Raw genomic sequence first — 252,888 nt, 5'->3', positions numbered from 1 at the left:
ATACTGTTTTGAAATTAGTGCAGTGGTGTCAATTACATTTGCCACTATTGTTCTAGCATCTGCTAATTTCAGCTGAAACCAAAGATTAGTTTTAAAACAAACCCCAGGTAGCTCTGGCATCATTACCTTTAATTTAATCATATGAAAATAGAAACACAGGACCTTTGAGTTGCAACTGATTTTATTGTGTTGCCAATGAATGATACAATTGATTAACATCAAAACAATGATATGCCTTGAAACTGTTTTCTAATGAATCACTCTTAGACAATGTGTGCATTATGTTGCTGATTAATTTTCTGCTGTATTTCTTTTCTGAGAGAGTAGATAAACATGCTTTTGTCAAAGGAACCCTGTAGACAAACAGAAAAAGACCCATTTTGTAGTCTTTCATTTAACTCTAATTTGATGGATTAGCCTGTGGCCCAGTTTTGGAAACTAGCTGAAACCTTGAACTATGTGTCTGATGAAAAGGATGTGGTACACAAACACTCTTACCATAATAATTGCTTAAATTAAGGTGCCAGAGGATACAGTCTATCATGTGCCCTCCCAACGTTTGGGACACCACTAGGCTCTGTATAATGTCCAGCTATGAAAGTCTTTTTGTATCTGATGTCAAGGACAGGAATTAACTCTAGAATGTATGGCAACTAGGCCAATGTATCCCAGAGTAGATACAACTATATTTCTTTCACCAAATTCCGCACATGGGGAAATCATCATGTATATAAAAAAGGAGGCACAAGGACCATAAGCCAGTGCTAAAGCATATATTTTGAACGGAGAAAGTCTCAGGTTGGTTTTTTGCAATGTTGAGCTTAAATTATGAGTTAGCAGCTTGTGAGAAAACCTATTTAAGAGCCTGTAGAACAGCATTCCCTGGGTTGCTCTTCACTTTCTAAACTGAACTACAATCCCATAATCTGAGCCACTGCTGCAAATGATCATGTTGGTTCAAGAGTGACTGAAACTATAGTACAATATAAAAAGGTTGAAGGCAGATGCTGTTGACCCACTGTGATCATGTTATTCATAGCATGGAGGAAATATATGTGGTTGTAGTTCATGTGACAAAAGCAAGGCTATGAAATGAGGGGATTGTCAGCAGCTATCCCAGTTCACATATTGTGTTGAAATTATAGCCTTTTTATCCATGCTTAAAAATAACACCTGTTGTACAAACAAGTAATCAACACAGAAAAGCAGATATCAAAAATTTAAAGTGTTTCTGTATTAGTAACATTTCTCCTTCTCCAAGTCATGTAACTACTACCCTAATTTCATTGCATTAGAGTTAACTGTGTTTCCACATATTGGAAACATCTCTGAAGAACAAATGTCCAAAACAGCCTGTACAGTACACTTTGCTTCTTGGTACAAACCAAATAACCAATTAACAGTAATGGAAAGAAATGAATAAACTAACCAAAGAGGCATCCCTCCTTGTATTCAAAGCATACCATCAGTAGATACAGACTCACTGATCCTATTTCACCTGATGGTTGTTTTAAGATTACCATATCCTGGTCGACTCTGGCAAATGTCTTCATCCCTTTTACATTTCTTCTTTTCTTTTATCAAATTAGGTAAAGGTAAAGGTTTCCCCTGACGTTAAGTCCAGTCATATCTGACTCTGGGGGTTGGTGTGCATCTCCATTTCTAAGCTGAAGAGCCAGCGTTGTCCATAGACACCTCCAAGGTCATGTGGCCAGCATGACTGCATGTAGTACCGTTACCTTCCCACCGGAGCGGTACCTATTGATCTACTCACATTGGCATGTTTTCAAACTGCTAGGTTGGCAGAAGCTGGAGCAACAGCGGGCGCTTACTCCACTCCTGGGATTTGAACCTGGGACCTTTTATAAATTTTTATCAGTTTTTTATCAAATTACTAAGAATGAAACAGTAGTTAAAATATATCCTTAGCAAGAGCGCACAGAGAAACATTTTGATTGGTCAGAAAGTGGGGGAGGGGTTTCTTCAACTGTCTTTAACCATAAATTTTATTGTTTGAGAAAACAACAATAAAATTGTATTCTAGTAAATAGCTAGATTAGTATTTGAGAAATAAAAACAGTGGGTAGGAATAAGATTTCAGATGCATGTAGATTTAACAAGAACGAGTAGACTGGGCACATGCAGACAACACATCTATGCCATTCGTGAGGAATTATTTTGTTCAACATGCAGCTCATATATTTCTTTCTGATTTTTCAGCCAGGAAGACAACGAAGTAGTCTGTGAAGCAAATAATTCTGAACCCCACTTATAAATATCATGCTCTGGAACATGAGCAGTGCAATTGTTACATGCTTATCAGAAACAGGGTCCCTTGTGTTTGGTATGGCTAAGTGTGGATAATATTACATAATATTAATATATTTACATAAAGCAACATCACAACCCAAGCCTTTCAAACATATTTTATAGACCTAAGGCAAAATCTACATGGCTATACATACTATAAATATTACACATATGGAACGGCTTTATGTTTCCAAGGATTCCCTCTGTTCAAAAACATGCAAATGTGAGTATCTTCCCACTCCAGTGGGAAGATAATGGCGCTCCATGTAGTCATGCTGACCACATGACCTTGGAGGGGTCTATGGACAACGTCGGCTCTTCGGCTTAGAAATGGAGATGAGCACCAACCCCCAGAGTCGGACACGACTAGACTTAATGTCAGAGAAAAACCTTTACCTTATCACTGCCAAACATATATAGGAATCAATTTTATAGGGAGTGTAATTGCTATATAGTTACTGGAATTATATGTTGATATTCTATGTCAGCTATGTATTTCCAAATATGCAACTAAATAACATCTCCTGTCTTGATTTCACCACTTCACCTTAACAGTTAGCATCTGAATCAGGCAACAGAAATCTGTGCTACTACTGATCAGGATGCAAAGAGGAAGATGTTTTCAGTCATTGGCAGGAAGCGGTTGGAAATATCATCCCTGCAGCATGATCAACTGCTGAATAAACCTTTGCTGGCTGGTAAGGTGGGTTGGAGAGACATTTACAAAGACTTACAATAAGACTACGCAGTCTTGCTGAATACAGAGCTATGTTATGGATCTATAACTGCTCTGTATTTAGCAAGACCATGTAGTCTTGTAAGAATGTGTAAATATCCCTCCAACTCGCCTTACCATTCATGACCCAACTAGAAGATATGAAGCCACTTTTTCAGCTAACCACAAAGCTACCAGTCTGAATTGCCTAAGAGAGTCTGGGTAAGGGACATGCTATTCCCTCCTCCAAGCCAGGTAATTTGAAAAAGGATTGAGAAAGATCGAGAAAGCAATAAAAACACTTCTCCCTGGGAAGACAGTTGATTGTTTTCTCCAGCTAGAACCCATTTTCCCCACTGAGTTGTGGAAGAAAACAGATGAAGAACACACTAGGATTTGGCATATCCAGGATTAAAAAAAAATGGCTCTGTCCTGCCCATCTCACTAAGTCTAGCTCTGCCCATTCCAAGCTCAACAGAGAGTGCAGTGCTTCATTCCAGATAGTGTTTGAATGTGTTTGTCCATCTCTTTCTAAAGTGGGTGTCAGATGCTATAAACTGATTTAACAGTATATGTTAGTTTAGTCTGTGTCTATGGGTTCTCTGAAGATGCCTCCAGAAATATAGGTAAGGTAAAGGTAAAGGTTTTTCCCTGACATTAAGTCCAGTCGTGTCCGACTCTGGCAGTTGGTGCTCACCTCCATTTCTAAGCCAAAGAGCCAGCATTGTTTGTAGACACCTCCAAGGTCATGCGGCCTGCATGACTGCATGGAGCACCGTTACCTTCCTGCCAGAGCGGTACCTATTGATCTACTCACATTTGCATGTTTTCGAACTGCTAGTTTGGCAGAAGCTGGGGCTAACAGCGGGTGCTCACTCTGCTCCCCAGAGACGAACCTGCGGCCTTTTGGTCTGCAAGTTCAGCAGCTCAGCGCTTTAACACAATGGGCTCCCAGAAATATAAAGAAGGGATAATTATAGCCACTGAGGTTAGTGTGACTGGTGTGGGGAGATAGATAGATAGATAGATAGATAGATAGATAGATAGATAGATAGATAGATAGATAGATAGAGATATAGATAAAAACATAAAGTCTTGGCTCCTTGTTTTTTTTTTTGTTTTTGTTTTTTTTACAAAATAATGGATCAGGAAAGGACTCTTTTCATTACCTCCAATACTGCTTAATATCATGGTTAACTGTAATACAGCAAGATTTTAATGTGGGCTGTTCATTTCATGGCTGATCTGCTCTCCAGTTTTGCCTCCCTGCATTGACAAAAATCTTCCCCTTCCCATCATGGGTGCAGCTCACCCTCAGCCATACTGTGCCTGGTTGAGAATGGTGGTGATGGGAAGATCAGAGATGCCTGTGGCTATGCTCCCCTAATTACACAATAGGAGAGAGTGGACCAGAGTCAAACTAGATTGCGACAGAGCCAATATGGGGACTGTTCTATCACCATTTTGAACACGACAATATCCCATATCTTCCTCACTGTGTCATAATCCATAGCCTCAACTATCCTGATTTAAAAGACCAATCTCACTTTTTCAGCTGGTTTTAAAATGTTTTCTTCCAGCTGTAGCACAATGATTCCATTTTAACTGCCATGACAACATCCTATGCAATCCATTCATATGGGTACATGCAGCAATGTTTTTCAACATCTTTGCCCTGGATGCATCTACACTTTAGAATTAATGCAGTTTGACACCGCTTTAACTGCCATTGCTCAATGCTGTGGAATAATGATAGTTGTAGTTTGCTGAGATACTAGAACCTCTGGCAGAAAAGACTAAATTTCAGAAAACTTCAAATCCCAGCAATTAAAGTGAAGTGAAACTGCATTAATTTCACAGTGGGATGTACCCTCATTTCCTCCATCCCATCCTATATTAGTAGAGATGGCTACCTAAATTTACTGAATATTAGGGCTGATTGATAGAATAATCAGATCCTAAACACATCTCAGCTACAATGGATCTTAACTAAATTGTTAGCATAGGATTAACAGTATGTTTCAGACCTTTTGCTGTCATATGTAGTTTCACTAAGAAACCTTATAGAGGTAGGTGGTAATATGGGCCTAGGGATTTTTCTTCCTCCAAAATAATCCCCACATCTGCAACCACAAATCTGCTGTTATTTTCCTATAGACGTCTATTCCTACTACAAATGGAAAATAATATTTTTAATGCACACACTCAATTTTCAACAGTTTCAAACAGTCTACCAAGGAATGAGTGACAGAGATATTCTGAGCACCATCAGAAACATTTTATGCTTATTGATGTTAGCCTAGATCTCTTAACACAAGTAAACAGATTCCTTTTGCCTTAATTACAAGCTGTCTTGTAATTACATGATGCATATCATTTTAATGAAATAAAGAATTTCTAGGCTCTATCAATTTCAAGGGAATTAAGCATATTCAGAACTTTTCCACAGAAATCATTGGTAGCTAGGAGTGTTTAAAAATAGTTGGGCATTCATGTCTCATCTTACAATTATAGAAAAGTGAGGTTGATGCAAATACAGATTTAAAAGCACCCATTGCAACTATGATCTGTAACCTGTGCATGTATCACTTGATTTCTTTCCATTTCACAGTGGAATTCCTTTTCCAAAAAAGGTTGCATGTTGAACAATATGAAAATATAAACAACCAATAATAATATTTCATTTCATTTATTTATTAAATTGAATGTATATTCTACATTTCCCCCAGTATGGAACCAAAGGTACTATTGATTGTAATATTAATATTGCATCCTTTATCATGAGATCTCAACATAGAATATTAATAAAATCAAATTCTTTTTAAAATATAGAATTTAAAACAATAACATAATTTCAACAGAAAAAAGAACATAGAACAGTTTACAGATCAAAATAGGCTAACATATTAAAACAATGTAAGATGATGTTGGGATGGAGCCCCCATCCAGGATGGTCCTCCAGTTCCAACCCTTGGCTCCTATCACTCACATTGTTCTCAGGATGATCTCTGAGATTTGGTATTTAGGTCTCAAAGTGATCCTTATTATGAACAAAATACTGTGCTGATCAGTGGGTTCAATTTAGTTAAATCTGACCAGTTCTCCCTTTCAGCTCTTAAATGAGAAAATAAAACCAGTAAAGATTTACTGCATTACAGTTGTTACTTGTCAACTGTTTCTATAACTACCTTTAAATTGACTTAGATATTCAGGGATCCTGTGAATGGGAAACCTCTACATTGCCACATAATCCAAATTATCAAAGCAGATAATCCACATTATCTGCTTTGAACTGTATTATATGAGTCTACACTGCCATATAATCCAGTTCAAAGCAGATAATCTGGATTTTATATGGCAGTATAGAATGGGCCTCAGTCACCCTATTCTCAACATCCCTGCTCAAGTCTTTCAAATTCAGGTCCTTGGCTTCCATCTGAAATGTGGTATTCCTCTTTCCCCTCTGCCTTCTACCCTACCTTTTATTTTCTAGTGAGTCATGTCTTCTCATCATATGGCCAAAGTATGATAGTCCTAGGGAGAATTCAGGCTTGATTTGCTAAATGACACATTTATCTTTTTAGTAGTCTGTGGTATCTGTACAATGATTCTCCTGCACCACATCTCTACAACCTTTCTTTATTGTCCAGATTTCAATCATACATAGAAATTGGAAATAGGATGGAATGTACCATCCTAACGGTAGTATGTAATGATATATCTTTACACTTCAAGTTTTTGCCTCCTTCCCTCATAGCTGCTCTTTGAAGTCCTAATCTTCCTCTGATTTCTTGACTGAAGTCTCAATCCCAGCTGCCAAAAACCAAACTAGTTTTTTTAAATCAATAATCTCTCTTCCAGACTGGTCTGTTTTATCTCTGACTGCCTTAACTCTTTTTTCAGACAAGCGTCTAGGTTACAGCCTTTCCCCCATTCTAAAGACTGTCTTGAACCAGGCTTGTCCAACTTCCCTCTGCACAAATGGACATTTGAAAAAGACCTCAAGGGGCTTAATAAAAAGCTATATTTACCTTGGTGAGAGAATGATGACAGAGCTGGTGCCAAATGGGTCTCCAAAGGGAAGTCATTCACAGAGAAGGTGCCACAACAGAAAAGATCATGTTGGACTATTAATCATGTACAATAAGAAACTAAACTCAATCATATACAGTATTAACTATATTTTTTATAAGAGATGCTCACTCTAATTATAAAAATGGGATATTTGTCTCTGCCTATATGTTCTTAACATTTTTCCGCATCTCCATATTTTATATTGAATGTGATTTGAATAGTGATTGTAATTGGAATATGCAAATTGAATTGCTAAGGTGAATATCTTTTGGGAAATTTCACTGTAGAAAGAAAAATAGATTTATTAGATCTAGATTTGTTGCAGGAAATACACTCTTCCCTTAATATGTTTAATCTTTGTTTTGTGTATTTTATTATGTATTTTGTGGAAATATGTTTTAATATGTCTATTTTAAAGAATGCTTTTAGATGAATGTGTGTTTTAGTAATGCTGTAATCCACCTCGAGCCATGAGGAGAGGTGGGCAAGAAATAATAATAGTATTAATAATAATAATAAATATCCAGTTTCAACCTCAGTCCATCAAAGAAAACCATGCATGTGGCTGTGAATGCCAGATGCCCGTCTTTTTGGCATCAGGCACCAGGAGAGGATGTGAAACTTTTCTCAATATGGATTGTTGCTGCCAAACTGAAACAAGAGGGATTAGAAGAGCTGCAACATAGCCTCCCTTCCAGTTTGATGATTTTGTAAACATGGAGCTCAAGAATATGACTGTTCTGACATACTGAATTATTCATAATAGAGAAAGACAACTGAACTGGAGCTGAATGTAACTTTAGGAAAATCTCTGCCCCTTCTAAAATTGTCATCTCACATTTCCCTTGACAACACACATTATTTATTATGAATGAAGTTTAAGATAATGCCTTGCATCTTCAGGGCAAAGGTTTTGGTAAGTGGCATTGCATAAATTTTTGTGGAACAATCATTCAGCTGCAAGCTTACATTGCTTTAGCAATATTATGATCCTAGCAATACTATAGAAGGAATAAATAACTTCCCCTAAGAAAACCTCAGAGTAGTTATGATGCAGTGAGAACAAAACATTTCACATTTGAACACAGAATATATGGTTCATTGTTAAAGCATATCTTATGTACAGAAGGTATGTATGTGTGTGTATATGTTGATCACTTTCTTATTGTAATAATTTTAATACATTATATTAATACATTATCTTTAGGCAAATCCTATTTTTTCATTTTAACTTGCTATTTTTTCCTGGTGTGAGAGATTTGGCTGTCTGCAAGAACATTGCCCAAGGGACACCCGGATGTTTTACCATCCTGTGGGAGGCTTCTCTGATGTCCCGGCATGGGAAGCTGGAGCTGACTGACAGGAGCTCACCCTGCTCCCTGGATTCAAACCCATCTTTTGGTCAGTAGTCCTGCCAGCATAAGGGTTTAACCTATTGCGCCACTGGGGGCTCCATTTGCTATGATCCAAGGACTAATACAATAGAAGTCCTCCTCCTCCTCCTGTTCACTCTAAGGGCATATGCTATGTACACAGAAGGCCAGCTCCAAAACTCCAGCATCTTTAACTGAAGGCCTCTCAGCAGGGCTAGGATAGACATCTGCCTGTTGTCTTGCAAATCAGAGTAGTTGGACTAGAGCAGAGCTGGTAACGTGGATCTTCAGATACTGCTGGACAATAATTCTCCTCAGTGTCTTATTAGGCAATAGGTGATAGTTAAAGCTGATGTGAATTACCATACACCAAGTGTCCACATATTTTCCAGTCTTGGATTGAATAATCATTTGACCCATTTGTATTTTGTGTTATAATTTAGAAACCAAAACTTCAAGCTGATTCAATGACTCTTATGAAATCTCAACAAAATAATAATGTCACTTTCTGGTTGCTGTGCTTGTGGTCAGTAAGAAATATATATACATATATATCATACTCAGTTGCAGGCTATTTTTCCCCTTGAATTTTAAGTTCGGGAACATAGCAGCAGGCAAGCTCTCTTGTGCACTATTTACCCACTCACCACACCTACCCAACTCTGGTCCTCCAGGGTTTTTAGTCTTTAGCCCCAGAATATCTGACCATCTGGCAAAATGATTGAAGCTACTTGGAGCTGAAGTCCAAAATATATGGAAGAGCAAAGTTTGTAAACACTGTTTACAAACAGACCATTTTATTGGCTTCCAACCTATATTCCATGGCTTCTGTGTAAACAAAGTATTTCAGACTGGCAGTGTAGAGAGAGATAGCATGCCCTCCAGAAAATGCACCAACTAGTCCCAGAGTGTGGTGCTACGGTTGTTCTTTTTCCGTCTCACTTGCTGTGTCATCCAGCCTATTTCCGTCAGGATCTTCAAACTGGCAGTGAGCAGTGCTGTTTCCCAAGAGACACATAAGCGTGAAGCCCACTGAGTCAGCATGCCTGTCACTCGGAGGAGCCTCCATCTGGAAGCCCCCTAATGTGTGGCTGTGTCCTTATGCGATCACTAACCTTCACCAACAGCTGTTCCTAGTATTTGTTTATTTTAATGTCAAGCATAACATTGTAATCATCTCTGTTTTTGATTTGGTAATAATGCAGAAGCATAGATTTGAGAGCCAGTGTTGTGTATTTGAGCACTGAACTCCGATTATGAAGACCAGAGTTTGATTTCCTGCTCATCCATAGAAACCCACTGGGTAACCTTGGTTGTGTCATGCCTAGTTGCCTACATTACTTTATTATAGACCAGTGGGCCAATATGTTGAGTATGTTTTAAAACAGTTGAATATGTTTTAAAACAGTGCCAACAAGCATTCAGATCATCAATTTAAAATATCTAAAATCAAATTGGTAATTATGGAAATACAGGATGAAATACTGTAAAGTAACATTAGATAGATGAGGACAGCCTGGTTAAAATGTCGGGTTTGAAGATTTTGCATTTGCAGCATGAGCAATTTGTCAGCTCAGCCATGAAAAGCCACTGGGTGACCTTGGCTGTGTCACATACCTTCAGCCCCTGAAAACCCCATTATATGTTTGCATTAAAATTACCATAAGTAGAAAATAACCTGAAGACACATAACAATAACAACAGCTTTGAGTTCCAACAATCCAACTTTTAGAGTTGCAGCCACAGATGGTGGTAGGAGGGAGTGAAAAAATCAGGTCAATTTGTTCTGTTTTACTTGTACAACTACGATAGAGGTGATAATGAAGGCTGGGGATACACACACTACAATGGCACCTAGGAAGCTTTCATACCTTTGAAGCAATAATAATAATTTTTTTATGAAAATTAGCAACTCTAGTGGCTGAATTGGTGTTAGAGACACATCTTATTCCATATCTGCCAATTTGTGTGAAAGAAAAAGATGAACTAATAAAAAGTGATGTTCCTTGTCTTTCCAGAAAATACAGTAATAAAAGGAGTGTGCACAGTGGATTAAGGATCTCCACTGCCAAAGTGATTTGATGCCAGAACTATTCTCTGGTTCAGCTGAAGGAACCAAGAGGAATTAAACAGGTTGGGAGGAGAACATTCAGTGTCATAATTTGCTGCAAATTATTGGACTGTCCTTTAGTTCTAACCTAGAGAAGGTCAGAGTGTAATAAAAGTGTGAACTCACAACTATTTCTCTTAAATGGACTGTATGTATTATTAATACAGATATTTTATGCTTCATCTTATAAATTGAAAGTCAGACTACTGAATCTTCTCTAATCCAGGAATGGATAGTTGGTAAGGGATAGGAACTGCATGGGCTCTCCATGGGACTTTGAAGAGTAGTAACTTCACCGGGGACAGAGGAAGGGGCACTATCACAATGTTTTTGTGCTCCGAATGACATCTAGTTGACTTCTTGTTTTTTTATATTTAAAATATCTACTTCTCAATCTAAAATGTCTCAGAAAACCCCAAAACATGGAGAAATTGCACTCTATTTTTCTTCAAAAGTTTCAGGACCAACCACATACACCCCATGGGCTAATTTATCTGACCTAGTTCTGTAGTATAGCCCTGCAGATCTTGTGCAAGTGACTGTGCAAAGCTGCCATTCATCTTAAAATCCTATAGAAAATATCTTATATATTAACACATTGCACTAATAGGGCAATAGGAGATGTAATGTGTTTTTTTCTCACATATGATGGGGCTATATTAGAAAGCATCTTTCTACGCACACATTCTGCTTTTGTAGAGGCTCCCTTGCATTCATTTCTGTAAGAATAACTTTTCAACAAATGTGACTGATGCGACTATATCAGAAGATATATAAATAAATTAGCTTTGTCCGGCCACGCGTTGCTGTGGCTTATTGGAATCATTTGTTGGCCAGGTGGAATAGCAGTGAATAGTCTTGCAGCCTCAAAGCCTGGCCATTTTCTGGAGTAGCTGGAGTAGCACCGCTTTTCAAAGAGCCGCTTTGAAGTCTGGCTACTTCCTTAGTAGGGGAATCCTTGTTTGGCCAGCTTGAACTGCACTGAATAGTCTTGCAGCTTTAAAAGCCTGGCCGCTTTCTACATAGGGCATCCTTGCTAGGCCAGGTTGAATGGGACTTCAGAGCTTGGGGGTTTTCTATCTAAGGGAACTCTTGGTTGGCCAGGGTGAATAGCACTGAATAGCCTTGCTGCTTGCAAGCCTGGCCTCTTTCTACCTTATGGAATCCTTGGTTTGCCAGTTTGAATAGCAATGATTAGTCTCGATGTGGCAGGTATGAATGCTGCAATTAGCCACCTTGATTAGCATTTAATGGCCTTGCAGCTTCAAAATCTGTTTGCTTCCTGCGTGGGAGAATCTTTTGTTGGGAAGTGTTAGCTGGCCCTGATTGTTTTCTTTCTGGAATTCCCAATTTCCCTGCTTTCCGAGTGTTGCTCTTTATTTACTGTCCTGGTTTTAGAGATTACATTGTTCTGTATTATTATACCACAGCAATTATTTCATATTACAGTAGAGTCTCACTTATCCAACATTCGCTTATCCAATGTTCTGGATTATCCAATGCAGTCGGCCTTTTAGTAGTCAATGTTTTTGTAGTCAATGTTTTCAATACAGTGTGATGTTTTGGTGCTTAATTTGTAAAATTATAATGTAATTTGATGTTTAATAGACTTTTCCTTAATCCCTTCTTATTATCCAACATATTCGCTTATCCAACATTCTTCTGGGGTGTTTATGTTGAATAAGTGAGACTCTACTGTATATTTCTAATCTTATATTATCTGCTTAGAACTGGATTATAAGAGGCTCCTTCTACACAGCTGTATAAAATGCACACTGAAGTGGATTATATGGCAGTCTGGACTCAAGATAATCCAGTTCAAAGCAGATAATATAAGATTATAAATGGGTAATATAGCTGTGTGGAAGGGCCTTGAGTCTACACTGCCATATAATCCACTTTAAATCAGATAATCTGTATTTTATAGGCAGTGTGGAAGAGGCCTGATTGAAGAGGCCCTGTGCACCATTAAATGGCTGAGTGGGTTGCTAAGAGACAAAGTGGGCGTAGCTTAGCCTTCTAACTGGCAGCAATGGGGAAAAAAATAGTTATTCTTCTCCCTCTAATTAGGACTTTTTTAAAATGTAAAAACACAGACCGGATGGCTATGTCTTATGTGGCCAAATTTTGTGTGTTTTGGTAGCGTACCTTTGTTGTTTAAGTTAGGGGAAAAACTTTCAGAACATTATATATATAGATAGATATAGATATGGAAGAGGCTTGTGTGATATTGTAGTGACTGTAGTGTTTGTTTTGTGTGTATATTTTATCTGTAATCACCAGACATGGGCAAACTTGGGTCCTCTTGGTATTGTGCACTACAACACCCACAATTGCTAGGGCAGCTTGATCAGCACTTTCTCATAATGCGTTGCTGTGGTGTAGTCAATTGACCACCTTGATAAGGATGTAATGGCCTTGTAGCTGGATAGCCTGGCTGATTCCTACCTGGGGGCAGGCCTGTAGTGAGGGGGGGGGGGTTTAGGGGTTCAACCCCCCCCCCCCCGAAATTTTTCAAGTTATAAAAAAAATCTCATTTACTCATAAATTTTAACTGGTTAACCAAATCCCTATGCTAAGTCTATGAGATGCAAAACATTAAGAGTCCCTCCAGGCACTATCTCAAGCAGATATTGACAGGTTTGTAGTGGGGAGGGGTATGTGCTAGGGGTTCAACCCCCCCCCCCCCCCCGAAATTTTCAAAACCCCTCCTGAAATTTTTTTCTGGCTACGGCCCTGCCTGGGGGAATCATTTTTTTGGTAGGCTTTAGTTGACCCTGATTGTTTCCTGTGTGTAATTTCCCTGTGTTCAAACTGTTGTTCTTTATGCAATGTCCTGGTTTTAAAGGTTTTTAATACTGGGACCCAGGTTTTGTTCATTTGCAATTGTTTTTTGGGTGGTGTTAGTTGGCCTTGATTTCCATGTTTTCAGAGTGTTGTTGTGTTTTCACTGTCCTGGTTTTAGAGTGTTGTAATAGTGGGAGTGAGGTTTTGTTGTTTTTCAATGGATTTTCCTTGCTAGGAACCAGACAGGCAAGTGTCGTTTGTATACTTGTGGAATACAGTTTGTCCAGTGTGGGAGAAAGAACTCTTGTCTGTTGGAGGCAAGAATGAATGCTGCAATGTGTCACCTTGATTAGCATTTAATGGGCTTGTAGCGTGATAGACTGGCTGCTTCCTGGCTGGAGGAATTATGTGTTGGGAGGTGTTAGCTGGCCCTGTGTGTGTGCTGTTTGGAATTTCCCTGTTTTCTGAATATTGGAAGTAGTCTCCCTGATTAGTATGTATTGTCCTTGTTGCTTATAAGACAGTAGAGGCTTGAGCCATCTTGTTGGACTTTCCAGGTGTTTTGGACTTCAACTCCCATAATCCCAAGTAGCTGGTTTGGGACTGTGGGAGTTGAAGTCCAAACGGGGGCCCATTTTGTCAGAGAAGCGCTTGAGGCAAAACTGAAGTAATGGCTCCGTTTGGTATTGTCTCCCAGTTCTTACGCCCTCCCTCCCTCCTCCCGCCAGCATGCACACTCTGGCCTTTTCGAACGGGTCTGGCTGGAGGGAGGGTGAAAGAGCCGCAGAAGGGGGAGGGAGGCCCACTTTGTCAAAGTAGTCCCTGTCTGAAGTAAAAGAAAAAAGGTGTAAAAACTTGGAAATGCGGAAAGCTTCCCTGCACCCTTTTCTCCTCTGCCTCCTCCTCCTCCACACTGTGGAGGGCTTGCCTGATGTGCTTGAGTTGGCCTGTTTCAAGTGGGGCGAGAAGCAATGTCATCTCCCCTGTCAATGTCCTCCTCCTCCCTCGTGTTCCATAAGCCGACAGCCCGGGGCAGTGCAGTAACGGTTTTAACAGTTAGGTTGGGCTCCACGCGTTGCTGCATGAGCCTGTCAGTGACGTAGCTATTCCAAGGGTGCAGGCTGCTACGCGCATGCGCAGAGAGCAGTATTTGGTTTTTGGGTTTTTTAAAGTAATTTCCAAATTGGTTTATTTTTTTTTTTGGATGTCTAAACACAGTCCAGATGACCATGTCTTTTGTGGCCAAGTTTCGTGTGTTTTGGTTGTTTAGTTTTGTTGTTTACCTTAAAGCAGAAACTAACAGAACATTTAGATAAATAGATAGATAGATAGATAGATAGATAGATAGATAGATAGAATATTGGGTAAATGAAATATTTGAATTACTGTGATTGAATGTCTTCAAATTGGGTTGGTGTGAGTTTTTTGGGCTGTATGTCCATGTTCCAGAAGCATTATCTCCTGACATTTCACCCACATCTGTGACAGGCATTCACTGAGGTTGTGAGGTCTGTTCGAAACTAGGTAAGTGGGGTTTATATATCTTTGGAAAGCGTAGTTTGGGAGAAAGAACTCTTGTCTGTTTGAGACAAGTGTGAATGTTGCAGCTGATCAACTTGATTAGCATTTAATGGCCTTACAGATTCAAAGCCTGGCTGCTCCCTGCCTGAGGGAATTCTTTGTTGGGAGTTGTTAGCTGGCCCTGATTGCTTCATGTCTGGAATTATGTGAGCAAAATGTCAGGAGAGAATGCTTCTGGAACGTGGCCATATAGCCCAGAAAATTCACAGAAACCAAGTGATTCCGGCCATGAAAGCCTTCGATATTGTCTTCAAATTGTTTCTAATGTATGGAGACACTAAGAACCTATCATGAGGCTTTCTTGGCAGGTTTTCTTTCAGAAGGATTTTGCTTTTGCCTTCCTCTGTGACTATGAGAATGTGATTTGCCCAAAGTCACTCAGTTGAGCATTAGACTGCAACAGTCAATTAATACCCTGGTTTTCCAACATTTCACATGTTCAGACTGGCCCAAGCAATACCAGATAGTCAGGATGATTTCTCTTAAGCATGTATGAACTCCTAATGTTTGGAACACAGAAATAAATGATAATTGCACCTGAACTCAGGAAGCTCATATCTCAAAGAACTGGGTATTCTAGTATTTCAAATGCTAATAATCAAAATAACAGGTGTAGGCAAGGTGAAAACAGATTAATTCAAGACAAATTAGACAGATAATAATCTTAAGGAAAATGAGAGAGTGAAGGAAGTCAATTTCATGAGCTCAAAATAGCATAGAACAATGCACTTTGCCACTTGTTTTTGTACCATCAATAAAAACAATTAGTTAAGCTTAACGGAGAAGGATACATGAAGAACATACGTACGTGACTTGAAATCCAAGGTGAAAAACACCCATGGACCTATTACTAAGTGACATTACTATTACTGAAGTTTTTAGTGAGTGGAACCAGGCCCTTCTAGTGGACGTAACTAGGTTCATGAGGCAGATATCCTATGTGAAGTTTTAACTGGGGGGGGGGGGGAACCATTCCAAATTCCCAGAATCCCGGCATGGCTTATTCAAAAGGCATATAGTTTATTTGGAAGGTCACAGCCGTTTCTCTGGCAATGAAAGTTAAACGATACCAAAGAGAGATATACTTTAGCAGAATGAAAGACAGAAGTAGTAGCATAAGCTTCCATAGATTTTAGGTGCACCTACACTGTAGAATTAATGCAGTTTGACATCACTTTAACTGTAATGGCTCATTGCTATGAATCCTTGGATTTGTAGTTTAGTGAGGCACCAGTACTCTTTGGCAGATAAGGCTAAAGACTTTCAAATTTACAGCTACCGTAATTTCATAGCATTGACCCAAGGCAATTAAAATGATGTCAAACTGCATTAATTCAACTATGGAGATTCACCCTCAGTCGATTTTCTCAATTCATTTGAGGAAGCAGACTATGTTTACAAAAGCTTATGCTACAACTTTCTCTCATTCTCAGCAGTGTTACAAAAATCTGTTTGCATACTGAGAAACAAATATTTGGTGGCTCTAGACTGGCTCAAGATTTGATTCAGAGAAACAAAGATCACTCTCTTTACCTAGCCAAGCAAGACATAGCACATGGATTCTAAAACTAAACATATTTATTTTGCCACATGAGACAAAATATCTGAGATATATTCCTCATCGTAGGCATTGTGTATAATAAAAAGTATAGTATCATTATAACAGTATATGTGTGTGAATAGTAGTAACTACTGTAATAATAGTGTATGTGTAAAGTAATAACAAACTAACTAATTGTTGGTTGCCACTAGACTTGTGCATGAATTCGTTTTGGCTGTTTGCCTTTGGCTTCTTTGGACACCTGTAATGTCAAAGGCTCTGCCGCTATATTTTTTTTTGACCGAACCGGAGCAAGTGGCTGCCGGTCGCGGCTACCTTCTGCTCTATTCAGAATCATGCAATGTGTGGAGAGGCTGCCATGTGCTCACACAGGGAAACCCTGTGTTGGGCCAATCCAAAGAAAGCCGGGACGTGTCTTATGCAAGCTGTTTCTATTTAATGGGGCGAGTGCCTCTATTGCTCCGTTGCATCCTGGCTCTAGAGAGAAGGGCTTCAGTCTGATTGCCTTGCCACGCGCTCTCGGCTTTAGCTTTTGATTTGGCTTGACCTCTCTCTAACATTGAATCTTTTTGATTTTCTTTTATTTTCTTAATTCTTTATTTAGTGGACAGGTGCGTAGGTGTGTGGAGTTTGGGGACTTGTGGGTGGGAGTGCTTTTCATTTAGGGTGGCTCTGAGCTTTGAGTCACTCACTAAAGTGTTTAGATTCTTCTTTTTCTCTCCTCCCTCCTCTCTTTCAGAAAGTACTTTTAAAAGATTATTGTTAATAATTATAGGAATTCCAGCAAGCAGCAAAGCCTCATGCTCAGAAAAACTACCTACCTGCCTACCTAAAGTTACCACCAATACCTAATAATTTATTTCCTTCATCACAAGTTCTTTCTTTTTACATTTTCTCTGTGTTCTCTGCCTTAATTTCATTTAATAATAATAATTTGGCTGTTGCTGCCCAATAACAACAACAACTACTACTACAATAGATTTGGGCTTCTGTGGAACCTTTGCGAAGCCAACAGAACCATCGTCTCTCCCTAACTCCAACCTCAATCAGCACATAAAAGATTATGGTTATTATTATTTGTACTAGTATTCATAAGAATTGTACCAGCAAAACACCACCAACCCAAGTTTGACCAGCCTTCCTCTAACAATAGCAACAATCCTGTCTGCCTTCTTATTTTTTTCCCCCAGAGGATCATACAGGAGTGTTTTTCTAATAGAGGGACATGCTACTCGCTTATTTGTAGATGGTGGGCTGCTGGCCTCTTCCAGTATGCTGCGAGAACAAGAAATGCAAAAACTTTGGAATAAGTTGTTGTTGTTTGTTTAATTAGTAAAGAAAGCGTAATAGTGGGCTGTGTGATGTGGAATGGTATTCTCCTATTGCTCCTGGAGAAGTTACAGGGCAGGGCCGGTGGGGGATACATTTTTGGGAATTTTTTAAAGGAGATTTTGTTTTTAGAAAGAAAAAAAATTCCTAAAAATCAGGGGGAAGACCCAAACATTATGAAAGTTGGTGGGCCAGCAGTGATAGATGTGTCCTCCAAGTGTAGCCATTTTCATCCTGATAGCCCTAAAAATCATGAGAAGGGGAACCCGTGAAGCCCCCCATTGCCACCAACAGGCCAGATCTAGCTGCATTTTCCGACTTAGGACTGAAAAAGTACATTCGGATGACTGCCGTTTTCAGGAGGCGTGCGAAAATGGATCTGCAGGTCACCGAAATATGGAGAGCAGGAATGGCTTGAGGTTCAGTCGAAATGCACAAACCTAGTTGCCACTTCATGACACCCCACGACACTTTATCCCTGAAACTTGGAATGGCCCTGAGGCAGTGCAAGAGCTTAAGTTCTTGCGTGGACTGACTTGATTTTAAATGCCTATGTCAGAGAACCCAGGTCTCTGCTCAGAATAAATCATGAATATACAAAAGGCTTGTACATGAATGGGAATGTGATTAGACTTGACACAAGAGTTGGCAGCTTTTCCTTAGAGCGTGCTTCTTTGGCTGAACCTTATGTTGTCGCATTTGTAGGGACTGAGAGCAGCTCATCAGAGCAACCAGCTTGAAAAGACAATCATACTCTCTGGCATCACTCCGGCATGCATATCATCACCCTGCTTGTCAGCTACCAAACATTTGCTGAAATGGAATTGCTCTGAATGCCTGGATAGTGTACAGGATTATACTTTGAAGAGAAACAGGTGGAAAACTCTTGGTCTCCATGGCTACCATACATTTCAAACCAAACAGAAGATGTAAACCTGCCTCAAAAGAGTTAAAAGTCTCCTGATATATACACCTAGGTTGAGCTGGGCAATCTCCAGATGTAGCTGAATTGCAATTCCCAGCAGCCCTAGCCAAGGATATGGATTGCTGGGGCTTGCAATTGAGTGGCATTTAGATAGCTACAAGTTGCCCAAGTTTTTTATGACATAACCTACCCTTGTTATTGTTGCAGATATTGGGTGAGACAGAAGCAACACAGCACTGAATTCAGATCAAGCTAAAATGGAATCTGGAATAAATATCCCATAGCTTTGGTGCTGACCAGTTTGCCCCAAAGTCATGGGAAACTCTATGGAGTTTCCAGTGAATTCTGGATTATTCCTTAACTTTACCCACTGGTTTATAGAGTGGGTCATCAATAGGTAGATGTCTGTCAAGCTCATACAAGCCCTTGGGCTTGTCTACGTGACCCCAAAATCCCATACTCACCCCCAAATGGACCACTGGCTGTCCTCATGATGCACAGTGGATTCCAGAGAGCATTGCAGTCTCTCTCTCTCTCTCTCTCCCCCCCCCCCCCCCGCATTTAAAGAGACTTTACCCAAAGTAGGGAATTTTTAAAAGCAACTGACAAAGTGGAGCTACAGAAGATTATCCATGGCTATTCCTACCATATTGGGACAGTTGTAGAGTATACAAAGATGACCATCACAAACACAAGGATATGGGATATCCTTGTTTTAAATGGTGTTAAAATGGTTATCTGTGAGCTCTTTTATAATATAAATTGTAAATAATTGTTGAAAGAGCTAGTGATTGACCCGGATGATCTGGTTATAAACAAAACCAAAAAAAATTGAGTGGTTGCAGACCTATGGCCAGAGTATTCATTCTAGTCTGCGGTGCCAAGATAGTAGAACTGATTTTCCTTGCAAGTAAGCATCTGTGAATTTCTTAGGAAATAATAATGTATAAGAACATTTTATATCACTGCTATATTGTTGCTGGATTTAAATGAAACCACATTCAATTCTATTGCCAACTGTTTTGTAGCCTTACGTATTACATATATGTATTCCTTCAGTCAGTGCATAATTGTTCCTCACAAAACAAGGAAGTCCTATTTCTATGTCTGAGATGGAAAGTGGAGAATAATGTGAAGATCAAACCCACACTCCCAATACATTGGGAAAAGACATTTCATGGAAATAGCAGTGCAATATCTGCCATAGTCTATTTGTTTCAGATGAAGAGATGGAGAAGGCACAATACTCAGAATGGGATAAGCCCAGTATCTCTAATAACGTAAGTCAGCCCACACTACTCAAAACTGATATGGCAATGTCGTGGAAAATTGTGAGTTAAAGTTGTGGAGAACAGAACAGTTATTTTTGTATCAGTTGGACCTCATATCAACTAGTGGAGCCAGTCCATTCACACGGATAGTAAAATGCTTGTACATCCTTCTCTTCTATCCAATATTGAACCCGCCAGATGTAATCGTGTCATACAATTTTGAACTGTTTAATTACATACTGTATCTCCATATATCAGCCTGCCCATAGCCTGAGATCTTCAGGAGAGGTCCTTCTCAGACCCACTACCTTCACTGTTGTGGAGTCACAAGATAGGCACTTCTTAGTGGTTGCTTCCAAGGTCTGGAAATCTTTTTGTAGGAAGATCAGAATGTTTCCTTGAAAACTTTCCATTAGCAGGAAAAAAAACCTTTTTACTCAATAGGATATTAGAACTGGATGCTTTTAAAGGATTTTAAAGAGAGCGTTGCATTGTTTTTATTGTTCTAACTGTTCTACTTTTTAAATTGCTTTACATCATTTTTACCTATGTTTTAAAAATGTCAGTTGTTTAATTCCATTTTAATGTTGATGTGTGTTTTTTTAATTTGAAAATTCTCATTTTTGGAGAACATGAGATACAAATAAAAACAGCAGCAATAATAACAATCATAGCAGACAGGTAGACATTGGTAATTAAGGGCCAAAGGCAGCATTGCAGAGATAGTTTCAGCTCCTCATATACCAATGGTGCAGATAGTTTTAAACTCAAACAACACTAAAAAAGGGAATGAATTAGATCCAAAATTCCTCCCCCACAGATGTGAGGATAAATCCAGCAGAGAGGACATAGGCAATGAATCGAGGAGGGAGATAATCTTTTGCTAGCATGGGAAGGAAACAAGAATTTCTATTGTGTAGAAATATATGGCAAAGAAGTCGCCACACATTGAACACGGGAACTTTCAGAGTGTAGATTATCTCCAAAACAGTTTAAACATTATCTCCAGAACAGTAGCCATGAAGCTGCAAAATCAGTGAGAGTATCTCAAATGCTAATCCAAATTAATCCAACATGCACACTTGCTTTTAACCAGTGGTTCTCAACCTGTGGGTCCCCTGGTGTTTTGGTCTACAACTCCCAGAAATCCCAGCCAGTTTACCAACTGTTAGGATTTCTGGGAGTTGAAGGCCAAAACATCTGGGGACCCACAGGTTGAGAACCACTGCTTTAAACAGATAAAGGTCCTTTCTCCCACCCTGGACATTCCACAAATATATATACACTCCACTACCAACAGGACCTCTGAAGATGCCAGCCATAGGTGCTGGCAAAATGTTGGGTGAAAATGCTGCTAGACATGGCCATATAACCCAAAAAACTCAGTTTATACTCCCAACAACCATATCCAGGTTAGAACGGGAATCAGTGGTGCCTTGACAAAGAGAATAGATTCCTGCAAAGGTGTAAGACAAGGCTGTTTATTGGCCTCTTTACTTTTCAACCTTTATATCAATGACCTGCCAGACCATCTCAGCAGCTCCGAGGTCCACATGCCAAAAATCGGTAACAAACACATGCTCTTCTATACGCAGATGACATGGTTTTGATGTTTAATATGCAAATAGGATTATGAAGATTACTGATTAAACTTAACACCTATGCCCACAAAAACGAGCTGACAATAAATAAATCCAAGTCAAAATTTATGGTGTTCGGAAAGCACCCATCTAAACACAAATGGGTTCTCGATGCAGAGCGTATAGAACAGGTTAGCTCTTTTACATACCTAGGCTTAGTATACTCAGAGACTGGCTCTTGGATGGCACACTTTCAATCTTGCGCGATCAAAATTAGGGCACACTCCAACACACTGGTAAGAGTGCTAACCCACAGATATCCTGGCTCTTTAATGCCAATAATCAAAGTTTATAAAGCAAAAATCCTCCCTGTGATATTATATGGAGTAGAAATCTGGGGCCTAAGCAAACTACCAATACTGGAACAAACACAATCAAAATTTCTAAGACAGATACTTGGCATTGACACTAAGACCACCACTGCTGCAGTCAGAGCAGAGTTAGAAATATATTCTATTGAAGGACTAGCCAAAATCAGGGCCTTTAATTACTGGTCTAAAATAAAAAATCTCAAAAATAACACTCCCCAAATTGTGCTTCTTAGAACAATCTAATGGCCTAAACCAAGCTTCCTGGACAGGACAACTAACAAGGTATCTTGGCAACTGAGGATTACAAATTACTTCCTTAGTCCATAATAGAGATGCTGAAAAAAGGACAGTTATCCAAAGGATCCTAGATACTGAAGCCCCGAAAGATATAGCCATCCTGTCAAACACAGGATCTCTGAAGTGGTTAGGATGCTTTAAACGTAATTTCCAGCAGGCGCTGTACGTAAAAGCAGATATGCTAAGACACCGAAGAATCGCTTTCACTAGGGCAAGATTCGAACAAATTGAGTCCATGGAAATATGGCAGATTCAACCACATCCCCAACGAAGGAAGACTATATATCTGTGGCGCCCCTGAAGTCAAAAATTTGAGCCACACTTTGCATAATTACAACCTATATGAAAAAGAAAGGAAACAATATTTATGGCCTTTTATTTGTAATAAAGCATGCTGGGATATAGCAGCCAAAACTTCATTTTTGTTGTCGGGTTATAACCCCATTCTGACAATAAAAGTGGCCCTGTATTTGTTTAAAACTGCTAAAAGGAGATTGGAGTACATAGATCAGACTGGGGTGCAGCGTATGGGAGACAAGGATAGTTGATGCATATATCTATGGCTAAGCTACATTGGCATTAAGCTGGCAAATTCCTGTATATCTGTATTTTATTTTAAGTGAACTAGATGTCTGTTGTATGTTGTGTTTGTACTGTCTGTTCTTGATAATACCAACTTGCTAATCAATAAAATGGTTGTTGTTGTCTCTCTCCTCCTCACTCATTCTCTCAATATGGCTGTTGCTGGCCAAGAATTAAAAGTAACCGATAGATGTGGTCACATTATCCTGTTCTTCTTTTTGGTAAGAAGAACCACTCCATTTCTCAAAAGTTTCTGTGATTATAAAAACTTGCTCAATGTGTTTCAGATAGCATTCCTTTATTGGGGTCAATCTGACCAATAGGTTTTGTTTAATCTTGAGTAGAGGTAGAAGAACCATGAGCTTCTTGAATTGCTTAAAGCCTTCATGGTATCAACTGTGCTGGTTTTAATTAACATAGGCATTCAGAGTACACATTCTCTACCAATTCCGCCCTTTCTGACAGCTTTTTTTTGCTTCTGCTGACTTGCACTCACCTTCACTCTTTTACAGCTGCTATGCAGACTGATTTGTGTTGGCAGAGCAGACACATTGATATGATAGCATATTCATACAGTTGCACCGATGGCCACTCTATGGGCAGCTTCAGACATGTCTTACAGCCACTTTACCAGCAGAGCTGAATATAGGATTAAACTCTTAGTCACTGATGTAAAATCTATCCTCAAAAGATTCCTGCACTCTTCTCTTCTACTTGCTTCCTTGGATTTTACAACAAATGCATGTATGTGGAAGTGGAAGGGCTGGGTGATGTTTAGAAGCAAAGATGTTAGAATTTGCATTATGACAGATTGGCAGGAAACAGATTTACAAATTAGACACCACAAAAACATTTTATTAAAAGGAAAGCCTGATTTCTGTGAGCATTAGTGACTTTAACAGAAAACAGTGGCATGACTGGACAAAAAAAGTTTCCAAGAGAAAGGGACATTCATTCAGTAGGAGCATCCTTTGATTCTTTACTGCTTGATATCCATTGATTCAAATATTAGTACTCAATTTAATTACAATATTTTTCCCATGTAGTAGTTTAAATACAAATGTTTTAAAATGAATGCTAAGAAGTGGTGTTTCTTTGTACATGTGTGCCTGTATCTGTATGTGTGTGTGTGTGTATATACATATGTGTGTGTGTGTGTGTGTGTATATACACACATATACATATACACACACATACATGTACTGTACATTTAATACTGCTTCACTATGCAGTGACCTCAAGGAGTGTTGAACAAAATCCAGATCCTTAAGAGAAGTGACAACACAACCTGAAATTACACTGCATTTGTAATATAGGTGTTTTAATGGAGAAATATTGGCAGCATTCCCAACATTTCTTGTGGTTGTAAAGAAAATACAAGCTGACAATTTATACTGGAACAGTACTTACATTTAATTACAAGTGAGCTGGATATGTTTAGAAGGAGAAAATTACATTAAAACCGCATTGTACTGAATAGTCACCACCACCACCACCAACTTTGAGTCTAAGAATTCACATAACAGCATCATCTGCATTCTGCCTATTTATTGGAACATGCTAATTAAAACAGATGAGTGGACCTAAAATGAGTGAAGTAAACACTGAATAGAAGCGGAAAAGTTCAAGGGAAGCTGGGAGTGGCAGTCCTTAAATGTAAGTACTACACCAAGTGCTCCTACTGTTTTAAAATGTTGTTAAAGCCCTTGATTTCATATGGAGATAACAGTGAGCTATTCTATCCACTCCAGATTTAAGCATCTTGCTATAAAGGCATACATGTCAGATGCTTCCTCTATAACTTTGGCTGTTGGTTTTCCAGCACCATGGCCAGCCTTGGTGTCAACGTGAATTAGGAGTGGATTGGCTTGCTTCGGGTTTCTGCCTAGAACATACTGCAAAGTAGCAATGAACTTCAGGGAATGAAGAGGCACCACACGGTCATCATGGTCAGCTGTTAGTAGCAAGATGGCAGGATATTGGACTCCATCTCCTTCGGGTATTTTGATATTATGCAGAGGAGAATACCTGCAAGACATACATTTGTTTGATCTTTGAAAAACAGACATGATGGTTTTATTCAACAGCAGAATCTGCTGGACTTACAACAACGCTAACACTCTGCTTGAGTGATCTTATGTACTTTGGGGGGGGGGGTAGTAGCTTGTGTTGCTGAGATGGATGGGCCAGCTATGGGAAAAAGAAGGGTGTCTGGATTGAGAAATGGGAAATGCACATGGCATTTTATTGTCTTCTGCAATTGCTTTGGTAGTATTGTTATGAACATTTTTCTTTCCCTAGGAAAAGAAAACATCTTGGCAGAATCACAACACTGCCTGCGCCACTGTGTTTTGCAGCCATCAATGTGTATGCTGGGATAAACTTCTCTTTAAATACAATGTACCTCCAGTTGGAGGAGTTTACATGTAAGTAATATCTGAAATCTATAGATTGCACATAGATAGATGTTTTTTGTATCTTTACTATTATTTTAAATAAGTTTTATAATATTTATTTCAAACAAGACAGAAATTCAGACAGTTTTAGTATGTATTCCACATATTTAAATGTGATATAAACAAAACAAAACAAAAATCACCAACACTTACTTGTACAGCCATTCAAACTGTTCTTTGTAATCTGAGCAGCCAAAGTCTGTTGTCCAAGCATGACCGATGGTGAATTTATGGAACTTCAACATGTCCATCACTCCCACTTGAGCAATAACACACCCAAATAGATCTGGACGCTGATTGGCACAAGCAGCTTGGGAAATTTGAGGGGGGAGGAGGAGAAGTCCAGGTAATATTAACATTAATATGTGAAGGAGATATTACCACGATAAATTAACACTGTTTTAAATAAAGCAGCATGAGGTTGCAGGATCTGATAAACATGGACCTATACTAAGAATACATATCAGCTTGTTGCTTGATCAAATGAAACACTTCCTGAAAAAAGGATATGACTTCAATAATGTATATGGAGGTGCTTGTGGGTCTAACTCCATTGAAAAGGTACACAACTTCAACAATCTTGATAAATTTTGGCTCATAGCATTAGTCAGCATTACTCAATTGCAATTTCTTTTAGCATAACAAACGTAAGACATGGACACTATTACCATGCTTTTAAATAGACTGGAGAATACATGAAGGTTGAAATGAATAACTGAGGCAGTATTTATAAGTTGGCATAGTGTACTGATCTGAGTGCTGCATCAAGACTGGTGAATCTGTGCTAAGCCATGGGTAACCACTGGATATCTTTGGACAAGTTATACTGTACCAGCCTCAGAGGAAGGCAAATAAATTTTGCCAAGAAAATCATGTGAAAGGTTCACCTTAGGGTAGCCATAAATCGTTAACAAATTGAAGGCATACAACAAGAAGAATAACAATGAATGTGGAACACTGTAGATCCAAAACTGAGACAAGGCCAGACTCCCACCAGTCTGAAAATTTTCCATGACCTCCATTTTCATGAAAATTGTGCTCATTCTAAAGGAATGGGTCCGAAGATTTTATCAGTGGTAACACATTACAGAAATGTCAAAGAAAGAGAGTTTCCTTTTCTTTTTCTTAACACATTAACTTCTCTTATTTGTTGCCAAGTCCACGTGGCCCTGCTTTGTTTTCAAGAAATGTAATGCACTTTATAAATAATCCTTATATATATATATATATTTTAGGACAGGAAGAACTCCTTATTTTCAGCTGAATGATGAAGGATTTGATTCATAGAATCATAGAATTGGAAGAGACCTCATGGGCCATCCAGTCCAACCCCCTGCCAAGAAGCAGGAAATCGCATTCACAAATGCCTTGCAGAAATCTGTAATCTGCCAAGGTGGACAGATCCTGCAACATCACCAGCAACTCCAGCATCATACAGTACTTAGGTGAGGTAAACACTTCAAGTGGTTTTATAATTGTTAGGAACGGTTATGCTATGGCCACTGTAATCTGCTAATATGTAAATATTTTGTTTTCACCTACAGGGGAAATTGACTGTGTGAAGGAATTATATGTGTATATTATGCAGGCAGGATTTTTTTAATGGCCAACCGATATTCTACAAATCTTGACCTCTTTGAGTGTGAGCAAAATTCAACAATTATTGTGATACCAATTTCACCCCTTCCCTTAAAAAATGAAAGTTCAGAATTCAGGATCAGACTTATTGATGCATAGCCTGGAGTTATACCGCCATAGCAGATCCATATTCATGGTGCCTACATAGTCATAATCGCAGCACAATTGCCACAACTGAAATACCCTCCTACTTTATTCAGCATCATTCTCATAGAGCAAAGGAATCTGATCTCCTGGTGATCAAGGTGCAGATGGATGGTGTTTCTTCCTCTTTCATCAATGAGTGAAGTTAAATCCATTGGAGGCAGGACCCCTAATTCTAGGTTTGGAGAGGGACTGGGCTGTGAGATGCTACTTAGCTATCAACTACGTAGTTATGTAACTGAAGAGTATTGAATTCTGGCCAAAGTTTTTAACAACTTGCTGTCTAAACCCACAAATATTTCTATATTAGATCTATTCATGTGTTTTGTTTACAAAATTAAAAATATTTTAAAAGGAATCACATTATTCTTACCAACTAAGAGGCCTCCATTTGAACCCCCATTAATAGTCAGCTTCTTAGGAGAAGTATATCCCTCTTTGATAAGGTACTCTGCTGCATGTTGGAAGTCATTAAAGCAGTTTTGTTTGTTGGCCAAAATACCTCCTAAACACAAATATACAAAAAACAACAACAAAAAAACAAAAAAAAAACCAGTCAGTTAAACCCTTTAAGCATACAGGCTTTAGGAACAGTGTGCCAATGTGCAGGTGCACACAAAAGCACTGCATGTGATGATTTTTCAATTCCATGAGTATTTTAATAATGTATGCAGTCTGGAATACAAAAGACAATGAAGATATTTCTCAACAGAGAATTTGGAAGATGGTACTGCCAATAACCTTAATGCTTTCAGAAGCTTTGAATAATACATACCTGTGCTGGAGCCCGGGGGGTGGGGGGGTGGGAGGAGGGGAAGTAACCACCCCACCACAATATCAGGTAATGTTTCGAATAACATATCCCATCTGAAAAGCTTCACATTGCAGAAACATGGGCAATGTGCCTTTCTGATTTAGGTTTACCTAGATTTCTAATGAAATATGCAGTTTTCAGCTTGTTTGTGATATTTTAAGATAATAGGGCATAACAAACCTACCACTGTAAAAAGGTAAACAAGCACTGTTCACAATAAAAACCCTTGCAAATTATGATACGTAACTAGTAATGTGTTTCCTTAAACTGGTGATTATGGATATTTGCTAGAAATTTGTTTCTATTTTGAGATTTAACCTTTATTAATTGTAGGATGCCTCAAAACTTTAAAGTGTATAAAGATGAAACAGAGAAAGAAAAACTGAGAAAGACTGATCAAGAGAGAGAAAGATGCAACAAAAACAACAGATTCTTGTGACACTTTAAAAATTAAAAATGTATTATAAATAAAGTAAATAATAATATTATGGCATAAACTTTCAGGAATTACAGCTAACTTCATCTGCTTCATGAAGTGTTATAGAAGATTTGAGATAACATACAGTACACGAGTTTGGAAGTGGAAACATGAGTACAGGTCATCCCTCCACATTTGTGATTCTGATTTTTATAGATTTGTTTATTCGCGGATTAGATTTAAAAAGTTCTCTCCATGAATCTCTAAGTCCTTCAATTTGATGGTATGGTCATCTTCAGGAGCATCCAGAGATTTCTGGCAAGGAATTTCTCTAGGAATTTCTAGTTTCTCCAATGCAATTTTATATCCAGCTCTTGTGCTGGAAGACCTAGAAATCCCTAGAGAGATGCTCTCTTAGGTAAAAAAAAAATTAGGAAGTTCATTATTCATGGTTTATCACTTTCATGGATGTCTTGTGCCCCTAATCCCAATGAATGGGGTGGGGGACTAACTGTATTTTCTCTGCTGACAGACAAGACAGACCTATTTGTATATATGCCTGTTCGTCTCCATTAAATCTTGGATAAAAAATTCATGCATCCAGCCAAAGTTTATACTGTAATATATATTTTTAAGTGTTTATGGTGCCACAAAATGATTTCCTGTTCTTACAGGCTTAATTAGTCTCTTGGGAAGCACAGAAAGGCTTTAAGAGCCAACATGAGAGTTTTGTGTTGCAGGGCAAGAGCTTCTTTCTCTTTTTCCTATTTCCCCATTTTGCTCCTCTGCTGAAACACACACATAACTCTAAATCTAGCAAAGATGTTCACTCTGCCTACCATACTTTGCATAGTCTGTCACTTCAAAAAACAGCACCAACCAGGCAGATGCATAGCAGGCTCACAACTAGAACTAAGTACATCTGCATTTAATCTTGTTAAACATTCTTATTTTCTATAACCAAAAGACATTCTGTGACAGGTTCTTGAAACATTAGCCCTTGTAAATTTTCCCACTTGATTGTTTCCTTTGTGTGTCATTTATTACAAGAACCTCATATTTTATGAGGCTCTCTTAAACAGAATATTCAGGTTTATCTGCTTTACCTCTGATGTGTATTGAGCATAATAAAACATATGTACATCTTCACATCTTACACTTATGAAAATTTATGAGCCAACTGTTCCCTGAAACATAAATTTTACAGCTATGATCCTGAAATTGTATTGTATTTGTATGTATACCACAATAAGAACATCCCAGGCCTATAACATTTCTTTCTCCTTTTCACATGCAGCTAAAAGAGAAGCTCTCTTTCCTTCCGTCCTTCCTTCCTTCCTTCCTTCCTTCCTTCCTTCCTTCCTTCCTTCCTTCCTTCCTTCCTTCCTTCTTTTTCTCTTTTCAGTTTAGCAAACTAATGTTGGTTGTAAATATACTTAACTGAAACATCATACGGTTCACAAAGCAGCTTGTCCCAATAAACTATAGTTAAGATAATCTGCTTCTCAGGTTGTATCAGCACTGCAAAATTAATGCAGTTTGACACAACTTTGAATTGCCATGGATCAATGCTGTGCAATCCTGAGAGTTGTAATTTGGTGAGGCATCAGCATTCTTTGGCAGAGACCTTGTAAAACTACAGCTCCCAGGATTCCATAGCATTGATCCATGGCAGTTAAAGTGGTGTCAAACTGCATTAAGTCTACAGTGTAGTTAGAGAGCTTCTCCAAAGCAGAATGTGATACGAGAAAGGGGGAGGCCGCTTTGTGAACAAAGAAGTGCATTTTCACCCATTGTATAGATCAGTGGTTCCCAATCTTTGGGCCTCCAGGTGCATTGAACTTCAACTTGCAGAAATCCCTGCCAGCTTACCAGCTGTTAGGAACTGCGGAAGCTGAAGACCAAAACACCCGGAAGCCCAAAGGTTAGGAACCGCTGGTATATATTATATATTAACTTTTTTTTTAAAAAAAGATGTTTCGGCCATTGGCCTGGATATGAGAAAATGACTGCAGAAACTGCTGCTCACAAAAAAACCAATACTGTTCATGTTTTTAACACTTTAAATGTATCTTTTTTAAAAGCCATGGTAAAGCTCTCATAAATTGAGGAATTGCTCATATTGATTCAGAATTTGTCAACCATTTACACAGTTATACAGTTAATCATCACAAGTTCAAACGCAAAGAAAGGAAAGGCACGAAAGCAACAAAGACTATCAAGGAGATTAGATAAATTGGCTCTAACAAATACACGCACACTAGAAAATAAGCAAAAAATGACAAGAAATAATCCTATGCCTTATTCCAAATTTTGAATCTTTTTTGGATTACAGTTCCCATGCCATTGGTTGTGCTGACTAGGATGTTCAAAGAGTGTAATTCAAAATTTGAAAACTCCAAGCTCTCCTTTGTTTTAGGTGCTTTATTGCACTTTCAGCAATATGGCATCATGATTCTGTACCATCCAAAACCATGGTGCCAAACTCACTTAATGTCAGAAGCAGCTGTCTGGTAAATTAACAGGCAGACTTCCAGCTAATGCTAACACACAGTCTGCAGTGCAATGTCAGGAAACAAAAAAACAAGGTCCTCCAACAGAAAGGTAAACTTTATTAAAAACCTATTAGGTTTCTTCAGCCAATTTTCACTTATGGAGGGACATTTTGTCTTGGGCAATAATACTGCAGACATACTGGTAGGCATGCTTCATCTTTCTCAATATCATCTGATCTTTTTTCCTAATTACAAGGAAACGCTGTAGACCACAGAAACAATTAAAGTAATAATGAACCAAGTTGAATAACCTGAAAAATGGAAAAGAGAAATAACTGCGTGTTCATAAAAAATACTATTCTAAATGGCTTTTAGAAGAGATGAGAAAATAAAACCCTATTTTTGCAAGTCAAGAGATAGTGAACATTTTCAAATAAGCTTGTGAAGATGCTGCTCTAAATTCAAGCTAAACAGGCTTGTGTTACCTGGATGAATACCACTATCTGATCTGCAGGGTAAAATATTCAGATTGTCATTGAACCATCCTCTGTTCTTGCACAAAGAAATCCTTACCTTTGTGCCATGTCTCTCCATATTCACCACCTCCTCTGATGTTAGCCACAGCCATAATGCCACCCAGATGTCTTATAAAAATCAATCTCGATACACTGAAATAAAAAAGATTTTTTTAATAAAGTTTAAAAATGTTACAACTCAATTATGGACAAACCATAAAACAGCACAGGTAGGAGGAACACACCACTAAAAGCCCATCCGAGCAAATTACTAAAAACCTAATGTTTTAACTTTCCTGCAAAGGGATAGTAAGGATGTGGTAATCCTAGCATTTCCTAAGAAAGGAGTTTCAAAGTCTAGGAGTAGTCAAGATGAGCCTGTGTAAGTGGTGGGACAGAAATATGGACCTCTCTGGGTGATCTCAGAACTTTTTTGGGCTCACAAAGGGAGATATGACTCTTCAAACAGCCTGGAACGAAGCCAGAATCTATGTTACCCACCACTGGCTAAAAGACTACATTTTTCTATATGAGCCTGCTAGATGTTTCAGATCCTCAGCAGAAGTCTGGTTGTGTGTTCCACCATCTCAAGAAGCTAGGTTGGAGTGTACACAAACCATTCATTCATTCATTTCTTTTTATTTCATTTATATGTTGCCTTTCTTCTGGAATGGAAATGAAAATGGTTAAGACAAAGACAAGACTTCCTCTCTAGTGACATCTTAATTTCAAAGCTAATTTCCAAAGTAATAACCAAATACAATACAAGTATCTCAACAAGGTTCCTGAGACATGGTGTTCCTGGATATTATGAAAGCAATCCTACAGAACGGAGAAGAGCAAACTGGTAGAGGATTCATCCCTTTCAAAACTCTGTGCGTTATGTTGTATAGGACATAATAGTGTTTTTTAATCTAGTGACGTGACCAGGTCTTTAAATATATCCCCATCCCCATTCCAATCTTTTCAATGGGAGGGTAACTATCCATTACAGATGAAGGTTGGTGTAGGTCTACACCCATGAAACTTCCTCCTCCCAATTTACTCAGCAGAGATCCACTTTGAAGCACAAAAGCCTACTTCCAGCCTAGGTAGTGATCTGCAAATGTGACTTTCTCCACTAGCAATCACTACTAGTGTAGTAATAGATTTTGTCATCTCTTGAATTGTTGCAAACATTGCATGCACTTACTTGCTATTTCTCTTACTTCTGCTATCTGGCTCTTTCTGACTTTTTAAAACTCTACAACCAGGCTTTTAACATACAGTAGAGTCTCACTAATCCAAGCTAAACGGGCCGGCAGAAGCTTGGATAAGCGAATATCTTGGATTATAAGGACTGATCAAGGAAAAGCCTATTAAACATCAAATCAGGTTATGATTTTACAAATTAAGCACCAAAACTTCATGTTATACAACAAATTTGACAGAAAAAGTAGTTCAATACGCAGTAATGTTATGTTGTAATTACTGTATTTATGAATTTAGCACCAAAATATCACAATATATTGGAAACATTGACTACAAAAATGGCTTGGATTATCCAGAGGCTTGGATAAGCGAGGCTTGGATTAGTGAGACTCTACTGTATATGCTTTTAACAGAACATAAAAGAAATCAAAATAAAACAAGAAATCTGCAAGTAATTGCTAAGATGTCTAAATCATCAAGCATTTTTAAACGCTGCCATTAAGCTAGTTCTTCAGGTTACCATTAGTAATCACAAAAGTGAGATGATGAGAAAAAGGCTTATTGTCAAATGATGCTTGAAATTAACAGAATAGGATGTTCAGAGAGCAAAGATAATATACAGAAAGAATCTTGCTTAATGGGAAGCAGTCTATATTTTCTCCTAATTTTCTCTTATTTTTTCAGTCTACATGTATCCCTGAAGGCAATATGTTTGCTATCTATATCTATTTGGCTAACATACAATAGTATTTTCTGCCCCCAGGTTGAATTCAGTAAGAGATTCTGGCAAGTCTGATGCTTAAATAGTGTGCAAATCTTTCAAAGTCCACTTTATCCTCACTTAGAAATGACATTGTGTGTCCTTTCCTTCCGGACAGATGAACAATTCATTTGGGTTATATTGTCACGTCGAATCTGAAAGTGCATGGGTGAATGACTGGCTGCTAGTTCAGAGGCATGGCGACAAAAATGGAAACAGACACCAAGCAGAGAAAAAGCCTCTGTGGGATAAAGTTTATTTATGGTTGCTTGTTTTTGGAATCTTCTAAGGGATAAGGATTTTGTTGTTCAGCAAGGAACTATTCATAATTTGAACATCTTCTTTGGTACTGAGAATCCATACTCACTCTAATACTTACTTAGATTACTAAATTATCCAGGTGTGCCTCTACACTGTAGAATTAATTCAGTTTGACATCACTTTTATTTTATTTTAATTCTGCCTTTCTCCTGACAGGGATTCACAATTGTTTCTTTTGACTACAACCATTATTTTTATTCCTAGGAACTTTCCAGAGATTGGCAGTCAGGAGCTTGCAGACCACCTCTGGTCCACAGATGATGATGGAGATAATAATAATAATAATAATAATAATAATAATAATAATAATAATAATAATTGACAGCAAGACAACAAGAGCTCAAGGATAAGTTCATGGCTCATGCTGCAGCAAATGCAATAAGACAGCGGCTCCCAACTCTAAAAACAGTGCCCAAGAGACACCTGGCGCCTCTCATGAAAGATGTGAATGCAGCACTCTCCACTGTCCAAATAACATCAATTGAACAAACAAACCAGTATGCCTACAGTGGAGCAGTGATAGTAACAGAAGAGCTCCTACAACCAAGGCAGCCCCAAAGAAAATCAACTGGAAAACCAAAGTGGAAGGTCAGGTTAGAGTTAAAAATCAAGAAACTTAGATCAGATGCAAGTAACCTGAAAAATATGAAAGAGAAGAAACTGAAGAATGACAAAATCAAGCAATACCTGATCAGAAAGTACTGGCTGAACACCAGAAAAATTGAAGAAGCTTTGGAAATTGTGAAAGAACAAATTACAGCAACAGCCAGAAAAATTGAAAGATATGAAGCCAGAATCATCCAGTACAGACAAAATCAACTGTTTCAATCAGACCAAAGACGGTTCTACCAGAGCCTGAACCAAACAACAGACAAAGTAACCATAAAGCCAGAGAAAACTGCAACAACGAAGTTCTGGAAAGAGCTTTGGGAAAATAATAAGAACTACAACAAAAACGCTGGGTGGATAAAGGAGTTTGAAGGAAAATTCTCACAGAACAAAATGGAACAGATGGAAATAACAACTGAAATGATCAGCAAACGAGTGCAAAAAGTCAAGAACTGGACATCGCCTGGTAGTGATCAACTTCATGGATTTTGGCTCAAACATCTGATTAGTTTACATGGAAAAATGGCCCAACAATTCAATGAGATGCTGCAGAAAGGAAGTATCAGTGAATGGCTAACAACTGGAAGAACATACCTGATACAAAAGGATCCAGCAAAAGGAGCAGCACCAGGAAACTACAGGCTAATAACGTGTCTGCCCACTATGTTTAAACTACTGACTGGCATCATAGCTGACAGAATACAAGACTATCTTGAAGAAAAAAACATCTTGCCAGATGAACAGAAAGGCAACAAACGGAAAAGCAGGGGCACAAAAGACCAGTTATTGATTGACAAAATGATTCTGGAGAACTGTAAAAGCCGAAAAGCTAATCTTCACATGACGTGGATTGACTACAAAAAGGCCTTTGACTCACTCCCACACAGCTGGATCATCAAGTGCCTGGACGCCATCGGGATTAGTAAAAATGTTGGCACCTTCATTGAAAACATGATGGAGCACTGGAAAACTGAACTGTTTGTTGGAAATGAAAGCTATGGACTTGTCAACATCAGGAGAGGAATTTTCCAGGGAGACTCATTGTCCCCTCTGCTTTTCATTATTGCCATGATCCCTCTGTCAACAATCTTACAAAAAACAAATCTCGGCTATCAAACATCTAAGAATTCTCACAAAATTTCACATCTGATATACATGGATGACCTGAAGCTGTATGGAAAAACGGAAACTGAAATCCAGTCTCTGACTTAACACTGTCCGAATCTTTAGCACTGATATCAGCATGGAGTTTGGCTTGGACAAATGTTCGACAGTGGCATTGAAGAAGGGAAAAATCATTGAAAGTGAGGGCATGAATATGCCTAATGGCCAAACAATAAAGTGTCACCAGCCAGAGGCCTATAAATATCTGGGCATACTACAGCTGGACAACATCAAGCATGAACATGTGAAAACTGTGGTCAGGAAAGAATACACACAAAGGGTCAGAAAAATTCTCAAAAGCAAGCTCAATGGAGGCAACACCATCAAGGCCATAAACACCTGGGCCATACCTGCCATAAGATATACTGCTGGCACTATAAATTGGACACAGGTGGAACTGGACAACTTGGACATAAAAACAAGAAACCTCATGACCATTCATCATTCACTGCACCCTCGCAGTGATGTTGACCGGCTATATCTGCCTAGAAGATCAGGGGGCAGAGGACTCTTACAAGTAAAACAAGCAGTCAAAGAAGAAGAACATGCCCTGGCAGAATATGTAAAGCAAAGTGAAGAACCTGCTTTGATTGAAGTCAAAAATCAGAAACTCCTCAAAGCACAGCAGACAAAAAACCAGTACAAGAAAGCCACACTACAAACTAGAGCTGACAGCTGGCACAACAAAACATTGCATGGAAAGTTCCTTGACAAAATTGAAGGAAAAGCTGATAAGGAGAAGACCTGGCTCTGGCTCACAAATGGGACCCTGAAGAAGGAGACAGAAGGCCTGATCCTTGCAGCCCAGGAGCAAGCCATCAGAACAAATGCAATCAAGGCCAAGATCGAAAAACCAGCTGATGACCCAAAATGCAGACTGTGCAAGGAAACCGATGAAACCATTGATCATATCCTCAGCTGCTGTAAGAAAATTGCACAGACAGACTACAAACAGAGGCACAACTATGTGGCCCAAATGATTCATTGGAACTTATGCCTCAAGTACCACCTGCCAACAGCAAAGAACTGGTGGGATCACAAACCTGCAAAAGTATTGGAAAATGAGCATGCAAAGATACTGTGGGATTTCCGAATCCAGACTGACAAAGTTCTGGAACACAACACACCAGACATCACAGTTGTGGAAAAGAAAAAGGTTTGGATCATTGATGTCGCCATCCCAGGTGACAGTCGCATTGACGAAAAACAACAGTAAAAACTCAGCCGCTATCAGGACCTCAAGATTGAACTTCAAAGACTCTGGCAGAAACCAGTGCAGGTGGTCCCAGTGGTGATGGGCACATTGGGTGCCGTGCCAAAAGATCTCAGCCAGCATTTGGAAACAATAGACATTGACAAAATTACGATCTGCCAGCTGCAAAAGGCCACCCTGCTGGGATCTGCACGCATCATCCGAAAATACATCACACAGTCCTAGACACTTGGGAAGTGTTAGACTTGTGATTTTGTGATATGAAATCCAGCATATCTATCTTGTTTGCTGTGTCATAATAAAATAATAATAATAATAATTTATTTGTTTTCCACCCTATCTCCCCAAGGGGACTTAGGGCGGATTCCAACAAACAAAAAACATAGTGGCAAACATTCAATGCCTCACCACAAGTGCAAACATGAATACATTCACCTGGGGTTCCAGGGTCAGCAATGAGTTCAGGAGCACCCCCAGACAGTGAACCTTTCAGGGGAAGCATGACCCCATCCAACACAGGCTGTAACCACACATCCTGATCCACCTTTCGACTGACTAGGGGTACCTCTCTCTTGCCTGGATTTAATTTCAATTTGTTAGCCCTCATCCAACATCACTGACTAGCACTTTGAATTGTAGTGGTCTAAATGAAACCTTCTGGAGGAAGAAAACAGCTGGCAAAAGATGCAGGGGAAAGAGCAAGCTATTTAACTTGAAAGCTGTATTTGGGCAAGCTGTTTAGTTTCACAGAAAATGCCCTTGGACCAAAGGCCTATCCAGAATCAGAGTCCTCACAAGAGCTAAGCAGATGCACAAAGTCAGTAAGCAGGACACAGACACAATACCTATTTCTTGCTGTTTTCCCTAGCAACTGATATTCAGGTTCCTACTTCTCCCTCATCTTGGATGCAATACATAGCCATCATGATGAAAATAGCCTTATTCACCATAGGCGTCTCCATTTTCCCCTTGAAAGAAAGGCAGAGCTGGTAGCCATCACATTCTGAATACTACTGTACTACACACTTTATAAAGAAGGATTTCACTTCATTCATTCCAGATTTCCCACCATTTGGATTCACTGGGTGGACCTAGATGACCAGAACAACATGAAATATATAAGCACTTTGTAGCTACAGTAGAGTCTCACTTATCCAACACTCGCTTATCCAACGTTCTGGATTACCCAACGCATTTTTGTAGTCAATGTTTTCAATACATCGTGATATTTTGGTGCTAAATTTGTAAATACAGTAATTACTACATAGCATTACTGTGTATTGAACTATTTTTTCTGTCAAATTTGTTGTATAACATGATGTTTTGGTGCTGAATTTGTAAAATCATAACCTAATTTGATGTTTAATAGGCTTTTCCTTGATCTCTCCTTATAATCCAACATATTCGCTTATCCAACGTTCTGCCAGCCCGTTTATGTTGGATAAGTGAGACTCTACTGTACTTCTTTCTCTATTTTCTTAACTTTTTTGCACACCTGTATAATGTCCTCCTTTGTTAGCCTCTTTTTTCTAAATTAAGGAGTACTTTCTACTGGCAACATGGATATTTTGTGAAGAACAAATAGCATGAACCAAAACTCAAATGTTGTGTAGGTTTAGCTCAAATATCCATTTGCTGTACATTCATTTTGTATAATAAAGTGAGTAACCTCTTATTACAACATCTTCAGTGTTTTAATACATTTCCCATAAGATCCTGATATTACCTGTAGCTTGGTGTGATTGATATGTTGAAGCCACCATAACCATAAAGGAAGGCTGGGTGAGATCCATCTAATTTGATTCCTTTTTTGTGGACAACAAACATGGGGATCATTGTGCCATCTTTGCTGGGGTAAAAAACCTAGCATAGAGGGAGGAAATGAAAAGAATAATTAGCATGGAATACATTTCCAAAAATAGAAAATCAGGAATTGCTGCTTTTATGTGTACACACACACACACACACACACACACACACACACAGAGGAATCTGCATAATTTCTTTCTGTGTTGTATCTGTACTGAAGCAAGGGACCTTTATTTTCAATTATACACCTCAGAAGGAGAAACAGCGTTGTCATAAGCTGCTGTTGCATCTGCATTGCCTCCAGTTCAGTCTCATAAAACTGAAGCAGTAACCACAGCAGCATCAGTAGTTTTCAAGGAAAACGCTGAATGGTGGAGCCCCTTTCTTGCTAGCCTGTTTATCAGCATAAACAGCTCAGGACAAATGCCATGCAGGTGGGAAATGAGCATTATAGTTCCTATCTACAAGAAAGGTGGTAGAAACAATTCACAAAACTACTGCCCAATCAGTCTTCTTAACATCACCTCAAAGCTATACGCGCAACACTTGCTACATAAACTGACAGACTAGCTACAAGAAAAACAATTTATATATGAAGAACAGGCTGGTTTCTGAAATGGATTTAGCACTATAGACCAATGCTTCACACTAAACCATATCATAAGGAAATACACAAAGCAAAACAACAGCCATGTATTTGCCACTTTCATTGACCTTTCTGCTGCTTTCGACTCCATTAATAGAAACAGATTTTGGGGAAAGTTACAAAACTCTGATATAGACTGCAGACTGCGGAGACTGCTCCAGGAATTATACACCAACACAGAAATTAGAGTAAGAGTTGGCAAAAACGGGTCGCTGACAGAAGCCTTCTCTACAACAAGTGGTGTAAAACATGGATGTTTATTGGCTCCCACCCTTTTCAACATCTATGTGAATGATTTAGTGCCATGTTTAGCCAAAATAGACTATCCTGCACCAGCAATCAGGAACAGAAAGATTTTCGTCCTAATGTACGCAGATGACTTAGTGCTCCTATCCCTTTCCTGGCTGGGTCTTAAAAATCTCCTGAGGGCTTTCAGTAAATACTGCCAAGAAGAATATCTATCGATAAACTAACTCCAAGACAAAGGTGATGGTTTTTGGAAGACATAGTCCCAGGTATAAATGTACTTTAGACCAACATGACATAGGGAGGAGGGAGCAAGCTTGTTTTCTGCTGCCCTGCAGACTAGGACACGGAACAATGGCTTCAAACTACAGGAAAGGAGATTCCACCTGAACATCAGGAAGAACTTCCTCACTGTGAGAGCTGTTTGTCAGTGGAACTCTCTGCCCCGGACTGTGGTGGAGGCTCCTTCTTTGGAGGCTTTTAAGCAGAGGCTGGATGGCCACCTGTCGGGGGTGCTTTGAATGCGATTTCCTGCTTCTTGGCAGGGGGTTGGACTGGATGGCCCATGAGGTCTCTTCCAACTCTACTATTCTATGATTCTATGACATAGAACAAACCCACTTATTTAAATACCTGGGAATTGTTTTTAGTGAATCACTCTCCTGAAAACACCATAAGGAAGCAGTGAAGCTGAAAGCCGAAAAAACAATAGGTGCCCTAATGAAATTCTTCTCTACACAAGGTGGCCAGCTGATAGAACCCGCCCTAAAAAATTTTAGCAGCCAAGTGCTGGCACAAATACTCTATGGCGCAGTAATCTGAGGCTCAGATACCAACATTTGTAAAACCTTGAAGATTTTGCAGAACAAGTTCCTTTGTAAACTTTATTCTCTTCCAACTAGAACTCCTGCAGCACTGCTGTGCACTGAATCTGATTGACCGACAGTAAAAGCAAAAGTAGATTGTGTCCAATTAAGATACCTCAAATGAATAGCCACTCTTCAAAACGACCGTTTGCCTGCATTGTGCTTCGAGGAAATGAGGAACCATCAACACTGGAAACCTGGCCTAGAAAACCTCCTACTAAACTACAATCTTCCTGAATTGAAATCTGCCCTGGACATGGGTAAGAGGAACTAAGAGACTGGCTAGTTTGGATTGATTCAAGAAGGACTCTGCAATCAACCAGGAACTCAAAATTTTTCCCATGGTTCTCCTTTTTGAAAACTGAACATTTCAGAGCCAGATTATCTGATTAAGCTCTGAGTTGCGATTTCAAGTAATGTCCACCACAGTGTTAGACGGTCGCTACCATAATGTGCCATAGGAAAACACACTATGTATCTGCAGTCAATGTCAGGTAGAAGACATTGTGCATTACCCGTTAGTCTGTCCATTGTATAATGTCCCAAGAGAAAGACACCTAGAACCCTTGCTGATTCAAGGTAAGAGGAACTGCCCAGCAGAAACCGTGCATTTTCTGCTGAGTGACACAAATGTCTACATAACTTACAAAGTAACCCTGTTTGCTCTAGCTGCAAAAAAGATCAGAAAGATAGAACTAGATAAAATTGCCATCAAATGCTAAAGAGACTTTAAGGGTTAAGTGAACTCTTTTACAATAGGCATTTGTAAACCCTCTTACAATATGTTTAACTACTGTTAACTGGCATTGTTTTAGCTTGACAAAATTGAGAGCATGATTATGGCTTCTGCTCAGTTCCTTTGGAGTCCAAGGGTACAATTGTGCACACGTGTTGCTTTTTGTCATGGCCTTGGGCCCGTACAATGAACTATTTTGATTGATTTGATTGAATTACACTGGATACTTTTTGGATAACTTACAGAGGAAATAAATCCTTTCTTTTCTTCATATTTTCTTCATATGGGGAGAACAAGGAACTGCTATATGGAAAATTAGATTTTTTATCCATTGCAAATAGGAATTTGCTCCAAATCTCCTGATTACTGCTTTCAAAACAGTCAGAAAAATTACGGGATGCATACTGGTAGGAATGGATTATTTCCTAATGCGACGAGGTCCTCATTTTCCCCAAAGGCCACATCAGCCTTATGGTTGCCTTCAAAGGCAACCACAAGTCTTGCAATTACAGTTTTGTAATTAAAAGACTCTATTAAAGTAACTATGTTGCCCTGGCATTGAAAGACTTGCAGGCCACTTCAAATGACATGGTGGGCTATGTCCTATTCTCACCACAATATTATTCCATGGAATGTCTGAAGTAAAGGAGGAGGAGCACATTTCATTCTCATTCTCAAATTCAATGTGAAGAGAAAAGCAAACACACCTACACCTCGATGCAATTGGGAAGCCTCCAGCATCACGTAATGACAGATAGTTGTGCATGCACAGAGTTCATCCACACTTTCTATTGCTTGGTTAGTGATCAGATCATGTTCCTGTACTTGAAGTACTCAGTGGATGCAACTTGAAGAGAGAAAAGGATTCAGTTTTCCTATGAAAGTGCATCACATGATAGGCTTGTCAAGATGTGCCACAACTTGCCTTCCTTTTCTAAAACTTCTTGTACTGCCCTCTCATGTTCAAAGTCTTCCAGTGGGAGAAGTTTGAATGTTTAGTCTTTCATTCTGAATTTGTTCTTGTTTAGAATCCAATGTTTTAGCATTCTGTTTCTCAACCATGTTTCTTCTTTCCTTGCCTACCTTCTCAGAAGTCCATTTCTTTCATAGCATTCATTTTAAATATTGGAAAGTTCTTACTGCTGCATATCAATAGGCACAGTATGCTTTTTTTGGACTCAATCAAAAAGGGTACAAAATCAACCAAATTGATGCATGAGCAAATAAACAATCAATGTTGTATTGTATCTAAATTCCTCTAGGAAATTAAAACCTTGTTTTAAACAATGTTCTCACTTGTTCCTGAAAGACAAATGAGAGCAAGCAAGGGAGTTCCACAGGACCAGAGTTTCCTGTGATATTAATGTGTGATAATTTACACATGGAAAAAGGTCTAAACAAGGCAAGTAAAAACATTGCTGGTCTTACAATCAGCATCCTGGATTGTTTGCAACATAAATCTACAACAGATCAGGTTTTCCAGTAAATCTACAATAACAAATAAGAATGTCGTTGTGCTTGTGATAGCTATAACACATCACAATCTCATGCCAGACATCTAAAAATTAGAAATAGTGCCTTTGGTTACAGACCAAATTGGAAGCCTAAGCTTCTTAGCAAGTGGCCTAGGTGGGGGCTAGCATTAAGAAATAATAATACATCTCAATTTTTGACAGTTTTGGTTGTTGCCTGAATTCCAGCAACCAAAATAAAGAACTAGAATGTAAAAAGACTGGAAAAAATGCAGGAAAATAAGAGAAGGCTCTTTCAGGTACTAATGGTCTGAAATCTAAAAAGAATAAGATGCCCAAAACTTTTAAAGGCTCTGGGTGGGAAAAGAATGCAATGTTACTGAACTTTTGATTTCATTATTGCTTTCTTAGCAAATATCCACCTTCTATCCTTATTGGAATGGAACACACTGAACAGTAGGCAACAGGCACAGCTATTTTTGTAGTTAGGGGATAACTTCACTTCTTCACTTCACTTTACTTTATTTCTTAATTAGTCGCTCTCCACCAGAGTGCTCCAAGCGACTTACAATTTAAAATATCATTTCACAATATAAAAACATTCAACATAAAAATATTCAACATAAAAACATTCAACCTAAAAACATTAAACTGTGACTATTTGGCAAATCAGATCTGATTTACTTAAATGCACAACCAAACAGCCAAGTCTTGAGCGCTTTTCCAAAAGGTCACAACTCCGATATTGCTCTAATCCTCTTTCTCTCTCATGCAGCATTCAGTCAGTACAGCTATCATCATGTCTGTCTGTAAAATGAAATGCCACGACTGCCGTCCCAAATTAGCTCTTACTCAGTCACAACCACATAGACAATGCTGGGGTGGGAAGAAGAAGAATGCAGTGGGTGGAGGATCTGTAATGATGCTTTTGAACACATTCCAAAACCAATCTACTATTTATGGCTACAGTGTATGTAACAGGTGGCGGGGAAATCTGCCTTCCCCCAAACTCAAAGCACTGCAGTTCTACTAAACCATCACTGAAATACTTGCACAGAACAAAAGTCTTCATACAAATGTCTGAATGGAACTACACACAAATAGCATCAGATGTCAGAATAGGAGGTAGGATCACAAAACAAGCTTGGGGAAGATGATAGCAAGCATGCTGTCTTTCACAGCACTTTTCTCAAGCTATCTGAGCTATGTTTTTATTTTATAAATTTTACTAGCTGTGCCCGGCCACGCGTTGCTGTGGCGAAGTATGGTGGTATGGGAAATAAAGTATTGAGGAATTGGTGGTAGTTAAGGTCAAGGGTAAAGGTTTTCCCCAGACATTAAGTCCAGTCGTGTCTTACTATGGAGGTTGGTGCTCATCTCCATTTCTAAGCCGAAGAGCCGGCGTTGTCCGTAGACTCCTCCAAGGTCATGTGGGATGACTACATGGAGCGGCGTTACCTTCCCGCCGGAGCACTACCTATTGATGCACTCACATCTGCATGTTTTCGAACTTCTGGGTTGGCAGAAGCTGGAGCTAACAGTGGGGGCTCTTTCCACTCCCCCAATTCAAACCTGTGGCCTTTCAGTCCAGAAGTTCAGCAGCTCAGCGCTTTAACACGTTGCGCCATCAGGGGATATTATTTCCTAAAGGTTGTGAATATACAGTATTTCTGATTGTTTTTTGTTTGTTTGTTGGAGGCAAGTATGAATGCTGCAATTAGGAAAAATGATTAGGATGTAATGGCCTTGCAGCTTTAAAGCCTGGCTGTTTCCTCCCTGAGTGAATTTTTTGTTGGGAGGTGTTAGCTGGCCCTGATTGTTTCCTGTCTGGAATTCCCTTGTTTTCAGAGTGGTGTTGTTTGCGATATTTTATGTGCTTCTGCTGTCTGTGGCCCTGAGAAAACAGAGGATTTCCCAGACTTTGATGATGGGAATACTTTGTTGGGAGGTGTTAGCTGGCCCTGATTGTTTCCTGTCTGGAATACCCTTGTTTTCAGAGTGATGTTGTTTGCGATATTTTATGTGCTTCTACTGGCTGTGGCCCTGAGAAAACAGGATTTGCCAGACTTTGATGATGGGAATACTTTGTTGGGAGGTGTTAGCTGGCCCTGATTGTTTCCTGTGTGGAATTCCCGTTTATTTACTGTCCTGGTTTTAGAGATTATATTGTTCTGCATTATTCTATCCCAGTAATTATTTCATATTAAAGAAGAATCTCACTTATCCAACATTCGCTTATACAATGTTCTGGATTATCCAACGCAGTCTGCCTTTTCATAATCAATGTTTTTGTAGTCAGTGTTTTAAATTCATTGTGATATTTTAGTGGTAAATTTGTAAATACAGTACAGTAGAGTCTCACTTATCCAACATAAACGGGCCGGCAGAACGTTGGATAAGCGAATATGTTGGATAATGAGGAATTAAGGATAACCCTATTAAACATCAAATTAAGTTATGATTTTACAAATTAAGCACCAAAACATCATGTTAGACAACAAATTTGTCAGAAAAAGTAGTTCAGTACACAGTAATGCTATATAGTAATTACTGTATTTATGAATTTAGCACCAAAATATCACGATATATTGAAAGCATTGACTACAAAAATGTGTTGGATAATCCAGAACGTTGGATAAGCGAGTGTTGGATAAGTGAGACTCTACTGGAAATACTACATAGCATTACTGCGCATGGAACTACTTTTTCTGTCAAATTTGTTGTATAATATGATGTTTTGGTGCTTAATTTGTATAACGATTACCTAATTTGATGTTTAATTGGCTTTTCCTGAATCCCTTCTTATTATCCAACATATTCACTTATCCTGCCGGCCTGTTTACGTTGGATAAGTGAGACTCTACTGTATATTTCTAATCTTATATTATCTGCTCAGAACTGGATTATCTGAGGCCCCTTCTTCACAGCTGTATAAAATGCACACTGAAGTGGATTATATGGTAGTGCGGAGTCAAGATAATCCAGTGCAAAGCAGATAATATAAGATTATAAGTGGGTTATATAGCTGTGTGGAAGGGTCTTGAGTCTACACTGCCATATAATCCAGTGCAAATTAGATAATCTGTGGAAGAAGTCTAAGTGAGGCCTAAATCTGCCTGTCCCTTAAATGAAACCTGGCTGTCCCTTGGTTGCTAGGCAACCAAGTGGGCCGAGATTAGCCCTCTAAACTGGCAGCAATTGGATAAAAGAAATTATTCCTCTCCCTCTAATTAGGACTTTATTTTTCTTTTCTTTTTGTTGTATCAACCTAGAGGCACGGATGATGGGTATTGTTGTCAAATTTTGAGGTTGGGGGGGCCTGTACTTTTGTTGTTTTGTGAATTGCCGTGATGCCATCACTCTTTTATATATATAGATTTATACGCCACTTTCCACCTTTTTCCTGGCATTTAGGGAGAGGTTAGTTAAGAAAAGCTAAAAGCAAAATTAACTAAAAGCCTGATAATACAAAAATAAATACAACTAAACAGCCATCATATTAATATACCATTAAATGTTCTGAGGCAGGGACTTGGAAATTTTCTTCTCCACCTGCCAATATGAATAAATAAATGCCCTATTTGTGCTCACAGGACATGACTGGTATTTTTCCTTTCCTTGCAACTCACAAAGAATCAGGCAGTTGATGGCCCACGAACCAGCACCAGTCCATGGACCAACACTTTAGGTAGCTCTGTTCTAGAGGACTATCTAACAATGTTAACTGCCACAGGTAGATAAACAGAAAAACGCGTAGTTGAGGCCATCACCAAGTTAAACCAATAGTTCCAACTAATGTAGCATCTATAACTGTGAAGCCTGGGGTATGTGTGACGGTTGTCATGACCTGCTAGAGCACCCCTGCCCTGAATCCTATTCTTGATGTCAGTAACTAAGTTCATAACATTTGAAATTCTTCCTTTAACTTTTTTTTTTTTACAATTATAGGTTTTGTTTTAATACTAACTGTAAATGTGTTTCACGTTTCTAAAAGTGTCTTTAAACTTCTCTTTGCCTTTATTTTCACTTAAATAGTCTGGTGGCCAATCCTCACCAATACAGTAGAAAAAAGTGTTAGAAGTATAGCTCAGGATTTGACATTTTCCTGCTTCATCTTTATTAAGATAATAGATATATTAAATCTCAATAAAGAAAAAAGTGATTTATTAAGGCTGCAGCTGATTTAATTTCCCCTTAAAACTGCTGTGAGAAAGTCCAGTTGTTTCTCAAATGATCAATTAACAAGAGGTACAGTACATTTAAAAACTAAGAGAGACCAGAAACAGCATGTTTCCGAGGAGAGGAAAGAGAGAACACAAAGCCTATTTTTAGATCTCAACAGTCCTCATCAGAAAACATTAATGCTAACATCTCCCTTTTGAAAGAGCTTGGAGAGATAGAGATATACTTGTACCAGTTACATTTTGTTATCCAATACAGTTCTAATTGAACCTTGTTACGGAACTTCCAATTCTGTGTAGGAACACTGACATCAAATGATTACAGGAACAATTTGTGAGACATATGCTGTTGACTGTTTGTGAGTGTGTGTGCCTTCAGGTTGCCTGTCGATCTACGGCATCACCATAGAATCACTCAGAGGTGATTTTGTCAGGTTTTTTTTCCTTTGAAATGCAGCCAACAGAATTCCTTGGGGGTCTCCTATCTAAGAACTAAATACTGACCCTTTTAGCTTCCAAAGTCAGATGGAATCTAGTACCTTTAGGGTTTTATATCTAAGTATGTGTGTAGGCGTCTTCAAATTGCCTGCAGAGTTATAGTGACCCATGAATTTCATAGGGTTTTCTTAAGCAAAGAATACTCAAAAGTGATCTTGATAGTTCCTTCCTCTGAAATAAAGCCCACAACATCTGGTATTCATTTATGGTCTCCCATCCAAGTACTAACCAAGGCTGCCCTGTTTAGCTTTTAATATTAGACAGATATGTAGTGTGAATTATTTAAATCAAAATCAGAGAATATTGAGGAGCAACATAACACATTCTAACTCACAAAAATAACGGATCCTTCAAAAATGACTGGATTTTACTCCTGTGCAAACTGTCTTGAAATAAAATCACTACCTTTGTATAAAAAAAACCAACTATGGTTGCAACTTGCTAATGCTTGCCAAAAAATTCTTAAGAATAGTAGTCTTATATTGTTACATAAGTTCTTTCTGTTCTTCATGGTCTGCATTTTAAATTTTATTTTAAAAGAAAAGCAAATAATTACACAGACTCAACGCATAGTAACCTCTTAGTTTCTAGCTGTCCTTACCTCTGGATCCCAAATCACATGAACCACTGGTGTTTATCTTTTATTATGCTGGCAAATAATAACAATATATTCACAGCTTTTTTTCAGCCTCAGTGTTTCCTAGAAAACCACCTCTGAGACAGTTGATCATACTAGTGATTGTTGCTTGGCAAATATTGTTTATAGAAATGGCATACTCATCTGAGAAGTGTAATATATGAGTAATCAATTCATGCAAGATTGCCTGTGCTATTTTGTGAGCCAAAAATGTGTGAAATGGGAGTGAGAAATTCAACTAAGCTGGATGAGGAAAAGTCGCTATTTTTACATTGTCAAAACAGCACCAGAATTATAGTATCACAGAGACCCCTTGGAAGTATTCTAGGGTAATGCCATCATAAACGTTTTTCTATTTATGCTGAATGATATAGGCTAGAAATTTACTGGCACACTGCTCTTGTGTAATGTCTTTGTTAGCAAGAAAGCAAAGCTGCTAGGCCTGAGAAACCTATTTGTCCTTTGCCAGTTTCAGGGTGGCTCTTTGGAATGAGGATGCTCTGGGAAGGCTGGACAGAAAAACTGCCTATCCTTTGGTAATTTTCCAAGGTACAAATTTTCCAAAGAGTGCTGGTGCCTCACCAAACCACAAACCCAGGTTTCCATAGCATTGAGCCATGACAGTTAAAGTACTGTGTAACTGCATTAAGTCTACAGTGTAAATGCACCCTGTTTCTTGCTCTTCTTCCCCCTTTCCCTGTTTGTCCTCAATGTCTATCTACTGCTGCAAAGTAAATTTATTGTTGCTTGAGCCAGTAGGCTCAAGCAATAATAAAATGGTGCAGCTTCTTCAAGTTTATCTATTCTTTCTTATTAATACCTTTTGCCATCTTGTTAACACACGGATGTTGCCTGGCCACATGTGTTGGAAAGTTGGAAAATGTAAGAAACGTGTGGTTTCCCAGATGTTATTGGAGTGCAACACCCATCATCTCTTGCTATCACAACTAATGAAGAGAGGTAAGAGGAGATACAACCATATAATAAGAAATAAACCTGCTTTTGTCTTCTAAGATTATGGCCTCTGACTACAGGAGTTTTACTATGAACACAAGAGAATAAGAAAAGTTCTAGTAAATTTCATTTTCCTCATTAGAAATGCCATGATCTTTCAATTTCCTGTCCTTTTATAGATCTCTCTCACATAAAAAAGAATGATAGGGCCTTGACAGAAGTTTGTTTTTCTTCAAAATTGATCCAAACTCATTGGACATATACAATCAAGTATATTTAATATCTGGGTATGTCAACAAAATTTCATTCATATAGTAGCTTGTTTAGCTAGTCATATAAACTGTACACTACAACATACCACTTTATACACACACACTCTCTTACACCACATAATAACTTAGGTTAGGAATGAGTAACTGGATTTCAGGTAGAAGCCACATTTTGTCGCCATATAACATTTGAAGTCCTTTCTGATCATGATTGGGATTGAAGGGTTGTTGCGCGTTTGCCAAGCTGTATGGTCATGTTCTGGGAGCTTTCTCTCCTGACATTTCACCCACATCTATAGTATATACTTCACAACCTCTGAGGATGCCTGCCATAGATGTGGGTGAAACATCAAAAGAGAATACTTCTAGAACATGGCCATACAGCCCGGAAAACACACAGCAACCCAGTGATTCCAGCCATGAAAGCCTTTGACAACATGATTGGGATTATTTATTTACTATATTTCTAGTCTGCTATATTTCACCCCGAAGGGGACTCAGAGCGGCTAATAGCTTGGCAATATTCAATGTCATATATTCAAATATTGTATATTTATACAATATAACACATTAGCAATAACCATTCTGGTTTATTCCTTTGAACAATTGACCTTTGGACAGTGGTGAGGAAAGTATTTACACCATTTCTTGAACAATTTTTACCTGAAAAAGTTGGGAGGAGTGGCCTGAGAGCCAGAAAAAAGAAAGTTGGAGGCTGCATGCAATCAGTGACTTGATACTTTTACCCTCCCTGGAGTTAAATTAATAGAACAGAACAATCTATGTTCTCAATATTAAAATTCCAAATTCCCAAGTTACAAACATGTGACTTGCAAATGATTCATAGTTAAGAATGGAAGTGAGACAACAGAAAGTGAAAGAAATCTACCCCTTGGAAGGGAAATTCACTCCTGAAAGAGTTATCATGGGGAAAAGGTGTCTCCACTGAAGCTTTATCTCCGACTCTTGTTTTCACAACAAGCCATTTTTTTCAAAATCCAATTATCACAAGGCAGAAAGTGAGGTGAAATCTTCTGAACAGACAGGAAAACAAACACCACAAGGGTGTTAACCCTTCCCTATGCTATTCAAAGTATGCACACACCCGCACACACACGCATGCTTTGGATAGTATAGGGTAGCATATATATGGCTGGAGTTCACTTTAAATTTGTGTCCCTGTTCCAACTTAAATACAAATTCCGCTTAAAGAAGAAACCTACAGAACCAACTTTGTTTGTAACTTGGGGACTGCCTGTAAAGGCTTTTTTAAAAAAGCAATGGCATATGCACAGATATGTCAAAGAAAGCTGTTTTGGAAAATTTCAGAATCATAAATAATAAAGGAAGTTTTCAGGAGAGTTCATTTCATGACTCACCCATGGGGCAAGATAGAAGCAGTGTCATGCTGACTGAGGCTAAGTATGAAGAGACAGACATTTAAGGGGGAAGATCCCTTGTTAGTGAGCATGCTTGTCTCATAATTGCTGGAAATAAACACACCAGGTGGCCAAAGGAAAAGAGAAAAACCGAAGAGAAAGATAATTCTCCAAAAAAGTTCAGATGGAAATCCTGCAAAGAAGGCACACTGTGAGTTTCCTTTAATTTCTGCTTTAGCAACTAAAGAAAACAGTTTACTTCCCTCTGCACAAATGTCAAGTGTTAAAAGGTTTGGCACAAAGTGGGTTAATCAGACATTTTTGAAACTGTCTCATTTTTCTTCTTCTGATCTATTACTGAGTAGAAGATCAGAGAGCCTTTCTTTTACTTTCAAAATAAATGGATGTTGTCTCTCTTGTTTAATACATTACTAGGAAAGATGAGAAATTAAAAGTCAAATAATTTTAATTTAAGCAGCTCTAGATGTCAGAATGCTCCAGATGCAGGCAATTATTAAAACAACAGCTGGGGGATATGGAGGTAAGAAGCAAAAGTGAGACACAGAACGGACACAGACCTTTTTGCAACATAAATAATTGATAGCATTAAAAAGGTGCATTGCAAACTTGATCCCCTTTCTGCTCCTGCTCACTCTAGCATCTTTCTTCCTCTACAAATAATTCCCTTAAAAACAGCTACCCAATGGGAAAGTACTGCAACTTGCACCACAATTGATATGGTAATACATTTGTGGTGCTGGATTTGGGCCACTTCTTTAGTCTATAAGGCACCAGTTGTCCATTCAATCCACCACTGTCAAACTCAACAGGCAGGATCTGTGAAGGCAATTACTAGCCCTCTTAGAGGGGAAATACTGTTATTTCATATCTAGCTTTCAGTCCTAGTTGAGCATCATATGAAGGCAAGTCAACTTACATTAGAAGAAATCTTTAAATGTTCTACCAGGTACATAATATATTCTGATAATGTAATTTTGTCCTATTTACTAATATAGAATCATAGAATCGTAGGGTTGGAAGAGACCCCACGGGCCATCCAGTCCAACCCCCTGCAAGAAGCAGGAAAATCTCATTCAAAGCACCCCCGACAGATGGCCATCCAGCCTCTGCTTAAAAGCCTCCAAAGAAAGAGACTCCACCACACTCTGCGGCAGAGAGTTCCAGTGCTGAACCGCTCTCAGTGAGGGAGTTCTTCCTAATGTTCAGGTGGAATCTCCTTTCCTGTAGTTTGAAGCCAGTGTTCCGCGTCCTAGTCTGCAGGGCAGCGGAAAACAAGCTTGCTCCCTCCTCCCTATGATTTCCCCTCACATATTTGTACATGGCTATCATGTCTCCTCTCAGCCTCCTCTTCTGCAGGCTAAACATGGCCAGCTCTTTAAGCAGCTCCTTATAGGGCTTGTTCTCCAGACCCTTAATCATTTTAGTCGCCCCCCTCTGGACGCTTTCCAGCTTGTCAACATCTCCCTTCAATTGCGGTGCCCAGAATTGGACACAGTATTCCAGGTGTGGTCTGACCAAGGCAGAATAGAGGGGTAGCATGACTTCCCTGGATCGAGACACTATACTCCTATTTATGCAGGCCAAAATCCCGTTGGCTTTTTTCGCCGCCGCATCACATTGGAGGTTCATGTTTAACTTGTTGTCCACGAGGACTCCAAGATCTTTTTCACACGTACTGCTGTCGAGCCAGGCATCCCCCATTCTGTATCTTTGCATTTCATTTTTTCTGCCGAAGTGAAGTATCTTGCATTTGTCCCTGTTGAACTTCATTTTGTTAGTTTCGGTCCATCTCTCTAATCTGTCAAGATTGTTTTGAATTCTGCCCCTGTCTTCTGGAGTGTTGGCTATCCCAACTGGCTATCTGGAGTGTTGGCCTCCCAATTTGGTGTCATCTGCAAACTTGATGATCATGCCTTCTAACCCTTCATTTGAGTCATTAATAAAGATGTTAAACAGAACCGGGCCCAGGACGTAACCCTGCGGCACTCCACTCATGACTTCTTTCCAGGATGAAGATGAAGCATTGGTGAGCACCCTTTGGGTTTGTTTGTTCACTTAACCAATTACAGATCCACCTAACCGTAGTTTTGCCTAGCCCACATTTGACTAGCTTGTTTGTCATGGGGGACCTTGTCGAAGGCCTTACTGAAATCCAGATAGGCTACATTCACGGCATTTCCCACATCTACCCAGCTTGTAACTCTATCGAAAAAAGAGATCAGATTAGTCTAGCATGATTTGTTTTTGGTAAATCCATGTTGACTATTGGCAATGACCGCATTTGTTCCTAAGTGTTTGCAGACCACTTCCTTGACGATCTTTTCCAGAATCTTGCTTGGTATCGACGTGAGGCTAAGCAGACGGTAAATGTTTGGGTCGTCCTTTTTTCCCTTCTTGAAGATAGGGACCACATTCGCCCTCCTCCAATCTGCTGGGACTTCTCCCATTCTCCAAGAATTCTCAAAAATGATTGCTAGTGGTTCCGAAATAACTTCTGCTAGTTCCTTCAATACTCTTGGGTGTAGTTGATCCGGCCCTGGAGACTTGAATTCATTTAGAGCAGCCAGATATTCCTGGATGACTTCTTTCCCTATTTGGGGTTGGATTTCCCCCAATCCTTCATCCACTCCATGTTGCTGAGGTTGAAGATGGCTTTCTTTTTGTGAGAAGACTGAGGCAAAGAAAGCATTAAATAGTTCTGCCTTTTCCCTATCCCCTGTCAGCATTACCCCATCTTCTCCTCGCAGAGGCCCTATCGCCTCCTTGTTCTTCCTTTTCCTACCGACGTAAACAAAGAAGCCCTTTTTATTGTTTTTAATGTCTCTGGCAAGCCTGAGTTCATTTTGCACTTCAGCCTTGCGAACCTTTTCCCTACAGGAGTTGGCTATTTGTTTGAATTCTTCTTTGGTGATTTCTCCCTTTTTCCACTTCTTGTGCATGTCTTTTTTTAGTCTTAGACCAGTTAGAAGTTCTTTGGACATCCATTCTGGCTTCTTTCCACTTGACTTATTTTTATTCTTTGTTGGCACTGTTTGCATTTGCGCCTTGAGTATTTCACTTCTGAAAAACTCCCATCCATCCTTAACTCCCTTGTCTTTTAGTATTGGCGTCCATGGAATGCTGCTCAGTATTTCCATCATTTTTTGGAAGTCAGCTCTCCTAAAGTCCAGAATGCGGGTTTGACTTGTCTTCGTTTTGGCCTTCCTTTGTATAGCAAACTGCAGGAGCACATGGTTGCTTGCCCCTAAGGATCCGACCACTTTGACTGAATTGATCAGGTCCTCCGCGTTTGTTAGAATGAGATCAAGAGTAGCCGATCCCCTTGTTGCCTCTTCTACCTTCTGGACCATAAAATTATCTGCAAGGCAAGTGAGGAATTTGTTGGACTTTGTACTCTTGGCCAAGTTTGCTTTCCAGCAGATATCTGATATAAATATGTACTGTATGATTCCTGTTATATGCCTGGGATATGTTCCAAGATACATACACACTTGGATAGCTGAGTCCATGGATAATAGCAAACTATATCTTAACATTTCTTTGGTGGGAATCACACCATAGAATCACACCCAGAGAAGCTCAAAAATACTTTTTTTGAAGCATGGGTACATAAAACCATCCATATTGAATCAGTGGATGATGGGGCTTTGTAATTATTGACTGTCCTATAATTACTTCAACCTATTGGGTGATTTTGATATAAAGGAAGCTCCTCCCTGAAACAAGGTATCTCTCCAATGCTATCTATATTTAATATTGTTTTTATTAAAGAATTCCCTGTCCATTTTGCCTTAAGAATGTAACGCTGAAGATTAGCTTACTGAATAGTATGGCTGATGAAATGTAACACGATGGTGGAGGAACAGCTGGAAATATCTGGCATCTTCATATGCTCCTGCCCCATGTGCTCATATGGGGTTTGTAAACCCAGACTTACTGCAGACCCACTGAACCTCCCTCCTCATGACCATTTTGCATCTCGTGACAGCAGTGAGAGATTTGAGAAATGTCAGCCAGATGTCACACAATTACATCATGGATGCAATAATTTCACATCTATCTATGGAGACATAGCGAGCTGGTTTGATTTTCTCCACTAGGCACGAAATAGCTGTACATGGATGGGTGCAGTGGTGGATCTAGGAGGGCTTTGGTTACTGAGGAGGGAGGGAGGGATTACCAACCTCTGCAGCAACCAAAAACAGACATACACAAAATAATAATGACAGGGTCCTAGTCAGAATCTGTGAAAACAAATACTGGTTGTAATGAAGGCCAGCAACATCTTATTTTTTTCCCCAAGCTCACAACCCACCATACGATGGGCATCTGTCCCTAGTGGATATGTTAAGCCCACTAATTGTGATGCTAAACATAGAAGTGAATCTCTTAAGGGAATTCTATTGAACTGCTTGTTCAATGCATTAAGTTGCAAGATACAAACAATTCTCTTCCAAGTTAAAAATTATTTTATTTGCAAAGTGAATAACAAACTATAAACACTCTGAAGAGAGCCAGGGAAAATGCTGCAAGCTCTAGTCATTCTGCCAAATGAAAGCTATTACTTCGCAGTCAAGATCTAATTTCAAAGATGAAAATATTTCCTCAGCTGTTGTATCAGATAGAAACACACTCTCTGAGCTGATCATGTATCTTGATTAAGAGACTATTATTTGGATTATTAATCTAATGCTTTTGAATGCTATTCTTAAACTAGGATAGCACATAGCATAATTCAGAGAAAGTCACATAATAATTCACATAATAAGACAGATGCTGGAGGACTAGATTGGTCCACAATATTTCTTTGCAGAAATACTTTTTGAAGCATTGATTAATGAAAATTGATATTATATCTGTGGATAAGGAGGTTGTACTGTAGTTCTTTAATTTGCAAAGATAAAAGAGATATGATTTGTCTGTGGTTGTCTCAACCCAAACTGGAACACTTACCACTCTAGTTCACAATATTCCCTGAATGTTTTCATGACAGCATTCCAAGCAAATTGGTACCTGAACACATATTTTTTTTTCCATGTCAGGAGCAACTTGAGAAACTGTATGTCGATACTGGTGTTAGAGAACTGGCCGCCTGCAAGAACGTTGCCCAGGGAATGCCCAGATGTTCGATGTATTACTATCCTGTGGGAGGCTTCTCTCATGTCCCTGCATTGGGAGCTAGAGCGACAGACGGGAGCTCATCCCGCTCTCTGGATTTGAACCGCCAACCTTTCGGTCAGTAGTCCTACCAGCACAAGGATTTAACCCATGGTGCCACCAAGGGCTCCAACACATAAATGTGGCCCTACCATTAGGCAAAATTGGGCAGCAAAATCATAATAATGGGAGCGATGTGTATAAGTGATAGCGACCTCTTAGCTCTCTCACTGTGGAAGGACACAGCTGAGTATGCCACACAACATAACACAACCTTATCCCAAGTAAACAGTCTGTTGCCTAAGTATGGAAGTGAACAGTATCTTATTTTAAATGTTAAAGTAAGTTTGAACTGTCATTACAGTTACCTTCTGTATATGAGAAGAGAATGGCACACCAATTTTGGCTTTAGTGGTTGGCCCTACTAAAACTTACATCTTCTCAGACCTAGGGCACATCTAAATGAGCCACTTAGGTTAGTTTTGAAATGGCATAGAAGAAAGCTGTTTTGGAGTGTGGATGATTAAATTCAGAGCCTGAATGGTATTTATATATCCCGCAGAGGCTGTCCTCAAATGCTATGCTTTCAAGCTGACTTCATGCTGTATTAAATAAATAGTCAGTGTAGATATTCCCCTAGGCTTGAGATACTACTAAGCAGACAAAATTAAGGGGCCCGTGACTTCACAAGGGACAGAGATACCCTAGATGCAAGGGCAGGTTTTTTTTACTACTGCTATGAAGTTTTTAAAATGCTATCTTTTCTTTCAGTTCCCACATGAGCAAAGAAAGGGGAGAGGCCTCTACCTGCATTGTAATCCTTTCAGACCAACAGAATTACAGTAGAGATAACATATAATATATAATGTAAACCAGTGATTCCAATACTGTATCTTTTTTTTTATCCTGTATGTTTTTTAAATCTTTTGCTTCATGAAAAAGCCATGGAAACTTCAAAAGCTTGCATGATGTGTTTTTGGTGCAATTGCTTTGGCCAAAAATGATATTATTCTTTATGGATTTTGGGGGGAAAGTGCTCTGTTCTCTTATGAATTGAGCTGAGGGAAGCACACTCAATGATATGTCATTACAATGACCCTGCTCATAACCACCACCACCACTTCAACATCCGAACACATTCTTTCCAGTTTATCTAACCATTGTGTTTTTAGTGGGAAGGGCAACTTTGGTAGGTCTGGGGCTCAATTTCTGCCTCTGGATCCCATGGCTGAATCCATCTGTTACTGAAATGCAGTCAAATATAACAACTGGAAGTGAGGGGAAAACCTACTTCCAATTTCATTCAACTATATTTTCTCAAGAAAACAAAGCCTTGTTCAGAGTAGAATCATGATTCCTAGATGCTTCTTCACATTCTTTGTTTTACTTAGAAAATGCAGTGATTCTTTTCCTATGGTCCCATAGAAAAAGAGCCAGGATGTTAATACATCTTAAATTACTGCAAGTGACTATGTATCTCTAAGTATTTGCAATTATTAACAGGATTCTTCTGCTTTCATAAAAATGCTTTTGAATTTTCACACAAAGGAACTGGGAGCTAGATTTGTGAAAAGATGTCAGAGGTTTTGTCTGCCTTGGGAATACTGGTGCAATATGAAATGATGATGTGTTAATTGTTAACCCACAGAGGTGAGATTAATCTGTATTCATAAAGAAATATCTGTAATACCTGGAAAATTATAATAAAATGGGACATACAGTTTCCATATTCAATTTCCGAAACAATTAGGGGAAGAGGAAGAGTTTAGGAAAATGCAATTTCATGTAAAGATAAATTCAGTTAAAAAATCTTTATTCAGAATGCCACAGTCCCATAAAGATTATAATAGATTTCCTTGAAATGTCCATTAAACAACATTAAGTAGCTAATGCCTATTTTCATTTTCCATACTGTAAGCAATCTGTGTATATTGGAATCAATAACTATAGACTGGAGCAGATTTTCCTCCATTCTAGAATTGTTTTTAATGGGGCATCTGATTTCAGGTTTGGAATTAAGCTGTCAGTCTCAATTTTATTACTCATAAGTCAATTTCATAATCTTGGGAAAAAGTATACATTTACCTAGAAACTACCAGAGCCTGAGAAAATTTAATTCATTAGTTAATTATAATTCCAAGGTCTACCCAACTGGATGTATCACAATTTTTAAGGGAATTCTTTGCTTTCCCCATTTTCCAGAAGTAACTCAATTAGCCACTTTCAACATATGATACATGCTGTTTGCTTGTAATATAAATCATACTCTCCTTCCATCCACACTTTTGTCATTGCCTCAATCTGTTATCTCTTCATCATCACAAAAGGCACAAATCACATGCAGGTTCAGTATTCCTCATTGGAAATGCTTGGGAGAAAAAGTATTTGTGATTACTGTATTTTTAAAATTTTGGAATAGCTGTTATTTGCATTATACAAACATAAGGAGAAGTTTTGGAGCTGGGCCCAATTTTAAAGGGGGAATTTCTGCAGGTGTTGTTTATTATCTCCTTGCATGACAAGAAACACGTGCCTAAATTCCCACTTTAACCCAACCATTAAAAGTATAGGAGTCATGTCCAGTTTTCAATCTACAGCTCTAGCATATCATCATCATCATCATCATCATTTAATTACTTATTAATCGCCCTCCATCCAAGATGCTCTAGGCAATTTACAAGCTAAATTGTAAAGGATAAAAATACATACATACAAATATTGATAAAATTAACATAGATCAAAAGCTCTAGTAAAAAGCCAGGTCTTAAGTGCTAGGGTAAAAGGCCCTAACTCACGCATGGCTCTCATATAGGGCGGCAAGGCATTCCATAAGGCAGGGGCAGAAATAGAAAAAGCTCTGCGTCTGGTCCTTTCCAAGTGCACTTCTCTAGGACCCGGTACATAAAGTAAGTCGCGTTGGGATGGTCGTTGTGACCTCCGATGATGGGAGAAGGAGAGATGATCCCTAAGGTATGATGGGCCCTGGCCGTAAAGAATTTTAAAGGACAGAACTAGCATCTTATATAAATCACGGCAATCAGTTGGAAGCCAATGCAAATGCTGCAGGACTGGTGTTATGTGGCATTTCATGGGTGTTCTTGTGAGTAGCCTAGTTGCCGCATTCTGAACAATACGGAGCTTTCGGGTCGTAGACATCAGAAAGCCAACATACAGGGCGTTGCAATAGTCCAGCCTAGACATGACCGTGGCATGGATGACTGTTGCCAGAGCCTCAACAGATAGATAGGGTGCCAACTGCCTCACTTGACGTAGATGGAAAAAGCTCTTAACGGTAGGTGAAGGAGATAGGGCAGCACCATCGAAGGTGGGTAGCAAAAGTGTCAAACCAATCGAGCAGCCATGCCAGAGAATCTCAGTCTTCGCCAGGTTCACCTTCAGTCTACTAGCACGTAGCCAGTTCGACAGAGCCTCCAGACATAGGGTGAAATTGTCTGGTATTGACGTTGCTCCAGGCTCCAGGCGCAGAAGGATTTGGGTGTCGTCCGCATATTGATAGCAATCTAGGCCGAAACTCTGAGCCAAACTAGCAAGGGGTCTAACGTAGATGTTAAAAAACAGAGGGGAGAGAATTGCATCTTGGGGTACCCCACATAGGAGGGGAGATCTTTCAGAGACTTGATCCATATACTCCACGCATTGGCTCCGGTTTCGGAGAAATTAGTTGAACCAATTGAGGGCCTAACCGTGAACTCCGGACATGGCAAGACGGTGAATCATTAGATCATAGTCAGCGGTGTCAAACGCTGCGGTAAGGTCAAGAAGTACCAGTAGCGCTGATCCACCGCTATCAGACTGGCGACTAAGTTCATCTGTAATGGCAACCAGGACTGTCTCCGTCCCATAGCCAGGACGGAACCCTGATTGGAAAGGGTCCAGGCCGGCTGTATCATTCAAAAATTGTTGCAATTGTCCCAGTACAGCCCGCTCTATCATCTTACCTAAGAATGGAAGGTTAGAGACAGGATGGTAATTAGCAAGGATCATGGGATCCAAACTAGGCTTATTTAGCAAGGGACGAACCCTTGCCTCTTTTAGGTTGTCCGGGAAGACCCCTGTTCAAGACAGCCATTGATTATATTACTCAACAGATCAAGTAGACCTTCCAGGCAGCTCTTCACCAACCAAGAGGGGCACGGATCAAGGGAACAGGTGGTTGGTTTTGCAACAGCCAGGATTCTAGTGACATCTTCCCTGTCAAGCGGAGTAAATCAGTCAAAGATAGGCCCACTAAGCAGCCACAAAGTCTCGAGCTCTCTCAAGGTATCAACTGTAGGGGGCAGTTCCTGCCGAAGCACAGTGATTTTATCAGTGAAAAACTTCTGGAATGCCACTGCTGTAAGAGCCGTGGTTGCTGGGTTTTGGACTGAAGGAGCCGGACTGATCAAAGCACAAACGATTTTGAATAATTGTGCTGGGCGCGATCTAGCAGAGGCTATTAAGGAGGAATTGTAAGATTTTTTAGTGTCCTTAACGGCTGATTCGTAGGACCTGCGAAAAGCCTTGAAAGCGGACACCGACACCTCGTCGGGTTTCCGTCGCCACTGGCGTTCCAGCTGCTTTCATGCTTGCTTCATCGTCCATAGCTCATTAGTGTACCAAGGGGAGCGATTCCGGCAAGGGCGAAGGAGGCATCTGGGAGCAATCTCATCCAAGGCAGCCAACAAACTGACATTCCAGGTGTTTACTAGCTCATTGAGAGTGTCAACACAGTTCCCAGGCCCTTAAGGGCATTCAAGAACCTAGCAAGTTCCATGAGTTTCCTAGACCGAGCAAAGAATGGTTTCCCAAGGTGGGGAGGAGGAGATGGAATCTCAATCCGGGCCCTCAGGACAGCGTGATCAAACCAGGGAACATCAATTACCGCGGATAGAGATGTTCGTACTCCAATATTAAAAATCAAGTCCAGTGTGTGGCCGGCCCAATGAGTAGGGCGAGTCTTGAGTAGTGAGAGCCCCAGAGCTTCAAAGGTTGGTACTAGGTCCTTAGTCACAGATGAAGATGGCAGTGCCTCGACATGTACATTAAAGTCACCCAGAACAATAAGTCTGGGGAACTTCAGAACCCAGTCCGCCACAAGATCTAATAAATTAAGCAGACTCTCTCCCAGAGACCCAGGCGTGCAGTAAACTATAAGAATGGCTAGGGATTCCCTGCTAGCCAGGACCACACCAACACACTCAATACCGGCTATCTTTGGAGTTAGAATAACTTTAATGGTAAAATAATCACGGGAGAGTATTGCTACCCCTCCACCCCGACCCTCACTCCGTGGCTGTTGAAATATCTGGAAGCCTGGAGGTGTCCGTTCATGTGAGGGAATGTTATCACCCTCACGGATCCAGGTCTCTGTAATACAAACCAGGTCCGCTGCTTAGACTTGCCCGGTTCCCCAGAAAGTCCTAGACATATAGACTGGAGGAACTCTGTGCTTCCGAGACTGCTGCGTTTCACCCTTGCCCTGCTGGCCTTTCGATGTATCTTTCTTCAGCTGAACACTGGAGGTGCTTCCAGCTGTTATAGCTCTAGGTATTGAAGTGGGGTCCTCGAGAATAGCTGTGCTAGGGGCAGAGCATAAGGCAGAAGGTTGTTGCCTTGTTCTTCTTGGGCGCCATCTGCGCCTGCGCACTTGCTTGCAGGGATTTGATGGAGGGGGAGACAAAACTCTCTCGGCATCTGCAAAGCTGGGCGCCATCTTTGAGGTGCAATCCAGGGCCTGTCTTGCTGATAAGGAAAGGCAATGGCGCTGGTGGCGGGTGTCCAGGCTCTGGGGCTGCTTGAGCCACTCCGGTCCCCTGTCCAAGATCTCGGTGATGTTCAAGGACCCCGCCGGTTCCACCCTGTCCCCCCAGCCAGACCACGGGCAAAAGCCATCCAAACTCCGACCAAGAGGACAGGAGTCGCCAAACAAACACTCCTGGGTGCAGACCCCAGAGTTGCCACACAGGTCCTCCAATGAAGGCCAGGGAAGGCCTGCTGCAGTGGTAGGCACCCTCCCACTGGCCATCTTAAAGCTCCCATGTTCCATTTCTTTGGCTATTGCAGTTTCTTGTTGCAGCTTAGATGTTAGATGGTGGTTCTTTTGGGTCTGTAACTTTTTATCCAGTGTCTTATTTTCTTTAACCAATTTCTCATTCTCAGCACATTGAGGATAGATATGAGGCTCATGCACATCTACTCCACAAGCAATGCAGGTAGTAATAACAGGTCTGGAGACATGTTTTTGCATGAGGGTATCCATATCACTTTTTAACTCATTCAGCTTGTCTTTTAATCCTGATAGCTGTTCAAATATTGAAATTAGAGTTTGTGCTGTGATCAGGTATTGTTTTGCCATAAACTCTGTTGTATTTTCTCTTGTTTTAGTTTGAGGCTTTATTTCAGGATCCATACAGCAAGTATCTGGGCTAAATGCGAACAGTGGTGGCACCTGCGAGGATCTTAATTCATGATCGTGGGCTCCTTTAAGCTCCTCTCTGGTAGACAAGGGAGATTCCAATATCTGTTCAACTCCCTGATCTAGCTGAGCTTCTCTTTCCAGGATTTCAAATCTATTAGCCGTAGGAAGGATATTTGTTTTACTTACATCTCCTTTCCATGCAAAACAATCTTCCATTCTTGGCTGTTTGGTGTGTTTCAGCCGAGGGAGTAAACCTGGGCTGACGCCAAGCTCAGTTGCAGCAGATATCTTGAGTTGTTTAGAAGGTTTGTTGAGTTGTTTTTGATGTTTTAGTGTCTCTGGGCTTGTCCTTGTCCGTTTCTTTTTGTTTTTCTTATTCCCCATTTGCAAAGGCAAAGATGAGTTGGGAGGGATGTGGTAAAATAAAATAAGGAGAACTTTAAAACTTTAAAACATAAAAACAACAAAGATACCGGAGCTCAATTAGGCACGTTTTCAGTCTACAGCTCTAGCATGTCAATTCATATAGAGATCAGCCCCTTTTTGGTTTTAACTATCATTACAAGCCTTTGGGGTTTTTCATTGTAATTTGTCCAGAAATACTGGCCTATGTAAGTTCACCTACATAAATTTACAACAAACCAAAGATGGGTAACCTTTGGCCTTAGGGCTTGCAATATTTCAAGGGGAAGAGTATATGCCTTGGTGGATGAGGTCAATGCCATCTCACATCCCCTTCATCACACAAGCAGGCATTTACAAGAAAGCACTGCACTACCATGCACACACCATACTAACTTGATTTAGGAAGCTAAGCAGGATATAGCCTGGTTCATAGTTGACCCCTAGAGAACAGTATTGTTCATACTCAGAAAGCCAAAATGGACTGAGACATAAAGAGCTGGATGGAAAAGGGACAAAACTGACCACATGGTACTGCAATGTTCTACTCACTGCAATTTGGTGGATGCAATAAATGGGATAATAAAGTTCATCTAATAAATGTAGATGAAGTTTCATCCAATTGAATAAAACAAAAATGAAGCCACTGCTGCTGGGAAAAATAATAATCCAGAACAGGACAGAATAGAAAGAAATATAAGAAATATAAATAATGTAACAATTTTCCAGTGAGTTGGATTCTCTTACTGAATTGCTGGTTCCTATAGGCAAATATTTGGCAGAATTCTACCTATTTGTACATGATGGCAAATACTGTATCATAAACCCCATATCCTCTAGTCTATATTGCTAAATCTTGGCAAAGGCACCTGGTTGAAGGAGGCAATAAAAACTTTGATCTAATTCTTTAAAAGAACAACAAAAAAGAAGAATCTATTTATTATTTAATGTTGGGAGGTAACTATTCCACACTTAACAGATTGTTAAGGCTGCCTGAAAAGCTGTTTATTCTGCCAAAGAAGAGAGTAAGAGCTGGAGCTACTGGAAGATGACTCTTTTGAAATGTATTAAGGAAGATGCCCTTTTGGCTGGATAGCAAAGCCATTGTTAGTTTATATCTCTCCAAGGGGCCATTTATCTGCACTCAGAAAAATATTAGACAGAAAAATAAGCCTCGATAAATCTTGCTTTCAAAGTGTCTTCTGAAGCACTTACTTTGTTTCACAAGGCCAGTCATGAACTTTACTAGTACACATTGTTTCTATTTAAAAAAATTAATTGGTATTTTTAATGCTCACAAAATGACACAGTAGTAAGAATAGCAACATCCAGGAAAAGTGTGGGAAGATACTGTGAGGCAATTTCCTTTACAGTTCTGCCAATTAAATAAATTGTGACTCATGATCAATCCAGAAAGGGTTGGTAACCCTGAAGTCAGTGGGACAGTGACTCTGCGTGGGTGTTTAAAACAAAACATTAAAAAGAACTGTCCAAGGTGCTGAATCTAGACGCCCAAATAGGTTCAGCACATTGAACATTATGATTGGGTGCATTGAGGGGGAGAAGGTTTTGCTACCAACAGCTCAGGGAGGAAAGTATTGGGCCAGCAACCATGGCTTTCAATCTGTTTTCATAAATGCATGCACTGTTATGTTATTAACCATGTCAACCAAGCAAATGTCCCATGCTCACTACATAACCAAAATCTTTGTTAAGGAGAGTTCCCTGGAACAACGTCATAAACAAATCTTACTGCTTTTATTTTTCCAATATGATCACAGCACTAGAAGAACAGGAAGTGAAGAAATGAGGCTGTTCCATAGTATTTGTTTCTAAAGCTAAACCTTTAGGCTCAAAATTAGATATATGAGATGTATGTGTAATCATAGCATGGTCTTCTTTCTGACACTGTTATAGGATATTTAGCATTTAGTGTAACAGTTTTTGGAGTAGACATCCTTTCTTTTATAGTGCCAACTCTAGAGATTTAACACATTGTGGAGGAAGTAGATAAAATAACTTGGCACACATCAGATACAAATCTCAGACTGTTAGAGCTGGAAGGGATTACAAGGGCCATCTGGTCTAACCTCTGCCAGGCAGCAACATACAAGGCACGCCAGACAGTTAGTCATCCAATCTCTGTTCAAAATCCTCAAATGAAGGAGAATCCATCACTTTCCAAGGCAATCTGTTCCACTGTCAAATAACTCTAATGGTCAGTATGTTTCTCCAATGTTTAGGTGGAGCTCCAGTTCTTATAATATGTTCTGGTCCCTTGCAAAGGAGAAAACGAACCCACTTCATCCTCTAACTAATATACCTTCCAAAATTTAAAGATGGTTATCGTATCACCATTAATCTTCCTTTTTCCAGGCTAAACATAGGCAGCTAGCTGTTTTTCATAGGAATTGTTAATCTTGGTTGCCTTCCTCTAGACACGTTCCAGCTTGTCAGTACCCTTGTTGTTTTTGCCACTGCACCACACTGTGACTTGTCTACAAAAAAAGACCAAAAAAAACAAAAACAAAACCCTAGATCCTTTTCACATTAACTGCTTTCAATATATATATACTGCTTTCAGTGACACCTATTCTACATGTATGTATTTCATCTCTTCCTGCCACAGTCTAGTCCCTTATATTTATCCCTACTGAAATTCATTTTATCACTTATGGCCCAGCACTCCAATCTATCAAGGCCATTTTCAATTCTGATCTTATCCTTTGGGGTATCAGCTATCTCTCCTTGTTCAGCAGCCTTTTGAATTTTGGTAAGCATGTCTTCTATTTTATCATCCAAGTCATGTATAAAGATATTAAACACTAGATATAAGAATGAACCCTGAGACCTGCCACTAATAACATTTCTCCACTGTGAATACCCTTTCGGTTTGGTCCATTAATCAATTAAAAACCCAGTGATCTGTTTAGCCTAAGTTTGTCTGTAAGCACATCATGGTCAATTTTGGTAAAATCCTTGTCTGCAAGTACCCACTATTTTTCCAGCTCATTCTACAACACTTCACGTAGTAATAGATTCTGCTGTTGGTTTCTGACCTTTAAAAACATTTATTTGGGTCTTCCTAGGTAACGGATGCGTTTGGCTTCACCTTTGAAAGTAGTGTTGACATTGTGAATCTTCTTTGGATATTATACCATATCCAGTTTTAGATGTCCTTATAGAAGGGCAATGCTTTTCAAAACGTCTTAACACCTACCTATCTCATGTGTGCCAGGGCTACCCTGGTTCTTCTCCCTCACCTTTAAATATCAAGCAAGTATTACTTATACTTTATAGGAATCATGTGTTTGTTTGGGGTTTTTTAAAATCTGCAAACACTAAACTTATGATTATCGTAAACATGAATTCCTAACATTTATTGCTCAAATGCTAAATAACTTATACCCAACATTAGGGGCTACAGTGGCGAAACGGGTTAAACCGCTGAGCTGCTGAACTTGTTGACCAGAAGGTCGGTGGTTCAGGTGAGCTCCCGCTGTTTGTCCCAGCTTCTGCCAACCAAGCAGTTTGAAAACATGCAAATGTGAGTAGATCAGTAGGTACCACCTCAGTGGGAAGGTAAACAGCGCTTCATGCAGTCATGCCAGCCACATGACCTTGGAGGTGTCTACGGACAATGCAGGCCCCCAGAGCCACAGATGAGCACCACCCCTCAGAGCCGGAAGGGGAAGGCTTTACCTTTATCTCTGTATTGTTGTTTCTAGGCACTGAATGTTTGCCTTTCTGTTTGTGTATGCTGGAATCTGCCCTGATTCACCTTGGGGAGATAGGGCAGAATACAAATAAAGTATTATTATTAATATTAATAATTAGCTGTAAGACAACTGAATAACCCCAATTGATTTTTTTAAAATTTCTCTTTCAGAGGCCTCTGAACTCTTTGTCTTCCAGTTCCCTATTGCCCAATTTTCCCAGTCAAATCTCAGTTACAATTTTCTCTCCTACTTTAAGTTACTAGGATGCTCATGATTCATCTGGATTACACTTTAAAATATGGTCATCTCCTTCATTTTCTCAGAATCAGCTATCATTTGCAACTATTTGTGCTCATTTTCTTCAAAAAAAAAAACAACAACTCCATAACAGCCCAGTCAGCTCCTGGGGCCTATCATTCAATATCGCTTTAAGTTGCATTAGGACTAATGCAATATTGGCTGCATCCTTACCATTTCAGCAGATATAATCTTGGAAGGCTGAAACAGATGTGTTCATTTTGAAAGCTGGAGTGTCAATTTATGATTGAATATCACCATGCAGAATAATGGTAGCATAGCAAAGATAGAGTTCATAAGGATTTTTTTAAAAGGCATGCGTTTACATAATGTGAGAGTAAGGGATATGTTGGTTCCTGGGCTGTGTAGAACTGCAAGCTCTTTTCCATGAAAGCCAGCAGTAAGAGATCATGGGAATTTAGTACAACATCATTTTAAGGCCCACACATTCCCCACATGTGACATATCATACAAAGGATTTATGTCAGAAACAGGAATGTGGTTAAGCATTTACTGTACTCAATATATTTGAACACCTCTCTAACCCGTGATAAATTTATCTGCACACTTAGGGAGAGCAGCAATACTAGTGCAGTAAACAAAAAGCATGTAGGTTTGTTGCTTCTTTACTTTCTGATGACAGAAAGTAAGGAGTGCTTCTTGTTGCTGTGTGCCTTCAAATAATTTCCGGTTTATAGTGACTCCAATATAAAACTATCACAGGAAACTGTTCACATTTGGATTAGAAAAGACTTACATTCGCTTTCTTCTGAGAGTGTGTGATCTGGCTAAGGTCAACAAGTGACTTTCCATGGCTAAGCAGGGATTTGAACCCTGGTCCCCAGAATCATAATCCAACACTCAAGCCATCATACCAATATACTTATTACCCATGCATTAAAATAGCAATGAAGAAAGTAGGGACTAGGGACTTTTTAAAGCAGGCCCACAGATTGTCCCAAGCCCCCACAGGCACAGAAAAATAGGAGGGCTCACGCAAAGTCAGCAATGTGCCACTAAGCTCTCTCTCAGACACAGATGGTTTTAATCTGTAGGTTTAACTTGTTAAAATATGTAATATCTTGTCAGCTTTCAAAAATTATTTTTATCATTTAAATTGTTTCATATTTGTTAGACTGGTTTGTTTGTGCACTGCCTTGAGATTCTCTAGATCAGGCGTCCTCAAACCTTTTCAACAGATGACCGGCTCATGGTCCCTCAGACTGTTGGGGGGGGGGGCAGACTAGTTTGGGGAAAAAAGGAATGAATTCCTATGTACACTACACATAACTTATTTGTAGTCCAAAAACATTGAAGAACAATACAATATTTAAAATGAGGAACAAGTTTAGCTAACGTAAACTTAACAGTATTTCAATGGGAAGTGTTGGCCTGCTTTTGGCTGAAGAAATAGTCAAGTTAATTAGGATTGTTGTTGTTGTGTACCTTCAAGTCATTTCAGACTTAAGGCGACCCTAAGTCAGAAGTTTAGAGCGGGGGGCCGGGCGAATGAACTTGAAGGACTGCATCTGGTCCAAGGGTCTTAGTTTGGGACCCCTGTCCTAGATAGTGTGTGTGTGTGTGGGGGGGGGGGGGGTAATAAATGTTTTTAAAAATGAGGTGTGAGACAGGGATGCCCCCTTTCACCCTTATTATTCATACTCGCAATAGAAATCCTAGCAAGAAAACTACATCAAGATGATGACCTGATTGGTATATTATCTGTAATTTCATGTATCCACAGTAACTCCAGGACAAACAACTCAGCATATGTATGCTTGCCCACAATGCCCTGCCTCATGTACGGAGGAGGAGTTGTTTAAAGCTACAGACAATGCGGTTGCTGTTGCCCGCTTTTGGTCCAAAACTATTTAGTTGCTTGTGATTTCTATTATTATTATTATTATTATTATTATTATTATTATTATTATTATTTTCATTATTTGAAATGTATTTGTTGTACAATGCTTTTGACACGAAATAAATAAATAAATAAATAAATAACTCCAGGAACAGACCAATGTGGATATAGAGGCCACACTGTATATTATCTTAATTTAATTGAATTAAACTTAATTTAAAATCTCTTGGTTTTCTAAATCTGAAATCTTATTTTTTTTAAAAAAAGTACTTGGGAGGAACCTCCATTTCCCAAGAAAAAATGCTCTCGGACAAAATAAATAATTCAAGTTCTAAAAGATATTGCATTGCTGTAACTTGTATGGGTATCCTTGAAAAATAAAAGGAATTGACATTCTTGACTATTTTTAGTCATGTCCCACTGAATGTAAATAGAAATCAGCTGATTAATGAAACTACACTTATCCTACACTTATCTAGCAGTAATATCCATTGAAAACTGTGAATCTTCTGAATAAAATTGGGAAGCAGCCCTGCTATTTCTCATAATGATTATGTGTGATTTAAATTATGCTGTATCAGAAGGGAATAAACCATATACTTTGCTGCTTCTCACATTACCAAGATGCTACAGATAGAATTTCCCCACACATGGCTTGGCAGCTAGTGTCATTTCGAACAGAAGGTCACAGCCCAAAGTGTCTGAAGCATGCAAAGCAATTAGTCAGTGAACCAGCAAAATACTCATTTTCATTCCTCTCCTTAAAAATTTAAACCAAAAATAAAACTAAGCCAAAGTGTTTAGCATTAAAAGATATATTTATAAAAGTAGTTAACATACTACTGTTGTGTCCCAACAAGGCTTCCCAAGTTGCATTATAAAAACAAAACAAATACAACATCAAGTAACTCAAAATTCAAAGTAGTAAGACTGAAAACCTGGAGATTTAAATCATTAAGGGGCTTGGCAGAAGAAGAATGTCGTCACATCAGTTCCATTGGCTTGGGTCTTATCCTCAGGAGAAGGAGAATATATGCTCCCTCAGTCTTCTGAAGGACTAACATGCGAAAGATGGTGAGAGCTTCTTTTTGCTGTGGAGGATATAGTGCCTTGCTGCAGTATTCACCTCCCACCTTGACTTTTCCACATTTCATTGTATTATAGAGTGGGAGTAGAAATAAATTTAACTAACATTATTACTACTTGATGTACACATGACTCCCAATGTTTTGTATGTCCAAAAAAGGATTCCCATTCATTCATCAATATTTTGCAAAAGGACGTTTGGTGACAAACATCCTCTTCTTGTCAAACTGGATGGGATCACAGATTAACAATAAATTTCAGGTCTTGCTATAATTTCTCAGTTTGAGATATGGACTTTAGCTGGACCATTTTAAGACATTCAGATTCCACTTTTTCAACCACTCTAGTGCTACACTTGTCATGTTTCTGCTCTATTGATGTCCTGATGGAAGGAAGATTTCCATCGTGTCCCAGACCTATTGCAAACTAAAATAGGTTTTTCTCTAGAGCCACCTTTCATTTGATTCTTATTTATGTTTCCTTCAGTTCTATCTACTTTCTCATTTTCTACCTAGGAAAAAACACAACTGAAGATTGCCAGAATGGTTTCCTCAAGGATATGGTTTCTCACAGGAATAAACACTGTTGATTTTGTGCCACACCTGGTGTTTTCTGACAAGGTCAAAAGGTTACATTTTCGATTGATCAGATCAGAGAAAAATGTCCAATGTTCTTGCTGTGTTTACTACACACTATTTGGCAAAAAAGGGCTTTGATATAGATTTATATTTCAGCACTGTGTTTCATCTCATCATGTTTCCAAAAAGCTCAGATTTGCTTTATTTCTGGTAACAGTTTCTCTGGACAATTCTAGAATTAGAAAGATATTTTTCTAGAATCTCTTGGTTGCTTCTCTAACAAATGTCCATCTTATCTCATTATTGAAGGCTCATCTGCATGGTCACTTAAACCAGGGGCCGGTCTGGAGCACTGCTCCTTCAAACCAACATTGCAATCAGAGGAGCCCAAACATATTTCAAAATCTGAATGATTTCTACTCTTTATTTGTCTCTTCAAAGGTAAACCATGTTAGTCTGATGTAAACAGAAACAGCCTTTGTGGCACTTTAAGGATTATCAAATCTATTATAAAATGAGCCTTTGTTCTGTAAAGTTCGCTACATTAATATGCAATAAAGATATAGGCTACCTACCTTAAACAGATTATTTGTCTATTTTTTTTTAAAAAAGGAATGATAAATTTTAATCTATAATTTTTCCTAGAAGTGATTACTTTAACTCTGTATTCAAATTGATAGAAACTACTGTTTTCTTTACTACTAATCCTTTTTCAAAAACAAAACAACAGAAAAATACTGAATGATGCAACTGAATCCATGAATGGTGCTGAATTCTTCCAGTGTTCCATAACATGAATTGATGTAAGTACAGAAGTGATTTTGGGCTCTGCAATTATAACCTTAGATACCCATTAGATTTCTCCTCCACTGAAACATTTAACTACACGGGTATTTGAATTCAATTATCATCATCTTGCTGGACTTAGGAACACTGTGCTTATTAAAATTACAAAACCATGTCTTTTATAACAACACAAGATGGAACTCTCTCACCCCTGAAGGAAACAACAATATTTGTCTATAGTGCATTTCTATCAACCAACATAAAGTGGAATTCTGCATAAACACAGGCGCGCACACACACATGCTGACACACACAGCAATATGGAGAGCTTCCATTTGAGAAACAATTTCTAAGCAGGAAAGGGAAGGGAGCAGATGCTGAAGAAGCTGTGTTCCTGGTGTTCTCCAAACCACCACAACCTCTGCCTTTCCCTTTTCCCACCTGACCAGTCCAAGTCACCTCTAAATGCTCCAGTTACAAATCATATTTGTTTCATATTCTGAAACAAGCTCCCCAAAGATTCCTGGATAGAACTGGCTAGGAATATCTTAAGAATAATCACTCAAGGATGCAGACCATGAATGACAGCAAACCCTAATTGTAAAAAACCACAATGTGGCAGGATGTCAAATGAACATGCTTCTTAAGAAGAAACATCAATTATTTTGTAGAAATTGTCAAATGCCCTAATGGGTTCCATCCAAAACTATAGTTGCAATGGTACAAAAATTGACTGAGATGTCGGTTCTAAAGGGTTTTATTACCTAAAATCTTAGCTTTTATTGGAGATCACTAAAACAGCGTAACTTCTTTTCCTTACCTGCACTGTCTGATAAGCTGAAGGATCAAATCCTTTCACTGTGACCTCTCGGAAAACACTTGGTTCCAGTTCTTCTTTGGTGAGATCACAATGGTAAATGATACCTAAATATAAAATTCAGTGTGTTAGTTAATTCACAGTTTCAAGAATATGTAGCTATTATCATTAGTGTACCTTGCAGGCTGTATAAACAATAATGCAATAAAGATAAAGGAATGGGTTGATCCAAGAGTTGAGATTTATTTATTTTATTTATTTACAGTATTTATATTCCGCCCTTCTCACCCTGAAGGGGACTCAGGGCGGATCACATTATAACACACATAGGGCAAACATTCAATGCCCATAAACACATCAAACAGAGACTGAGAGACACACACGCAGAGGCAAGTTAACCTTCTTCTGAGGGGATGTTCGATTCTGGCCACAGGGGGGAGCAGCTGCTTCATCATCCACACTGACGGCACTTCCTCATTCCAGGTCGTAAATTAGTTAATCTTGCCTCCCCACTTTATAAGTGGTACCTTATCTCCTACTTGATAGATGCAACTATCTTTCGGGTTGCTAGGTCAGCAACGAGCAGGGGCTATTTTTTATTTTTAATTGACGGGTGCTCACCCCGCCACGGGCTGGCCTCGAACTCATGACCTCATGGTCAGAGTGATTTAAGGCAGCTGCTCAACAGCTGCGCCACAGCCCGGCCCCAAAATGAGATCCATTTTGTTTCTTATTGAATGCTGAATTGAATAGTGGTTCAAAGTACACATCATGAAACATTCGCTCTGAGTCCCCTTTGGGGTGAGAAGGGCGGGATATAAATGTAGTAAATAAATAAATACACTGGAATGTATATTTATTCTGTCCTTTTATTATGAGATCTCAGTGCTGCATACCGATAAAATAATGTAAAAAATCCCAAATTAAAATCAACAATAATTTAAACAAAAATAAAAACATATCCAAGAATTCAAATGAGTTAAAATAGCCCAAAAAGCTAAAAGACTTTAGACCAAGGATTCTAACATGTTACTCTAGCAGTAGGCAGCAGAGCTAAAGGAAGATCTGGTCAAAAGCAGCTCACTAGTATGTTTATGTTACAGATGAAGAACAGTGAGCCTGGGAAATAAGGAAGTAGCCATGACTTCCTCCCATACCTTTCAGGCAAGTTAGAAATTCTTGGAAATCTACTGAAAACCACAGAGAGATCTACCAGGATATCCAAATCTACATTCAGCTTGATCTTGTTTCAAACCAGTTATTTGACTGTATGTAATAGTAGGTTAGAAAATATAAATGAATACGTATGTGCCTTTAAGAAGTTTCCTTATGTCAACTCCATGATAGGATTGTCTTGGTAAAATTTGTTCACAGGGGTTTGCCTTCCTCTGTGGCTGAGCGTATGACTTGCCCAAGGTCATCCAATGGGTTTCCATGGTCATGTGGGAATTCGAATCCTGGTTTCACAGAGTCCTACTCCAGTTCATAAACCATTATATCATACTGCCTTCCCAAACGTATTTCATTTCATATATTTTGATAACTAGTTTAAAGTATTTTCATTTCTTCCCCTTTAGACTGGTTGAAACTATCAAGAAAGATGCAGTGCAGCATCTATTTAAATATGTTACCACTCTTGCTTCTGTTTGAAATGAGCTTCGTGAACAACTCTTTATTCTTACTATGGAGTAATAACACCGTTCATCATGCAAGGCTTCACACCACAATGGCCTTTGAGAAGCAATAAAATGATTTATTTTATACCCTGTATATAAAAGCTAGCACTGGACACCTTCCAAATGAATGAAAATACACCATGAAAAGTTCTTCCTTTTCTTTTTCTTTTTCTCAAGGAATTGCTATCTTCATTCTCTGCAAAAAAAACCCTATGGTCAAAACCTTCCTATTTCACATGGCATTGTTTCATTCCAAAACAAGAAAAACAAAGGCCATCTCTTCTCTCAGGGACATTCATTCATTGCACAAATAATACAGTTACTCATGTCAGTCTCCTGCAATGTTGAATGTAAGAAAATTATATTCAAGGCAATTCCAGGATACCTAGTTGTTTTTCCACCTTGGTTAATGGCATGTTTAGTGATATTGCACATTAATTTGAATAAGCTAAGTACCTTTCATTTTTCTTAACATTAAAATGAATAAAATGTACTTTGTTATATGCATCATAAAATGGCTCATCAAAATATATCAGATTCAATCAGAAGAAGAAAAAAACTTTTCAGTTACTAAATTCGTCATGCTGTTGAACAGTACATTCAAAGTGATGCACACAGATTTCTCACCCTTTGAGAATTACTATCCAAAAATGCCTCACTAAATCCTTACATACTTTCTTGGGATCATGCGTGCCACACATAATCTTAGGCTCTTAACTCTTCCTTTTTTAGCAATTTCAGAATTGCTAAAGACATTAGTTTCTACTGGATGTAAATTATGTTTGATTTCAAGGCTCCTAAATCTATATACTGTACACTGTTTATGTGCAACAGAATTTACCAGAAGGAAGGAATAAGCCTTTGAGAGTAAGAAAAAAAATTGCTGCTGATTTTACTTATTAATAGCATTTTAAGAAAAAACACACAATTCAACAGGAGAAATAATAAGCTAACAATTTCAATGAATGTACTCTATTATACACGAGTAGACTTGTTTGCCAATTTGTTGACACGGTAACTTCTACATTGTGAGTTGCTTCTCCTTTTTCCATTGGGCAATCTGAGTTACCAATACAACTGAACAATATTACAGATGTATTCATATCAAAATGAACATTACCTTAGATGGAACTGTTTAAAATAATTACAGTTATACTTCCAAGCCTCCAACTTCGTTTTTGTTTCAGGTTAGTTAATGGTATATAGTGGGCTCTTGGTTTATCCTGCCCTCTGCCCTGCTGTGGATACCAAAATATGTGGATGCTCGAATTCAATTATATACAATGATGTAGCAAAAAGGTGTCCCTTATATACAGCCAGAAAGTATATAGCACACTTTCTTCACAATCATCTTGTTATAACTTTTACATAAACAGCAGAACAGCAGCATGAAGATTATTCTTCCTGCACATTTAGTAAAGCCATGCTGCTTTACCGCATAGTCAAAGCAATGGTATGCCCCATAGTAACCTATGGATGCGAGAGCTGGGCCATAAGGAAGGCTGAGCGAAGGAAGATAGACGCTTTTGAACTGTGGTGTTGGAGGAAAATCCTGAGAGTGCCTTGGACCGCAAGAAGATCCAACCAGTCCATCCTCCAGGAAATAATGCCCGGCTGCTCACTGGAGGGAAGGATATTAGAGGCAAAGTTGAAGTATTTTGGTCACATCATGAGGAGACAGGAAAGCTTGGAAAAGATCACGATGCTGGGGAAAATGGAAGGAAAAAGGAAGAGAGGCCGACCAAGGGCAAGATGGATGGACAATATTCTTGAAGTGACTGGCTTGACCTTGAAGGAACTGGGGGCGGTGACGGCCGACAGGGAGCTCTGGCGTGGACTGGTCCATGAGGTCACAAAGAGTCGGAGACAACTAAACGACTGAGCAGCATGCCGCTGTAACTATGCAAATAATTTCAGACAATTCTGCTGCCAGAAGGGTATTTCTGCTATCAGTAGAAGAGTGTGCTTAAACCTAACCCCATTACAAGCTTGAACAACCTTTGGGTTACAATTGTATTGCTATTTCAGCAATTTAAAGTTGCAATGTAACACAAAAATGGCGAAACACTTCAAAGTAAAACACTTATTATGGGAAAATGTAAACAATGTTAACATTCAGTGGGGTTTTGAAGGGTTTTGAATGGAACTTCCACAATTACATTTGTATTTCCCATTCTCCACCATCAGATAAGAACAATCTCCCTAACTCATTGAAATATACCTTTTAATTATTTTTTTAAAGAATCAGCTTCTACATGCATGTTTGCTTAAAACATCAGTATACATGCTATTCTCTTTCACCTCATCCATAAATTTTTATTTCTCTGAGTCTAGAGTACACCAGGGATCATGCAAGACGGAGAAATGAATTCATGATATGAATTACTTTAGTAGGTACCACAGAACAGTAATGATGGGGGAAATAGCTTTCATTAAGTGGTATCTGCTAACATTGTCAGGTCCTCTCCAATGCTTATATTTCCTACCTTCACAGCTGCTTGTGCTTGCCCTTTAAACACAAATTCATTCGTATTGGCACATTTGGATTTTATGCCTCATTAACTTTGAAGATTTTGCCTAAGTCCAATATCATTTTAAGAAAGAGTTGTCTACCTAATAAAACATGATGACACACATTTTCTATCAAAATAGCAAACTATACACAAAAGGCTCACTCTAGTCAAGAAATTCAGACATTTCCACATTTAGAGTTCTTATTAGAAGAACTGTCTTCATGGTCAACTGTAAGATCCCAAGAAGGCTTTATCATTATTTGTTTTTAAACAATACCTAGCTTTCCCAGTCTTCAAGGCAGTTTAAATTGCTTTGTAAGCAAACATTATGCAACACAACAGCAAACAGTTCTAATTATACAGCTTGTAACGCCTCTGTGAGTATGGAGATGTACTACTGCAGTACCTGCCAAGGAAAACTGTGTGTGTGAGAGAGATGAGTAGAGCCAGTAGAACATACTATGTTGCAAATGCTGTCAGCACCCATCTGCCTAAGAGCACTTTCTTTTTTCCTTACTTAGGAACACAAGAAAAGGAACCACAGCATGAGTCTATCAAGAAGAAACACATTTGTTGTCCTGCTGCACCAGAAGAAGAAAGGATGTTGTCATTTTTATATCGGCTTGCTCTCTGAAGTACATTGCAAACTGCTGTTCAGACTCTATTGCATTAACTACTCTTAATTGCAGACTAAAAGAATACAGTAGATTTTTTAATGCTGCTAGAAAAGGTTGACGTGGTTTGATCATTGAACTACAACGCTGAAAACCAGAGTTCAAAGCCACCCTCCGCCATGAAAATACATTGAATGACCTTGGGCAAGTCATAGGCCCCATCTACACTACCAACTACATTATGAAACTTCATTATATTGCAGTGTGGATGGGGCCTTTAAAGCACACTACTACTACAACACCTGGAACTATAGAACTCATTACTTACTACTCAGCTTTGGAAAATGTAAATTATGGATTGGTTTTAATAGCAAAAGCCAGGAGCTTTCAAAGGCTAGGCTCAGAAATACATTTCTTTCTGCAAAAAACGGACAATAGCTTCACACAAAGTTTAATTGGCTACCTGGAAAGTGAGTGTGATTTTATCTCGTTGTACGGCTTCTCCTTCTCCCTCTTTGGCATCAGAAGCATTTTTCAGTAATTACCCAGTCACCCTCAGGACATTTTGATATGGGTCCTCAAAGTTTATTAGATAAGCATTTGTACAAAGTTGAGGAACTGTGAATCACTGAAAGGCAAATGACTTTCTGCTGACAAAATAATATTCAGCAGAAATAGAAGCTCTCTTCATGCATTGCTCAGCATGAGATAAGGGTGGCCTCTTAGTAAATGATTCAGAGATACCAAGTTCTGACATTTTATTTCCCAGGCTGGTCACATGCAGCAGACAGGTTCAAATAAGAATTCAATTTCTATTCAGCTAAATATGAGTAGAATCCTTATTCAGAAACAGACCTTATGGTCTTACCCTGCAAGTCATGAGCTGGAAAGGAGCCCCCGGTGGCGAAGTGGGTTAAACCTTTGTACTGGCAGGACTGCTGACCGCTAGATCAGCGGTTCAGATCCGAAAAGGGTGGGTGAGCTCCCTCTGCCAGCTCCAGCTCCCCATGCGGGAACATGAGAGAAGCCTCCCAAAAGGATGATAAAACATCAAACATCCAGGCATCCCCTGGGCAATGTCCTCGCAGATGGTCAATTGTCTCACACCAGAAGCAGCTTGCAATTTCTCAAGTTGCTTCTGACATGAAAAAAGAGCTTGAAAAAGTTTCAGATTCTTGGAATTATCATCCAAACAAAGGTAATTTTAGAAGGTGATGGGATGTTGGAGATGAAGGCTGAATGAATAATGCCATCCCAGAATTAGGCCTTCATGGCATTGGCAACCTGTATTAATGCAGTTTCAAAACTTTGAAGTGCTAATTTAAATGGGAAGAATGGCTTGTTTGTGTAGTTCTGCACAGAAACAAATCTTCTGGAATTCAGAAAATATAATGTCAAGAAAAATTTGAACCTTTCTTCTTAATAAGCTCATTTTGTACATTCCGTGGCACTCAGGACTGCATTAAAATTTCATACAATAAAATCCAAATAAAATGGAATGATAGGATTTTATTAAGCACATAAAAGCCTGCTGTTTGTTTCACTGAACTATACTGCTTCCCTGTTCCGTATGTCAAAATACCTACTTTATTACAAAATGTTAAGCAGGAAGGTTAGTGGGTTGTTTTTTATTTGTTTTTTTAAAAGAAAATTATCTTCATTTTTCCACCTCTAAGGTATCCAGCTAGGGAGCACAGCATGTTAAAGCTTGTGGACCGAAAGGTCGCAGGTTCGAATCCGGGAGGCAGAGTGAGCGACCATTGTTATCCTCAGCTTCTGCCAACCTAGCAGTTCGAAAACATGCAAATGTGAGTAGATCAATAGGTACCACTTGGGCGGGAAGCTAACAGTGCTCCATGCAGTCATGCCGGCCACATGACCTTGGAGGTGTCTACTGACAACGCCAGCTCTTCGGCTTATAAATGGAGATGAGCACCAACCCCCAGAGTCGGACTCGACTGGACTTAATGTTAGGGGAAAACCCAGCTAGTATTGTCAATTGGTTAGAAAAAATGGGGGAAAGGAAGAGTCACCAGGCATACCTGTTGAAAAGAAACATCTCAAAAGTAAAAGTTACATAAGGCATTAATCAGGGAAATATTTATGTGATGGTAGATAGCTTTGGCAAGGCAAAGCACAAATTATTACTGCCTTAGACAGTCACTCTTGCTGCAGCACTCAAGAGATTTATATAGGTCTTTTCACAAGTCATTCAGACTTCCTAAACATTAACATATCTGCTAAAGGGATGTTACATACTTTCTAAAGCTGATATTATATTTAAAAAAATATGTTTACAATATTCTGTACAGACACCTATCCACATATAACATGTTCATCTATGGATTACACAGACAGATGCTGGCGACCTTATGTTTAACAAGCACGTAAACAGACAGGGAAAAACATATGCAGAAAGTATGGCTAAGATCTCCGAGACTTGTGGGAGAGAGGAAGAATTGTGCAAATGTACACAAATTAATTCCATTCTGCTGATACATTCAGAATTTTGTAAGGAAGTACTGGATACCTTTTTACAGAAGTATATCCAGAGTTATGCTGCCACAATATCCATCAAGACTTCAGACAATATATTGTATAAAGGCTTCAAAATGCAAAAAATAATATCTTACCTGGTGATAAGAAGGAAGTAAACTGATAAAATATTTCAGTATCTTTCTTTTGACCGCTATAACCTACAATGCTGCCGACATCCAATGGAAAAGTCTTGAGATGAGAACCAGTTGCTAGGTCATGAAGCTGGAGAACATTCTTCACATCATGGAGATAACACAACACTAGGAAGTTCGATCTTACACAAGCTACCCATTCTGTGATTGGATGGAAAAAAGCCACATTCAAAACATTGGTTTAAAAGGAATATCACTTTTTAAAAATGTAGGACTTGAGTCATGATCAAGATAATGGCTTATTAAACCTTTCCGCTCACAATCCCTTTCAAACTGAGATTTTTTTATGCGACCCTGGGTATATAAATATATAAAATAGTTATAAAAAATCAAACATTTACTAATGACAAATCAGTCTTTCAAGGTTTGGTAAACAGACTAATTATCTATATATATAAAAGAGTGATGGCATCACGGCAATTCACAAAACAACAAAAGTACAGGCCCCCCAACCTCAAAATTTGACAACACAACCCATCATCCACGCCTCAAGGTTGATACAACAAAGAGAAAAGAAAAATAAAGTCCTAATTAGAGGGAGAGCAATAATTTTTTTTATCCAATTGCTGCCAGTTTAGAGGGCTAATCTCTGCCCACTTGGTTGCCTAGCAACCAAGGGACAGCCAGGTTTCATTTAGGGGACAGGCACATTTAGGCCTCACTTAGACTTCTTCCACAGATTATCTAATTTGCACTGGATTATATGGCAGTGTAGACTCAAGGCCCTTCCACACAGCTATATAACCCACTTATAATCTTATATTATCTGCTTTGCACTGGATTATCTTGACTCCGCACTACCATATAATCCACTTCAGTGTGCATTTTATACAGCTGCGAAGAAGGGGCCTCATATAATCCAGTTCTGAGCAGATAATATAAGATTAGAAATATACAGTAGAGTCTCACTTATCCAACGTAAACAGGCCGGCAGGATAAGTGAATATGTTGGATAATAAGAAGGGATTCAGGAAAAGCCAATTAAACATCAAATTAGGTAATCGTTATACAAATTAAGCACCAAAACATCATATTATACAACAAATTTGACAGAAAAAGTAGTTCCATGCGCAGTAATGCTATGTAGTATTTACAGTAGAGTCTCACTTATCCAACACTCGCTTATCCAACGTTCTGGATTATCCAACGCATTTTTGTAGTCAATGCTTTCAATATATCGTGATATTTTGGTGCTAAATTAATAAATACAGTAATTACTATATAGCATTACTGTGTACTGAACTACTTTTTCTGACAAATTTGTTGTCTAACATGATGTTTTGGTGCTTAATTTGTAAAATCATAACTTAATTTGATGTTTAATAGGGTTATCCTTAATTCCTCTTATCCAACATATTCGCTTATCCAACGTTCTGCCGGCCCGTTTATGTTGGATAAGTGAGACTCTACTGTACTGTATTTACAAATTTACCACTAAAATATCACAATGAATTTAAAACACTGGCTACAAAAGCATTGATTATGAAAAGGCAGACTGCGTTGGATAATCCAGAACATTGTATAAGCGAATGTTGGATAAGTGAGATTCTTCTTTAATATGAAATAATTACTGGGATAGAATAATGCAGAACAATATAATCTCTAAAACCAGGACAGTAAATAAACAGGGGAATTCCACACAGGAAACAATCAGGGCCAGCTAACACCTCCCAACAAAGTATTCCCATCATCAAAGTCTGGAAAATCCTGTTTTCTCAGGGCCACAGACAGCAGAAGCACATAAAATATCGCAAACAACACCACTCTGAAAACAAAGGTATTCCAGACAGGAAACAATCAGGGCCAGCTAACACCTCCCAACAAAGTATTCCTATCATCAAAGTCTGGAAAATCCTCTGTTTTCTCAGGGCCACAGACAGTAGAAGCACATAAAATATCGCAAACAACACCACTCTGAAAACAAGGGAATTCCAGACAGGAAACAATCAGGGCCAGCTAACACCTCCCAACAAAAAAATTCACTCAGGGAGGAAACAGCCAGGCTTTAAAGCTGCAAGGCCATTACATCCTAATCATTTTTCCTAATTGCAGCATTCATACTTGCCTCCAACAAACAAAAAAAAAAACCAATCAGAAATATTGTATATTCACAACCTTTAGGAAATAATATCCCCTGATGGCGCAGCGTGTTAAAGCGCTGAGCTGCTGAACTTCTGGACCGAAAGGCCACAGGTTTGAATTGGGGGAGCGGAGAGAGCCCCCACTGTTAGCCCCAGCTTCTGCCAACCCAGAAGTTCAAAAACATGCAAATGTGAGTGCATCAATAGGTACTGCTCCGGCGGGAAGGTAATGCCGCTCCATGCAGTCATCCCACATGACTTTGGAGGAGTCTACGGACAACGCCGGCTCTTCGGCTTAGAAATGGAGATGAGCACCAACCTCCAGAGTAAGACACGACTGGACTTAATGTCTGGGGAAAACCTTTACCCTTGACCTTAACTACCACCAATTCCTCAATACTTGATTTCTCATACCACCATACTTCGCCACAGCAACACGTGGCCGGGCACAGCTAGTCCTTTATATAAAGTATAGCTGAAACAACTTCTACAGAGTCCGCTGTAAACACAGCACAACAGATTTGTGAAAATGTCTAAAACAGCCAAATAACAATGTTTTCTTTCTAAACAAAGGTTTAGATATCATATGTGCTTCTAGTGAAGCTAGCAACAAGTCAGAAGACACGTTGCTATTGAACCACAACTGTTAGTACCCTTATCTACCACAGCCAATGGTGACAGACGGAGTCACATGATTTCTAATTTTTACTGAAAACTGCATGAAGCTCTCTTTCTAACTCAACTCTCATGCTTTGGACCTGAAAAAAATAAGTGAGCTAAGACAAAAAAAACGGACATTCATTCTTGCCATTTCAATGTCAAAGGAGCCAACAGACCATTCTAATCGAGAATGATAAAAGAGTTTTACTGTTGAATTAACATGACGGCTCTTTATCAAGGAGGTTCATTTGAGGAACTACACATTTCCTTTAATGTCTACTTTGACCATAACAGTTGGACCTAACTGTAGCCTGCTGCTCATGTAAAGTATATGTGTGTGTGTGTGTGTGTGTGTGTGTGTGTGTGTGTGTGTGTGAGAGAGAGAGAGAGAGAGAGAGAGAGAGAGAGAGAGACTTCTCTTGATTTCATTTTCTTCTGCTGTTATTCTACTGTCCCAACCATAACTGACAAATGGATTAAAGAGGAATAAAAATAACTTCCCATCTTTTCTTTTCCCAACAAAAAGCCCTTCATGACCAGAGGGAGATATTCTTAAAAGCCCAATTAGTAAGGGGATGTTTTACTGAATATCCTTATTAGAACTACATGTTCTGTTTAACTCAATGGAAGAAGTTAGTTATGTCTCACTCCAGTCTTACTGTTTTAAATGCGATTTCATAGATACTGGCTTTACTTGGGTCATGGGCTACATCTGCTACTCTAATCATACTTAGAGAAATATGAGTTTGGAAAGAGCCCTTTTTGGACTACGTCAGCTGTAGGTTAAAGAAAAGGGGAACATTTTCCAAGTTTGGTGTTGAACAGTGACTTGGAATACAGCACACTCTGATCAAACTCAATGGGGTTTACCTTGAAGCAAAAAATCCTTAGATACGAACTTCAGATGGGTATCCACTATAGTTGGGCCCAAAATCTGTTTCATCCGTTTCTTTCGTGGTTTTGTATTGTTCTGTCCATTCCGATGGCACAGAACATTACAATCCCCTCCAGAACGAAAGGAACAGTGAAATGGGGGGGGGGGGGGGGAAGGAGGGGGGAAGGAGGGGGGAGAACGGTAGCTGTTTGGTTGGCTGATTTTCAGCACTTGGCTGTAAGTCAAGTGTGGGCGCTTGATGCTTGTGGGCCTGGCTTGCAGGGCCTACAGTTGAGCGTCAAGCGCTTGATGCTCATTAATGAAATGTCTGGCAGGCAGGGTCTACAGCCAAGCATGCTCAGATGTAGGCCTGGCAAGCCCTAGCACTTTGCCGCTGAAGGCCCGAAATTTTTTTTTCGCACCTTGGACAGAAAAGCTCATTTGTTTTTGTAAGCAGCAGACAGAAACAGGGCCATACAAATGGGACAAATAGAAATGGTTAGCGATTCCATACAAATGCACAAGACTAGTATCCACAATTGGAAAGGCTAATATTCATGCAGCAAATTATATATAAGAAAAGGTTAAAACATCATTGTAACCCAAAACATTTGTACTATATATCTTCACTGCAATAGAAATTTTCTTATACCAGCACATGACTTATATGTTTAAGAGAAAATAAAATAAAATGCTGCCTCAGATCATTGAATAAAGAAAGAAGTATGTAATAATTACGCTATGAATAATCTGGATGCATCTTGCAATGAAGAACTAACCACTACCTACATAGTAACTATATAACATTTGAATTCTTATGCCTTGTTTTTGCATAAGACATTTCATTAAGATGTCATCGTTATATCAGGCGAAATGAAAAATTAACTTGACTGCAAAGCTTTTGGAGAAATACATTATTAACCACCTTCTACTATAATTCTCTTTCCTAACCAAATCTTGGAAGTGACTAAAGCAGTAAGACACAATGGCAGGTTGATTTTTTAGCATTAAGACAAGATTTCTTTCGAAGTGACAAGTTCTCCCTGGGACTGCAATCAAATGATTGTTACCATTTCTATGGTTCTACTGGAATACAGGCTTCTAGAATTTTTCTTTTTCAAAGGGTTAATACAACTTTATATATATGTATATATTTCTTCCTGATAGTCATACATTTAAACAACTATTTGGAAAGGAAGAGTTTTAGAGTCATCTTCACCCTCAAAAGATATATCTGCCCTTCAAAAAACAAAATCATTGCACATTACTCATCTGTTTTCATATAGTAGTCATTACGGAACAACTGTGTATGTATAATAGGTTATTTGGCTTTTGAAATGTTTCTTATACAGACTTTGTTCCTGCAGGCTGATCAACTTAAGTCTTTCTCATTTAGGATCACAATCCTTTGCAAATGCAGTCTCCTTTCTCTCCCACATTATTATCCTTTCATATTCTTACCTAGAACATCCTTCCCATGTTCAGGAACCAGCACTTTCCACTTGGCTTCCTCTGGATCACTAAAATCAATGTTAATTAACCGATAGTTTGGAGCATGACGGTTTGTTTTGAAAGTAAAGGTGGTTCCCTCATTGGTGACATATTCATATTCTGCATCGAAGTTGTCTATCAGTTTCACCCACTTCAGAATTCCTACATTATAATTAAAAAAGAGAAGAAAACATAAATTCTTATATTCCACAGAAAATGTACATTCACAAGAAAATATACATTCTTAAGAAATATACACCTCTGTTTCACCTACAATGAGGACTAGTATGAGTCTAAAAATATTGATTATGTAATAATAATAACACTTTATTTATATTTCATCCTATCTCCCCAAGGGGACTCAGAGCGGATCACAGTACACATACATGGCAAACATTTAATGCCGTTTGGACAAACAGGACAGAACAGACTGACAGAAGGAGGTATGTTGTTTTGAAGTTGTTTTTTGGTGCCTTGGAGGTTGAGCTCGGATTCAGTCACGGGGGCTTCTGTTGCTCCATTCTCTATGACAACGAGCCATCAGGACTTCCTCCGTCCACCTTTCTCTTGATCAACGCATTTCTGGTCTTGTTCTTTATGGTGTCATAAAATACCTCTCCCGCAATTTGCAGCACCTAATTTCTCTACTTACAGCCCTAAGCTGTTTTCGAACTGCTTAGGTAAACAGTGAGCTGGGGTTGACGGTCGAGTGCTCACCCCCGACCGGGCTCCGAACTGGCCACCTTTTAGTTGGTACATCTTGTTGTTATTGTTGTTTATTTGTTCAGTCGCTTCCAACTCTTCGTGACCTCATGGACCAGCCCACGCCAGAGATCTTATTACTGCTGGTGATTTACCAGCTATGCTACAGCCCAGCCCTGTATCTGTATATGCATGTCTTTAAGTTGTCTGTCAAACTATGGAGCCCATATGAATTCTTCACAGGGTTTTCTTCGGCATGCAATACTCAGAGGTGATTTTGCCAGTTCCTTCTTCTGAAATATAGCCTACAGCACATGGTTTATGTTGGCAGGCTCCATCACAAGTACTAACCCAGGCTTAGCTTCCATGGTCAGGTAGGATGTGGTGCCCTTAAGATACTGAATCCAATATATGTAGATATATCCTTTCCCCCCTAAAAAAAAGACAGGGTCTTATATAAATTTTTGCTCCAAAAGATGCGTTAGGGCATGTTTTCAGGGGCAGTCTGAAAGATGGGGTAGAAATATTCTAAATAAATAAATAAATAAATTTTAATTCACCATAATTAAAGACATTTGCAATCTGTCTTTACTCTCTAGTTGCTTAGAGGATTTTTGGCTTCCTTGTAAAGTTTTTCTGATCTCGGAGCTCCAAGATATTTCACACCCACTTCATTTTTTAAAAAATAATTTTTATTAAAGATTTCTCAATTACATAGGCTAAAAAGAAAGGGGGGGATATTCTGGGCGGGGATCGGGGAAGGAAGGGGGAATCGGTGAGGTAAGGGTGGGGAAGGGTGTGAGGAAGTTGGGAAAATAAAGGAAGGGGTGGGGGGTAGAGGGTGGGGAAATGGAGGGAGGGTATGGTAAGAGTCTTCCAATTGCTTCCATATCAGTAAGTTTAGTAAGGTTGTAATAGTCATTCTTTTTGTTTTTACTTTGATAAGTAGTTTCTAAATTTTTCCCAATTTGTTTCCTTGATACTTTTTCCTCTGGATTCTTTCAGTAAAAATGTTAATTTATCCATTTCTTGTATGTCTGTCACTTCATTTTTATTGTGAAAAAGGCTAATGTTCAGTTACACTAATTACCTAAAAACAGACATAAGATGGAACGCCAGCACAACCTGCTGATAATATAACTGCAGTTAAAGAAGCCCTTTTTGTAAATGAGTGCTTTGCAGAGCAGCACTTTACTTGCGAATTCAAAGTTACTTACACCTTAGTGTACACTCAGAGATAAATGTTAATACATTTTAATATTTTAAATATTTAATGTTTTTAATAAAATCACCATTTAAAAAAATTATATTTACATTTTAATGTATTTCCATTGGTTTTTATGAGCATCATTTTATACTTTTTGTTAGCCACCTAGGAGAAAGATGGGATAAAATTCAAGTAAATAATAATAAATAATTACCCTAAGTGTGCTTAGGATCTTATCCTTTAAGGAAGGATGTTCTAAGAAAATAGTGTACAAAAACATGCTGCTATCTACTTTGATTTTTAACAGCTTTAGTGATGCAGATATAGTCTTCTTGGATTTCACAGGAGGAAGTAAGATTTAAGATAGCAATCCTTTTGGGTTGAAAACTTTTGGTTCTGTAGACAACAGATGTCACGTGTTCAAATTTTCTGTCTGTTGTTTTTATATGAGGAATTAACTGAAATGTCAATATGAACCAGGAAAGCGTGTAATGTGACTCGGGAAATGTTAGCTTTTTCATTTGTATCCAACTTTTTTTTTTAAGTTCAAAGTCAATTGATCAGATATGCAATATGACTTTATCAGAGGAATATATATATTTCTCAGGCACAACAGAAATAGAGGTGTTAGAATAGCCAATTTAATAATATTATCTACTTTACACTTCAGATTAAGAGTCCTTGAGGCTACCTAAAAACTCATTTCAGATTAAATTCAATAAAATAGCATATCAAAATAAAACCAGCAATTCAATGGTAGAGCAGAATCAGTGCTTAAACAAAAGAGATAAAAGGGAGAGAGAAGGACAAACTTTTCCTGGTTTTCATGAAAGATAAATGGCAACAGATTAACATATCTAGAAGAGAATTCCAGTTGCATTTGCATTACTGATATTCAGATAAAAATGTAGATTTCAAACACAAATTAATTCAAGTTGTATTGCGCCTATTAGGAAAAAAAAGGGCAATACTTGTTTAGTTCAAAAAGGCAATGTTTTGAAAGACTCCCCACATTATATTATGGAGTAAGCATAAGATGGACGAATTGTCATATATAGAACCTTTATCAAATCCCTGCATGCAACAGTGATTTTGAGCCATAGGCGAAAATGTAGCAAAGCTGGTACTGACAAATCTGGTTTTGAGCTGTACCATTCCAGCACGTAATTCAGATGACTGACTGACTGACTACTTGTTCACCATATTCCCAGAGAGAGGTTACAACCCTTCCAACCCAACACCTACAAGTCTGTGTGCTGAGGTTTAATTTTAATTTTATATGAACGACATTCATTGAAGATCTGATTCACAGCCAAGAGAGGATTCCAACCCTCCACCCGCCACTCTAGCCTCTACTTTTAGGAAAGCTGAACCTTGTAAGTCTGAAAACTAGTATCACAAAGCCCAAGTATTAGCCACATTGCACATCCAAGAGGTAGTCCTCTCAAGATCACACTTTCAAAACCTTAATGGTGAAAATTACATTAATAAATGCTGCAGGAGATGTAGGCATTTTGGCTAAGCAATCATTAGCCTTTGGACAGCATTTCCAAATCTACAACCAGAACAATCAGTAGTTCTTCACAGGTTTTTATACCAAAAACTGTCACTTCTTATACCTTATGCTGGCAGATCAATTCCCTTAAAAGTGAACTCAGATGGCAAGTGCCGAATATGGGGCAAAGCATAGGTGGAGACGGTTTCATTTTACTTCGGAAAAACCAATATATTATTCAACCACAAAATACTGAATAATCTCAGCTCAAATAGAAAAAAAGAAAAGTAGGATTAAGAGATGGGAATGAAATTGTGGAACTCATTTCTAAAAGGTACCAAATCAATATAAACAAATTTTACAGGAATAAAAAAAATGCTGGATAAGGACATGCGTTCCTTTACTATAAAAATCCATTTTCTGAGCCCTATACTGATATGATTTGATACCATTTGATAGTTCTGCTCTGTACATAATATTCTAGGCCAGTGGTTCTCAAACTGGGGGTGCCCAGATGTTTTTGGCCTTCAACTCCCAGAAATCCTAACAGCTTGTAAACTGGCTGCAATTTCTGGGAGTTGTAGACCAAAAACATCTGGGGACCCCAGGATGAGAACCACTGTTCTATTCCTAGCCAACAATGTGCTGCCACCTATAACTCATTTTTCAATCTTTTTGGATGTAGTATCTTTTGGAAACCTCTGCAATTGTGCATCCTGGCTGACACTATAGGTGGGAAAACTTATATTGCAACAGTATTCTAACCATTCTGTTTAATGTATTTATTTCGTGTCAAAAGCATTGCATTCTGTTTAATGTCAAATGCAGAGTCTTCAAAATGAACAAAACCAACCCATTTATTTCCTTCTCTTTGTTATGCCAAAAATAATTTAAAACCTGAAAAATTCTGAACTAGTCATCTTCTGCCTTCAATACAGTGGAAGAAGGAATGACTGTCACTTACCTTCTAAAGAGCAAATATTAAGTGATACGCATTTATCAGAGTAAAAATCACTTCAAAGCTGAGTTTTATGATCTAGTGACTGATGAACCAACACTGTTAAAAGGAGGGAAAACAAGCCCAAGGCCTTTCTCTTCCACAGTCAAGGGGTTGAAATAATCCTGTCATGATAATTGCTTTAAAAGCTAGTAGTGAGAGGGAGATGGATAGGTGAATGTATTTTGTTTGTTCAGATTCAGGCATGAGTAGGCATTGACAACTGAATAATTGTGCCTTCGTATAACATGATTTCAAAAACAGTAAGAAATGTGAAGGTCATCTGTTCCTGCTTCATAAGGCTCTACATAAGAATAATCTAGAGATAATTATATCATTTTATTTCTGTATGGGTGGGATACTAGTGGAGGGGGATAAAGAAACAAATGACAGAAACAGATTTTGTCAGCATGCAATAGCCAAGGACAGCTTCATGCAAACTAAGCTACCTTCTTCATTCTAGCTTGATATGCTATTATATAGAGAAGCAGGATTACCTGTAGAGGCTACAACTTTCAGAATCTCACAGGTAATACAGCCATTTAGCCTAAGGCCATGCTAGCTGGCAGATTCTGGTATAGTGGTTTGAACACTGGATAGTCTTTCTTAAGGTAAAGGTTTTCCCCTGACATTAAGTCCAGTTGTGTCCGACTCTGGGGGTTGGTGCTCATCTCCATTTCTAAGCCGAAGAGCCGGCATTGTCCGTAGTCACCTCCAAGGTCATGTGGCTGGCATGACTGTATGGAGCGCTATTACCTTCCTGCCAGAGCGGTACCTATTGATCTACTCACATTTGCATGTTTTCGAACTGCTAGGTTGGCAGAAGCTGGAGCTAACAGCGGGCGCTCACTCCACTCCCCGAATTTGAACCTGCAACCTTTCGGTCTGCAAGTTCAGTAGCTCAACGCTTTAACACGCTGCACCACCCGGGACTCCTAGCCTGCCTTAGGATTGCCATAAATTAGAAATTACTTGAAGGCACACAACCACCACAACCTTCCAGCCACACAAATTTTCCACTGTGTGCTTCAAGGCAAAAAGCTATCAAACAACGACAGCATAGCAGAAACAGGTCCTTCCATTATATGGCATCCACCTTTCTTGTGGAAGGGAGCAAATGAACAATGAAGAAGATAATTCCTGAATATCTTTCCTATCTTCACCCTGACAAAATATCTTTCTTGTTTATTATTACAGAACAGCCACCATAGTGCACAATCAAAACTACCCTTTCTTGGTTGTACACCACAGATGTACAGAAATAGGGATATGGGACAACAATTGTTTCTCTAACCAGGATCAATGAGGAATTACTTTCAGTTTCATTTTTAGGACCATTTACAAACATTTGCAAGATTTTATTGAGAGAGAAAGTGAAATACACAGATTTCCCCTATCTCTATTTGAACTCCCCTCCCATCCAGAAAAAAGTGTAAAATGGCAAGGGTTTCACTTGGATGGAGTGGGCTTCTGCCAGGGTAGGGTTAAACACTATGAAGCCGTTCAGAAGTTACAACCCAGCAGATATTGGTGAGGAATGCCATCTAGACCTAGGGTAAGAAGAGAGACTATGTAGTAGAATGTCTCCTAGGCAGAGGAGGACTAGATCACATTCCATCATCACACAGTTAATCTGACAGACCAAAGAGAAGAACAAAAAATCTTCCCATCATGTAGAACAGAAAAACAGAAGGACTCAAAGAGACACTGTGGCTATAGTTTTCACCATTTTAGGGGCTAAATGAGACTTCATCTACACTGTAGAAATAATGCAGCCACTGCCGTGGCTAAAATATATGGAATCATGGGAGATGTAGTTTTGCAAGGTCTTGGCAGTCTCTGCCGAAGACTGCTGGTACCTCATTAAACAACAAATCCCAGGATTCCATAGCATTGAACCAGTAGGGCCAAAGTGCATTAATTCTACAGTGTAAATGCACCCTTAGTTGCTTTCCTTGCTAAGCACAGAATGGCTAATTCGGAATACACCAAGGGGTTAGAAATGGGCTTTGATTTTCTCCACCTCCTGTCATAGAATTGATCTCAGACTTGTTCAGTGAGCTTGTGATTTATATCCCAAAATTGTGGTTCTGAATTCAAACAGAGCACATTAGCTTAACTTCTTGAATCACACTGAAATTAGTCAATGACCAAACAAATGCAGTTTGTAACCCATACAATTTTTCTTGCTGTAGTCTCTCCAGACAAAATTGTGGCATGTCAACCTTCAGTCATTTTCTTCTCCTCTTGGGTTATGAGAAATAACTACTTGTTATTGCTTTGAAACCAATGTTTTTCTTTGATGCTATTTAATACTTTTAGATCTTGTTAAAAGTTACAGTGAATTTATTAACAACTGTCAGCTAACTTTCCAGAAATTCAGATATACAGACTTACTTTCCAATTGATGCCAGAAGAACAGGAGTTTATTTTTAGGAAACAAACATCAGTTTATTTGTCATGTTGGACTATGATGCTGGGCCATCCAAAGGAAAATAGCAAATATTTGGCTGCAAGGGCTGCCTAGTTGCTGCCTGGAGATTTGTGATGTGCTTTTTAAACTGACAAAGACAAAGATGCTATGACTGGGCATATCCCTGTTTTCTTGGCCCAGTTTCTTCTGTCTATTCCCACAGCAGGCTGGGCAGGAACCAGACAAGAGAACCAAAAAATAAATGAGTGAAGGAAGCCATAGCTGCTTAATCTGCTACTTCAACTGCTGCAAAGAGAAAAGGTCTATCACCATACAGATAATTATCTGGTTTGACATCTTCCCCTAAGGTTAAACATGGTTGTGTCCAGTTCAATATAGTCATAACAACCAAGATTTTTTTCCTGTTTTTGCATCTCCTAGTATTTAGAATATGTGAATATTTTAACTAAGGGTCCTTTCACACTATACAATTATAATATTGTGATACCACCATAACTAAAGGCTGAGAACCACTTCCCTATCCTTCCCCAAAAGCCTCTATCACACACACCCCAGAGATTCCTACAATTAGAGAATCCAATTGCTAGATCAGTCTTGTGCAAAAGGAATGGTTTTTAAAGGCATGCTTTAAAAAAATGCAACCGAATTATACTGCGATGTAAGATGTCCATGAGATATATTCCACATACTGGAGCATAGTTTCCTTTCTCTGCTCTGTTGGCATTTCACAGTCATGCCACCGCTGAGCAACAGGAATAAGAGAGCCTCTGGGGAACAAATTCTCAAAAAGTTAACAAGACAAGACTGCTCTCCTGTCTGATAGCATAAATGGTTCCCCAGGTATCTTAATTCAGAACATTGCCAAGATACAATGTATTATGAGAGGGAGGAAAGGCAGAGACCATTCCATGAAAAATAGTTTATTACAATTAGGACCTTTCACTGGAAAGGAGGCCAAAAATCAGAGACATGTATGCATGTGTCCATATGGTTACATTAGTAGGCAAAGAGCTGCCCTCCAGAGGTTGTTGGATTGCAAATCCCAGCAGCAGTAGATTTCAAGGTACAGTTTGAAAACACTTAGGTGACACTTTGCTTACCTCTTAAATTACAGGCACTATATAAATGTAGCAACAAAGTTGTCTGGAACTCGCAATTGCAGTTACAAATATCTAACCCAAAGTTACACAATCATAACTGATTTGTATTTACAATCCCTAGATATTCAACTATGCAAGAAATATGTAGGAATTGTGAAAGTCTCTCAAGCCTAGCTTAATGGGCAGGAACTGGTGAGAGCTATTTGGGTCTGTTCTGTTGACTAGGATGAAATCAGACTGATGTTTCCACCCCATCCTGCAAATGATCAATGGGCTGAGGAGGAACTATAATAGGGATTCTGCTTCTGGCTATCATGCCAGAGATCATTTGGAAAGGTTGGGCACATAGGTTGGATGCATACCAGTTGACAGGAGAACCGATTACTGTTACTTGCAGTGGCTGCTGCCCAGCGTGTGAAGATGTGGGTGGGGTCAGACCAGGACACACCACTTAGCTGTGTAAGTATGTAGCTAATTACCAGTTGATCTAAAATATTGGCCAATTATATTTCTGCTGATACCATTCCTCACAGGTATATATGCTGCATATGCTTGAAAAATGGAGTTTTTAATCAGTATCCACCAAACTGGCTATTATGGCAGACATACTGCGGGCTGAATGATTACTAAAAAGCATATGATAAAATGTAAGAAACTCCAAGAGTTCCAAAACTTATTGGCAGAGTGAGAAAAAAGATATGCCAAACCCTTCTTCACCATACCAAAAGGAAGATTTCAGCTGAGTATGGAATTGTCCTCTCAAGAAATACATGCAGTGCAGCAGCATTAATTATAAACATGCCCAGTGCAGCTTCAGTATTTGTGAGATCAGATACAATAGAATAGAATCACAGAATTAATCTTCACTCTCTACATCTCACAGTAAAATCCAGTTGAGAGATCTAATAGGCAACCATTTTCAAACATCCTATATAGAAATAACTAGACTGAAAAAACAAAAACAAAGCCAAGACTGTATTTCACCACAATGTGACTGAGAGTAAAGGATATTAGTACACACCTAAATCTTGGGAGTCAAATCTATTTCTCCTAGTAACAGAATGAGTTAACTTCAGACAAATTCACCGATACTAAGAGAATCAAGGATCAGTGAAGGGACAAGGCACAGCTGCTTTCTTGACAGTAGAACTAATAACATGTCACACTTGTCTAGAAGATTTAGTGATGGACATCTTTCCCTTCATTTACAATTTTAAAAAGCAAAAGAGATAAGACAGTTCTACAATGCAGGCAAGCATGCTATACAAGGCTTGTGACAATCTACACTGAATGTAGAGATGTGATAGGTTACAAGTAGGAATAGCAGAAGTCAAAAGCTGCAGACAAGTTCAACACACCAGACATAGTATTCTAATGAGAATTCTTTGCAATGGTTGAGCGGTTATTTTTTTTCTAAAATTCAATTGAATCACAGCCTAATCTTTGGGGGGGGGGGGGGCACAGATAAAGCAGATCATCTGCTCAGCCTGCTCCAACGTGCTCTCTTTGCTTCTATAGCTATTATCATCCAATGGCCTTTAGGCAGGAGCCTTAGGGATTTGTAATTTTAAAATACTGGGTTGCTGTGAGTTTTCCGGGCTGCCATGGCCATGTTTCAGAAGCATTCTCTCCTGACGTTTTGCCTGCATCTATGGCAGGCATCCTCCGAGGTAATGAGGTATATTGGAAACTAATCAAGTGGGGTTTATATATCTGTGGAATGGTCAGGTTGGGAGAAAGAACTCTTGATGTTTGAGGAAGGTATGAATGTTTCAATTGGCCACCTTGATTAGCACTGAATAGACTTTCAGCTTCAAGTTCTGGCTACTTACTGCCTGGGGGAATCCTTTGTTGGGAGGTGTTAGCTGGCCCTGATTGATTCACATCTGGAATTCCTCTGTTTTCTATGTGGGGTTCTTATCACACTTGTCCTAATTTTAGAGTTTTTTTTAATACTAGTAGCCAGATTTTGTTCATTTTCATAGTTTCCTCCTTTCTGTTGAAATTGTCCATGTGCTTGTGGATTTCAGTGGCTTCTCTGTGTAGTCTGACATGGTGTTTGTTGGTCCAGCATTTCAGTGTTCTCAAATAATATTCTGTGTCCAGGTTGGTTTATCAAGTGCTCTGCTATGGCTGACTTCTCTGGTTGAGTTAGTCTGCAGCGCCTTTCACGTTCCTAGATTCATGTTTGGGCAATGCTGCATTTGGTGGTCCCTATGTAGACTTGCCACAACTGCATGGTATATGGTTGACTCCTGCAGAGGTGAGAAGATCCCTCTTGTCCTTTGCTGAATGTAGCATTTATTGGATTTTCTTAGTGGGCCTGTAAGATAGTTTATAGGTTGTGTTTCTTCATCAGCTCCCCTATGCGTTCAGTTTCCTTGCTATATGGTAAGAACACTTTTCCTCTGGGTGGATCTTTGTCTTTTCTCTCATGGCTTGTTCTTGGCTCTGCAGCTCTTCTAATGTCTGAGATGGGGTATCCATTGGCCTGGACAGCCCAGTAGAGGTGGTTCAGTTCCCCTTGGAGGAGGTGGGCTTCGCAGATTCTTTTTTGCACAGTCTGACAGGGCTTTAATTGTGCTTATTTTTTGACTTGGGTGATGGTTAGAGTTTTTATGTAGGAATCTATCTGTGTATAGGTTTTCTGTAAACTGTGTGGCCCAATTGTTGATTGGGTTTGCAGATGACTAGGACATCTAGAAATGGAAGTTTCCTTTGTTTTCTTTTTCCATGGTGAATTGGATGCTGGGGTGGGTGCTGTTGAGGTGGTCCAGGAACTTGTTTAGTTCTTTTTCTCCATGGCTCCAAATAGGGAAGATGTCATCCACATATCTGAACCATATATTGGACTTTTTGTTGCTGTTTCCAGGGCTTGTTTCTCAAAGTGTTCCATGTAGAAACTTGCCATGACTGGGCTGAGAGGGCTCCCTGTGACTATTCCATCTTTCTTTTAATAGAATTCATTGTTCCACTGGAAGTATTTTTTAATATTGTTTACAACATTTAATATTGCATGCTTCAATTGACCTTGGAAGGAGTTATAATGTTATAAGCAGGATACAAGCTTGGTATAGCCAACTCGTAATCTTCCAGTTGATCCTGGACTTCAACTCCCATCACACTTTATCACTGGCTATGTTTGTTAGTGTTGATGTTAGTTGCAATCCAACACCTGAGAGCCACCAGATATCTACCCCAATATGACTTATTAAAATGGGCAGAGAGAATAATTAGTTACCAAGCACAATCTTACAATAAAAAGAAAAGTGGAAAACCTTGAAATTAGGAAATCTGAGGAATGCATAAGAATTTAGTGAAATATTTCCTCTTTGAGAATGAATGAAATGGTCTTTAAGACAAGGCTGTATTCACTCAAAATACCAAGAACTACAGAGTATGAAGGAAATCTATAAAATTCAACAATAATTCCAATGCACATTATAGTCATATACAACACTCAAATCCAACATATATTCCTTCCTTCAATGGGAGCTGCCATCTTCATATAATAAGCACACAGGAGCCTCACCAGTTCTGATGATATACCACTGCAGGATCTGTATTTTCACTGCCTAGTTAAATGTGTATATCAAAACATGTTTCTATATGAGACAATTTCAGTTCAAATGATCCATTTTATTTTGTTAATTTGTGATTAAATAAAACAATTGTTGGCTATTACTTTAATTTTTATACTTCTCTGATGGCTAAGACTTGCACACAGATGCCTCTGCTGCCTTCACACTCCTTCCCTTGTCATTGGCCAAATCAGGTAATCCTTTCTTCCTAACAGTAGGACTTCCCCTGGCTAGTACTCTCCAAGATTGTAGATGTACTAATGAAGGTGGTGCAAGTAACTGTCTGAAGAAACTTCTGTTGATCATGTCAATTCCAATACTCTTTTATAACACTGACATGTATACCATTATCAGCTCTACCTCCTTATTGTTGCACTAAAAAGACTACACTGAAAAGAGGGTGGTTACAACTCGTATCATATTTTCTTCAAGACTCGTTGAATCAAAGATAATTTCAAATGAATGCTTTGGGCATAACAACAAAAAAGGGAGAATACAATTCACAGCAAGACATGTTGAACATATAACAGAATAATAGAAATGGGGAGAGATTGTAGTATTTGCATTCAGTCATTTCTGAGTTGCGGCAAACCCTATAATGAGATTTTCTTGGTAAGATTTGTTCAGAGGGGAATTGCCTTTGACTTTCTGAGACTGGAAGGATATAATAATAATAATAATAATAATAATAATAATAATAATAATAATAATAATAATAATAAAACTTTATTTATACCCCGCCACCATCTCCCCATGGGGACTCGGGGCGGCTTACATGGGGCAGAGGCCCAAACAACACAAGGACAAAATATAAACAACATAATACAATCACAATATAAAACAGATAAAACAGTAATGCAATATATCAATTAAAACAACAAAACAGGATAAAAAAATTACATTAAAAAAACATAAAAGGCAAGACCGTAATAAATACAGGATAGATTATTAAAAACCCTCTGGGGCTGATTAATTAATGACTGTATCTCCGAAAGCCTGCTGAAACATCCAAGTCTTCAGTTGTTTCCTGAAGGAAGATAGAGAGGGAGCCAACCTAATCTCCCTGGGGAGGGAGTTCCAGAGTCGGGGGGCCACAGCCGAGAAGGCCCTCTCTCTCGTCCCCACCAAACGCAGTTGTGAGGAGGGCGGAAGCGAGAGGAGGGCCTCCCCGGAAGATCTCAGCGACCGGGTGGGTTCATAGGGGACAGTTCATAGGGGACTTCCCCAAGATCACTCAGAGGGTTTCCATGACTGAGCAGGGATTTGAACCCTGGCATTCAGAGTCATAGTCAAATGCTCAAATCACTATATTATCCTGACTTTGCAAAACCAAATGCTATTTATTAAAAATAATAATTGTTCACATGAAATCAATTGTGATAAGTCATATCTATCTATTTCATTTTACAAGGATATCCAAACCAATTTATGACTTGCAAGGTGGAGGATGCCATCTGCAGAAGGTCTGTAAGTGGTTTGTTTTTGTTGTATGCCTACAAGCCATTGTTTGAGCTAATTACAGCTTTGTGTAGCTAAATCCACAGACAACAGTTACAGCTGTTATTTCACTTGTAAAGGGCATATGGAAAACCACAGCATGCAAGCAATTCTAACCACATCTCACAATGTAAAATCATGTTTTGGGTCCAAACTGCACACATACACATCATGTGTCTATGTGTGTGTGTGTGTGTGTGTGTGTGTCTCAAAACGGTGTTTATGATACAACAAACAGAAACAGGTGTTTAGGATATCCAAACTGGGAGAATCTACATCATAGAATTAATGCAGTTTGGCAACACTTACTGCTGTTTCTCAAAGCCATGGAATCCTGATAGTTTATTTTATAAGGACTTTAAACTTGTCTGCCAAACAGTGCTGGTGCTTTATCAATCTGCAACTTCCAGTATTCTACAGCATTGAGCCGTGGCAGTTAAAGTGGCATCAAACTGCATTCATTCTACAGTGTAACACACCCTCAGTTATGTTTTATTTGCCACCCATGCCCAGATTCTGGTTCGTATTGACTGAAGGTACCTTGATAGTACATATACACACATACATACACACTAATAAAACATTTGATACACAAGCTATCTAAAATTTCTTTATTATGAACGCCCCCTTATGGATTATAATTAAAAGATTTTTGAACACTGCCGTGATAAAAATGTGCAGTGCAAAGTCTTTCAGAGCTGCAATTTCCAACAATGAACAAACCGAAAACCAGGCAGATTAGAATGCTGCTATGTGCATATTTTCCCTTCAAGGGTTTTGAGATTTATAGTGACAATCCAGAACATAACTAAGCTTGAGACAAAAGCCACAAATTCAATTTACTGGACAAATTTACCTGTTTCCCCTTCACTCCATTTAGCACCCCCTGATAGAAGGATTGGGGAAAACAAATTGTAGCCAGAAGCACATCAGTGTTTGAGGAGTATAAGCACAAAGCAGACTTTACTATCATAAATAAATTTAGAACATTTTCATCAAAAATCAGCCCTTACAAAATTGAGCAAAGTACATTACCTGTTATGCCATTTGATTCCTTCTGAAGATTACAATACCACAGCCTGTTTACTGGATCACATCCTTCCCGTATAGATAGCAAAGCATACTGCCCATCATCAGATATCTAAAATATATAAAATTGGCACAGCATGAATAATGAGGTCTCCCAAACAAAAAAGATATTCATGTTACTCAAATATATTTTCCCATTTTCTCAAAAAACCATTTTGCAAGCAAAAATCATTAGACAGGTGTGTCACATCAAAGTACTGAACACTGATGATTACTGATGGGATTTATATTTGATTTACAAGAATTGAGTGGGTCGTCTGTCATTCAAAGTCCATTCCAAAGAATATTCTGATAAAACAAAGTTATCTGCAATCAAAAGCAGCTTGGGGCAGAGAAAAAAACAGCCACTATGTTATGGACAGTGATGACCAACTGAAATTGTTGTGCTAAATGCAAAGTGACAGTAATCCATGTCAAAAATTATACTGACAAATTTTTACTGAAAATAATCACTCTACAGAAAAGCATCCTAAATTAATTACAATCACTCCATGCAGACTCTTCAAAGATCAGCAAAGTACGGATGTTTTAAAATTCTGTTTGAAATTTGTTCCACTTCTTTCTTAAGCAAATATAAAGTGAGAATAGTGCGGGGAGAATGATCATTATGAACTTCAACAGATGTGTGCGTTTGTGTGCATGGGAGTGTAGTCTTCACCCAGTCACTTCTAAGCCATGAATTTCAAATTTGCATTCTATTAGTACTGGATTTTAATCTTTGTAGCATGTATTTTAATATATGTATTTTTCACTAATGCATTTTATAGTGATGTGTTTTAACTGTGTTGTGTACTACCTCAAGCAATGAGGAGAGGCAGGTAACAAATAAAACTATTATTGGGTTGCTGTCAGTTTTCCGGGCTGTATGGCCATGTTCCAGACGCATTCTCTCCTGATGTTTCGCCCACAGGCATCTTCAGAGGTTGTGAGGTCTATTGGAAAACTATGCAAGTCTAATCCTCTCCTCCTCCTCCTTCTTCGTTATAGTCCTTTTAACAAAATCTTCCTTTGAAGCTTAGAGGGAAAACCCGGGAAAGCAAGGAATTTAAAGCTCTCCCTCCACCTCTTATAATCGCTATAAAATGAACCTACCATATATACTCAAGTATAAGCCGATCCAAATATAAGCCGAGGCACCTAATTTTACCATAAAAAAATGGGAAAACTTACTGACTTGAGTATAAGCCGAGGGTGGGAAATGCAGCTGCTACTGGTAAATTTCAAAATAAAAATAGATGCCAATAAAATTACATTAATTGAGGCATCAGTAGGTTAAATGTTTTTGAATATTTACCATATTTCAAAGAAAACTGTAAACTAGCTCTGTAAGTTAAAAAGGAAGGTCAACAAAAGCAATATGGTATCAACAATAACTTAAAGGAATATTCCTAGTTTCGATTTTTTTTCTCCTCTGAAAATTCAGGAAATTGGCTGGATTTGAAAGACAGCCATACAAACAAGGAGAAAAAGAAATATATCTCCTGTCCCTCCTTCGTTTTGACTCAAACAGTTCTTGCAATAATAGTAGTAGTAGTAGTAGTAGTAGTAGAAATAAATCCTGGAAATTTGCAAGAGTCTCTCTTTTTCTTCCCCCTTCCAGCCAAGCAATCTTTTTCTTCTTCCTGGCTTCCAAGGGCTTCTCTTACTCACTCTTCTTTCCCTTTTGAAAACATTCCCTTCTTGTCTCTCTCTCTCAGCCTGGGAAGAGAAGGGGAGGAGGGAGGTTTTGGAAAAGAAAACACACTGTAGCCTCCAGGCTCCGCTGCTGGCTTAACCCTTGACCCAATTATAAGCCGAGGGAGGCTTTTTCAGCCCAAAAAAGAGATAAAAAACTCAGCTTATCTTCAAGTATATACAGTAGTTCACAATTGCTATCTGCATTTTCAAAGAGAAGGAAGCAAGCCAAGCTGACTTTTCCCATCACCCTACACTTTCTATTCTCCGTACTAAGCAGCAGTCAATCTCTGTGGTTTCTCAAAACTGCCTGGAGTTGTGCCTAAGTCCTTCTATGGAGAAACTATGTGATTTACCACACAAAGCAAAAGCTGTTTGCCCACTTCAAAAAATCTCAAAGAAGTGATATTTCTTTTTGGAAATGACTAACACATTTTGCATCCAGCCTTTAAGAGTTCATTTGGGGCATACATTCTGAATGTACATTGCCTTCAATCCATCAAAGTAAAATAACTCTTTGAAATATGTTTTCCCTTGTTTCACAATGGTAAACAACCAGTGATTTTGAGCCCATTTAACAAGCATTTACTTCAACAGCTCTCTCTGGACAGGCAGGGAGCTGAGAATAGTTTGCTAAATGCAATTCCCTGAAGACATTTTTAATCAAATTCCCTGACACACGTTGCTGGTGGGGTGCCAATTAAGCTTTCCTCACTATAGCCGTTTTTATAGTAATGCACTTGGAAACTCAAAGGAATTTAAGAGTATCATGGCAAAATATTGTTGACTGCTGAATTTCCATTTTTGGATATTTTATGGGAGACAATCAAAGGCTGAATGTGAATATACAGTAGAGTCTCACTTATCCAACACTCGCTTATTCAACGTTCTGGATTATCCAACGCATTTTTGTAGTTGATGTTTTCAATAAATCGTGATTTTTGGTGCTAAATTTGTAAATACAATAATTACTACATAGCATTATTTCGTATTGAATTACTTTTTCTGTCAAATTTGTTATCTAACATGATGTTTTTGTGCTTAATTTGTAAAATCATAACCTAATTTGATGTTTAATAGGCTTTTCCTTCATCCCTCCTTATTATCCAACATATCCGCTTATCCAACGTTCTGCCGGCCCGTTTATGTTGGATAAGTGAGACCCTACTGTATTACTTTTTTTGCTTGAGTGAATATCTTGCAAATACATCAATACACAAAAGGAGTTATTAATTTGCCTATTTTTTCATGTTCCATTGTGCTTAATATGCTTCAATGTAGCAAACCAGCCATTTCTAATATAATAATTTTTTTAAAGTTCTGGCGTTTTGGTTAGTTTTTTTCCTTCATACTAAAGCACCAATGTGAGTTCCAGACTGGTGTAACTTATTAGGGTACAGAGTGTCAAAATCAGGTAGGCTGACTGAAACTAGGCAACATGGTGCCATATTAAAATTGGGTCTTTATGCCATAGCAAGTGTACAATTCCATCTAATGGTCAACTCCAATGGTGTGATGGGAAACTACAAAGAGAATGGATCCAGAGGGAGGGAGGCATACATCCAATGGGAAATGTAGGACATTCCAAACATTCTTTTACCTAAATCCAATTCTGTTTTGTAAGGTGGTTCTCAGGCTCTCTTACTTCTTTCCTCCATGAAAAGATGCACATGCAAAAAACTGATGCACCTCCACAATTTATTCACATTAGAAGAAATGCTTTGCCTTCCCAGTCTAAAAGGTTCCATAGGAAAGGAACACATTATATCCATGTCTTATATCATAGAGGAGGCTGCTGATCAATTTCAGCACTGTTGTGGCCATGGAATGAATGTATGGATCCAGGGGGCATCCCATTCTTAAAAGAAACTTGCAACATGAGCTCTAGATTGGTGCAACTGTGCTATTGGTTCAATGTTACAAAATTGGATAGGATGACCAACAAAACCACAGCATTTAACACATCTATTGCTTTCATTGTGAAAATGGCCGAGGGCAGAGAGCAATCCTCTCTAGGTATTTGACACACTGGAATGTGCATTTTATAGTATTCAGGAAAAAAAAAGAATGTGGCTGTAAACAGCAAGATCTAGCACACACATTTTGCACCTGAAATCTCACCAAGTCCTATTTAACTCCATACAACCAAATTGTCATTCTACAGCACCCTCTACTGGGAACTGCCTTAAATTTGTTTTCTATCCTTCCAGCATAAATGGCTATAGGAGGAAAAAGAGGGTCACAATTGTTCTGTTTATAGTTATAAAAATGCAAGTAAACACCTGGGAACCCACAGGTTGAGAACCACTGCTGTAGATTTTACTAAGAGGAATGAAGGTTGAAGATAAAGCTTGGAGAGAAACGCCAAATACAAAGCATCTGAATAAAAGTTAATCAGTTGCTCTTGACACGGAATGTAAAATGTTGAAAGTAATATTTTCTTTTTAAAAGGCATATTAAAGCAAGACAACATTCTTAACAAAATACAAATGACAAACAAAAGGGTTAGGGACAAAAAAAACCCTACAAAATACAACCTTTGGACCACATTTTGTTTTTTATCGGGTTTTTAAAAACTATACTGCACATTTTGATTGATGTGCTGTTCAAGTTTTCAAAGCATGAGAAAATGGAAGGGAGATGGGGACATGAGCACTAACCGCTGTACTCTTGACTGCCCCATGTCCATGGAAAGACAAAGGAAAAATGAGTTTCCCATCTTCAGCAAATGATGAATGTTTGGTAAATCAAGTGTAAACGGTCTGCCTTCAGACAAAATGTATCTTTACCTCAACACCACCCATCCATTTTGGCTCATGAGGAAATTCAGCACACAAAACATCCTTTGATTGGTCAGTTCCTAGCACATGATAGTATAATTTCTGGTGTAAGTTGGTTGATGTTTCAGTGCCTGGAACAAAAAAGGGATCAAATTACATGTATGTTGTTAATCAAATTTGTTTGTTAGTAGTTCTAACAAATTATAGTATGGAGTTACTTATTAGGCCAGATGACAAAACATTTAATTATACTCATGCACCACCAGAAATACCAGTTCTCACTGCAGAGAAGTTGGGTGTGCCTTATCTGAAATACTTTGAACCAGAAGTATGTCAGATTTTTCCAGTATATACATAATGAGATATCTTGGGAGATGGAACCCAGGTATAAACACAGAATGTATTTGTGTTTCATATACACTTTATACACATAGCCTGAAGGTAATTGTATTCACAATGTTTTTAAAAACTGTGTGCATGAAACAAAGTTTGTGTACATTGAACTATCAGAAAGGTATCACTATCTTTGCTACACGAGTGGACAATTTGGAATTTTTTGAATATTTCAGATTTTGGAATTCTGCATAAGGGATACTCAACCTGTATATACAAGGACATTTTGTATTTTAAGGTCTTTTTCCTTTTTTTAAGTATGCTATGCATATCCTGTTCATACTGTTCAAAAACAGATCTGTTCATACTGTTTCTTAGACATTATTTTTATTATTATAGTATTGTGTTTTACATTCTGCTTGTCTTCTAGAATAAAATCTAAGACAGTTTGTAACATTAATTAAAACACAATATATCAGAAAACCATAAATAATATTAAAGACAATTTACTTTTTTAAAAATGAGAAACTTCCAAGGTTAAATCAAGCATTGATTTAAAACAGTTTTAAAACATTTTAAAATGTAACATGAAGGGTTGGAGTACCACAACTCCATGAAAAGTTTGTTTGCCAGTAGCCAGTTAATATTCAAAAGGTCTTTGATTACTGATGAGGGAAAAAGTAGAAAAGAGACCAGCTGACCTTCTCAGATGACCTCAAAACTCTCAAAGAAAGTTTACTGTTGTTTTCTCTATGTAATTTTCAATGCTTTGCTTTCAGCAGGAGAAAAAAATGCAAACTTGTAACATGGAATATACCTTCAGGGGCATCAGTTAGAATTTCAGACACTTTCATGATTTCCACAAAAAGAGCAAAGATAGCAAGGTGAGCATACAAGATGAATAATATCTGGAGCAAAAAAGCCAAGGATTATGGAAGCAAAGCTATGGAAAAAGTACTTTCTCGGACTATCAGCTCCTACAACACACAACCCAGAAGAGACTGCACAAGATTTTAATCTAAAAAGATACCTCTGCCAAGCTGTTGAGAGTGCGCTGAGCAATGAAAAACAGAAAGCTGAGAATGGTAGATGAGGAGGAGAAAGGCCCATGGACACATGACGTTTGCTCACGAATGAGTGCTCTGTACCACTCACCATCACTTTTACCATCTTGCTTTGGATAGGAGTTGTAGAACATGCCTTTTCCATCATGGGTCCAAGCCATACAACTAAATTTTACCATTTCCAATGTGTCTGGAAGTTCTTCATGACCATCCACCTTCATGAATTTGATGGTTACCCAGTCTGACCCACTAGAACTCAGACCATAGGCAAAATATTCACCATCTTCACTAAATGCATAACCTGGCAATTTAAAATACATGATGCATTAGCAGTTCACATTTAAAAAAGGAATTAAACATAAAACATAAACATAAAGGTTGGGCAAGTTCTGACAGCTAATGTTTAACTCCTAAAATGCAATGCAGCAAACATCAATACATACTCACCCATCTCAAAAAACAAAAACAAACAAAAAAATCTCTCCAGAAGTGGTCCTGGTTTTTCAAAAGAATCCCCAATCTCACATGTTTCCAGGAGCAGAATTTCTAGTTTTGGGACAAAATTTTTTTCCCCCAGCCAAAGGTATGTGGGAAGGGAGAGGCACAAGTAGATACAAAACAATTGTGGGGACAGTATGAAGCATGTGGGCTGCACAGTTCCAACTCTTCGTAATACATCTTGCAAGTGTCCTATGCAACCAACATATAATGCACATGTGATAAACTCCTGTATTTCTCATCATTAGACATAATGACTACAGCTGGTGGGAGTTGTGATACCGTACTATTTGGAAGGCTACAATTTGTTGTTTAGTCAGGATAGTAGGCCTAAATTTAGATATAAAGATTGTGGATATGATGCCTGACTTTAAAATGTCATTTAACCTTTCCCCAAGCCAAAAGTGTAAATGGGTTACAATTCCCATTTACCCCAGGTCACATGGCAGATAACCAAACGTGACTGGAGTTGTCATTCAATAACATCTGGGGATCCATATTGGGGGGAAACTAAAGAGAACTAACAGCTATGTAAAATAGTATATAGTTGGCTCTCTATATCCATGGATTCTCCATACACAAGGCTGCTGTTGCCATCGATGAAATGAGTTTGACCCCTGGAATAATGCATGTCTACATATAACTATAGAAGACAAATAACTATAGAAGACATCCAAAATGACACTTTGTAAAAAATCAGCTTCACTGACCTCGTAAAGCCACAGTACCATCATCAGAAAGCTTATTTGGGTCAAGAAATACTTTAGCTTCAGCTTCCAAGGAATCTTGCACGTATAACACCCGTTGGTTCTGAAGTCCAGAATTATAAAAGTGAAAATACCTAGAGCACACATTTGACACAGAACAAATGAAATTGCCTTTAATTCATTTATTTAATTGATTGAAGGAAATGGCTAATTGGGGGAATACTGGATGTTGCAGTCCCAAACATGAGGCAACTACATCACTAGTATCTGAAGGGGAGCTCAGGATTCAACCATCAGATCACTATTTTATTTCTTTTTTAAAAAAGGGGGGAAGGTGGAGAGATGAGATCAAAACCACTACTTGTAAACAATTTCTTGATGGAATATTTTTCAGCATCCTTCAGTTGCTCTATTTCTGCTTGTCTATAAACATCTGGACATGAACTCTCTGAACCATATGTGGCCCCTTCTTTTGACACCTTCTTCATGCCTCCAGCACCAAAACTGGTGTGAAACTGTTGAAATAGAGTGGAAAATTTAGTGGGAGACAAGCAAACAAATAACTTGTTCTGTATTTCAGCTTTCTCCCCCCCCCCCAAATTGTTTAAGAAAATGCAGACTGAGGGATTATTTTCAATATCAAAAATCAGGAACCTGATCTAGAAATAGAAGACTTTTTGTTGTCACTGCTGTTGAGCAATTCAGAGTTGGAAGGTCTTTCTTGCCTATTGCAACTCACCCTAGAAATCTATCAGTATATTTTGATTTAGTTCTGCTTGCTCCTGCTCTTTGACTTTTCAGCAACTATTTGAAGTCAATAAAACACTCAACTATCTATTATGCTAGGATTCAAATTCCACTTCTCATTGAATGTATATATATCACAAGAGTTTTTGTATATGCAGAACAAATCTTATTTCTTTCTACTCCTAGGCATTCAAAATTGAGCCTCCTCCTAATAGAAATACAATTCTTAGGGGAGAGCTTTCCCTAGGGGGAAATGAGAACCGTTTCCAAAGCATTCAGACCCTTTTAGGCCAGGGAAAAACAGAACATCTCTCCTAGCCTCTTGAACAGAATTCCTGTTAAGCTAAAATTTAAGTGAAATAGTAAAGAAAGAAAAGCATGCAGGTTGGCTCCAGGAGTCATGAGAGACAAGGTAGATTCTGTCAGTAGCTATTCCATAAAGTACTTCTCTCCCCACTTTCAGAATTCTGGCCTGTTAATGGAAAGGCAACAACAACCCACAAAGTCATCAAGGCAACGATATCCTCTATTACTGCCTATACTAGTCAGTAGACTTGTGCACGAATCTGTTAAGCCATTTTCCTTCGGCTTCTTTAGCTTCTCTAGACAGCTGTAATGGCAAGGGCTCAGCCGCCACGTTTTTTTCACCCAAAACAACCCATGTGGCTGCCGGGCATGGCTTCTTCCCTTCTATTTGGGAGCATGCAGTGCATACTTCCTTAACACCATTGTGCAAACTCAGACTCCCTTGAAAAGAAGAAAGAAAAGGAGCCCAGGAAGGTTGCTTCCTTAACCCCGTTCCTCAAACCCAGGTTCCCTTGAAAAGAAGAAAGAAAAGGATCCTAGGAACAGAAAGGGGAGCCTCGTAAGTTCTCTACTGCCACCAATGGGCCAGATCTTCCCGGATCTTTCAGCTGCCTAGCCGAAAACACTTTTCCATTAGCTGATTTTCAGGAGGCTCCCAAAACGGATCTGGATACACAACGAAATTCGGATACCAAAAACAGATAATCCTCCAGCTGAATTGCACAAGCCAACTAGTCGGTCAAAGGAGAGCAAAGTGGAGTATCTGTATTGCCCCTCATTTTTAGTTAATTGATTTATTGCATTTATGTCCCACTTTTATCTCAAAGTGAGGTTCAGTGTCAGTTACAACTGCATTATCTTGATGAGGTAGAAATTTTTCTAACTTGGGATATAATTGGCACACTAAATCAATGTGTGTGCATATACAATAGGACCCCTGTACCCATGGGACTGGTATCTGAGGTTTCATTTACTTGCATCGAACAAAATATGTCCTGTGTAGGATTTTTAATGTGCTCCAGGAAATTCTATGGTGTGCTTCTGCTGAAAGTTATCATACAGTCGTTTTCGAAAACCTAGTAAATTTTGGCATAGGTCATTCATTTCAATAGGGTTTGCTACTATTTATGGTTTTCTGTTTGCATAGTAAGTTCAAGAATGTATGTCCTGCCGATATGGGAGTTGTACCGTATGTGTGTCTATATATTGTGAATGGAGAAATCCCTTTGAGAAGGCTCAGCATGCAAATTAATGATCCTCAGAAACAAATTCAAACTAGCAGCAGGTTGTTTTCTATCACAATCTATAAGAGACACACATATAAAATAACAGAATACCTTTTCCCTTTCTTGAAGTGACAACTGTATTTGGGATAGTCATAAAGTTCAGTCATCCGTTCCTTAAATAGCCCACGTATTGTGCATTGCTCAAGAAATGGCACTGTTATCTTATTTTGTGCTTCCACAAAAGCCTAGAAGAGAGGAAATGAATCATATTAGAATGCAGTAATTAGAAGCAACAAGAGGTCCCTATTTAAAAGAGAAAATAATTGCCAATAATTGGTTTTTCTTCATAATTACATTCTCAAGGAAGAACTGAATGTCCCCACTTGTATTGCATCAACAAACTGCAACAAATATCATTAAGGAATAATGTCAAGTTAATGAAGTATCAGGTGACTATCAAAATAATATCAGTGTCTTAATAATATCAGGATAGTCTTCTAAGTAAACTAGATACCTACTTTTCAGGACAAGTTAACATACGGGCTAACTTTTGCCATTACTTAACTTTAAGGGTTCTACTGTATTTTATCATTTTTTAAAATAATTCTGAGTCAACTTTCATAGAATTGGGATGAAAACACCAGTAGACACAGCTGAGTTTTCTTCCAAACAAACATACATTACACCAGGTAGCGGATATTTCAGTCACAAAGAGGCTCTTGTTTACAAAGGCTTTTTATGTTAGCCCAGACACCTTTTCCTCCTCTTCCTTCTCTCTCTAGGTGAAAGGTTTTGAGCTCCATCAGCATTGGATGCAGGGTGAAGGAGTGTGACATGTTACAGTAGCATATTTACAACAAAGAACTCAATAAAGCTTGAGCAGGGGAAGAATAGGATTATCCTCTTAATAATCCTGCTTTAGCGATGTGTGCTTCCCTACAATAGGCAAGTTATACAGAAGCTTCCTCCAGAATCCCTTAATGAACATGCTTGAAAAGCAAAACAGAAAGAAAAGGAGACAGCAGATAAGCCTGTCTCCCCATCTACACCCATCATGTTAAAACAGCATATATCTGTAAGCTTGTTCAGCAAAATGAAAATCATAAGGAAACTGGAGGCTAGTGAAAGAAAAAAAATCATCACTGGATGCATTTCGGAATAAAACTTTCAAACGGTCTCTATATAGGGTTCATAATCTTTTTGATGACTTGTAGATGTGAACATACTTTTTTTAGTTTTGAATAAAACACTGTAACATACCAAACAGGAACCTATCCCCATTCTTTACAGTTATTTCTACCTCTGATATCAAATATATGTTAAAAAACCAAACACCCAGGAACACATCAACTTTGTTAACTGTGGTACACCTATGCTGTAGTTTTAAGGTAGATTCTTTCAGAGTGATAAATGAATCTAGCCTAAGCAGTCAATCTCTTTTGGCAGATAAACCTACAGTGTCAGCTTGGTTTTCTTATACCACATCAAAGAACCCTCTTGAATGAGATACACAGATGTAGGTCATGTTTTTACCATTTGTTCACTGCATGAACTGAACAAATACAAGATGGTTAAATACCCTCATGAGATCTCATTCTATACTTTGTCATTAAGGTAAAAGCCCTAATTAACATCACATGCAACTACTTGTATAAGTAGATAAAAACAAAAATAGTTTCAGCCATGACCAAGGGGAGACCATGAAATGTGAAGTGAAGAGTTATCACAAGGTTAACGTAAAGGCAGAGTAATGCTCTTTGGAAGGCTACATGAAAATATAAGACTTGACAAATGATCTAGTCATACATTTTCAGCCCCAGAAACCCTTGGAATAGGTTCACCTCAGGGTTGTTCTAGGTGAGAAATTACTTGGGAGACACAAACAACAACAAATTAATGGTACCAGGGTTTATTTTAAGCAAATTACACACAATATGCATTGTCATTATAGCAAGATTTCAGCTCAGGCCAATTACAGACCCTGCCTCAAGCAAAACTCATGAACAAAACTCATGTTTTTGAACTCATCAAAACAGATGCAAATATTTTTTGAAAGTGTAGTTATGGCTGTTTTCATGCTAGTTGTAGTTAACATGAAGGACCTGTCATCAAAAAGGTTTGCAAACTTGCTTCACATCTAGTTTAGGAGAAAAATGTTAGTTTGTACTGGCTTACACACTGTGCTAAAGATAAGGAGAGAATAGAAAGGTGAAAATGAAGGCAGGAAATACTTAGGTGTGAAATCCGAGATCACACCCATTTTAACCATGGTTATCACATAATAGCTATAATGACAGAATTATGAGTCTAAATCCAATTGTTAGTCTCAACTAGAGTTGATCTACTGAATCCATATATTTCAATAGAATCATAGAATCATAGAATAGTAGAGTTGGAAGAGACCTCATGGGCCATCCAGTCCAACCCCCTGCCAAGAAGCAGGAAATCGCATTCAAAGCACCCCCGACAGATGGCCATCCAGCCTCTGCTTAAAAGCCTCCAAGGAAGGAGCCTCCACCACAGCCCGGGGGAGAGAGTTCCACTGCCGAACAGCCCTCACAGTGAGGAAGTTCTTCCTGATGTTCAGGTGGAATCTCCTTTCCTGTAGTTTGAAGCCATTGTTCCGTGTCCTAGTCTGCAGGGCAGCAGAAAACAAGCTTGCTCCCTCCTCCCTATAATTATATAAATTCTATTGTTTCGATAACTCTACTCTAATTGAGATAAACTACCGAGTTTAGGCCATGGTAGCAAATAGTTGTTACTGTCTGTTTATTTTCTGAAACAATACCATGTATATGTGAAGATCATGTATATTTATTTTGTTAATTGCTTATATGGTGGGGACCAGTCTCCTTTCTATTGTGAAGTGATTCTTCAGAAACAACTCACTGCCTCTTCAAGGTAATATCAAATGAATTGTTTTATGACACATGGTGTCAAGAGTCAGATGCCAATTAACAAACAAAACAGAGTTTATTCAGGAGATAGGCCAAAAAGTAAACATAAACACAGAAGATAGCTTTAAACACTTAACTATCAGTGTCTAAAAAGCAGTCCAAACAAAAATATATATCAAAAGTATGTTTTAGCAAGCCAACCGGATTATCCACGCAAGTATTTAGATAAAACTAAAAAGATGCTTCAATTCAGCTTCAAAAACAAATTGAGTTGGCTTATAAAAATAGACAAAACAAACAAGGACTTGGAACCTTCCAAAAACCTTCCAAGAGCTACAATTAGCAGCTTAAATCCAGAACAGGAAAATAAAGCCAAGGAAAAACAAACTTAGAGCCGATGCAAAAGGCACTTTGGGTCCAAGCCCTTACTGTTGCAGCCAGCCGGCTCTGTGGAATTAAAGGGGCAGTTCTCAAAAGAATCACCAAACTGGTCTGAGAACAAATAAACTAGAACTGCAGCAAACTGCTTCTACGATGCAGATAATGCCAGGAACTCCAAAGGAAAGGCGAAGAGGTGTCGTCAGGGTGATCCAGGGTCAGGGCAGGAGACAGCAGCAGGGTCAGGAGGGCAAGCCAGTGGTCAAGAGCCGTGAGTAGTCATCCATCAAAGGGCGAAGGCAGAAGCAAGGTCGAGTTACAGTCCAGGGTCCAAAAGGGTGCAGTCATCAAAACCAGGTCCACGAAATGGCACAAAGAGCCAAGGCAATGATGGTAACAGCAGATCAGAAGCAAAGTCCAGGTCCAGTCTTCTTGAACGAACAGAAATCCCAATGGCGCTTCAGCAACACCTTGCCACACGCAAAATGAAGTGACCAAACATTCCCAATTTATTCCCCTTCCTCTTGGGTGTCTAAACACTCACACCCAAACAACAGGTGTCCCAGATCTTACTCAGAATCAGAACTCCACACAGCTAGAGCTTGTGGATCAGGCGTGCCTAATTGCTCGTCGGAGTTCCAATCATCCTGCCCATACTCAACCCCATGCACACTTAAAGAACCATCCTCCCTTCTCCAAGCAGCCCAAGTGGGATCTGCTCCTGAAGATACCCCAGGTTCAGTAGTATCCATAGGCCCCAATTCCCCAGACATCTCCGGTGGCTGTGCCCATTCAGTGCCCACTTCCCCAGCCACCACCTGTTCACCAGCATCCATTTCTTCCCCAAACTCCCCATCTGAATCTTCCTCAGAAGATTCCCCATTGAGCTCTCTAATCCGTTTCCTGCGCAACTCCTCCAATGAGCCCTCCTCGCGAGGGTTTTTCCTTCCTCTTCTAATCCCACCACCATCATCCATAATCCCCGAAGGCGCAGTCACAACACATGGGCAAGACTTCAAGAAATTAAATTACATCCATTCAACCTACTACACTTTAACAACTGATGACGTTAGAGAGAGTTAGCTTTCAACACTTCTCAACTTGCTGGAAGCATCTGGGTGTGCTTTTATGAAAGTTATCTTTGCCCAACTAGTAATTTGAGTATAATGAAATTTAATCTCTCACCCGGGGAAAAGGAAGTAACAACACAGCAGATTACCTCTGTTGAAGAGACAAATCAGAAGAAGGTGAGAAATGAAGATCTATGTAGTGTAGTTGTGTGTTTTCCGGGCTGTATGGCCATGTTCTAGAAGTATTCTCTCCTGATGGATGGCAGACATCTTCAGAGGTTGTAAGGTATATTGGAAAAACTAAGCAAGAAAGAACTAAGCAAGGAGATGTGGGCGAAACGTCAGGAGAGAATATTTCTGGAACATGGCCATACAGCCCAGAAAACACACAACAATCCTGTGATTCCAGCCATGAAAGCCTTCAACAACACATTGATTTATGTAGTATATGTAGTATCTAATGTAAGGCTGCTGGATCTACACTGCCATATAATGCAGCTTCAGAATGCCAATTAACTGCATTGAAGTGGATTAAATGACAGTATAGACCAGTAGGTTCTCAACCTGGGGTCCCCAGATGTTTTTGGCCTACAACTCACAGAAATCCCAGCCAGTTTACCATCTGTTAGGATTTCTGGGAGTTGAAGGCCAAAAACATCTGGGGATCGGGTTGAAAACCACTGATGTAAACTCATATAATCCAGTTAATCTGCATTCTGAAACTGCATTATATGGCAGTCTAAATGGGGCCTAAGTGTCATAACCAAGAAGCACAAAAGCATACAAATAATTATCTTAGCCAAGGAGTCAAAATGGGGATACAAAATATTCTGATACTGTATTGTTGTGTATTATCAGGTTGCATCTGATTTATGGCAACTCTACGGGCAAATCTAACACAGGGTATTCTGAGGCTGAGAGTGTGCTTTATCCAAGGTCACCCAGTGGGTTTCCACGGCCAAACAGCAATTCAAACCCTCCAGAGCAGTGGTTCTCAACCTGTGGGTCCCCAGATGTTTTGGCCTTCAACTTCCAGAAATCCTAACAGCTGATAAACTGGCTGGGATTTCTGAGAGTTGTAGGTCAAAACACCAGGGGACCCACTGGTTGAGAGCCACTGCTCCAGAGTCATAGTCCAATGCTCAAACCATTATACCATCCTGGCTCTCCTGATACTGCCTGAACCAATATTCACTGGCTGTCCTCAAATGAGTAGAAGAGAACTGAAGCTTTAACAAATAACAGAGGCCTTTCTCCTGATATCTTGACCCTTTCTCACAGGTGAATTGTTTGTTCTGTCCAAGATTCAAAAAGTGGGATTCATTGCCTTAGCCTCCACCACAGTCTTCACAGCAATATATCAATCAAATATGTACACACTAATTGTTCTGTCCCTACCACTTCACCACCAATATTCAAGGAAACCCATTTTCTGAACTTTCCAGCAAATACTTTCTTGACAGTTGAGAGTGATGCTCATGTTGTTGATTTTCCTCACCTACAACTATATTCCTGGTTCATCCATGCTAACAGGCCAATATACGTACTTTGGCTGTACTGAAAGGAGTACCACAGCATCTAGGCGTAAGTTTCTTTCACTGTTATTTCTCACTGGTGATCACAATAACAAGGTACAAGTTGAGCATCCTTATCTAGAAATGCTCTAAAATCTAAGATATCTCATTATGTATATGCAAATATTCCAAATCCTGGAAAAAAATCTTCTGGTCTCAAGCATTTCAAATAAGGAATACTCGATTCATTTTAAAGTATAAATAGTCTTCATAGAGCAGAGGTGAGCTTTTTAGATAGAAAAGCTACTGTGTAGATCCAAGTAGGAAGGAAAATGTTGATTCAGGCTTTAGAGCTGTATTTTGTTAGTATGGTGAGAAAACAATCAATTTGGTATGAATTATACTTGTCTCCAACTCTGCTTTCCCTCTACCTGTTTTGCCTTTGGTTGTACTTCATGCCCCTACCCTCTGCTGGAAACACAGAAACTGGAATTCAATCCCCAGTTGAAAAGGGTTCCTATAGAGAACATGGTGAAGAGTGGAAAAATAAATATATGAAGCCGCCCATAAACCACTGTTCTGCCTGGATACGTATTATCCATCTATTTTGGCTGGCTGTGAAGGTTCTGACATAGATGTTTCTAGTCTGCCAATATGAAATCAACATAAGAAGTACCTTCAGACAAAATTAGAGTGGCGGTCCATCTAGCTTAGAACTGGGTTGGGTAACCATAGATTTCCAGTTATAGAACAATTTACAACAACTTCCATCAGTTCTAGCCAAGATAAACAATGATGGGAGACTGTGAGGAGTGGTAGACCATCTATCTATCTATCTATCTATCTATCTATCTATCTATCGGTTCACAACATTCCTGTTATGTTTTGGCACCTTGGCAAGAATGTTTGCCCAACATGAATCTTGGGAGCATCAAACTAGAAACTGTAGCCATTCCTGGTCAGTATGCTGTTAGACTGGCAATGTACAGTGGTCTTCGTGCTAGACCCCAGAAGACCAAGGTTAAAATCCCTACTTGATCATGGAAACCCACTGGGTGACCTTGGGCAAGTTATATTCCTTCAGTCTCTTAAGGAAAACAACAGGAAACTCTCTCTTAACAAGAAAATCCTGCAATAGGATCATCACATGAGGGTCATTATAGTTCAGAAAGAATCTAAAAAGCACACAACAAAGCTAGTCTAAAGTAGTAAAATTGCACAATGTTTTGCATTTCTAGATTCCAAGTTCTAGCTTGCCGCACAATGTTCAAAATGAAAGGCTTACCTTTGTTTGTTCACTATCAGGATCCTCTAGCCAGCTATAAGGGTCAGTTACTTTACAGCCATGATAATCGTGCACCTGATTAAAAATAATAAAGACATCATCTTTAAAAAATTAAATAACTTACTTTTTTTAAAAGACATTAGATCATATTTTGATTAAAAATGGAAGCTGCCACTAGACCGGCCAGTAATTTCATTCAGCTATCTGAAAAGAGTTATTTGAGGTATTCCATAACCATAGATTCAATGTACATAGATCAAAACTATTTTTTTAAATCTGAAAAGTACACCTTGATTTTGCCATTTTATTTAAGGGACACCACTTTACTATGCCATAGAAAATTATCAGACTTGAGCATCCAGAGGGGGGGGGGGGTACCAAACCTCAGTAAATACCAAAGGTACACTGTACATGTTTTAGGAATGATCCCAGTAAACAGAAAGTTTGACATTTGGTTTTTTTAAATATATGCAAGTTTCCATGCTACTTAAAATCCTAGGAGATTAGCAAATCAGAGCTATGAATCGAAACTGTTAAACACATTATCAACTAGATGTTTTTTGTTTACTCACTTTCTTCAGTGCATGGCTTGCCTCCCCAATTACTTGGGTAAAGGCCCAAAACCCACGCAAAAACAGAAAAATGTTAATTAAATCCTACAATTTTTACCCGAAACTATGGCACTCTAGGAAGTTATAGGTCCTCAAGGGCAATTCTATGTTCAATGTCTGAGGCCCCTTCTACAGTGCTATATAAACTCCAGATTATCTGCTTTGAACTAGATTATATAGACACATATAATCCAATTCAAAGCAGATAATGTGGATTATCTGCTTTGATAATCTGGATTATATGGCAGTGTAGAAGAGGCCTGAGAGAAACCTTCTGGAGTAGCTGTACTCCAGAAACTTAATTTTTGTGTCTGCCGCAAACTCTGTTGAATTGGTTGAGACATTGAAAACTACAACAAAATGTGCTACAGGATGTCCCACAAAAACAAAGTTTTTGCAGTTTCATAATTTTTTTGATGTTTTTTAATGATAGAACCAATTAGGAAATGACATTTATAACCTAGGAACAAAAATCGTGTTACGTACTTAGTGTTATTCAGTCATTTTTTCCCCCCAATTCTGACCTTACCGGTGTTATTTAAACACGGTAGAATTCAGATGGAATCCCAAGGCTGAGCCCTGGGGGCTTTTTCACACTACAGAATTGTAGCAATATGATTCCACTGTAACTGCTATGATTCCATCTTGTGGAATTCTGGGATTTTCAGTTTAGGGCAGGATATTTAGAAGTCTCAGAGTCCTTCCACACAACCATATAACCCAGAATATCAAGGCAGAAAATCCCACAATATCTGCTTTGAACTGGGTTATCTGAGTTTACACTGCCATATATTCCAGTTCAAAGGAGAAAATGTGGGATTTTATTCAGTTGTGTGGAGAGATCTAGTGCCTCATTGAACTACAAAGCTCAGTCCTCCAAAGGATGCTGCAGTTAAAGTGGAATGACAGCACTACAGCTGTGAAGTGCGAAAGGACTCATAGCTCAAAACTGTCACATTTTTAAAACAACCCCATCAATTATGCCTAGTAATTTTCCACAATGGAACAAACATCAGAACTTTTGTAAATTGGAATAGTTGGCTCATTCAAGCTTTCAATATGAAGTACTGTAGTCTCTCACTTATCCAATATAAACGGGCCGGCAGAACATTGGATAAGCGAATATGTTGGATAATAAGGAGGCATTAAGGAAAAGCCTATTAAACATCAAATTTGGTTATGATTTTACAAATTGAGCACTAAAACATCATGTTAGACAACAAATTTGACAGAAAAAGTAGTTCAATAAGCAGTAATGTCATGTTGTAATTACTGTATTTACGAATTTAGCACCAAAATATCACGATATATTGAAAACATTGACTACAAAAATGTGTTGGATAATCCAGAATGTTGGATAAGCGAGTGTTGGATAAGTGAGACTCTACTGTAAATAACTTACTATACAGCACTCCTACACAACCTGTGGCCCTCCAGGTGTTCTGGACATCAGCTCCCAGCATTCCTGACAATTGGACAAGTTGGCTAAGGCTTCTGGGAGTTGGAGTCCCAAACACCTGGAGGCCACAGGTTGTGCAGGACTGCTCTGAAGAGTCTGTTTCATGCTTCTGTAATGGCAACTGTTTGGAGCCAACAAGTGTGGAATTATTAGTAGAGGGCTAAATTAAACCCTGATGCTACACATCTCAAGTCTATGTCTCTATATAAGGCGGCCGAAAACATCAACAACAGTTTGCAACTGAGGTTTTGCAACTTAGTACTTGTCTTTTCTGAGAATCCAATTATCAAATAAGCAAGTCTACAAGATTCTGAAATGTAAAATGGAGAAAATTACATTAATACCAGATCTCATAGAATCATAGAATAGTAGAGTTGGAAGAGACCTCATGGGCCATCCAGTCCAACCCCCTGCTAAGAAGCAGGAAATCGCATTCAAAGCACCCCCGACAGATGGCCATCCAGCCTCTGCTTAAAAGCCTCCAAAGAAGGAGCCTCCACCACAGTCCGGGACAGAAAGTTCCACTGTCGAACAGCCTCACTGTGAGGAAGTTCTTCCTGATGTTCAATGGAATCTCCTTTCCTGTAGTTTGAAGCCATTGTTCCGTGTCCTAGTCTGCAGGGCAGCAGAAAACAAGCTTGCTCCCTCCTCCCTATGACTTCCCTTCACGTATTTGTACATGGCTATCATGTCTCCTCTCAGCCTTCTCTTCTGCAGGCTAAACATGCCCAGCTCTCTAAGCCGCTCCTCATAGGGCTTGTTCTCCAGACCTTTGATCATTTTAGTCGCCCTCCTCTGGACGCTTTCCAGCTTGTCAACATCTCCCTTCAACTGTGGTGCCCAAAATTGGACACAGTATTCCAGGTGTGGTCTGACCAAGGCAGAATAGAGGGGGAGCATGACTTCCCTGGATCTAGACGCTATACCCCTATTGATGCAGGCCAGAATCCCGTTGGCTTTTTTAGCTGCCACATCACATTGTTGGCTCATGTTTAACTTGTCCACGAGGACTCCAAGGTCTTTTTCGCACACACTGCTGTCAAGCCAGGCGTCCCCCATTCTGTATCTTTGATTTCTATTTTTTCTGCCGAAGTGAAGTATCTTGCATTTGTCCCTGTTGAACTTCATTTTGTTAGTTTCGGCCCATCTCTCTAATCTGTCAAGATCGTTTTGAATTCTGCTCCTGTCTTCTGGAGTGTTGGCTATCCCTCCCAGTTTGGTGTCATCTGCAAACTTGATCGTTCCTTCTAACCCTTCGTCTAAGTTGTTAATAAAGATGTTGAACAGAACCGGGCCCAGGACGGAGCCCTGCGACACTCCACTTGTCACTTCTTTCCATGATGAAGACGACGCATTGGTGAGCACCCTTTGGGTTCGTTCGCTTAGCCAATTACAGATCCACCTAACCGTAGTTTTGTCTAGCCCACATTGTACTAGTTTGTTTGCCAGAAGGTCATGGGGGACTTTGTCGAAGGCCTTACTGAAATCCAGGTAAGCTACATCCACAGCATTCCCTGTATCGACCCAACTCGTAACTCTATCGAAAAAAGAGATCAGATTAGTCTGGCATGACTTGTTTTTGGTAAATCCGTGTTGACTATTAGCAATAACCGCATTTGTTTCTAAGTGTTAACAGACCACTTCCTTAATGATCTTTTCCAGAATCTTGCCAGGTATCGACCTGAGGCTGACCGGACGGTAATTGTTTGGGTCGTTCTTTTTTCCCTTCTTGAAGATAGGGACCACATTCGCCCTCCTCCAATCTGCTGGGACTTCTCCCGTTCTCCAAGAACTCTCGAAGATAATTGCCAGTGGTTCTGAAATAACTTCCGCTAGTTCCTTCAATACTCTTGGATGTAGCTGATCTGGCCCTGAGAACTTGAATTCGTTTAGAGCGGCCAGGTGTTCCTGGACAACTTGTTTCCCTATTTGTGGTTGGATTTCCCCCAATCCTTCATCCAATTCATGTTGCTGGGGTTGAAGATGGCTTTCTTTTTGTGAGAAGACCGAGGCAAAGAAGGCATTGAGCAGTTCTGCCTTTTCCCTATCCCCTGTCGCCATCACCCCATCTTCTCCTCACAGTGGCCCTATCGCCTCCTTGTTCTTCCTTTTTCTACCAACGTAAGCAAAAAAGCCTTTTTTTGTTGTTTTTTTATGTCCCTGGCAAACCTGAGCTCATTTTGTGCTTTAGCCTTGCAAACCTTTTCCCTACAGGAGTTGGCTATACGTTTGAATTCTTCTTTGGTGATTTCTCCCCTTTTCCACTTCTTGTGCATGTCACTTTTGAGTTTTAGCTCAGTTAGAAGTTCTTTGGACATCCATTCTGGCTTCTTTGCATTTGTCTTATTTTTCTTCTTTGTTGGTACTGTTTGCATTTGCGCCTTGAGTATTTCACTTTTGAAAAACTCCCATCCATCCTTAACTCCCTTGTTTTTTAATATTGGTGTCCATGGAATGCAGCTCAGTAATTCCTTCATTTTTTGGAAGTCAGCTCTCTTAAAGTCCAGAATGCATGTTTGACTTGTCTTAGTTTCAGCATTCCTTTGTATTGCAAACTGCAGGAGCACATGGTCACTTGACCCTAAGGATCCAACCACTTTGACTGTATTGATCAGGTCTTCCACATTTGTTAAGATTAGATCAAGAGTAGCGGATCCCCTTGTTGCCTCTTCTACCTTCTGGACCATAAAACTGTCTGCAAGGCAAGTGAGGAATTTGTTGGACTTTGTACTCTTGGCTGAGTTTGTTTTCCAGCAGATATCGGGATAATTGAAATCGCCCATGACTACTATATCTCTTCTTTGTGCCTGTTTGGTCAGCTGTTGACAGAAAGCTTCATCAAGTCCTTCATCCTGACTTGGAGGTCTGTAGTAGACACCCACGACAAGATCTTTTTAAGTCCCGGTTCCCTTGATTCTTATCCAGATGCTTTTGAGCTGGTTTCCCGGATTACAGTCTTGCATTTCTTCTGCTACGTAACTGTTTTTGACATATAAAGCTACTCCCCCTCCTCTCCCCTTTGTTCTATTTCTGTGAAAGAGGTTATAGCCCTTAATGGCTAAATTCCAGTAGTGGGAATTTCCAGTGGTGGGAACTTTCTCCATAGAAAGTGAAGAAGAAAAATACTAGGAAGTGAAGACGAGGATTGCTACAAAACCTCTCAAGGATTTCTATGTAAGCAGATTATCAAATGTCCTGCCTGGCATGTCATACAGAATTCATGGAACAAACTAGCAGGAGCGCCACCATTGTCTCAAATCGCCATGTCCTGAAGGTGGAAGTGGGTGGCTGGCAGGTTTATGGCCCAGCAGCCGGGGCTCCCTGTCATCTCCATTGGTCCCCTATGCTTTTTTTGATAGGGACTTGAGCACCTGCATTTCTTAGTATCTGTAAAGTCCTGAAAATTGTGAACTCCCACTGTATAAGGTATTGACCTCCCCTCGATATCAAAACATCCATGGTTTAATTCGGTCCTGTGTGATGGAGTTTGGAATATATATATTCTACATTTGTTAACTGTGTTGCTAGCTGTCCTTTGCCCTCCTGATGATAAACAGAATGTCTGTTCTATCTATTTGTCTGCTGATCTGAAGGGAGGAGTCACTGGAAACCGAAAGCTCAATGAATGCCCTGTCCCAGAACTTACTAGAAATGCCAAAGAAAAAGCTGGCATTGGTAGAAAACAGGCACTAAATGGCCGCCATGTACATCTAATTCCAAGACTAGTAATGAAGACAGTATGTTTCACTACCTCTGAAGTGAGCATGGCAGTTTCACGGTACAGTAGAGATATGTACAAATTTTGCATTGAATAGAGAAAAGCCCAGTGATCAGAAAGAATGAGTAGGGTACTGCATCTGCTGTCTCCCGGCTTATGCCACCTGAGATGCTTGCCTTAGTGAAGGCCCAGAAGATGTCGTACACCTCGTGCTGTAAGGTGGAGTCATGTGGCCTCAATTCAGGCCAAGCTAGAACCAGCAATGCCCAAAGGTGTGCAGATGTGAAAATACAGTAGATGTCAGCCAATTCAGGCCAAGCTAGAACCAGCAATGCCCAAAGGTGTGCAGATGTGAAAATACAGTAGATGTCAGCCGGTCAGTGCACACCCTAAAGCAAACCCACGTGTGCCTTGCCTATCTGGCTGGAAGGAAACCTTTCTCCATTCCTGAACAAACAGGTTTGTTTGACCTCTGGCCTGCAAAAGAGGATGTAGGTGCCAACACAAGGCTTTGATATCCAGGTAACTATAGGAGCCTCTGCTGGCACAATGGGTTAAACCCTTGTGCCTGCAGGACTACTGACCAATGGGGAGAGCGGGTGAGCTCCCTCTGTCAGCTCCAACTCCACATGCGGGGACATGAAAAAAGCCTCCCACAAGGATGATAAAACTTCCAACATCTGGGCATCCCCTGGACAATGTACTTGCAGATGACCAATTCTCTCACACCAGAAGTGACTTGTAGTTTCTCAAGTAGTTCTTGACACAAAAAACTATACATACACACACACACACATCTCCATGCTATCTATCTATCTATCTATCTATCTATCTATCTATCTATCTATCTATCTATCTATCTATGAGGGCCACAGTTCTCTGAATCCCACTGTCAAAATGACCAATTTAATTCAGATTATAGGATTCCACCAGGAGCTGGTAAGCAAAGTCAAAAAAGTAATTTTCCAAGTTGATTTATTCTCCTCACAAAGCAGCCCCAAGCTACTCCAGATGCAACAGTAGAAAAGTAGCCACACTGTAATGGTCTGCAGCAACTCCCATGTTCTCATCAGCCAGAACAGGCATTTAAATACTAATAGTCAAAAAGACTCAAAGATGGTGTGAACCTCAATATTGTCAATCAATCTACATAACACCTAAATTATGCAGTGGGGAGTTGGCATACTCTGGGATTTGATACTAGGATTTCACTTTATGGATATATACAAATCTGTGGATGATCAAATCCTATTATATACAGTGGCACAGTACAATGGTGTCTCTTTTATAAAATAGAAAAATCATGGATTCTGAATTTTTAAAAATGTATTTGAGTATTTTCAAGATGTGAATGGAGAATTCACATATATGGAGAGTTGACTGTGATTCCAACACAATTTGACTGTCATTTAGGCACATATTGTTATAATATTCGGCCTAATTTTGAACTCTTCAGTCTCTTGTGCCATCACTTGTCATGTTCTATTATTTTATTTTACAATGGTATCTCCTTGCCTGGTGAAGGATTCCAAACTTTTTATGTTATGGTGGTATTTGGGTTGCTCCTAAGAAATGTGTGGATTGGAAATCCTTGCAAAGCAAGCTTCGGGGAAGAGATTTGAGTGGGAGATTAAGGGAAACTTGGGAAAAGAAGGGTGTGCTGAATTAATGCAGCTTGACATCATTTTAATTGCTTTGGTCAATGCTATGGGATCCTGGGAGTTGTTGTTTTATAAGGTTTTCAGCCTTTTCTGCTCAAAAGTGCTGGTGGCTCACCAACCTACAAATTCCAAAGCTCTGTAGCATTGAGCCATGGAAGTTCAAGTGATGTCAAACTGAATTCATTCTACAGCAGTGGTTCTCAACCTTCCTAGTGCCATAACCCCTTAACACAGTTCCTCATGTTGTGGTGACCCCCAACCATAACATTATTTTCGTTGCTACTTCATAACTGTAATTTTGCTATTGTTATGAATCATAATGTAAATATCTGATATGCAGGATTTATTTTCATTCACTGGACAAAATTTGGCACAAATACCCAATACGCCCAAATTTGAATGGCTGTTAGAAATTGTGGGAGTTGGAGCCCAAAAATATCTGGAGGGCCGATGTTTGCCCATACCTGGTGTAGATGGTGGCATTTGGGTTGGTCTTAAGACATATGTGGCTTCTTTGGCCTTTTAAAATCTCTGCAAAGGAAGCTTCAGGGAAATAATGTGAGCAGAAGAAAGGGAAACTGGGAGAGAAGAAAGGTGCATCTACACCAGGCATGGGCCAATTTTGGCCTTCCAGGTGTTTTGCATTTCACTCCCACAATACTAGCTGTTAGGAATTGTGGGAGTTGAAGTCCAAAACATCCGGAGGGTGAAGTTGGCCCATGCCTGCTCTACACTGTGGACCAGTGGTTCCCAACCTGTGGGTCCCCAGATGTTTTGGCCTTCAACTCCCAGAAATCTTAAAAGCTGGTAAACTGGCTGGGATTTCTGGGAGTTGTAGGCCAAAACACCTGGGGACCCACAAGTTGAGAACCTCTGCTGTAGAATGAATGCCGCCTGACTCCACCTGAAATGCCATGGCCCAATGTTACGCAATCCTGGGATTTATAGTTTGCTGAGGCACCAGTACTCTTTGTCAGAACACCTTGTAAGCACCTTGCAAAACTGGCACCTTGCAAAGCCATAGCAATGAAAAAGATGTCCAACTGCATTCATTGAATGCACCCTTCTCCTCCACCACCCCATTCGAGTTTCCCTCTTTCTCACTCACAGCTCTTCTTCCGCGTGGATTTCCAAGAGCCACGCGACCCCCAGGAGCAACCCCAAGGCCACCATAACATGCGTGGTGCCAAACTCCAGCTCCCATAATGATCCTATTGCAGGCATGGGCAAACTTGGGCCCTCTCTCCAGGTGTTTTGGACTTCAACTCCCACCATTCCTAACAGCCTACCGGGAGTTGAAGTCCAAAACACCTGGAGAGAGGGCCCAAGTTTGCCCATGCCTGTCCTAACGCATTGAGCCAGGGCAGTGGAAAGGGTGTCGAGGAGGTGCCTTCATTGAACAGTGTCGTAGTAGATGGAGGCTGGGTCTCCCCCGGAATTGCCCGTTTCGAGGGGAGCTGTCCTCAAGGCCGGGCTCTGGAGGGAATCCCGACGGAGGGAGGGAGGGGAGACCCCGGCTGGGCTACTCACGGACGCCTCGTCGCGGAAGACCTGGGGGTACTGGAAAGCCTGCATGCTGGGTGCGCGCCTGGGGAGCCGGGAAGAGGCAGCGGTGTGCGGAGGGGCGGGAGGCAGGAAGAGGAGGGCCCGGGCTGGGCGAGGCCAGGCCGGGCGAGGGAAGGCCTCTTCCCCTCCACGCCGCTGGAGGCAAGCGAGGGAGCGCGGCAGGAAGGGAGGAAGCGGGCCAGCGAGCCGGCCCCGAGCACCTCCGCCCGCCCTCGCTCCCAGCAGAGCGGCCCGGGCTCCCCCTGCAGCCAGGCGCCCCGCGGAGATCCAGCCACACCGCGGAAGGAAAGAGCAGCCGAGGAGGACGCGTCCCATCCGAAACCCCGTGGGCGCCCCCTTCCTGCGGAATTCTGGGGCTTGTAGTTTAAGGGAGGGGCCCAGGGCCTCGCTGAACTACAAGCCCCAGGATTCTGCAGGAAGGAGGCAGACACAGAGTTTCAGATGCGATGCTGCCTACTCTTTCAGCTCTAAGATGATTAACCCGATTTTGTTCCTGGGTTATAAATGTCATTTCCTAATTGCAAGGCTATTCAATTAAGCTGGCCAGTTGCAACATTCACACTTGCCGCAAACAGACAAGGGTTCTTTTTCCCACCCTGGACCTGCCACAGCCCCCTCGATGGATTGTCACCTTGACGTGGTGAGGGGGCTTGCGTGTTCCAATGAACCTGCGGGCACAACCACAGGAGTCACACACTCCCAGGAGTGGCCACAGGGGAGGATCCAGACCAAGCACAATCCGAAGACCCAAAGACAGTGATGGCGAACCTATGACACCATTTTTGCTGACACGCGGTGGTCACCTCTTGGGTTGTTAAGTGTTTTCTAGCCAAAACACTTTCATCCAGTTGTCTTTTTGTTTACTCCATCCTACAAATGAACAGTGCATTCATGGGACGCCTCGCGGGACGCCTCGCGGGAATGGGACATGGAGGTACTGTTCTGCAGTGGCTCCGCTCATTCCTGGAGGGTCGGTCCCAGATGGTGTCACTGGGGGACACCTGCTCGGCCCCACAACCTTGTCCCCCTTGTTGTTCAACATATACATGAAGCCACTGGGAGAGATCATCAGGAGTTTTGGGGTGCGGTGTCATCTCTATGCAGATGATGTCCAGCTCTGTCACTCCTTCCCACCTGTCACTAAGGAGGCTGTCCAGGTCCTGAACCGGTGTTTAGCCGCTGTGTCGGACTGGATGAGGGCCAACAAATTGAAATTGAATCCAGACAAGACAGAGGTCCTCCTGGTCAGTCGGAAAGCCGAACAGGGTATAGGGTTACAGCCTGTGCTGGATGGGGTCACACTCCCCCTGAAGGCGCAGGTGCGCAGTTTGGGGGTGATCCTAGACTCATCGTTGAGCCTGGAGCCCCAGGTCTCAGCGGGCTAGGGGAGCCTTTGCACAATTAAAACTTGTGCACCAGCTGCGCCCGTACCTTGGGAAGCCGGACCTGACCACGGTGGTCCACGCTCTTGTTACATCCCGACTAGATTACTGCAACGCACTCTACGTGGGGCTGCCAGGCTGTTAACTGGAGCAACGTACAGGGAGCGTACCACTCCTCTGCTACGTCAGCTCCACTGGCTGCCGATCAGCTACCGAGCACAATTCAAAGTGCTGGCTTTAGGCTATATTGTGCTAAACGGTTCCGGCCCAGCTTACTTGTCCGAACGTGTCTCCCGCTATGACCCATCACGGAATCTAAGATCTTCCGGAGAGGCCCTGCTCTCGATCCCGCCAGCCTCACAGGTGCGGCTGGCGGGGACGAGGGACAGGGCCTTTTCAGTGGTGGCCCCCCGCCTATGGAACGCCCTCCCAAATGAAATTAGACAGGCTCCCTCCCTCTTGTCTTTCCGAAAGGGAATAAAAACGTAGTTATGGGAGCAGGCATTTAAGCACGAGTAGCAGCAGAATTGCAATATGAATATATGACTCATTGACAGACTCCCACCTGGACAAAAGCGCCTGAAATGTATATTTAAATGTACAATTACACAGGTTTTTTAACGTATATTTTAATTTTATTGTAATTTTTTAATCTTGGAAGACTTTTAATCCAATGTAAACTGTGTTTTTGATGTATATTGTAAACTGCCCTGAGTCCCCTGATGGGCGAGAAGGGTGGGGTAGAAATGATGTAATAAATAAATAAATAAATATATCCTATTATTATATTATACTATTAATATATTTTATAACATTATATTAATGAATAATTATATCATTCTATTATTCTATTATTATTGTAGTATATATATTATTACTATTATATTATATTATTATTATATTATTCATTATTCATGACTATATTGAAACTAGAATAGAGAGAAATCAATGTGGAAACTTTGTGAAGCTTAAAATGCGAGAAGTACCATAGATTGTTGTACATGGAAATAATGGTAGTAAATAGTTTTTGATTTATTAAATACAGTTATATATTACAATTATATGTTTTTGTTATTTAAACTATACATATTGCAAAATTATGGTTTTTTTCTCAAAGTGACACACCACCCAAGTCATGCTAGGTTTTTTGACGAATTTCGACACACCAAGTGCAAAAGGTTGCCCATCACTGCCCTAAGACCTCAGTGGTGGAGCAGGCGGAGGATAACATGGTACATGTTACAACGGCTGTGAAGGCGGAAGAAGGCTGCAACAGACTGAGAAGCCACTCTCGTTGTGTTAACCACACCACTGCTGGGACCTCAATCTGTGAAGACTGTGTGTTGACCAACTGTGCACCGGCCTCCACACATTAAAAAAAATATCACGCACGGGCGTCTTCCAAGAAATGGAGGACCATCATCCTCGAACTACGAGGGATTGCCTAAGTAAGTAAGTAAGTATATAAACCACACTTGCCTAGTTTTCCAACAGATATCACAACCTTTCAGGACACCTGCCATAGATGTGGGTGAAACGTCAGGAAAGAATGTTTCTGGGACATGGCCATACCGCCCGGAAAACTCACAGCAACCCATTTCCTAATTGGTTGTACAGTAGAGTCTCACTTATCCAACCTTTGCTCATCCAACATTCTGTATTATCCAATGCAGTCTGCCTCCCGTTAAGATCCACAACTGTTTCTCTAGGCGGCAGCGTGCAGCGGGCCAACATGCCCAACCACACAAGTGCAGCCACACTCCCAAATAAGTGGCAGTCTTGTTGCAAAACATGATGTTTTGGTGCTTAATTTGTAAAATCATAACGTAATTTGACATTTAATAGGCTTTTCCTTAATCCCTCCTTATTACCCAACATTTTTGCTTATCCAACGTTCTGCTGGCCCGTTCATGTTGGATAAGCGAGGCTCTACTGTATCATTAAAACACGGGGAAAGTTTCTTAAATGACAAACACTTCTGTTTTTTGTGGGACATCATCCTGCATCACATTTTGCTATAGTTTTTCAATGAATATTTCAACCAATTCAACATCGTTTGTGTCAGCCACAAAAAAATGAGATTTCTGGAGTACAACAACTCATTTCAAAATAGGTAAAAAGGTAAAGGTTTTCCCCTGACATTAATTCTAGTCATGTCCGACTCTGGGGGTTGGTACTCATCTCCACTTCTAAGCTAAAGAGCAAGGTCATGTGGCCAGCATGACTGCACGAAGCACCGTTACCTTCCCACCGGGCGGTACCTATTGATCTACTCAAATTTGGATGTTTTCGGCCTGCTAGGTTGGCAGAAGCTGGGGCTAAGAGTGGGAGCTCACTCCACTCCCCGGATTTGACCTGCCAACCTTTCAGTCAGCAAGTTCAGCAACTCAGTGGTGTAATCTGCTGCGCCACCAAGGGCTCCTCATTTCAAAATAAGTACCACACAATTAATCAGCAAATGACACTTTCAAACCAGAAACAGAAAAAAAATCAAATTTTGTTACATAGTGTAATTTGCACCACTTTGACTGCCAGGACTTTATTATTATTATTATTATTATTATTATTATTATTATTATTATTATTATTATTATTATGGCCCCTGCCATGCAGCTGAATAAAATCCCGCATTATCTGCTTTGAACTGGAATATATGGCAGTGTGGACTCAAATAACCTAGTTCAAAGCAGATATTGTGGGATTTTCTGCCTTGATATTCTGGCTTATACTTATAAATAATAATTAAAAAATACAAATAATAAAAATAAAAAGTATTCAAATATTCAAATAAAACATAAATTACATTAAAGCATGTACCCTGCTTATTGTCAATTGTGCTTTTAAAATATACCCTAGCAGCCATAAAATACAAATGAGGCAGCCAGCGTTCCAGTAAGATTGATTTGGGGTGTGCTAGTCCTCTTCCTTCCGTATGTTAAGGCGCATAAGTGCCTTAACATACGGAAGTTTTTCGGGGTTTTTTTTTTGAAGGAGAGGAGGGTAGGGGCCATTTTTACTTCTTTAGGAAGGGATTTTCAGAGGCAGGGAGCGATCACGGAGAAGGCCCCCACTCTCTTTTCCACCAACCATGCTCCTCCGCTGACCACAGTTCACAACATGGTTTATATAGGGAGATACAGTTGGACAAATAGCCTGGACACTAACCATTTAGGGCTTTATGAGTAACAACCAGCACTTTGTATTTAGCCCAGAAGCAGAGCAGCCAGTGGAGCTGCCGTAGCATGGGAATGTTTCTCTCCCTGTACGAAGCCCCAGTTAGTAGCCTGGCTGCCGATTTCTGAACTAACTGTAACTTCCAAACTATCTTCAAAGGCAGCACCATGTAGAGAGCGTTGCAGTAGTCCACGGACTACCATGGTGAAGTCAAGCGTCTCAAGGTACGGGCACAGCTGGAGCACCAGTTTTAACTATGTGAAGGTCCTCCTGGCCATTGCCAACACCTGGGGTTCCAGGCTCAGCAATGAGTCCAGGATCACCCCCAGAGTGTGAGCCTGTGTCTTCAGATGGAGTGTGACCTTGTTCAGCACAGGCTGTAACCCTATACGCTGTTCTGCCTTACAGCTGATCAGGAGGACCTCTGTCTTGTCTGGATTTAGTTTCAGTTTGTTGGCCTTCTTCCAGTCCATTACCAATGACTGGCACTGGTTTAAGACCAGAACGGCATCCTTGGCTTTTGGTGGAAAGGATTTTATGTTTATTTATACCCCGCTTTTTCTCTCGACTAGGAGACTCAAAGTGGCTTACATTAAAAACATTTCAATACAGTTTAAATCACTGGAGATGTCATCATATGAGGTCTTTGGTCTTCTTTGCCAAAGAGGGCTGGCGCCTCCTAAACTGCAAATCCCAAGATTCCACAGCATGGCAGCGAAAGGGTGTCAAACTGCATTAATACTGCAGTGTAGATGCAGCCCTGGTTAAGTGTTTTGCAAGCTCCAAGCTGCAGAGACCTGGATGTGCATCTGCTAAACACACTCCAGCTCCCTTTCCAATAGGAAGGTGGACTACAACTCCCATCACGCCCTTATGCTGCCCCTGCTGGATAAGGAAAATGGGAATGGCAAGGCAAAACACCTGGCCTTTCTGGGTAGGATTGGAAAAAGTAGTTGTCGCTGCTGTCCTTCCTCTTCTGCTACTACTACACTATTGCTATTCTGTATAGTGCTAGTGTAGCTTATCTCTGCTACATCTCCACTACCTCCACCTTTGGAGTCTAGCTCCCAGAGCCCTCAAACCAGAAAGGTCCAGGTATGGGCATATCTGGGAATTGTAGTCCAGGATCTTTGGGACAATTATCAAAGCCTTGGAAAAGTTACCTTTCGACTGTAGCTCCCAGAGCCTTCAAGCTAGTACTCTGGAAATTGGATCCCAGAGCGTAATTCCTCCCCATCCCCAGGCTGTAATGATAATAGGAAAATAATTATCCTTATGTAGTGGCTTGAGTGTTGAGTATGGGTGCATCTACACTGGGATTAATGCTGTTTGACACCATTTTAGCTGCCATGGCTCCATGTGATAGCATAATAGGAGTTGGAGTTTTACACAGTCTTTATTAGTCTCTGCCAAAGAATGCTGTGCCTCAACAACCTACAAATCCCAGGATTCCATAGCATTGAGCCATGCTGGTTAAAGTGATGTCAAAGTGCTTTAATTCTACAGTATATAGGCAACCTATGACTCTGGAGACCAGAATTCGATTCCCCACTTATTCATGGAAACCCACTGAGTGACCTTGGGCAGGTCACACTCTCTCAGCCTTAGATGAATGCAACTATCCTTTGAACACATCTTGTTGTTGTTTATTCATTCAGTCACTTCAGACTCTTCGTGACTTCATGGATCAGCCCACGCCAGAGCTCCCTGTCGGCTGTCACCACCCCCAGCTCCTTCAAGGTCAAGCCAATCACTTCAAGGATACCATCCATCCATCCTGCCTTTGGCTGGCCCCTCTTCCTTTTTTCTTCCATTTTCCCCAGCATCATTCTCTTCTCCAAGGTTTCCTGTCTTCTTCAAAAACAGCAATGTGAGTAGATAAATAGGCTTTGGTGGGAGGTAAAAGACACCCCTGAAAACATGCCAGTAATTTGATTAAGGAGGAGTCCATGGACAACAGGCTCCTTGGCGTGAAAAAATGAAACAACAGCACCTTCCCATGTACCCTGTAATCTGCTCTGAGTCCCCTCAGGGAGATAGAGTGGAATAAAAATAAAGTATATTATATTATTATTATTATTATGTTGGAAATCACTTGAAGGCACACAAAACAACAGAGCCTTTGTCTTACTCTTATGCAGACATACATAGGATTCAATTCTGCAATGTAGTCCTTTTGGGCCCCTTCTACACTGCCATATAAAATCCAGATTATCCACTTTGAACTGGGTTATGACAGTATAGACTCAAATAATCCAGTTCAAAGCAGATATTGTGGATTATCTGCTTTGATAATTTGGATTACGTGGCAGTGTAGAAGGGGCCTTGGTTGTCTTCTGTCTCCAGTTTTAGTGATTTAACGGCAACCTGACATAAGATTTCCTAGGATCCCCTGGTGGAGTAGCGGGTTAAAGCCTTGTGACTTGAAGGTTGGGCTGCTGATCTGCAAGCTGCCAGGTTCGAATCCCACCCGGGGAGAGCGCGGATGAGCTCCCTCTATCAGCTCCAGCTCCATGCGGGGACATGAGAGAAGCCTCCCACAAGGATGGTAAAATATCAAAACTTCTGGGCGTCCCCTGGGCAACGTCCTTGCAGACGGCCAATTCTCTCACTCCAGAAGCGACCTGCAGTTTCTCAAGTCGCTCCTGACACGAAAAAAAATAATAAAAAATAAGATTTCCTTGTTAAGATTTATTCTGAAACGGTTTGTCATTCACTTCCTCTAAGGTGGCGAAAGGGTGATTTGCCCAAAGTCTCTTGGCAGGTTTCCACAGCTCAAAAATGATCTCTTAACTCAGTCTTTCTTTTAGTTTTCATAATTTGTAAACCCCTTCTTAACAAATTTTCAGTTTTCACTTATTGAAAGTGTGCTTAATCAATCAGCAGATGGCAGCAAAGGTACATTGTTTTTCTGTCTTACTGATGAGTCAAAGCATTTTAGGTATACTGAGTTACTCTGTGTTTTTCCATGTGGCATCCAAAATCCAGAAATCCAAGATAACAGTGTGTCTGGAGTTATCTGATATAATTTAACATTGTATTAGTGTTTAAAACATTTGGAACATTTTAAAGAGAACGCAAAATAGTGCTTGATAGTCTGTGACTACAAACAGTCCCCACTGCAACAATTCATATAATGTTAACATGGTTACTGTTTAGCTAATTTAATAGGCTTACTCATTTTTTAACTTTGTAACGGTAGTTATGTAAGCAATTCTTTCACTGAATAAAACTAGCTTGTTGCTGAGTAATTATTTTATACCAAAATTTCTTCTGTGCGATATTTTCAAAAATAAGTAATATTTTACAGCCTGGTTATCAACATGTGTGTAGATATGCCATATCTATAAATGTATGTATAAAATCTGTAGAATTTGGTTACATGAAAGCTTCAATCTATATATATAAAAGAGTGATGGCATCACGGCAATTCACAAAACAATAAAAGTACAGGCCCCCCAACCTCAAAATTTGACAACACAACCCATCATCCACGCCTCAAGGTTGATACAACAAAAAGAAAAGAAAAATAAAGTCCTAATTAGAGGGAGAGCAATAATTTTTTTTTATCCATTTGCTGCCAGTTTAGAGGGCTAATCTCTGCCTACTTGGTTGGTTTCAGTTAGGGGACAGGCAGATTTAGGCCTCACTTAGACTTCTTCCACAGATTATCTAATTTGCACTGGATTATATGGCAGTGTAGACTCAAGGCCCTTCAACACAGCTATATAACCCATTTATAATCTTATATTATCTGCTTTGCACTGGATTATCTTGACTCCACACTACCATATAATCCACTTCAGTGTGCATTTTATACAGCTGTGAAGAAGGGGCCTCAGATAATCCAGTTCTGAGCAGATAATATAAGATTAGAAATATACAGTAGAGTCTCACTTATCCAACGTAAACAGGCCGGCAGGATAAGTGAATATGTTGGATAATAAGAAGGGATTCAGGAAAAGCCAATTAAACATCAAATTAGGTAATCGTTATACAAATTAAGCACCAAAACATCATATTATACAACAAATTTGACAGAAAAAGTAGTTCCATGCGCAGTAATGCTATGTAGTATTTACAGTAGAGTCTCACTTATCCAACACTCGCTTATCCAACGTTCTGGATTATCCAACGCATTTTTGTAGTCAATGCTTTCAATATATCGTGATATTTTGGTGCTAAATTCATAAATACAGTAATTACTATATAGCATTACTGTGTACTGAACTACTTTTTCTGACAAATTTGTTGTCTAACATGATGTTTTGGTGCTTAATTTGTAAAATCATAACTTAATTTGATGTTTAATAGGGTTATCCTTAATTCCTCATTATCCAACATATTCGCTTATCCAACGTTCTGCTGGCCCGTTTATGTTGGATAAGTGAGACTCTATTGTACTGTATTTACAAATTTACCACTAAAATATCACAATGAATTTAAAACACTGACTACAAAAACATTGATTATGAAAAGGCAGACTGCGTTGGATAATCCAGAACATTGTATAAGCGAATGTTGGATAAGTGAGATTCTTCTTTAATATGAAATAATTACTGGGATAGAATAATGCAGAACAATATAATCTCTAAAACCAGGACAGTAAATAAACAGGGGAATTCCACACAGGAAACAATCAGGGCCAGCTAACACCTCCCAACAAAGTATTCCCATCATCAAAGTCTGGCAAATCCTGTTTTCTCAGGGCCACAGACAGTAGAAGCACATAAAATATCGCAAACAACATCACTCTGAAAACAAGGGTATACCAGACAGGAAACAATCAGGGCCAGCTAACACCTCCCAACAAAGTATTCCCATCATCAAAGTCTGGAAAATCCTCTGTTTTCTCAGGGCCACAGACAGTAGAAGCACATAAAATATTGCAAACAACACCACTCTGAAAACAAGGGAATTCCAGACAGGAAACAATCAGGGCCAGCTAACACCTCCCAACAAAAAATTCACTCAGGGAGGAAACAGCCAGGCTTTAAAGCTGCAAGGCCATTACATCCTAATCATTTTTCCTAATTGCAGCATTCATACTTGCCTCCAACAAACAAAAAAAACCAATCAGAAATATTGTATATTCACAACCTTTAGGAAATAATATCCCCTGATGGCGCAGCGTGTTAAAGCGCTGAACTGCTGAACTTCTCGACTGAAAGGCCACAGGTTTGAATTGGGGGAGCGGAGAGAGCCCCCACTGTTAGCTCCAGCTTCTGCCAACCCAGAAGTTCGAAAACATGCAAATGTGAGTGCATCAATAGGTACTGCTCCGGCGGGAAGGTAACGCCGCTCCATGTAGTCATCCCACATGACCTTGGAGGGGTCTACGGACAACGCCGGCTCTTCGGCTTAGAAATGGAGATGAGCACCAACCTCCAGAGTCAGACACGACTAGACTTAATGTCTGGGGAAAACCTTTACCCTTGACCTTAACTACCACCAATTCCTCAATACTTTATTTCCCATACCACCATACTTCGCCACAGCAACGCGTGGCCGGGCACAGCTAGTCAGTTTATATACTTGTATGTAAGTAATAGTGCAATCCTATACAGTACGACCCCCATATCCATGAGTGATATATTCCCCAACTTCACATGAATATATGAAATTCCACTTAATAGTGAATCTTATATAAATGAAGTAAAGTCCAGCCCAATAATATCATAGAATTCCAGTGGAGGACCTAGAAAATGTCCAGAGATGACATATTTTGTCAGACATAGGTAAATAAATCTGTGGTAGCAATACCATGATATGCAAGTTATACACAGAGAGATGGGAAAGTGGGAAGAAATGCTAGCAGACCAACATCAAACAGCCAAGTAGAGAAGGGGAAACATGGAACAAAAGGACATCTTAAAATGACAATTACATGACCCTAGCATTACTGAAGGAGCCCCTGATGGCGCAGTGTGTTAAAGCGCTGGGCTGCTGAACTTGCAGACCAAAAGGTTGCAGGTTCGAATCCGGGAAGTGGAATGAGTGGCCACTGTTAGCCCCAGCTTCTGCCAACCTAGCAGTTTGAAAACATGCAAATGGGAGTAGATCAATAGGAATCGCTTCTACGTGAAGGTAATGGCGCTCCATGCAGTCATGCCAGCCACATGACCTTGGAGGTGTCTATGGACAACACTGGCTCTTCGGCTTAGAAATAGAAATGAGCACCAACCCCCAGAGTCATACATGACTGGACTTAATGTCAGGGAAAAACCTTTACCTTTATCATTGCTGAAAACATGGAAGTACCCATCAATTCGTGTGACAATGGATGAGTTTCTATGCTTGCAGAGAGATATTAAGGCAACATTTACAGAGACAGGCCTTGTTCTGCCGAGACCAGAACTTGGAAAAATTACTAGTTTGTATAGTAGATTTTCACTCATATTCTGCAAGCTTGCTAATCACATTTATTCATGCAAAAGTGCCATTCAGTGCAACTGCACAAGGGGAATTTTTCACGCTGCTAGCATTAAATTAAATTAGATGTAGGCCAGGAAATTTTCCCAAAAAATGGCATTAGGTATAGAAGAGGCAAATTGTTGTTATTTGCCATCAAGTCAGCTTTGATTTATGGCACACTATGACTACCATGAATCCTGTTCATCAGCAATCCTGGTCAGGTCTTCCAAGCTCAGGGCTGTAGCTTCCTCAATCCAGCTGCAGTGGAGGAGAAGCAGAAGGCTGGACTGAGACCTCCATCCCGAAGTTTTTACCACTGATGTAACAAGCAGACCTTTTTCTTTCCTCACACTTGCTGCCTCTTGAGACTTCTTTTCATTTGCAAAAATACATAGCTGTATTATGTTCTTACTACCCATTATTCATCCCTTTACTTCTATGTATGGAAAAGGAATTTTGCAACCATTCAAGTAAGACCGGTACTCCTGACTATGTTCAGTTTTCTCTTGACACCATTAGGACTTAGGTCTATACGAGCACAACTAGGATTGCATTTTGTGAACTTGATAAGCTGAAATATGTTAACGGTTATGGTTAAGATCCTACTTGAGTGGTGAGTATTAATTTGCAGCAGTGTATTTAGGCAGAAGAGCCATCATGGCATAGTGATTTGGGTGCTGGATCACAACTCTGGAGACCATGGTTTGAATCACTTCTTGGCTGTGGAAAGACACTGGGTGGCCTTGGGCGAGTTAAATTCTCTCAGCCTATGAAGGAAGACAAAAGCAACCCACTCCGGACAAATCTTGTCTAGAAAATCCCATAATAGGGTTACCTTTGGGTAGCCATAAGTCAGAAATGACTTGAAGGCACACAACAACAGCAACATCTTATGCTGAGGTCTTGGGCTGTATGAAAGCAAAGTATGAATGCAATTAAAGGTGAAGACGAAAGGTAGCCAGTTTTCTGGCACACCAGTGACTGCTTGGGTAGGGTGTGGGACAGCCAGTGGGCACTTGCATATGTTGCAAAGCCTGGTAAAATCGCCTTATACAAAGTGGGAAAAGGTAGTAATGCTAGTATAACCTTTGATTATAAATATAGCTCACTAGAAGAATTATGGCTGTAGTTTATTTACTGACTGTATGATTGCCTTTTTTGTCATGAACTGTACACTGTTTGCAAAAGTTAAATGATGGTCCATATCAGATGATCTTGTAAAATAATTTGAAGATAATTAGCTCTATGTAATATATGGGCTGTGTTAAAAAATGATGATACCACTCTGATGGCTGAAAGTGAGGAAGAGCTGAGGAGCCTTATCACCAAGGTGAAAGAAGAAAGTGCAAAAGCTGGGTTGCAGTTAAACGTCAAGAAAACCAAGATCATGGCAACTACACCTATTGATAACTAGCAAATAGAAGGAGAAAACGTGGAGGCAGTGACAGACTTTATATTTCTAGGCGCGAAGATCACTACAGATGCAGACTTTAGCCAGGAAATCAGAAGACGTTTACTTCTTGGGAGGAGAGCAATGGCCAACCTTGACAAAATAGTGAAGAGCAGAGACATCACACTGGCAACGAAGGTCCACATAGTCAAAGCAATGGTATTCCCCATAGTAATCTACGGATGCGAGAGCTGGACCATAAGGAAGGCTGAGCAAAGGAAGATAGATGCTTTTGAACTCTGGTGCTGGAGGAAAATCCTGAGAGTGCCTTGGACCACAAGAAGATCCAACCAGTCTATCCTCCAGGAAATAATGCCCGGCTGCTCACTGGAGAGAAGGATACTAGAGGCAAAGCTGAAGTATTTTGGCCACATCATGAGGAGACAGGAAAGCTTGGAAAAGATCGCAATGCTGGGGAAAATTGAAGGAAAAAGGAAGAGAGGCCGACCAAGGGCAAGATGGATGGACGGTATCCTTGAAGTGACTGGGTTGACCTTGAAGGAACTGGGGGCGGTGACAGCCAACAGGGAGCTCTGGCGTGGACTGATCCATGAGGTCACGAAGAGTCGGAGACGACTAAACGACTGAGCAGCAGCAGATGTGGACCCTGCCATTGAAGTGACCATGGTCCTACTCATGGTGCTACTTGACTGTATGAACACATTGAGTTTCAAGGTACCCGTAAGGATTTCAGCTTTCTGCCATTCTCAGACAGGAATTCCTAGGCTAGTTCAGAATTAGGTCTTTTCTTCTCATTCGAATGGAAGGTTTGGCCTAATTCCACATGCCTCTGATAAAACTGATGTTGCCCTACTTAAAAATAATCACCTGCAGAGAATTAGGTGAGGAAGAAACTAAACTTGTATGTTCTAGATTTTGTTCAATTACCAGAGTGGATCAGGACAAAGATTTTTTTTTTTAGTTCAGCTTAACTAGAGCTCCAATCTACAATCCTGGAGATTTGTTGTTTATGGACCTTGTGCCGTCGCGCCTGGGGCTGTAAACTCTTAGTGAAAGAGGCATGGACGTGACATCTTTCCCCAGGGGATTGCTTCTTGCCCTCCTTTAAGGAAACTGGAACTCCCAAGGACCAAAACACTGTAGTTAACTCAAAAACTGGGTTTATTCTTCACAAAGGGGGTAAAAGAAAATATACATTACAGTCTTTGATTGTTTAAGTCCATGAAGCTTGTCCAGATCCCTCTTTCTCTGGCTGTGAATGCCGGAGCAAACTCAACCTTAGCCCAATGACCTATATCTGAAGACAAGAGTCTTCCTCTGTTGCCAAAGGACTGATGTGAAGGCGCTTGAGACTCCTCAACGTTGTTCAGGTTGGCCCTGAACATGAAGTGTGAGTCCCAAGGGTAAGAACCTCAGAATTGATGCTGAGAGGTAACTTTTGAAGGGCTTTTTGAGCCAAGCCTCTCTTTCACGTCCATCCGATAAGAGAACTTGCTGATGGAATGAAAAGGAGGAAACACAGTCCTACTCCAGGAAGAGGTGGAGCCAAAAAGTTTTGCTGAGTGAGCAATGTAACAGGTACAAACAACATTGATTGACAGATATAAATAACCAATCCAACTACATTTACAGGGTAAGGGCAAAATCAGGCATGATACAACAATTCAAATCTTGCAACTTATAGTTCCAACACATAGATGGCGCCACTCGCGCCGTCACACTCCCGGCCTAGATTTCCGGACTTTCGGAAATTTAAACAAAATGGAGTTAAATACCTTTAACTCTAATAACTTTAAGACTGTATGTCTTGTGAAAATAATACGACCATGTCGCTAATAGGCCTGTCAAATAAAGAAACCTTTTCGTTAGAGATGACCTTAACCTGGGCCTTGCGCACTCTATTGTCAGAGCTAGGATATAATTTTGACACAATACCCTTAGCCCATTGGTATCTAGGAGCATCTTTGATTAAGTAACACCAAATCCCCAGCCTTTACGTTGGCACCTAACAATCCAAAACCCATAGTTTCTTAGGGCAGACTGAGTAATTGACCTTCCTTGGTGTTTGACTTTTGTGTGGAAATGCTGTGTCAACAGCAGAGCTATGTGGCTATGGTGTGGCAAAATAAAAGGATTTTTAACACAGGATCTAATATTTGCTCTTTTTAGTCTACCTCCAACCCTAAGGAGACCCTCATTGTCCAGGAAGGGGTTCAAGTCCTTTAAACAACTATTTTTGGGCAAGATGCTTTTATTTCTAGACAAGCTATTTCTTCTAAAAAACACTGTCTTTGAGTGGATCTCAGGATGACTGTTGAGGCTTTCGAAAGATCTTGGGGCTGAATTGCACCACTGTTTTTTGTAGTGATGTAATGTATGAGCCTGGCAATGGCTGCCTGAAGTCTAGTCCATTTTGAAAATCTTTCAAACTTGGCTGGATTTAAACCTTGCCTTGATAAGTCTTGGCCATCTGCACTAGCGTCAAAAACAATACGGACTTCGTCAGGTTTCTGAGGATGAGTCACTTTGTGGTACGGCAGGAACCACTGCTCTTCTCCCTCCGCACACGCGCTAGCTGGTTCAGCGTAGTTGCTTCTGAAGAGGTCTTCCACAAACTGGGTGATCTGGGTCTTTACCTTCGGATCCTTTAGCATCCTTCTTCTTAAGGACAGGAGACGATGAAGGGCAACATCTCTGTTGTTGGGTAGAGATGGTCTTTCCGGCTTGAAAGGTAAAGGTGCTATCCAATTATCTTCAGAGTCTTGAGTGACTTGGCTGTTCATCATCTCAAGGAACTTCTGTTCATTTTTAGAGAAGGCTGTTTGCTCATCTCTCTCTGTGACTTCGATGAGGGAAGAGTAATCGGGCATTACTCCCTGGCAGCAAACTGAGATGTGGCTGGCACATCCTTGCATTAGTGAAGGCCTTTTAGTGACAGGCTGGAACATCTTGTTCAGGCAGACTGGGCCTAACACCGTCCATCCTAAAGGCAACTGCTGGGCCATGGGTGATCCCTTAGGACCTTCAATCTGGTTGCTAACACGGAACAGTGTGGGACAATTTGCACCGATAAGCATGACGATGTCTGTTTCCAAGTCCAAAGCTGGTATTAGATCTTGAATACCTTTGAGATGAGCATGGGTTTGTACCACCTCCTTCGTCGCTATCTGTTCTTTGTTCCTGGGAATCAGGCTGCATTCTATAAGGTCAGGAAGATCGTACCTGACCTTTTGTCCAACAGGCGAGATTTTGAACTTTGTTGCAACTCTGCCATTCATCTTATTCTTTCCAGAACAAGTGGATATGGTGTAATCTATTGTCTCGGTATGAAGGTTGAACATGTTGAAGAACTCTGGGGTTGCAAGAGATGCGTCACTTTGGGCATCCAAAGCGACGTAGACCCTTTTCTTATTCCATGGCTGCTTGTCTGGATACACCTCTGCCAGGCAGATTGGGTGGCAAATCCTGGGCTTGTGGCTATTTTGACAAAGCTTGGTGCAGGCAACCGCAGGAGCCTTGAGGGCTACCTGAGGTTCTGTAGGCCTTTGGTCTTCTTTGGTTTCTTCTTTGGCAGGAGAATTTGACTTTGCTTTGAATTGAGGGGAATCGAAGTTGTGCATTGCAGAGCAATGCTTGATGCTGTTGCAGTGTTGGCATTTAACCTTTTCTTTGCAGTCTTTGGAGAAGTGAATAGTGGCGCCGCAGCATCTAAAGCACACCTTGGCCTTTTGAACTATTTGGAGTCGTTCTTTGTAAGGCTTCTTTGCGAACTCTCTGCATTCAGCTAGGCTATGTGGCCTTTGATGAATGGGACAGGATATGCTGTTGTTGCTGACTGGTTGAGCAGAAGCTGCAGGAGTTGTGTCTGTCATCTTGACACTTAGGTTCCTTCTAAGATCTTTGCCCTGGGCTTTGTCTTCTTTGGAGGTCTTTTCAGGCTTTAGGTCTTGGTACAAAGCGAGAAGACCTGTTTGAGGGTCATTCCTCTCACGGGCTGCTCTAGTGACGAAATCCACCAAAAAGGTGAAGGGCGGATATACATTTGCATTCTCCTCTTTGTACTTGAACACCTGTTTCCCCCAAGCTTCTCGAAGAGGAAAAGGAAGTTTGCAGAGAATGGCACTCTGTGATGTGTGCTGGTCCAGACATGCTAAACCTGGCAGCTCTGGATTTCCTTTGGCTGAAGCTAGCTCTAGTAAAAGATCACTAAAGTCCCAAAGCTGTTTGCAATCTTTCATCTTCAGTGATGGGAACCTGTTGAGTCGATCCATGAGGGATGCTTCTATCTCAGTGCTCGCACCGAAGCGCTGGTCCAAGCGAGACCACGCTGTGGACAAAGCTCTTTGGGGGTCTGCTACATGAGCAGCATAAAGTCTTTTTACTTGCTCGGCTGAGCTGGGTCCAAGCCACGCCATGAGAAGGGACAGTTCTTCATCTGCTTCTAGCTTGAAATCTCGAATGGCCCTCATGAAGGTGATTTTCCACAGAAGGTAGTCATCCGGTCGGTCAGTGAATTTCTGGACGCCTTTGTCTCTGATGTCTCTTCTTGGATTTCTCAAGAGGGAACCCAATTGAGACTCCAGTGTGTAAGGGTACATCTGAGTAGTGTGATGTGGCGTGACAAACTCAATGTTCTTCGGTTGAACACATCTTGTCGCGATGGTAGGCGATGCTGGGTTCAGCAGATTGCTGGCAGGCAGCACCTCTGAAGCCTTCATCTTCAGCGATGGGAGAATTGACTTGGTATGCAGGGATGAATGTGGTGGTTCACTCCCGGCCATGCCTTGCCAATCTGAATGGACATCTGGATGCTGTTGAAAGACATCATCCTTTCGTTCCCAAGTAGACAAGTGGTATCTCTGAGGCCTAAGTACAGGGATGGACTCTGACAGAGATGATGGCACTCTCCCGGCCGTGCTTTGCTGTACTTCTGAGGAATGGGCTGGCCTTGAAGTTGCGAACACTGGAACAGGTGAGCGATCTTCAAGGTGGCAAAAAGAGATATGACTCTGCACTACAGGTGATTCCAGTTGCAGATGTGCTGAAACCTTTGCTGTAGGCTCTTGTGTTGGCAGGAAACTAAGGTTTTCTTGTGTTAGTTCCTGTGATAGGGCTTTGGCTAGAATGTTAGCTCTGACTATCTTTTGTGCTGTGTCTCTTTTTACTTGAAGCAGATCTAGATCCCGTTGCAGCTCATCTTGCTTGGCTTCAGCCATTGCAAGCTCTATTTCTCTCTGGGCCCTGGCCTGTGCTAGGCCAGCTTCTTGTTGGGCCCTAGCCTGCGCTAGGCCAGCTTCTTGTTGGGCCCTAGCCTGCGCTAGGTCAGCTTCTTGCTGGGCCCCAGCCTGCGCTAGAAGCAGTTTCTGCTTGGCTTTAGCCTGTTGAAGGAGGAGTTCCTCTTCATTGAAGGAAAGGTCTTGCTTAGCCATTTCTGCAGACGCCTGTGCTTCTAAAACCTCTTTTCTAATTTTCAAACGGACAGCCTCTCTGTTGTAGTGGGCTGCTTTGGAAGAAGTACTGATGAATGAGTGTGTGGATTGGGAGGAACTGCTATGCCTAGATGAATGCTTGGATTTAAGGCTAGCATCGTTAGATGGAATCTTGAGCAGACTAGATCTAAGGCTTACACATGGGGAGCCTTGAACCCTTTCTTCTGCACCTTTGAATAAGGAACTGGACTCTGGTTCAGATAGAACCACGCTGTAACGCCTCCTCTCTTCTTGTAGGCTAAAAGAAATTTCCTTAGCCCTATCTAAAGACTCTGGAGTGTTAATTTTGTTCAGTACATAGATTATTTCTTCTGCAATAGCACTCCCATTATTGAAGGCCTTTAAAAATTCTTGCCTAAGAATTTCCTTTTCCTTTGGGCAAAGGGATGCCCTTATTGCATCAGCTATGGCCGGCAGGTTTTGCCAAGCTCTGTTAAACCTCTGCCTAAGCTGACCTTCCTGCTGCAAAAGGCAGAGCATTGTTTTCTCTGTGGGGTGCCTTTCTCTGACAGGGCGGGGGGATTTGACCCTTGTTTGCAAAATCTCATTGCTATAACTTGACATTCTGTAATTCAAAAGGAAACTTATCCCAAGTTTCAAACAGTACAAAATGCAATACTATATAACTATACAATTAAAGGCACACAAAAGGGCAATGCAATACTTTAAACAAGACAATTAAAACAGCTGCTTAACTGAGAAGTTAAGCCTGGGCTTTCATAAACTTGCAGCAGGCTCTGAAGAAATGGCAGGAACTGCAGAAGGTTGGAAATTTATTGCTTTGCAAACAGAGTTCTGGAAGAGGCTTGGTTGAGCTGCAAAGGCTGGCTTCTGGAGAAATGTATCTACTTTGCAAAAAGCTTGATCTTGTGCAGTTGAAGAGCTGAATGTAGCAATTAGCTGGCTAGCTTGGGAAACAGAAAAGGCGGGAGCTTAGCAAATATTTCAATTTTGCAAAGGCTAGGCTTCTAGCAAAATGTATCTACTTTGCAGAAGGCTTGAACTTGCTGCAGCTACAAGAGCTGGATGTATCAATTTGCTGCTTGAGATGCAAAAAAAGGCGGGAAACCTAGCAAATGTCTCAATTTTGCAAAGGCTAGGCTTCTAGCAAATGTATCCACTTTGCAGAAGGCTTGAACTTGCTGCAGCTACAAGAGCTGAATGTAGCAATTTGCTGGTGGCTTGAGATGCAAAAGAGCAGGAAAGCTTGTAAATGTCTCAATTTTTTGAAGGCTGGGCTTCCTTTGACTTCTTTATCTTTAGGAGACTATGGGCTTGGCAAATTTAAGGCCCTTTCACTCCTTCTTTTCCCTTCTTAGCACTTCTGGAAGGCTTCTTTCAGCAGTTCTGGAAAAGAAGGCTTCTCTCTCAGTACTTCTGGAAAAGAAGGCTTCTCTCAGCACTGCTGGAAAAGAAGGGTCCTCTCAGCACTGTGCCGTCGCGCCTGGGGCTGTAAACTCTTAGTGAAAGAGGCATGGACGTGACATCTTTCCCCAGGGGATTGCTTCTTGCCCTCCTTTAAGGAAACTGGAACTCCCAAGGACCAAAACACTGTAGTTAACTCAAAAACTGGGTTTATTCTTCACAAAGGGGGTAAAAGAAAATATACATTACAGTCTTTGATTGTTTAAGTCCATGAAGCTTGTCCAGATCCCTCTTTCTCTGGCTGTAAATGCCGGAGCAAACTCAACCTTAGTCCAATGACCTATATCTGAAGACAAGAGTCTTCCTCTGTTGCCAAAGGACTGGTGTGAAGGCGCTTGAGACTCCTCAACGTTGTTCAGGTTGGCCCTGAACATGAAGTGTGAGTCCCAAGGGTAAGAACCTCAGAATTGATGCTGAGAGGTAACTTTTGAAGGGCTTTTTGAGCCAAGCCTCTCTTTCACGTCCATCCGATAAGAGAACTTGCTGATGGAATGAAAAGGAGGAAACACAGTCCTACTCCAGGAAGAGGTGGCGCCAAAAAGTTTTGCTGAGTGAGCAATGTAACAGGTACAAACAACATTGATTGACAGATATAAATAACCAATCCAACTACATTTACAGGGTAAGGGCAAAATCAGGCATGATACAACAATTCAAATCTTGCAACTTATAGTTCCAACACATAGATGGCGCCACTCGCGCCGTCACAGACCTCTTCTGGCATTTTAACAGCAGATCAAACCTAACTCCACTAGCGTTGGGAGTGACTAAAGTAGCCTGCCATCATACCTTAAATAGCCTCTTATTTTACACATCTTTAGAATATTGACGGTGTATTTCGTGATGCATTCAATGACATGAAGATGAGCACATTTTAAAAATCGTGTTAGAAGTTACTTGAGAACATACTGCAAGTCGCTTCTGGTGTGAGAGAATTGGCTGTCTACAGAGACATTACCCAGGGGATGCCTGGATGTGTTAGTTGGGAGGCTTCTCTCCTGTCCCTGCAAGCTAGAAATGACAGACGGGAGCTCACCCCTTCTCACGGATTCAAAGCAGCAACCTTCAGGTCAGCAGTTCAGCCGGCACAAGGGTTTAACCCATTGTGCCACCATGGCTCCTGATAATCAGATGTCTCATATGTTAACTTGTTGATGTAGGCCTTCTACTCATGTTTTACTTATAGCAACCCAAAGAAGAGCCTATTGCAATGTTTTCTTGGCAAGATTTCTTCAGAGGTGGTTTGGCTTTGCCTCCCTCTTGAGGCTGAGAGTATGTGACTTGCCCAAGTGGGTTTTCACAGCTGAGCAAGAATTCAAACGAAGGTCTCCAGAGTAGTAATCATACTGGCTCTCTCATATTTTAACTACATACCTTAAAAGGCTTGAGAGGAGGTTTTAAAGATTTTTTTTTCTAACGTTGGCACTCCAAATTGCATCCTCAACTAAGTTTCTATTAACTTGCAGCATGGGCTACAGAGTTCCTCGATCTAAACATACTTTCTATCCTGCCCCAACTCATCATCCTGTGCTGTCAAGGCTGTGAAAATTGGTGTTAATAATGGTCTGATAGACAATACAGAGGTAAAAGGACAAGCAATAACCTTTGGGACATCTTTGCTGTTCTGACCTTGAATGTCTTATCCAACCCACTTTATATATCCCTTGTATACCTTCAAGAGATTTTTCTTTATATCATGAGTTCAATGCTCAGTATTATACAAGCTCTTTTTTTAAAAAAAAAAACTGTTGAAATGAAGCATATATGACCCAGTCCACATACTTCTTATCCTTTAGCAAACAATGAAAACATTCCAATTGACACTAACTGCACTCTTGCAATTCCTCACTTGCCACCTCTGACCCGAACATGCTACATGCCCAAAGGAAAGCTATTTTCCATATAACTACTGTATTACCAATTGCTCTGATGCTTGCTTAATATTATTAGCGGCTATTGTTAATAAGTTGACTTCAGCTTATGCTGACCCTCAGTTTATACTGAGAGCCTCCAAGGCACCTTATCTGGAACAAATGCAGCCATTATTTTCCTGATTGAGTCATCCATCTGTAATATGGTCTTTCTCTTTTCCTATTGCCCTCCACTTTGCCAAGCATTCTCATGTTTTGTTTTGAGTCAAGGTTTCTCGTGATATGACTAGAGTACAACAGCTTTGGTTTACTTGCCTTTTAGACAGCATTCAGGCTTGATTTACTCAAGGGCCCACTTGTTTTGTCTTTTTAACAGTCCACACTATCTGAAGAACACTTCTCCAGCTGCACATCTCAAATGAGTTGATTTTTTTGTCTCACCATTTTTCAATGCCCATACATAGAAGTAATGTAAGGATCTTTTAAAGGTCATGATTACAATCAGGAATGCAAGTTATAGAATTAATGCACATGTCTTACATGGGACTTCTGATGGTCTCTCATCCAAGGAAGTAACCTGAACTATTCCTGTTCAACTTCATAGTTAGACATGATCTGAAAACCAGTTACCTGATTAATTGATTGTATGTGAAATATCATAACTGTCAAAGTTTTGTTTAGTTTCAGCTGTTGTTTTGCAATTATTCTTATTGTTATTACAAGAAAACTAGATTAGGATTATTCAGATTTTGCAGTGGAGAATGTGAAACAGATAGAATAAAACCCTCTTACAAACCCAAGATTTGAAAACTTAGGACAATAATCATGATTTGCATTTTTCTGGATCCTATTGAATTTCATTCCACTTCCACAATTGTGCAAATATGCTTTATACCTGAGTATTTATTTTCATTGTGTATTGCAGCCAAAGAAGCAGGTTTGTATCCAAGAAAGCTCATGCAAAAATAAACAACAATACGTCTTAAAGGTACAGCTACCTGAGAGATGATAATCCAGTATCTGATTAAAGACCTCCAAAGATGGACGAAATCATGAGTACATATGTCAATTCATCACAACACCCAAATCTGTCTAGTCCAGTGGAATAAAGCATTATATATCCTAGCACTTTTAGGAGACCTTATATGCACAAACAGTAAACAAAGAAGCACAAGATCTGCCTGGAAGCTGGAAATAGAAGAAAATATAAGAAAAAATATATGAAAAGGAAAAACTCAGTGAACAAACCCACCACCGAGTGTGGCTTTTCACCACAATACATTCAGGGCTTGTTGCCATATATTGCGTACATGTGGTTTTCTTACCCATAATAGGAATTCATGCAGGAAATAATCTTGTGCGATCAGACCGTAATACATTGGGAAAGCAGTAATTTGTCAGCAATCAAGTATGGTCAATTGCAATTCTTATTAAACATGTGGTTAGCATCTTATTCCTCCCCACAAGTTTACTTCAACATATGCCAAGTCAGGTTGTCTAGAACCTTTTAAGATAATTTTTATTTAAAAATTTCTTTTCCAAAGACTGAGCATCTTCCCAGACAGGAACATGCTTTCCTTATAATATGATTCTTTTTGATGCATTTTTAAAAAGCACTCAACAAGAAAATATTTATCTCATAGTAAATTTTTCTATTCAAGCAGAAATATCATTGCCATACTGAGAGTTCACACTCCACCAGAAGCCTAGTTCTGTTATGTATGTATATGATCACTGCACATTTGTCTTGTAGATGTTGAGTATCCTCTCAGTACATTATCAACAGCTGTCAAAGAAATACAGTTGTGTAAGACTAGGACTTTGGTGACAAGACTTTGAGTCCCCCTTCAGTCATGGAAACCCATTGGTGGCCTTGGGCAAGTCACAGTCTTTCAATCTCAGAGGAAAGCAATGGCTAACCCCTCTTGTAAGAGGGTTACCTCAGGGTTGCTATAAGTTGGAAATGATTTGAAGGCACAAAACAACAACAGCAATGACAGAGTTCAACTACCAAACTCTTTTTAAAGTCCATGTTGGTAGTTGAGAAAAATCTTGATATAATATTTTTGTTGTATCTAGTTGACAATCCTTAAATGAGCAATGGCAAGAAATTAATGGTTCAACTAGAAGGGGGAAAATCTGTTGCGAGAAATGTCTTGATAAAGATTTCTTCCCATCTTTCTCAGTCTCCCAGTGCATCAATGGAACAGGTAATCCTATTGTAAAGCAACAAGTCAATTCCTGATCTTTCGTCCAAATGATTCTTTATAGCAGGAGGAAGCTGTCTTTTCATTCCCAGTAAGCTATTTGTATGGCTGCCCTATCTCCTATGGGTAGATAGGTTCTTGCTTTGTGTCCTTTGTTGAGTACCTTTAGAAATACTTAAAACAAACAACCACCTTTCTCTTCCCATAGACAGTACAAGGAATATTAATGGTTATCTACCTGTGATAAGCTCTGCCCCGTCTCCTTTTACATGACTTGAAAGGGTCATCAGTATCGTCAAGCCCAATTAACCTGTCTTACTCTCACAAAACAGAGTTGCTAACAGGCTGTCCCTTATCGTAAAACCCAGAAAACAGTTCCGGGGCAGCAGGTTGATCAAAGAGGTATTTCCAAACACAAAGTTCTCCCCCAACCCCCATTCCACCCCGCAACCTTGCAAACAAACAGAAAGTACATTTGTATTTTGGATTTGGTGCTTCTTTAGATAAGATTCAAACAGGCAATACAGACATTCTTTTGCAGCAATCTCTTCCATTGCAAAAAGTGATATCCCAGCATCCAATTTCACTTCTCTTTTCCACACTTCTCCAGGGGAGAAAAGGAAAATGTTTGTAGAACTGATATCCGCACCTTAAAGAAACTTGTAATACATCCAAAGAAGTGCAGCCCAGGCCTATGAACAGATACTTCAGAATCAAAACAACTTTTTCTTTTGTTAAACTATATTAATTGCATGTGAAATACTATTTATTTTATTTTATTTATTTACAGTATTTATATTCCGCCCTTCTCACCCCGAAGGGGACTCAGGGCGGATCACATTATACACACATAGGGCAAACATTCAATGCCCATAAACACATCAAACAGAGACAGACAGACGCAGAGGCAACTTAACCTTCTCCTGAGGGGATGTTCGATTCTGGCCACAGGGGGGAGCAGCTGCTTCATCATCCACTCTGACGGCACTTCCTCATTCCAAGTCGTAAATTAGTTAAACTTGCCTCCCCACTTTTTTTATAAGTGGTACCTTATTTCCTACTTGATAGATGCAACTATCTTTCGGGTTGCTAGGTCAGCAACGAGCAGGGGCTATTTTTTATTTTGAATTGATGGGTGCTCACCCCGCTACGGGCTGGCCTCGAACTCATGACCTCATGGTCAGAGTGATTTATTGCAGCAGGCTGCTCAACAGCTTGCGCCACAGCCCGGCCCCTAGCTCAAAGTCATGTACTGTAGTACTTCTGTAACCATGGAATCCCCATCCATGGTTTCACTTAGCTTTAATAGGTCCTTCAAATGATTCTATGAAGTTACCAGAGACACCCTGAGGACCTAGCAGATTCCTAGAGAGGATTCATGTCTAGGAAGGTTGAAGTGCTCCAAGACAATTCTATGGTATGCTATGACCTGAAGTCAGGTAAACAACAACAACAACAACAACAGCTTTATTCTTATAACCTGCCTCCATCTCCACAAAGGGACTCGGAGTAGCTTACATGGGGACCAAGGCCGAAAAATAAGTGTACAAGATATAAAACAAAATGCATACAACAATAAAATTGAAAGCAATTAAAACCACAGAATAAAAGAGTCATAAAATACATGAATGAGCGTCAAAGGATCAAAAGTGGGAAAAATAAATGGCAAGGGAAAGGGCAGGGCTTGTGCAAAACGCAGGACAATAGGACCAGGAATGGGAATAAAGTGCTGGAAGCCAGGACAATAAATAATATGGACTAGGCAGAAATAAATTACGAGCTGACCTATTGTTCAAAGGCACATTCAAACATCCATGTCTTCAAGGTAAAGTAATGGTATTTGGCCATATCCAGGTAACCATAGCCTAGCTAAGAATGTGTCCTCCATAAATATGGAGACTATAGAATATAACACCCAGTAAGGATAATATGATCTGCTGGGCACCAGAGACTGGAGTGTGCCTTCTACATAGTAACCTCCCCTTTTCATGCAACAATATCTTAATGTTTTGCCCAGGGGTGCAGCCTTTTTGCATAAACTCTTATTAAACCTGATATGTGAGCTTATTGTCATGGTTCTGAGCTGTGCTTGAGCTTCGAAAAGTTACTTTGGGTGAATTCTAAAAGGATAATCCAAAAAAAGAGAAGAAGTTATTTGTCCATACTCAGGGCAATCCCCGTCCTGCTCCCTCCTTTCTTCCTATTGAGGATTTCTGTCTGCTGAACACTGTTTGTTATTCTGTGAGCAGATTAAGGCTGGATCTACACTGCCATATAATGCAGTTCAAATCTACATTATACAATCAGTGTAGACCAGTGGTTCTCAACCTGTGGGTCCCTAGATGTTTTGGCCTTCAACTCCCAGAAATCCTAACAGTTGGTAAACTGGCTGGGAATTTTGGGCGTTGTAGGCCAAAACACCTGGGGACTCACAGGTTGAGTACCACTGGTGTAGACCTATATAATGCAGTTTGATGCAGTTGATGAATTATATGGGAGTGTGCATGCAGTCTAAGACTTTTTTTGGCAGGACTTGAGGAATGATTTTAAAATATTTAATAATATCCTGTATTGGCAATAATTGCTGTATCTTTTTAATGAGCATGCTTACTGGATTTTAGTTCAATATAGTTTGATAATATTTTAACTTTTTGATGAAACATGCTGTTGATTCTATAATTTTTCTAAGAGTGCATCTACATTATAGGTTGAATGTAGTTTGATACCACTTTAACTGCCATGGCTCAATGCTGTGGGTTCCTGGGAGTTGTAATTTGGTGAGGCACCGGCATCCTTTTTTCAGAGCAGGCCTTCTTAAACTACAACTCTCATGATTATATAGCATTGAGACATCATTGTTACAAGTGATTTCATACTGCTTTTATCCTATAGTGTAAAGGCACTCTAAGCAAATTTGAGTCCCAGGAATGGGGAAAAGACATGATATACATAAATCAAACTATTAATAATAATAATAATAATAATAATAATAATAATAATAATAATAATAATAATATAAAATGTATGAAGCATTCTGAACTTCTTTAAACATGTTACATGAATAGTAAAGATTGCTATCAAAAGAATTCAACTCCTTTAATTTGCTGGGGAATCATTCCTAGTATTGTGGGTTAACTAATTTCTGGATCAGGGCCAGTAAGAGAAAGTGGGCCACTTATAACATTTGATATATATAGCTGTCAGCTGGATGAGGACAAGCAGAGAGATTGTATAGAAAGATAATATATTCCAGACACACTGTGCTTTGTTCCTACAACTTAATTCTGAAAAGGTTCTAATGGTGAATGGCCAGCTCTCAAGGCTGCCCCCAGCAGAAACTTTCCCTTGATGTGAAATCAGATTGTGATCATGCAAAAGGGAAAATATTTTATAGGATGTGGCTGTGAGACACATGGCTTCCATTAATTATTTAAAATATCTCCCCCAAACGAGAAGCATCAAAACCCCGTTAATTCAGCTTACAAAACATAATTAAAAATCCAATCCAGGTAGAACCATAACAAAATAAATCAGTAAAAAGAGAAATGACATGATACCTGCAATGATACTAAGTTTCAGGATCTGTTTTGAAAAGTAAAGAGCAACACCTGAGCAGGATTGTTGACAATAAAGTGACAGGGAGGTCTCTCTTTCATGTGATCACCATGTGCTGTGATTGACTTGACAGCAGTTAACAACAAATATTTAATATATAGTGGAGTTATTGAAATACTTACGCATAGAGATTTTATAGAGAGACTGGAACTCTGTGGAATTTGCTCCCACAGGAAGTCAGGTTGTTCACTTCTTTTCTCTATTTTGGAACAGCAAAATATTGGTTATTTGAAAGATTATTATTGTTGCTGTATTTGTAATTGTAGTATATTGATCTGAGCATTGGTTTGATTTCCTGCTCAGCCATGAAACCTATGGGGGTGATCTTGGCCAAGTCACACTCCCTCAGCTTCAGGGGAAGATAGTGAGAAATCTCTTTTGAATAAATCCTACCAAGAAATACAGTAATAGGAGCACTTTTGGATTGCTGTAGGTTAGCTTTTTTGTGTCAGGAGACACTTGAGAAACTGCAAGACGCTTCTGGTGTGAGACAATTGGCTGTCTTCAAGGACGTTGCCCAGGGGATGCCTGGATGTTTTGATGTGCTTACCGTCATTGTGGGAGGCTTCTCTCATGTCCTTGCATGGAACTGCAGCTGATAGAGGGAGCTCATTCACGCTCTCTCTGGGGTTGGATTCGAACCGGCAACCTCTAGGTCATCAGTCCTGCCAGCACAAGGGTTTAACCCACTGCATTACCACATACAGCAACAATTGCCTCAAAACATGTGGGATTTCTTGCCTCAACTGTGAAAGCAAACCTGCCTGAACTGGGGTACAATAAACCTGACTTAGGAGAGGGGACACCATTTGCTCCTTCTATGTTTTGATTCAGGTACAATGTAGAATAATAGAATCATGGTTTCAAAGGACTTGGGGAGAGAGACAGCTTTGCCATTGTTTGAGACTGACAACCAATGTAACCTGAGCCTGCCCAAAGGTCAGTGACCAGTCTCCATCCCTGCTTCAATACCTATCAATGCCATCTCTTAAAAACAACAGCTCCTTCCAGGACTCCTTCATCCCTTTGGGACTCTTTCCCCTCTCTTTCAACCCCCACCTCTCTGTCCTTTTCTCCTATTTTGTCACTAGTGCACATCCTTCAACATCATTCTCTTTCCTTTTCTTATGCTTTTCCTGTTGTTATCAGAATCTCCTTTATTGTGACATCTCCCCTCTTCTCCACACAAACTGGAGGGGATAGTAGGTCTGAATAAGAAATTGATTTCAGAAAACCTCTTCTCATTCAAGGGCTCCTTCAGAAAAGAAGGGGAGGCTCTTTCCAGTAGCTTGAGCATGTTTACTTACACATAAATCTACCTTGGTAAGGGAGTTGAAGAGTGCAGCCTGAATACAGATATATGCCAAAAGAGGGAAGCTGCCACAGAACACCGAAAAATCCATCATCTAGTGCTTTCCTTGACACTCAAAAATGCAATCATCATGTCTTCTAAACTGACTAGTTCCAGTTCTTGCATCCCACCCTCACTTTCTGAATTTCCTGGACAATCTATTTATGGCTGGCTTCCTTGAAATTTGGAAGCATTCTGTGCAACAAATGCTTCCATACTGGCTTGCCAAGACAGATATTAAAATAGCATAGTGCCTTTTTTCTTTTTCTTTTTTTAGTACTTGTGAACTTGCCAATGTTTGGGCTTGCTCCTGTTCCAAATGATTCCACACTTTAACTATAAAAGCATATTTTTATGTCTGGAAGGCACACACACACATACATGTCTGGATGTGGATAAAGCTTATTTTCCAGAGACAGAGGGTGATATGAAGAGGCACCTCAGCACAAATATCCTCATAGATCACCCTTTCACAGAGTCAGTAAAAACCCTGTTAAATTCATCTGATAACAATAAGTTGAGACATGGCAATACATAACAGGAAATATGTATTTGTGGCACGCATATCCTGCCTTTCCTTCCAGAAACTCTAAGCGTTGCCACACTTTTGTTATCACAGCCCTGTGACCTGAGTAAGGCAAAGAGAGTTGGTGGCCCAAAGTTATTCAGAGAACCTGATGGCTTAGTGGAGATTGGAACATGGGTTCCCCAGTGCCCTCAGGGACTTCTCCAACATAGGTAATATGTGTTGGACTAAAACTCCAATCACCCCTCTCCAGCATGACCACCAGCTCCAATCAATATACTACAATAGCTGCTGGCATGTGAGTGTAAAGCAGTGGGTTCTCAACCTGGGGTTCCCAGATGTTTTTAGCCTACAATTCCCAGAAATCCCACCCAGCTTACCAGCTGATAGGATTTCTGGGAGTTGAAAGCCAAAAACATCTGGGGACCCCAAGTTGAGAACCACTGATATAAAACTTCTTCACACATAATAACTACTAACAAACTAAAAGACTCAATGCTCACCTCTGCCATTTTTCCCCAAACAGTGTGTGTGCATTCACCTTCAAGTCACCTTCTGACTTATGCCAATCCCTTGAATTTCAGAAGGTACCAAGCAACAAATCCTCATAATTTCTCCCATATGGTCCAAGCCATTCAATATATGCTTCAATTTGCAATGGTGTATGAAATCTTTAGCATGTTCAGCTGAAACAAAGGTGAACAACTGCTGTGGGTTCGAGGCATGCACTGCCCCCCTTTAGGGTGCTGGAAGATGATATGCATACTCTTTTTGACATTTTAAACATACAAAGCAATCCACAAAATTTCCAGCTGGATAAAAGACAAGAAAAAATGTTATCAAGGTGCAGCTACTTGCATGATTTCTGTTAAGTATGGAGCACAGTTATTTCTGGCTGAGATGTTGTATGCAGGTTATTTTCTGAACACTGTTCTATTTTGCATGTACAGGCAATATTATGAAAGAATCACAGAGCTCACAGATTAATTTTATTGCATGCCCTTCAACATTTCACAGATGTAAACCGGGACACATGTGGCCAGGCATGTTCAGAAGAAGAACACACAAGTTGTGCAGCAATTTGCTTTTGCCTAGAAGGACTAGACTGCATCAATTCCTCTCCTCTCCACCTTCTGAACTACTTTTGCACTTTGAACTTAGTATAAAACAATGAAAGCAAGATAAGATGAGCAAACAAAAGATAGGATGGAAGAGAAAGATGGAGATACTAGGACATTTTAAAACAGTTAAAGTGGCACGACAGATCATTATTTGAGATTGTTGTGCCAAACTGGGGACCACTGATAGACCTACAGCAGCTAAAATATTGCAGAAAGTACACTGGCAATATTCAAAGCAATTTCTGAATACACATACACTAGTTCTTGTTAGCATTGACCAAGGTTGAGGAAAAACAAAATACTCAAATAATAGTTCTATGCTCTTTGATGTAAGGCTGGAGAACATATTGTTGTCCAAATGTTGTTCTGTAAATTCTTAAGGTACATACATTTATTTGTAAATGATATTCTACAACTATTATATATGTTTTACTAGCTGTGCCCGGCCACGCGTTGGTGGTATGGGAAATAAAGTATTGAAGAATTGGTGGTAGTTATGGTAAAGGGTAAACGTTTTCCCTGACATTAAGTCCAGTCGTGTCTGACTCTGGGGGTTGGTGCTCATCTCCATTTCTAAGCCGAAGAGCCGGCGTTGCCCGTAGACTCCTCCAAGGTCATGTGGGATGACTGCATGGAACACCATTACCTTCCCGCCAGAGCGGTACCTATTGATGCACTCACATTTGCATGTTTTCGAACTTTTGGGTTGGCAGAAGCTGGGGCTAACAGTGGGGGCTCTCTCCGATTGTTTCCTTTGTGGAATTTCCAATTTCCCTGCTTTCAGAGTGTTGCTCTTTATTTATTGTCCTGGTTTTAGAAATTATATTGTTCTGTATTATTCTATCACAGTAATTATTTCATATTAAAGTAGAATCTCACTTATCCAACATTCGCTTATCCAATGGTCTGGATTATCCAACACAGTCTGCCTTTTAGTAATCAGTGTTTTTGTAGTCAGTGTTTTAAATTAATTGTGATATTTTGGTGGAAAATTTGTAAATACAGTAATTACTACATAGCATTACTGCACATGGAACTACTTTTTCTGTCAAATTTGTTGTATAACATGATGTTTTTGGTGCTTAATCTGTATAATGATTACCTAATTTGATGTTTAATTGGCTTTTCCTGAATCCCTTCTTATTATCCAACATATTCACTTATCCAACATTCTGCCGGCCTGTTTATGTTGGATAAGTGAGACTCTACTGTATATTGATAATCTTATATTATCTGCTTAGAAGTGGATTATATGAGGCCCCTTCTTCACAGCTGTATAAAATGCACACTGAAGTGGATTATATGGCAGTGTGGAGTCAAGATAATCCAGTGCCAAGCAGATAATATAAGATTATAAATGGGTTATATAGCTGTGTGGAAGGGCCTTGAGTCTACACTGCCATATAATCCCGTGCAAATTAGATAATCTGTGGAAGAGGCCTCAGTGAGGCCTAACTCTGCCTGTCCCCTGGGCTGAGTGGGTTGCTAGGAGCCCAAGTGGGCAGAGCTTAGCCTTCTAACTGGCAGCAATTGGATAAAAACAATTATTCCGCTCCCTCTAATTAGGACTTTATTTTTCTTTTCTTTTTGTTCTATCAACCTAGAGGCATGGATGATGGGTTATGTTGTCAATGTTTTCAATACATCATGATATTTTGGTACTAAATTCGTAAATACAGTAATTACTACATAGCATTATTGCGTACTGAAATACTTTTTCTGTCAAATTTGTTGTCTAACATGATGTTTGGGTGCTTAATTTGTAAAATCATAACCTAATTTGATGTTTAATAGGCTTTTCCTTAATCCCTCCTTATTATCCAACATATTCGCTTATCCAACGTTCTGCCGGCCCGTTTATGTCGGATAAGTGAGACTCTACTGTATAATAAAAATATTATATATATATATATATATACACACATATACACATATACATACACACACACACAGTATATATAAAAAATAATAAATAAATAAATAAATAAATAAATAAATAAATAAATAAATAAATAAGGTAATGGCGCTCCATGCCACATGACCTTGGAGGTGTCTACAGACAACACCGGCTCTTTGGTTTAGAAATGGAGATGAGCACCACCCCCCCAGAGCTGGACCCCACTAGACTTAATGTCAAGGGGAAACCTTTACCTTTACCTATCACTGGAATTATGTGTCAGATGTGTGTTAATTGAGTTACTGATATTCCATCAGAGGCTCTTGACAGTGCAAGTAATTGATAAAATATAAACATTTTAAGTTTTTCTCAACTCCATTAAACTCTTGATGTTTTCCTGAATGATGGGAGTGTTGGATTATTTATTATATAATGTTAAATGTGACTCACATTTGTATCAGTGTGCAAGATCAAGAGGAGGTCAGGAAGACTGTATATACTTCTTAGTGTCAAGCTGATTTTTTTTTTATACTAGAGGGGGAGATCTAGTCATCCAGTTGTCTTCTGAGTCTTAAAAAATGTATGAAAAAAACCCTATCCAGTTATTTGCTCCCCAAATCTTGTCCCTTATTGTGATGACGAAAAACCAGAGCTATCTCGTGGCTTTGTAAATTGCATTGCAGCTTGTCATCTGATTAAGGCTCTTTATGCATGATGCCCCAAGGAAATGAAGCAGAAAGAACGCTGTGGCATTTCTCAACAGGAAACATTTATCTACACTTCATCTGTACTTAATTGATTTGCAAACCACTCAGGACATTATCAGTGTTAAATGAACAGCTCTTTAGCAAGTCGTTACATTTTATCCTAAGTGTTTCTAAGGTACTTTTCATTATGCTCACTGTTAAGTGGTCTAGAAATGGCTTTTCTTATGGTCTTGGCTTTGAATAGCTTTAGATCTGATCCTTCTGAAAGGAACAGGAATTGAAACTCTCATTATTATTTATGATGGACACAACATTGAATATATAGCAAAATTTGCCAAATGCCATAACCAATCTATTACAGAATGATATGTAAAGATGCTACTATATAAAAGAAGACATAGTTCTTTGGAGATGCTGTTTTTCATTCTATAAATTCACAAGCATGTCATCAGCAAAACTACTATACAGGTATTCTTAAATTAGCCAAGCTAAACATGTTAAGTAGCACTGCCAGATTTAATAAAACTGTCATGCTGTTAGGTTTTTTGTTTTGTTTGTGCAATAAAATAGAAAGTGCCCTGCCTGGCAGCAAAAGGAAATGCTTAATTAACCTGTGGCTTAATTAAAATTCACCTAGATTAATTTTGGCATGAAGATCTTTCATTATACATCTAAAGAGCGGTATGTTATTAAATAGCAGAAACAGGATTGTCAATGCCATAGCATTTGAGATTTCTCTGTATGGTTGTGAAAGCTAGGCAGTGAAGGAAGCTGACTGATAGAGAATCAGCTTATCTCAAATGTGGTGCTGGAGGAGGAGGCTGTATATCCCATGGGCAAAAAGACAAATAATTGAATCCTGAAGCAAATTAAGCTTTAGCTTTTCTTAGAGGTGAAAATTACTACAAATGAGTTTATTGATATCTTGGAATATTGATATCATGACACATTGGAAAAGATGACAGTGTGTGGCAAAATAGAACCATATTTCAGATGATTGAGTCTTTGAAATACACCATAACTCTGCATTTATTTGCCAGACCCAAATAGGGCTATAAAATAATAGAGTCTCTTGGGTTGTCATTAAGCCAAAGCCAACTTGTTTGCAAATATCATCTAGATTCTAGAACAAGAACTAAGCTGTTGTGGAGGATTGGGGAATCTTGTCTTGCAAATTCAAAGCCCATGCATGTATTTACATCGCATGCTCAAATAAGCTCTGCTCATGCATTCTAATCAGTGCATTCATTCTGGATTTTTTTTCTGAACTGTAAAAGAATGATCCAAAGTGCTAAAACTGTATCCCCCTCCATATTCAACACATTGCATAGCTGCCTTGAAGTTCAGACTAAATTTCATAGAGGAGTCACTGCCCTATTAATATGGAAGACACCAGTTTCTAATGTGTCTAGTGAATATAGGTGTCAGAATGTGATATGACTGCCCCTGTCTTTTTCACTTCCTTTTCTGCATAGATGCAAGATCCTGTCTCCCAAAAGTCATATATAGTAATACCAAACTTGCATGTACAGAAGTTTTATTTATTTTTATTTTATTTCAAATATTTCTATCCCGCCCTTCTCACCCGGAGGGACTCAGGGCGGCGTACAATTGGCAACAATTCGATGCCGATACATCATTAAAAACAACAACATATAAAAATATATTACAACCAATTAAATACAGTATAAAATATAAAACATAAAACATATGCTTAAAATCCGTTCGTCCAATATCCTCCAACCTTATCCATATAACAATCTGGGTCGTCTTTATCATTTATTCGTTAAAAGCCTGGGCACAAAGCCATGTTTTTAAGGCTTTTCTAAAACTCAAAAGGGTTGGGGCTTGCCGTATATCTCTGGGGAGGGTGTTCCACAGCCGGGGAGCCACCACCGAGAAGGTCCTGTCCCTCATTCCCACCAGCCGCGCTTGTGAGGCAGGCGGGACCGAGAGCAGGGCCTCTCCAGATGACCTCAGGGATCTTCCTGGCTCATGGGAGGAGATGCGTTCGGACAAGTAGATTGGGCCAGAACCATTTAGGGCTTTATAGGTCAAAATCAGCACTTTGAATTGGGCTCGGTAGCATATCGGCAGCCAGTGGAGTTGATGAGAACAATTCATACACGAGAGGGAAAGATATGGGAATTGGTGTTCCTGTTCTCTAAAACCGGCTACTATCTGAGGGACTAAACTTTTTGCATTAGCACAAGTGTGTGCACGTGTGCTTTGTGAGCTGTTCTTCCACCATTTCTTCCCTCTTAACCATCTGCCTTAAATTCATTGTCTTCTCCTAATTCTCTGGCTCAATTTTTTTTTGTTTTTAATATTATTATTTGGACTTTTTTTTCTCCAGCCCCACAATCTCACTCCAGAAGAATGTTAATCAAAAAGTGATTTAAGTTTTGAGTCAAACTTTCACATCTGTGCTATTTAAGTGAGCTCGAAATTAGGCCAAACCGCTAAGCCTATGTCTTGTTTCAGTCCTTGACAAACAGCTTGCGCTGCTCTTGGACTGATGTTGGGGAGCTTGAGTTAAGTCATGCCTCATCTTTCATAAGGGAAATGGCAGAAAGCAGCTGTGTAGCCCTCGCTGTGCAAGAAACATTTACTCAGATGGCATTCTGCTATCTACTGCATCCCCTTTCCTCTCAGAAACTGTTTCACTTCAGTCTGTAGTTACTGAATGGCAATGAAGGAATATACCAGTGTGTGATTTAATCAAACACTGGGTTGTAGGCCTAAACTTGCTAGTATCCCAGGCAGAGACTAAGGCCTGAACAGGAAGCATTTGGTCTAAGCCGGATGAGAGAGAGAGGCATCAAATATCTTACAACTGAAGACTGAGAAATGATGGAATTTCTAATCCATATTTTTGGAAGGCACCAGGATGGGAAAAGTTGGTGGGCAACACAATAATACAAAAGGGCTAACATGTCTTTGTGCTTCTTGGGAGGAATCAGGAGCTATCTAAGAGCAGCCTACCTGCTCTGACCTTTAGACCTGGCAGATAAAAACTGGAGCCTGCTCCCGTGCCTTTAATGGTTGTGCAGAAGGAGGAATTTCAGCTGGTGTTCCTTGTCATACAACCAGGTATCTGAGACTGTTGGCTGAAATTCCCTCTCCACCACCATTAAAGGTACAGGATCCTGGCAACCCTAAGTTAAACCCTTTGTTTAAACAAAACGTTAAAAGTCAATTTGGAAAACTGAGTCCATTTGACTCAAACATCCATAACTCCATTTGGTAACCTCCCTATATCTACTTGTGACCAGGAGGATGACTGCACGCTAGGTATCACAAGCTTACTTACTTACTTAGGCGATCCCTTGTAGTCCGATTATGATGATCTTCCAAGTGTGGTGTCTTGGCGGTGGGTAAGTAGGTGACTGTGGAGTCCTATTCTTGACCCGCATGTTTTTCTACAGTGAGGGCATTGACTTCCAGATGGAAGGTGGTCCTGGTCAGGGTTGGCTTGATGCACGTTCTTTTTGGCACGTTTCTCCCTTTTGCCCTCCATTTGTGTCTCTTCGAATTCCACAGCATTGCTGGTCACAGCTGACCTCCAGTTAAGAGTGCTCAAGAGCCAGGCTTCCCAGTTCGCAGTGTCTATGCCACAGTTTTTAAGGTTAGTTTTAAACCTATCTTTAATCTCTTTTCCTGTCCACCAACATTCCGTTTTCCATTCTTGAGTTGGGAGTATACCAACTGCTTTGGGAGACAGTGTTCAGACAATGTGGCCAGTCCAGTGGAGTTGATGGCGTAGGAGCATTGCTTCAATGCTGGTGGTCTTTGCTTCTCCCAGCACACTGACATTTGTCCACCTATCTTCCCAAGAGATTTGGAGGATTTTTTGGAGGCATGCTGGTAGAATCTTTCCAGAAGTTGAGTGTAACGTCTGTAGATCGTTCATGTTTTGCAAGCATATAACAGGATTGGGAGGACAATAGCTTTATAAACAAGCACCTTGGTATCCCTATGGATGTCCCGATCCCCAAACACTCTCTGATTCATTCGGAAGAATGCTGCACTTGCAGAGTTCACAAGCAGTTGGCCTGTGTAGTGATTTCCTTGGCAGATGATAACAGCTAATGTACAGTTGTTAAGGAGTGGGAGAGTACAGTCACACATCAAGGGAGTGAGCCAGGATCATTCCCTTTAACTTTGTCCCACTTTTTAGCTGCTTTTAAAAGATTCTAGTTTTTCTCTTCTCTTCTCCTCTCACGTTCCTCCTTCGTCCTCAGCTTGCTTTAGATGCTGAATGCATTGATCAAAGTGTAGAGATAGTTTAATCTTGCCCTTCTCTATACATTCAGAAAACCACTACAGCCCCACCTAACTTGAATGCTGTTACTTCAGAATAATTTTTACCATCTTGACCACATTCTGACATGACTTGGCCAACTGATCCCATTTTTTTTCACACGTCCCATTTTTTCATCTGTGAAGTGTTGGGGAGCCTGACCTGGAATACAATTCCTCTCCTGCAATTAAATGATGGAATTGCTACACATAAAAATAATCCATAAGAATATTATCAAGCCTCTATATTAATTCAGTAGGCATAAAGTCTCTATAAATTCCCACCCAGTCCAACACAATCCGACCCAGTCCAATTGTAGCGGGAGAACTGGGGCTATGTTGGAGTGTGTTAGAAGATCTCACTGGGCCATGCAAGCCACTGAATAGTCTTTAAAAAGAGCCATATACATCACATCAGGTTTATTGGACAAAAGAGGATATTCAAATATATGAAACAAAGAATGTCACTTAAGAATGGATATTTTCAGGGCTGTAATTGAGACAGTTTCTAAGGAAAAGTTTCCCAATTCTTGTGTTATTTCCCCCCTTTATTCACAGAGAAAATGAACTTATTCACAGTTGTTTACAGCTTTAAATCATGTAATAGTTTTCAGATAGATTCTGTTTATGGACAGCAGACGAGTGGCAGAAAGCAATTTGTTGAAAGGATGAAGCATTCTTCAAATGCTAGAAATTCTTGGACTCTGCATTGTGATTTTTTGGATATCTGTTCATTAAAAAAGACTCTCCATACACAATGTTTGGAAATACTATTGCTCCATTTTTCAAAAAGTTCATTGCAACTTCCATTCCCCCTCCCCCATTAATCCCTCATGTAAGAGAATGGCATGTTGTGTTGCAGTATCTACCAGCAACTGGTCTTGCAATGTAAGCATTTGGTGACATTGTCACCTGGAGTTGTAAACAATTATCAGCCATGTACTTTTTTTGTACAGTTGGCCAAGTCCAAGTTTTTAAAGAAAAAATACCAGGACAAAAAAAATGAAACAACAAATCTATTGATTTTTTTCATTAAGATGCTTCCCCACTCCATCCCCTGCTGATGTTGTTCTATGCTGTTGCTTTTATGTTAGTTTTTTTAGCGTTGCTTGGGAAGGAACAGTCACTACATAATGAAGCCAAAGTAACACAGTATGGCGTTCCCAGTGGCGCAATGGGTTAAATCCTTGTGCCGGTAGGACTGCAGACAGACAGGTTGGCAGGTCGAATCTGGGGAGAATAGGTGAGCTCTCTCTGTCAGCTCCAGTTTCCCATGGACATGAGAGAAGCCTCCCACAAGGATGGTAAAACATCATACATCCAGGCATCCCTTGAGCAATGTCCTTGTAGATGGTCAATTCTCTCACACCAGAAGCAACTTGCAGTTTCTCAAGTCTCTCCTGACAGGAAAAAAAGGAAGTCAGTGCTTGAATTGTACTTTCCTCTAACCTTGCACAGCAAACAGCTTTATTATTATTATTATTATTATTATTAGTAGTAGTAGTAGTATTAATCCCAAGTGGAACAATTGGACCACTTAAAGTTTCTGCTTTGATGACCTCTGACAGCTATGTGGGGCTACACCCTTGCCAACCCTACTGACAGGCATCTCATACTACACAAATATTACTACAATTCCAGTTTAATTGCCATGGTTCCACCCTGTGGAATTCTGGAATTTTCAGTTTCAGGAGTGGTATTTGGAAGTCTCAACCAGAACATTCCTCTAATGGCTCTGACCAAGTGACAAACCACAGGATCCCATAAATGCAGCCGTGGCAATTAAAGAGGAATAACAGCACTATAACAGCAGTGTAAATAGACTCTGAAGAGGTACTAACCTGGGGGATATATATATACACACACACATATATACATACATACATATTTATCATGCAGCCTACCACTGAGCAATGATCATATTTCATTTTGAATAGGATTTCCAGTTCTGCTTTGGCGCTGAATGATATGGAATACTAACTTGAATAATATGGAAGGAACTGGAGCAAACAAGGAGAACACTGGTAACTATATTTTATACTGGCCCACCTAAATTAGATTCTCTAGTTCAAAGGTTCCCAAACTTATTTGGCCTACCACCCCCTTTTTAGAAAAGAAATTATCAGCACCCCCTAGAAGTCTATTACTACTACTACTACTACTACTACTACTATTGTTATTACTGTTATTTTAAACAGAATTAAACACAAACAGCAGTAAAAAAGGTCAGTTAAGATCCATCAAAATATATTAAAAGTTAAAAACCACAGCACCCCCTGATTAGATCTTAAGCACCTTCATCTTTAAATGCCTGTTTGAATAAAAAGATTTTAGCCTGCTGTAGGGAAGCAGGGAGGGAGCCTACAGCATTTTTTACCTAGGGGGACTCTCATCCTGTTTATCCAGGTTATTAGATATAGGAAACAGTTCGGGAGCAATAAGCGCTCTATTTCACTCTCTATTTTGTTGGTGCTGGTCCTGTCTTCCCTTTCTGCATCTCCTCATGGCCTGTATGACTCCAATGGCTACCCCACGAATCTGGGGACTCCCTCCTTTGAAAAACACATCCTTCCTATGTGGGGCAGGCCACCAGATGACAAACCTTAAGGACCATCAAGCAGAGAGACAGGCCTCATGCCACCCCTAAAGTGGCTCCCCTAAAGGGGCAAACCCGCTTTGGAATGAGGCTGTGGCTGCAGGTCTCCTCATGGGTAAGCCCAGGGCCAAGCAAGGCAACAAAGCTGGATGACAAATGCTCAGGCCCCAGGGTCTCTCCTGCAACAGGGCCCAATACTTCTAATTTCTGTAAGTGAGCAAACAGAAAGATCCAGTGACAAATTTGCACTGCTTTATTATATTTCTGCCTATATCCTACAACAGGTAAAGAAAGATGTTTTAAGTAAGACACCTTGATGCTTGAAATGATAAAATTAATTTTTAAAATCAACTATAGCAACATTAGCATTACATAAATTAAAATAATAATTCATAATACAAGGGCTATCCAGAAAGTAGATTACGTTTTGGAATTAAAAATGAATAAAGTATAGGAGAAAACATTTACCATATGCAGTTGAAAGCCACATCCAAATACCACTTCTCAACATAGTCGCCATTTAAATCTAGGCAGTTGTCATAGCAATGAATGAGCTTGGAAAGTTTTCCCCACAAAACTTTCCCACTTGCGCCCTCAACCCCTTCCCTCAGCTGCGAAGCGTCACCAAAACGTTATGTTGCCGCTTGGTTGAGGACACTACGATTATCCCAGAAAAGCCATGCCACTTCCCAAAAAGAGCTTGATTATTGGGGGGCAGGGCTGAGATGAGAAGAGGGGCGAAGCCCAGAAGAAGCCGAGGCCCTGCACCCTCAGAGGCCAATCCCTATGTGGGGCCCCTCCCTCCAGGGCCTGCCACTCGCCTTTCCAGTCCTGGCGTGGTCCAAGGGAGAAGAAGGTCCATTTGGTTGGGGCGATCCCTCCAGCCCCTCCATCCTGCATGCCTCCTCCACACTGCCTGTTCTTTGTCACAGGAGCCACGCAGGGCAGCGGGAGGAAGGGGGCCAAGCGGCAGGGTCCATCCGAGGCAAAGAACAGGTGGCATGGAGGAGGCACGCAGGACAGAGGGGAGGGAGGGATTGCCCCAACCCAAATTCAAACTGGCGACCTTTAAGTCAGCAAGTTCAGCAGCTCAGCGGCTTAACCCTCTGTGCCACCAGAGGTTCCCCAGAATCGCCATAGGAGCCCTAATAAATGCTGCACATCTGGAAATTCTCAGAAAATCAGACTAGAACCTCTTCCCCACACCTTGCCCATTCACAAGTTAAATATGCACAATCACCAACACAATAAATATGCTCACATCAACACAAGAGGCAAAGAGCGGAACCTAGTCGGTTCCCCCTCCTCACAAAATACCCAGGTATGACCCAAGCTTTAAACCCATTATGTTGCACCCATCACCCTTTCATCAGGATCCATCAGGTCACCAAGACACATATTGTCCAGCATCTCGAAATCTCCTGGAACCTACACCACTTGGAGTAAGCCCATTAGCTACCCTTTGTTTGCTGAACCTCGTTCACATTCCTTCCCAGACCCCCAGAGGGCAGACACAAATGGACAGCAGATAGATTCAAAAACAACCAAGGATAATTTATTAAAATTCCTGCCAGACCGCTTAGTCAATCAGTGGCCGAGATTCATGGACCTTTCAACTTCAACCAATCAGCAGCTAGGAATAGACAAGCCCTTTCACCCAATGAAACCTCAGATCCTGGAATTGCACCAATCACCTTTGTTGTTAATATTACTGCAGAGACAAAAAACAATTTGTCTTTTTCACAAATTCAGCACTCTCAAATTAAAAATAGCTCAAATTATACACCCGTTTTTGGGAGATAACAATCTGAATCAAAGTACACTCTCTCGTAGATGACTGTACGATGGCAAATCAGGTCATCACGATGTCAACATATTCTGAAAAACAAGAACAACGAGTCATGTCATATTACAGTCCTGACTTTTGTTATGCAGTTGCCCTAAACAACCATGATGAAATTGTGAAAACATGTGTCAGAATGGGGAATTATTTTAAGCCCACGAGCTGCATTCCTATATGGCTCACCTTCTGAGGATTACCTGACAGCAGTGGGCCATAAAGGAATGCAGCTTGTGGGCTTAGAAAACCCACAGTGGACAGGGCCAAAGGCAACAACACCCCCACATGTTTAAACATACCCCCATAGTTCAGAAAAGTAACTTTTCAATGTACCTGGCTTATTCTCAGATACATTTTATTGTAGCCTGAATTCTCAGTCAAAGGTTGGGGGAAAAGACAGACAGGGATTGTTTTCTCCTAAGAAACCCCTTGTTTCCCTTGTCCATATTTTTCCTGGTCAAATGTGACAGATTATAATTTCAATCATCCTTGGTTTACAGACCAATGGATGCAGTGACTGAGGGTGCTAGAAGTTTATAGTTAAGCACACGAGCAGGCATGTAGGCGGGGGGGGGGGGGGGGCTTGAGGGACTTCAGCCCCCCCCCCCCCCCCGAAATTCTCAGGGTGATCCACAAGAAGGCCTTACATTTATTATTTGAATTGTTATGTTTATTCATATGATCTGATCACCATACTCAATATATCCCATATGCATGCGAGTATTGGGATAACGATGCAAAAGGTTTGCTAGGGTAGATCCTCTCCCACACAGACTCAGCCCTCTCCGTGAATCAAAATCTCAGCCCCCCCCCCCCCATCAAAATCTCAGCCCTGAATCTCGGATCGATATGATCTGGGGGACAAAAGTGATAACCTCTCTAGTAAACTCTATAAAGATTTTACCAAGGCTGCACTCTGACCATGCGCCTATGGAAATGATAATAGAAGATAAAAGGAACATTAAGAAAGAGTACAGATGGAGATTAAACGAGTTGTTATTAAAAGACATATCAGAGCAAAATAGATATAGGGCGTTGCTGGCTGAATATTTTCAATTAAATAGGGAGGAGGATACCAACATAGCTACCATCTGGGACGCAAGTAAAGCGTTTATCAGAGGACAGTTCATTCAGCATAATATCAGAAAGAATAGAGACAAAAGACTAAAACAGAAAGAACTGGAGGAGGCAGCTGCTAGGCTAGAAGATAAGCTAAAGAGTAATCCGAAAGATAAAGAAACAGCCTTTAAACTAGAAACTCTGAAGAAACAGCTAGATAACCAACAATTGGAAGAGATAGGGAAAAAAATGATCTATGTAAGACAACAAAATTTTGAAAACGCGAATAAAGTAGGAAAGTGGCTGGCATGGAAAATGAATAAAAAAAAACAATCACATTGTATCAATAAGATTCAAGAGGATAATAACATATATTTCGAACGGAAAGAAATAGAAAAATAATTTATCAAATATTACAGGAACCTATACACAGAGGACAAAATCCCGAAAGAGAAGGTTACACAATACCTAGGAACGCAAAATATTAAGAAAATTACAGAAAATCAACGAGAACGATTAAATAAGAAAATAGACATAGAAGAAATAGTGAGAGCAATTCAAAGATTACCCAATAATAAAGCCCCCGGGCCGGATGGTCTATCAACTATTTACTATAAAGTATTTCAGGACATTCTAAGCAAACCGCTACAAAAGGTAATGAACAGTATTTTGGAAGGGGAAAAGATTCCACAAACCTGGGAAAACGCCAACATAGTTCTAATACCAAAAAAAAATACAGATAATGTTAGAGTTGCGAACTTCAGACCGATCTCCCTGCTAAATGTAGATTATAAAATATTTACGAGTATAATGGCGGAAAGATTAAAAAATGTCTTAGCAGAAAGAATTCATGAAGATCAATGTGGTTTCCTGCCCGGAAGACACCAAAGAGACAACATTAGAATAATAATGAATGCAATCGAGTATTACGAAAAAAACAGACAAAGAGAAATGGCATTTTTATTTTTAGACGCCGAGAAGGCATTCGACAGCGTTAATTGGTTTTGCATATTAGAGATCCTCTCTGAGATGGATATAGGATTTTACTTTAAAAACGCAATAAAAAAGATTTACTCAAAACAGAGAGCCAGGATTATAATAAACGGGGAACTATCAGACACGCTAGAAATAAAGAAAGGAACAAGACAGGGGTGCCCTCTCTCCCCATTACTATTCATCTTAACATCAGAAATTCTACTGGATGCAATCAGGAAAAACAAAGATCTGAAAGGGTTGAGAACCAAAAACATCATTTTCAAAACACGTGCCTATGCAGATGATATTGTATGTTTGATTGAAGAACCAACAAATCAGATTAAGCTATGGCTGGAGACAATTGAAAAATTTGGGGAAATAGCCGGGATAAAGATAAACAGAGAGAAGACCAAAATATTGACTAAGAATATATCACAAGCACAGAGGGAAGAATTACAAAAGAAAACGGGGATAGAGGTAGTTAAAAAGGTTAAATATCTAGGGATTGAATTAACAGCTAGCAATACCCAACTGCAGAAAAATAACTACGATAAAAAATGGAGAGAAGTGAAAAAGAAAATGGAAAGATGGGATGCATTAAATCTCTCACTATTAGGAAAAATAGCCGCCATAAAAATGAAGGTTTTAGCCGAAGCGCTATTCCTATTTCAAAATTTACCCATTCTGAGAAATAAAAAAACGCTTAGTGACTGGCAGAAAGAGATTAACAAATTTATATGGGGCAGAAAACGTGCAAGGATAAAATTTCAGTACATGAAGGATGACATCAGGAGAGGGGGAATGGGAGTTCCTGACCTCCAGATATACTATGATGCAGCGGTACTAGAATGGGTTAAGGAATGGGCTGTCCTGCGGAAGACCAGGATTTTAGCATTAGAAGGCCAGGACCTGAATAAGGGATGGCACGCTTATCTATGGAAAAGAAAAGGTTTCAAAGAAAAAAACTTCAACAACCACTATATTAGAAAAGCATTATTAACAACTTGGGAGAGATACAAGCATAAATTTTACAGGAAGACTCCATTATGGCTTTCCCCGTTAGAATCAGAACATATGAGGGAGATCCCTAGGGAAAGATGGCTAACATACAAACATTTAGTACGAGAAGACAATCATGGAATAAGTATAAAACCATATGAGGAGGTTAAACAATTAGAGCCATCTATAACCTGGCTAAATTACTGGCAGATCAATGAATGCTTTAAAATTGATAACCAAATAGGATTTGAGAAAAATGACACAACCTGGGATAAAGTTTTAAAGCTTGAAAAGAAAGTGATTAAAGTGTTATATCAGCAGCTTTTGATCTGGGAAACAGAAGAGGTTTATGTTAAGGACAATATGATCGCATGGGCGAGGGAATTCGGACACACTATAAATTTCGAAGACTGGGAAAAATGTTGGCAAAAGAAACTAAAATACACATACTCAACAGTTATAAAGGAAAGTTGGTATAAAATTTTTTTTAGGTGGTATATTACGCCAGTAAAACTTGCAAAATTTAATAAGGGAAAGAGGGGGGAAGAGTGCTGGAAATGCAGGAAAGAAAAGGGAGATCTATTCCACATGTGGTGGGGATGTAAGAAGATCAAAAGGTTCTGGAGGAAAATTAAGAAAGAGATGGAGATTATACTACAAATAAAATTCACATTAAAACCGGAATATCTGCTACTAGGGTTAACCGACTTTCACATGGACTCAAACAATGAAAAATTGTTCATATATATGATAAGTGCAGCCAGAATTGTGATAGCGAAAAGTTGGAAAACGACGGAAATCCCATCGCTAGAGCTATGGACATTGAAACTAATGGACATACAAAATATGGACAATTTAACGCAGATAATCTCGCAAAAATATCACACAAGGACAAAAACGAACTGGAATAATTTAAGTAGATATTTAAAAGAAAAATGGAACTTGGAAATATAGGGAAAAAGGTGTTTATGTGAAGACATTCTGGGGAGCTAAGAAAATTTGGGTCGGGAAAGTGAGGAAAAAAAAAGTCATAATACACAGGGCAGTGGATCTGGAAGGTCATTCAGGAAGGAAGGAAGGTGGGGGGGATTCGGGTTGGGTTTGTTGGGCTCTTTATTCGTCTGGTTTTTCTTTTTTTCTTTTCTTTTTTTTTTTTCTTTTTTTTTTTTGTTCTTTTTCTCTCTGTCTTTTCTATACAAACGTTTCCTTCCACTTTTATTGTATCACGAAAACTATAAATAAAATGCTTAAAAAAAAAAAAAAATCTCAGCCCTGAATCAAAATCCTGGCTACAGGCCTGCACAGGGCACTGAATAGGGAAAACCAGAAAATCTGAACCGGAATCCTATATCAGCTACTAAGGTTGTATCTACATTATAGAATTAATGCGGTTTGACATCACTGACGTAGCTCAATGCTATGGAATCCTGGGAGCTGTAATTTGGCAAGGCACCAGCACTTTTTGGCAGAAAATACTAAAAGGCTTATAGAACTACAGCTTCCAGAATTCCATAGCACTGAGCCATGACACTAAAGTGGTGTCAAACTGCATTAATTCAACAATGTAAATGCACCCTTTGTAAAGTATGCCTTTCTGGGCCTGACCTTCCCAATTCTGATGAAAATGTCATACATCCATATTCCAATCACTAGCAGAATAAACCTCCTTCTCCCCATGCAGGTGATGTTTAATAAGGTAGGTTTGGGTAGAAGGGTTCAAATGCTGGCAATAGTGTCCAAATCATGATTAAGTGGTGGTTGTGAATACAAAAGGGTTTTGGGTGAGTATGGATGTTATCACTGCCACAGCATCCCCTCCTCCCGTGCATTTCTAGATACTTTAAAAACATTCATCATGCCTCGTTAGAAAAAATGTTTCTTAAGTTTCAGGAAAGGGGGGGAGAGAAGATAGTCAGAGATAGTCTTCTGAGCTCAAGAATTGCTATGAAACTGGAGAAAGGGGAGGGGGACACATAAGTCAAAAGCTGTCAAATTTGCCCATGTTGGATTATTTTAATGATGTGATGTAAGGGACGTTCCTACGGGCATTCCCCTTTCTTTCCCTAATTACCATGATCCTGGCATGGTAATTTTTGTAATTAATTTAGTCATACCAAGATTTCAAAACATCTTTGTTTTTCTTGTCATTTTTCCTTCATAGTATTCTTGGCTTTTGAAGTTGTGGTATTGCTAGCTTTTTATGTTTTGGACTTCCGCAATGAAGAGTACTGAGATTGGGAGGAAATGCCAGTATCCCCAAAGGCTTGTCTAGTTAAGATCAGTGTCTTGGGTCTACTCAGAGTAGTGGAATTGGAGGGGAAAGCCAAGTATTTCCAAAGGTTTTTTTCTCTGAGGATTTTTTTTTAATGGAATGGGCAGGAATTGCACTTGCCCATGTGATAAATCTGAAAAGGGATGATTTCGAGAGAAAAGACAAGAAATAACATGTGATGGGATCTGAGAAATGATACAATTAGTTTTCTAATGCAATAGTACATATCGCCACAGTGATATGACCATCCCCTCCCCACATTGGATAATGTCCTAAATCTAGGTTAGTAGCTACTTGACGAAGTAGCTGACACAGGAGTCAGGCTCTGATGATTTTTTTAATGAAAGTCTTTTCCAGTCAGCTTGCACTTAAGAAACATAAATAAAAGAGATCTTTTAAGCTGGAATTTTACACAGTAAACACTTAAAATTAGTCACATTGAACAATTCTGTTTCTGACTAGACATATGTATGATAGTCCTATTAATAGACAATCTAGTCAGATAGATACACAGGTAGATGTTTGCATAACTTATTGCTTATGAAAGATGCTACCAATCCTGAACTTTTGTGAATAGTGCTGGGAAAAGATCCAAATGAATGAATAAACATTTCGATCTGTTCCAGGACAATCAAAAGAATGTACAAAGGATCCAGACAAAAGGTTCAGACAGAAATAGCTAAGAAGGTGGTATTGGGTAAACTTGGCTGTATCTACAACCTATCCTTTGTACTAACACGCACATCAAAACATGTCCTGACTGATTTAACTGCATCTGTCAGTCAAGACAATGATTATTGGAAAACCTACATTTTTGCAGAAACCTTGAGTTATATCATGATGAAGTGATGAAAAGGTTTGGTTCATATCCAAGTCTGTATTTTCTAGTAATAGTTCCAAGGCTTAAAAAAAACCCTGAAACCTTCAATAAGCATTCTCAGAAACAAATACACACAGACACTCACATCCTGCCTAGCTAATTTTCAAACTTTCCCTTTTTATTATTTATTTATTTAGTTATCCTATTTATACCCTGCCTTTCTCTACCCCAAAGGGGACTCAAGGCAACTTACATGTGGCAACTATTAGATGCTTTAAAATACAAACAAACAGTATTCTTAAAAATAAATTAAATTAAAACTAATACATTTTAATTTAATTTCTTTTAAATAAATGTTTAAAAACATAACATTCAATATTAAAATCACGCCATCCAAAAATCATAGTCCAAGGCCATTCCATCGTCATTATACATATTCCAAATCTATTATTGCACTGAACAATTCGCCAAAAGCCTGATCCCAGAGCTAGGTTTTTACTTTCCTTCTGGAGGCTAGAAGGGAGGGGGTTGATCTAATGTTGCTAGGGAGGGAATGGGTCCTTGATCTCTACTGCGGTTTGGCTCCAAAAAACCCTATGGATACCAAAATTCATGAATACGCAAGTCCCATTATATACAATGGCATAGTAAAATGGTTTTCTTATATAAAATAGCAAAATCAAGATTTATTATTTCCCCTCTTCTTAAATATCTGTAAACTACCGATGGTTGAATCTGTGGACATAGACAGCCACCTTTATTCTGTCAGTTTTTACTTCCTGGATTTTCCCTTTTAAGTATATCTTTTATTCTGCTGTTTTTATTATTTTGATTCTATTGTCCTTTTGCCAGCAAAAAAATAAATCCTTATTTAGGCAGGCTTGTGGATGTTGTATGCTCCTGCTGTGTGCCATTTTATTCGATTTTCATTTTAAACCATGTCTTTACACTGATGTGTCATTTTCATTGTGTTACTTTTTTACAGCTTGGAAATAAGTTTTAAGGAAGTAACATCCAGAAACCTTCCATAAATGGACAACAGTAAGATGTTGTACCTAGTATTATCTGGGTCAGTTATTAGAAGAAGAAAAAAACAATTGGTGGCTGTGGCAGGTTCAGTTTAAACTGCATTATATAATCAGTGTAGGACTAAACAGGGATGCATTATTGCCTCAACCTTATTTTCCATTTTACACCTTGTTGATGGGAAGCTTCCCACCGGTATGGAAATCACTTATTTATTTACAGTATTTATATTCCGCCCTTCTCACCCTGAAGGGGACTCAGGGCGGATCACATTATACACACATAGGGCAAACATTCAATGCCCATAAACACATCAAACAGAGACAGACAGACGCAGAGGCAACTTAACCTTCTCCTGAGGGGATGTTCGATTCTGGCCACAGGGGGGAGCAGCTGCTTCATCATCCACTCTGATGGCACTTCCTCATTCCAGTTGTAAATTAGTTAAATTTGCCTCCCTACTTTTTATAAGTGGTACCTTATTTCCTACTTGATAGATGCAACTATCTTTCGGGTTGCTAGGTCAGCAACGAGCAGGGGCTATATTTTATTTTTAATCGACGGGTGCTCACCCCGTCACAGGCTGGCCTCGAACTCATGACCTCATGGTCAGAGTGATTTATTGCAGCAGCTGCTCAACAGCCTGCGCCACAGCCCGGCCCCTTATTGGATACATGGCAAGCTCTTTAACCTCAGCACGCTGAAAGCCAAAAGTAAGGTTACAACAACTTCTGTTATAGAATTCCAATGCTCTGATGATGATGTGGTCTGTGTTCATTCAGAGAAAGACCTACAAACCACCTTAAACATCTTTGCAGAAGCATATGAAAAGCTTGGCCTCTCACTGAACTTCGAGAAAATCAAAGGGCTCTACCAGCAGACATCAGCCTATCCCTCTGCAATGCCAGAAATACAGCTTAATGGTTTAACGCTAGCAAATGTTGACCATTTCCGCTACCTTGGCAGCCACCTCTCTACAAAAGTTGACAGTGATGTTGAAATACAACACTTGGTTCTGCAAGTACATACAAAATGTCACTCTCAACTTATGGAATGATTCCATCAGCATTCCCTTTGAAAAATCCTGCAAATCTCTTGGGAAGACAGGTGGGCAAACCAGAAACTGAAGCGATGATTCTCTGCTATCAATGTTGCTGGACTGGCCACCTTGTCCAAATGCCCGATCACCATCTCCCAAAACAGTTATTTTACTCTCAGATCAAGAATGGAAAATGGAATGTTGGTGAAAAGCAAAAGAGAGTCAAAGATGGGTTTAAAGCTAACCTAAAAAGGTATGGAATAAACATTGAGAACTGGGAAGCCCTGGTACTCAAGTGTTCTAACTGGAAGTCAGCTGCTACCAACAATGCTGTGGATTTTGAAGAGACATGAATGAAGGGCAAAAGGGAGAAACATGCCAAGAGGAAGGCGTGTCAAGCAAACTGCCTTCCATTTGGAAATATATATTCTCACTGTGAAAGACCATGTGGATCCAGATTAGGTCTCTACAGTCACTTATGGGTGCACCGCCAGGGCTCTTCCTTGAAAGACAATCATCCTCAGCCTTGAGGGATAGCCTATTATACAAGAACCATATAACACAGTTTGAATTACATTGTATTGCACTATACCAGGCATGGGTAAACTTCGGTCCTCCACATATTTTGCACTTTAACTCCCAGAAATCCCAACCAGCTTACCAGCTGTTAGAAATTGTGGGAGCTGAAGTCCAAAACACCTGGAGGGCCGAAGTTTGCCGGTCCTGTTTTACACTGACCATATAATGCAGTTGAAATTGGATTATTTGGCAGTTTAGAACCAGCCTGCGATGTCTGCAGAATAGTGAACATATTCTGTGTTTTATTCCAGAATTCAAAGGTGCTATCCAAGGTGCTCAATGCTCTTTTAAAATTCAGACTAAAGCTGAAGAATGGAGTGGATCCATTACCACAGTGGTGCTGGAGCCACCTCATTATATGCCTTATTATTATTGTTGTTGTTGTTATTGTTGTTGTTTAGAAGCAAATTGAGAACATATTGGACACCCGGATGTGTTACCATCCTGTGGGAGGCTTCTCTCATGTCTCCACATGGGAAGCTTGGGCTGACAGATGGGAGCTCACCCCATGTTGCGGCCGACTTTCAGGTCAGCAGTTCAGCTGGCACAAGGGCTTAATCCATTGCGGCTCCCTCTCTTCTTCTTCTTCTTCTTCTTCTTCTTCTTCTTCTTCTTCTTATTATTATTATTATTATTATTATTATTAAAGGTATCCTTCCAATCTCTGCATTTCATTGGCATTTGTTTTTTTTTTTTACTGCTTCTACCCATAGGAATCTTCAGCATAATTTAATTTGAGCATAAATATATGACATACCTTCTCCAGAATAAGACTTGTGTTTCCTTATGGATTGAATACAATTTCCTGCTTCTTGGCAGGGGGTTGGACTGGATGGCCCATGAGGTCTCTTCCAACTCTACTATTCTATGATTGTGTGTAGATGCAGAGGGTGGGTGAAACTGCTTGGTTATCTAAGGGTAAGCTGGAGGTAGTGGGAGTTGCAGTCCAACGGTAGGATGTAATGTGGAGTAAGTTGGTCTATGAGCCAACAAGCATGTATTTACACACATTTAGTTTTAGTAAGGATTGGGGAGTGCGGATATTACTGATTCCTTTGCCAGTTGTGATATATTTTGTCCTTTCTAATTTTCTCTTTTTTGCTTTTGATTGTTCCAAGTGTATGTGTTCAGTTTATGTGTTCAGTATCTTAACCTTTGGCATTTATGTGTAAGATGTAGTAAATTGTGAAGCTGGGTGAAGGAAAAATTATGGATGAAAGGTGGGGGGACTACCCTTTTTCTCTAACAAATTCCAGTTTTCCATGGGCTCTCACAGGTGAACATTTATGTGTTCAGGCAGAGCAGTTAATGGCTCTGTTTCCTACATAAAAACAGACAGGTTTTCTATAACTTCTTATGCTGTCATATTTCTCATTTTGCACACTCATAACAGTTATCCAAGGGATGTTCCTGGTTTGTTCATCATTTTGTATTGGGGGTGAGAAGCATAGTTACAAGTTTCAATTTCGTCTTTTTGCAGATACTTGCAAAGGAAAGACAAATTCTTTTCCCATCTAGTATCACTGGAGTCTCTTTAAATATGAAGACTCTTATAAGCACAGACTTCAAAGGAGCAGAGAGGCTTTTGACTTTTTTTTTTTTTTTTTTTTTTTTAATAATCTTTATTGAGTTTTATATACATGTTAAAATTCTATACTGGGTCTCAAGACTGAGGGTTCGGGTGGGGGGGGGGGGAGGGGTGATGATGGGGATAGACCAATAGGGAGCCCGCAGGGAAAGACCCCACCAAAAGAGAGAGAAGTCGGGGGAAAGAGAAAAAAAAAAAAAAAAAAGAGATTAAAATCTTGAGTGACTTCCGATCATCTTCCTTGAGGGTCTTGTCTTATCCCTTACTTAATTTTCCATCTCTTTCTTCTACGTCCTCCTGTCCTATTATATTGTCCTTTTGTTGGTGATTTTATCCTTATTCTTTTCTCCTTGTTCTATTTTCCATATTCTTTATTTAAGTAATTGGTGATTTGACTCCAATCTGTCTCTCTTATTGCTTCTCCTTTATTTTTTGATAATAAATATGTGAGTCTATCCATATTTCTAATTTCCATAATTCTTATTATCCATTCTTCCTCTTCTGGGATTCGTTTTTCTTTCCATCTCTTTGCGAAACATATCCTAGCTGCTGTAGTCATTAGGAAAAGTAGTTTGTCTTTATTTTTCCCAAATTTTTGATCCGTTATTCCTAATAGAAAGATCTCTGGTTTTAATGGAATTCTTATTTCTAGCATTTCTTGTAATCTTTTTCTTATTTTCCCCCAGTATTTTTCTGCTTCCTTGCATGTCCACCATATATGGAATAGTGTTCCTTCTCTTTCTCCGCATTTCCAACATTTCGTATTCACGTTTTTGTAGCATTTCCCCAATTTCTTCGGCGTCCAGTACCATCTGTGAGCCATCTTTATCCAGTTTTCCTTTAAGTCAATTGCGCATGTGTATTTCAGTTTCTTTCTCCAGATTTCCTCCCATTCCTCTTTCCTTATTTCTCTTCCTATGTTTTTTGACCATTTTTCTTGATATTTCTTTGTATTTTCCCTTTCTGTATCCCACTCCAATAATTTTTTATAAATCTTGGCTATTATTTTCTTTCCTGATATCATTATTTTGTCCCAAAACGTTTCCCCCTCTGCAAATCCAAAGCTTTTATCCTTTGTGAATTTTTCTTTTACTTGCCAGTACTGGAACCAGGATATGTTCTTATCTATTTTATGCATCTCTTGTTGTGACTTCAATTTCCATTCTCCTTCCTTCTTTTCCACTAGTTCCTTATATCTCGGCCACCGCCTCCATCCCATTTCTCTCCGCTGGACCGCTTCAAGTGGTGACAACCAGAGTGGTATTTTATTGCATAGCCTGCTCTTATACTTCATCCATATCTTCAAAATCGCTGATCTTACGAAATGGTTTCCAAAATTTTTTTCTTTCTTTTCTTTTTCGTACCATATATACGAATGCCAACCTGATCTTAATCCTATCCCCTCCAGAGTTAATATTTTGTCTTTCTCCATTTTAGCCCAATCTCTAAACCACGCCAGAGCGCTTGCTTCAAAGTATAATTTCAAGTCCACCATTGCTAGCCCTCCTTTATTTTTTTCTTCTATCATATTCTTATAATTTATTCTTGCTTTTTTCCCCTGCCATATATACTTCATTAAATCTCTTTTCCATCCATTTATTATTTTTTGATTCCTTATTATTGGCAAATTCTGAAAGAGAAATATCATTTTTGGTAGAATGTTCATTTTCACACTTGCAACTCTTCCTAGTAAAGATAAATTTAGTTTCCCCCATGCTTCCAGTTCTTTTTTTATTTCTTTCCATTTTTTCGTATAGTTGTTTTCTAGCAGTTGAAGATTTTTTGGTGTGATTATGATACCCAGATAGTTTATTTTTGTTGATACTTGTATGTTCCATTTTTCTTTTATTCTTTCCTGATTTTTCTTTGTGATATTTTTTGTGATTGCTTTTGTCTTATCCATATTTATTTTGAATCCAGCTACTTCACCAAATTTATTGATTGTTTCCATCCATTTTGTTAATTTTTTAAGAGGTTCCTCTATTATACAGATTAGGTCGTCTGCATATGCCCTCACTTTATATTCTTTTCCTTGTATTGTTGCTCCTTTTAGTTCTTTTTCCTTTCTTATTTCATTCAGCAATATTTCTAGTGTTAGTATAAATATTAGAGGGGATAGTGGGCATCCCTGCCTGGTACCTTTTTCTATTTTTATTTTATTCGTCTCTTGGCCATTTATAATTATCTTAGTTTCTTGCTTTTCATAAATTGCTTCTATGATATTTTGGCAGTAGTATCCTATATCCATTTCTTTTATTAACATCTTAACGAAGTTCCAATTGACATTATCGAATGCTTTCTCCGCATCCAGCGCGAGAAGCATTACCTCTTTCTGATTGTTTATTTCATAATATTCTATCAAGTCTATAACTGTTCTTACATTTTCTTTTTGGTGTCTGTCCGGCAAGAAGCCTGTTTGATCTTCCTTTACCCAGTCTTTTAGAAATCTTTTGAACCTTTCCGCAATCACGTTACTAAATATTTTATAGTCTACGTTTAATAATGATATCGGCCTGTAATTTTTAACATTTTCTGGGTCCGAATTCTCTTTATGTATTAGGCATATGTTTGCTTCTTTCCATGTGCTTGGCATTTTCTTTTGTTGTCTTATTTCGCTCATAATTTTCTTCAAATAGGGGGTTATCTCGTTTTGGAAGGTTTTGTAATAGATCGCCGTTAGTCCATCTGGGCCTGGGGCTTTGTTCGTTTTCATACTTTTTATAGCTTTTATTATCTCTCCTTCTGTGATCTCTTTATTCAATTCTTCTCTCTGTTCTTCTGAGATTCTTTGTATGTTACACTGTCCTATATATTCTGTTATCCTTTCTTTATTTATCTGTTCGTCCTGATACAATTTTTTGTAAAATTTTGCAAAATTGTTCCTTATTTCTTCCTCTTGAGTGTATATCTTATCTGCCTCCTTTAATTTTGTCACCACAGTAGCTTCTCTTTTTTTTCGTAACCTCCTCGCCAACCATCTTCCCGGCTTGTTCGCATTTTGGAAATAATCTTGTTTTATATATTTAAGTTGGTTTGCTCTTTCCTCCATCTCTAGGTGTTCTCTTTGCTTGTGTAGTAATTGCAAATTCTTTTGAGCGTTTTCATTCTTTGGCTCCTTCTTAAGTAACTCCTCTTCTTTACTGATTTTTTCCATTATTTTTTCGAAATCCTGCCTTCTCTTTTTTTTCTTTAGTGCTTTTTGTTGGATAAAGTACCCCCTCATTACCGCCTTACTGGCCTCCCAAACTGTGTACAGATGTACTTCTGATGTATCGTTTTGTCTAAAATACTCCGTTAGTAATTTTCTGTTCTTTTCAATGTCTTCTTCTTTTTTTAATAAATTGTCATCCAGTTTCCACCTTACTGTTTTTTTTGAGTTATAGATTTTTAGTTCAATCGGGCAATGGTCCGAATCCAATCTTGGTAAAATCCTTATCTTATTTATTTTTGTTACTAGAGATTTTGAAGTCCAAACCATATCAATTCTGGACCAGGTTTTGTGCCTGGACGAATAGAAGGTATAATCCCTCGTCTTTTCATTTTTCTCTCTCCAAGCATCTACCAGATTAAAATCTTTTAACATATTTATCATTTGTTTTGGTAGATTACCCGAATTGCTTGTTTTGTCTTTCTTCTTCCCCATTTCTTTACTTCTGTCCATTTTTCCGTCTATTACTCCATTGTAGTCTCCTACAATCATTAGTTGATCAAATTCCTGATTATTTATATTTTCTTGTAGCTTGTCTATAAATATCTTTTTTGAGTCATTTGGCGCATAGATATTGCATATCAATGTTTTCACATTCTGTATCGTAATGTTTACGCCCACGAATCTTCCTTCCCCGTCTTTGAAGGCCAAATTTGCTGGTATTTCTTTGTTTACATACGTCACCACGCCCCTTTTCTTCTCTGCTGCCGAGGCATAAAATGCATTACCTAACCTTTTATTTTCTAAATGTGCTACATGTCTGTGTGCTATATGTGTCTCTTGTAATGCAATAATTTGACAGTTTCTTTTGCTTAGTGTGTCAAAGATTTTATTTCTCTTATATTGTGAGTTCAGGCCATTAACATTATTAATATATACTTTTAATTCACTTAGCATTGTCCTTCTTCTTTTTGATTTTCTTCTTCTTTCTCCTCTTTTTCTTCCTCTTCTTCCACTCTTTCCATACTTTCCTCCTGTGTTTCCTTTACTCTGTCCAGGTTCACTATTTCTGTATTTCCTCTTAGATTTAATCTATAGTTTCCCAGATCCATCTCTTCCTTATCCGGAGAGAACTCTCGCAATCTCTTCTTTTTCTTCTCTCTTTCATTGTTTTCATGTTCCTCCTCTTCTCTATCCTTCCCCTTTTCTGATTTAATTTTTCTTAAGAACTCTTTAGCACCTTCTTCTGTGGTTATCCAGTATTTCCGTTCTCTAAATGTCGCCATTAACCCCTCTTCTCTTTCCCATTTAAACTTTATTTTCCTCTTTTTTAATTCGTCAGTGAGTGGGGTATATTTTCTTCTTCTGTTTATCACCGAACTTGGTTGTTCTTTTAAGATGGCTACCTTTTTTTCTTTAAAGTAGATTTGTTTTCTGTTGTTTATTTTCAATATTTCGTCTCTTATTACTTTCCTTGTCAGATGTACAATCACATCTCTTGGTGTTTTGTTTTTCTTTGCATATATTGTATTTACTCTGTATGTCCTATCCATCTGCTCTTCCATTTCTCTCTCTGTACATCCCAGGAGATTGGAGAGTATCTCCACCACCGTCAGTCTTATATCTTCTCTTGGTTCTTCCACTATGTTTCGTAACCTTAGCTGGAACTCCATTTCTTTTGCTTCCAGTTCTTCCTGTTTCCTTTCCATTTTTCTATTTCTTTCATGTATTTCTTTTATTTCCTTCTGCGTGGTTTCTTGAATTTTCCTTAACTCCTTCTTCTCTGACCTTAATTCTCTCAAATCTTCCTGGATTTGGTTCATCTCTTTTTTCATTTCTCCTAGATCTTCCTTCCATTCCTTTCTCATATCTGACATTTGTTCTTGCACCATCTTTTGAAGTATATCCTGCTTCTCTTGCATTCTATAAACCTCCTTCATCATGTCTCTCATCATATCCCTGAGATTCATGTCTTCCGGTATGGATGATCTCCTAGGTTGGGTCTTCAAGTCCTTTGTTTCTTTTTCTCCCTTTGGTTTGTAGTGTGCCATTTTATTCTTATTTCTTCTTCTCTCCTTCTTTCCCTTCTTTTATCTCTGCTCCTTCTTCTTTAGTTCTTTGTCTCTCTCCTGTAATTTATTTATTCGTTTATTTATTTGTTACTCCCTCGTGGTATTCCCTTACCTTGCCCTTATATCAATATCCTAATTGCCTCTTTCTTCGTTTATTTATTTATTATTTATTTATTTATTTTCTTTCCCTTCCCTAGTAAATCAAATTTTTACCTCTACTGCTTCTTCGTCTGGCTCCTTTTGTCTAACTCCTTCTTTTGCTTCTTTGGCCTCCTTCTTCCGTTCCTTTGTCAATCCAATTATTCTCACCAGCTTTCCTTCCTTATTTATTGATTGATCTTGCTTTTCACCTGTTGGCTCTCTCTCTGTTCTCGCGGGGTACTTTTGGCACGATCTCACTTTCCCTGTGTCAGCGTTTTCCCTTCTCTGTCCCCCGTTCTCGCGAGATCCCCTTGTGGTAGCGGGAGGATTATTTCCCCCTCCGTTCTCTGTTTGCTTATTTTCCTGGAGTCAAAACAGCCTCCTTTCTCAAGGCTCCTCTCAAGGTCAGATCTTCCCCTTCTCTGGTTTGTTTATTCTTTACTTTTAGCCTTACAGGTCCCTTCAACAAACCTCTGTGTTCCTCCCACGGCTTCACTCTGCCTTTGTGTGTTTTTCTTCCGTCCACCTCTTCCCCTTCTTTTGAGGCGGCGGCTTCTTGGCTCACTGGGTTGTTATGCCATGATCTAGATTTCCTAACTAGTGCAGTGATCCAAATAATATAGGTCCCGGATATAAAGTATTAAGTAATGTCCCACGTATTAGTTATGTTTAAGCACTCCCAGCTTAGCTCCTTCCCTTTACAATTGAGATTTTACCTTTATTTCCTTTATTTTCCTTTCCTTCCTTGTCGTTCCTCTGTGTCAGGCTCGCGCTCCCTTTCCTCTCTTCCGGGTTACTCTCTCCTATTTTGTCCGTTCAATTTTTTTTTTTTCCGTCTCCTCACCCTTCACACTCTTTCCTTCCCCCTTCCTTTCCAGGGGACCTTCTTACCCTCCAATTCCGACAATCTTTTCTTATTTATATATATTTGTCTGTTTCTTTACCTTTCCTTTCTCGTCTTGGTGGGCGCGCGCGCGGCTGGAGATGTGGCGGGTTTCCCCTTGCGTTCCGCTGCGATCCGCCGTACTGATGGACCATCTACCGGATCCTTTTGGGGGCTCCTCTTGAGGAGAAGACCCTCTCAGGACCATCGGCTGGCACCCTCAGTTTCGCTGTCCCCCTCAACTCTATCCGTGAGGGGGAGGGAGCTCATGCTCTACCCGATCTTTGCAGCCAGAACCGGCACCTCCTAAAGTGCCTGACTCTCCGCCATTCGCGCACACCCGGAAGTCCACCGGCTTTTGACTTTTTATGACATCCAAAATATGCTGCTTCATGTAAGCCCCTCATTCTGCCTAATGGTAAGGGTAGCCCTGATGGTGTGGATTGCGATGTTGGCACTACATTTAACCTTTACAATGCATGTGACAACATGCATGTGATTTGGTACAGGACTAGGGATACAGAAGATAATACCTTATACTGTGCCTAAAGTAAGAGTGGGCCACATGCAGCTCCAGTCCCATGTTTATGGTTCATTGACCCCCCCCCCCCCCAATATAGTTTATACAAGCTTATACAATGCTCTTCCCTATATTTCCTTAGAATCATAGAATCATAGAGTTGGAAGAGACCTCCCAGGCCATCCAGTCCAATCCCCTGATAAGAAGCAGGAAAATCACATTCAAAGCAACCCTGACAGATGGCCATCCAGCCTCTGCTTAAAAGCCTCCAAGGAAGAAGCCTCCACCACACTCCAGGGCAGAGAGTTCCACTGCTGAACAGCTCTCACAAATAGGAAGTTCTTCCTAACGTTCAGGGGGAATATCCTTTCCTGCAGTTTGAAGCCATTGTTCCATGTCCTAGTCTCCAGGGCAGCAGAAAGCAAGCTTACTCCCTCCTCCCTATGACTTCCCCTCACATATTTATATATGGCTATCATGTCTCCTCTCAGCCCTCTCTTCTTCAGACTAAACATGCCCAGCTCTTTAAGCCGCTCCTCATAGGGCTTGTTCTCCAGATCTTGATCATTTTAGTCACCCTTCCAAGGACACATTCCAGCTTGTTAACATCTCCCTTCAATTGCGGTGCCCAGAATTGGACACAATATTCCAGGTGTGGTCTGACCAAGGCAGAATAGAGGGGTAGCAGGACTTCCCTGGATCTAGGCACTATACTATAATTGATGCAGGCCAAAATCCCATTGGCTTATTTTGCCACTGCATCACATTGTTGGCTCTTGTTTAACTTGTTGTCCATGAGGACTTCAAGATCTTTTTCACATGTATTGCTGTCGAGCCAGGCATCGTCCCCAATTCTGTATCTTTGCATTTCATTTTTTTTCTGCCTAAGTGAAGTATCTTGCATTTGTCCCTGTTGAACTTCATTTTGTTAGTTTCAGCCCATCTCTCTCATCTGTTAAGACCATTTTGAATTCTGCTCCTGTTTTCTGGAGTATTGGCTATCACTCCCAATTTGGTGTCATCTGCAAACTTAATGATCATCCCTTCATCTACGTTTTTAATAAAGATGTTAAATAGAACCGGGCCCAGGATGGAACCCAGCAGCACTCCACTCATGACTTCTTTCCAGGATGAAGAAGATGCATTGGTGAGCACCCTTTGGATTGGTTTGCTTAACCAATTACAGATCCACCTAACGGTAATTTTGCTTAGCCCACATTTGACTAGTTTTTTTGCCAGAAGGTCATGGAGGACTTTGTCAAAGGCCTTACTGAAATCCAGATATTTATTTATTTATTTACAACATTTATATCCCGCCCTTCTCACCCGAGGGGACTCAGGGCGGCTTACAAAAATTGGCAAAATTTAATGCCTAAAATACAATCATAAAAACAAAACAATAACAGATCTATTAATAACATTGTTAAAACACATTATAAAACCTTAAAAACATATATATAATTAATATGCTATATCCACGGTGTTCCCTGCATCTACCCAGCTTGTAACTCTTTCGAAAAAAGAGATCAGATTAGTCTGGCATGACTTGTTTTTGATACATCTGTGTTGACTCTTCTTGAAGATAGGGACCACATTTTCCCTCCTCCAATCTGCTGGGACTTCTCCTTACCTATTCTTCTCCTTCCCAAGTTGTCACTGGCCTACAGCCTGTTAATATAAATAGAATCAATCCAGAGCCAGCACTACTATTATGTAGGGAGAGCTGCCAAGAAGTAAACATTATTGGGTAAACTCCTCTATACCGCTAAACTGCCACCCTCTTCTTAGGTCTACTCTGGGACAGTGTACTAGCCCTATCTGAATTAAGATTCAATCACCACTTGGGTTGGTTTTAGTTTATATGGACTTCTGAGGTACCATCTTGTCTTTTGCTTTAGATAACAAAGATTCCAATTTAATCATAAACTCATCAGAACTGAGCTTTGGGTTACAATCAAGTGGATTTTACAAAATCTCACTGTTCTTTCCAGCAGCAACTACTTTTTGGAAAGTAGTTCATTTTATACTGATGTATTCATATAACAGGATACCTCACATATATAAAAGAGCACATACAATCACAGTTCATTGCACGATTTTGTCTAAAAGAGAACTCCTATGCAAATCTGGCTGATTTTTATTTCCCTGCTGTTGTAGTTCATCGTTTCTATCACTAGTTGGCACTCTGTCCAAACAGAAAAAAACAAGCTTAGTTTTTACTAGGTGATTTCTACATCTCTCCTCCTTATATAGTAGCATGCATTTCCATTTATTTGTCAAATTGTATAATATTAGTAACATCTGATTTTTGGCAATTGGACATGAAAATACCATCTGATTTAGGATTACTACTCTTGCCTTAGAACTCGGGAAATTAGGCCACTGGGGCGGATGGGACTTGTCATCCAGCACATCTGGAGGACATCATGTTGGAGGGAAGAAGAGTTGAGCTGATAAGGAAAGCTTTTTCAAAAGCTCCTATGTATGGAAGCACCAGTTTATTCACTCATGGCATAAACTGGCCCAGTATGGATGGGGGAAACTGTACCTATGCTAGGCTTCTGCTTACTGCTTTGTCAGTGTCCTCTCTTTTCAGAAGAATAATTACAAAGCAAATTTAAGACAATTCTAGTTTCCATTTTCTGATATAATTCACACCTCCAAACCCAATACTCCAGATAAAAATAGATCACCAGAGGAAAAACATGAACTGAGATGAATACATTAAGATATATTTTTCAGTTATTCTTACAAAAACTTTGTATTTAATATAAAATTATATATCTCAATGAAAATGCTTGCTTTTGGGGCTTTCATGTTCAATAGTTGCTTTTTAATAGGATAGTCCAAGCAATGGTGCCATCTTGAAATCAAAACAGAGATTGTTATATTAAAATGTTTTGTAATTGACTGCCACTTTTATACATTTATACCCTACAAAGCTAACCCACTTGGGTCCTGTTTTGTTTCCATTATCAGATTTGTTTCAGATCTGGTGACCATTTCTGAGTTCCTCAGGCAAATTGGCTACACAGTATATATATTTATTTTTACTCATATTGCTTTGAGCAGCAAATCTGATAAAACACAATGAGATGGAAGAGTTGGCGAGATTGCAAACTGCAGGTGTTTGGAGCATTGTAATCATCTCAACCAGATGTTCAGGCGATTGTGCACCTGTTTCCTCTCCTTTGGCAGCTCTGGAGGATACAGCTCAATCCTGGCCCCGGGACTTAGAGCTCTCCCCTGACTGGGTCAAAGTGATATATCCAGCAGGTTTTGGGAAGTCCCATATTAAGTGAAAAACCACACACCTATAAGTGAGATGGATCAAGTCCTTCGGTAACTCTCTCACACTAGAAGATAATGGCCTCTGGCAGAGGCAAACAACTAGCTTCCCTCATATCAGTGCATCACCTGAAGCGTTGGCATTAAAAACTCAGATACTGTGCATTCTGTGCTCCACCAGGAATCAAAGACAATTATTTATAAATAAGTGTATCTTGCACTGGAGTAAGAAAACTGCTGTGCCATACCTGAAGCAATACCATGCTGAATCCAGGACTTGCAGGACTCAAGTACCAAGGCTGTTTGCTGAGAACGGTCTGGGGCATCATCTGACTTCACATTTCCCTCTCCTCTCATATACCACAGTCCTCACAGTGGTGAGATGTGGCAGGGTTGTATTTTCCCAGCAATATTGCTATGATCTACTCCCAGGGCTGGATTAACCATTATGCAACATACTCAGGGCATCAAGGGAAGGGGGGCATCACAGATATTTTCAATTGCTGGATTTACCATGGGCAATATGGTACAAAATTGCAAATGAATCAGATTCCACAAAAAGAAACTCCTGCAATAAAAGACTTGACAAGTATAAAAAAAATCAAAGCTTTGTTTAATTGTGAAAAAAAAATATTTTACAGCTTATTATTGTTTATATTTTGAATTGGATACACCATATGTATGGAGGAACAAGCAAGAGCTATTAGCTTTACCAAAAAGCTGCTGGTAATAAAGAGGAATACTTCTCAGACTGGTTTGTTGATATAGGCCAGTGGTGCCCAACCTTTTCTTGACCAGAGACCACTTGACCAGGGACCATTCTCCAACATTAGTACCAAAAGGGTTACAAATCAGTTTTTGGTCTATTTTGGTTTGGTTATTTGGGGTGCTGAATCAGAAAATGGCATTGGATAGACCACATCAGCTCTAGTTTCTGATACAGAACATATGCCATCCAGTAGTTGCCATCTGCTCACTCACAGAAAACCATATTTAATAATCTAGAGCTGATGTGGTCTATCCAATGCAATTTTCTGAATCAGCATCCCAAATAATCCCAGGAACAGGCCTAAAACTAAAGATACCAAGAAAAAAGTATTTTGGTTAGGCTGCGTTATTATCCATAGTAGTAACAGTGTAGCTGCAGACCATATTTTAGTTCTCGCGGATCACTGGTGGTTCACGGACCACAGGTTGGGAACCACTGATATAGGCCGATACTGCTGCCTGCAGTATAAGATTCTTCTTAGTGTCGTGGCAATAGGTGTCATATCCAAATGCAGGTCTGAAAATTGTTATCTCTTCATTTGTTATTAGAAATCAGACCAATGGGCCAAAAATCCAAGCTGCTATGTGTCAATTCTGGAATGGGCTTAATTCATGTTGTATTATTTAATTGTTTTAAAACTATGACTAAAGTATGGGATTATTAACCACTTTGAGTCCCCATGGGGAGAAATGCAGAGTATAAACTCTTACTTACTTACTTACTTATAGTAATAGTAAAGGTAAAGGTTTTCCCCTGACATTAAATCTAGTCATATCCGACTCTGGGGGTTGGTACTCATCTCCATTTTTAAGCCAAAGAGACAGCGTTGTTTGTAGACACCTGCTAGATCATGTGGCCAGCATGACTACATGGAGCCCCATTACCTTCCCGCTAAAGTGGTACATATTGATCTAGTCACATTTGCATGTTTTTGAACTGCTAGGTTGGCAGAAGCTGGGGATAACAGCGGGAGCTCGCCCCACTCCCCAGATTTGAACTGCCGACCTTTCAGTCAGCAAGTTCAGCAGCTCAACGGTTTAACCCACTGTGCCACCGGGGGATCAAATAATAATAATAAGTCATCAACTCTCATAACATCTGAGTATTAGAAGTATAGTCACAAGGATGGTTCATACAGGCATGTTTATCACTGGATGATTGCATTATGGCATGTATGAATGATCACAATAAATGTGATGGCTTGGAATTTTCTTATCACCTTAATGCTTTTGATTATATTTGATCCACAGATTCCATTACCTGGCATAATATATATTAAGATGGAGCATGAGAATGTGACAGTAAGAAAACCTTGCACAAGGAGTTGCCAAGCATATTAAAAAAGAAAGAAACATGTGGCAGAAGCTTGAATCCTCTTGATGATTCTTTCAAAAGGGGAATCACTGAATTGATAGGATTTACATAACTGTAGACTTATCATTCAAGCTCTGATTCAATAGATTTGTTGGGACTACCAGCAGGATTCAGGCCAGAGACTTAAAACATTTGCGTCTGTTGATCAGTTGCAAGGACTGACATTTAAATGCTTGTTGCCCAATTAGCCTAATAGGGACAAAGTGGGGCTGGGGCTGATTAAAATGAACAATAAACAATGCATCTTTTATTTTGTATTAGTTGAACTGTTTTCATTTATCTCTAGAGATTTTTCCCCCTTTTCTTAAACCCCCCCCCCTCTTTAATTTGTCCATGAAGTTCTGCATTTAATCATTAGTTGAGCAACCAATAATCTTCCTCCATTCCCTCCACCTTCTTTTACGACCAACTTTAATCTTTGGACTCAGGGAAAAACATGCTTCCCCTATCATAACTAGTTTAACAAAAAAAAAATCCCTTTCAAGTTTAGATTACTCAGATACAATGGCTTTCCTGCAGCTTCATGTTAGAGAAAGGAATTTATGTTAGAGGGAAAAAATGAAAAGGAGAGGGAGGGAGGGAGAAAGGGAGGGGAGAAGGAGAAAGAGATTTATGATAGTGTTGTATTCCATTTGAATATGGAGAGTTAATAACATGCATATGTTTTTTTATTATTATTTTAAGATTTAAGCTATGCCATAGGCAAAAGGAAACCTGGAAATGGTGGGACTGGCAAGACTCAATGAAGAACTTAATCTGGATTTCATTCACAAACAGCAGCTCCCATACAGGGAAAGAATTGGAGTGTTTCGCCAAATCGGAACTGGAGTAAGTGCCAGGATTTCCTGATTTGTTTACATTTGCTCAAAACCCTTTCTTTCCCCTCCTGGAGTAGGACAGAATTAGACTTCCTTTTCCACTTTTGGCCCTATCCAAACTATTCTGCCTGACATTCGGTACTTTTCCTTATATTCTCCTTTGTTCCGTTCTCAGCTGCTTTTTGTCGTGGAAAAAAAGTGGAGAAGTCATGAAAGATGTTAATCTGTGACAATAACAACAAGGTGGCTGTTCCCTCTTTCTTTCTTTCTTTCTTTCTTTCTTTCTTTCTTTCTTTCTTTCTTTCTTTCTTTCTTTCTTCTTTGCTTTTATGACAGTAACACAATGCCCAAGGCTTTTTCCAGAAACTCTTGGATGCACCTACTTTCAAAATAAATGCTTCAACAAAAGATACTCCTGACCTGTTTTATGCCCTTTATATCTAAGGCAAATATATATTATACAAGAGTAGAGGAGGGAAAAGAAGGTAATTAATCTAAGTCTTGTTGATGAAACCTGTCACTGCATTAATACAAAATCATGGAAGAGAAGTCTTAGCATGAAAACACTTTCTCATCACCTGACAGATCTCTTCATGCCCATCAAAGTTTTTATTTTACTTCCAAAATGTTTTACTTTCACTCATTTTGCTATAGGTTACCTGCAATGACAGTGTGCTACAGAGAAGCATTATTTAATAATCTACTCTGGTTCATTTGTATGTTCATTTTTGAACAATTCCTTCATGAATGAAAAAAAAACTATTTTAATTTTTCATTACTTACTGAAAAACAATTACAGTCCACATGAAAACATAAGAAGAATCACAGTTTCTGGGTTGCTGTGAGTTCCAGAAGCATTCTCTCCTGACATTTTGCCCGCATCTATGGCAGGCATTCCCAGAGGTTGTGAGGTCTGTTGGAAACTAGGTAAGAGGGGTTTATATATCTGTGTAATGTCCAGGGTGGGAGAAAGAACTCTTGCCTGCCTGGGGCAAGTGTGAATGTTTGCAATTGGCCACCTTCATTAGCATTGAATGGCCTTTCAGTTTCAAAGCCTGATTGCTTCCTGCCTGGGGGAATCCTTTGTTGAGAGGTTTCTCTTTTCCTTTTCCAGAAACAGAGAATGTGCCTTGCCCGAGATGGCCCAGTGGATTTCTATGGCTGAAGTAAAAGTTAAAGGTTTTCCCCTGATGTTAAGTCCAGTCGTGACCGACTCTGGGGGTTGGTGCTCATCTCCATTTCTAAGCCGAAGAGCCAGTGTTGTCCGTAGACACCTCCAAAGTCATGTGGCCGGCATGACTGCATGGAGCGCCATTATGGCTGAATGGGAATTCAAACTCTGGTCTCCAGCATTTTATAGTCCCATGCTTAACCGTTACATTCTCTTTGTTCTCTTTTGTGACAATTATACAACCTGAATGTATGGAAAACAAACACTTCTACTGAGAGACAGCATGCTGCAACGGTTTAAGCATTGGACTAGGACTCCGAGAGTCCAGGGTTCAATTTACTGTCCAGCCATGGAAAGTCACAGCCTTATTGGAGTGAGGCTTCAACAAAGCTAAACACTGTGTATTGTTATTCATGACTCTTAGATAGCATGTTGCTTTTGTTAATGAAACTTCAATATATTTTGTCTTGTTGTAGTCCTTCCTTTTGTCCTACTTCCTACACCTGACAAACAAGCCCATATAAAATGTAAACAAATAGAATAATTCTGTTTCTAAAGAGGTTACCATGTCAGGTTGTTGCAGCCAAAACAATATGAAGTTCTGTTGTAGCTTTAAAACAAAAGCATCTGCTAAAATGAGCATTTGTGGACTATGAACATTACTTTCTTTCCATATATGGCACAATACATATGGAATGAAGATTCTGTGGTCACTGAATGGTTTCTGCATTTAATTTCTGTGTGACCGTAACTGTCTGCAAAGCCAGCTTCAATAATCTATATAGTATATATGCCTGAAATCTTGGGTAACACTCCATGCATCTGACAAAGTGGGCTATAGTTGACAGAATGTTGTTTAAGTAATTTAAAATACCACAGGACAATTTTAGATACAGTAGAGTCTCACTTATCCAACACTCGCTTATCCAACGTTCTGGATTATCCAACGCATTTTTGTAGTCAATGTTTTCAATATATCGTGCTATTTTGGTGCTAAATTCGTAAATACATTAATTACTACATAGCATTACTGCATACTGAACTACCTTTTCTGTCAAATTTGTTCTATAACATGATGTTTTGGTGCTTAATTTGTAAAATCATAACTTAATTTGATGTTTAATAGGCTTTTCCTTAAGGCCTCCTTATTATCCAACATATTCGCTTATCCAACATTCTACCGGCCTGTTTATGTTGGATAAGTGAGACTCTACTGTACTATTATACTAAAAGATTCTGTTTTATTTTATAGAAAGACTAGTTGTGCCCAGCCACACATTGCTGTGGCTTATGGGAATGCATTGTTGGCCAGGTGGAATAGCAGTGAATAGCCTTGCAGCCTCAAAGCCTGGCTGTTTTCTTCTTATGGGAATCCTTGTTTGGTGAGCTGGAATACAAAGGAATCTATAGATTGTCTGATAGCTTGTCCATATTCATCAACTAATCTTTGGTGATTTTTCCAGGACTAAAATTGAGATTTTTTGTTTGTTTGTTTGCTGTGTCACTCCTTTAAATAAATTATGATTCACTATCTGGGTCAGTCAGAGTTTGATTCCTACTCACGCAGAGAAAAGTGGAAGAGTTGTTTTAAATAGAACTTCTGTTTTCTTGCATTAATAATAACCATTTCAGATGAAACCACAGATCTGACTAGTAGAGTCATTTCCTAAATGTATCATTGGGAATATTTTGCTCCTTGATGATGGGAACTTATATTTAGTTTGGCCTGTTTTTTATGTGTTCGTCACATAAATGAGCCCATAAATATATTAGTGAGCTTCTTTTCATATTGTTTAATTGGTAGCTTATTGCATTTAGTTTATACTAGAAAGTGAACAGAGAAAGAATCTACCCACTGTTATTATCTAAACATGGCGTGTTTGATTGCTAGGAAAATGTGGCTTATACACAATTACTGTGATTTGTTTCCATATTATTGAGCCAGTGAATCCACTCTTGATTTTATTTTGAAGTTTAAAGTAACTTGCCAGTGTACTCAGCCTGATCTCCAAATATATTAAGCATTTTAGACTTTAAACCTCAAATTAAAGCCTGGAGAGGATTCACTGCTCCACAGGCATGCAATCCATCAGTGTGTGCTTGCATAAATATGTGTGTGAGACTGTGTGTGTATATATGTATATGCACACACCATGGCCATTTTCTGATGCCTTCCATGGGGTGCAGAGGTATTGAATGGAGCTATGAAGCTCTTTCTAAGATCTGTGACCAAATATATCTAAAGTAGAGTCCCACTTATCCAAGCTTCACTTATCCAAGGTTCTGTATTATCCAAGGCAGTCTGCCTTTTAGTAGTCATTGTTTTTGTAATAAATGTTGCAATGTTCTGGTGCTAAATTCGTAAATACAGTAATTACTACGTAACATTGCTGTGTATTGAACTGCTTTTTCTGTCATTTTCTTGTAAAACATGATGTTTTGGTGCTTAATTTGTAAAATCATAATGCAATTTTATGTTTAATAGGCTTTTTTCTTAATTCCTCCTTATTATCCAAAATTTATCGTTTATCTTGGATAAGTGAGACTCTACTGTATATCTATATATATAAAAGGGTAATGAAATTTCGGCCTAGGACAAAACAACAAAACTACACATCCCAGAAACACTAAACTTGACAGCACAACCCCTCATCCATGCCTCTATGTTCATACAACAAAAATAAAATAAAAATAAAATCCTAATTAGAGGGAGATGAATAATTGTTTTTATCCAATTGCTGCTAGTTAAAAGGCTAAGCTCTGCCCACTTGGTCTCCTAGCAACCCACGCAGCCCAGGGGACAGGCAGAGTTAAGCCTCACTTAGGCCTCTTCCACACTGCCTATAAAATACAGATTATCAGACTTGAACTGGATTATATGGCAATGTAGACTCAAGGCCCTTCCACACAGCTATATAACCCGTTTATAATCTTATATTATCTGCTTTGAACTGGATTATCTTGACTCCACACTGCCATATAATCCACTTCAGTGTGCAGTCGGACACAACTAGGACTTAACATCAGGAGAAAACCTTTACCCTTTACCTTAATTACCACCAATTCCTCAATACTTTATTTCCCATACCACCATACTTTGCCACAGCAACGCGTGGCCAGGCACAGTTAGTATATATTTAAATTATCTTATAGGACTCCTTATTATGCAAAAGGCATTTAATTTCAAATCTTTCAAAGAGGGTGGTCATTAATGAGCTTTGAGTATCAACTCAGTATACTTGGAGGTAACTTAGAAATAGCATTCAGTCTTCTTTTTAACCAAATAAATCACTTTTCTAATGATCAACCCATAGTTCTTTGAAAACTACATGAAGAAACCAGATGTATCTGAAAACCGAAAGAAGATTCAAGCACTCATCTCTGCAAAACTGAGCAAAAATAAAAGGAATCACTTAAAGTTCTTGTTTTAATAAAGTTCCCTGTTCGGTGTGTGAATAATAGCTCTTTGTGGAATTCTGACCCATTGTTATCTGATGGGATGCAGGGCTGCTGGAAATGTTTTCAGATGAAACATAAAAACCCACTCTCTGAGCACATGGGAGGATGAAAGTTTTCATGGCACCTCTGAAAGACTGGGGCTGTAAACGTTTGTGTGTCTTTGGCTAACTCCAACACAGGTAATTGTATTTTTGCTTGCTTGCTTTCATTCTTGCTGTGGTCTCTTAGGTAACTAGGTCCCAACTCATTCAAGGATTTGCAGGTAATAACTTACACCTTAAAGAACACCTGGAAAATAACTGGCAGCTGGGGGATGGACACAGTGTATGGATATAATGAGCTCCTAGTGTGACATTCAACATAAATACGTTCAACTACATTCTGTTTCAATTGGTCTTTACAGTGCCTTCCCTCCCTCTTGCAGCAAATAGAAGCTTTGGGAAAGGAATGGTTTACATTTGGATTGCTGCAAAGGGGGAAAGGGGGCCATACCACTTCCCTGAGAATTGTGGGCTTTATTCCCCAGTAGGAGCTATTTAAAAAGTGAACAAAGCCAGGTGACACTATATAGCCTTGTATTTTAAATTTGATCCTCAGCTGTTTCAATACAAAAGTCAGACACTTGGGCTGAGTCTACACCAGCCAAAATATTCTGGAGTACTCTGCTCTAGAGCTCCCTCAGAAACAGCATGGGAATATCCCAAAGCCATTTTGCTGTACAGGGGACTGTACAGTCAGTGCATTGGCACCAAGGCTGATCCTCCTGGGAACCACTGCCATTGTTCAATGGTAGGGCTGATCCTAGAGAAAAAGGAAGAGCAGTGTCCTGCTGTTACATGGCTTGGAATGAACCTGTGTTAATACTGTCCCTTTCCTCTTCCAGAGATGGGCAGAGTCAAAGGGAATCAGCGACCTCATGAATAGCGATTTACGAGGCCAAATTACCCATTTGTATATAAAGGAAATGTTCTGCAGCTATGTCTGTTCTTTTCCAAAGGGAGACAGGCTGCTTTCTGTTTTTACTTTCTTGGTAAATATTTACATGGTATCATGTTTGAGTAGAAAGTAAAAACTTGCTCTTTTTTTAAAAAAAGCTACATGTTTAGTAAACTACTATTTTCCCTTAATTTATAAAATAGAAGTTTCACAAGAACCTGGATTTAAGCATTGGTAGAAGAACCTGAGTGTAGAAGAGAATAATATCAATATATTAAAGTTATATATTAAAAAAAACAAAACAAAACAATGCCATCATAAATTTAAACCATTCCTTTCAGTTGAGCTTTATTCACCATCAAATGACAAGGGACATCTTTACTATCAACATACCCCTTACAAATGAGCTTTCCTTGTCTTTGATGTTTTGCTTGTCTAGTATTCAGGTCATTTTACATGTTTGATTATAAAGTTAGTTGGAAATAACTGTGCCCCATTTTACTGACTCCAGACATGTTTATGTTGATAGGGAGATAGACCCACAACAAAACAAGACAACAAAAAGAGGAAGAACTCTGAGGCTCTGACATATTTGGAGTTCCAGCTGTTATTTACAGCAATTGTATGGGAGACTGTTCCTTCACATGGCTGGCTTTCGTCCAAGCCCATTGTCAGAGCTGCGCACATGCGTCCTGTCACATGGCCATTCAGTGCCCCCGACAAGTAAACACCGAGGAATGCAAGCTTTAAAGTGAAAAGGACACATTCACCTCCAGGGAGGACAAAGGAAATGATGTGGGCCAAAGAGCTAAAACTGCCTCAAGTACAGGACATACAGTCAACTGCATTATGAAGCATTTGTACTGTAAATGCTATTGAGCATCAGAATAAGCATATTCTTGATTAGGCTTCTGAAACTTTTTTCAACATAATATAGGCTTTGCCTAAATTGATCTAAAGCAGTGCAAATTCTCCAGAAATAGCACCTTGGATTTGGCTGAATTTTTAGTTTGCCTTGGCATCTGCTTGTTCCATCGTTTCATAGTGATTTCATGGACCTTCACAAAGGCTCTTCCAAAGGTTTTTTAAAACCTTGGTTTGCTGAGATGGTTTGAGATCAAGTTTTCTCCTCTCCTTTGTTATGTTTTTAAAAGTTATAGTGCTGTGGTGCAAACATGCAATTTCATTAATACATTAATACATTCTAACCAGGGCTATAGTTATGAGGCAGAGCAAAATGAGAGCATTGCTCCTAAATATAAATTCTGCCTCTCAAATGAAAATTTCCTTCAGTTCCCAGATTTCCTACATTGTAGGGAGTGAGACATAGAAAATAGTTCATATATAGAACTCTTCTATTTGTGTCTTTATTCTCCCTTTGTGCCTATTTTCCGAAGCTGCAGTAATTGCTTTTTAAACTGTTGTTTAAAGCTACTACAATACTGAAGGAAAATTTCATCGGGGGGAAGGATTCTTACAAAGAGAATACCCACATTTTGCCCCTCATAGATATACCTCTGACTATAACAAGAAAAGGAAGAAGAGATGGAAATGTAGTAAAGATAGGCTACACAAGCACTATGCAACCCTTATGCAGAATAGCAATATTGTACAACATGCATCAATGACTTGGTTATGTTGGGTGAGCCCAACAGGAACATACAATGCATCATTGTATACCGAAACATTGCTGTATGTACAATTCTACTTCTACTAATGTCAGCAGTATACATGTTGCACCATAGTGAATAATTCACTAATAATATAGTGTGATATATGCATGTTACTAACAGAATGTAAGCTTGAAAGTAACATATAGTTGGGCCTTCAAAACTTAAATACCCTGATGGCACTAGATCTTGACTGATCTTAGAAGATAAGTAGGGTCAGGCCTGGCTGGTACTTGAAAGGGAGACTGCCAAGGAATGGAAGATATTGTGGGTTATATGCAGGGGAAATCACAGCGACCTTTGAAAATTCTTTGCCTAAAAAGACTCTGTGAAATCATAAGTACATCATAATTCAATACCCACTTTCAGAAACATTCATGCAAAACCTTTTCCATCTATTATAATCTCAGTCTCTCACCCCCCCCCCCCCCCCAATTATGGTATTTTGTGCCTCTTAATTTGTTCATGCGAACAATGGCTAACTTTATGTAGTGGTTGTTTTTTAAAACAGAGAGATCTCATACGTTTCCATCAAATTCAGCTTTCAGCTGTTTCCTATGATAAAGTATGGACTCTCCATCCATGTTCCTTTTGAATCTTAAGACAACCATTCCATTGCCCCCCCATCATGAATCTTGCAAAGAGAAGATCACATCTGGTTCTAGAAATGGGTGGCACAAAGTCCTAAGTACATGTTTCATGCCTTCAGAAGGCTGTTTACTCTCAGAGGCACACTGTTATTTAACAGTGCCCAAAAAGAAACAGAAAAAAGGTTGATTCTGTACTTGGAAGAAGAGTCCAATGTTGGACTGAAAGCCCTGAGCTACAGTGAATCATTTGTTTCTTTTATGGGGATTAAAGGAATTACTGCACACAGTACCCGTTGCATAATTTGCAGGGTGGGAGGCCTGAAAAATGAAGAGAAAGGGTGACAATAAAACCGGGAAGAAATTCTTTGAAGACAGCATTTGCTTTCCTATAGAAAGTTCTTTAATGAACAACTGAGTCAAGGGAAAATGTGCAAAGGACATTCAGTTCTTAAATTCCTACCCCACAAGGAACATTGCAATCTTTTTAAGTACACCACTTTTAAGCAAAAGATGACTGCCAAAAACTCACTTCCGGCTTTTATTGAAAATCAACAACAGAACCTTTGTTGGGGATTCACTGAACTGGTGTGAACAGAGAAATGATAATACAGTAGAGTCTCACTAATCCAAGCCCCGCTTATCCAAGCCTCTGGATAATCCAAGCCATTTTTGTAGTCAACGTTTTCAATATATCGTGATATTTTGGTGCTAAATTCGTAAATACAGTAATTACAACATAACATTACTGTGTATTGAACTACGTTTTCTGTCAAATTTGTTGTATAACATGATGTTTTGGTGCTTAATTTGTAATATCATAACCTAATTTGATGTTTAATAGGCTTTTCCTTAATGCCTCCTTATTATCCAAGATATTCGCTTATCCAAGCTTCTGCCAGCCCGTTTAGCTTGGATAAGTGAGACTCTACTGTACTAGTATGGGGAAGGAATCATCAACCAGTTGTCTCAGGTTTTATTATTCTGGTAGTGCCCTTAAGTTGATTAGTGACCTGATCACGAGGTATTGGAAAGATTTCTTCAGAAAATATTCATCATGGCTTTCTTCTGAGGCTGAGAGACTCTGGGTACATCTACACTATAAAATTAATATGGTTTGACTTCACTTTAATGGTCATGGCTCAATGTTATGGATTCATGGAGGTATAATTTTACAAGGTGTTCAGCTTTCTCAACCAAAGAGTTCTGGTGCCTCACCAAAGTACAATTCCCAAACATCCATAACATTGAGCTGTGGCCATGAAAGTTGTGTCAAACTGTATTAATTCTACAGTGTAGGTTCACCCAGTGACTTGCCCAAGGGCACCTTGTAAGTTTCCATGGCTGACTGGGATTTTCTCCAGAATTGTAGTTTGACACTCAAATCTCTACATGGCAGTGAATATGAATGTTACCCCATGAGATAAATTAAAGATGTAGACAGACAGACATTTCTCTTTTGACCTCTTCACACAGCCCTTTCAGGCCATGCTGTTGCACTGGAAATCTCCAACAAAAAGGAAGGCATACGGGGCGGCTCATCATGCTCTGCACGCCCTCCCTTGTCCCTCATCACACGGGGGGGGGGGGGGGCAGAAGAGGGTGCTTTGGCACACAGAACTCATTCCACAATTTTGGCTCTTTGCCTCCACTATGGGAGGAAAATGGGCAGGCCACGTAATAAAGCAGCAAAAGGGGGTATTTTTGCCCCATGAAAAGAGGTCCTTGGTGATGTGATGAAAGTTGTCCACTGAGGGGATGGTCAAAGTTGTATCTCATCCCTGAATTTGCCACTGCATAATATTCCCATTCATTATCAAAATGATGCAAAATGTACTGGAGTTGGTCCAGACAAAATTGAAACATAGTTCTTTAATACTGTGTTATGCTTCTCTAGGCAGGAAGTTCTTTTCTTTTTTCTTTTTTCGAATGTCTCCACTTGAGGGTGGGTACCCAGGACAGTTTGGGGATTCTGCTAGTGTACCGTCCACCCCGCGACACAGCAGTCTCCCTGCCTGAGCTTGCAGAGGTGGTCTCTAGCGTGGTGCTGGGTTCCCAGCGCCTCATGGTTCTGGTTGACTTCAACATCCATGCTGAGGCCACCTTGACAGGTGCAGCTCAGGACTTCATGGCCGCCATGACGACCATGGGACTGTCCCAAGTAATATCGGGTCCCACTCATCAAGCTGGACATACACTCGACCTGGTTTTTGTTGCGGGCGACGAGTTGGTCAGAGTGGAAGAGCAAATTATTCTTCCATTGTCATGGTCTGACCACCATCTGATCAGTCTAAGACTCACCGCGCCCTCAAACCTCCGCAGGGGTGGCGGACCGATTAAGATGGTCCGTCCCAGGAGGCTAATGGATCCCGAGGGATTCCTGACGTCTCTTGGGGTTCTGTCTGCCATGGAGGCTGACAATTTTGTCGATGCCTTGGTCGCTCGCTACAACAGCGAGATGACTAGGGCAATAGACATGATCGCCCCGAACATCCCCTCTCGCAGCGTGGAGTTACCCCGGCCCCCTGGTTTACTGGGGAGCTGGCGGAGATGAAACGTGCGAGAAGGAGACTAGAGTGCCGCTGGCGGAAAACTCAGAACGGCTCTGACCGAACACGGTCGAAGGCCGCTATTAGGTCCTATTCCGTGGCGTTGCGAGCAGCCAGGAAGGCTTTCTCGACTGCCCGCATCGCGTCTGCAAATAACAGACCCTCGGAGTTGTTTCGGGTTGTTGGGGAGCTCCTCCACCCTCCTGGGGGCGGGGGGCCACCCGACTTCTCGGCAACTCGGTGCAGCGAGTTCGCTCACTATTTTGCAGACAAAGTCACTCAGATCCGTTCTGACTTGGACGCCGGCCTTGAAGCATTGCCAGGTGAGGTAACCGAGGCATCTGTCTGTTCGATCTTGTGGGATTCGTTTCAGCTTGTGCACCCTGATGATGTGGACAAGATCCTCGGGGCTGTGAGGGCGACCACCTGTGCCCTGGATCCTTGCCCATCTTGGCTTTTAAAACAGACCAGTGGCGGGTTAGTTGATTGGTTTATGCCTATAATTAATGCTTCGTTATCACAGGGCAAATTTCCATCTAGCCTAAAGCAAGCTGTGGTTAGGCCTATCCTGAAGAAGGCCTCTCTGGATTCAACCAACCTAGGCAATTACAGACCAATCTCTAACCTTCCATTTTTGGGCAAGGTCTTGGAGCGGGTGGTTGCCTCGCAGCTACAGGGATTCTTGGAGGATGCGGATTTTCTGGACCAATCACAGTCTGGCTTCAGGCCTGGGTTCAGTACCGAGATGGCTTTGGTCGCCTTGGTGGATGACCTCCGCAGGGAACTGGACAGGCGGAGTGTGACCCTGCTGGTTCTCTTGGACATCTCAGCGGCTTTCGATACCATCGACCATGGTATCCTTCTGGGACGGCTCTCTGGGATGGGCCTTGGGGGTACTGCACTCCAGTGGCTCCAGTCCTTCCTGGAGGGGCGTTCCCAGATGGTGAAGCTGGGGGACACCTGCTCGGACCCCTGGCCTTTGACCTGTGGGGTCCCGCAAGGTTCTATTTTGTCCCCCATGCTTTTTAACATCTACATGAAACCGCTGGGAGAGGTCATCCGGAGTTTTGGAGTGCGGTGCCATCTCTACGCGGATGACACCCAACTTTACTACTCTTTTCCACCTAAATCCAAGGATGCCCCTCAGATTCTGGACCAGTGCCTGGCTGCTGTGTTGGCCTGGATGAGGGTGAACAAGCTGAGACTTAATCCTGACAAGACAGAGGTCCTCCAAGTCAGTCGTATGTCTGATCGGGGTATTGGGTGGCAACCTGTGCTTGACGGGGTTGCACTCCCCCTGAAGGCGCAGGTCCGCAGCTTGGGGGTCCTCCTGGATTCGGGGCTGACGCTTGAGGCCCAGGTGTCGGCCGTGGCCGGGAGGGCCTTTGCACAATTAAAACTTGTGCGCCACCTGCGACCATACCTCGAGAAGTCTGATCTGACTACGGTGGTCCACGCCTTAGTTACCTCTAGACTGGATTATTGCAATGCGCTCTACGTGTGGCTGCCTTTGAAGACGGCCCGGAAATTGCAATTAGTCCAGCGCTCGGCAGCCAGGCTTCTAACAGGAGCAAACTACAGGGCGCGTTCTACGCCTCTGTTTAAGGAGCTCCATTGGCTGCCGTTTGTTTTCCGGGCCCAATTCAAGGTGCAGGTTATCACCTACAAAGCCCTAAATGGTTTGGGACCCACCTACCTTAGAGACCGCATCTCCCCCTATGAACCTGCACGATCTCTTCGCTCTTCGGGGGAGGCCCTCCTCTCGCTCCCACCACCTTCGCAGTTGCGGCTGGTGGGGACGAGAGAGAGGGCCTTCTCCGCTGTGGCCCCCCGCCTCTGGAACTCACTCCCGAGGGAGATTAGACAGGCCCCCACCCTCCTTGCCTTTCGAAAAAGCCTTAAAACCTGGCTTTTCCAGAGGGCCTTCGACGACTAATTTTTGGAGGTTGATTTGTCTGCCCATTTAATTTAATTAGAGAGTGTTCTGCCATGATTATTGATACCTTGCTAAGTACTTCTGCCACGAAGCTACAGAAGCCCTCTATTTCGGCCTAGAACTGTTTTATCTCCTTGTTTTTAACACGTGATGTATGTATTGATTGTATGACTGCTTATCATGTTTGATTTTACAATGTGTAATTTGTCACTGTTTTTATTATTGTTGTGAGCCACCCCGAGTCCCCTCGGGGAGATGGGGTGGGATATAAGAATAAATTTATTATTATTATTATTGTTATTATTATTATTATTATTATTATTATTATTATTATTATTATTTTCTTTCTTTGATTGCTGGGGCCTCTTCTACACTGCTATATAAGATCCAAATTATCTGCTTTGAATTTGATTATATGGCAGTGTAGAAGAGGCCTGGGAGGGGGGCTTTCTCAATATGCCATTGGAAATTGGGGGCACTATCAAATTTTGTCTGAAATATATGTGTTAGTTGGACAAATGCAGTGATTTCAAATGGGTTTAAGTGTAGCTACACAATAAGTAAAGCTGTTTCTATTGTGTTGGACCTCTGAACTATGAAGTCCTATAAACTCAATGCTGATCTAGAACTTGCAAACAGCTATTTTGTGGGGAATACCTCACTCCTCTGAATCTCCCAGCTAAATGGATACTGAGAGTTACATTCCTCACTAGCTAACATATTTTTGATGTTTAAATTGAAAATTGCAGGAAGAACAGGCAGCAAAGAAAAACTATATGTCCAGTTAAAATGTACTTGTTCACAAGGTTTGCTGGAAACCTGGCCACTGGAAAACTGGAAGATTGGAACATTATTAAACTGCCTTCAGTCATCACAATTCCAGTGGCCACTTTGCATTAGGATCAACTAGGAATTAATGGATGAAAGGATAGTGAATATCTATTAGGCATTGAATGATGTGGATTTGAAATTATCAGCTAATCTTTGAATTTATTCTGTGATGATGGAGCACACATTGGAGAAGCTCACCCATGTATAAAAAAACAATTGTGAGGGACGTTATTATCTAGTATCATTTTCATAGAGGCCAGGCAATGTGGGTAGTGGACCAGTGAATTCATTCTGTGACTTCTGAGCTGGACAGAATAGCTAGGAGTTGACTCACAAAGAGGCAAATAGTTTCGTGGGTGGAGAATAACGTCCTAATCAATTGGGGAGGGAGACTAAAAATGTGGAAATATGTTTTTGTGCTTACAACTCTCAGTTCAGCCCAAGAACTCAAGAGATCTTGGGTAAATTGTTTTTCAGGATTATGGGATTTGTAGTCAAAAGCATTAATTTGAAGACATGTGCACACACAAAGGAAGGATTATGTATGTATAAGGAATACTAGTAAAGAGACTCAAGGGGGAAATGTGCTCTTTCACCACCCTCTAAGCTAGCAAAGTTGATCATCAGTGATTTAAGCAAAAGGCATGATGATTCATATTCACATACCAGAATTTCTTTTTGTTTTTGTCATTTATGGTGCACTTTCATATAGAATTTCGATCTGGTAAATAGATCATACTCCCATATGTAATGTAATATTTGAATATTGCTCTCATTCCTTCTCCCTTATTGGCTTATACATTTTTATTCTGCTCATCTCCTAAAGGAATAAGCCTAAAGGGCCTCAGAATACACTAAAAAGGGAATAGGCATGCACAGTACTGGTCTGACAGTGCTGTATAGTTTTAAACTGAATAGCTTTTCATCTTTTAAATTGCATTTTATCGGTTTGTGTGCAAACTTACCTTGTTTTAATACTGTGAATACAGTTGTATCTCCATATCCATGGATTCTGTATCCCCAGATTCTGCCACCCTCTTCTTTGAAATACTATTTTAATACCCAGAAAGTGCTCGCTTCGGCAGCACATATACTAATACCCAGAAAGGCAAATTTTATTTTGTCATTTTATATAAGGGGCACCAACTTACTACAATATTTTATATACTGAGATTTGAGCTTCCATTGGTTTTTATATCAAATTCCAGTAGATAACAATGATCCAGCAAAGATAATTCTGTTTTATTATACACTTTTGTAGTTTTTAGCTCTATTTTTTAAAAATTATAAGATGCCTTGAGTTCCAATACTTGGAGAAAGAAGAATATAAATAAAATTAATAACAGTAATAAGAATGGTAAAAGATAACAACACAGTTCTCTATGTTCACTTCAGTCTACTAGGTATTAGAGAATCTCTGAACATATTCCACCTGCCAGGTCTGCCCCACACACTCTGCTTCTCTTAATTTCATCTATTTCCCATTTGGGTGGTTAGCTTATCTTGTTTCATAGTAAGTTAATGCCTGAAACTGTTACCTATAAAACATGGAAAGTATACTTCTTTAGATTGCTTCTCTCTGAATCTCCCAGCCAACATGGATAGCAATAAAGTCAGTTAGGGGATTCTGAGAAGAGCAATCTAAAGAAGTATCTAAAGTAATCTTACTTTGGCCATTTTAATCAACCCAGTAATTTCTCCAAACTCATGCTGTTTGTGTATATGCAAACTGGTAATTTCTAATAGCAGCTGTCCCGGTAAGCTATTTGACCTTACTCACTTTATCTTTAGGGGCCACTTTTCCTAATCGGTGCAACGTGTACAGTTGGTCCAGAAATCACCCTGTTTATTGCTCTTAATCAGCACCTTTGGGGTAAGTGACTGATAGCTCGTCCCCCAAAGGAAAACAAACTTTCAGGAAATGTGTACTGAGATCCAAGGACAATATGGTATTGGTACATTTTTGTGGTGTGATAAAAGCTGTTTCAATGAGTTCTCACCCCATATTTCTAAACATTTTGGGTGTACTCATGTCTGGTTTAAAAGCAGTGCAGTGCAGCGCCTTTCCACATCATCTGACTGCTTCTTAAACCCATTAGATGTCTTGATGGCTTTGGTCGCTTTGTCTGAAATGTGGTTAGGCTGTTGCAGGTCTGTCTGAGTTGATTTGCTGGGCTGGCTCCTACTTTCCCTTGACTCATAAAACCCATAAAACAACTCTTTAGGAACATAATGTTTCACATATCTATAGATCCGAGAAAAGATTATGTTTACACTGAGAAATCCCTCCTAATCTTCCTAGACATCTTATTTGCTCATGAACAGTGAAATCTAAATTCTTTTTTTTTTCTTGATTAAGAAAGTAACCAGGCCTCATTCCATTTTCCCTACTCAGTGAAGAACTCCTTCCTTCTCATAGAAGCTCAGTTAGGAAATTCCCAATATTTACGAAGATGAAACTTTCTATGCTGTCTGATGAATACTTTCATTCTACAGTGCCTATGCACCTATAGATATAAATGGCACAGATACGTTTTAACATTAATCACTCCTAGGACTGGAAGCATGTCTCTTGAGCTTTTGGTCATTTAAAGAAAATGCCTGAAATGATCTAGTTTAAACTTTCTACAGATCACTGTAACATAGCATAAGGCTTTATTCCTCTGACCATCTATCTTAGAATAAATCCCAGTGAACTCTTGAGAAGCTTACATCAGAGCAAAGTTGAAAAAATGTGAAAGAAATGGATATGTACTTCCATTTGTATATACAGTTTAACATGGTACATTCACCACATAGTAAAATCTATAGCCATGTGGAAGCAGACAAGGTTTGTCTTTCAACATTCTAGACATGGTTTTAAAGTAAACCACTTGAAAGTCAAGTAAAATTTGCCTCATCTGGTATAATTTTTCTTTGAATAGGTGAGCATTCATATAAAGCTTAAATAGTCTTTTCAATAATGTACTTATGCTATTGAGTGTTGTAATTAAATTGTAAAATCATAGTCATTGCCTATGGCATATCTGTCTACAAAAGAGGCTGTACATTGAATGCTTTACCTATTTTATTAACATTTGTCTAAGCTTGAGTTCATTTATAAAGTAGTTTCAACTGTCAAAATAGCCTGCAGAGTGATCCTGATCCACACCAAGAATTAAATGAGTGGATTAGGATGGAGAAACAGAGTCCAATCTGTCTGAACCAGCGGCCCTCAATACATCCTTTCAAAACAACTGGTGGGCCCCATCTCAGTGGGCTGGTGAATCCCCTTTAGGTTTAGTCCAAATTTTAAACTTCAGTTCAACATTCAAAGGAAATATTCAAGGTCCTGTACACTATTCTCAAATAGTGAGAGTCCCCACAGGGAGAAAGGTGGAGTATAAATAAAGTTAATAATAAAAATAGGCTCCATACTGTGGATAGCCCCTTTACAGTTCAGATTAAAATCCACACTGAATTTCCATGAACCTTTTAAATGAAAGAAATATATTTAACACAAAAGAAACAATGTCATATTTACAAAACACTTCTTTTGTTGGAAAAAGAAAATGAAAAAGACATTTATTTATTTTTTTTATTTTTTTATTTATTTATTTATTTATTTACAGCATTTATATTCCGCCCTTCTCACCCCGAAGGGGACTCAGGGCGGATCACATTACACATATAGGCAAACATTCAATGCCTTTTAACATAGAACAAAGACAAACAAACATAGGCTCCGAGCGGGGCTCGAACTCATGACCTCCTGGTCAGAGTGATTCATTGCAGTTAATTGCACTGGCTTGCTCTCCCGCCTGCGCCACAGCCCGGGCCCATTCATTCACATGCAAGGGCAAAGCATCTCATAGAGGGTGACTTTTTCCACTGAGAATAGGAAACTATATAGATGTTAATTCATTGTCAGAATTTTCTATGTCACATATTTGTCTCATAGTGGTTCCCAACCATACTACCCCCAGCCCCACTTACCAAGCAGCAGTTGCTGTGACCAACAAGGATCTGTTCCCCTGTTGATTGGGAGGTGGTTGACTGATGTTATCTCCACACTCTTGTGAGCAATACCCAGCGCAACAGACAAAATTTGTCACAATTCCTGCTTTTACTGGAAATCGCTTGCATGAGGAGATGGCTGAGAACATCAGTCAACTGCATCCTAATTGATATGGGAATATACTCCCATCAATCTCAGAGGTGGCTCCCTGGCAAGAGGGGATGGCAGGAGGGGGGATTTTATAATTGCATGAATCATGATCATGATTGACCATAACCACTCACTGACTGTTCATAAATACACATCAATCACAAGTATGTAACTCTAGGTTAAACATTTGTAAATGCCACAGAGGATTCTGGCCATCAGTAGACATAGAATCATAGATTTGTAGAGTTGGAAGAAACCCCCTGCCATGCAGGAAAATCACAATCAAAGCACCCTGTGATCTTAATGTCATGATCAACTGAGTCTAAATAAAAAGCTACCTTGTATTGAATGCAGCCATTGTCAGCTTTGACTGGCAGTAGCTCTCCAGGGTTTCACAGGGGATTCCACAGTGTTCACTCACTTATTGTGGGGGTTAGCTTCTAGGACCACCCGCAATAAGTGAAAATCTGTGAAGTAGGGACACTATATTTATTTCAATATTTATACATTATTTTAGTAGTTATACACTATTTTAAGTCTTTAACAACCAATCGTGTGTTGATAAATCCCCTCCTTCTCCTCCCGTTGCCACTTGGGCTCCTTTTCTCTCCCTTCAGCTTCTCCTTCCTCCCTTCCTTAGGCTGTAAATTGTATTTTTTAATGATTTATAATAGTCTTTTAGACTTTATTAAAAACCGCGAAACAGCGAATCCGCGAAAAGTGAACCGCAAAGTAGTGTTCCATCCTGGAAAGGTAGGAAAGACCCAAAAGTATTCAGTTTCCAAAATAAGACATGATTGCATATGTTCGTGGTGGAATCAAAGGTATGCCTCCTTGATTTCATTGGGACAATTCTAAGCATTATTAACTATGGATACAACTCAATTAATTTAATAGAACTGTAACCAACATTCTTGCTCAGGTGTTGCATGTGTGTTTTCCTGCTCATGTACAAATTTAGTTCTCATAGCCAATGTAATTGAATAACATAAAGACAATGTGGTGCCTACTCAGCCATAAGCTGAATTAACTAACGTAATTGTTCCTCTACATTTGTGGGTTTTATATTTGCTGGTTTCAGTAAAATGTTTTTTTCCAGGAATCTCCGGGTTCTCCAGCATGACTCTATGATCAACCACTAACAGAGGTCTGAGCATAGAGTCATGATGGAGCACCTAGAGATTTTTTGAGAATGCTCTTTCAGATTTAAAAAAGCATATTTTTCCCACAATTTGTCCATATTCATGAATGCCCTGCTTCCCTAGCCCTATTGAAGATGTAGGGTATTGTATTTCTTGGTCAAATCTATCATACATAGTTGCTATGAGAACTAAGACAGTACATATCTCCTAAAGATTCTTGGAGGAAAAATATATATACTATATATATAGATTTAGATACAGATACAGATATAGCTTTATCTACCTGTTTCGGATTTCAGTGGTCTTATCAAGTCTTTCAGGTCAGGCTGCGAATCAGTAAGCATTTTACAGAAGTAACATGTCAAATATTAACAAGAAGCAGTATACAGATGGAGAAAACATCCTTATGGAGATATAATCCACAAGATACACTATCACACCTAGTTCAAAATCTATTGGTCATGAAAAGTCTAATTTAAACACTGTTGGATCAAGTTCAGACAATCCAAGTTGAAGTCACCTTCTTTCATTGCACAACATATGTTTCGCTGACATTCTGCTGATAAGTCCCAACTAGAATAAGTCTCATTTAGTCAATTCTTGAATGGCGAGTCATCATGTAGGTAAATCTCTACACGATGTGGCTGATTAGACCTTTGTTTGTTAATCGTGCAGCATTTCTGAGAAAAGAGGAAATACTACTTTCCATTCTAGCTGAATGTTTATGAAGGTATACAAAACCTGCTACACCCCTACCAAGTGAATATAAATACAGACTTATGTAATATATACTATCGATTTAGCTATCATCATCGTAAGGGGTACTATAGGATTCCTTACAGTCTTTGATAAGGTTAATCCCATCAACACTGTGTTCATTGATGACCTGCCCACTTTGCTATTTGAGGGAGAAGGACAAAATAATACCTTCCTTCCCATTTCAAAAGCCAATCCGATCAGGAGCTCATCATTTGAATCTTGCTTGATCATCATAAGGAGCCATTGTCTGTCAGGGAACTGAACTACATAAGGCTAGTCTAGGGAAACACAATAAACTGCATGATGCATACTACTAATATTCCAATATCTTAGTGCTGCATGCTGCCTCACAACATTTGCAGATTCTAGTACAGCTGCCCTTTATTCCATTTGCACTTAATCAAACTCAGAAAAAGAAATGGAAGCAACAAAATTAGGAATGTCCACTGGATCAGAAGGTTATTGTACAATTGAGTTTGCTGCTTTTTATGTAGGCTATTATCCATCTAAATAGTTCTTGATTTCCAATAAACTCTCCTGCCTAGAATGGATTGAAAAGGGTACTGCAGAGATTATTTTATGAAACCTGGCAAGCCATACTTGAAGTATATGGCACATAAGTGAAGACATTTTTGCAAATAGAACATAATTAGTTATTGCTTCTAAAGGGCAAACAACACTTTACTGATAGTGAATGCTAACAGAATTACCCAGGAGAGGTTGCCCAGAGCTAATTTCCTGTGCTTTGAAATGGCCATGCCACATTAAAAAGAATCTCATCACAACCTCCAACTGCTGAATTTATCACCACCACCATTTGAAGTTGTGACAGGAATGGAAAGACCAGCCTTTGCCTAGTCAATGTGTTCATTACACATGTGTTCATTCATATAATAAACCCATTATGCCTATTCTGTTATGACTGTACAGTTCTGTTAATGATCAGATATTGACGATGACTACTTGTAAAAAATTTTTCCAGTAGTGAAATTATAATAAAGCTATTACATGACAACTGTAACCTAATGAGAAAGAACTTCACTTCTCTTGCAGTAAATCTGTAATACTGAATGTTATTTTTGTAGTGGTGCAAGGTTTTGTATACCTTCACAAACATTTACCTAAAATGGAAGATGGCATTACCTCTTTTAAGTATTTTAACATATGTTTTAACTTGTTTGCAGTGTTATTGATTGTTCTATTGCCTCTTAACTTTGTGTATGTTTTTCTTACATTTTTTTCTTGGTTATACTAGTGTATGTTCTTTGAACAACATTGAACTAGAAGGTGTCCTGTTATTCCCCATACAGCACTGTAGCTCCATTTTTCTGGCTACTGATTGGATGCTGGGCACTGGCTGTCCTCAAACACTCAGCAATAAAGAGCAGGCATATGCTAGGAGTTGAGGCTGCTCCTTAATGTTATGGCTTCTCAAGTACATCTGCACCTCATGTCTGTGACACGGGGACCATGGCTGGAAGACCTCTGGCTGCTTTGCGCACTGGGGAGGAAGTGGGAGTGAGGAAGCCGCCTTGAATGCTTCTGTTGACAGAATAAGTATGCTGGCAGAGACTTATGTTCTGCCAACATGCTTGTCCCATGTAGTTTAGTAGTAGTAATAGTACAGTGGGTCCTTGGTATTTCCTGGAGTTCAAGATGTGGAGTTCAAGTGTTGTTCTTTTTAAAAAAGCCAAAATATAACCATCCTAACACCCTTGAAAAAAGGGAAAATAAAGTCGTACAGTGAGAATCCACTTAACTTTATGCAATCATAAGTAATTGGTATTCACAATCTATGTGTATTATGTAGTTTAGGGCTCGGACTGCATTGTAGTAAGTGGTCTGTGGTTTGCTCTTTCTACACTCACATGTATTGGACTCCACATTGTAGCCGAATTTTTTAAGGTTGGCTCTGCATCTCATGGTGCCAGAATGCAGTCTGTTCAGTGCCTTCCAAGTCGCCCAGTCTTCTGTGAGCCCAGAAGGGAGTTTCTTGTCCGCTATCAGTCACAGATTGAGGTTCTGGCTTTTAGCCTACCACCTTTGGACTCTTGCTGGCTGATATGTTTCTGCAAGTATCTCTGTAGATCTTAGGAAGCCATTTCTTGATTTAAGGCATTGTCATGCTGGTTGATATCCAAACAGAGGATGGGCCAGAGATGTCCATTGACCACAGGTAACATTTAATGAAACTGTTCATTGTGCAGCCACTGGTGAAACAGCATTAAGATCAATGACAGCATTCTTAATTGACTTGTATCCTCTTCCTTTGCAGATGTGACTGAGTTTCTTCCCAAGAAGATGGCCCTTTTGTGAGACAGTACCAGCACGATGACTCAAGGTGTTGTGGCTGAGACTATGAGTGTCGCCAGGCAGACAGAAAGACATTCAAAGAAACCACAGCACTCAGGTTTTATTTGCCCTTCTCCTTCTTCATCAAGCTGAAGCTATGTGCATGTATATGGATTTCACCCACAAAACAAATAAACCCTCTGAAACACCTGAAGATGGTTTACTTTTTCAGAAATACCCATGAAAGTCTAATTCCGAAGGCAGGAAATGGAAGGTGACTGGGGGCAAGGCATTGGGGATGTGTGGGAATGAGAATGTAGGGAATCCTGTGGCAATCGTCCACAGAGAACAAAAAGACAGGAAAGAACATTCCTCTCTTACTGTAAAGTGATCTAATGCTCTTACTGTAAGCTTCCCAGCATTCCAAAGCTACCTCAAGCTGATCTCACAAGTTGCCCTTGACTAGGGATGGAAAAGATCATCACATAATACAATTCATTTGGTATGTTTTAGTATGGACTTAGGATAGTGTAGAATAGACCTTGCAAAAGTTACCTCTGTGTGTGGGGGGTGAGGAGAGTAACTTTTCCAAGCTCTAGACTGCCCAAATCTCCCACTCACTGTTATCACAGGCAGACACAGTTGTATTTTAGATGAATGTTTTAAAACATATTTGTTTGTGATGTTCATTGGTTTTGGGATCCCGGGGCTGTGGCGCAGACGGGAGAGTAAACCAGCAAACCAGCTGCAATTAACTGCAATCAATCACTCTGACCAGGAGGTCATGAGTTCGAGGCCCACTCGGAGCTATGTTGTTTGTCTTTGTCCTATGTTAAAAAGGCATTGAATGTTTGCCTATATGTGTAATGTGATCCGCCCTGAGTCCCCTTCGGGGTGAGAAGGGCGGAATATAAATGCTGTAAGTAAGTAATCACCCTCGATGGATTGTCACCTTGCCGTGGTGAGGGGGCTTGCATGTTCCGATGAACCTGTGGGCACAACCACTGGAGTGATGCACTCCCAGGAGTGGCCGCACGGGAGGATCCAGACCAAGCACAATCCGAAGACCCAAAGACCTCAACGGTGGAGCAGGCGGAGGATAACATGGTACATGTTACAACGGCTGTGAAGGCGGAAGAAGGCTGCAACAGACTGAGAAGCCACTCTCGTTGTGCTAACCACACCACTGCTGGAACCTCACTCTGTGAAGACTGTGTGTTGACTGGCCGTGCACCGATCTCCACACATTAAAAAAAATCACGCACAGGCGTCTTCCAACAAAAAATAAAAACAAACCTACAAAAGTCCCATGGCGATCAGCGAGTGGCGACGGGGGCAGGACTGTGAAATCTGGAAGCCCCTAGTCACAGACTGGCACATGGGCGGTGGATATGGACTCAGTCGTTCTACCTCAAGGACCGAGGCAGTTGAGTAGTCCGGCAGCTGTGTCCATGACTGAGCAGCCCTTTTTAGGATCCGCTCTGCTCACCCCACATGGGGCAGGGGCTAGAAAAGGTGCCCTAAACATAGTCTGCCTCTCCTACCCTGACTGGACATCCGCGTCCAGAGGGGTCACCACTCTGTGGCCAAAAAAGAAAAATGAACTTTGGAACATGGAACGTACGGACATTGTTAGCTAACACTGACAGTGAACGCCCCGAACGCAGGACTGCTATCACTGCAAGGGAGCTGGGACGCTTTAAGATCGACATAGCAGCTCTTCAGGAGACCGGAGAGCAGGAGAGGGGCAGCTGAAGGAAGAAAAGGGAGGCTACACCTTCTTCTGGAAGGGACTGCCTGAAGAAGAGCGAAGAATACACGGAGTTGGCTTTGCTATCAGAAACGACCTGGTGAAGCACCTGACTGAAGCACCCACTGGCATCAACGAACGACTTTCAACCCTCCGAATTAACCTTGCCAAAAACCAACAGGCAACCATCATATGTGCCTATGCACCAACTCTAGATGCTGACGAAGACATCAAGGAAAAGTTTTACTGTCAGCTGGACACCATCCTATCGGAGATACCTAAGGAGGACAAAATCATCCTCCTGGGGGACTTTAATGCCAGAGTTGGAAGGAACTCTGACCTCTGGCCAGGGATCATAGGAAAAGACGGGGTTGGAAACAGCAACTCAAATGGCATCTTGCTTCTCACCAAATGCGGAGAGCACAACCTTGTCATCACCAACACGCTCTTCCGCCAGAAAAACAAGCTCAAGACATCATGGAAGCACCCTCGGTCAAAGCATTGGCACCTCTTGGACTATGTTATCACACGTGCCAGAGACCGCCGCGATGTGCTTCTCACAAGAGCCATGACAGGTGCTGATGACTGCTGGACGGACCACAGGTTAATCCGATCCATGATGGCTATCAAGATCGTCCCCAAACGCAGACTCCAAGGAAGAAAAACAAGGCACAAAATGAACACCCAAGCCCTTCAGGAGCCCTCCAAACGAGCCCTTCTCCAAACAACACTCAAGGATCATCTACCCACAGAACACCCCGAAAATGTTGAGGAACATTGGAACAAACTGAAGACCTCCATCATCACAGCCTGCGAAGAAACCATTGGATACCAAACTAAGAAACATCAAGACTGGTTTGATGATAACGACAAAGAGATCCAACAGCTAATTGATAACAAAAGGAAAGCCTTCAAAACATGGCAGAGAGACACCAACTGTGCTGCCAAGAAAAAGATCTATGCCAGTGCAAAAGCTGAGGTCCAAAGAAGGACCAGAGAACTCAAGAACATCTGGTGAACAAAGAAGGCTGAAGAAATCCAACACCTTGCAGATACCCATGACGCTCAGGGATTTTTCAAAGCCACAAAGATCATCTACGGACCAAGAAACCATGGCATACAGCCTCTACGCTCATCAGATGGAACCAAAATTCTGAAGGACAAAACATCAATTGCACTACGTTGGAAAGAGCACTACCAGAACCTGCTGAATCGCAGCTCCAATGTGGCCGAAGAGACCCTCTCACAAATCCCGCACAACAACAAAGGGATGAGCTTGCAGCACTGCCTAGTTTGGAAGAAGTCAGCAATGCCATCAGCCAACAAAAAAACAACAAAGCCAGCGGACCTGATGGGATTCCTGCTGAAATCTTCAAAGAGGGTGGACCTGAGCTGATACAACAACTCCACCAGCTCATTGAAAAGGTGTGGATGACCGAGAAAATCCCAGCTGACTTCAAGGATGCCACCATCATCACCCTTTTCAAGAAAGGGGACAGAACAGACTGCGGGAACTATCGTGGTATCTCCCTTCTAACCTTCGCTGGGAAAATCCTCTCAAGAATCCTTGCAAACCGCCTTCTCCCTGTCTCAGAAGACACCCTCCCAGAATCCCAGAATGGCTTCCGCCCCTCCAGAGGAACAGTGGACATGATCTTCACTGCACAACAGCTCCAAGAAAAATGCAGGGAACAAAACCAACCTCTGTATATGGCATTCATTGACCTTGCAAAGGCATTCGACACAGTGAATCGCAGCGCTCTCTGGACCATTCTCCAAAAAATCGGGTGCCCTGACAAATTTGTGAACATCCTGCGGCTCCTCCATGATGACATGATGGCAACAGTCTTGGACAGCAACGGCTCCCAAAGTGACCCATTTAAGGTGGAATCAGGTGTCAAGCAGGGATGTGTTATTGCCCCCACCATAATTTCCATCTTCATCGCTATGATACTTCACCTTGTTGATGGGACGCTTCCCACCGGAGTGGAAATCATCTATCGGACAGATGGCAAGCTATTTAACCTCAGCAGACTGAGAGCGAAAACCAAGGTCACCACAACATCTGTTATAGAACTCCAATATGCTGATGACAACGTAGTCTGTGCGCATTCAGAAGAAGACCTACAAGCCACTCTCAACACCTTCGCAGAAGCATACAAGAAGCTCGGCCTCTCACTGAACATCAAGAAAACCAAAGTGCTCTTCCAACAGGCACCAGCTAATCCCTCTGCAAAGCCAGGAATACAGCTTAACGGTGTCACATTAGAAAACGTTGACCATTTCCGCTACCTTGGCAGCCACCTCTCCACAAAAGTCAACATCAACGCCGAAATACAACACCGCCTGAGCTCTGCAAGTGCAGCATTTTTCCGTATGAAGCAGAGAGTGTTTGATGACCGGGACATCCGTAGAGATACCAAGGTCCTTGTTTATAAAGCCACTAGCTTTGCCCGGCCATGCGTTGCTGTGGCTTATGGGAATACTTTGTTGGCAAGGTGGAATAGCAGTGAATAGCCTTGCAGTCTCAAAGCCTGGCCGTTTTCTGGAGTAGCTGGAGCTTTTTGTTGTATGAACGTAGAGGCATGGATGAGGGGTTGTGCTGCCAAGTTTAGTGTTTCTGGGATGTGTAGTTTTGTTGTTTTGTCCTAGGCTGAAATTTCATTACCCTTTTATATATATAGATTGTCCTCCCAACCCTGCTCTACGCCTGCGAAAGGTGGACTGTGTACAGACGTCACACCAAACTCCTGGAGCATTTCCATCAGCGTTGCCTCAGGAAAATCCTGCAAATCTCTTAGGAAGACAGGCAGACAAATGTCAGCGTGCTTGAGGAAGCAAAGACCACCAGCATTGAAGCGATGCTCCTACGCCATCAACTCCACCAGACTGGCCACGTTGTCCGAATGCCCAATCACCGTCTCCCAAAGCAGTTACTCTACTCCGAACTCAAGAATGGGAAACGGAATGTTGGTGGGCAGGAAAAGAGATTTAAAGATGGGCTCAAAGCCAACCTTAAAAACTGTGGCATAGATACTGAGAACTGGGAAGCCCTGGCCCTTGAGCACTCTAATTGGAGGTCAGCTGTGACCAACAGTGCTGCGGAGTTCGAAGAGGCACGAATGGAGGGCTTAAAGGAGAAACGTGCCAAGAGCTAACCCCGACCGGGACTGCCTTCCACCTGGAAACCAATGTCCTCACTGCGGGAGAATATGTGGGTCAAGAATCGGTGTCTTCAGCCACCTAAGAACACACACCCAAGATGGAAGACAATAGTCCTCGAGCTACGAGGGATCGCCTAAGAAACTTTGAGATACTGTAATTTTTTGGGTAATGGTTCGTGTGATTAGTTATTAAGTATGAATGATTCATTTTTTGTTTGCGTTGGTTTCTTGCTGGTTTCTTCTTAATTGTTGTTGTATGTCTTCAAGCCACTTCCTATTTATGGTGCCCCTAAAACCATGGGAGGCCCCTGATGGCGCAGTGAGTCAAACCGCTGAGCTGCTGAACTTTCTGAATGAAAGGTCAGCAGTTTGAATCTGGGGAGCGGATTGAGCTCCCGCTGTTAACTCCAGCTTCTGCCAACCCAGCAGTTTGAAAACATGCAAATGTGAGTAGATCAATAGGTACCGCCCAGGTGGGAAGGTGTTTTTTTTCCCCTCGTGTCAGGAGCGACTTGAGAAACTGCAAGTCGCTTCTGGTGGGAAGGTAACAATGCTCCATGCAGTCATGCCAGCCACATGACTTTGGAGGTGTCTACGGACAACGCTGGCTCTTCGGGTTAGAAATGGAGATGAGGACCAACCCCCAGAGTTGGACATGACTAGACTTAATTTCAGCGGGACAGCCTTTACCTTAAGACCATGGGGACTTCCTGACAAGATTTGTTCAGAGAGTTTGTTTTTGCCTCCCTCTGTGACTGATAGTGTGTGACTTCCCCAAGGTCACCTAGTGAGTTTTCATGGCTGAGCAGGGATTCCAGAGTCAAAGTCCAAGGCACAAACCACTGTACCACACTGGTTAATATTAACAGCAATAAAATATAATAATATTCTATATGTATAAATGCTGCTGTTATTGTTTGTCTGTGGAGGTATTTTCCTCCTCTGAAACGAAAGAGAGTATGAAGGAGCATTAAAGTTTCCTTGACCCCTGAAGATGGGTAGACTGGAATGCATCCAAATACTTTGAAATGAAATAGAAATTGTTAGGTCCTGGATTCCTTTCTAACTTCTTCTAGGGAAGGTTTTGACAATCTGTATCGACCTGCCATGTTGATCTACAGTTCTTATAATTACTAATCATCAAGGTTCCATTGGTTGATGGGAGCGCTTGATGGCAATAAGCTGAGGAAGCCTATTCTAAAAATAATTCTGTTTTTCTGCAATTATAGGCATGTACACTGGTCTTTCAGTGCTCATCTAGAAGAGAGGAAAGGCTCTGGAAGTATTGAAAGTTTCATTTTTTTTTTTTTACCCACATATTCCTAGGGTTGCTCCTGATCCTGGATTTTCCTCCCTCTTCTGCAACACTCCCCCTCCCACTGCCACTATTAATGTGTTTACACCAGCACTTCTCCAATTGTGCTCTGTGGAGCCCTCAGGGCTCTGGGAAGCAAATGAGGGGCTCTGTCTTACCTTTCTCCTCCTCCCTCTCCTGCTTCAAGAGTGCATGGTGGCAGGGAAGGATGCACCGGTCAGCTGGTCACTCCCCAATCACCCGTCCTTTCCCTTCTGCACATACACAGCGATGGCAGGAAACTTTTTCCTGCAAGTGGTTAGAGGATATGCATGTGCGCTAAGCATGGGGTTGGATTCAAACACTGCCAAAGCTCACAGTTCTTGCTTCCTTTCCCTGCTCGCACCTCCCCTTCCTCGCCCAGCATATGCACGGGCTCACACGCTCTACAGTACTCCAGTGGACATTGGAGCGAGAGTCCAAGACAAGAGTAAACACAGGTGCCGTATGACCCCTCCGTCCAGGCCCTTCCCCGAACCCCACATTCTTCATGCCTGGGCGAAGACTAAGGGGCTCCAGGGGTGCAGGCCCGAGGTTGGTGAAGGAAGGAGGGCGGGAAGCAGGTTGTTTGGTCAGTGGCCCCTTTCCTTCCCTCTTTTTGTCCCATCCCATCTTTCAAGTGTCATCTAGGCCTTTGCTGAGAGATGCTGCCACTCCTTGTGTGAAAGGAAACAGCCCCAAAGCCCTACCTCACAAACCTGCACCCCCTTCCCTTCCTTCCATTTCCTTCCCTTCCCTTTCTTCCCTTCCCCTCCTTTCCTGCCTTTTCTCCCTTCCCTGCCTTCCTTATTTTGCCTTTCCTTTTTTCCCTTTCCTTCAGTGGTGGAGTAAGGGAGCAAGCCCAGCTAATCCCAAAGGCCAGCACCACCATTAATCTTTGTAAATATTGTTTCCTTTTTATATATTTATTTATTTATTTATTTATTTCCAACATTTATATCCCGCCCTTCTCACCCGAAGGGACTCAGGGCGGCGTACAAAATTGGCAACAATTCGATGCCTATACATAATTAAAACAGCTATAAAAATCCAATAAAACAATTAAAACAATATAAAAAATATAAAAACATATGATTAAAATCCATTCCTCCAAAATCCTCGTGCTGTAGCCGTAAATCAGTCCGGGTCGTCATTATCGTTTAATCTTCAAAAGCCTGGGCACATAGCCATGTTTTCAGGGCTTTTCTAAAACTCAAAAGGGTTGGGGCTTGCGTTATTTCTCTGGGGAGGGTGTTCCACAGCCGGGGAGCCACCACCGAGAAGGCCCTGTCCCTTGTCCCCACCAGCCGTGCCTGTGAGGCAGGCGGGACTGAGAGCAGGGCCTCTCCAGATGACCTTAGGGATCTTCCTGGCTCATAGGAGGAGATACGTTCGGACAAGTAGATTGGGCCAGAACCGTTTAGGGCTTTATAGGTCAAAACCAGCACTTTGAATTGGGCTCGGTAGCATATCGGCAGCCAGTGGAGCTGGCTAAGTAGGGGGGTGGTACGCTCCCTATAAGCCGCCCCAGTTATTAATCTGGCTGCCGCCCGTTGTACTAATTGGAGCTTCCGGGCCGTCTTCAAAGGCAACCCCACGTAGAGAGCGTTGCAGTAGTCCAAACGGGATGTAACCAGAGCGTGGACCACCGTGGCCAAGTCAGACCTCCCAAGGAACGGGCGCAGCTGGCGCACAAGTCTTAGTTGTGCAAAGGCTCCCCTGGCCACCGCAGAGACCTGGGGCTCCAGGCTCAGCGATGAGTCCAGGAGAACCCCCAGACTGCGAACCTGTGTCTTCAGGGGGAGTGCGACCCCGTCCAACACAGGCTGTAACCCTATTCCCTGTTCAGCCCTGCGACTGACCAGGAGGACCTCTGTCTTGTCTGGATTCAGTTTCAATTTGTTCGCCCTCATCCAGTCCGACACAGAGGCCAGACACCGGTTCAGGACCTGAACAGCCTCCTTAGTGACAGGTGGGAAGGAGTGACAGAGCTGGACATCATCTGCGTACAGATGACACCGAACCCCGAAACTCCTGATGATCTCTCCCAGCGGCTTCATGTATATGTTGAACAACATGGGGGACAGTACTGAACCCTGCGGGACCCCACAAGTCAATGGTTGTGGGGCCGAGCAGGTGTCCCCCAATGACACCATCTGGGAACGCCCCTCCAGGAAGGACCGGAGCCACTGCAAAACAGTACCTCCGAGACCCATCCCGGCAAGGCGCCCCAGAAGGATACCGTGATCGACGGTATCGAAGGCCGCTGAGAGGTCCAGCAGAACCAGCAGGGACACACTCCCCCTGTCCAGTTCCCGGCGTAGATCATCGACTAAGGCGACCAAGGCTGTCTCGGTACCATGCCCCGGCCTGAAACCAGACTGCGCCGGATCTAGAAAATCAGTGTCAACCAAGAATGCCTGGAGTTGTGCGGCCACCACACGTTCCACGACCTTGCCCAAAAAGGGGAGATTGGAAATAGGCCGATAGCTATCCAATTGAGTGGGGTCCAGTGATGGCTTCTTCAACAGCGGTTTGATCACAGCCAATTTAAGGCTCGCTGGAAATATGCCTTCCCGAAGGGAGGCATTCACCACCACCTTCACCCACTCGGCCAATCCCCCTCTGGCTTCTCTCACTAGCCAGGATGGGCAGGGGTCTAGGATGCATGTGGTAGCCCTCACCTCTCCAAGCACCTTGTCCACGTCCTCAGGCTGAATCAATTGAAACGAATCCATCAAAATAGGACAAGCAGGTGCTCTTGCTACATCCTCGGAGACTGCCGTTAATATGGTGTCAAAGCCAGAACGGATCAAAGCGACTTTGTCCGCAAAGAACCGAGCAAATGCTTCACAGCGGGCTGCCGAGTTGTCAGGGATCCCATCTTGAGGGACGGGATATAACAAACCTCTGACAACTCGGGACAGCTCCGCCGGACGGTTCTTTGCAGACGCAATATTAGCTGCAAAGAAAATGTTCTTTGCAGCATCTATTGCCGCGGCATATGCCCTAAGATAGGAGCACAGCCGTGTTCGGTTTGGCTCGCTTGGCTCTGAACGCCACACACCCTCTAGTCCCCTCTTCTTTCGCTTCATCGCTGCCAACTCCTCGGTGAACCAAGGAGATGGTTTAGCTTGGGTACTTGAGAGGGGACGTTCCGGAGCGACCGTGTCTATTGCCCTAGCCGCCTCCTTGTTCCAGAGGGCGACCAGAGCATCGACAGGGTCACCAGCCGAGGTGGCGGGAAATTCCCCAAGAGCCGTCAGGAATCCATCCGGATCCATAAGCCTCCTGGGGCGGACCATTTTGGGTCCTCCACCCCTGCGGAGGTTGGGGGGCGCAGTGATTCTAAACCTGATCAGGTGATGGTCGGTCCATGGCAAAGGAGCGATGGTGAGCTCCTCCACACCGCCACCTTCCTCCCATCCCTGGCAGAAAACCAAGTCAAGTGTGTGCCCTCCTCTGTGGGTAGGGCCAGATACTAATTGGGACAGCCCCATGGTTGCCATGGCGGCCATGAAGTCCTGAGCCGCACCGGAGGGAGTGGCCTCGGCATGGACATTGAAGTCCCCCAGCACAATGAGCCGTTGGGACTCCAAAGCCAGGCCCGAGACCACCCCAGCTAGCTCAGGCAGGGAGACTGTAGTGCAGCGGGGTGGTCGGTACACTAACAGAATCCCTAAACTGTCCCGGCTCCCTACCCTCAGATGAGCACACTCAAACAAGGTAGACTGCGGGATGGGGCACCTGGTCAGGGGGATGGACTCCTTATAGACCACTGCAACCCCTCCTCCCCTCCCTCCAGATCTTGGTTGGTGCTGCACGGTATATCCTGGTGGACAAAGCTGGGTGAGGTTAACTCCCCCAGCCTCGTCCAACCAGGTCTCTGTTATGCACGCCAGGTCTGCCCGCTCATCCAGGATGAGGTCCTGGATGATTGCAGCTTTACCGTTGACAGACCTGGCGTTCAGCAGCACCACCTTCAGATCGGAGGGTCCGCCAACCTGGGCACCCAACTTTACTATGTCAGGAGGCCGTTTTAGATCTACAAGCACTCTATTTCTCACCCTAGGCCGAATTAAGTTATGCCTCCCTTTCCCATATCTCCCCCTCCCCTGGATAACTTCGATGGGGGCCCCCCAGCTGCTAAATGCACACCCTCTCCCTACATGGTCTACCATAGTTGTAGACTCACTTTCACATGTGAGGATCATATTACCTCTGCTTCCTACTCCTACCTCCTTTGAGGGTTATACTGATGTTCTGATTGGAAGCAGTAGTATACTCAGCGTAGGAGTTAAGATGTAAATTTCTTTACCCCAACCCTATAAGAGTGCTCCAGTGCTTCAGTGTTGTTTATATTGTTATCTATGGATGGTAATTGCACTGGCCCAATGGCCTCTAACCACTGCTCTCCCTTCCCACCCTCCTATTTGTGTCCCTGACCCTTAATTAATACTCTAGCTACTAACACACCTTGATCACTACAGATGTTGACTGTGGTTGTAACGACCTCAGTGCCAAAGTGCTATAGTGCTTAATTCAAGTCCAAAGAAGGGTCCAGCAATAGGTATTTGATGTTATCATAATAAATATTGGTGTAATATAGGTGGTAAGCGGTTTAGTTCATAAAGTGCAGTGCAGCAGTTCAGTTCTACTGGAAAGTGCTTATTGGTGCCCCTTCTACACTTAAAAGTGCATTAATGACGACAACACTGTCCTCACAAAGTGTTTGACGAACATCTGGCTTTTAAAGTGCTCAGCAGGCAGCAACTCAATAGGACAGAAGCTATACAAAGTTCTTTCCCCTGTAGCCAAAGGTTGGATGGTCCCTTAAGTAAGCTCCACTGCCCTCTTCCTCCAAGGTGTTTCTGGAGTTTGGCAAGTTCTTTCCCCTCCGCTCTTATCCACACACTGGCGTGGAGTGGGGGAGGGAGGCTGCAGAGCTGTAGCCAGAGGCTGGATGGTCCCTTAAGTAAGCTCCACTGCCCTCTTCCTCCAAGGTGTTTCTGGAGTTTGGCAAGTTCTTTCCCCTCCGCTCTTATCCACTCACCGTTGTGGCGTGGGGGAGGGAGGCTGCAGAGCTGTAGCCAAAGGCTGGATGGTCCCTTAAGTAAGCTCCACTGCCCTCTTCCTCCAAGGTGTTTCTGGAGTTTGGCAAGTTCTTTCCCCTCCGCTCTTATCCACACACTGGCGTGGAGTGGGGGAGGGAGGCTGCAGAGCTGTAGCCAGAGGCTGGATGGTCCCTTAAGTAAGCTCCACTGCCCTCTTCCTCCAAGGTGTTTCTGGAGTTTGGCAAGTTCTTTCCCCTCCGCTCTTATCCACACACTGGCGTGGAGTGGGGGAGGGAGGCTGCAGAGCTGTAGCCAAAGGCTGGATGGTCCCTTAAGTAAGCTCCACTGCCCTCTTCCTCCAAGGTGTTTCTGGAGTTTGGCAAGTTCTTTCCCCTCCGCTCTTATCCACACACTGGCGTGGAGTGGGGGAGGGAGGCTGCAGAGCTGTAGCCAGAGGCTGGATGGTCCTTTAAGTAAGCTCCACTGCCCTCTTCCTCCAAGGTGTTTCTGCAGTATAATATATATATACAGTATAATATATAAGATAATACACTATATAAACATTTCTCAATTATAATAATATATAAATATTTAATAATATATACATTATACTACTATAATATAATAGCATTTCTAATTATAATAATATATAAACATTTAATAACATATAATATATAATATATAAACATTTCTTGGGGCTCCATGAGAAACATTTGCTTCAGAAAGGGTTTTGCACCTGAGAAAAGTCTGAGAATCCCTGGTTTACACTCATGCAACAGAAAATTACTTTCACCAATTTCCACTTACCATTCTTCAGTATTATTAGGGCTTCGATAATAATAATAATAATATCCCACTTTATCTCCCCAAAGGAGACTCAAAGCGGCTTGACATAAAAGCATGAAAGCAGAACATATACACAGAAAATATACAAATATACAAAACCTAAAACAGAATTAAACACAAAGGACTGTCTAGGGCTTTAATGGTCATAACCAGCACTTTGAATTGCCTCCGGAAACAGACTGGAAGTTAGTGGAGTGGCTGCAACAGGAGGGTTGTCCGCTCCCTGCAGCCAGCCTCAGTGAGCAACCTGGCTGCAGCTCTTTGGACCAACTGAAGTTTCTGAGCACTCTTCAGAGGCAGCCCCACGTAGAGTGTGTTACAGTATTTCGGGTGGGATGTAATTAAGACATGTACCATTGTGGCTAGATCTGGTTTTTCAAGGAATGGGCACAGTTGGCACACAAGTTTTAATTGTGCAAAGGCCCTCCCAGCCACTGCAGATACCTGGTTCAGCACTGAGTTCAGGAGAACCCCCAAACTACAAACCTGTGTCTTCAGGGGGAGTGTAACCCCATCCAGCACAGGCTGAATCCCTATTCCCTGGTCTGCCTTCCAACTGATCAGGAGTCTTGACTAGATTAAGTTTCAAATTTTTTGCCCTCCTCTAGTCCATTACAGATGACAGGTACTGGTTTAGGGTCAGAACAGCTTCCTTGGCATTAGGTGGAAAAGAGTAGTGGAGTTGGGTGTCATCTATATATAAAGGTGGCACTGAACTCCAAAGCCCTAGATGACCTCTGCCAGTGGTTTCATGTATGTTTTAAACAACATGGGGGACAAAATGGAACCCTGAAGAACCCCACAGGTCAATGGTCAGAGGTTCGAACAGGAACCCCCCAGCACCACCTTCTGGGTACAGCCCTCCAGGAAGGACCAGAGCCACTGTAAAGCAGTGCCTCCCAGTCCCATCCCAGTGAGATGACCCAGAAGGATACCATGGTCAAGGTTATCAAAAGCCACCAAGAAGTCCAGGAGAACTAACAGGGACACACTCCCCTTGTCTAGATCTCTGCGTAGGTCATCCACCAAGGCAATCAAAGTTGTCTCTGTTCCATAGCCAGGCCTGAAGCCAGATTGAAATGTCAAAGTGCTTAGCAATATTGCACTAGTCAAACATTAGGTTCACTTTGCATGGTGCAAACCTCTTTCCCCTGCTTGATTTCTGCTGAATTTGTCTCCTGGAAACAATGGCTATATTTACTGGCAGCGCTTATCTTAGGCATTGTAATTGCAAAATAATGTAAACGGCCAAATAAAGATCAGTTTCATTTTTGAAAATACTGGGCTAATTTAAACTGACCTAGTAGGAATGAAAAGTTTTTGGTAATTCCAGGAGTTCCCCAAAAATACTTTGGGAGGAAGTCATATGAATCTCCAGTTGATTTATACTGGAAAATCGGTTTATATGGGAAGAAAATATGGGACTTTCAGAGACTTCTTTCCATAAAACTTTTAAATAATTATTATCAGAAACTTTCTGATAATAATTATTCAAAAGTTTTATGGAGTGCAGCTCCTTTTCTAACTACAGGTGCATGTACACTGTAGAAACTGTGCAGTTTGACATTAATTTAACTATGGCTCTGTGTTATGGAATCATGGGAGTTGTAGTTTGGATTGGCACCAGAACTCTTGTAAAATTACAACTTCCATGACTCCATAACATTGAGCTGTGGCAATTATATTAGTGTCCAACTGCATTAATTCTGCAGTGAATATGAACCCTCCATTTGCCGTGACAAAATCTGCATTTATTTCTCCTTTTTCTATTACAGAGAGGTACACAAATTGTTGTGTCATATCAGTTTTTTTGATAGCTGGATATTTCAATGACAGAAGAGAAAACTAGAAGCTCAGCTGCCACTTGGAGCAGCCAATGTACATTTATGGTAACATCTGATATGTATTGCAATGCAGCAGCAGAACAAAATGTACATTTCTAAACTGTAAGCAAGAACTAAAGGAATTGAACTTCATAACTATTTTAAATACTTGTTATCAGAAAGTCAGACTGAGCTATGTCTGGATTCTTAACTAGATTTTGACTTTTTTCAGCGTTGTCTGATAGCTTCTCAAAAGAGCTTATAGAGATTAACTTTCCCAGAGTTGCGACAGAGTTGAGATGGTCATGTACATACTGCAAGAAGCAAAATATCAGAACCAAAAAACCTTTGCTCTGAAACCAACATGCAGAAACATACGCTTCTAGCAAAACACTGAAATGACTTAAGAGTAGAAATTGATTGCATGACAAAAATTAGGTAACCATGTTTTTTAACCAGTGATTGTTAATGAATAGGACCAACAGAAGTATTTGAAGCTACTTCTATAAACAGTAACATTTTATGGGGATAACCATAGAAGGGATTCCACTAGTATTCCCATGAATTCCCATATGGACTTAGGTCATGGTCTAAATTATCCATAGTCTAACAAATTAATCTCAGATGTTTCATTTTCCAGTGACGCTGCAAAACGTGCCAACTTAGGACTGTTGTCCTCCCAGAAAACAGTCATTCCTCCAAGGAGTTCAAGGTAACATGAATTTTTCTGCTCCTACAGTTCAGTCTCACAAAATCCTTGTTAGCAGGATGGTAGTTGTTCCCAGGTCATACAGTGAACCTGGGAAATTGAACTTAGATATCCTTGTTAATAGTTGAGACCCCACATCCACTACACTACAGTTGTTGTCGTGGTTGTGACTGTTGTTGTTATTTGCCTTCAAGGGTTTTCTGGGGTTGAGAGGGTGAGACTGACCCAAGGTCACCCAGTAGCTTTCCATAGCTAAGTGAGGAATCGAACCCTGATCTCCAGAGCCGTAGTCCAGTGCTAAAATCACTACACTATAATGGCTCTTCCACAACACTATAGTGACATTAAAATAATAGAATCATAGAACAGGAGAGAAGTTTGTGCTCAGTTTGGTCCATCTCTTTCTTGATGCAGAAAACTGGTTTTCGGTCAGATGAGAGCAATTTCCAAGGAAAGGCGTGTTGAACCACTAAGATTTTGGAGTCTTTGTGGACAACAAGTTGAACATTTCTTGTAATAAAGATGCCAACTTGAACCACCTGCAAAGGTCAGTTGACTGCAACAGTGTGATACAGCAGCTAAAAAGCCAATGGGATTTTGGGCTGCATCAAAAGGAGTATAGTGTCTAGGTTGAGGGAAGGCATAGTGCCTTTCTATTCTGCTTTGGTTAGACCTTGCCTGGAATACTGTGCCCAATCCTGGGCAACACAATTCAAGTGAGATATTGACAAGGTGGAATAAGTCCAGAGGAGGGCGACTAAAATGATCAAAGGTCTGGAGACCATGCCCTATGAGAAGTGGCTTTAAAAGCTGGGCATGTTTAGCCTGCAAAAGAGAAGGTTGAGAAGAGACATGATAGCCATGTATAAATATGTGAAAGGAGGTCATAAGGAAAAGGGAGCAGGTTTGTTTTCTGCTACCCTGGAGACTAGGAGTCAGAGCAATGGTTTCAAATTACAGGAAAGGAGATTCCACCTGAACATTAGGAAGAACCTCCTGACTATAAAAGCTGTTCAGCAGTGGAACTCTCTGCCTCAGAGTATGGTGGAAGCTCCTTCCTTGGAAGCCTTTAAACAGAGGCTGGATGGCCATCTGTCAGGGGTACTCTGTGCTCTTCTTAAATGGCAGGGGATTGGACTGGATGGCCCATGTGGTCTCTTCCACATCTATGATTCTTTGATTCTGACTCAACTTTTGTCATGATGCTGAATTTATTGCCACAGTTGTTTGAGTAGTGCTTTAAAAAAAGGTTGTACTGCAAAAATGCATCTTCTTTGGATCCATAATATGATTCTAGAAGGGCTCCAGGAGTTCAAGAACTGGGTGAAATAAGGTCACAATATTATTAACCTCAAGAACCTGAAATGCAAAAGCAAATCAGACATACAATCATGCATTTGGTTTGTGAGAATTTAGTTTAACTAGATTCCCATCCCAGATTTTTGAGCAGACCTTGAGGTTCATCCTAGCTTGATTCCCTGAAGTTATCAACAGACCTCTCCAGGTGGTTCAGGTTGGCACCTTTATTACAAGAAATCATCCTGGGCCAAGAACCCCTCACACATCTTCTCCCAAGCCAGTCAACAGTGATTGATATTTCCTCTTCTATGTTATCAAGAATTTACAGTCTATAACAATGGTCATCAGATTCATAGTGTTGTGAATGAGTCTTCTGAGGCTGTGAGTGATAATGGTAGGATCAGGAGGGGAAGGAAGAATCCTTGCGAGGAGGGCTCGCTGGAAGATTTACATAGGAAGAGAGTCAGGGAGATAGATGAGGCATCTTCAGATGAGGATTCATTTGGGGAGTTGGAAGGGAATCCTGAGGTGGAAATGACTGTTGAGGACCCGGTGGCAGCGGAAGGGGTTGGCATTGGCTGGGCACGGGCTCCGGAGGATCTTGGGGAGGAAACTGGGTTCATGGATGCTGAGGACGCAGGAGAGACTTGGGTTTCTTCAGAAGCAGACCCCACATGGTCTGCCTGGAGGAATGAGGGCAATTTCGCAGGTGTGGACAGGGTTGGGCATAGGCAGAGTGATTTTGACTCTGATGAGGAACATGGGATGCCTGATCCAAAGGCGTTGGCTGTTTGGAGCTCGGATTCTGATGAGGAGTTTGGGACACCTGATCCTAAGGTGTTGGTTGTTTGGATGCCCAAGGAAACCTAAACAAATTGGGGTTTTTTGGCCATTGTCCCTTGTGTGTGGCAAGGTGTTGTTGGGCGCCATTGGGTTTCTTGTATTTGACTCCGAAGACTGGCTTGGGACTTTGCAACCAATGTAAGTTTGATCCGGGTTATTCTACGATGGAGGGCTGGAACTGTGTGGGTTTTCTGTGTGGACTGCATTGTTATTACTATTTTGCATTAGCTGCTGCTCACCTCTGTTGTCTTGGCTCTTTGTGTTATCCCGCAATGTGGACCTCACTGTGACGACTTCACCCTTTGGACCTTGGACTGGAACTCGACTTGGCATATCTCTTCACTCTTAAACTTGGCTTGGCATCATTCTCGTGTTCGTGGCTGACTTCTGTTGCTGACCGTTGGCTTCACCTTCGACTCCGACGCTGTTCTCCAATCCTGACTCCGGACCGGTTTGACTTTGCTACAATGCTTCGTTCCCCTGACGTCTGGCTTGGCTTTCGACTCCGCAGCGGCTCGTCGCCATTGCTCAGCATTTTCCAACATTGTTTGCCTGCACCGCTTTTGGCAAAGAACTTTTAGCCCGGTTTGGGCTTTCTTTTAGTTTTGGGCTTTTGCTGTACTTTTGGGTTTTGGGGAGGTTTTGAGCCTTTGGGAATTTTTGCCCTTTTTTTGTTTTGCTGTTTTGACTTTGCCTTGCAATTTTGAGCTGTTTCCGAACACTTTGGTTTTAATCTGGATTATATCTCCGGATAATCCGGATTATATTCCGGTTTGCATTTTTTGGGGTTTCTTGCTCTGAACTGTTTATTCACACTGAAGTTAAAGTGTTGTGAGCTCTCTGGACTTTGTACTGAGCTTTTTTGCGTTATTTTTGAATAAACTATATTTATCTTACTGGCTGGCGTCTGACCTTTGACACATTGTCACCAGTTCAAAATCCTCGTGTATGCTTGCTTCTGGAATAATGTATGGGGGCTGACTCATGCATAGGATAATAAGTGTCTGAAAGTGAAACATACTTTCTTACCCATCAGACATCATTCCCCTCTTTGTGGCAAGTTTTAGTTTGCTGGAAATTATGTTGTCTGTCATTGTGCTGCATTTTACACAGCTGTGCTGTTTTTCCAAGCTGATTTAATATATCCTATTGCTCAGCATGGAGCCAGTGTGGTGTAGAAAGCCAGCATTTTGTAGTGGTTTGAGCATTAGACTACAGCTTTGGAGACCAGAGTTTGAAACTCCACTCAGCAACAGAAACCCACTGCTTTCAGCAAATCACTCTCTCTCAGCCTCAGAGAAAGCAGAGGCAACCCCCTCCTCAACAAATCTTGCCAAGAAAAATCCATGGTCTTCACTGGAAACAACTTTGAAGGCACACATTTCTCCTTCACAATAATTTACCAGTCACTGTTTCCCATGAAAATAGGCTTCTGGTGTACAAACAATTTGTATTTGTCTCTGATATAAGATCAGAATATGGCTTCCTGATGATTGGGAGGGGAGAAAGAAATTATAACATGTGAAACCAATTTTGCACAAATTGCACTTTTTACTGATGTGCTTCTAGCAAAGCTTTTACAGTAACTCTCTCACACACAAAGAGAGGCAGTATGGCTACTTACTGTGCTGACTGGGGGATTCTGGGAATTGTAATCCAAACTTAACTTTCACCCAACCTCTGCTTTCTGGGTCAGTTTCAATAGGCTGGCATTAATCTTTCGAGCCCTAAATAGTTTAGCACAAGGTTATTTGATGGATTACATCCACCCACAGCAACCTATAATATGCTTAGATCAACTTCAGAAACCTTGTTCGTATGTGTCTAATAAAACTGATGTGCATGAGGGATAGGGCGACTCTGCAAGATCTTTGTGGAGAAGACAGCACTGTGAATTATTTTGCCACTACCATCAACTGTAGTGGAACCATTTTAAGTAACCCCATCTATGTTCCTTTAAATAAAGTTTTCCAAATAGATCTCATAGGCAATGTTATTTCAGTTATAAAACCTATAATGCTTGCTAGCAAAATAAATGATTTGTGCTATAGAAATCATGGACATGGGTCTGATTACAACATTCCAGGCAAAATGAACAAAATTATGAAGTTTATTATGGCAAAAGCAAGATAAATAATGTCAACCTTTAAATAATAGTATACAAAGAGACCTTATAGCACCTTAGAGACTCCATGAGAAAATAGCCTTCATAGAGTAAGGGCTCATCTACACTGATCATATAAAGTAGTTTGAATCTAGCTTCAAACTGTGGTGGCTATACAATGCAATCTGCTAATGCTCGCTACCGTGTCCATTAAGGAGGTTAAAATACATTAAGCAATGACAGACAAAAGCCCAAAATAAACCCTTGAATTCACTACACCATCACATAACAAAATCAGTTCTGCAGAAAGTGCATTGTGGATGCCCATTACACTGATGCATGTTGTAAAATTTGGAATATGTGGGGGTGATATGAAAAAATGTCCAAGAGCATAGCTGGACAGCAGGTGGTCAACTGACTCCTTGGGAGAAGTAAATGAATATCCCCCACTCCTAATGATTACTTTCTGGATTTTTCCCCACCTTGTATGCTTCCAGAGCACATGTGCACATCTTGCCTGGAAATGGGGGTAAGGGACCACATTCTCCAGCAGTTGTCAAGCTGCGGATGCAACAGATTTTGGAACTATTTTGAGGCGACTTTCTGTTGTTAATGCAACCACCATCCTGATTCAAAACTGTACCAGAAATGGCAGTCTAATCATACAAACAGTTGTTTCTGCCACTCCAGTTCCAAACCCACCCCAGTGGTCAGTGTAGATGTTCCCTTAATCTGTTTTCGATGCTCACTTAGGGTGCATTCGCCCAGTAAAATTAATGCAGTTTGACACTAACTGTTATGGCTCAATGTGATGGAATCCTGGTAGTTGTAGCTTGGTGAAGCAGCAGCATTTTTTGGTGGAGAAGGCCAAAAAACCTTTTAAAACTGCAACTCCCAGGATTCCATAGCATTGAGCCATACCTGTTAAAGTGGTTTCAAATTGCAATAATTCTACAGTGTAGGTACATGTTTAGCTACAAAAGCTTGTGCTACCAATGTTTGCTTTCTCATTCTCTAGGTGTTAAAGATCTCTTTGCCTATTGATATTCCAGACTAACACCGGTGGTTTTTTTTTTAAATTATAGGTTATGATTCCTTATATTTGATACCATAAATAAACCTGGCATAGAAAAAAAGTATTTCACAGCTAATAAACTAATAAGCTTTTCCCCTAATCTATAGTATTTCAGTCAGGAACCAAAGTTTGGAATGTTTCAAAAGAAAGTACAAGAAGAACACACTACAACGAGCTTTTACTACTTTCTGTTAGTGTCACTGTGTTACTAATGCATTTGTTACACATTATTTTTTTAAAAAAAATATTGGGGGAGATACTTAAAAATGTAGCCCCAAATCCATAAAAAATAACCTTTAAATACTATTTTTCATGGACCAAAAGTCATTATATTTGAATAGTAGTGGTTTTTGCATTGCCTCCCCAGGAAAGTTTGCATGACATTCTCATAAATATACTTTATGAGTCAAGCCAGAGCATTTCTCTTTTATTAGGATTTTAAGAACCGCTGGTGTCAAAATTTTTGACAGAGCAGTTTTGATGTGAGTGTCCATTTGAATGGCTTGTTGCTATTTTAGTTTATTGTGCTGTTTTTTAATTATTCAGTTGCATATTTATTTAACATCTGGCCTCTTCTCCAACATGGGACCCAAGGCTACTAATTGTCTTGCAAGATTCAACTACAATAATATATAATACAATGATTTTTTTAAAAAATAAACAATTATATTAAAATTTATGTGAAAGACATTTTAAATATAAAGAAAAAAATAAAGAAAAAAGCCCATCATACCCCAATTAAAACCCTTCTGTACCACCAATTAAAGTGGAAGGAATGTCTAAATCTAAAGGTCTTTGCCTGTCTGCAAAATGAATGTAGAGAAAGAACCAGTGAAGTGGGAGGGAATTCCACAGTTGAGAGCAGCCACTAAAAAGACCTCCTTGTCCTTACTGAATGCACCTTTTAAGGTGATGGGATTGATAGGAAGCCCTCCCCCAAAGATCATAAAATTTGAACTTTCTTTCTTTCTTTCTTTCTTTCTTTTGTCAAATCATTATTGTTCTTTAACTACTTTATTACCAGCCATGGATATGAACATTCTTATTGAATTGATAGGTTAATTTTTAATTTTAGAGGAATCTCAGAGTAAGCAATTTGACATTCCCTTTTCCAAAGATATGGTATTCATGGTATACACTACAAATAATGCAGGTTGAACCTTCCTTCTACAGAAGTCTGAAATTCTAAAAAAAAAATTGTCCAAAATTGGGTGGCTGATAGAGTTTTTAAAAATCATTTCAGAAGTGACTTGAGAACATACTGCAAGTCACTTCTGGTGTGAGAAAATTTGCCATCTACAGAGATATTGCCCAGGGGGTGCCCAGATGTGTTTCTATCCTGCTGGGAGGCTTCTCTCATGTCCTCACAAGCTAGAGCTGACAGATGGGAGCTCACCCCATCTCACAGATTCGAACCGGCAACCTTCAGGTTAGCAGTTCAGATGGCACAAGGGTTTAACCCACTGCACCACTGCAGCTCCTGATAGAGGGATACCTTTGCTTTTTGATGTTACAAAGCACAGAAAATTCTGTTTCATGCCCAAATTTTTTAAAAAGTTATGTAAAATTACCTACCTATTTGTATAGGTTTTGTAAAACATAAATTAATGTCATGTTTAGACTTGGGTTCCATCTCCAAGATTCTCATTAGGTACGTATATTTGAATACAGGTATAATATATAAATCTGAAATCCAAAATACTTCTGGTCCCAAGCTTTTTGGATAATGGAATCTATATAGAGAACCAAGCCTAATGAAATGGAAGTAGGAATTTGTCAGAAAGTATCAGACTGAAATTGGACTCTTAACCACATGGTGTTGAAGCACTCGATCAAAGCAGACAACTGAATTTTTTTAATAATGAGTTTGCTACTTCAAAGAAAGCTGAATGCACACATCCAATCTGCATTAATGTATGTCTCTGGGCAATTTTCTGAAGGGAAAGAATTGATCATATCAAGCTTCCATCTATGTTGTTGTTTATTCGTTCAGTTGCTTCCGACTCTTTGTGACCTCATGGACCAGCCCGCGCCAGAGCTCCCTGTTGGCCGTCACCACCCCCATCTCCTTCAAAGTCAAGCAATTCACTTCAAGGATACCATCCATCCATCTTGCCCTTGGTCAGCCCCTCTTCCTTTTTCCTTCCATTTTTCCCAGCATCATTATCTTCTCCAAGCTTTCCTGTCTTCTCATTATGTGGCCATCTTTGCCTCTAGTATCCTTCCCTCCAGTGAGCAGTCGGGCATTATTTCCTGGAATATGGACTGGTTTGATCTTGCGATCTTCCATCTATATCAGTCCTCAAATCCTGTGTTTCCCTTGAAAATTATAAAGGTATGGGCATAATAAGTCAGCCACCAAAGGCATATATCCAGACCTCCATCATATGAGAATCTTCCTTGTGCCCCATAAATGTCGGCACTAGGACTGGATGATGAAGGGGTACTTTCTCTCTTCTGAAGAACTCAGTGAGAGTTTTACTAACTGGATACAGTGTAGAATGGCAGGAAGAGGGAAATGAGGCTGCAAGATAGGGCGAAGAAGTGTTGGCATCATGACAAATGGTCACATGGATAACAGACTCAGATTGTTTCCTGACTTCAGTGAAATGTCTGCAAGGGATGAGTCACATGTGTGTAACTGAGGAGGGGGAGGTTCCAGTCTCCATGCAGAAATTTTACCATGATCTTTTTATGGAAGGAACCATGTAACAGAAATCCATGTTTGGAAATCACCACGATGACCACATCCGGGGACAAACCTTCAAAACTAGGCTAGTCCACGAGAACCTTTCCCATTTTCATGTGGAGCTAATCAATCCCAACAAGGAGCCATCTGCATGAAAATGGCCTGGTAACTCCTGGTGCTGCAACATTATCTAATAGGCCCTTATGTTTTTAGTGCTTCTAGAAGAATATTTCTCCATCTCCATTTTGTTACAGATTATGTTAACCAACCAGAAGAGGATGCCAGGGACAAAAACTGGATGAAATAAGGTCACAACTTTATTAACTTCAAGAATCTATAGCACAGGAACCAATTGGATGTGTAGGCATGCATTTATTTGTAGGAATCTGGGTAAGATGGATCCCTGATCCCAGGGCTTCCGGGCTTGAAGCCCAAAGATATAAACTCTGGGTACTGTTCCATTATTTGGGCAGAGGCCAAAAGGGGGAGTTAGACAGAGAAGGATAGTCCATTTTACAAGGGGGGGGGGGTTGAAGAAGTAAAACCATTTCCTCCCATTTTCCTGTTATTCCCACCACCCATGTCATCATTGTGGAAACAACCCTCGTTTATGAAATGGGAAGTGGGAAGGGGGAATAACCAGCAAAAATGTGGGGAAATGGTTTTCCTCCTTCAACTCCCCCCTCCCCATAAAATGGACTATTCTTCTCTGTCTAGCGCCCCCTTTTGGCCTCTGTCTGGATAATGGAACAGTATCAAACTCTGCAGTTCAAAATCACTCTCAAGAGGAAGGTGGGGGAGTGTGCTTCTCATGCCTGTTTATCACATATGGAAGTGTAGCAAACAAGTAATGATTTCATAAAGCTAGTCTTACTGCAGCTCTCTTTGTGCATATATTTTCAAAACTTGTAATTTGATTTTGAAATAAAGTTCAAAGAACAGGCAACAAAAAGGATAGGAACATAAGGTAAGAATAAAGGAAGATCACTAATGGAGGAGAAAAGGAAACCCATTTGCTATACGATTTATGATGGGTAATAATTAGAGTAAAATGGCCAGAAGAGAAATTAATTAAGTACTGATTGAGTTTTGATCTATATATTGTGTTTTATCATTGTCATGTGCCTTCAAATCATTTCCCAGATTGTGGTGACCATAAAACAACCCTATGACAAGGTTTTCTTGGCAAGGTTGTTCAGAAGAGGTTTGCCATTGCCTTGTTATTCTCACAATAATTGGACAAAAGCCATCCACATTTGAATGGAATTTGAATATAGATTCTACTCCACTTGCCTCATTTACAACAGACCTCTCAACAAACCTCCAAAGATGCAGACAAAATGTCAGGAGAGAATGCTACCGGAACATGGCCATACAGCCCAAAAAACTCACAACAGCCCAATAAGTACATAATTGTCCATATTCAAAATCCCAAATGTAAAGAATTTGTTCTTATGTTATATACAACTTAAGTGCTGTATAAAAAGGTAAAGGTTTCACCTGACGTTAAGTCCAGTCGTGACCGACTCTGGGGGTTGGTGCTCATCTCCATTTCTAAGCTGAAGAGCCAGCATTGTCCATAGACACCTCCAGGTCATGTGGCCGGCATGACTGAATGGAGCGCCATTACCTTCCCGCTGGAGGTAGACCTATTGATCTACTCACATTTGCATGTTTTCGAACTGCTAGGTTGGCAGGAGCTGGGGCTAACAGCGGGCGCTCATTCCGCTCCTGGGATTTGAACCTGCAACCTTTTGGTCTGCAAGTTCAGCAGCTCAGTGCTTTAACACACTTTGCCAATTGCTTAAAGAAGTCATTATGCAGGATTCTAGCATCATTAAGTTCACTAGGTGTCTCAAAACCTTTAACACTGCATAGATCTTCTGTTCAGCGAGGTGGAATTTCTTGTGGATGATTTGAAAACCCAATATGGTTATCCATTCCTTGAAGCTGAGTTATATAAATGGGCAAGAGTCTGCAGGATACAGCAGGGCTTTTTCTTACTATGCTTTTATGGCTGCATCATGTGGAATCCAAGGACTTATAGTTTAAGGAGAGATAGCTGGAATTCGCAAACAGAGAACTCTAGTGTTGCATAGCAAACTGTAAATCACTCTGAAAATTTGTTTTTCTTCTTCCCATGTAAGTGGCAGGGGATTATTTTACATATGGTTGTACCCACAGCTCTAAAACTAAATAGTTGTATTGTGCACTATGGTCGCTTTTTGTGCTGAAAGTACCTATCCTGGCTTTATTAGGATGAGGAAAACTGCACATTTTAAAATTTTTGTATTTCTGAAAAACACAATCTCATTCTCATTGTGCTGTTGTTTTGTATTTCTGGATTCATTTTTCTTTCTCACATTCTACTAAAGTTATTTGTGTGTATTTTTCACATCTGCACATTAACTGCGACTATATCCATTATGTGTGTGTTATTTTGTTTGAATTTTTCTTTCTCTGAAGTTACCACCCTTCACCATAGCGAAAGTTTCAGAAGTAAGTTGTCACTTGAAAAATTTCATTGAAAAATACAAGTTCAAACGAATTATTTTCCACCCCTAACTTTTATATAGCTTCCTCCCAACTAACATTCTAACCTTGTTTACATCTAGTTTTGGTATTCGTATTGCCTAAAATGTTCTCAGGTTTTCCTTTCTTGAGATGCATTAGCATACCCACAAGTCAATTCTGACTTCTGAAAAGCCTCCATAGACTATACTGCTCCATCACCACACTGCCCACCATCATTAATTTAACAGCAAAATATGGCATTGGCTTTCAACAGCAAATGAGAGAAAGGAAACCTTTGCAAACTACAAGGTATTTGGAACAAGTAAAATTGTTTCTTTAAACAGGAATTTCTAGTGTGCTAAAATTGAAAATTGAAACATGATCTGGGTGCCTGGGGTTTCAAGGCTCACAGACCATGTGTTGTCCTCTCCTGGGATATTCTGATGAAATACCAAGCCTGATCTAAAGCCAGAGAGGATGTTCTAAAGGCACGATTAATAGTGACCAGGTCTGCAGGGCATGGCCACTCTGCAGCTAGACTGATCTTCAGTTAGATAAGTTCACACTGAGGAGAAAGGCCAAAAGATTAAACTTTATTTGACATGGTGGGATTGGCTGGCCATACCCTCTCACCTGAATTGCTACACAGCTGTAGTTGTACTGTCTTTACGAACTGACTTGCGGTGCCTAACACTACAGTAGTTGAGGGCAGACTGCAACTTTGTTGTATTATCAAACTTCCTGATTGGAAGACTCTTGTCTCTCAAGAGTATGGACTTCAAAAGATTTACCTTGGTGATTTAATTTCAGCTGATGTTGAAATGCAAGTGAAAAGTGGCAAATTCCATCTGCTTTATGTTTACCTCCTTTCACTGTATGTGACTTCTTCACATATGTGTTACATTTTCCAAAGTGGGAGCACTGAGCTAATCAGGCTATCTATAAATATAACAGCATAGCTCAGTATAAATGTGCTTTAATTTAAACATACTTAAGCCACCAAGGGGATTTGAGGATTAGTCTAATTGGACCTGCCGAGCTGCCGCTTGATGGATGTGATGTGATGCATTTATATAATTGGCTTGGTGCAGCTCTAAGGCGCCCGGGTGGGAAGTGAAAGCAAAGTGCAGAAACAGCTAATGCCAATGACACCAATGGGAGAAACCCTTCTGGGATGCCTTGGTGGTACCAAAATTTCAGATCCATTCAAAGTGAAAAACTGAAAATGAATGTGCAGGCATTCGCTCGTACAACAAAACAGCATATCATACTATCCAGTACAGAAGCAACAAAAGTAACCCAAGTCACTTTGAATCAGTCTTTAAACATCTCAGCCTTGATCAGTAGTTTTAAAAACAAAAGATATACTCCTTAAAGTTGCAGAAAGGTTTCTAGTTTTTGACTGCTGTCACTTGATATCACTTTCCACAACCCAAAACCATTTTTAATGCAAGCTAAATATTTGAAACCCCATTGTCTATGAATGTGATGCTTGATTAGCAATGAGAGAGAGATGAAAATATGTTTGATAACAAATGTTTCTTACTGCCTGAAAGTCAATAACATTAGGATCATGGGTCATCTAGTCCAACCCCCTGCTGTAAAGGAAAAGCACAAAGTACCCCTGACAGATCTCTTTTTAAAAGCCTCCAAAAAGGAGCTTCCACCACACTTTGAGGCAGTGAGCTCCACTGTCAGACAGCTCTTTCAGTCAGGAGGTTCTTCTTAATATTCAGGTAGGATCTCCTTTCCTGTAATTTGAACCCATTGCTCTGAGTCTTAGTCGCCAACGCAGCAGAAAACAAGCCTGCTCCTTATGACAACCTTTCAAATATTTATGCATGGCTATATCATGTCTCCTCTCAACCTTCTCTTCTGCAGGTTAAATGTATCCAGCTCTTCAAGCCGCTCCTCATCGGGCATGGTCTCCAGACCTTTTATCATTTTAGTCTCCCTCCTCTGGACACTTTGTCAATATCACTCTTGAATTGTGGTGCTCAGAATTGGGCACAGTATTCCAGGTGAGGTCTGACCAAAGCAGAATAGAGGGACACCATGATTTCCATTGATCTAGACACTATACTCTTTTTGATGTGGCCCAAAATCCTATTCGCTTTATTTAGCTGCTGCATCACTTTGCTGGCTCATGTTTAACCTGTTGTCCACTAAAATTCCAAGATCTCTTTCACACGGACTGTTGTCAAGCCAGGTGTCACCTGTCCTGTATCTGTGCATTTCATTTTTTCTGCCTAAGTAAAATTTCCTACATTTCTCTTTGTTTAAATTCATTCATTTTGGCCCAGCTCTAATCTGTTGAGGTCATTTTGAATTCTGATCCTGTCCTTTGGAGTATTAGCTATCCCTCCCAATTTGGTGTCATCTGCAAACTTGATAAACATGCCCTCTAATCCTTCATCCAACCCATTAATAAAGATGTTGAACGGAGCTGGGCCCAGGACCTTATACTTACTTACTTAGGCGATCCCTCGACGTTCGAGGACGATGGTCTTCCAACCTTGGTATCTTGGGCGTGTGTTCTTAGGTGACTGAAGAGACCGATTCTTGACCCGCATATTCTCCCGCAGTGAGGACATCGGTTTCCAGGTGGAAGGCGGTCCCGGTCGGGGTTAGCTTGACGCTCCTTCCTCTTGGCACGTTTCTCCCTTAAGCCCTCCGTTCGTGCCTCTTCAAACTCCGCAGCACTGCTGGTCACAGCTGACCTCCAATTAGAGCGCTCAAGGGCCAGGGCTTCCCAGTTCTCAGTGTCTATGCCACAGTTTTTAAGGTTGGCTTTGAGCCCATCTTTAAATCTCTTTTCCTGCCCTCCAACATTCCGTTTCCCATTCTTGAGTTCAGAGTAGAGGAGCTGCTTTGGGAGACGGTGATCGGGCATTCGGACAACGTGGCCAGTCCAACGGAGTTGATGGCGTAAGAGCATCGCTTCAATGCTGGTGGTCTTTGCTTCCTCAAGCACGCTGACATTTGTCCGCCTGTCTTCCCAAGAGATTTGCAGGATTTTCCTGAGACAACGCTGATGGAAACGCTCCAGGAGTTTGGTGTGACGTCTGTACACAGTCCACGTTTCGCAGGCATAGAGCAGGGTTGGGAGGACAATGGCTTTATAAACAAGCACCTTGGTCTCTCTACGGATGTCCCGGTCATCGAACACTCTCTGCTTCATACGGAAAAATGCTGCACTCGCAGAGCTCAGGCGGTGTTGTATTTCAGTGTCGATGTTGACTTTTGTGGAGAGGTGGCTACCAAGGTAGCGGAAATGGTCAACATTTTCTAATGTTGCACCGTTAAGCTGTATTCCTGGCTTTGCAGAGGGATTAGCTGGTGCCTGTTGGAAGAGCACTTTGGTTTTCTCGATGTTCAGTGAGAGGCCGAGCTTCTCGTATGCTTCTGCGAAGGTGTTTAGAGTGGCTTGTAGGTCTTCTTCTGAACGCGCACTGTCACGACCCAGGCTGCAGAGCACCAATAACCATACACAGAGGCCAGAATCTATCTAATATCTTTATTGTAGGAATATATAAAGTTAATAAAAACAAGTGTAGAAAATAGTCCAGAATTAGACCTTTCAGGAAAGGTCAGAATTAGTCCAAAAAAGCAATGTCCAATAAGAAATATTAAGGTCCAAAGTTGTAATCCAATAACCGAAACACTCACTTTGCCAAGCAAAGTGAGGGGAGATGACAAGGTCCTTTAGTCCATGAAACTTGAGCGAGGCTAGGAAATAACTTGATACTTGAAACAAGGCTTGAACGTGGAACAAGGTAACTAAGAACAAGAACAAGGTCCGTGGAATAACTTGATAAATCCGTGGAACAAGGCAAGGATTGATCCTGGGAAACAAGGCAAAGTCCGTAGATAAACAAAGGCTGGGAAGCAAGGCGAAGGCTGGATAGCAAGGCAAGGCTTGAGCAGGAGCGAGGCTTGAACCGGAGCGCGCTGTCCAGACACAACTCGCTCCGTAGGCTGACGAATTGACTCCGCGAAGTTACTACGCGGGTAAAACACCTAAATAGAGTCTAGCTTCCCGCCGAAGCAGTTCTCTGGGAATCAGAACCGAAAGCTAACTCTGAGACCAGATGTGAGACTCCCCAAAGATTCTCACGAGAAGCAGTCTTAATTGGCCACATTCTTAGCTGCAATCCTCGCACTCCTGCGCGAAGCTGAATCTAAACTTCTCTGTTGTTTACAAAACTCCCGGCGCAAGAATACGGGAGAAGTAGGCTCTGGGCTTGTTTGACATACTTCTGGGAGACAACTTTCTTGCAGGTGCAAGGTTCCCAGATCTGCCTGGGAAAGATCTGGCTGAGAGGAATCCAGTTCAGACTGGGAAGGTAAAAAACCCAAGTTTTCATCTTCATCAGGAATTACAATGTCCTGAGCAGGACTACAAGGCCCATGAGTCATCACACTATCCCCCTCCTCAAGGCCCCTCCCAAACTGGGGCCCTCTCCCCGAGGCGCGAGGTCGCGGCTTGGCGGGATAGGTCTGATGAAAGCGACGGGTTAGATCAGGAGCATGGACTGTGGAGGCGTCTTCCCAAGAGCGTTCTTCAGGGCCAAAACCCACCCAGTCAATGAGATATTGTAGGCGGCGGCGGTGAAAGCGAGAATCCAAAATGTCCTCAACCTCGAACTCCTCCTCCCCATTCATCAAAACAGGAGGGGGGGCCGGTTGGTCTGTATCAGGACGCACACCATCCGCCGGAAGGAGCAGGGAGCGGTGAAACACTGGGTGAATGCGCATTGAACGCGGAAGTTGGAGTTTGAAAGTCACGGGGTTTAATTGCGCCACCACTGGATAGGGGCCAATGAAACGGGCATCTAACTTCCGGCAAGGGCGGTGGGAGGGCAGAAAGCGAGTGGACAGGAAAACCCGATCTCCTACCTTGATTTCGGGACCCGGCTGGCGATGTTTGTCAGCGTGGCGTTTATAGTCCTCCTTGGCTTGGTCCAGTTGCTGGAGCAAAAGTTGTTGCACCGCTGTGAGTTCCTGCAGCCAATCCTCTGCTGCGGGAACCTCTGAAGTTTCAATGACAGGGGGAAAGAAACGTGGATGGAAGCCGTAGTTTGCAAAGAACGGCGTTTCTTTTGTAGAAGCTTGAACTCCATTGTTGTAGGCAAACTCAGACAGTGGTAACAGAGAAGCCCAATTGTCCTGTTGATAGTTTACATAACAGCGAAGATACTGCTCCAAAGTGGCATTGGTGCGCTCCGTTTGCCCATCTGTTTGGGGATGATGAGCTGAAGATAAGCGAGAGTCTATGCCCAATAGTTTTTGTAGTGCCTTCCAAAAACGAGAGGTGAATTGAGATCCACGGTCTGTGACTAAACTCTTGGGCAATCCATGTAGTCTGAAGACATGTTGAAGAAATAAATCCGCAGTTTCCTTGGCCGTGGGGAGGCCTTCGCAGGGAATGAAATGGGCTAACTTGGTGAATAGGTCCACCACCACTAAGATCGTGGTGAACCCACAGGAAGGTGGTAGGTCAGTGATGAAATCCGCGGAAATTATTTCCCATGGGCGAGATGGGGTAGGAAGGGGGTGTAAAAGCCCTGAGGGCTTCTCCCTTCGTATCTTGGAGCGCTGGCATACTGGGCAGGTGTTGACATATTTTTCCACATCCTTGCGGATCTTGGGCCACCAAAAATCCCTTAGGATCAGATGCATAGTTTTAAATAGTCCGAAGTGCCCTGCTGGTTTGCAGTCATGACACAGACGAAGCGCCTTTTCCCTGCCCGGTCCGGGTGGGATATAGACATGATTTCTATAGCAGAGCAGCCCATCTTTAAGCGAAAAGGGGAAATGCAGACCTTGGCGAAGTTGGTCCTGCGCCCAGGCATCTGCCTGCTGACTAGCCCTGATTTCTTGAGCACAGATGGGTCCTGGAGTAGGGGAAGTTGAACCAATGGGAATGGATTTGGTGTTCCCCACCGTGAGCGTGGCAAAGTTCTCAGGTTGTAGCAGTTGGGATTCAAAGGTCTCCTTGCGTCCTGCAGCGTATTCCGGTTTACGTGACAGGGCGTCTGCTTGCTTGGTTTGGGCTGGGGTCACATAATGGATCTGGAAGTTGAAACGTTCAAAGAATAAAGCCCAACGTTGCTGCCTCTGATTTAGTTTGCGGGCAGTTCTTAGATGTTCTAGATTACGATGATCAGTGTGGACTTCAATGGGAAATTTGGCCCCTTCTAGCCAATGTCTCCAAGTTTCAAAGGCTGCCTTTATGGCCAGTAGTTCTTTTTCCCAAATGGTGTAATTCCTCTCTGGTGTGGTTAGTTGACGAGAATAAAAGGCACAGGGGTGGAGGTGATCTCCCACCGGTTGTAAGAGTACAGCCCCAATTGCCACATCAGAGGCGTCCGCTTGCACCACAAAAGGGGTTCCAGGATTTGGGTGCTGTAGAATTGGCTGGGAGGTGAATAGTTTCTTTAGTTGCTGGAACCCTTTCTCTGCTTGATCAGTCCAGCGGAAAGGCTGCTTTCCACGGATGCAGCTAGTGATGGGGTCGGACCAGCGGGCAAAATCTGGAATGAACTTGCGGTAGTAGTTCGCGAACCCCAAGAAACGCTGCACCTCTTTCTTGTTAGTTGGCGCCCGCCATTCCAATACTGCTGAAACTTTGGCTGGATCCATGGAAAGCCCTAGAGGCGAGATGCGGTAACCAAGGAAATCTACCTCTTGTAGATCAAAAGCGCATTTTTCCAGCTTGGCATAAAGTCCATGATCCCGCAATCGTTGTAACACCATTTTGACGTGGTTCTCATGTTCTGATTGTGATCTGGAAAACACCAAAAAATCGTCCAGGTAGATTATCAAGAACCTGTCTAGATAGTCCTGAAAAATGTCATTGACAAAATGCTGGAACGTTGCGGGGGCTCCGCATAAACCGAAATTCATAACTCGGGACTCAAATAATCCGAATTTGGTCTGGAAGGCGGTCTTCCACTCGTCCCCTTCCCTGATGCGAATTAAGTTGTAAGCCCCCCGAAGATCCAGCTTGGTGTAAACCTTGGCTCCTCGAAGCCGATCCAGTAGATCCGAGATTAAAGGCAGGGGATAGCTGTTCCGCTTGGTGATATTGTTCAATGCTCTGTAGTCCACCACCAAGCGTAGTTCCCCTGACTTCTTCTTCACAAACATCACTGGGGAGGCGGCTGGGGATTGAGAGGGTCTGATGAATCCCTTGCGAAGGTTTGTCTCTAGGAATTCCCTGAGAGCTTCTTGCTCTGGTTCAGTCAGGGAGTAGAGATGCCCTCGCGGGATCGGGGCCCCCTCCACCAAGTCAATGGCACAGTCATAAGGTCTATGTGGGGGTAATTTTTCGGCTTCCTTCTCATTGAATACATCCCAATACTCGGAGTACTTCTTTGGCAAGGTGATGATGGGCTCGGTGTCTGTGGCATGGCATACCTTGGCTACGAGGCAATGGTTTTGGCAGTACGGTGAAGCAAACTGCAGTTCTCTGTTGGACCAGGAGATGTTAGGGTCGTGGAGAGTCAGCCATGGAATTCCCAAAATCACAGGGAAATGGGGAACCTCGGTAACAAAGAAGGAAATCTCTTCCATATGTTCCCTTATCCACATCCTGGTGGGTTCCGACCACTGACTTACGGGGCCCGTCTTGAGGGGACGGCCGTCTATGGCTTGCACCACACGGGCATTCTTGAAATCATGATATTGTAATCCCAGAGAGTCGGCATACTCTCTATCGATGAAATTGTTGGTAGCTCCAGAGTCTATCATGGCGTGGATCATGACGGGTCCCCTTTTTGCTGACCATAATGTGACCACGAGAAGGAACAGGACCCCGGTTGGCGGCTCTTGGATGGATTTTTTGACCGGGTTGGCGAGCCCCTCTACACCCGGTCGTTGGCTTCCCCCGCCGGCTGTGTGCCAGTCGGCTCAGACGCCTTCGTCTCCGTGGAGGACGCCGCCGCAAGACGGGCGGCAGGCTTCCCTTTGGCTGGGCACTCTCTGGCGAAGTGGCCCCCGTTCCCGCAGTACCAGCAGAGGTTTAAGCGTTGACGACGGGCCTTCTCGGCGGCATCTAGTCTGGGACGCACATTGCCCAACTGCATCGGCACCTCCTCGCCTCCTCTGGGGTATGGGGTTGGCGGTGGGGGTCTCCACACCGGACGTGGCTGAACGCTGGCGGGAGCGGGGGGTTTTGCCCCGGCTCTACTGCCCTGGCCTCGAACCCACTGTTTCCTGTTGGCAATCATGACTTCAGCCCGTAAACATTGATCAATGAGTGCCTCGAGGGTCTGGGGAGGATCCACCTTGGAGATTTCTTCCAGCATTTCAATGTTGAGACCCTCCCGGAATTGTCCCCTGAGGGCTACATCGTTCCAGCCGGTGTTGTGGGCCAGCACTCGGAACTCGGCTATATACTGAGACATAGGTCTGTCTCCTTGGAAAAGGCGACGGAGTTTGTGACCGGCTGCCTCCAAATTGTCCTCGATTCCCCAAGTCTCCTTGAGGTGGTCCAAGAAGTGTTGCGCTGATCTTAGGTGTGGAGAGGCTTGGTCGAACAGTGCCGTCGCCCAGCTGGCCGCTGGCCCGTCTAGAAGACTGTAAACCCATGCCACTTTGATGTCTTCTTGGGGAAACTCGGCAGCACGGGCCTCCAGATAAGCTTGACATTGGCGACGGAAGACATGAACCTTAGAAGCTTCTCCAGTAAACTTGGTTGGCAACGCCATGGCCGGAAGACGAACTCCGCGTTCCTTCAAACCCCTTATTTCTCCATCCTGTGCATTGAGCTTATCACGGATTCGGTCCACCTCTTCCTTGTCGATGGTGTAGGTAATCGGCTGGCCGCTCGGCCCAGGTACGGTTCCGGTAGACATTCTGGCCGAGGTTAATTGGTGCTTAGGGTGGCGGAGTCAAACTGTCACGACCCAGGCTGCAGAGCACCAATAACCATACACAGAGGCCAGAATCTATCTAATATCTTTATTGTAGGAATATATAAAGTTAATAAAAACAAGTGTAGAAAATAGTCCAGAATTAGACCTTTCAGGAAAGGTCAGAATTAGTCCAAAAAAGCAATGTCCAATAAGAAATATTAAGGTCCAAAGTTGTAATCCAATAACCGAAACACTCACTTTGCCAAGCAAAGTGAGGGGAGATGACAAGGTCCTTTAGTCCATGAAACTTGAGCGAGGCTAGGAAATAACTTGATACTTGAAACAAGGCTTGAACGTGGAACAAGGTAACTAAGAACAAGAACAAGGTCCGTGGAATAACTTGATAAATCCGTGGAACAAGGCAAGGATTGATCCTGGGAAACAAGGCAAAGTCCGTAGATAAACAAAGGCTGGGAAGCAAGGCGAAGGCTGGATAGCAAGGCAAGGCTTGAGCAGGAGCGAGGCTTGAACCGGAGCGCGCTGTCCAGACACAACTCGCTCCGTAGGCTGACGAATTGACTCCGCGAAGTTACTACGCGGGTAAAACACCTAAATAGAGTCTAGCTTCCCGCCGAAGCAGTTCTCTGGGAATCAGAACCGAAAGCTAACTCTGAGACCAGATGTGAGACTCCCCAAAGATTCTCACGAGAAGCAGTCTTAATTGGCCACATTCTTAGCTGCAATCCTCGCACTCCTGCGCGAAGCTGAATCTAAACTTCTCTGTTGTTTACAAAACTCCCGGCGCAAGAATACGGGAGAAGTAGGCTCTGGGCTTGTTTGACATACTTCTGGGAGACAACTTTCTTGCAGGTGCAAGGTTCCCAGATCTGCCTGGGAAAGATCTGGCTGAGAGGAATCCAGTTCAGACTGGGAAGGTAAAAAACCCAAGTTTTCATCTTCATCAGGAATTACAATGTCCTGAGCAGGACTACAAGGCCCATGAGTCATCACACGCACAGACTACGTTGTCATCAGCATATTGGAGTTCTATAACAGATGTTGTGGTGACCTTGGTTTTGGCTCTCAGTCTGCTGAGGTTAAATAGCTTGCCATCTGTCCGATAGATGATTTCCACTCCGGTGGGAAGCTTCCCATCAACAAGGTGAAGTATCATAGCGATGAAGATGGAAAATAAGGTGGGGGCAATAACACATCCCTGCTTGACACCTGATTCAACCTTAAATGGGTCACTTTGGGAGCCGTTGCTGTCCAAGACTGTTGCCATCATGTCATCATGGAGGAGCCGCAGGATGTTCACAAATTTGTCAGGGCACCCGATTTTTTGGAGGATGGTCCAGAGAGCGCTGCGATTCACTGTGTCGAATGCCTTTGCAAGGTCAATGAATGCCATGTACAGAGGTTGGTTTTGTTCCCTGCATTTTTCTTGGAGCTGTCGAGCAGTGAAGATCATGTCCACTGTTCCTCTGGAGGGGCGGAAGCCATTCTGGGATTCTGGGAGGGTGTCTTCTGAGACAGGGAGAAGGCGGTTTGCAAGGATTCTTGCGAGGATTTTCCCGGCGGAGGTTAGAAGGGAGATACCACGATAGTTCCCGCAGTCTGTTCTGTCCCCTTTCTTGAAAAGGGTGATGATGGTGGCATCCTTGAAGTCTGCTGGGATTTTCTCGGTCATCCACACCTTTTCAATAAGCTGGTGGAGTTGTTGCATCAGCTCAGGTCCACCCTCTTTGAAGATTTCAGCGGGAATCCCATCAGGTCCGCTAGCTTTGTTGTTTTTTTGTTGGCTGATGGCATTGCTGACTTCTTCCAAACTAGGCAGTGCTGCAAGCTCATCCCTGGTTTGTTGTTGCGGGATTTGTGAGAGGGTCTCTTCGGCCACATTGGAGCTGCGATTCAGCAGGTTCTGGTAGTGCTCTTTCCAACGTAGTGCAATTGATGTTTTGTCCTTCAGAATTTTGGTTCCATCTGATGAGCGTAGGGGCTGTATGCCATGGTTTCTTGGTCCATAAATGATCTTTGTGGCTTTGAAAAATCCCTGAGCGTCATGGGTATCTGCAAGGTGTTGGATTTCTTCAGCCTTCTTTGTCCACCAGATGTTCTTGAGTTCTCTGGTCCTTCTTTGGACCTCAGCTTTTGCACTGGCATAGATCTTTTTCTTGGCAGCACAGTTGGTGTCTCTCTGCCATGTTTGGAAGGCTTTCCTTTTGTTATCAATCAGCTGTTGGATCTCTTTGTCGTTATCATCAAACCAGTCTTGATGTTTCTTAGTTAGGTATCCAATGCTTTCTTCGCAGGCTGTGATGATGGAGGTCTTCAGTTTGTTCCAATGTTCCTCAACATTTTCGGGGTGTTCTGTGGGTAGATGATCTTTGAGTGTTGTTTGGAGAAGGGCTCGTTTGGAGGGCTCCTGAAGGGCTTGGGTGTTCATTTTTCGCCTTGTTTTTCTTCCTTGGAGTCTGCGTTTGGGGACGATCTTGATAGCCATCGTGGATCGGATTAGCCTGTGGTCTGTCCAGCAGTCATCAGTACCTGTCATGGCTCTTGTGAGAAGCACATCGCGGCGGTCTCTGGCACGTGTGATAACATAGTCCAGGAGGTGCCAATGCTTTGACCGAGGGTGCTTCCATGATGTCTTGAGCTTGTTTTTCTGGCGGAAGAGCGTGTTGGTGATGACAAGGTTGTGCTCTCCGCATTTGGTGAGAAGCAAGATGCCAACCTACAAAAGTCCCATGGCGATCAGCGAGTGGCGACGGGGGCAGGACTGTGAAATCTGGAAGCCCCTAGTCACAGACTGGCACATGGGCGGTGGATATGGACTCAGTCGTTCTACCTCAAGGACCGAGGCAGTTGAGTAGTCCGGCAGCTGTATCCATGACTGAGCAGCCCTTTTTAGGATCCGCTCTGCTCACCCCACACGGGGAAGGGGCTAGAAAAGGTGCCCTAAACATAGTCTGCCTCTCCTACCCTGACTGGACTGCCGCGTCCAGAGGGGTCACCACTCTGCGGCCAAAAAAGAAAAATGAACTTTGGAACATGGAACGTACGGACATTGTTAGATAACACTGACAGCGAGCGCCCCGAACGCAGGACTGCTCTCATTGCAAGAGAGCTGGGACGCTTCAAGATCGACATAGCAGCCCTTCAGGAGACCCGGAGAGCAGGAGAGGGGCAGCTGAAGGAAGAAAAGGGAGGCTACACCTTCTTCTGGAAGGGACTACCTGAAGAAGAGCGAAGAAGAATACACGGAGTTGGCTTTGCTATCAGAAACGACCTGGTGAAGCACCTGACTGAAGCACCCACTGGCATCAACGAACGACTTTCAACCCTCCGAATTAACCTTGCCAAAAACCAACAGGCAACCATCATATGCGCCTATGCACCAACTCTAGATGCTGACGAAGACATCAAGGAAAAATTTTACTGTCAGCTGGATACCATCCTATCGGAGATACCTAAGGAGGACAAAATCATCCTCCTGGGGGACTTTAACGCAAGAGTCGGAAGGGACTCTGACCTGTGGCCAGGGATCATAGGAAAAGACGGGGTCGGAAACAGCAACTCGAATGGCCCAGGACCAAACCCTGCGGCACTCCATTAGTCACTTCTTTCCAGGATGAAATGGAACCATTGGTCAACACTCTTTGGGTTCGGTTTCTTAACCAATTACAAATCTATTGTCATTCAATTTATTTTCTGCAGAAAACATTGGCACTTCTTAATAAAATAAGTCATATACCTCTTACGTTGAAAACGTTTTTCGCCAAGATTGAATTTTGGATCTGCTTTTATAATGATTGTGCTGCAGTAGGAATTTGTCATGCTTGTCTTTGCAATTTTTGTTTAAAAGTTCTAGTGGAACGACATTTAACAACATGTCTCTTCAGAAGCAAGTTCCATTGAGTTGACTGAAACTTAATACCAAGACATAGATATTACACAGTTATATGTAATAATTGGGCTAATCAATAAAACGTACTACTACTATATGTAATTGTCATGACTCTTACACTATGAAATCTTGGGATTTATAGCTTTCCTAAATACTTCAGAGCTCTAATGCTACAGTTCAGGTAAGTGAATTTAAGAATTATGAATACTTTTCTAGTGGGTCTTCTAATGATATATCAAAAATACAGCATGTTCAATTTATTTTTCTTGGTTTCTAGGGAAGAGTCCAGCACTGCTTTGGTCTAGGACCCATGTATTGGTCTTTTACATCCAACAGTGTCCAGTACTCTGTGGCTTGCGTAATCACCATTTGGAACCCAAACTTGTTACAGGATTTCCTATGTAATCATCTGCACATCAGTACCAGTTTGAAACTGCATTAAATGGCCAGTGTAGATGGAGCCCATGTCAATGAAAGGACCCAATTTACATGTGGATTCCTCAGCTTGTGCAGTTCATCTGAAAATGAAAGGCACTTTCCTACAAGGAAGAGATCTGTATGTGGATCTTCAATTAGTTCTGGTGAGACTTTCAATACATTTCAAAAGTCTTTCCATAACCTCAAATTTCTATTTGAGAGAAAAAATCTGATGGAAAATATAAGTCTTAAATCAGAATTAATGTGTCAGACAACACTGAGTACCCCCTTTAACTTAAGACATGGTAAAACACATTTTACTACTTATTCACTCAGTTTACTTCAGGATGTTAAAATGTCATCCGGGAGATTTATTGCTCCCTTTGGGTTTGCATGCTTTCTGTGGGAAATCTCCTTGTTCCAATAAACCAGGATGATAGGAAGCATTTTATTATAGTTTACTTTTTTAAAATCCCACAAGCCCAGAGAAGCCAAGTCTGCTCTTTACTGCTCAGATGGTTATATAGACAAAGCATAAAACAGAGAAAATAGTAAACGCTGCAAATAGAGCAACATCCCCCTCCATTTTAGACTTAATGCAAGATATGTACATTACACCGATGTGACTTGGGGGAAGGGGGAAAATAACCTCCATACAATGGCTCCTCTATGATACTTCTGCAATGGGTATCACTACTCTACCTGTATGTGTTGTTCCCTCAAGGTGTATATAGCATTTCAGGAGTTATCCACATCATCGTCTCCTTTAAGCCTCACAGATAATGTGTTGCTAAATTGTGTATATTATTGTATAAGAGAGGCCAATTTCACAAGCTATAAAGAACTCTGAAAATTAGGTGCAACACAGACTCTGGTCTTCACATTTTTTCTTGTAATAGTACAGTGATCCCTTTGTATCCATTGAGGTTTGATTCTAGGACCCTATGAATACCAACATCCATGAATTTGCATGTCCCATTATAGAAAACCATTTAATAAAATGGTGTCCTGTATATAAAATGGCAAAATGCATTAAAAAGGAATTTGGATATAGAGGACTGACTGTATGTGTACTACAAACATACAAAAGAAGCATTAAGGTATAAATCAGTGTTGGGGAACATGTAGCTTTCAGGCTGTTGTTCCCATTTCCCCAATCAATATGGTCAATAGTGCAGGAATTATGGGAGACTTTATTCAAGAAGTGCTACATGTTCTCCACCACAGGTGAACATGGTTGCTCCTCCATAACGAACCTTTGAGATAACTTTGGGTGAGTATGACGGTGTGATCCATAGTCACCAAATTATTTATATAGCTGAGTGTAGATTAGAAACTCCCAGGTACACCTGTTCCAAGTTTGTTACTAACTGTTAGATAACATCAGCTCTCTGTGCATGAGACTGGCTCTCTGTATGTGGTAGCGCATTTAGATTGTTGTTGTTTGCCTGATGGTGAAGCCAGTAGAAGCTCTGAAAGCCTGCAAAATGTGTTTTATTCATTTTGGTTGTCCAATCAAGGCATCATTCTTTGTGGATTTTGTTTTATAAAAAAGTTATAGAATGCAGGGATAAAAGTGGATCAGCACTATATACTATTCAGATCCTGCTTGGTAGTTTCCTCTCTCGTTCTCATATCTTGTGTGGGTGTGCACCCACCTACCAATGAATAACAGTTTCCATATCAGGTGAAGTGGAGTCTACTCCACAACAGCTTAAGTTATAGTAAGGATTTCAGGTGCCATTGAATCTTTGCAACTGACTAATGCAACTATTCCACTGGAATCTGTCTGAGCTATGTGCTGTATGACCAGTCGTCCAGGTTAGGTATCTTGGCCGTCACTCAAAACCCCAAAGCCTTTGCCAGATAGCTGAAGCCAATTGGACTGGGAAAGTACACAATACATGACTGTTTCCGGTTTATAGGACCTCAGCGTCACTGCATACTTTGAAAGTCTGGCTGGTTTCCTGGCTTTGAGAGTCTCTTAGCTGGAACTTCAAGAAGAAGCACGAAGGAAAAACACTTTTCTAAACTCTCACAAGTGGGATCAGCATTTCTTTAATTGGTGCATCCAAAATCTAGTTTAATGAGTTCACTTCTCACATAATATTGTTGTAACAGTCAACCTCTCTGGTATTTCTCACATTATCACAGACTGGTACTGGGAAGCGGGTATACTGGGAAACAGACTGGTACTGGAAGAATGTTTTCTCCTGACATTTAGTCGTATACGACTCTGGAGGTTGGTGCTCATCTCCATTTCCAAGCCGAAGAGCTGGTGTTGTCCATAAACACCTCCAAGGTCATGTGGCTGGCATGACTGCATGGAGCACCGTTATCTTCCTGCTGGAGCAGTACCTATTGATCTACTCCCATTTGCATGTTTTCAAACTGCTAGGTTGGCAGAAGCTGGGGCTAACAGTGGGACCTCACCCCACTCTAACTGCCAACCTTTTGATCAGCATATTCAGCAGCTCAGTGGTTTATTCCGCTGCACCACCGAGGGCTCCTTCAGGTACTTTCAGGCAAAAGAAAAATAGGTCTTTGTGCAATCATTTTGTTCTTTTTAATCTTTAAACTGACTTTTTGGTTATCCTGTTTTATAAAAAGCTCATTCTCTCAAATCTTGGGACTTTGAACATTATTTAGAATTCACTACCAGACAGTTCTAGTGTCAGACCAAACTACAAATCCAAGGTTCTTGTTTCAACCAACACTATTCCTTTGAAAACATATTTAAACTTTGCACTTCACGAATAAAATGAACTGATGGTGGAGCAACACACACACAGAGTAAAAGTATAGGCTTTTCTGAAGATAGTCAAGTTCTGTCCACTGCAATGTCCTTAGTGATTGGTAAAAGCAATAGGCGTTCTGAATTTCTCAAAATTCAGTAAAGATCGAAGGCAGGTTGTTCTGTGGAGCACAAAATGGTTGCTGTTCCAATTTTTCTCTCTATCTCTATCTACATCTAGATTTATTCTATGGGGCAGTGAAAAACAAATTTCTAACTACTTGCCCATAAGATATTTGAAGGCTATGCTCATATTCTCTCTTATCCCAGCATATTTTCTCCAGTTTCATTCTCCCCACCACCACCACCACCACCACAACACACACCCCTTCTTTTCCATCTTTGTTGGCCTTCTCTGAACCTGTTCCAATGCTTTCAGAACCTTCTTTGGAAATTTGGATGAATTCATGTTTGGTTTGGATGGGCTCAGTTTTTATTATATCTGATACTCACAGGGGATATTTAGCCCTCTTTGTTTCCCTTCACATTTATTTTTAACAGAAGTGCCTTCTTGCCATGGGCAAAAGCTGCATTACTAAGAGGAAAGTCATCTCTGCGTCACCTTACCACATCTCAGTATGTGAGTTGCTTTACCAGTCCTCAGAAATAGATTTCCCGCACACAGATTAACGCTTTTCTTCTCCCATCCCCCATGGATTGTCTACATCTGACTGACTGACTCTAGCAGTGACCAGGATGCATGCAACAATATTTTTCAGATTTATATCTCCCATGGCTGGTGCATGCATTACTTCCAAGTTTCCTTAGCATAGAGATCTGAACAGCAAAAATGAATTTTGTCAGGAAGGGTAGAGTGGTATAGTGTCAAATAAAGTCAACTATCACTTATGGTAAGCCTTTGTTGAATTTTCTCAACAGATTTTATTCAGAGATTTGCCATTATCCTTCTCTGGGGCTAAGAGAGGTCGGTCAGTGGCTTTCTGTGGATGAGCAGGGATTTGGACCCTGGTCTTCTGGAACTCGAGTCCAACATGCACACACATACACATCTTCTCACCATGCTAGCTCACTGAAACACATCAGTAAAACATACTATTAATGCTGATTAGAATCATGGTAGTATGTATACTCTGTACACACTAGGAAAGGTTTACCTCTCCTTGCATGTTTCTCTCACTCAAAAAAATGCTTTGGTGAGTCTGTCTGTCTCATATACACACACAGAAACGAATCTCCACTTTCTAGTTCATATCATGTAAATATGTGGCTTAGATATATGGTTAAGGGTTTTTTTCTGGTTTGGTAGAGAAAGAACCAGTTTGAGAATGAGCCATAGGAAGAAGGTGGATGGCTAAGTGTATCTATTCAGTGGACATTATAAAAACCTTCCAAAGAGGTGGTCTACACATATCCACATCCATCACTTAATGGTTACTAAATAGAATGACAATGGCCTCCATCACACTTGGGGCATCAGAATACCCCAAACAGAAGTATTTTAATGATGGGTTATTTTATACATTCAGGTGCCATCAGATATAGCAAATTCACATGAGGAAAAATCAAGCAATGTGTATGAACATGAATGTGACTAAACTCACAGTTAAAACTGTGGTGATCAGGCAGTGCAACCACCTAAGTACTAATGAGAGCCAGTGTGGTGTGGTGGTTTGAATGTTAGACTAGGAATGTTGGACCAGAGCTTCCAATCCCCACTCAAGCATGGAATTGCAATGGGCAATCTTGGACAAATCACGCTCCCTCCGCTTCTGAGGAAGGCAAAGGCAAACTCATCTGAACAACATTTGCCCACCCATCCACCACCAATCCATTATATGGTCACATTAGGGTTGCCATAAGTTGGAAATTACTTGCAGGCATACAACAATGACAACAACAATAGGGACAAAAGATTTAATGCTGGAATGTTACAG

At 40.7% G+C, this 252,888-nt stretch overlaps 2 protein-coding genes and 1 long non-coding RNA gene across 4 annotated transcripts; 1 reads left to right on the top strand and 2 right to left on the bottom strand.

Annotated features, from left to right (window-relative positions):
- Nucleotides 1–23,692: 23,692 nt before the first annotated feature.
- Nucleotides 23,693–123,963, bottom strand: prep (prolyl endopeptidase). Of its 2 annotated transcripts, XM_062980277.1 has the most exons (16): nucleotides 123,599–123,963; nucleotides 114,620–114,694; nucleotides 107,587–107,720; nucleotides 105,200–105,330; nucleotides 104,083–104,292; nucleotides 102,604–102,725; nucleotides 99,791–99,838; nucleotides 98,087–98,192; nucleotides 84,009–84,200; nucleotides 78,876–79,073; nucleotides 71,443–71,546; nucleotides 38,331–38,467; nucleotides 31,405–31,499; nucleotides 27,478–27,609; nucleotides 25,476–25,632; nucleotides 23,693–24,894 (listed from the first exon to the last, which is right to left on the bottom strand). In XM_062980277.1, the coding sequence occupies exons 1-16, from the start codon at nucleotides 123,947–123,949 to the stop codon at nucleotides 24,600–24,602; spliced, it is 2,487 nt and encodes an 828-aa protein (XP_062836347.1). In that variant the 5' UTR covers nucleotides 123,950–123,963; the 3' UTR covers nucleotides 23,693–24,599. The 2 variants fall into 2 exon arrangements, with proteins under 2 accessions (XP_062836347.1, XP_003226988.2); XM_003226940.4 differs by lacking the exon at nucleotides 99,791–99,838 and having other exon boundaries at nucleotides 123,599–123,961.
- Nucleotides 123,964–178,226: 54,263 nt separating this feature from the next.
- On the bottom strand, nucleotides 178,227–181,908 carry LOC134298852 (trichohyalin-like). The gene has a single exon (XM_062980266.1). It carries the CDS (start codon nucleotides 180,516–180,518, stop codon nucleotides 179,418–179,420), a length of 1,101 nt encoding a protein of 366 aa, XP_062836336.1. The 5' UTR covers nucleotides 180,519–181,908; the 3' UTR covers nucleotides 178,227–179,417.
- A 5,700-nt stretch (nucleotides 181,909–187,608) lies between these two features.
- Nucleotides 187,609–191,034, top strand: LOC134298851 (uncharacterized). Its single transcript, XR_010005961.1, has 2 exons — nucleotides 187,609–188,342; nucleotides 189,132–191,034. It is a non-coding gene; the product is annotated as an uncharacterized LOC134298851 (long non-coding RNA).
- The last annotated feature ends 61,854 nt before the right edge of the window (nucleotides 191,035–252,888 follow it).

Source organism: Anolis carolinensis, chromosome 1, assembly GCF_035594765.1.
Source record: "Anolis carolinensis isolate JA03-04 chromosome 1, rAnoCar3.1.pri, whole genome shotgun sequence".
Classification (NCBI taxonomy): Eukaryota; Metazoa; Chordata; class Lepidosauria; order Squamata; family Dactyloidae; genus Anolis; species Anolis carolinensis.
Note: the sequence above shows the minus strand (reverse complement) of the source record. Positions and strands in the feature narration are given on the sequence as shown.

Bases quoted from the DNA above. Each gene is read 5' to 3' on its own strand.
- LOC134298852 (XM_062980266.1), bottom strand. From the start codon at position 180,518: ATGGCACACTACAAACCAAAGGGAGAAAAAGAAACAAAGGACTTGAAG.
- prep (XM_062980277.1), bottom strand. From the start codon at position 123,949: ATGGGACGCGTCCTCCTCGGCTGCTCTTTCCTTCCGCGGTGTGGCTGG. The intron at 71,547-78,875 runs GTAAGATATTAT...TTTTATATTTAG, and splicing joins TACTTCCTTCTTATCACCAG to GTATCATTTACCATTGTGAT. The intron at 38,468-71,442 runs GTAAGGAAAAGA...CCTCTATGCTAG, and splicing joins CAGCTTATCAGACAGTGCAG to GTTTTTTACCCCAGCAAAGA.